At 37.2% G+C, this 232,463-nt stretch overlaps 3 protein-coding genes and 1 non-coding gene across 6 annotated transcripts; 2 read left to right on the plus strand and 2 right to left on the minus strand.

Moving 5' to 3' along the window:
* Nucleotides 1–26,428: 26,428 nt before the first annotated feature.
* LOC131048551 (uncharacterized) lies at nt 26,429–31,686 on the plus strand. Of its 2 annotated transcripts, XM_057982547.2 has the most exons (8): nt 26,429–26,788; nt 27,870–28,143; nt 28,289–28,393; nt 28,704–29,017; nt 29,193–29,374; nt 29,464–30,457; nt 30,541–30,820; nt 30,930–31,686. In XM_057982547.2, the coding sequence occupies exons 2-6, from the start codon at nt 27,871–27,873 to the stop codon at nt 29,934–29,936; spliced, it is 1,347 nt and encodes a 448-aa protein (XP_057838530.1). In that variant the 5' UTR covers nt 26,429–26,788; nt 27,870; the 3' UTR covers nt 29,937–30,457; nt 30,541–30,820; nt 30,930–31,686. The 2 variants fall into 2 exon arrangements, with proteins under 2 accessions (XP_057838530.1, XP_057838529.1); XM_057982546.2 differs by having other exon boundaries at nt 26,430–28,143.
* Nucleotides 31,687–51,058: 19,372 nt separating this feature from the next.
* On the minus strand, nt 51,059–172,727 carry LOC131048547 (electron transfer flavoprotein subunit alpha, mitochondrial). 2 transcript variants are annotated; one of them, XM_057982542.2, is made up of 8 exons: nt 172,339–172,727; nt 152,407–152,599; nt 151,923–152,121; nt 144,496–144,653; nt 142,884–143,042; nt 135,963–136,015; nt 83,528–83,668; nt 51,059–51,367 (listed from the first exon to the last, which is right to left on the minus strand). In XM_057982542.2, the coding sequence occupies exons 1-8, from the start codon at nt 172,408–172,410 to the stop codon at nt 51,290–51,292; spliced, it is 1,053 nt and encodes a 350-aa protein (XP_057838525.1). In that variant the 5' UTR covers nt 172,411–172,727; the 3' UTR covers nt 51,059–51,289. The 2 variants fall into 2 exon arrangements, with proteins under 2 accessions (XP_057838525.1, XP_057838524.1); XM_057982541.2 differs by having other exon boundaries at nt 151,923–152,134; nt 152,417–152,599; nt 172,339–172,723.
* Nucleotides 172,728–208,292: 35,565 nt separating this feature from the next.
* On the minus strand, nt 208,293–212,628 carry LOC131048550 (3-ketoacyl-CoA synthase 10). Its single transcript, XM_057982545.2, has 2 exons — nt 211,014–212,628; nt 208,293–209,309 (listed from the first exon to the last, which is right to left on the minus strand). Exons 1-2 carry the CDS (start codon nt 211,895–211,897, stop codon nt 208,619–208,621), a joined length of 1,575 nt encoding a protein of 524 aa, XP_057838528.1. The 5' UTR covers nt 211,898–212,628; the 3' UTR covers nt 208,293–208,618.
* Nucleotides 212,629–213,026: 398 nt separating this feature from the next.
* On the plus strand, nt 213,027–213,121 carry TRNAY-GUA (transfer RNA tyrosine (anticodon GUA)). Its single transcript has 2 exons — nt 213,027–213,063; nt 213,086–213,121. It is a non-coding gene; the product is annotated as a tRNA-Tyr (tRNA).
* The last annotated feature ends 19,342 nt before the right edge of the window (nt 213,122–232,463 follow it).

Raw genomic sequence — 232,463 nt, forward strand, 5'->3', positions numbered from 1 at the left:
GACCGGAGCAAGTTTCTATCCTTGGAGGAGTATGATGGTGGTGTGGTTCGCTTTGGCAATGATGCACCTTGTATGGTCAAAGGCAGAGGGTCCATCTCTCTGAATGGAAAAAGTAGTGCTGACAATGTGTACTTGGTTGATGGTCTCAGACACAACCTTCTGAGTGTTGCCCAACTGAATGACAGTGGCCTCACTCTGGAATTCAAGAATGGAGTTTGCAGAATCAAAGGAAAAGATGGTGAATTGGTGGCCACCGGCATGCAGACCAAAGGTAACCTATTTCATCTGAATGCAAATATAAGTACATGTCTTATGGCTAAATTTGATGATAGCTGGATATGGCATAGGAGACTCTACCATGTAAACTTTGATAACATTGTAAAGGCCAGTAAGATCAAGGTAGTTAGAGGGTTGCCGGTGTTAAGCAAACTGGATAATACTCTGTGTAGAGAGTGTCAATTGGGGAAAATGTCTTCCTCAACCTTTAAAGGTAAACCTTTCACTGCTGACAACTTGCTTGATTTTGTGCCTATTGATTTGTGTGGTCCTATGAAAACTAGAAGTGTGCAGGGTGATAGGTACTTCATGATTCTCACTGATGACTGCTCAAGAATGACGTGGGTCACATTCTTGAAAGACAAGTCTGAAGCCTTTGTAAAGTTTAAAGCTTTCAGAGCATTAGTGGAGAAGGAAAGTGGTAAAAGGATCAAGTGCCTGAGAACTGATCAAGGAGGGCAATTCACTTCCAGTGAATTCAGTAAGTACTGTGAAGAACATGACATCAAGAGGCAATTGTCTACCCCCCGGACTCCACAACAGAATGGCCTAGCAGAGAGGAATAACCGGACTGTGGTTGAAGCAGCTAGAACCATGTTGATTCAAGGAAAGGTAGCTCACACCTTTTGGAGGGAAGCGGTGAGCACTGCAGTCTACACAATGAACCGGGTACTCATCAAGAAAGGTAAGGATAAAACTCCTTATGAGTATTGGACCGGTAAGACACCTGTGGTTAGCTACTTTAGAATGTTTGGTAGCAAATGTTACATCAAGAGAAGTGAACACCAGAGCAAATTTGATGCGAAATGTGATGAGGGAATATTCTTAAGATATTCCACCAAGAGCAAAGCTCTCAAGTGTTTCAACAACAGGACTCAGAGAATTGTGGAAAGCATCAATGTAAGAGTTGATGAAACCTCTTAGAAAACTGAGGAAACCGGTAATGAGCAAGCGGTAAGTGAACCGGTTGTAACCTTCTGGGAACCGGTTGTCAGTCAACTGAGTACCAGTAATAGTGCTCCTACACCGGTAGATGTAGATGCTGATACTGATGGAGATGAGGATGAAGAAGAAAAGCAAGAGGAATCTATCAAGACCATTCCTTGGTATGTCAAGTTGAATCATGATCCTAAGCAGATCATAGGAGATAAGGATGCAGGAATCCTTACAAGAAGAAAGGTCAGAGAAAACTCATGTATGATCTCTGAATTTGAGCCTAAAACATTCAAAGAGGCACGTAAAGATGAAGACTGGATCAAGGCAATGGAAGAGGAACTTGACTAGATAGAGAAAAATGATACATGGTCCTTGGTATCCAGATCGGAGCATAAAAATGTCATTGGTACCAAATGGGTCTTCAAAAATAAGCTAAATGAGGATGGCACAGTGATTAGAAACAAAGCCAGATTGGTGTGCAAAGGATATGCCCAAGAAGACGGAGAAGACTATGGAGAAACCTTTGCTCCTGTAGCCAGATTGGAAGGAGTTCGTATGCTTCTTGCATATGCAGCTTTTAAAGGTTTCAAAGTATATCAAATGGATGTAAAATCTGCATTCCTAAATGGTGTACTTGAAGAGGAGGTGTATATAGAGTAACCAGATGGGTTTGCCCTATCTGAAGACAATGACATGGTATGTAGGCTACATAAAGCCTTATATGGTCTAAAGCAGGCACCTAGAGCATGGTATGAACGTCTGCATTCCCATCTTGTGAAGATTGAGAGAACAAGTGAAGATAACAATATCTACTTGAAGTCTGAAAGAGATCAGATCCTGATCTGTGAGGTATTTGTTGATGACATTATCTTCGGTGGAGATGACAAGATGAGTCATGAGTTTGCAGATGAGATGAAGAAAGAGTTTGAGATGTCACTCATAGGGGAGATTAAGTTCTTCATTGGACTACAGATCCAGCAGATGAGAGATGTAATCTTTATCACTCAGTCCAGTTATGTCAAAGAGGTGTTGAAGACCTTTGGCATGGGAGATAGCAAACCGGTTGGTACACCGATGGTGACCGGTTGTAAACTATCCAAAGAGGATGACTCAGCATTGGTCGATGAGAAGGAATACCGATCAATGATTCGTAAATTGCATTATGTAGTGCATAGCAGACTAGATATTACACATGCAGTTGGCATTACTGCAAGGTTCCAGAAAAGTCCAAGAGAATCCCACTTGGTTGCAGTCAAGCGAATTCTTAGGTATCTGAAGAGAACTGTTGACTATGGATTGTGGTATCCATATAGCAAGGATTTCAACTTGAAAATGTTCACAGATGCTGATTGGGCTGGTAATATAGATGACCGGAAGAGCACAATCGGTTGTGCATTCTTTCTTGGTGGTAGACTGGTCTCCTGGATGAGTAAAAAGCAAAGTTGTATCTCTCAGTCTACAGCGGAAGCAGAGTATGTTGCAGCTTTCATGAACTACACTCAGACAATTTGGATGAAGCATGTATTGAATGTCTTCAAAGTTCCTGTATCTGAACCGGTAAGTATATGTTGTGACAATACTAGTGCAATTAATATCTCCAAGAATCTGGTTTTACATTCTAGAACCAAGCACTTTGAGCTTAAGTATCATTTCTTGAGGGAAAAGGTTCAGAACAAAGAGATTGCATTGGAGCATGTTTCCAGTAAGGAGCAGTTAGCAGACATATTCACCAAGCCTCTCCCAAAGACTACATTTACATACTTAAGAAGTGAATTAGGGGTACTGCCCCTTCAGGAGGTGAACTAAAAGCATATGCTCCACATCAGTCAGGTATTGCATAGTCAATTTTTTTTTGATTGATGTGTTGAAGGATGCTACTCCTCAGGGGGAGCAGCATAATGGAATAGGGAAGCTTGTGCCTCCACTTTGGCATTGTTGTCAAAGGGGGAGAAGATGTGAAGCGAAGAAGATATCTGCAGAAATTGGGGGAGAAGATGTGAAGTGGAGAGATATCTTTGTATATTGCCATCAATGCCAAAGGGGGAGATTGTTGGCATTATGAGAATTGGTATGTGGACATAATGACATTGTATGTTGTCATTGATGTCAATATGTTGCAAAGGTGTGAACCGGCATATGTGAGAACCGGTATAACACTGTGAACCAACATTTGTGCCAAAGTGAAGCGGTGTGCTTATTCAAGACGAACCGGCATATGGTTATGGGAACCGACACATGGAAGTGCTGTATGACTATCGGTTGGTAGTCTCAACTTTAGGGTTTCCGGTTGAAGTGCTTCAAGCCTATATGGCTCAACCGGTGACTTTGTGCGATAAGTTAGCATGATAACAAAGAACAAGATTGTGTTGCCACGTAAGACTTGTGTGCATGAAGGATCGTGCATGAAGAAGATCTTGCCTATCTACTTCGGGAATATGAGAAGACTATATAACGAAGATAACGTGTGATGAGTTATCAGTCGCCATGAAAACAGTGGAAAACAAACGATGGAGATTAATGTAGTATGCTCAACGGTCAGGATTGAATCGTTTGAATTCCTTAACCTATTAGGTTTAGGGTTTAGGGTTTATGCTACTGACCTAACTATTTTCTATAAGGTCGATGTTGTGACTCTTTCTAGGGTTGTTGGCAAAAGTTGTGTGTGAGTATCCAAGAAAAGGGATACGTGATTCTTGCCAGACCAAGAGGAGAGAAGTGATACCTGCAGAGTGTAAGTGCAGAAAGAAAAGAGGAGCTTAAGTGGATCTGCATTGGCATTGAGTGCTGTTACCAGATCATTGTAATACCCGTTGATCTCTAACTACCTCAACAGTTGAAAAATCCCTTAACAGGGTAGTCTTAATCGGCTTGCTGTAAATCCTTTAACAAGGTAACTCTAAGCTACTGAGTTCGAAGTCCTTTAGCTATTGAGTTCTTGAAATCCTCTAACAAGGTAACCTTTAACAAGGTTTAACCCTTAATCAGGTATTGTAGCCATCCCTTAATCGTGTGATCTCTAACCGGATCGGTTCCTAGCAGAACCTATTGTAATGTCTCTAATCAGACAAGGCTTCTAACAGAGCGGACTTCCAAAGAGTTCAAAAACAACTTGTGGGTATTCATCCCCACCGTGGTTTTTCCCAGTTGGGTTTCCACGTGAAAAATATGTGTGTCATGTGTGATGCTTTTATCTTGTGATGCTTTGCTATTTGTTTGTCAAGCATATGATGGTTCTGTGTTTTATACCTGTCAATAAAACATGTTGAACCAACTGTTATTAAGATCTGATGATAGATTACTTGTTTATGCATAAGGGTGAAATGGTAGTGTAGTCTTGAGTTGAGTGAAAAGCTAAGTGAGTAACCGGTTAATGCTTGTCTTAGATATTCTTAGCTTTACCGGTTGCGCTCTGTTTCAAATCGGTGACACTGTCTGCCAGTCATTTGAAGTGTCTGCTGTCAAACCAGTTTAGGACTGTATTTTTGTTTGTACTGATTCACCTCCCCTCTTAGTACCGGTTTGGTACTATTTGCTCATCATTGAGTTATCACAATGATGGATGTGGCTATTAAACTTACAATATTTCTCTCTTGTTCAGAATACTGGTTTCCAGTGAATCAAACTCAGTTCTACCATCATCAGTTTTTGTGAATCAGATTATTGGTTAGAGCCTTTTTTTTCAATAAATGATAAAAGATGATAATTTTTTTAAGTAGGCGATCTAGTGAATTTAAGATGTTGTCATCACTTATATTATATGATATAAATATTTTAAAAAATAATTTTTTCTTTATGTAAAATATAATTTTTTCTCTTAGACCTATTAAAGATAAACTTCAAATATAAATATGAAAAGTGAATCTTTTTTCATGAATTTCAACTTATACTAATAGATGCCAAGATTATTGTTTATTCTTATAATTATTGACACTACTTTATAAAATTATTTCTATCATGTAATATATATATATATATATATATATATATATATATATATATATATATATATATATATATATATATATATATATATATATATATATATATATATATATATATATATATATATATATATATATATATGATCAGTAAAAGGCCGAAGCCGAAAATTTTATTAATTCTTAATACAATTTACAACACTCTACTCGTGCGGGTGCCAGTAGGAAAGAGTGGAGGCAAGAAAACCTCCGGCCTTGCCCGAGACCAGATTCCAGAAAAATTCTACAACTATAACCTATAAGAACAAGATTTTTGCAAATTACAATAGCACCCCAGGCTAAGGGTGATCAGGGTGGGAAGATATTTTCTTTCCCTTACAAGCCCCTTTTAACATATTACAATTATCACTGTTCTCCATGTGCTCTGTCTTGAGCTTGAACTTTGATTTAATGTTGTTTATAGGCCTTTTCAGCACAACTATCTTCCTTTCTTTTGTTTAAGATGGCCATGCTCACCCTGCATGATTAGTTTTCATACCACTTGTCAAGATTGTTAGTAAAAAATAAATGCTATATTTTATATTTCGGCCTAGGATTATTCCTCAGCCATTTATCCGATTGGAACTGTCATTCCAAAATTTAAACAGAGAAATATAAACAGAGTGTTTCGATTTCCTATTTTAGTGTGTCTTAAAACCTTAACCTCATTTATCTACAAGTGAAAAGTAGTAGATATGATATTTTCATAAACAAAGTTCATAGTAATTCCTTTTTTGAACAATGCACATCCATAGTTATGAACCACCTATTTACCTCCTTTTGTTTTTGTATCAGGATGCTATCCCTAATAATGGATGATATCCAGGATGCAATAACAAAAGGGAATAAAGGGGATTCTGTCATGCCTGTATCCGTGTCAATCTAACTCCCACAACCATGTAAAATCTATATGAAGAGGACAATAGAAATGGATGGGTATCATGGCAGTTTTTATCTTTAATTCTCACCCAGAATATTGTGCATGCATGCCACTTATTACCCGTAGTCTGTAGAATGTCAGATAATCTTCCGTATATAGATAGCACAACAACAAGTGACATACAAGTATATTTTAACAACTTGCATAACTAATAGATCTTGCAATTGATACTCTTAGTTCATATAAGTCTACACATATAGATGTCGAAGGCCTTCATTGTAGACTTTATTAACAAATCCCTCCCTGATTATGTATCCACCTATATGAGTATATACCTATATATGAGTATATACAAATTCTTATATTCATATATATTCATATATCTGAATAAAAAAATAGTGTAAGAATTTATCAACCAATCCTCAATATATGTAGGGGTATATGAACAGGAGCAACAATAGTAACTGAAATGAAAGGTCCAAGCTACTCTCATGAAGTGGATATGAATAAAACCATAAAATTAATAGTTAATTCATACTATTTAATTGAATTTAAACCAGCTATGTTTATCCTTAAGATATGGCGAGATTAATATCTCTATCAAAGTCTGTATTGATCATAAGCTAATATTGTTCTTCTTAATATAGTAATAAGCTAGAGTACCAATCTAAGCAGAATATAAAGTGACAAGGAAGGAACAAAATTGTCACATCTTCTATCCAGGAACCGTAGCCACCTTATTCTGAGCTTGAGGGGGAAGGGGTCTCCCCTTCCCCCACATCCAGTTCGAAGCCCTCTTCCTTTAACAAGTCCTCGAACCAAGTAGTTTTTGGCGGGTTCCTCACATGAAATAAGTGAAACATGAAATTAACATTCCTATTCACTTCAACAGTCCTTTCCCTGGTAAATTCATCTTCATCCATAGTGAGAATGGGGAATCTAGGCACCGACCTGTTGTTTCTTATAAAAACATCATAATCCCTTGGCCTTGGTATGGTCCAATCATTGTCAATATTGGCAAGAACCCTCTCCATATCACCCAAGATTGAGGCTATGAAGACCTCCTTGCATAGAGTGCTTGTGTCTTCTCTGTTCTTGGTGGAGAACACCATAATAGCCAAGAACATGGCCGCCACATCAGAGTTTGCCCTAGTTCGGTCAATGTTTGTGAGATAGTCTGGGCCAAGGATGTTCTCTACAACATCTAATACTAAGGCATGAGGAAAGCGAATAATGCGTTTGAGGCAATCCCTGGTGATGACCCCATCGAAGGCCATTTGCCTCTTTGAGCTGCTCAGTTTAATAGGGGTATCCATCTCTGGTTTACCTTAGATCTAGGAGGTATCAATGACACAGATGTAAACAGGCCTAAATTGGTCATGAAGCTTATTAATTTTACCATGAAGGCTTGGCTTAATAGTCGCACTAGGTAATTATGTTAATGACTGAAGTGTCACATCCTTTCTTAAATCTTGCGTACTTTCATCCCCTTCAGACATCTCTAATTAATTTACTATAATTGCCAAATCTTCAAATGAAGATCCGCCTGTGAAGATATCGTTTTGAGTTTCCTTTTCTTTAATTACAAGCCACAATCATATTTTGGCTAATGTTCTTTTGAGTTTCCAACTTAAGACAACCAGCTAATGCCCCGTTCGTTGGGACTTTAACCTACCATTATGGCCCAGATCTCTCTGAGATCAAGTGTGTAATAATGACCAGACACTTTGATTAAGATTATTGATTTTCCATAATATTGTAAATATTTGAATTTGAGTATACCCATCATAAGGAGCTAATGATTATCCTAAACCAAGGCATTAAATATAAAGAATAAATATTTTAACATGTGATAATTGATATATATATATATATATATATATATATATATATATATATATATATATATATATATATATATATATATAAAATGATGTATGTATATAAACTCATATAATTAGTATATATATGCGCATATATATACAAAATATTATGTATATATATGCATATTTATATGAGTGATTATAAATGGGTTTATATATATAGAGTGTTCTGAGAGCAAGTGTAAAAGGTTGTGTTAGATATATAATCCTTATCACCTACCCCTAATTTTAGGCTCAGGCATTCTCTATGAATATAATGGGTTGATGTCTTTGGTCAATTTGTGGATAAATCTGTATGAATGATGTTATTTTTATAGGTTGTGCGTTGTTGTAAAATCTTGTTAAGGATAGATGCCAAGGGCCACATGGATTACTGTTTTGCCATCTGCCCCCTTGTTAGCTAGGTAGTCTGCCCTTTTGTTGCCCTCTCTGTAGATGTGGTTATAGATGACTCTGTCAAATGTTTTGATGTCCATCAGTATCTTAGTTAGGGAGGCATTTAGCTTCCAATTAGGCATTGCCCCTTTTCTAAGGGCATTAATGATTATTGTTGAGTCCCCTTCAATGTTAATCTTCTTTACATTCAGTATTTTGCATAGATTTATACCTTCAGCTAATGCTTTCAACTCTGCTTCATTATTTGTGTTTTTGCCCATGGGAATGGCCATGTGAGCCAATTCTTCTCCTTTTGAATTGTGAAGGCAACAACCAAGTCCAACATCTCCTAGGTTGCCCCTAGATGCCCCATCAAAGTTAAGCTTAACCCATCCATTTTTAGGGGGTAGCCACTTACATTCTGCACGTTTTGTGTTGTTGGGTGATGGACCTTTCCCTATGAAAGGTGGAATCTTTAGACCCTTCCACCTTAGTCTCATCTTTTCATCCCAATAGGACATATTGACATCCCTCTGATTGTTAGAGATCTGGTTATTTACCATTACTATGGTAGCTTCGATTTTATTGGTTAGTTGGGCCTAGTGCATTTTACTATCTTTGAAAATCCTCTTGTTTCTCTCCTTCCAGATTTCCCAGATCACAAGGGAGGGGGCTATGACCCATAGATTTTCGTACTTACATCCTATGTTCCGAATTGGCCATGCATGGAATATGTCAGAGAGAGTACAAGGAATAGGGGTATACCAATTCAGCTATTTTTTCAACTAACCCCAGCAATTGTGTGCATATTCACAGGTTAACAGTATATGATTAGTATTTTCTTCCTCCTTTTTGCATAATGGGCACCTGCTGGGGCCCTCAAATCCTAGTTTTTTGAAGGTTTCATTGGTGAGGATCCGGTTTTGTATTGCTAACCATGCAAACAAGCCTGCCTTCGGTAGGCACCTTTTATCCGAACAAAGTGTTAGGGGCAGGTTAGTGCTTGGGTTATTCTTTTTTATTAATAGGTGTTTATATCCCTCCTTAGTTTCATACTTTCCCTTCTTGGATCCTGCCCATATCAGTTTATCTTTTTCAAAATTTAATGCAAGGTTTCTTGAGGCTAGGATTTGTGCTAAGAGGGATCTCTCCTGGTTCGGTAGGTCAAAATTATTCAGTGATTTCCATCTCCAGAGTTTGAGGCCTTCAATGCTGTATTTTTTCACATAGTCTCTCACTTTATCTCCCCATTGCTCTTCATAATTTTATTAAAGTTATGAAGTTTGTTGATGGTTGTTTGAGCCCCCCAGGAATCTTTCCAGAATAAGGCATCCTCCCCATTTCCTAAATTCCATGTTAGCTTGTCCATTATGATATCTCTACAACCGATCATAAAGTTCCAAAATCTGGATCCTTTATGTGGATGGGCTATCCTAAAGATGCTTGTGGAATCCGGGTGATGAAGGTATTTTTTATAAAGGATCCTTGCCCATTTGAGGTTTGGGTTATTATACATTCTCCATACCAGTTTTGCTCCAAGAGCCCTGCTTTGCATTTTTAGATCTTTTATACCTAAACCCCCTAGGTCTTTAGACATGCATATCTTTTCCCATGCAAGCAATGGGAGTTTGAATTTATCTTCAGAACCTTGCCAGAAGAATGTCCTGATATGTTTTGTAATTTCCTTTCTTTTGGTTGAGGGTAGATCCATGCATGAAAGTTGGTATATTGACATTGCTGAGAGAACTGACTTAACCATGGTGGCCTTTCCAACTGAGGATAACCATTTCCCTTTCCATGAGGAGATCCTGTTTGTAATTTTGGAGACCACCTGATCCCATAATTTGGATGATCTATTCCCTTTGTCTAGGGGAAGTCCTAGGTATTTACATGGTAATTCCCCTATATTGTATTTAAGGATGTTTATGATTTTCCTTTGGAGTTCTTTATCTGTGTTGAAAAAGACAATGTTGGATTTCGAAGTGTTGATTTCCTGTCCAGAAATCAAAGTGTAGTTGTTTAAGATTTTTTTAAGTGTTTTTGCTTCTATTGTATTGCTCTGTCCAAACAACATGGTGTCATCAGCAAATTGTTGATGGGTTATTGGTTCCATGTCTGATGTAATTTTTATACCCTTCAACTGCCGTGTTTCTCTTTCCATATTAATCATCCTTTCCAATGATTCTACCATGATGATAAAAAGAAAGGGGGAAAGGGGGTTCCCTTGTCTGAGTCCTCTTGAAATTTCAAAGAAACTTTCTGAGGCCCCATTGACTAAGATTGATACTCTAGGTGTTGCTATGCATTCATATATCAGATTGATCCATTGCTTATTAAAACCCAAATGATTCAAGACATTTACATAGAAAGTGCCAATCTACTTTGTCATATGCCTTTTTAATATCTAATTTTATCATCATACTCAGTTCCTTATTATTTTGTACTAAGTGGATTGCTTCTTGAGAAATGATTATGCCATCATAAATAGATCTACCTGGCACAAAGCCAGTCTGTTCCTCACTAATGATTATGGGGAGGAGTTTGTAAAGTCTATTTGCAATTGTTTTTGTAAGTAATTTATAAAGGGTATTGCATAATGCTATTGGTCGGAAATCCTCAAAACAATCGACTATTTCCTTTTTTGGAATCAAAGCTATGAATGTGTTATTTAGTTCTCTTAGAATCTTTCCTGAATTTCTCATCCCTTCCAGTGCTTCTATAATTTCTGCCCCCATGAAGTTCCAACATTTTTGAAAAAAGTGTGCTAGAAAACCATCAGGGTTAGGAGCCTTATCCGGTCCCATTTGGAATAAAGTTGTTTCTACTTCTTCCCTAGATAGTTTTTTATTAAGCATTAGATTGTGTTCCTTAGAGATTAATTTGGGAATGCATTTTAAGAATTCACTCTCTTTTGTCCACCTAGATCCCTCTTTATTATTGAGGATATTTTCAAATACCATACTGCTTCCCTTGCTATACTATCAGGGTCCTCACTGAAGTCTCCTGAATTTAATTTTATTCTATTGATTCTATTTATAGCTCTCCATTGTTTTGTGTTGTTGTGGAAGAAGCTTGTATTTCTATCCCCAACTTCCAACTAGTGTTCCCTGGATTTTTGTTTCCAAAATGTTTCTTCTCTTGCTAGAATTTCCTCGTATTGGGCCAAGTTGGTCTTTTCCTTTTGGTAAAGCGTGTTATCCATCCCATGCTTAATTACCTCTTCATTAGTTTTTTCCATTTCTATCTCAATTTCCTTTTTTTTTGTGAAGATGTTTCCAAAGTGCATTTTGTTCCATATTGTTAATTGCTGCTTTATCTTTTTTAATTTGGTAACTACTTTGAAAGTTTTGGAGCCTATAACTTCTATTTCTTTCCACCATTTTTCTATTAGTTGTATTAAGTTTTCATCCCTTAGCCACATTATTTCAAAGCGAAAAGGGGTTTTGGTTGGCTTTAGTTCCTCTATTATGGTCAATTGGACCGGGAAATGGTCCGATCCTGAGAACGGGAGAACTGAGGACTCATAAGACTGTGTGAGATTCTCACATAGGAATAATTTGTCCAGTTTTTCTGCAATGTTGCAGAATCCTTGTCTTCTATTATTCCAAGTAAAGGCTTCATTTTTTGTCTTAAATCCAATCAAGTTACACTTATGTGTCCATTCTTTGAAATCTTGAATTGTTTGGGAAATTTTTTTATTACGCCCCCAAATTTTTCCTTGGGATCTAAGATGACATTGAATTCCCCACCTATTATGTATGTTTGATCCATGTCAATTGAAAGGAAGTCCTCAATTTCATTCCACACTTGTCTTTTTGCTTGTGTTTGGATAGGTCCATATACATTTATTATAATAAATTTTAAGTTGCTTTTAATGCTTATAGCCCAGCCACACATCCAGTTTGGGCTCTTGCTAATTAGCTTAAAGGATATTAGCCTAGGATCCCATATGATGGCCAACCCACCTAGGGCTCCACAAGCAGTGTGACCTTCTATTTCTCTGATACCTATTTTTTTGTTGAAGTTTGTCATCTCATTGTTACTTAATTTAGTTTCATGTATTAAGAATATTTCTGGATTAAATTTAGCTATGCAACGTTTGAAGATACGTTGCTTGTTAGGGGCATTCAGGCCCCTAACATTCCAAGTAAGGAGTTTCATATCTCCATGGGAAGGTCCTTCCCCTTCCTTGCCTCAAAAAGGTTTGTGATTTTAATTTGGCCAGCAGCACTTCCTGCTTTGATTAGTAATTTTGCAATTGATTTTCTTCCTCTCTTTTTTAGTTCAGTAGCATAATCCGGGGGTGAGCAGGTTTCAATGGTTTTAGCTATCCCCAGGTTGTCCATCTTTTCCATTACTTCATCATATTTACGGTCCTGTAATTCTTCCTTGGTTACATTAAGTTTGAATAATTTTCTGGCTAACAATACTTTCTGTAATGCTAGTTCTTCCTCATCTGCTATTTCATTTATGAATAGCTCAATGAGGTCATTTGTAACTTCATTGTCAACATACTCAAGGATGCATTTTTTTTCTCTTTCAATCCTTTCATCCCTTTCTATATCGTTTTCAATGTTATTATTGGAGTTCTTTTTCTTTTTACCTTTTCCTTCTTTATTTTTTTCCCTTTTTTGTTCTTGTTCTTTTTCATTTTTTTAGAGCATCTTGCCTTCTCTATTGTTCGTGGTGTGGGATGGTTTTCTGATTCCTCAGTGTTCTCATCCTTATTTCCGTTATCTCCTATTGTTTCCTCCTGGTTATCAACATTTGCTCCACTCATCAGGGAGTTGTATTCTATTCCATTATCTTTGCTCTGTTCCCTTGAATCATTGTTTATCAATGGTGGCATTGCTTCTTGTTCAGAGCATTCTTTGTTCTCTATATCTTTCCCTCTTTGTTCAACTACTGGTTCCCCTACTTTAGAGATGTTATCTCTGTTTTCTATCTCGGTTTTATCTTTTTCATATTCTGTCATTTTTTGATTGTCTACTAGTTCCTTAGCCCTAGGGTTTTGTTTATGGAGCACAAATCCTCCTTTTGGGTTGAATTTTATGTTTATACCCTTATCAGCTACATGATCATTTTTTGTCTTAATATTTTTTCTCTCAATATTCTGATCAGGGAAGCTAACTTCCTTGGCTGTGATATCACCCATAAAGATCTTTGGTTGGATCTGGTATATTGAGTGGTTTGTAATAATTTTGATGGGTTCTAATTTGTGTTTGTCTATCTCAACGTTGGCTAATATTTTTATGTCAGAGGAAACCTTGTAATTCTCCTCCATACCCTCAAATCCTCCTAAAAAATCCCCTAGTTTTTTTAGGGTATGATTGTGAATCAATTCTACCGGCATTTTAGGGAGTCGAACCCATGAAGGCACCCTAAGCTTTTCAAAATCTTTGGGCGAGAAATTAGGTTTCCAATTAAAAAATTTGAAACAATAACCTTTAAAGAATCTGTGATTATTCCTAAGTAAATGATTTTTAAGTTCATATGAATTGCATTGAATAAACAAAAAATCATCTTCCAAACAAGTAATACTTATTTGGTTTTTTTGTGGCGGTTCTCAACCATTGGAGGACATCAGAGGTCGACGCTCCAAATCCAAACCATTTGTCAAAGAGCCTGAGTTCATTGTAGCGATCCCACAATTCATTTGTATGTTCATTGCTTATTATCACTATGTTATCCACTCTATTGCCTGACGGCTTGTGAGTGTTGTTTAAGCTTTGTCTAGGGTTATTTCCTTCCTTGCACTGAGTTTCGACCACTGACTGTGAGCTAGTCGTGGTGGGTTTTCTTAACCCTAATTTTATTCTGTCTGCACCTGATGCAACATCATTTTGGGCTTGAGAGAATTTCTCCACACGGATGTATGGTAAATATGTAACACTGCCTCTGTTAGGGTAACGATTTTCTTGAGAAGCCTTCGGGATGGTAAGAAATTCCTCTCTCTTCTGTCTTAAAGAATTTTCGTGTCTCTTTAATGGTGCCCTAGGGTTCCGTTGTGTCCTTCTCCAAATTGGATTAGCTATCATAAATGAGGAAGATGCCAATTCACCTGTATTCCTCTGGCCGGATGGGGGACCCCTTGGAACCCCGACTACCCTTTTGCATATATCGTTAAGCTCTAAATTAATCAAATTTGCTCCTGTAGCACATGATTGAGAGGCATTCAAAGTTGCAAATCTGTTTGAGGTGCCCACAACATTTTTATGGACCTTATGTAAATTTATTCCATTTTGCCAATCACCATTTTTCCTCCCTTGCTTTTGAGGGTGTTTTGTGGGTTTTGCAGAAATGAATCTGCTTTTCGCATACACATCTGCTATTCACATTTTCGCTCTCTCGAAATTGAAATATATATTATTGTAATAAAGAATCTAATTAACTCACATCATGGATAACCCAAAATTAGAGTTAGCATCTTAAGCGTTGTTAATAATAAGTATGAATAAAAAATCAATTGACAACTCAGTCATTATTAATTAATACAAAAAATATATTTATGCCAAATTTGAGTAATTAGTTATAGGTAATGGGGATCTAGCCTTTCTCATTTTCTAAATTTTAGTAATAAAGTAAATAATTCTTATCCCACTTCACTACCTCCCTCACATAAACTAATTTTGTACATTTTTAAAAGTGAAAATATTCATTGAACCATAAAACTCCGTGTGGTTTAAGATGGGCTCCATTTTTCTTTTTCTTGATTATATTTTCTTTTGATTAAGAAAAAATCTTGCTTATATTTCTTATTCATGACCTTACACTTTTATGAAACTTTTGGCTCTACTTATTCTCAACCCTACTCTAAAATGTAGCAATAATTTAGAATAATTTTCAAATTTTTATTGTAGTTTGTTTGATAGGAGTTTTTGAATTCAATCATGTAAGTCTTTTTACATCGATGTTTTAGATCAAACTTAGTGATCCATCATTAGGATGAAGTTTGAAATTATAAGAGTTGGTTTGGAAACTTAGCGCTATAAAATAGGTTGTAATGACAATAAAGAGAAGAGGAGACGCATAAAAAGAGAGGAAACCAAGAAAAAGGGAAAAAATATCAAATATTTCATAATATCAACATCATAAGAGGTGTCAAAAATTGTAGGTAGTAATTTGGAATGATTCTTAAAATTTTTTAATGGTTTATTTCATAAAAAAAATGTTTGCATGTAAGACTGAAGGTCCATTTTATTAATTATAATGCCTCAATATTAATATCCATCAAGGTCTAAAAAATAGTAATTTTATACTCTTAACTCAAAAAATAATTCTCACAGCTAATCTTTTAAACTATTGATTTTAACTATAGATGTTAAATTTGAGCTAGAATGGAGACTGAGATGCATAATCAAAAAATGTTATTCAACTTAAATAAGAGTTGATTATATGATTATAATTGTAGTTGATTATACATCTTAGGTTTAGTGATTGTTAAACTCATGACATGATATGATAATGTTATTATCCATCAAGGTCTAAATAATAATAATTTTATACTTTTAATCCAAAAAATAATTCTCACAACCAATCTTTTAGACTATAGATGCCAAATTTGAGCTAGAATGGAAACCGGGATGCATAATCAGAATTTATTACTCAAACTCAAATAGTTGTTACATATTTAAGTTAGAGCAAGGATGGAAGTAAAATAACAATGCAAATAAAACAAAATAAGAGCAATATACCTCCATTAGATCTTTGTCATGCACTCCAATAGTTGAAGTATTGATATGTGGATGGTCTTTACTTTGATGTTACTAAATTTGATAACATGTCAGTCTAACGAGTGATGGATCCCTAGATCCATTTGAGAAGCCTTCTTAAATGGATTTCTAAGTTGGATACGGAGGGATTAGATTGACTTGGATAAAATCAAGGGTTAGGATTGTTTGCATGGATGTGTATTGTAGACTCTTGAAAAGAGGTAGGAGGTGAGAGATGCTTGATCAATGGATGATGTTTCCTTGAAATGCGAGATGGCTTGGAGATGTAGGAAAGTGAGAATGGATAGAAGAAAAATAATCAAGGGATGACGACATAAAAATGTACAAGACAATTTTACTTTTCTACAATATGATGTCCCATTGAGAGGGCAAATGGGTTGGAAGAAAATGGGTGTGCTCTCAAAATGGATGAAACTAATAATTAGTAAAGGAGTGAATATATGTGAATTTGAGTGCTGGAAGAAGTGATTGCAAATTATGAAGAAAGTTTACTGAAGGAGGAAGGTTAAAGGAAAAATTGATAAGGATGATATGGATATAAGGAGAAAGATGAGGGTTAGTGGATGCATGATAGGAGGAAATAGGTTTGCATGGTGTTTATGTAATCTAGGGTTTCAATTTCAACATAGATGTTATGGGTTCATGATATGATCTATGCAATCAAGTGGTGTGGGTAAATACAAATATCATATTTACATGGCATATACACAGTTAAGGGTTTTGGGTTTGACACAAACACTACAATTATATGACATCTACATTTTGGGGGTTTTAGGTTTAGTTTAGATGTTAGAATTTTCCATCAATAGGTTTTAAAAAGTATACATATGTAAATCTTGGTTGTCAATCATCGATTCAAAGTCTCCAATCTCTTCAAAGCCTATAAAAAATTACACAAAAGTTGAATGTATGCTAATTAAAAATAAAGCCTTGTGAGAGAAACAATAAAATCAATCATAAATGCAAAATCAAGCTCTTATTTTCTTCCTCTCACTTGTGAGGAGACTCCACCTAACAAACCCATTCTCCCTTGAATCTGCAAGAATGAATGAAAGGGAAAGAGTTGGAACAATCCATAAAATCCAAGGGTTCAAATTCATTCCACCTACTAGTGGAAATCTGATTCTCGCCACCTTAGTTTTAATTTTGACCATTGATTTAAATATTTTTAGTTTGAATTAATTGTTAGTGCCTTGGTGGTGACAATTTCTATAGAGTCCCTTGTATTTAGTTGTTCTTATACAAAGCTTGACCTAAATTTCTTTTATAATTTAAAGGGGGGTATTTAAGAGAAATAGTGAACCATTGATACTAACATGGCATGAGTAATTTAATTATTTTTAAAGGTTATGAATGGAAATTGGTTTTTTTTAAGTAAATTATGGTAGTTGTCAACATATATTTTTTTGGAAAAAGGGGTAAAGATTTGTTCAGAAATCACAGAATTACAAAGAACGAGCCTTAGGCCCACCAAGACAGCAACAAAAACTAAAAGGAACCTAAAAGAACCACCAGCACCACCACTACAAAGTCTAGTGACCATAACAATAGATCCGACCATTAGATTTTCAATAATAATACCTTTTCGGAAAGCCCTGAGAAAGATGACATTGAAGTACGGCCAAAGGCCAGCTACTTTGGAATTACACCAAAACCCAGGCTCATCCGGAGCCTCAAAGGGCCTCAAAAATGAAAATGAAAATGAAACAAACATAAAAGGGAAATTGATCCTACACCACTGGGTGCTCTTGCATCATCTTGTCTTCTAGCATTAACCTATCTAAAGTTTCAAGATAATCAGGAGGTAGAGCATCCCTTCCACTAAAATCCCAACCATCAACATGCTCTGAAGCCCACTTGGCCAAACAATCAGCCACTCTATTCCACTCCCTGGGAATATGACAAAAGGAGACAAATTACAATGTATCACACAGTTGTAAAATCTATCTGACCACAAAAGCTAATTGCCAACTCACATCATTCAAATTTTGTTTTTTCAACATGTCCACAACAATCTGAGAATCCGGCTCACAAATAATCTTCCTCCATCCTAAAGAACAACCTCGCTCAACATCAATCTTAATAGTTAGGGCCTCCATAAGATTGTTAGAGTGCTGTCCAATATAAATAGAGAAGAAAAAAACTACACAACCATCATCACCTCTACCTATACCTCCAATACCTGCATGTCCAGGATTCCCATGGGAAGAGCCATCCATATTAATTTTTAAGATTCCCACAAGAGGGGGAATCAACCTTCCATCTCTACTTATCCGTTGCTTCGCATGTTGAGATCTATTTCCAGTAGCACATTCCATTTTAATGTTTTCCAATTGCAGATTCCTTACAATAGCATAATCACCCGGATCAACATTTTCAGACAAATTGCACTTAGCCAAAATCGTCTCCTGAAGCCTATTAACTATCTTCTGCCACAGCTAAGGATTCCCTATATGTGAATCACAAAAGACCCTATGATTCCTTTCCAGCCACAAATTCCAGATAATAAGGGTTGGCCCAATAGCCCAAGCCACTTGAAGAAAAGAGGTCTTTGTTGGGGGCCTGCCCAAGCTATCCCAAAATTCAATTAAGGAGATAGCATGAAAACAAACATGTTGCCAAGCCTCCCACCACTTGTGCCAAATCTCCCTAGAGAAAGGGCATAGAAAAAACAAGTGGGGGTAGTCTTCCTCATTATGCATACAAAGATAACAGATAGATGGTCCCTGGAAGCCTCTCTTACGAAGATTCTCCCACATGAGGCATTTCCTCTAAGCAACCAACCATAAGAAGAAATTATATTTCAAACCTTCTTCCACTAGGGAACATTCTTCAGGCCATGCAATTGCCTATCATGCTGAGCATAACCTTTAGCAACAGAAAACTTGCCTTTTGGGCTAGGACCCCAAGCCAAAATATCTCTCTCCTTGAGGGAACTACATAACCTACCCTCCAAGATATTAACCAACACCACACGATCTTCATCCAAGCCACCCAAGGGCCATTCAAGAGTATCCTTCCAACAAGTCACCTCAACCTATCCAATGCTCCTAACCATTTTAAAATTCTCCACCTTTTAACCCATCCAACATCAGTGAAAATGTTGCAAAGAGGCTGAAGCTGTGGATAACTAGACAGAATAGAAGGGTGACCATCCCAAGAGTCCTGCCAAAAAAGAGCTTCAGAGCCTCTATTACAAATCCAAAAAAGGCCACATCTCTAATAATTTGGGCACCTTTTTTAAGAGTATCCCAGATACAAGAGCCCCTGCCCACTAAACTAAGACGAGGCACCTCATGATCATTAGCAATAAGGAGATACTTATGGGTTAAAATCTTGGCCCAGTCCTGACCCTGACTGTTACACCACCTCTAATATAGCTTAGCCGCCAAGGCCTTGCTAACCAAAGCAATAGATCTGAGGCCAAGACCCCCAACATGTCTCGGTCTACAAACATAGTCCCATTTAACTAAACTCCACTTAGAAGAAAGAAAACTACCAGACCAAAAAAATTGACGGGAAAGAGCATCGAACTCTCTCACAAAGCTAGAGGGGGGAGCCTGCACAAAACACCTATAAATGGGAAGCGCTTGCACCATAGTCTTCAGAAGAATCACTCTTCCAGTAGAGGATAACCACCTATAAGTCCAATGATTAACCTTGCAACGAAATTTATCCAAAATTCCTTGCCAAAAATCTTCGCGCTGAACCCCCAAATCTAAAGGAATCCCGAGGTACAACAAAGGAAGGGACCCCGTCTGAAATCTGAGGATCCTGGAAATCCTATTCTGAGTAAGCCCAGGAATATTAAAAAAATATATGAATGATTTATCTTCATTAATTTTCTGACCTGAGGCTTTGGAATAGATATCTGAAGCTCTCCTGAAATTCGCTACCTCATTGATTCTATCCCTGCCCATCAAACCTGTGTCGTCCACAAACTGAAGATGAGAGTAGGGAGGTAGAGCATTACTCCAACTCCATCACTGAATAAGACCATGTCTCACTTGGGAGGTGAGAAATCTTCTAAGACCTTCAACCATGAGAATAAATAAATAGGGAGATAAAGCGTCCCTTTGCCGAAGCCCCCACAAAGCGCTAAACAATTTTGAGGGTTCCCCATTAATAAGAACTGAGAAAGAGGTAGAAGTCACACAATTAAGAACCCGATTCACCCACTCTTCTCCAAAACCAAAAGCCAAAAGGATCTTCTGTAAGAAATCCCAACTCACCCTATCATAAGCTTTGGCCTCACATTGTTTATTCCACCTCTTCATCATGTATTGCTACTGATTTATTGCCTTCAACTGATATAGGATTGCCAATGCATGTGAACAAAATCATAGCATTTTATATTTAGTTTATGAGCTTGACATGTAGGATCTAGGCGCCATGTTTGCTTGTGGTCTAAGTCCTAGCTTTGTTACTTATTACACTACCAATAGACAACTATATAGAAGAAACATTATAGGTCATTCCAAAGTTGGGTTGTAGCCCTCAAGAGAAGTATGCGGTCGAAAACAGTGGTGAGACAATTTGGGGAAATTTTGACACGCTTGAGCTTTTTGTTTAGTAGATACAAAGTAGAATCGAATTCGTGGTCTAAAACATCATCTACACTGATCACCATAAAAACTTCGTCTGAGTAGTTACTTTTTTTAGTTTGGGAGTGAAATGCAGATGATATTATGAGTTGAACGGGCTTGTTGTGAATGTGCATTTGCAGGCAATCGCAAGAAAACTCCCTAACCATTAGAAAATCATGATTATTTTGAGATAAAACAACCATTCACCAATTCCTCCATGGCTACATGAAAAGCCATCTACACAAAATTTTCATTGTTATAAAAAAAAATACTTGGAACAGGGTATGAAAATCCATTAAAGCATAAAGGACAGAGTAATTTTGTTGATATGTTGTAGTTATTGCTCTCCTGATTGACATGTTTCCAAAATGTGGAAGCATAGACAAAGCACTTGATGTTTATCAGAAAATGCCTCAAACAAATGTGGTATCATGGAATGTCATGATTGAAGGATATGTACTACATGGATTTGTTGAAATGGCTTTAAAAAATTTCACGCAAATGTAATTGGCAGATGTAGAGCCAAATTTCACAATCTTTCCAAGCATCCTCCATGCCTGTGCCAAAATGGGAGATTTGAAACAAGGTATGAACATCTATCAAAGCACAAAGGATATTAGAATTTTGTAGATGATGTTGTTGCAACTGCCCTGGTTGACATGTATGCCAAAATGAGAGTTTTACAACAGGGTGTGGATATCCATACATAATGGTTGGGGTATTTTATTCATTCTCGAGTAGACACATGCTAAATGTGGATGCCTTTTTTGGTGTCTATATAGTATATAATATTAAAATAGGTATAGAACAATTAATAAAAATGTGGAACTAAAAATATACATTTTTTTAACATGCATATATTTGCATTACCAAAAAACAACAACACATAAGTGATGTATGCAGCTAACAACCCTATAAAATTTACAAGAAAAAATATCAATTAGAAAAACAACAATTTATAAAAAAAATTCTATATATTTATTTACTTTCTAAAAAACAGCAATCTTCTTACGTGAGAATAGGAAATCTTGGTCAGTTATGTTGAATTATTTTAAATTGAATATTACAAGTTTTTTTAAATCATGTAAATTACATTCCTCGCTTTAGAAGAATAAAAGAAAAATGATCATTTTAAAAGAATAACAAACAATGGTCATTAAAAAATTTGCTCAAATAAAATTAAAAAATTGTAACTATTGAATTGTTTTAAAAATGAATATTTAATTTATATTTAGTTAAGCTTTAATAAATTAAATAATAAAATGTTCAATTTTAATAAATTTGATACATTCATGTAAGTATCTTATTATTACTATTAGTTTTATCCACCAATTTAGGTTTTATAGGAATATTTTAAAATTTAATTGAATTTGGATATGTAACTTTGATTAAAAAAAAGACATGATTTATACAATTTAGACAGAATTGAAATCTCAGTTGAAAGAAAATTCAAACTAACGTTTTTGTTGTGACACTTTCATTATTAGTAAAGAGTAGAAGAAGATTTCGATACTGCCAAGGCAGCAAATATTATGTATCGCAAATTCATGACTTGCAAATTACTGATGAAATCCTATCGGCGTTACACATTGGACCTTTGCCAGGTCCAACCACTAGTTCTTATACATCCTAGGATGACCATATGGTAAGTGTATGGCCATATCTAGTCCCACCCAAGGTGGACACAATCATAAACAATGAAGCTCAGAAACGTGTTTGTTGGAGTCTCCTCAAATTAAACTTTGATGGTGCATCATGGGGGAATTTGGGCTTCTCTAGAGCTAGTTATATAATTAGAGATGACACTGGGAAATTGGTTTAGGGTGGATCTGTCAAACTACCCGAAGGCATGAACAATGGCATATAATTCGTTGCCTTGATGGTGGGATTGACACTTAGCGAGGAAAAAGGACTATTGAAGATGGACATTGAGGGAGACTCAATGAATGTTGTTTGTGCAATTATAACTAGGACAACGTCGAGTTGGAAGTCAAGAATGTGGATTGATTACATCCATGAGATTCTAAAGGATTTTGGGTACACAATTAGACACGTATATGCAGAGACGAATATGGACGCCAATTTCCTGTCCAACTACGCCATCAATTACATTGAAAATCAATCATAACCTGCAATCCTCGGGCTTGGAATGAATTTAATTGGAGTTATGGTTTGGAAGGATAAGTGAGATGGACACCTTTTCCAGACTCTCACGAGACGTGGATGAAAGATATTGCCTATCTTCTTTGGCGTTGTGATAAGACAGAATGATAGAATGACTGTTAGATTATTATCTCTAAATTTGACCCAAAACAAATGATGAATTAGACTTGTGGTGGAGGGTTTGTAGTCAACCATGGCTGGCTCATCTAAGTTTATTTTGATTCTGGAATGCAATTGCAATTGCGAGAAGGACTTGATCAAAGAATAGTTAAATGAATTGTTTGTGATGGAGGGAGATGTAGAGGAGGGAGTGGTCTAGAAGATCATTGGGAAGAAGAGTTTTCTTGGCTCACATTCCCACAACGTCATTTTGTTAGAATGTTTTGTTTACAACATTGCTAGGACGATAGGTGACCATGAGGCCATAAAGCGATCCATCAGGCATATGGTTGTTCCCCAATCAAGGGAACCTGCAATGGCGTCTCTCAAGGAATTGAACACCAAAGCCTTCAAAGGTTTGGTTGTGGACGCTTTCAACATTGAGGAGCTACTAACGGATAGTGACAAATATGACACTATAATGGTATTGAGGGACAATTTAAGCGTGAATAACTTAGAAACTTACGAACATATGATGGTTGTAAATGGGAGCCCTCCTGAGCAGATAGAGAGATCATAGGAGGTCATAGAGCCCATCAAGGCCTTCTGTTCTCTGTGTGTGACTACTATGTAATCTTTTTATGATCAATGGAAAGGTAGTTACCTCTAGGTAGCAATTTGCTTAAAGAAAAACTATTTAAATTGTTGAAAAAGTTAATTTAAAGATAATAAATATTTAATTATTTAAAAATGATTATAAGTCTCATTAGATTCATGATTGACAAATAAAAATAAATAAATAAATTCTAATTTTATAGTTTCAAGGAAAATTAACTTTTAAAAACTATATTATTTTATTTAAAAAATAATAAATAAGAATTGTTTTCAAAAAGCTTTATGTAATCATATTTTTTAAGAATAAATACATGTTCATCTTTTTTCCCTGAAGACAAATATTTGAGATTTTTCAAATTTTGAGGGGGAAAACCTTCTTATCCCATATAATGATTGCAATAATGTTTATCTCAAAATATTTTTGAACTTCCATTTTTTAATTTTAGATGTGGAGTTATAGTTGTTTATTCTAGTTTTTAGTGAAGCTTAAATTTTATTTGAATAGTTATAGTTGTTTATTCTACTTAATATGTCAAATTGTAAATGAATATTTTGTTTATTATATTCTTATTTACAATTTTCTATTTTTAATTGCGAAAAAAGTTTGATGTCAATCTTTAATATTGTAAAGTTTTGATTAGAACCCACCTTACACATAAAAGGGAGGTGTGATACTTTGTCAAACAAATGTTACATAGTAGTAAACACTATAATAATAGTATTTGTGTGTTTAACAATAGATAAGTTATGCTATAGTAATTTAAAGATAGAGTTGATAATAGTTTGAATCATATAGATTATTGGAAGATTATAATTCTTTTGATGACATTGGTTTCAAGTTTGATTAGTATCAAGCACAATTGCAATTAAATCTTTTCATTTGAATCAATATTTGTTAAATATTGGTGAACTATGATATGTTTGTAAAGAATTGTAAAGTGACTTTGAGCCAAAACTTATCAATTAATATTGGGAATAAGATCTAATTAAAAATATTAGATGAATGAAATATTAGAATTTTAAAACCTATGATAGCATTATATCTATTAATCATATTATAATGATTTTATTTTCAATTTGCTTTAATTTTTGAATAGTTATAACCACAATCCTTATCTTATTTCTAATTCTAATCCTAATCATAATTATAATATTTATAGGAATATAATAACCAATAATAATTAAGGTTATAATTATAATTTAATTTGTAATTGTAATAATTTTAATAATTTTAATTAATCTTATTTGTATTTGTTTATTTATGTTTTGAAACTAACAAATTTTAAAAAAATTAGAATAATATTAATGTTGGCTGAAATAGTTTAAGATTTAATTTAATTTTTTATTTTAATTGTGTAAAGACAAATCTAGATTCTCTTCTTTGCTAATCTAAATTTTTCTTTAGTTTAATTTTTATTTTATTATTTTAATAGTCTGAATCTAAATATCTATAAAATTGTTAATATATTTAATTACTATATTTTGAAAAATAAAAAAATTACTAATATTTATGTATCTATATAGTAAAATTACTTTGTTTATAATATTACAAATAAAGAATGAAGACAAGCTATTTAAAATAGACATTTATTTTTTAATATAAAGAAATCCTAAAAATTTAAAAAACTTTATCATTCCTAGAAATCTATTCTGATTTAAGCCAATCACATTGAAAGAAATGTATTTTTATAAATTATAAAGTTAAAAATTTCACATGTTAACTTTGTAAAATTTAAATAAATAAATAAAATCTTGTAATTGGTAGAAAACCAATTTATTAATAACTAGTTAAGATTTAGTGAATGCAATAGTATTGCCTATGGAAAGTACAAATAATTTAAAGACTATTGTGATCTTGGAAATATATCTAGAGTCTAGCGCTTAATCGTAGTTCTTATATTGAAATATCATTATAAATTTTTAATGATTTTCATTTCTTCATTAGCTAATAGCTAATAGCAACCTCTCTATAGTCAAGGTTGTTGGCTACCACCATTAGATGTCTTATTTCATAATCACAAACTACTCTAGTTCTCAATATTGACATAGTTTCAACTTATTAAGATTATTGATTTGACATAAAATATTTTGGTGGTTTCATTTTAATTGGATTGTCAAAGATGAATTGCAGAATAGTTCATTATGGTTGAATTTTTACATCATGGGTAATGCTTAGAATTTGAAAATCATTTTATTTACATTTCCATTTTTTATCGATAATTTTAAATATCTATATTTTGAATATTTCTTTCCTTGTTCTTGCTTTGTACTCTCAATGGCTTGTCATCATTACTTTGATCTCAACCAATTTTTATAAGAACTTGATTGGTTTATCTGTAAGATCTAGTCTTTTTTTTGTATGTATGTATATGTATATACACATGTATGTATACACACACACACATATATACATGTATGTGCACATATAGCATACATACATACATACATACATACATAGTATGACATGTATCAAAACAAGTGAATTAGTCTATGAAGATGTCGATATAATTTTATTTGCATTCAATTAATTTGGTTTGATCAAAATTTGCATTTATTATTCACCATTTATGAATTTGACTTGATTGATTATATGATATTCTTTAATAAGAAATTACATGGTTAGCCACACATATTTTTCATAATCTTTATATGCTCTCACTTTGCTCATTTTAAGAGTTTAGTGATAACAAATAGCTACAATTTGATTGGTTACAATTTATTTTATGGGTTTGAGCTAATGTCTTATAGGGGTTATTCTATTACTATCATAGTGGGTGGTCTTGCAAAGCCTTTTCCAAAGGTTATATTTTGTTATGCCAATTTTAACTGGGCAAAATATTGGAATAGCCCCCCACAATTTTGTCCAAATTGTGGCCCATAAACTCCAAGCTAGTTTTTTATTCAGAGCGATTAATTCATCTCTGGTATCATTTTAGAGAGAGTTTTTATTTTTGGTTATGTGGGTGTATTGTTGGAATCTAAACCCAACTCTGCACTTAGATTGTGGGTCAGGTATATCAGGTTCATGAACCTGAAATGCACGTTTGAGTACAAATCAGGTTCATAAATCCGATATGCATCTCTTTTATTTCACATGTATTAAGCATTTATTTTTCTTAGCTTGAGTTTTAATAGGACCCCTTTATCATTTTGAATCCATTTTATAAGAATTTTAGTTTCATTTCCACCTCAAGCCTTTCAGATTTCAAAGCAAAGTTCATCCGATTTTTCACTGTTTACATTTTGCTCAGTCGATTTTCTCTAGGTATGTCTATTTGTTCTCCCTTTCATTACGTTTTTCTTTGTTTCAACTCTTTGCTTTCGAGTATAGGGTTTTGTCTCCGGTTCGGACCTATGGCTATGAACTTCCCCTCTCTTTCATTTTGCAATATGATCCTCCTGAAATGAATCGAGCCCATGGCTCCAAATCATACCTTATTGCTAAGGTTTGGTTTGGGTCCTGAACCCAAAATATTTTTATTCTATTGTTTATGGCTTTCACTATCATACTATATAGCTAGGGCTTGCCGACCTGAACTATACATTACCAGATGTTTTATGGTGTAGTTCGGCTCGACACGCCCTATCTATATCATCTCCCATCGCACCAAAGTCATACAATGTGGTTCAAGACAACAAACCTGAACCACACTATTATTAAGTATTGTGTGGTGCGCTTCGATTTTGTTGACCCAAACCTCACCACAGTTGTGCATTCGAACCAGAGGCGAGTTTCAGGTCCACAGGCATGAACTACACCTTAAGCATCTTGCAATATTGTGCAGTTCGGATTTGTCAAATTTGTCTAACAATATTTGAAGGAACTATGCTGCATTGCAGTCCTGGTTACTTAAGCCCAGCCATTTAAGTCAAACCGGAATAACGTATTCTTAATTCACTCCAAGCAATTGATATGAACATTGTGAATTTGTGACAGAGTAGGCGGGCCTGTGAACTTGACATACAACTACCCTTTATTGTCCTTTCTCGTATGTTGACTTAGAGCCCTGTACATTGTACCGGCTTTCTTGACTCGCCAGACGTCTATCTTGGGAAATTAGCCGATTTATAGATAGTTTAAGGTCGATGAATGGGACACCCTTTGTCGTTCTTCTGTACAACACGGCCAACAGAAAGATGAAAGGACGGCAGGAGATTATTGAACTCATAACTAATTATGCCGTCCATTTGACCTTTTCAGCTATGGCCTGTTATAAAAATCAGATTTGAAAGAAGGGGAATTACAAAGAGAAAAGCCCTTCTTAGGTTGATTGGTCTTCTCTAACAACGAAGATAACAGCTCTTATATTTTCTTTCTTCTCTGTTTTATTTTTTCCCTATTACAGGATGGCCGAATATTTATGTTCTCTATGCTGCTGCTCTTGCTGTGGTTCACCTCCACAAGCTCTTCAACAAGAACAAGCCAACTCTATCTCTTCACCACAACTACCTCCTCACCAACAGACCATTACTGGCCACTCCACTACCTCTGAACAAGAGCCCATTGCTGGATCTTCCACTGCCACTATGACCGATTTCAAAAAAAATCTACACAAATTCAATGATATAAGCCGGATTTACGCTCTAATTCCGGTTTTAGAAGAGCTATTGAAGATCGCGGTAAGTTATCTACACATGGGTTTTATATTGTGAGATATATAATCTGTTATAATAGGAATTTCTGCAATTCTACATTGAACAATATCTTTTGCCTAACAACAATTTTAGGCTATAGTGAGTATAAATATGTTGTTGTCCAATACAGTCGGGAGAGAAGAGTGATGGAGGATCTGATTCAGCGGCAGGTTCTTATATCCAAGATGGCCAAATAATCCTAGAGATGCTAGATAAACGCATTGGCAAGCGTCCTGTAAGTAAAATTTCAAAGTATAAAATTAATTGGTTACAACATTCCTCTCTGATTTACCTCTAGCCAGTTATAAATTATTGGATGGCTGTAACTTTAAAACATTCGAGAAATAACCCCCTAGGCAGAACTTGCTTAAAAAAAAAAAAAAAAAACATTTGAGAAATAAATTCTATTAAATGGATGTAGAATGACTCATTCTGGATTTGACTGTGTATACATCAACTTTTTGAATCACCCTCTTTGATCAAGATGAATGAGTGCAATCAAAATAAGAATGTTTATATACTATTAATGGATAATTTGCATGCAGAAAAATTCTATGGATGGCACAATTGCTGAGATAGAACAAGTTTTTATAGAAGTGCTCAAAAGCTCAGAGAAAATTCCTAAAGTAGGAATGGCACTTTGTATGTTGGGATCTGTATTGGAGAGATTTAGTAAGATGTCTGAGAACAGGAGTGAGTGCCTTGAAGTTCTGAGAAGGATGCTTAATCTTGGCAAGCAAATTCTACAGTTGAATGAGCAAATTCCAGAGCAGAAGCAGAAACTAAATGAGGGAATTCAGTGCATTGTTGTAGGAACCAGCATGTGCATCTCCCAACTTGCAAGAGCCAATATTTTCAGGTCAGTTTGGCATAAATGTATTTCACAACCAATATGTATTCTAGTTAGAATTGACTTAAATAGTAATTTAACTAGAAAGTCTCTTTGTTTTTCTCTGGAATAACTTTATTTCTACTGTTGGTAATCTATTCAATCAATATATTTAATGTAAATCCAATGTTTGGATTGTGCGAAGGTTTCTTACCGCTACAGTGAATGCCGATAGTTTAAAGGCTTTTCAAGTTAAAATAGACCGCTTTTATTTCGACATGCAATTGTCGACTGCAATTAACATAGGGGAAAGAGTAATTGACATAGGGGAAAGAGTGCCAAAGATCGCTTCACAATCACAAAAAATCTATGCTTACCAACCGAGAGGTATGATATTTTTCAACTTTGATGATATATTCCTATTATATTTTGTGTTTTCCACAAACTTTGATTGCGTTTTTCAACAAACTTTACAGTTGGAATTGAGGGAGGACTGGAAAGTGTAATTCAGCTTCTTGATTTGGATGCGCAAGATGCAATACCCATTGTTGTGGTTGTCTATGGTTTTGGAGGGATTGGTAAGACAACACTCGCTGAGCCGTATATGCACAACTCAACCTTCAACCTCCAGTCTTATAAGCATTGTAGAATTCATATGGATGAAGATTGTACCAAGAATGATCTTAAGGGCCTCCAAGAGCAAATTTTGCATGGGTCGTTCAAAGAGAACTTGCAATTGAAAAATGGCGATGAAGGTCGGGGAAGATTGTGGTCATTTTTCAAAGAGAATCCTAATCAGCCTTTTTTCCTTTATATTGACAATGGTCTCAAAAGTACAGATCTTGAGCAACTTCTACCTCAAGGCTTGGGCAGTTGCCTTCCCCCAAAGAGTAGAATACTTATCACTACTAGAAATCTCCACGAGATGGACATATTAATCAGTGGGTAATTCAATGCCGACAATATGATGTGAATCCTCTTCCAGAGATAGATGCTAGAAAACTTTTTTTGAAGAATGTTTCAAACTACAACGATGAAAATAATATAGACAACCTCCTTAAGCTGTGTGGTGGTGTTCCACTTCTACTAGAATTAGCTGGTTCACAATTGGCTATAAAGAGAGGAAATACAAAGAATATAGTGTTAGAGATGCTTCAAGAAGGAGAGAAGGTCAAAGAGAAAGATATAAGCGATTATATGGTTGGTTTTGTATATGACAGACTGTTAGAACCTGTTCAAGAGGCCTTTCTAGATATCGCATCCTACTTTTATGATTGATGGAGTAAGTTTGTGGCCAGGATAGTTGGAGAGGAGGAATTCAGAGCTCTAGAAGCTGCATCATTTGTCAAGACATCTCAAGACGGTTATGTGATTGTTCATGACATAGTTCGAGCAAGAGGGAAAAAGTTGTCAGAGCAAACTAGAATCAGAGACCGTGAGACTTTATTGGAATGTTTGAAAGATGAAGAGGTATGTCATACTTACAATGTTTGTCTTGAAAATATATTTGTCATTCAGAATCCTAATGATTTTTATGGTTTTTTTTTGTGCAGAGACTAAAAAAAATTGAAAGGAATTTATTTTTATGAAGAATACAAGCCACTTTCAATTGAAATTAATCGTAATTACCTTAATTGTATGAGCAATTCATTAAGAGTGCTAATTTATGGAGCATCACAAATGACATTTAGGGAGAAATGTCATAGACCATTTGAACAACTCAGATGCCTTAATATTCCTAGTGGTGTTCCTTATTTACCAATAGAGTTCGAGAAACTTGAGCATCTTGCCTACTATGAGGGCCCATTGACACAAGGCATGAGTTTGTATGAGGTAAGATCTACCTTCTTCAAACCATATTTATGGTTTCAATCAGCTTTCATTAGATTATATAATTATAGCATTTGACAACCTTTTTCATAATCATTGGGCAAATATGCAGTTTCCTCCAAGCCTGCGCATTATGATCATCTCAGATTATTCTGAGAATGGAGTTCCACATTCTAAAATTCCTCCCAAAGTCACTCCAACTTCTTCACTTGTAAGATTATTCATATATGGTTTCATAAAAATGCAAAGTTTGCCAAATGGAATGGAAAAGCTAACAAAGTTAGAGGAGCTACGTTTAGAGGATTGCCATCAGTTGAGGGAACTTCCATCCAAACTGGGGGAACTCAACAACCTTAAAGTGTTGATGGTAACTGATTGCACTGAATTCAAAGAGTTGCCTTCAAACTTTGGGCACCTTAGCAATTTGACAACTTTACGAATATGCACATGTTCTGCATTAAGTGCATTACCTTCAAACTTTGGTCAGCTCAAAAGTTTTGAAGAGTTAGATTTGAGCTTCTGTTCTGGGTTAGAAGAGTTGCCTTCAATTTTTGGTCAGCTGAAAAAATTGAAAAAATTGAATTAGAACAATTGAATTTGAAGCATTGTTCTAGATTAGAAAAATGGCCATTAAGCTTTGGAGATCTCACAGAGATGGAGGAGATAGATTTGACAGGTTGTTCCCCAAAGTTAAAAGATTCGTTGCCTGATAATATTAAAGGAAATATCTGTAGGGTATAGGGATTACTATGAGTTAAAGATAATTGAGGACGGAGAGTTTGAAGAATGTAATTAAAAAATTCACCACTTAATTGTTATTTTGAGAGGGTTTTTGATTATTTATTAAATTTGTAATATAAAATTTGTGATTTTGGATGGTTTTTCACTTTATTTTAGTTAAATATTATTTTTTATTGTATGTTATTTATTTTAAAATATTTTATAAATATAATATATTGATTTTTATAGTTCTAATCAAATTATAAATAACAATACAATATATTTGTCTTAATCTTTATTGGTTTTTCAAAACAAATATATAAGAGACACATTTTGTTGGTTTTATAATTTTTCAATAATTTAGAGGGTATATGCACCAAGTTGTGGTACCAAAAGGGGGTCTTAAGATGCCATTTTTTTTTTCTGAAATAAGCAAAGTCTGAACTTGAAAGACAAATTGAAGATAGTTACACTTCAAATTTGAAGATGCAACAAGAACATGAGTCAAAGTGCTTTGAGTCTACTTTCTAAACTATTTTTTTTTTTAAATGGTGGAGATTAAGGGCTTCAAAAAGGGGGGCCACAAAAAGTGGACCTGTTTTTATGCAAAAAAAATAACATAGCGTCTGTTGTGGCCCCCCTAAAATGTTAACTTTTTTTTTGAATTTTTAAAATCGCTTCGGTGAGAAATTAGCCAACACCTTGTAGTTTATGCCAGAATTTTCAGCTAATTTTTTAATGAGTATATGATTTTTTACTATTTTTCGAAGTGGACACATCCTAAAAAACAGAAATTTGAGCATGCTCCCCCCTAAAATCATTGAAAACAAATCAAAAATCAAAACCTTTTTTTTTTAAATTGTGTAGAATGGCGTCTAGTTTCTAAAAATGTAATTTTTTTCAAAATTTGATGAATGTGTAAAAATCTATACCCAAAATAGTGCATGTTGGTTTTTGACAAAAAACGGACACACTAACAAAAGAAATTATAGATAAAAGACTTAACGAAATCAAAATTTGAAATAAATTACATTGTTGGATAGCTAAGAGGGAGCTCAAGTTTACCACGGTATTTTTTTAACTTCATTGAAACATGTGCAAACTTGACGGAGAGCACGACCAAAATATGTCAAAATTTTCAATGTTCTGATAAAAACACGTCTCTAGCCTGAAATGATCATCCAAACCTTTGGGTTGGATGCCCAAGGCAAATCCAAACCATAGGTTTGGTGTTTCCCAAAGCGGGCCATTTGGCGCACGCCAAATATGGCGCTCGCCCTATTTGGCGTGCGCCAAATGTGATGAATGGATATTCCACATTTGGCGTGCGCGAAATAAGGATGAAGAGGGAGATAGCTCGAGGGATAGGAGAATAAGGGAATTGTGAGAGCTAGAGAGGGGAGGGACAAATAAGTGTATGTATCTATAAGAATGAAGAACCCAAGAAGAGGTAAGGGGAGAGAGAGAATATGAGATCTAGTTCATAGAGAGAGATAGAACTAAGAGGGAAGGGAGATAAAGAAGGGAGAGGTTGTTAGGATTCCCAAAGATACTGAGAGGGGGGGTGAATCAGTATCTGACCGGTATAAAAAATTTCTTAACTTATAATATGAAAAGCATATTAAAACTGTGTACCGGTAAACCAGAAATAATGCAGCAAATAAGAATAACAACCACAACATGAAAAACACACCTTAACACAATAATTTAACGAGGAAACCCGATGTGGGAAAAACCTCGGTGGGATTTGTGACCCACAATATTCACTTACTGGCCAATAAGAGAATATTACTGCTTACAATAGGGGCCTGCACATGTAGGAAGACCAAGTGCTTGGAGCTCACTGCTCAGTTACAAAAGAAGTCACACTAACTTACAAAAATGGATTATACTAATCCAATGTCTTGTACTGCTTCAGATCAGCATCTGCTATGCCAGATTTAGTACCGGTTTAAGCTCTGCTACATACATAAACCCTTAACCTAATAATTTGCACATTAGGTATGCTATTATCCTTTCATCAATCGCCTTCTATATTCTCTCTTAAATTATCTAAAATGATCTCATACATATATGAGTCATATTACAATCTGCCATGTCGGCTTACTAAAGATTTTACAATTAATTACAAAATATGTTTATACAAAATTGTTGTCGACCAAGGTGTCGGTATTCTTCCTTTCGGTGCCGATGTTCTGTAGGCCGGTGTAGAGTCTGTCGGTGTCGGTGCCTGAGTCTTCCTGTCGGTATCACATGATTGTAAGGTTGCCATCAATGACAATACTTTCAATCACCTACAATTTCTCATTGGAGTGTGCATTTGCCAACAGAGGTGAAATGGGGGTTTCTATGTACACATTTGGCACTCTCCCTATTTGGCGCGTGCCAAATGTGGAATATGGACCACATTTGGTGCGCACCAAATGTGTACATAGAAACCCCCATCTCACCTCTCCCTTCTTTATCTCCCTTCCCTCATAGTTCCATCTCTCTCTATGAACTAGATCTCATATTCTCTCTCTTCCCTTACCTCTTCTCGGGCTCTTCATTCTTATAAATACATACTCTTCTTTGTCCCTCCCCTCTCTAGCTCTCACAATTCCCTTATTCTCCTATCCCTCAAGCTATCTCCCTCTTCATCCTTACACCCATCTAATTCCCTCTCTCACCTATTACCCTCAGTTTCTTCCTCACTCCCTCCTCTCTCTAGGTCCTAAGGGGTCATAGGACACCATATGACCCCTTAGGACACAATATGACCCCTAACGACACCTAAGGGGTCATATGGTGTCCTAAGGGGTCATAGGACACCATATGACCTCGTTATGGCTTGTATGGTGTCCTATGACCACTTAGGACAAAATATGGTGTCGTTATGGGTCCTATGGTAACCTAAGAGGTCATATGGTGTCCTATGACCCCTTAGGACACCATATGACCCCTTAGGTGTCGTTAGGGGTCATATTGTGTCCTATGACCCCTTAGGACACCATATGACCCCTTAGTACACCATATGGTGTCAATATGGTTTGTATGGTGTCCTATGACCCCTTAGGACACCATATTAGCCCCTAGTACACCATATGGGGTCAATATGGTCTTATGGTATGCGATGATCCCTTAGGACACCATATGACCCCTTAAGACACCATACGACCCATAATGACAACATAAGGTGTCCTAAGGGGTCATATGGTGTCTTAAGGGGTCATAACACACCATATGACTTGTTAAGACACAATATGATCCCTAATGTCACCTAAGGGGTCATATGGTGTCCTAAGGGGTCATAGGACACCATATGACCCCTTAGGTATCCATACGACCCATAATGACACCATATTGTGTCCTAAGGGGTCATAAGACACCATATGACCCCTTAGGTATCCATACGACCCATAATGACACCATATTGTGTCCTAAGGGGTCATAGGACACCATATGACCCCTTAGGACACCATGCGACCCATAACGACACCATATTGTGTCCTAAGGGGTCATAGGACACCATATGACCCCTTAGGACACCATGCGACCCATAACAACACCATACGACCCATAACAACACCATATTGTGTCCTAACGGGTCATATGGTGTCTTAAGGGGTCATAACACACCATATGACCTGTCAAAACACAATATGATCCCTAACAACACCTAAGGGGTCATATGGTGTCCTATGGCCCCAAAGGACACCATATGACCCCTTAGGTGTCCATACGACCCATAACAATACCATATTGTGTCCTAAGGGGTCATGGAACACCATATGATCCCTTAGGACACCACACGACCCATAACGACACCATATTGTGTCCTAAGGGGTCATATGGTGTCCTAAGGGCTCATAAGACACCATATGACCCCATAGGACACCATACGACCCATAACGACATTGTATTGTGTCCTAAGGGGTCATAGGACACCATATGACCCCTTACAACACCATACAACCCATATGGGGTCAAAGGACACCATATGACCCCTTACGACACCATACGACCCATAACGACACCATATTGTGTCCTGAGGGGTCATAAGATACCATATGACCCCTTACAACACCATATGACCCATAACGACACCATATTGTGTCCTAAGGGGTCATAACACACCATATGACCCGTTAAGACACAATATGATCCCTAACAACACCTAAGGGGTCATATGGTGTCCTATGGCCCCATAGGACACCATATGACCCCTTAGGTGTCCATACAACCCATAACGACACCATATTGTGTCCTAAGGGGTCATAGGACACCATATGACCACTTAGGACACCATACGACCCATTAGGACACCATACGACCCATAACGACACCATATTGTGTTCTAAGGGGTCATAGGATACCATATGACCCCTTACAACACCATATTATGTCCTAAGGGGTCATATGGTGTCTTAAGGGGTCATAACACACCGTATGACCTGTTAAGACACAATATGATCCCTAACAACATCTAAGGGCCATATGACCCCTTGGGTGTCTATACGACCCATAACGACACCATATTGTGTCCTAAGGGGTCATAAGACACCATATGACCCCTTAGGACACCATACGACCCATAACGACACTGTATCATGTCCTAAGGGGTCATATGGTGTTCTAAGGGGTCATAGGACACCATATGACCCCTTCGACACCGTATTGTGTCCTAAGGGGTCATAGGACACCATATGACCCCTTACGACACCATACGACCCATAACAACACCATATTGTGTCCTAAGGGATCATATGGCGTCTTAAGGGGTCATAACACACCATATGACCCCTTAGGACACCATACGACCCATAACGACACCATATTGTGTCCTAAGGGGTCATATGGTGTCTTAAGGGGTCATAACAAACCATATGACCCGTTAAGACATAATATGATCCCTAACGACACCTAAGGGGTCATATGGTGTCCTATGGCCCCATAGGACACCATATGACCCCTTAGGTTTCCATATGACCCATAATGACACCATATTGTGTCCTAAGGGGTCATAGGACACCATATGACCCCTTAGGACACCATACGACCCATAACGACACCGTATTGTGTCTTAAGGGGTCATATGGTGTCCTAAGGGGTCATAGGACACCATATGACCCCTTACGACACCATACGACCCATAACGACACCATATTGTGTCCTAAGGGGTCATATGGTGTCTTAAGGGGTCATAACACACCATATGACCCGTTAAGCCACAATATGATCCCTAACGACACCTAAGGGGTCATATGGTGTCCTATGGCCATAGGACACCATATGACCCCTTAGGTGTCCATACGACCCATAACGACACCATATTGTGTCCTAAGGGGTCATAGGACACCATATGACCCCTTAGGACACTATACGACCCATAACGACACCATATTGTGTCCTAAAGGGTCATATGGTTTAATTTTTATGGTTGTGGCTATCAAACTATAAGGTATAGAGTATAGATTATAGGGTATAGCATAGAAATTTATCAAAGGTTAAAAAATTTCAATGGAAGTCATTTGGCTAGCGCCATATTTGGTGCTAGCCAAATGAGCTGCACTAAAAAACGGTTATAGGGTATAGAGTAGAAATTTATCAAAGGTTAAAAAATTTCAATGGAAGTCATTTGGCGCTAGCCAAATGAGCTGCACTAAAAAACGGTTATATGGGACCCTTGACCCGTGATCCAAGCCCACATTCTCTCATTTTGTCTTCTTTTTGCACATGATCAGACAAAAAAAACGCTTTTTGCATGGTGTTGACATTTTATGCAAGGTTATTTTATACATTCCATTAGCTCTCCACCACCTTTTTTTTCATTTGGCAACATCAAAGAGGAAGAACATAATTTTTTTATCAAATTTGAATAATTGAGGTAATATTTTCTTGTTTTTAGAATTCAAATACTTATTAAGTGTTATTTTGTTCAAATGTTAGAATAAAAGTGTGAGTCAAAATTGATTATAATCCTATTAGATTTACATTAGATTTAACAATGCATTTGAAGGAAGTTGCATAAGAAAATTATTTGTTTAGTGGTTTAAAACAAAATTTGCAATTTCATACATCCTTTTTAAGATCTTATGAAATAATTTTAAAAAGGAATACATGAAATCATTTCAATTTCATATATCCATTTTAACATATGCATAATTAGGACAGTCATAGATGCATAATTACTCTTTATTCTCTTTTATGTGCATGTACATGTAGAAATCATCATCATGCCGAGGAAACAACCAAAAAATGTAACACCGGAAGAGCGTGAAGCTAAGAATGCAAAAAAAAGAGAAGGAATGAAGCAACTTCGTGAACAAAGGAAATTGAATACCATAGAAGAAGAGGTGCCAATTGAAGAGGAGCCAATTGAAGAGGAACATGAAATATCCATCCAATCTAAGAGAGAGACAAAATTGGCCACACAAAGGCAACGGATGCAAAACCTTCGTGCAATGAGACAATTGAATCCCGAGGTTGAGAGCATGTCTACCACAATTCAAGTTGAAGGCACCCCATCTCTTACATCTCAAGTTGAAGGCACACCATCTCTTATTGGCACACCGTTGGTGTCTACAACATCTCATATTGAATGCACTGCCTCTATGACATTTGACGTTGCAAGTACTTCACGACTGACATCAATTATTGGAGCTACACCATCTTGTACACCTCAATTTCAAGGTATGTCATCATTTTCATCTTCGGTTGAAGGTATGCCACCTATCCCTAATGTTGTTGACATTCCTAATCTTGAGGTAACTCAAAGTTTGAGAACACCTCCTAGAGTTTTGCATACAAAGCCTAAGTATTTGATTGATATTGATGCTAATGTTTTGAAACCAATGGTTGACAAGATTCTGAAGCGTACTTGTCAAAGACATGCTAACCGGATATGGAAAATAGTTTTTGAGCCTTTAAATGAGACATGAAGATGTCAACTATTTGTTGAAATGATGAGAAATCTGAAATTTAGGCCCATAATGAAGATTCTTGGGCTAAGAACATCGATTGAATCAAGCGACAAATCTATTGTGAAGAATCTAATGAATGCATATGATACTAGTCGTTCTAACTCACGCACAAAAGATAGTAATGCCACACGACGTGTCATTACATCAACAATTCTAAGCACTCAAACTAAGAAAGCTCGCCTCCTTAGAAAGACAAGTAAACAATTGAAGATAAGTAGACAAACTCTAATGAGAGCTATGGGAAGGCAACAAAGAGCGGAGGATTCATATAACAATGAGTTATGGGCATTTTTTTGTAGATTACCACGGAAAGATAAAGCAATTGTTGAAGCCTTGAGACCCCTAATTGAAAATTTTTGGAAGAATAACACAAGGGTCTCTCCAAATCAAAGAGATGTTGTAAGGAGGATTGGTAGTAAAATCCGTGATCCACATCCGAAACATTTTTTGGATATGACTCAAACACAATTTTTTGCCAAGTTTCAACGTATGTATCCTCAAATAAAAATTAGTCAAAGATTCTTTGAAATGGTAAAGCCTTTTTATGTCAAAATAAATCACACACGCACAACTTCTTGTTGTAGAGTACATATTGAATTTTCTAACCATTATGATGTTTATCAACACATATGTATAGATTTGCATGCTAACAATGTTTTGCAGGAATGCAACATAAATGGTCCACCGACATCTTCAAGGGAATTCATATCTAGCATCTTATGTGAAAGAGTAGATGGTCAAGTATATTACAATAAGTGTTGCTTGGATGGCACATGTGTTGATTGTGGTGGATTGCGACATTTACAAATTTTTCAACATATGGATATTGGACAAGAAATTGGTAATGAATTGGAAAATATAAGACAGTAGCCTACATGCTAAAAGATGGAAAAGAAGCAAAAAAGTGTGAATTGGTTAGTGAGAAGATTCCAGTGTATCAGTTTATGGGCATCTTTCATGAGAATATAGTGTATGAGTATGCAAGGCATAACCATCGAGCTCGTTGGTTGGACTCACAATTTAAGTTATGCAAGGACACATTTCCACTTCATACAATCGTTTCAATTGTTGACTTTACAGAGAACTGCACACTACAACCGCAGAATGAGGTGCAATCACAATATTACAACTCCACACAAGTTGCTATATTTGTGCATATAGCATTCATTCATGCACATGATAGTATGGAAGAGGATAGGAAGATATTGAGGGAGTATCAATTTACATCAGTGATGATCGCTCACACTCTACAGAGTTTGTGCAAGGTTGTTTTCAGATATTCTACGATGATTTGGCTAGCCGAGGCATATCATTCCATCAACATATCATATGGTCAGATAATTGTGCATCGCAATTTAAGAACTCTCGAATGTTTTATTGGTTGAGTAGGATGCATAAGTTGACTGCTATTCAACATATGTGGAATTTCTCTGAGGTTGGGCATGGAAAAGGGGAGCATGATGGTGCAGGGGCATGTATTACGAGAAGAGTTAAAGTACAAAGGGAATGCAAACTTGAAAGATGAAAAATCAATTGTTCAGTGGTGCAATGGCACAATTGGTCCAGGTAATCAAGGTAAGTCTTCAATTCGCAGATTTTTTTGGTTGGTAGATGATACTAACATTGCGAAATTAGAAGATTGTTGTACATTGACAGGATCGAGTGAGCTACACTCTTTCAAAAGCTCTAATGCAGGTTCATGGACTATCCATACGCGGTGGATGGCATGTTATTGTTCTTTATGTAGAGATGGTGCCTATAATGGGTGTGAGTCAAAGGAGTGGGTGGATGAATGGTGTATGAGGCCTCTAATCCCACTTGAGACATATCGACCTCCGAGTGCACTACAACTCACACATATGGAAGCATCAATTGACCATGTGTCAGATTTAGTCCAACCAGGTAAATTATCCAAATGTAATTTTTTGTACTTTAATATTTTACCTTAATTGTTTGCTAAATTCTTCTCACTTTATCATTGCAGGGCATGTTTATGCAGTAATTGCAACTGAAGACAATGAAGAAGGAACAGATTATTACTTGCGTCGTTGTGTGTATGCAAAAAAGAAATTGGATGGCCCTGTGGTAGATGGAGAAAATATTGAGTACCCCACAGGATCAATAGTTGTTACTGGTACATGGCTTAGAAGGTACCCAGTGAAGAAGTCTAACTTGTGGTTGTTCAAGGACTTCGAGACACATAGGAAGATTCTTTATTATTCTAACCTTGTTGTAGCTTCAAATGTTCATTTGATCAGATATGGGGGTAAACCACTAAACAAGAACCTATGGAAGGTTCGTGAGTCTGACCATGAGGCCATACTAGACACGATAAAGAGTAGAGAAGATCCAGATGGTTCATTGGATTAAATGTAAATGTACAAAAATTGTAATATCAAATCTTATTTGGATATATGTACATGACTTGTATTTTTGACTACTCGAGGCATTGTAATATAAAAAATTGTCTTTTTGTCTTGTTTTGTGTGATTTTATGTAAATAATGTCATTTTGAACCATTAGAGATCACATGGGATCATTTTGTGAAGTATACCCTGTTAATATAGTAAAAGATGTAAAAATTGCTCATTTGTTGTCAATCACTCAAAGTGTGAAAAATTGTCGAAATTCGGCATGGTTTTTCTCGATGTTAGTGACATGTAAGAACGATTCGACTGATCCTGCAGGATCGTGTTATGGCACTCTAAAAAAGCCTCTCTCAGTTTCGGTAGACTCGGATCTAGTTGCTCATGGCGACACTTTCTCGGTTGCGACAAAAAGCGTCAGATGAGTTCAATGAAAAGTTGCACAATGCCCCATCTTTCAATCCGCTCATCGCGACACCGAACCGTCAGCTCGTACGCGTCGGGGTGGTCGGGTTTACGCTAGGAATGCCTTCTTTTTGCTCTTCAACTCGCCCGATCATTGCGGGCCACACCCTAGCAGTGAAATCGCTTAAGTGCTCAAGTTGCTCAAAGTTGTCAAAATTCGGCATCGCATTTCTCGGTGCCCATTAATCATAAGAATGAGTCGTCTAATCCTGTGGGGTCATTTTATGGCACTCTAAAAAAGCCTCTCTCGATTTCAGTAGACTCGGATCCAGTTGCTCGTGGCAACACTTTCTCAGTTGCGACAAAAAGCGTCAGATGAGTTCAATGAAAAGTTGCATAATGCCCCATCTTTCAATCCGCTCGTCGCGGCACCGAATCGTTAGCTCGTACGCGTCAGGGTGGCCGGTTTTACACTAGGAATGCGTTCTTTTTTCTCTCCAACTCGCCTAATCGTTGCAGGCCACACCCTAGCAACGAAATCACATAAGTGCTCAAGTTGCTCAAAGTTGTCAATATTCGGCATCATGTTTCTCAGCGCCCGTTAATCATAAGAATGAGTCGTCTGATCTTGTGGGGTCATTTTATGGCACTCTAAAAAATCCTCTCTCGGTTTCGGTAGACTCGGATCCAGTTGCTCGTGGCAACACTTTCTCGGTTGCGACAAATAGCGTCAAATGAGTTCAATGAAAAGTTGCACAATGCCTCATCTTTCAATCCGCTCATCGCAGCACCGAACCGTCAGCTCGTACGCGTCGGGTGGCTGGGTTTACGCTAGGAATGCCATCATTTTGCTCTCCAACTCACCCGATCATTGCGGGCCACACCCTAGCAGCAAAATCGCCTAAGTGCTCAAGTTGCTCAAAGTTGTCAATATTTGGCATCGCGTTTCTCGGTGCCCGTTAATTATAAGAATGAGTAGTCTGATCCTACGGGGTCGTGTTATGGCACTCTAAAAAATCCTCTCTTGGTTTTGGTAGACTCGGATCTAGTTGCTCGTGCCGACACTTTCTCAGTTGCGACAAAAAGCGTCAGATGAGTTCAACGAAAAGTTGCACAATGCCCCATCTTTCAATCCGCTCGTCACGTCACCGAACCGTCAGCTCGCACGCATCGGGGTGGCCGCGTTTACGCTAGGAATGCCTTCTTTTTTCTCTCCAACTCGCCCAATCGTTGCGGGCCACACCCTAGCAGTGAAATCGCCTAAGTGCTCAAGTTGCTCAAAGTTGTCAATATTCGGCATCGCGTTTCTCGACGCCTATTAATCATAAGAATGAGTCATCTGATCCTGCAGGGTCATGTTATGGCACTCTAAAAAAGCCTCTCTCGGTTTCGGTAGACTCGAATCCAGCTGCTCGTGGCGACACTTTCTCGGTTGCGACAAAAAGTGTCAGATGAGTTCAATGAAAAGTTGCACAATGCCCCATCTTTCAATCCGTTCGTCGTGACACTGAACCATCAGCTCGTACGCATCGGGGTGGCCGGGTTTACGCTAGGAATGCCTTCTTTTTTCTCTCCAACTCCCCCGATCGTTGCAAGCCACACCCTAGCAGCGAAATCGCCTAAATGCTCAAGTTGCTCAAAGTTGTCAATATTCGGCATCACGTTCTCGGCGCCCGTTAATCATAAGAACGAGTCGTCTGATCCTGCGGGGTCGTGTTATGGCACTCTAAAAAATCCTCTCTCGATTTCAATAGACTCGGATCCAGTTGCTCGTGGCGACACTTCCTCGGTTGCGTCAAAAAGCGTCAGATGAGTTCAATGAAAAGTTGCACAATGCCCCATCTTTCAATCCGCTCATCGCGACACCGAACCGTCAGCTCGTACGCGTCGGGGTGGCCGGGTTTACGCTAGGAATGTCTTCTTTTTGCTCTCCAACTCGCCTGATCATTGTGGGCCACACCCTACCAGCGAAATCGCCTAAGTGCTCAAGTTGCTCAAAGTTGTCAATATTCGGCATCGCGTTTCTCGACGCCCGTTAATCATAAGAACGAGCCATCTAATCTTGTGGGGTCGTGTTATGGCACTCTAAAAAAGCCTCTCTTAGTTTCGGTAGACTTGGATCCAGTTGTTTGTGGCGACACTTTCTCGGTTGTGACAAAAAGCGTCAGATGAGTTCAATGAAAAGTTGCACAATGCCCCAACTTTCAATCTGCTCGTCGCAACACCAAACCGTCAACTCATACACATCAAAGTGGCCAGGTTTATGCTAGGAATACCTTCTTTTTTCTCTCCAACTCGCCCGATCGTTGCGGACCACACCCTACCAATGAAATCGCCTAAGTGCTCAAGTTGCTCAAAGTTGTCAATATTTGGCATCGTGTGTCTCGGTGCCCGTTAATCATAAGAACGATCCATCTAATCCTGTGGGGTCATGTTATGGCACTCTAAAAAAGCCTCTCTCAGTTTCGGTAGACTCGGATCCAGTTGCTCGTGGCGACACTTTCTCGGTTGTGACAAAAAGCTTCAGATGAATTCAATGAAAAGTTGCACAATGCCACATCTTTCAATCCGCTCATCGCGACACCGAACCATCAGCTCGTACGCATCGGGGTGGCCGGGTTTACGCTAGGATGCCTTCTTTTTGCTCTCCAACTTGCCCGATCGTTGCGAGCCACACCCTACCAACAGAATCGCCTAAGTGCATGCATTAGATGAATATAAGTTTATGGGCTATGCAATTTTTTTAGAATGGGTATTGGTACAATGGTGTCTTACACTATCTAATTTTGGTTCTTTCCATGTTTCCTTTATATAGTCTTATTTCGACTATAACTATTGAATTTGTGTTGATCTCCATAAGCTTGTGTCTTGGATTACAAACACATATTTAGGTTCAAAGCTTAAGTAACAATAAACTTTGTGTAATTATTCATTTAATCATTTGTATTGCAATTATGGATAACCATGATAAATGATTTTCATTAACCAAAAAGCTACAAATCCATGCAACATTGTATACCGTTAAAACTATCAATATATCCAATACAAACAAATAGGCTTGCCAAAAGCCATATGGACTTAGAATTTCACATATTCATAAAACAAAACATATGTTCAAAATTGCTATAAAGGCATACAACATGATATCCAATAAAGTCAAATAGGGGCTTGCCAAAAGCCATATGGACATAGAATGACACATATTCGTAATACAAAACATATGTTCAAATTTGCCATATAGGCATACAACATGGTATCCAATAAAGTCAAATAGGAGCTTGCCAAAAGTCATATGGAGATAGAATGTCACATATTCGTAATACAAAACATATGTTCAAAATTGCCATAGAGGCATACAACATAGGACCCTATTCTATTCATTTCCCTCTAGGGGAAGGAAACAGATCACGAGATATCTTTGCCTGTTGAGGGGATGGAGATGTATATGATGCAGGTGTCTTTCGAGTACGTCCACTCGACCTCCTCTCCAGACTTTTTTGTAACTCCACTTGATACAATGAAAAGAATGATGTTAGCATATACAAAAATTGAATTTTAGAATGACATAATAGAATAGTCACTTACCGCATACAAATAATCATGATGTTCATCCACAACAGGTGCACGTTCATGATCTGGAGTGACAAGCCCCTCCTGTAAGCATCACAATATAAATTAAACTAAATACAAGTGTCGTTAAAATTTTCAATAACATATTATTAAGATAACAAATGTAATGCTAAATTTACTAAATTTACAAATATGTCTCATATTTCTGTTAAAGCAGTTGAACTTGCTACTGCTGCAGCAACACCGTGCTCCATTGATGCGCAAACAGCAAGAGGAGTCGTTGATGTCAACATCTAAAAATTAAACAAAGTATATTGATTAATCGCCAAAACTATCTATATTATTTAATAACAACATTATAGATAAATTGTTTACCTGGGTGAAAGATTGTCGATGAAATACACTGCGAGGTGTTGATGTTGAAGCTTGTGGAGTCGACGAAGTCGTGAAAAAGGGTGCTGCAGGAATGTTGCTAGTATTGTGAACACTTTGACCCTGATTTTTTATCATAATAATTTACTAATTTAGATATATTCTCAATCATATAAGATTTAATAAAAAGAATGAAATGAACTTGTAATGAAATTCACTTGGGTATCAATGCCAAATGTTTCGTTCAACAAGGATTCTGTCATGACAATGTTCTCTATAGCAAACTCTGCTTGTGCACGTGCATTCTCAGAACTATTACGATCATAAGTGCAAAGAGAACCACAAGATCGACAAAAATGAGTTGGAACTCGATGCCTAAAAGAATCAACATCATCACTCGCATCACCCTCTACTAGAGGCCTAGCATACTGTATAAGGGTCTGAGTGAGTGAGCTAATCGAGTCTAGAGTTTCGACCTCAATACTCTCCTTCACAATGGAAGGAATAATAACATGCTCCACCATAGGTCTGGCCAAGGGTCTTGGTGGGAGATTTGGATCACACTGTGCACCCTCTCTATCATGCGAGGTACCCCCACCTCTACCTTGGAAATCTAGAATATCAAAATAGTTTGGGATCTCATTAAGGACAAACTCACAGTACAATTTTCTCAAAAAGTATTGGGGTACCTCATGATTATTGCATGGGGGCCTGATCAAATACCATCCACCACCTGTCCCAAAAATTGTTCTTAATCCCTTCATGATGACACCAATGAATAGGGAATCTCCTACATCCAGGGTGTAAAGGTTGATTCATTCGAGGGTCCGTAAAAAGAGCACACAAGTCAAATTTATTAATTTTCTTTTTCTTCACTGCCACATATGATAATTTGTCGGTAGAAAATTGCTTTTGTTCTTCCTTCTTACTGGACCAAAAATTTATTTGCCCACTCACAGATTGTATGTGAGATACAATAGATTGCAAAGAACTGGCAAGGTTTGTCCTATGGGAGTTTGTTCCAATGGGATCTTTTAGCCTTGTGATTAAACCTTCAAGCTCTTTTTGGCTATTTTCTATTTGACCTAATAGGTTTTCTTGTGTACCTATGGGATGTCTAGGGATTGTAGGAGGTTCTTGATGTGCTTCTTCTTCAATATGGTCTTCATGAGGAGGTGATTGATGTGCTTCTTCTTCAATATGGTCTTCATGAGGGGGTGATTGAGTGTTTTCAACATTTTCTTGTCTAATCTCATTTCCTGATAATGAAAATAAATTTAAATCAATAAACCTAGTTTAATCTTCAAATTAATAAAAAAATGACAATAAGAAAATAAAAATACATACCTCTTCGAGCTCTTCAATGGCGTGGCGGCATTTTGATGAGAGATGGACAACTTAGTGCCCAATATCAAGCTTTTACAAAGGGCAAGCGCAAGAAAATGGCACTCGAAATCGCCAAAACGCGAGTTTCGGAATGCAGAATGCATCCAAAATGCGGAGCAGGGTTTTTTTAAAGTTTTAAATGCACATAAGGCGTGCACACTATAGGGCGCGCGCCCTATAAGGCGTGCGCTTTATGAGAATTTTTCATTTTTTTTTTTAAGTGTGGCACCTTTTTGGTACCACAACTTCGTGCATATACCCTAGAATTATATTATAATTAAATAAATAAAGTAACTCTTTAAGTAAATAAAAATAAATTAGTTTTTAAATTATCTTAAAGTAAAATAAAATAATTTATGAATGATATTTCTCAATTTATTTTAAATATATGCATTTAAGATATCTATATTAATTTACATAGTTATATTGATTTAATTGACATTATACTGAATATGATAATTTATTTCTATATCTAATTTATAAGAGATATAAAAGAGATCTTCCATCTTTAACTTCCAAACCTCAAACATGTTCCCTCAAACCTTGGATTTCCAAGTGAGATGAGCTAGTTATGATTTTGATCACCCAAAAAATGAAATTATAAGAAAATATAACACACTCACATTGCGATAGAATAATTGAAATCACACAATTTCAAAAAAGGTGCCCCCCTTTCACTAATCAAGCTAACCTTGGATCCAATACCAATTGTAGGAGCTAGGACAAAACAATGAAAGTATGTTGAAAACTTAATGCATTTTTTTTTAATAACCATGATAAATCAAATGGAAATAACCAAAAAAGAAATGCAACCATAAAACAAGATATATGTGAAGAAATCCTAGCAAACAAAAAAATTCACACCCAAAGAGATTCAAACTATGTTAATATTTTAATGAGTTACATCAAAACATCTATCATTTTGAATTTTAGAAACACTATGTTTCTATTACAACCTACAAAAATAATCTACTTAACCTCATACTCCAAGCTTTAAGTTATATCTAATAATTACAAAGAATACCATTGGATGTTTTTTATTAACCTTTTAAAAGCCCAAAGGTGATATGGCACCCAAATTAGTTGGAATAAATCCCACCACACTCCTTGGTCTAAGATGCCTTGAAATTGAGCATATGCGAAAAGATAAGGGATCAAAAAGTGGACACAACCCCTTTTTGATCCATCCAACATATAACACAAGTGCATTATAACATGCTTATTAGAGACTGAACCTAGCTTGTCACTATCAAGCCATAAATTGCTCTTATTTTGTATAACATAAAATCATTCCAAAGAGATTGAACTCATTTGAACTTGGCCTCTTACCTTTACAACCCTAAATCGTGAGAGATAAAAGATGTGTATGCATTCTTGGATCAATGAAACTACCATAAAAATGTTGCTACAATGTCAATGAGGTCGATGAGGTAGGTTTTTTATAGTTTTCTAGAGTAGAAATTAAATTAAATAGAAATTTAGCAATTTTTAATTCGATATTTTTAAATTTTAAAAATTTGACAATTCTTCACCTATTCATAAAAACTATAGTTCACCAATTCATAAAAACTCTAGTTCACCAATTCATGAAACCCATGGTGAAAAATTAACCCAATCTAAAAAAATCATTTTTAGTTTAACAATAAAATCCACAAAAAAATGTTATAAAATAGATGGATTTACAAGTTTGGTGAACCCTTCGATCTTTTATTTAATAAAATTTTAAATCAAACAAAAAAAATAGATTTTGATAGAATCCCCAAAACAACCCAAAAATCCTAATATAAAAGGAAAAGAAAATCTCAAATGCAAAAAAGATGACAAAATGATCTCCCTAATCTTATTGGGTACTTTACAATACTATTTCATCATGGTTGATATAATGTTTTTCCTTTGGACAAAATAATTTTTTACGGAGATTTAATAAGGTATGTTTTAATGACCCATTCTAGATTTTGATTAAGGTAGACACTTTAGATCAAAGCTATGAACTAGGAATGGGATTTAAAAGGACCCCAAAACGTTTTAGAGCAAGAGCGAAAACAAGGAACGCGAAACAACAATCAATAAAAAAATGGATCAAAACAAACTCCAACTATAAAGCTCCAAATAACAAGACTACGTAGGAGGGACAACAGACTATATAGGCAATTTAAAGTCAAACCTCACCAAAGTGCTTTTTCAATAGAAACCTAATCGAACACTTCAAATTCACTTTTTTCCTTGCAAGGGGATCCACAAACCTCTTTGGTGTGGTCCCTCTCTACAATTTGGAGCACCATCCCTTTGTGTAGAGACTGAGGACACTTGTCATCAAGCACCTTGTCCTAAAGAGAAGGCTCAAGGGCCAATCCTTCATGAAGAAAATCTCAAACCAACAAAGACGTCTCATAATGACTTTCATGTCCCCAAACACCAATCTTAAAGCATAATTTGATGTTGTTTGACAACATCTTATTGGTTTCAACAAAAAAACAAAATCAGGCAAAAAGGGAAAAAAATTCAAGATTTTGTAATATTGGCAATGGCAACAAACTACCCATTAGCATTAGCAATGCCTTAAATGATACTTTCATCCTATAATTCCAAAGGGAGCTCTAGAAGCCTAACCCAAATAGAAACCAAGTTAACCTTGGTAGCATCAAAACCAATAATCTATCTTTTGTAAAGAAGATAGCCTTACCTAGAAACCAATGACCATGTAGAACTTTAGTGTAGTCCTCAATCGATTGAAAAGAGAATAATAGGAATCCATTAAACAAGATTGCCAACAAAGTTTACCTAAAATTCAACTATTGAACACCCTAGTACAAAAAACATTAATGTTTGACCTATAACTAGAGAATCTCCCAATATGAGCATATTACATAAGAGCAGAAACTCACCAATGCATCAAGAATCGTTAGAGAAGCACATGGAAAATACAAAGCAAGGGACTCACAACCCTAGCAAGGAAAAAGGCCAAGAGAGCCATCACACTTATCAATAGACTTCCCAACTGCTGAACCACCCACAAGAGAAGCATCCCTTGCACCCAGACCCAAACTATCACCAAGGCTAAGAGACGTGAATATATCTAAGATCTACATAAACTCCTTTAGCCATGGAGGAGAAAGCATGCACAATGCCACCTTTCCTAGGTACATATGAACCAAGAACACTTTGCTTGAGCAACCAAAACAATTGGGAGGGAAATGGGGGCCACAACTTGGGGGAGGAACCCCTCACATGACCCAAAGTCAAAACAAAAAGAGCGCTCATTAGCCACTGAGGCAAGCCTACAAAACTCAGGGGAGGCAAGACAAATGCTTTACAACTAAACTCAAGCAAAAGATCCAACAATAGCTAGTAATCATCAACACCGTCCCAACAAGAACAAGACCAAGAGAACCAACACATGCATTAGGAGACTTCCCAATTGGAAATTCACCCTCAAGAAAAGTATCCCCCGCACCCAAAGCCAAACTATCACCAAGGCTATTAGACAAAAGTGTAACCAAGCCCTATAAAAACTCCTCTTGTTGTAGAGGATAAGGCATATGTGCTGCCTTCCTTTCCAAGCACCTACAAACTAGGAACCCATTCTCATTGCAAGCCTGAGTAGCTGAAAAAGACGAGGGAAATAGGGGGCAATGCCTAAAGGAACACCTTATGTAGCCCAAAGTCTAAATAGAAAGAAGGCTCATTAGCAGCCAAGGCAAGCCTAGAAGCCTTAGAGGACATAGGACAAAATCCTAGCAACCACACCTCAAGCAAAAGGTCCACAACAGCTCATCCTTATCAACACTGACCCATGAAGGATCCTCATTCTCATCCTTTGAGTCTGCAACTTAGTCTCCATAATCCTCATCAAATTTAAAACCACTACCCCTACCTTATTTCTTGATCAAAGCCATTAAACGGACCTAACACAACCCTTTCTAGTTGGTTACAAATGTGGTTAATTAAATTAATATGTTGACTATCTCAACTTGAGGATCAGTTCGAGGTTGCAGGCTTCTTTGGGAGTGTGATTTCATTCTATCCATTTTTTAATATAATATATATCAATCAAGGAATGATAATAATGAATGAAGTTTGTATACTTAAATAATTGTTCAGTTGGGTTATTAATTTTAAAATAAAATGAAAATGAAAATTTATCGAGTATATAGCTGTTGCCTGATTTATTAAATATGCAGCTTTAGAGAAGTGGTTTATTCGTTACACTATTACAAATTCTATCAAGAAGCTTTGGGGTGATACATCTCTCAATAACAATTTCCTTTGTGCAAGTTCAAATGAGCTAGTTAGGTTTTGAACAATGATTTTCTTTAAGGTATCTTACACCATATAGGTGACGTGCTCCAGTCAAAGGTTAACGATTGTAACACCAAAGTGCTATTCCCAACAGATATTCATAATGTATATGTGATTATAATATATTTGGGCAGATCTTGCCATTTTAGAAAACGAGTATATGAATGTTAAATGCTTTAAAAGAAATAAAACTATTTCTTTTTATATATTAGATTACTTCTTTTTTAATCACCAAGTAATGAATATTTTTGAAAAATTATTGTAAAAAATCCCATGGTGAATAGGACATTTTTATTTCCCTCATCAATTCTGAATGAATATAAGTTCTCTTCTGTGTAGCAAGTTTCAGTATAGAGTAAAAATTGTTGAACAATGCGATAACGATATGGCAGTCAATTTTTTTCTGGAATCTTTTCTAAGAGCTCTGGAATTGCCTGAAATAGATCTGCAACCAGCCCATAATCTGCAACCTGTGAAATACAAATCATTACAGATAGTAAGTGTACAAATAATCAGCCCAGCGCTTAAATTTATAGAAAAGTACAACAAATATAGTCAATTAAAGGTTAATAATCAATGGATTCAGTCTGAGGGTCTCACAAGTGGAATAGGACCTTTTATTCAGAAAATTAATTTTTTTATAAGATCAGACATAATTATTTTCAAAGAAAAGCAACAAAGTTCAATGTGCATGATAATAAAAGTAAAACGGAAAACCATCATTTCGAATTCATGGATCTCTAGTCTAGCGATAAAATGGAGCACCTATTGCTACAATCAGTCAAGTTCAAAGCCATGCAAATGTGAACTTAATTAATGTCAATGCAGTAGTTTATCCCAGATCCAAGGCCAGTATGCTGAAGTGGTTTGGGTTTCAGCTAGTACTATCATCAGTTGGGAAGTGTAAGTGATCCAAAAATGGATCTGTTTCTGTACACTTTACCATTATTCTGGACAATGATTGGTTTCTTTGAGGTTAGAGTATGTGTCATGCCCTCTTTTCTCTCTCCTATTATTTATCAATGTATTTTGCATTTACCTTATTTATTTACCGTTTCAAAACTCCAGTACAGTGCCACTACATAGGAGTGGCTAAAAATAGCAGTGTAGTGAGTGCAAAGGGAGAAGAGGAAACTGCCGTTGCATGAAGAATCCTCCTATTTTAGGTGCCAATAAATAAATAAATATAGAAAGATGCAATAGAATACGCAAGTGGGAAAAGTCCATAGTTTAGGTGCCAAAGAAAAGGTGACTTAAAACGTCTTTGAGGGAGAGCGAGTGCAAAAACACCACACAGTGAGACCACACCATGAGGCAAGTTGGAATATCATTGAACAAGAGAATAGAAGTGCAGGCATTATATTTAGAATATAAAAGAATCAGGGTGCAACCAGGATTTTAGAAAAAGAAGCAGCATAAAGCTTGTTTGCAGTCGATACATTCCTTGCCACACAGTAGAAAACTAATTTAACTTGCAATCAACATTTTCTGGCAAACTCTGTCATAGCTTTCTCATCAGCATCATTGACAACTCGACACTGTTTACGCAGAATCTTGAATTAAGTAACTTGCCATGGTTTCAGTGACTTATATTTTGAGAATCTGAATGCGCCCAGATCATTTCTGTTGGTTGAGTTTATTTCATTCTAAAATTTTGTTGCATCTATCAAATGAAGGCATTGGTTCTTTGGTTTTATCTATAGTTGTTTTCACATATGATATTATTGTAATACCTACTGTTAGATCCTTAATTGTTTCTTCACATATAGATATTTTTAACTGTAAAATGAATTAGCTCTAAGACATTTGTTCAGTAGTGCCTTCTCAATTTGGAAATAATTGAAAAGTCTACTCTTGCTTCTGTTCCTCCCCCATCCAAACCACTGGATTTGGATCACCACCTCTAATGGAATACAAATCAATAATTTTTATCTATTCCTCACACCACAGATGTTCGACCCTTTAGCTCACCCTCAAATGTTTGATTTAGATATCTGTGCATTTACCAGTTTTGTTATTCTAGGTTCTATTAGTTTAATTGGATTAGTAAAGTTCAAGTGGCTCACATTATTATATGTCGGGATAGCCTAGGATATTTAAATATAATAACTAGCACACAAAATTCACTGCAAGTAATCATGTTTCCAAGTAGCAATTAACTCGGGTTTCATGTTAATTAGCTATTAGACTTGTTCCTTGGAATTTAAATTGTATTACAGGCATGTTGACACTATATTTCATATTCCCCATAGCGAATTATCAAGTTTATAGTGGTGTTTACATGTAATAACTGCGTAAGTTAATGTAAGGTTTTGTCTACCTGTCCTAAATCCATTTGAATCTACATAAATCTGAGCTACACAGTTTAGTATGAGTTTGAATAGGATAAATCAAACAATAAAAACTGAGTTGAAAAAGACAACTACCACATTTCACTCCTGCACCTCATGGGGTTTGTATTAAAAAAAGGTTTGAGACTACCGATAGATGGTTAATTTTGACTTTTGCCTACAATAAGTTTGTAATAGATTGTTTTAGCATCATCGATGCTAGAGGAATATATAAATATATCTATGTATTCATGTATACACAACCACTAAGTACTAGAAAAAACAATGCTTTGGAGCATGGATTTGAGAGTCCCTGAACCTCTATTTGAATGATTTAAAGTTTTAATGGACATTATCAACGTCTTATGGAAGGTTTAAGTTGCATTAAAATTTGCATGCCCATGCACTGCTTATATCTTATACTCAAATATCTTCTTAGGTAGTTGTACGTAAAAGGATATTAACATCATCATAATTAGTCCTTTTAACAATCATGAAAAGTAGTACAATTTTTCTATTGATTAAAGAGGATAACTTTGTTAGAGCTTGTCCATTCTTGGATTTGATATGATTTATTTTGAAACGTTGCTTTGATTTGTACAACGAAGAGTGTTTATTCCTTGTAATGAGGAATGATCAAATTTGGGGATCAATTCAGATTATATGAATATCTATAGATTGTTTAGAGGTAGAATTATATTGTTTTTTGTGTTTAGGTCTATAAGGTTTATACCCAAGATAGTATTTAATCTTTGATTAAGTAATGCATGCACATAATGGGTTTGGAAATTGCACAAAAAGAATCATTTCTTTTGGAACTACTATTAAACCATATCAAAATCGATGGTATTATGTAAAATCTTGCAAGATTCCGTATGAAACCTTGATTGGATCTTGACCAATAAATATTGTACCATAAATAGTAAATGCACTAATGTAAATAGGGTTTTCACAATAGACCACATATAATATGTTTTGATTAGTTTACTTGGGGGTTACTATGTTGAGTAAGGTTTACAATTAGGACATTAGATGTAACCAGATTACATGGTTAAGGTATTTTCATACTTTGATGGTCGTAAAAGATATGGCGTAATAATAATAATCATTTAAGGATGATGTAAGAAATTAATTTAAGATTTTATCGCTTGTTTTTGTTCTAATTGGGGAATCATATGGTTTTTGGTTTATAGTTGCAAACATCATATGGGTTTTGGTACACACAGAGACGCATACGCACGCATGCACACACAAGCACACCCACAAGCATGCACACACACACACATTACTCTTTATGATTTTATACTCGACTTACAATTGATATATTTATATTTATATTGATTAAGTTGTTATTATTCTAAATAATCTTGGATAAATGGATATCTATAACCTTGATTATCAATGTTTTCCTACTTATCTTGTTGGAGAGTCTTTGGTTATTGAGTTATTATCATTTTTTGATAAAATTGATATGTTGTTCTAGATAATCTTGGTTATCATTGTTATCATGATGTTAGCCTTTTTGATAGTTTTTGACTATCATTTGTAAAGTTGTTATCGTTGAAAGAATTGATCTTCATTACATAGTTAACAAATTCGTAAGTTATGCACTTACTTATGACCTGATATGTAGTTAGAATAGAAAAATTATCAATTTAAAGTTGTTTTATAGTAGTGCAAGGTTAAAGGTTGATATTCATAGTTAATGAATAGATATTTCTTAGAAGCTGATTTTTTATTGATGAGGTATGAATACAAACAGTTTTAACCTTGATATTGGATCTATGAGCGTGCATGACACAATTGAGTATTATTTGTATAAATCATTGATGTCCTAGTTAGTTCTTCTATAAGCTATTAAAATTTTGGGAAATATTAAGTTAAATGATGGTTACACACGTATAAATAGTTATAAAGATTTTAAATGATTAATGTAGTTCATTATTATGTATTTTTGCTCAATTTTATGAATATGAGCATTCGGATATGAAAATTTGTAAAATATATATATTTAAATCCTGATTAATTAGATTATAAAAATTGGGATTATGAATCCATCGTATGCTCTCATCTCATTCAATATTGATCTTGGTGATCAGAAAATGGTAAATAATCCTTCAATTAGATCTTGCATGTCTTTTATATTTCAAGAACTATAAATGAATTACTCTTTTTGAAGATTTATGTCAAATCTAAATTTGATCATGCTCTATCATGTGAATCTTTTGATGTTAAATATTCTATGACAAGGTTAACTTTCCTTTTATAGAATAATCAAGACAGTCTTGTCGTATGCTCTCACCTCATCCAATAGGGATCTTGGTTATCAACAAATAGCAAGTATTTGAACAAAACTTATAAATTCAAGTGAAAGGCAAAATATTCCTCAGACTAGAACTATGTTTTAAGTGAACATGAAATCATCAAACAAACAAATATTCACATCAAACACCCTCTTCTAGGGGTTTCCATATCTATGTTAAATTAAGTTTATGTCTTTATTTCACTTGAGTGGGTGGCAGCTGGAAAAGAATTGTGTAGAGAAATTGGACCCTGAAAAGGGTTGCGTACACACCTGTACTATCATATAAAGATATTTTAAAGTTTAAACCAAAAATACATATTCTCACAATAATTGTCATGTAGAATATGTATGTGTTTCCACTACTCAACTACAAAGGGCATTGAGAGGTTTTGTGTCTTATCATTTAAACATAAATTTTGAATAAGATAATGAATCAAATAAGTATAAAATAAAATAAGATAAAATGATAATCACTATTACTTAGAAGAATCCCCAAGGTGGATTGATCTTGTACTTAGACTGGTACCTAAAACTCAAAGGAGGGGATTAAATCTTTTTATAACTTGTATAAGACCTTGATGTAGTATAATGTACATAGTGTTTACTCTATTTTTTTTCTCACAACCCTCTTAAATGCCAATGGTGTGTCATCCTCATATTCAGATTCAACAATAATAGGCTCAATGTGTACTTTTGGGTTCTTCCTCTTTCTTCCTTTCTCCGGGACAACATTAATTAATTATTTGATGTCCTTTGAGACCTTCTCCACAAATTATTTCATTTCCCTCTTCCTTTTCTCTCTTCTTCTAGTTGAGCTATGTTTCAACCTCATGAGTTTTCTATTGTGTAGTACCATAGGGCTTCTCTACCTCATCAATAGGTGCATCAATCAACATTTTTGCATAGGCATGAAGAATCTGTGCATCCACCTCATAGCCCATTTCCTCAATCCAAATATTTTGGGGCTCAACTGATTCCATAAGTGTTTCATCCTTCTTCACTATGAAGCATATGTCAGTTGAATATTTTTCTACAATATGCTCAAGTACCCCTTGTTGGCTTGATGGGGATTATAATGAATTCATCATATATTGTCATTGATGAAACACATACACACATATGTTCATATTGTCTACTGGTGTGACTTCAAATTTGTTTATACTGCAACCCGTATACTAGAGGTTTATATCTAACCGGTACATGGTGACAACTAGTATATATATGGAAATAACCAGTGGTTATACATAACTCAGTATCAACATGAAGATCCAACAAAGATTATCATAGGAGCATCAAGGATAAACGGTTTATATGTTTAACTCCAACCAGTATTATTGTTCCAACCACTATTCATTGATTGCATGATGACTTATCACAAGTCATGATGATTTATCCTTACTGACAAGTTTTGGTGATACTTTTGTGATGAGTTATGATCAATTGACCAACTACACTACACCTAGGTAATTGTGTTATGATTTCTAGAGGCTGACATGAAATCTAAATGTCTATATATTCACATCACAATGAATTATTTTGTATGAGCGAAAGTGATATGTTATGTGCCAAGGTAGAAATGTTAAATCATAGAGTATGTTGGTAGAGAAGTGTTAAGTGCATAGAAGAGGATCTATACAAGCAAGTTGTGCTACTACTAGATCACACCACCTATTGTTTTCTAATCACCGCAATAGTCAAACCCCTAACTGGGTAAGCTCTAACAAGCTTCATTGTTCAAATCCTCTAACCAGGTGATCCATTAGTTTGGATTTAGAAATCCTCTAATGAGGTTACTCCTTAAAGGGTACTACCTTTTACAAGGTATAGTATTTAACTAAGCTTTGGGATCTTTAATAGGATTCGCTCCTAGTAGGGCACTTTGTAGACCTTAATTGATCAGTTATCTATTACTGCAGATAGTTAACTTGTGAGTTCCAACTTATCATAGTTTTTACCTATTTGGGTTTTCCACATATAAACACTTATGTTATGGTGGATGTTTTACTTATTGTGGATGTTGTTATATCATTTTTTATTGCATGCATATTGTTTAATAAACTTGTTAAGTTTATGTACCGGTCAGTGTTTAAAGTAGTACTATGTTTGGTGTCACTGATTCACCCCCCCTGCTCAGTGCTTTACAAGTCTATCAATTGTTATCAGAGCCTAAATCCCTTAATGCCTAATCACTTGGAAGGAAGCCCTAAAGTGACCATGGCGGATATGGGCTATTTTGAGATGGCTAGAGAGCTTGAGGCTAGTAGGAATGAGCTTGAAACCCTAAGGGTCAAACTAAAATCTCCTCAAGTCAAAAGGAGAGAGCTTACTAAACAACTATTAGAAATATCTGATAATAGTTCTTCAGATGAGGCCAATATTGATGCTTTAGATGAGGAAGTTGAAAAACTAAATAGTGAAAAGATAAACCTAAGGAGAGAGCTAGAAGGTCTTACTATCCGCATGAGTATGTTAGGTCCCGAAGACAACTGAGAGAGGGGGGGTGAATCAGTTGTCTAATGAATTTAAACCAAAAACCAATTAACCAACTTAATGCTTAATACCGGTAAACCAGTTAAGTGTGTCGGTAGATAGTGTTAATAGTAAATTGCTATGCCGGTAGAGATTAATGCATGAAGCATAAACATAGAGTCAACCACAACACATAACACCAATATTTGTATGTGGAAACCCTGTAAGGGGAAAAACCACAATGGGAAGCCTTACCCACAATCAGATGATACTATTGTAGATAGTAAGTGTACATAAATGGGGTCTGCACATGCAGAAAGGCCAACAACCTAGAGCTCACTGCTCAATCACAAAATGGGAGTCACACTGACTACAATTGGATGGTTAAATCCAATAAGAATTTACTGCACAAAATAGCATCTTCATATGCTGGATTCAGTACTGGTGTAATGCTGATATGTTTCTACAAAAACCTAGCTTCACCTTCAAATGATGTCTTCGTGTATACCTCTACTTAATCTCGCATATACTTTCACACAATTCTTTTCCGCATTCCACATTCGATCTTACAATTAAGATCTTATATTTATACCATAACCTAAGACCAATTTTAGTAGGTCGGCTCTACAAGATATTACAATAAAAACATTTTACATAGAATATAATATTCGATGCAATAACTGATTAAACATGTCAGCTTAATGCATTTACAACAATAATAAATCATCTTCATAGCATGCCATGCTAATCTAGAATAGATAAACCTATCGGTGTAACCCTAGATAACCCTGGACCTATTTGCCGGTAAAAGCAAATATGCAAATATGAATATACCAATGATCAATTCTTCAAAAAAAAGTGTCCATATGATGTCTTAGATATTATCAAGTGTCTTCCATATCATTCTAGGTACCGGTGAACATTATATCCTGTCGGTGAACCATATACTAGTAACTGTGCAATAGTTGCTTGCTGGCGAATGTTGTTGGATCTCCAAAGTGCTAGTAGGTGTTGACATCAATGACAAAACCATACCAAAATACCAACAATCTCCCCCTTTGGCATTGATGGCAACACAAGATGGAAAAACCATCAAAGTGCCAAAACAAAAATGCCAAATACCAAAAACCAACAATCTCCTTTATACAACAATCTCCCCTTGGGAGCAACATGTGTTTATCCAAAGATTAATCTTTAATACCAATCTCTCCTCAAAAGATAATGTGTTTTTCCATAGATATCTCTCCCCCTTTGACATCAAATGCCAAAGTTACAAAAATCAAGTTCATACAAAATACCAATAGAGTCAGGAACTAGAAGCCAGGAGAACTGTTGAAGATCTCATCAAGGAGAGAGATCATGAGATTGCCAAGATTAAGCAAGAGAATGCTACCTTGCATGAGAATTTGAATGTAGAAAGATAATAAAAAGAAAACCTACAGCTAGATCTTCAATTAGCATCATCTCTAGGAGAGAACTTGTCAAAACATAATGAAGATCTCATGAGATAGCTCACTAAAGTGAATGGGAAATTGGAAAAGTTAAATAGAAGTTCAATCTTGCTAGAAGAGAAAATTCAATCACAAAGGATGAATGGTGATACTTATGGACTTGGTTTTCACACATCTGAAAAAGGTGAATCCTTTGGTACCAAGAGCAACACTCTTAAGAACAAATCTGCTCCTAAGATAAAAAATACTACTGGTAAGAAGGCCTTTAAACTTGTTTGTTTTGTTTGCCATACACCTGGTCACACTGCAAATGTTTGTAGAGACAAAACTAATGGAAATACAAGTTACAATACTAATTCTAGGTATGTGTCCAACAAATTTGAAGGTCATTGCTTCACATGTAAAATGTATGAACATAGATCAGTTGAATGCATATATGGAGAGAATAATCATGTACCACATATGCATCCAAGACCAAATGGCAACGTGATGATAAATTTTGACAAGCCGGTTAACATGAACTAGAAAAGACCCTATGGCAACCGATTTAGTCCATTTGAGATGGAAATCGTAACAAATATCATTTGCACCATTTGTAACAAATTTGGTCATATGGCTATGAATTGCAAAAGAAGAGCTAGGAGAAGTATTGCAGGACCTTGGAGATCATCTAGTATGGCCTACTATAATTATCACAAACTAGAACATGTGGAAAAAATCTGTAGATCCAGAAAGAGCAAACTGGTCAATCCTTCTAAAGATCAAAAAGGAAAGCAGAAAGTTAATGTTGAAGAAACCAGAGAAGATATGAATCAAATATAGAATAAGAGTAGTGATGACTCACTTGGAGAAGAAACTATTCCTTCACCAAGTGTGGAGAATCTTGCACCAGTGAATTAAGCCTTTTGAATATGGCTAAGGGGAGTATAATGGTAAATCCACCTCCAGACCCCTTGAAATCAATGAGTGGTAAGAGAATTTGAATGCATGAAATTTTGATAACTTTTTGTCAATCGGTTATCAACCAGTTTTACATCTATGTATCATTAAGTAGTGTAATTAGGGGTTGTAACCCTAATAGGTGAGAATTTAATGTAGTAGGTAAAAAGGATAAAAGTGAGTTTTCACTTTGTTATTTTTACCTTAACACATACGAGAAAGAATTTTTGAGAGCTCGTAGGATTGTTAGCTAATTTTAGTCAAAGTTGCATTGTGATTTGAGTAATCAAGTTGATTTGAAGGTTTGTGAAGACTGAACTAGTGTGCACTTGAGCATTCAAGCAGTAAACGAGACAACATGTGTGAAATAAGGCATTTCTTTAAAAAATCCTACTTCAAATCTAGTCTATTTGAAATGGCAACATCTTCTAAACTAGTAGAGAAATTGATGATTACATCTGAACCTATGGAAGTTGTAAAAGTAGAATGAATTGTGTCTTATAATGCTTTATCACAAGTTCCTAGTGGTGTTATAGTGAAAGGAGATTTGTCCAGCTACATTGATTGCAAGATTGAGGATTTAGGATCATTATCGATATATTCTCAATTAAAATCCCTTTATGATGAAAATAAAAAGATTCAAACAGAATATATTAGGGTTTATGAAAAAGGTTTTCATAACACAGCTTACTTTCTTCAATATTTTGAAGAACATATCTGAATTATTTTGAGTCGAGTTCATGGATAAAACATGTATTTGGAAAGGACTCATACTACAAACAAGGAAGCTATTAGAGTTGTAGTTGGTTTTTACACAACCGGTGAAGTACCTAAGCTGACACGTAGTTTAAAAGAGACAATAAACACTCTAACCGGATCAACATATAATGGGCATGGTGTTTTAGTCAATAATATCAGGGAGCCAGTAGTAAAGTTGGCAGCTATGGTTATAGACCACTGGGTATTCAATTCTAGCAGATTAAATAGTGTTCCATCAGCAGTGGTGCATACTACTTACAAGATGATAGCTAAAAATACTAATTATGACCTATGTGAGGCCATAAGTAGCCAATTATTATTGAATCTTCAGTCTATCAAGAAGGATAGCAGTCTAAAGTTTAAATTTAGACGGTTGTTGATCAGTCTATTTTTTCATTTTCAGAATCTCCTGCTAGGAATATGCGATCTTGAATGGTCTAAGGATCTATTGGTATCTGCCCAGATTAAGAACAATGTCAAGGCTATGAAAAACACCTTATCTGTTGCAATGAACAAATACTTCAATGAATTTCAGAAGAAAATGAGCATGAGAGTAAGATTTCCTTAGGATGTGGTAAAACACTTTCCTAAGGACATTATTTTCACAGTTACCACCGATTTCTATTTGATGGAGGCTATTGAGCCTAGAGAAGAAGAAATGGAAGATATGAGTTATGAGGTCAACTATGACTTATTGATTGGTTATGCCAATAACTTGTTGGAATGTCCAAAGGATAAAAAGAAAGAAAAATTGGATACAGTAGAAGTTCAGACTACACAAGTTGAAACCAGTAGTGTTCCTACCATAAGTGGTAAAGGTAAGAAGAAGAAGGTTGAGAAAGCACCTCAGATGATAAAAAGTACAAGAGTGACACAAAGTGTCCAAACCAAAGAGGAACTGAAACCCAAAGTATATGCAAAGGAGACTACATCAAAGAAAAGAGGTCAGAAACTAATTCTCCAAGAAGAATTTGAAGGAACTAATGCCGAGGAAGAACCCAAGAAGGTGAAAGCAACTGGTAAAACAACCAAACCAGTGAAGGAAGTGCCAAAGGCAACTGTGCCTTTTGATATCTCAACTTACAAGCCTGAGACTAACTTTGAAAGAATAGTGAAGACATTAGGAAGAAAAAGATTTGGTAATGTCAAAAAACATTTTGATTCATTCAATGAAGATGAAAAGGAACAAAGTATTCAATAGGTAATCAATTATTTGTGCCATTACAATAGATTACCACATGATCTTGAATAGAATATTTCTAATTCCTTGTATACTATTATTTTGAATAAATGGGAGGAAGCTGTAAAGAAGGATAAATAAACTATAGATGATTTATTTGTACAATACATTCCTAAATTGTCCAAGGATGAACTAAGTGTATTGGTTGACAAGTACAAAGTTCAATTTGCTTTCAAGGTAAGAAGATTGAAGATACTTAGTAGAAAGAGGCAAACTATTGAGACTGAGACTCATCAGATAGCCTGTAACATCCAATGGATGGAAGAGCTTATATATTTTTCTAAGGATGAGCAAGATGTTGTTGATGTACCTAAAATAGATAAAATTGTTCAAGCTAATGTTGTCTATCCTGTCAAAGAAAAGGATGACACTATTGTCCAACAAGTCATACATGTTGATGATATTTAGGATACAATTGATCTATCTAGAAACATTAGTGTACTAGATATGCAGCCACCTAAAATGACTGACTTATAGGTTACTTTAGTTGAGAAACCGACAACTCAACCAGGAGTGGATATTCCACCAGCAAAGGAACAACCTAAGAAACCCCAATCCCAACTAGTTTCACATGACATTTAGAAGGAATCTAATGAAAACAATGATACACATATTCCTGAAAAGGAAACAAAGAAAGGACAAGGGAGAGAAATTGTTAAGGTAACATCTTCTGAACTGGTAAAAACATTAGTCATACAACAGACTGATGAAGATGATGATGAGTCATTAGGCATCTTAGGGCCTATAATTGTTGATAATATGAGTGCATCTAAAATGATGAATATTGTAATTGTCATGCAATCTAGAGCCCACAAGAAGAGACTTAAAGAACAAAGAATGGAAGCTGAAACCATTCAGAATGGTGTAGATATTCTGACAAGTCTACTACCAGAAACTGTTATAGGTCATCTGGCAACCCCTATTAGAAAACTTCATCAATTGGTTGTTGATGCATCTAATCAAATTAAGTCACTTGAAGAAGCAGCACAAACTTATGCTGAGAAGAGCTACAAGAAGAAGCATGGAGAACAACTTATGAAATAGATTGATATAGGAAAACTTGCTCTATCTCTTACAAAAGATTTATTAAGAAATTCTATTGAAACAAGAGGGAGATATCTTGCATCTACTTCTAATTTTTCATTCTTTTATTTTTATATCAATAATAGATGAACAGAAAGAAAGGAAGAGCTAGAAAAGATATGAAATGTATATGTACCACTTCAAGATTCTATTTTTGCTTTTAGCAAATTTGTGAATGATTTGCACAATAGGTTGGATACCTATGATCTTGAAATAGCAGAAAGACTTTGGTCACTAAAGGAATTGAAGAGTCTACTCACATCCCAAGTGGACATATTGCAAAGAGCCTACAAGAATGCATAAGCTATTTTAGCTACTCCAAAAACCTATACACTTGATTCCATGGAAGAGTTCCATACACAGATTATGTCTATACTTGAGTGCACTAAGAATGTGCTAGAGACATGGAAACATGCCATATCTCAATTGAAGAGGAGCTTTAATGTTATTTTCATGAGACTTGTGAATGCATGAATCTTGATACAGTTTTTCAAGTTTTTGTATATGTAAAACATTTTGATACAAACTTTTCTCTCTCTCTCTCTCTCTCTCTCTATATATATATATATATATTTTTTTTTTTTTTTTTTTTTTTTTTTTTTTTCTTTTCAATTTGGCATTGTTGTCAAAGGGGGAGTAGAAATATGTATGTGTGTTTTTGAAAATTTTGTATGATGTATGCAATAAGGGGGCCTATGTCGCATCAGTGATCTTGTTCACAAAATCCTTCAAAACCTTCTTGTCTAGATGTTGCCCAACCAATGGTAAACTAGTGATTGCTCGGATGACTTCCTTGGTGATTTTATAAGGTTTGTCTAACCATATAAATACCCCATCTACTAGTCTTGATGAGTCTAAGACTTTGGCTAGAACATAGTGATTATTTGCCTATCCTTATAGGATTCAATCGCTATCTAAGTCACCTATCCCATACTGAATAGAGTTTTGATCCAAATTGACCATATTGTACTGATCATCTTATATGGAGAGTAAGCCAAAATGGACAAAAGAGCTCGACTTGGCTATGAAACTTTTTGTCCTCAAATGGATGAGATAGCCCAAATTGGCTAAAGATAATTCCTGAATACTCAGACTGACTTAAACATTATAAATATGTTACTTAAAAATGATAAAATTTATATGATATTATGTAATGTCCCCTTTTGGGCTTTCCACTAACTTTGCTATTATGAGATAATTATACTCACGATGCTTATGGACTCATTGAAATTGCACGACTCTAGACAAGATTCAATTAGCAGACCTTATATGAATTTTAAATGTTCTTCTTGACAATAATATAACGTTTCAAATCTGATGTAAATTCTAATATAATGTTCCAAAAGAAATCTGTTGTGAGATCAAATAAAAGGTCTGATAATTATAGATGTATGCAGAATTATCCGTGATTGCTATGTTCACCACCTCAATTATCCTTTGACCCTCTAATAATAAGATTGCTGTGTCTGGTTGGTTCCTTTACGTCATGTGATTTGAATGTCTCTGAATCGGGATTCTGATCCCTGATCACTCTATCCATTATGTCTCCTTGTAAGCATGCAATCTGGACGCTATTTCTGCTTGTTAAATCTTTTTTTGGCATGTGTCTATGCCCTTGCAAACTGGTGGATACACCACCTTCACTTGGCTGACTTAGTACTCTGCTATGAATCAGTAAAAATAACAAATATCCATGCTCCTTGTCTACAATATGATCCTCCTTTATTATCTCTTCTAGCGGTCATGATGTGAGGGGTTGTATCTCCTCAGTCATGTCTTTTCAACAACTTAAACTAATCAAACTTCTAACAGTTTTACTTTTGACCTTTTGTTTATTGTCCAGATTATTAACTTAACTAATCATCCTTTGATCAATCTTATTGTTCTTCACTTAATTTGTTATTAGTTAATTAACTAATGCAGATCAGAATTCTCCTTTTTGAACAGAGATAAGGTAGAGGATAATCTCTTGTTTGGGGGTCGATCTATATTACTTCCTTGACAGTGACTATGGGGAAGACTCTTTACTTATTCATGCGATCTGTAGTGTCTTCTTTGACAGGGGTTATGTGTGAGATGATCCGTGCCTAGAATTGACCCATTGATAGTGATCCATTTCTTGCTTGTAACTTAATAACAGTTCTGATCTGATCTGATCGATGGTCATGTCACTGGATGCTTTTGATTTCTTTTCTTTATATATCTCAATGTGAGGGAGTCGTCACACCTCTTCATTATGGATGCACTTTGGCAAGAGACACACCATTTCACCATTAGCACCCTTTGAAAGAGTGCAACTCTTCATTACTTATGCCCTATGAAAGGGACACAACCTTTCACAATCAGATCTGCATTTCTTATTTAAATCAGATCTGCACTTCTGATTCCCAAATTATCCCCCTCAAATGAGGTTCTCTTCTCCCTTTTATATCTCATGTTTGAGGGAGACACAACTTTCCATTTCATGCCTTTGACCATTCATTGACTTAATTAAAATTTAATTATATTTAATTATATTCTTTTATATTTAAATTTAAATTTTATTATTATCTATTATCATTAAATTGTATTTCAAGGGACATTACATATTATTCTTCTTCATTATTAAAGTTGCAATTGTTTTAGCATCAACACTCATTCATTTATTCAGCTCTAGGGGTTCTTGTTAGGGGTAAATAACTTATGTTAGATAGGAATTATAATTATAATTGTGTTTATGGTTATGTTGTGTCGCCGAGAGGTTCTCGTCGAGTAGTTGGGAGTTGGTGACGGTTGGCAACTTGGCCAACCGTCGGGTCTATATATTGTTTGGATGGAACCTCGGCAAGGGAGGTTATGTAGGGATATATTCTAGATAAATCAATAAAGATATAACTCTTCTGGTCTAGTTGTTTATCATTATTAATTATGCTGTGATATATGAATGTACTGGTACATGAATAATTGGTACATGTGGAAAACACTGTGTTATCTGTGAGTTTTACCAACCTTACATTAAGGACTAAACATTTTGGCGTCGTTGCCTAAACGAAACCTGGAGATAACTATGGCGGCAAGCGGAAGGAATTAATGGGTCGGCCATTCAACCAACAATTAATTGTCGTGGACAACGACACGTACGAAGAGAGTACCGCGAAAGTGGCATGAGAGGATCAGTTGACAGCAAACTTGGTAGAGTTGTGGGACGTGTCGGTCACGCAGTACATGGAGAGAGAGGCTCAGGAGAGAGCCATCTCGGAAGGCACGGTACGTGGTGAACTCACCATCAGCACTCCCATCTTTGACCTGCTCGGAAGTATTCCAAGGTTACTCGCCAGAAATCTGATTACACTTCAAGACCAAAGGGAGGAAACTACACGAGAACTCCGTCGACAACGATTGGCTCAGAGTTGAAGAAATCAGATTGAAGACGCTCAAAGTTGGGACGATCGGCTCTTCCACCAATGCTACGAATGAATGGTTCCCATTCATCAGGTAGACCATTTAATGCAATCATAACAAGATCTTTATCTGAGATTTGGCAATCAAGAGTGCTTAGCTTGTCCTTTAGTTCATTGATCTTCATGAAGTAGGCTATGATTGAGTCTTCTTCTTTCATTTTCATGTGAAGAAGTTGTTGTCTTAGAGCAAGGGCCCTGCTGAGATTGTTGACTTCATACATCCCTTCCAAGTGTTTGATCATTTCTCTGGCAGATACAAACTTTGATATGACAGTGACAAGATGATTCTTGACGAACTCAATTATGATCCTTCTAGCCTTGAGGGAATCTTTCTTGAACAGTTTCAGCTCTTCAGCATCTTCTGGAGGAGACAGCCTTTCTTCTTCTACAAATTTCAGTAGATCATTCTCTTCAAGGATCAATAGAATACAAACTTTCCAAGCAGCAAAATCAATGGCTCCCTCAAGTCTATTTTCAGCCTTCAAACCTGACATTTTTAATCTGAAAACAAACAATAGCTATATGCAACAATTGATTTGCTAAAATCAGAAGTTAGTGACACCTTAGCTCTGATACCATGTAATTTTATACCCTAGGTATGTTAATCAGATTTATATAATTGATTATGCCCTAGATTGTAATCAGATTTGCAGTATTTTAATAAGCCAGCATTCAGTAAAATCAGAAATAGAAACAGTAGACAAACAAGCATACCCTGGGAAAACCTCCAAGGAGGAAAAACCCAGCATGAAAGACCCACAGGTCAGATTATATATTCTCCTCTAAATCATAAGTACAATACTTAGCTTGCATCTAATCTTCACATATCAGATCTGTCCCTTTGCATGCTTCAAAACTGCATCAAAATACACTATGACCTCTTGGACAATTTCGCACACGTATGGATAAGTTCGCACCCTTCCTTGAAAATTCGCACCTTAGCAGCAGCGCTAAATTCACTTTTGCTTGAGATTGATTTGATGCTTTTGACTTGAGAAATGTCCTTTATTTATATGCGCTTTTAACCTTTATTTCAAGTCGGCCTCCTTTAGGTTTTGGCACCAAATTTATTATGGCATGAGTGTTTTAGGATAGCATGAGAGATAGGGTTGGGCCTAGACTTGGGGTCACGTTACCCTTTAGGGCCGAGACCTAAAAGGGTTCGGATGTTGCCTTAAGGCAATCCGAACCCTATAAAGCCTGTTGTGCGTTGCACACGCTCCCTGTCGCCGACAGGGTCCCCCCTTTCCTGTTTTGAGTTTTCGGTCGTTGTCCTGAGGATCCAAGCAGAGTTTCTCGTGTCTCTTCAAGCGAGTTCGTGACCAATCCGTAAACTGATTGACGTTGGAGTAATGGACCAGTGAGTCCTTCTGACTGGTCCAGCTCTCGGGCATGAATGCCAAGAGCTTTGTTCCAAAATTTTGAAGATTGCCTTGGATAGGCATAAGATGGTAAGAACTAACGGACCCCGCCAAGCCAGAGCTATAAGGCCGATTGCATAAAGTTTGCTACCCGACCCTTGCAAGGTTTGGGTAAGAGATAATTTTCGCCTCCTAAAAGATCAAATTGCCCGGCCGAGTGCCTTGGTATTCTGATGCCTCCCAAGTCCAGATTTGTGGAGTCTGGCGAAGCTGGTGGGAGGTCCGACATTCTGTGCAAGTTTCCAAAATTCTCTAAGGAGCAGATTCCGCCCCCCCCACCAAGACAAACAAAAAACGATTTTCGGACCTCAGGTCCGAGTTTTTTAATAAAGGCGGAATGTTCTGACAAGGACGCATTAGCTCCGAAAGTCCGAAAATCGCGAGAAAAAAAAAAAAAAAAAACCATTTTCGGACCCCCCAGGTCCAAAGTTTAAATCGTGCAATATTTTGAAACAAAATGGTGCTTTGCTCCGAAAGTCACTTAAGCCCTTTTCGGACCCCTGAGTTTAAAGTTTATATCGCGAAACGTTTAAAACGGACCCCAGGTCCGAAGTTTAAAAATCAAACCTTTATTTTCGGCCCCCCCCAGAAAGCGTAGGCAGAGGGCGAAAGCAAAAAGGGACGCATAAGGTCCGAAAGCCCGAAAGGCGCTTAGGTCCGAGGTTGCGAAGTCTTTTTAACGCGTTAAGGTCCGAAGTTTAAAACGCAAAGCCAAAAAGTAAAACGCGAAGTTCATTTTCGGACCCCAGGTCCGAAGTTTAAAACGCAAAGCCAAAAAGTAAAACGCGAAGTTCATTTTCGGACCCAAGTCCGAAGTTTTAGCGCAAAGCAAAGGTTAAAACGCGAAGCCAAAGTTAAAACCCAGTTCCGAAGTTTTAACGCGAAGCCAAAGTTTAAGACGCGGAGCTCATTTTCGGACCCCAGAGCCGAAGTTTGTATCGCGAAGCCTATTTTCGGGCCCTAAGTCCGAAATCGCGAAGTTGAAGTGCGAAAAGTTTTTTAAAAAAACGAACCCCCGAAGTTTGAACGGGCATTCAGCATAGACGGCGAGTCCTCCGAGTCTTCCAATTCGCCAAGGCTTGAACGGGCTTTGAGATCTCCAAGGTTTGCTGAGGTTCGAAAACATTCCCAGCTTCGAAAGTGTCTCCAGCCCGCCTAAACCCCAAAGACTTCCAAAATTTGCCAGCAAGTTGAGATCTCCAGGGTTGCAAATCAGCGTCCAAACTCCGAATTTCGTGCAGGCCGAGTGAAGCTAGGTTAAACTCCGAAGCCTCCAAATTTGTCAAGAATCCAAAGTTGAGGAGAGAATGCAATTCAAAATTTGAAAGAGCTCTCCAAAATCCGAAAAACAAGGAGGATCGTCCGTTCACTTCACGCGACGAGGTCGGGTAATCTCTCGCCCTCCGCTCCCATCAGGTAAGTACGCTTTAACGCGTATGGTCATTTGAAATGTGTAAATCAAATAGGCAAATGCTTGAATTCTTGAAGTCTACGTCTCTTTTTCATAAAGCGTTATTCAAACATTCGAAATTTAGAATTCACTCTCGAGGTTTAGCCAGAAACTGCATCTCTTTTCAAATTCAAAATTCTCATGTTTTGGCCTCTGTTGAAAATTAATCCAAAATCCGAAAGTGATAATGCGTAGTCGTAAGTCTTCAGGAATATGATGCTGTTAAAGTTAATCAAATTGTTAGCTAAAGTGATATTTAAACTAATCCCGGCCTGCTGAAACACTTCTGTTGTTATCTAACCCGCATTATCGTCCTTGTATTACCTCGTAATCCGCGTCCGACTGTGCAGGATAGATGCCTAAATCGGCGGCGGAATCGTCAAAAACACCCGCTGCGGCCGAAACTTCACGAGCATCCAAATCAGACATCCCGCGGAAAGTTGAAAGAATGAAGTATCAATATCAGAGGGGAGGATTAAGAGAGTCGAAGGTCCAGAGCGTCTGGGACAACATTGGTGACACCGACCTTGGCCACATCGATATTCAGGACTTCAGGAATCAGGTCTTCTCACCCAACGCATATGGCAGGCCTAGGCAAATGGTAGAAAGTGGCATCGCCCAAGCAGCAGGTTTTCCTCCAGCAATCCAGAACTATGAATTAGTAGTGGAGGCTGCTCGGCATTACGAACCAAAGTCCAGATTAGTGCTTCTGGAAAATATGACTATCGCCGACTTCTCCCCTGAGGCTATCGGTGATGCATTTGATATCCCCTTTCCAAATAATCCCATAGCTACAACAATGGACGAGGCACAAGGGGCATATGATATGAATCCGGCCCGATGCAGGGCGTTGATTAACGAAGAATGGTTCAAGGAGAAAAGGCCTCCGAACACCAGGATTGTGAAAAAGACCCCCAGAAGTGACTTTCATAATGAACATGGGGACATGGTCACCTTACTCAGCCGAGTCATGGGACTTCCTAAGTCCAGCTACTTTGAAGAGTGGATGTTCTATTTTACAGAGCAGGTCTTTGCCGGAAAGTCTAAGTTTGACTGGGCCCAGATCATAAGCGATAACATCCACGCTCAGCTGATTGAGCTCGAAACAAAGAAGTACTTCACCATGACCTCCTATTTGGTCTATATGTTCGCAAAGAACCAGCCACTGCCAGGGTTAATAATGAAAGGTGAGATCGGGAATGGGCCTGGTCAGGTGAAGGTTTATGATTGCTACCCGCAGCTGCATTACCAGGATATAGCTCAAAGGGAAAAGAACAGCCCAGCTTACGCAGTTGGTTAGTACGAACGCGTCAATGACGCCTTCACAATGCGCCTGGTCAAGCTAATGCAGGGAGGGTTACACATAAGGCTCTCGGAGCAAGCTACCACTTTGGTGCAGAGGTATGGGGCCTGGTTCATTCAGTTCCCAAGGTTCTCCTACATCCGAATAGCTGGCTTCGATGGTGCCCCCCTTCGACTTCCGCGATACCCAACCGATAAAGCAATCCTCATGGAGGTGGCAAGGCAATCACGCCCCGCCGACATATTACTACGAGAGAGCAAGCAGGCTGGATTCACATTTCCTATGATCATAGGCAGCCATGATGTCCAATTGAGAACCCCCACCCTAGCAGAGGAGTCCCTTACGGAGCTAGCCTCTTATGGCCTACAGGAACATTTCCCAAGGAAATGTTTTGATCATGACAATTTGGCGAAGAGAACCTACGGTAGGCGCTACAGAGCAAAGGAGTCAATTGAAGACTATTGGAAAAATTGCTCCGATGACTACAAAGTCAGGCGACGGGAATATTCTAGGTTGAGTGTGCAGCAGATGCGACTCTTTGAGTACCGTCAGGTCCCAGATCAGCTCACGGACTCGGGAAACTGCCTCCAAGTCCGAGAATTCGAGGCAGTAAGGCACCTCTTGCCAGGCGTTGATTGGTCTCAAAACCCAATCACGGATTTCGAAGCAGTTATGGCAGCCCCAGCAAGATATACAGATCAGTGGTTACATCACCAGATCGAGAGGCTAGTCCATGAGGGGGTCCTGTTTACTTACCATTTGATGGGCAGTCTCGACTCTCAGTCTTCCGAAGACAAAAGGACATCAGCTGAGAAACCAGAGAAAAGAAAGAAAGCTAAGGCCTGCAGAGGGACTCGGACGTCCAAAAGAACAAGAAGGGAGAAGATTCCCATAAGGAGGCCAGAGGCCACTTCATCTTCAAAGGACCCCAGTTCGTCCGACGACGCCATAGAATTGGATTGCGTACCTGCTCCGCCTTCCCAGAGCGACATCGATGCATTTGAGGCCAATGATCCTCCTGCACCTGATATACCAGACACCGAGCCAAAAGGCCCCAAGTCGACCAAACTGGGTGACCAAATAAAGGAAGGAGAAATCTGTTGTGCGTTGCACACGCTCCCTGTCGCCGACAGGGTCCCCCTTTCCTGTTTTGAGTTTTTTGATCATTATCCCGAGGATCCAAGTAGAGTTTCTCGTGTCTCCTCGAGCGAGTTCGTGACCAGTCCATAAGCTGATTGACGTTGGAGTAACGAACCAGTGAGTCCCCCTAGCTGATCCAGCTTTCGGGCGTGAATGCCGAAAGCTTTGTTCCAAAATTTTAAAAGATTGCCTTAGATAGGCATAAGATGGTAAGAACCAACGGACCCCGCCAACCCAGAGCTATAAGGCCAATTGCGTAAAGTTCACTACTCGACCCTTGCGAAGAACGGGCAAAAGATGATTTTTGCCTCCTAAAAGGATCAAATTGCTCGGCCCAGCGCCTGGGTATTTTGATGCCTCCCAAGTCCAAATTTGTGGAGTCTGGCGAAGTTGCTGGGAGGTCCGGCATTCTGTGTAAGTTTCCAAATTTTCTCTAAGGAACAGATTCCCCCTCCCCCGAGATCACCAATATAGGAGAATGATTTTCGGACCCTAGGCCCGAAATTTTTGATGAAGGCGGAATGTTCTGAAAAGGATGCATAGGGTCCGACAGCCCGAAAAGGCGCTTAGATCTGAGGTTGCAGTGTCTTGTTAACGCGTTAAGCTTCGAACTTTTAAAAATAAAAAATAAAAAAATGAAGATAAAGGATATTGTGCGAACACATTTCGGACCCCAGAGCGAAGTTTTAAAAAAACGAAATTTTTTAACATGATGCATCTCCTTTTCGGACCCCAGGTCCGAACTTTTACGAAAGTAAAAGTTTTAAAACATGAAGGCAAGTTTAAACCGAATGCGCTCCTTTTCGGACCCCAGGTCCGAACTTGGCGAAAGTCAAGTGAAGGTAAAAAACGTTATGCGCTCCTTTTTTTGGACTTAAGCGTCCGAAATTTTGAAATTCAAAATAAAAAAAAACGAAGATAAAGAATATATCGCAACACATTTTGGACCCCAGGTCCGAAATTTCGAAATTCAAGTTAAAAAAATAACATTGTGCGAACACATTTCGGACCCCAGGTCCGAACTAACACGAAAGTGTTAAGTTAAAAAACACTGTGCGAACACATTTCGGACCCCAGGTCCGAACTAACACGAAAGTGTTAAGTTAAAAAACACTGTGCGATCCATTTCGGACCTTAGGTCCGAACTAACACGAAAGTGTTAAGTTTAAAACACTATGTAATTCCTTTTCGGACCCCAAGCCCCGAACTTCGGCGAAAGTCGAGTAACATAACACTGTGCGATCACATTTCGGACCCCAGGTCCGAATTTCGGCGGAGATGAAAGTTGAAAGCAACGCGATCATTTCGGACTTTAGGTCCGAACCAACACGGAGATGGAAGTTTTAAAAACATCACGCGATCACATTTCGGACCCTAAACCCCGAACTTCGGCGAAAGTCGAGTAACATAACACTGTGCATATCATTTTCGGACTTTAGGTCCGAACCAAAACGAGGGCAAAGTCGAGTTTAAGACCTAATGCATCTCCTTTTCGGGCTAAAGATCCGAACTTTGGCAAGTTAAAACACAGACTTTGACAAGGGCAAGCAAAAACGCGAAGGCACAGTTTGTAACGCAAGAGCCAAAGCAAAAACGCGAAGGCACAGTTTGTAACGCAAGAGCCACAGCAAAAACGCGAAGGCACATTTTTAACGCAAACTCTACTATTCAGCGCAAACCACACCCTTTACCCCAGGTCCGAAGTCCGCGAAGGTTAAATCCGAAGCCTCCAATTTTGTCAAAATTCAAAGTTAGAAATAATGCAATTCAAAGTTTGAAAGAGCTCTCAAATCCGAAGAACAAGGAGGTAAGACGCCGCATTATCCCCCCATCAACCATTTAAAATTCAGATTGCTAGGCACAGAACCATGTGAAATTGATAAATCCTCTTTCATCCTCCAAACCGCGAAAATTTAAATAGGAGGGATAACCGTTGGGATTCAAATTTTGCAGGATCGTCCGTTCGCCTCGCGCAACAAGGTCGAGCAATCACTCATCATTCGCTCCAATCAGGTAAGTACGCTTTATCGCGTATGGTCATTTAAAATATGTGAATCAAATAGGCAAATACGCAAAATTTAAAATGCTTGGAGTCTGCATCGCCGTTATTCAAACATCCGAAATTTAGGATTCATCGCCGAGGTTTAGCCAGAAACTGCATCTCTTTTCAAATTCAAACTTCTCATATTTTGCCTCTGTTGAAAATTAATCCAAAAAATTCGAAAGTGATAATGCATAGTCATAAATCTTCAGGAATATGATGCTGTTAAAGTTAATCAAATTGTTAGCCAAAATGATATTTAAACTAATCCCGGTCTGTTGGAGCACTTCTGTTATTATCTAACCCGCATTATCGTTCTTGTATCACCTTGTAATCCGTGTCTGGCTGTGCAGGATAAATGCCTAAATCAGCGGCAGAATCATCAAAAACACCCGCTACAGCCGAAACCTCACGAGCATCCAAATCAGACATCCCGCGGAAAGTTGAAAGAATGAAGTATCAGTATCAGAGGGGAGGATTAAGAGAGTCAAAGGTCCAGAGCGTCTGGGACAACATTGGTGACACCGACCTTGGCCACATTGATATTCAGGATTTCAAGGATTGGGTCTTCTCACCCAACGCATATGGCAGGCCTAGGCAAATGGTGGAAAGTGGCATCGCCCAAGCAGCAGGTTTTCCTCCAGCAATCCAGAACTATGAATTAGTGGTGGAGGCTGCTCGGCATTACGAACCAAAGTCCAGATTAGTGCTTCTGGAAGATATGACTATTGTCGGCTTCTCCCCTGAGGCTATCGGTGATGCATTTGATATCCCCTTTCCAAATAATCCCATAGCTACAACAATGGACGAGGCACAGGGGGCATATGATATGAACCCGGCCCGATGCAGGGCATTGATTAACGAAGAATGGTTCAAGGAGAAAAGGCCTTCAAGCACCAGGATTGTGAAAAAGACCCCCAGGAGTGACTTTCATAATGAACATGGGGACATGGTCACCTTACTCAGCCGAGTCATGAGACTTCCTAAGTCCAGCTACTTTGAAGAGTGGATGTTCTATTTTACAGAGCAGGTCTTTGCCGGAAAGTCTAAGTTTGACTGGGCCCAGATCATAAGTGATAACATCCACGCTCAGCTGATTGAGCTCGAGACAAAGAAGTATTTCACCATGACCTCCTATTTGGTCTATATGTTCCCAAAGAACCAGCCACTGCCAGGGTTAATAATGAAAGGTGAGATCGGGAATGGGCCTGGTCAAGTAAAGGTTTATGACTGCTACCCGCAGCTGCACTACCAGGATATAGCTCAAAGGGAAAAGAGCAGCCCGGCTTACGCGGTTGGTCAGTACGAACGCGTCAACGACGCCTTCACAATGCGCCTAGTCAAGCTAATGCAGGGAGGGTTACACATAAGGCTCTCGGAGCAAGCTACCATTTTAGTGCAGAGGTATGGGGCCTGGTTCATTCAGTTCCCAAGGTTCTCCTACATCCGAATAGCTGGCTTCGAAGGTGCCCCCCTTCGACTTCCGCGGTACCCAACCGATAAAGTAGTCCTCATGGAGGTGGCAAGACAATCACGCCCTGTCGGCATATTACTACGAGAGAGCAAGCAGGCTGGATTCGCATTTCCAATGATCATAGGCAACCATGATGTCCAATTGAGAACCCCCACCCTAGCAGAGGAGTCCCTTGCAGAGCTAGCCTCTTATGGCCTACAGGAACATTTCCCAAGGAAATGTTTTGATCATGACAATTTGGCGAAGAGAGCTTACGGTAGGCGCTACAGAGCAAAGGAGTCAATTGAAGATTATTGGAAAAATTGCTCCGATGACTACGAAGTCAGGCGACGGGAATATTCTAGATTGAGTGTGCAGCAAATGCGACTCTTTGAGTACCGTCAGGTCCCGGATCAGCTCACAGACTCGGGGAACTGCCTCCAAGTCCGAGAATTCGAAGCAGTAAGGCATCTCTTGCCAGGCGTTGATTGGTCTCAAGACCCAATCACGGATTTCAAAGCAGTCATGGCAGCCCCGGCAAGATACACAGATCAATGGTTACATCACCAGATCGAGAGGCTAGTCCATGAGGGTGTCCAGTTTACTTACCATCTGATGGGCAGTTTCGACTCTCAGTCTTCCGAAGACGAAAGGACATCAGCTGAGAAACCAGAGAAAAGAAAGAAAGCTAAGGCTTGCAGAGGGACTCGGACGTCCAAAAGAACAAGAAGGGAGAAGATTCCCATAAGGAGGCCAGAGACCACTTCATCTTCGAGGGACCCCAGTTCGTCCGACGACACCATAGATTTGGATTGCATACCTGCTCCGCCTTCCCAGAGCGACATAGAGGCATTCCAAGCCAATGATCCTCCTACTCCAGATATGCCGGACACCGAGCAAAAGGGCCCCAATCCGACTAAGCCGGGTGACCAAATAGAGGAAGGAGAAATCCCATCCACCCAGGGGATCGAAGTGCATGAACCTACCCAGCAGAGCCGCCACGAATTGCTACTCCTCCATGTAGCCAAGGACGACTCGACTGTCGAAGGGGAACAAAGAATAGACGAGATCCATGAGCTCGAGGGAACCAAGGAGCCACCGTCACAGGAGGATGTCAGACAATTGTTCAGTGAGATAGGGGAGAACTTAGATGCAAACAAGGAGCTTCCTCCTTCTTTCACCCCTCCGATGGCGGGACAGCTGCTAATTCGTGATCAGCCGGTTGAAAGCATGGGAGAACAAGGTGCTAACTTAACCCTATCCTCAACCCAGACAGTGCCTCAAGAGTGGCTGATCGCCAGAGCTCAACGCAGGGCCGCCACCAAGGCACCCATCGATCTAGAGGACATCTTCTCACGAATGGATCAAGCAAAAGCGAAAGGGAAGAAGAAACCAAGAACATACTCTAAGATAACCAAGGATGAGCAAAGGAACCGCACTCTTCATATTGCCACCCCGCCCATGAACAAGCCAGCAGATCAGATAACACTGGCAGATTATAGCATTACGACTGTCCCCATCGGGCGAGCTACAAAAGAGCAAGAAAAGGAGGAATTTAAGGACTCAGTGCAGAACATACTTAGACAGCTCGAGGAAATCACTGCCGAAAAGGATATGTATCAGGCCCGTGCTAAACAGGCCGAGGGATATATCGATAAGCTCCTGCGGCCATTACACAACCACTCTGAATCCCATATTCCCCCGATGGCATTGGCGCAAAGGACCACAACTGAATTTGAAGGAATTCGGGATACCGCAAAGGCCGTCAAGGAATGGGTGCAGGACATCAAGAAAAAGGGAGAACAGATCCTCAAAGAAGTAAAGGAAATGGCTCTCCATCGAGAGCTCACTCTAGTCAGGCTGTTGGAAGTAAAGAGGGAATCCCTTCACATGCATGAAGTAGCGGCCTCTACCCTTCCCCTCCTAAGAGCTCTTTTCTGGACACATACACAGATTCCCACACTGCCTGACATCCTAGATCCCCATGGCATCAGTGTTCTCAAGGAATGGTACTGGACCGTCACCATGAAGAACGACGCCCAAGAAATTATTGACAAAGAAAATGACGCATGTGAGGCAATTCTGGGGAACATGCAAGAACTAGGCAAGACCATCCTCCGATCAATGGTTTCGGGGTGGATAAATGACCTATCCGACAGTGTAATCCGGCCGGATTGGGAGGAAAGGTTAGGAGCAGATAAGGTTTCTTATTCCATTGAAGACTTGAGTTTTGCTGGTCAGTTCCATTCAGACATATTGTGCTTCGAGCGTAATCGCTCCAGCTGGAAGGACGGTTTAAGGCACGTGGACCAGTATCTCGAAGGCATGCAGTACAAAATTCGCCACCCTCCCATGCCACCTTTTAGTCCCCTCTTCCAATTATGTATCAAGTTTCAGGAATATGTCCGCAAGGAACGAGCAGCAGGTCGTGATTTATGGCGGGAATACCTGCATGGCGAAGACCAGTTTCTACAGAAAGAATGTGAAACCAAAATAGAGAAAGTAGTTTCTCAAAAATGCCTTTTTCCCTCCAAGTCTTAAAAGGTGCACTTTTGTACCAAAAAGGTGACAGTTGACTTTTGGTCAACATATTGTAAAAGTTTTTTGTACACCTCCCTTTTTTGGATTATTTCAATAGTTGTAATTATCCTTTTGGTAGTTATTGCTCCCTTTTGGGGTAGTTGTAGATATTTACCCCCCATTTATGGCTGTGGGTCCCTCTTTTTGTAAGGATGAATCTGGGCCACTTGTCTAGATTAGATCTTGGCCATTCGTCCATTTTTGGAAACCTATTTAAGGGGACTGGTTTTCCCTCATTTGGGAGGAAGTTCTTGGATTGTTGCGAAAGCTCTGAAGGAATTTTGCAGGAATTAATACAATGGATTAAAATTACCTTCAAGTTTCCTTGTGAGTGCATGGTCTCCTTCTTCATTTAATTTAGAAAGCTTTTAATTATGTCTATTCATTTTGCACAGCAATTCTTACCAAGCATCTGATAGAACCTTCACAGTCCATACCATTAGAGGATAGCTGATTGCTTTTTTCCTTTCTGCATGGTTAATCTGGGCTATTTTATGATTCAGTTCGATTATCAAATATATACATATCATGAATGTAGAAGTTCTGAATATTGTATTTGGTAATATGAAAATCCGGTTTCTCCTTTGAAGATTGCACTAAGTTTATGCAAACATTGTGTCTGAATGACTGATGATGCTTAATTTGGTTTCCTGGAGGTGTCTGTCTGCTTGAGTGAATCTGCTGTCTTAGTTAAACGTTTACAGTTCTCTTTCTCCCTACCCTTCCTTTCTTTCCTCCCAATTTTATCCCCCTTTTTAGAAATCTGCAGTCCTGCTAAATCAGCTTCAAATTAACCAACATCACCTGAAAGAAAACCGTAAAAGGTCCCCGGGAATTTATACATGGAATTGCCAATCAAACGTAAGTCCTCTTGTGTTTCCAGCATAAACACATAAAGCCACTGAGAGATCCCACAGTCAAGACCTGACAAAAGAAACTTTGAGGTTATCCCCATTGATCAAAACGTAGAAAATAGCATTAGGGATTCCCTTATTTCAAGAGAGGGTAGGATACTCAGTGAGTTTATTCTATTCTGCGTTGGCCGTATGGAGTTTGCAGCGATGCGATTTCATCCGCGTCAACAAAATCCCATCCACCCAGGGGGTCGAAGTGCATGAACCTACCCAGCAGAGCCGTCACGAATTGCTACTCCTCACTACAGACAAGGACGACTCGACCGTCGAAGGGGAACAAAGAACAGACGAAATTCATGAGCTCGAGGGAACCGAGGAGCAACCTTCACAGGAGGATGTCAGACAATTGTTCAGTGAAATAGGGGAGAACTGAGATGCAAGCAAGGAGCTTCCTCCTCCTTTCACCCCTCCGATGGCGGGGCAGCTGCTAATTTGTGGTCAGCCGGTTGAGAGCATAGGAGAACAGGGTGCTAACTTGACCCTATCCTCAACCCAGACGGTGCCTCAAGAGTGGCTGATCGCCAGAGCTCAGCGCAGGGCCGCCACCAAGGCACCCATCAATCTAGAGGATATCTTCTCATGAATGGATCAAGCAAAAACTAAAGGAAAGAAGAAACCAAGGGCATACTCTAAGGTAACCAGGGATGAGCAAAGGAACCGCACTCTTCATATTGCCACCCCGCCCGTGGACAAGCCAGCAGATCAAATAACACTGGCAGATTATAGCATTACGACTGTCCCCATCGGACGAGCTACAAAAGAGCAGGAAAAGGAGGAATTTAAGGATTCAGTGCAGAACATACTCAGACAGCTCGAGGAAATCACTGCCAAAAAGGATATGTATCGGGCCGTGCTGAACAAGCCGAGGGATACATCGATAAGCTCCTACGGCCATTACACAACCCCTCTGAATCCCATATTGCCCCAATGGCATTGGCACAAAGGACCACAACTGAATTTGAAGGAATTCGGGATACCGCAAAGGCTGTCAAGGAATGGATGCGGGACATCAAGAAAAAGGGAGAACAGATCCTTAGGGAAGTGAAGGAAATGGCTCTCCATCGAGAGCTCACTCTAGTCAGGCTGTTGGAGGTAAAGAGGGAATCCCTTCACATGCACGAGGTAGCGGCCTCTACCCTTCCCCTCATAAGAGCTCTTTTCTGGACACATACACAGATTCCCACACTGCCTGACATCCTAGATCCCCATGGCATCAGTGTTCTCAAGGAATGGTACTGGACCGTCACCATGAAGAACAACGCCCAGGAAATTATTGACAAAGAAAATGACGCATGTGAGGTAATTCTAGGGAACATGCAAGAACTAGGCAAGACCATCCTCCGATCAATGGTTTCAGGGTGGATAAATGACCTATCCGACAGTGTAATCCGGCCGGATTGGGAAGAAAGGTTGGGAGCAGACAAGGTTTCTTATTCCGTTGAAGACTTGAGTTTTGCTGGTCAGTTCCATTCAGACATATTGTGCTTCGAGCGTAATCGTTCCAGCTGGAAGGACGGTTTAAGGCACGTGGACCAGTATCTCGAGGGCATGCAGTACAAAATTCGCCACCCTCCCATGCCACCTTTCAGCCTCCTCTTCCAGTTGTGTATCAAATTTCAGGAATATGTTCGCAAGGAACGAGCGGCAGGTCGTGATTTATGGCGGGAATACCTGCATGACAAGGACCAGTTTCTAAAGAAAGAATGTGAAACCAAAATAGAAAAAGTAGTTTCTCAAAAGTGCCTTTTTCCCTCCAAATCTTAAAAGTGCACTTTTGTCCCAAAAAGGTGACAGTTGACTTCTGGTCAACAAATTGTAAAACTTTTATACACCTTTTTTTGGATTATTCCAATTGTTGTAATTATCCTTTTTTGGGTAGTTATTACTCCCTTTGGGGTGGTTGTTGATATTTGCCCCCCATTTATGGGTATAGGCAGCCCTGCTTTATGGATGAATCTGGGCCACTTATGAAGATTTAATCCAGGCCATTCATTTTTTTTTAAGCCTATTTAAGGGACTGGTTTTCCCTCATTTTGTAAGAAGTTCTTGGATTGTTGCGAAAGCTCTGAAGGAATTTGCAGGAATTAATACAATGGATTAAAACTATTTTCAAGTTTCCTTGTGAGTGCATGGTCTCCTTCTTCACTTAATTTTGAAAGCTTTTAATTATGTCTATTCATTTTGCACAGCAGTTTTTTTTTTTTAATCAAGCATCTGATAGAGCCTTCACAGTCCAAACCATTAGAGGATAGCTGATTGCTTTTCCTTTCCGCATGGTTAATCTGGACCATTTTATGATTTAGTTCGATTATCAAGTATATATATCATGAATGTAGAAGTTCTAATATCGTATTTGGTAATATGAAAATCTGGTTTCTCCTTTGAAGATTGCACTAAGTTTATGCAAACATTGCGTCTGAATGACTGATGATGTCTAATTTAGTTTCCTGGAGGTGTCTGTCTGCTTAATTGAATCTGCTGTCCTAGTTAGAATTTACAGTTCATCTCTCTCTCCCTATCCTTCCTTTCTTTTCTCCCTATTTTATCTTTTTGGAAAATCTGCAGTCCTGCTAAATCAGCTTCAAATTAACCAACATCACCTGAAGGAAAGACCATAAAAGGTCCCCGGGAATTTATACATGGAATTGCCAATTAAACGTAAGTCCCCTTGTGTTTCCAGCATAAACACATCAAGCCACTGAGAGATCCCGCAGTCAAGACCTGACAAAAGAAACCTTGAGGTTATCCCCTTTGATCAAAACGTAGAAAATAGCATTAGGGATTCCCTTAATTCAAGAGAGGGTAGGATACTCAGTGAGTTTATTCTATTCTGCGTTGGCCGTATGGAGTTTGCAGCAATGCGATTTCATCCACGTCAACAAAGCCCTAGTTATAAACAACAAGGAGTATTTAATATTTTCTATGTCCTATCTCAAGAATGCCACTTACTATAAGTATATGACAAAGAAGGCACGATCAAGCAATGCCTTGATCGGTCATGACCGATCAAGACATTACTTGATCGTACCGTTTTGTTTATACTAACAATAGCATGTTACGGTAAATGCCAATCGGTGATTATAACCAAAGTTCATCGATGTATTAACCCAACTCTAACAACCGATAGTATATCGGTGGCTGTCAATGCTAACAGCCGATAGACTAACACACCGATAACTACCGGTGACTAATACATTGCCACCCGATATATATTATATGCGCTCCAATATAATATTATATGTAACCCGATATAATATATATTCAATTCGGTATATATTAATCGGTGTCATCATTATTTATGTTTAATTGATATTCATCTAAATACAGGATTCATTAGATAGATGAACATGAGGAAGATACATAGTGTGATTATCAATAGATTGCCCATATGCAAATATATAATGGCTATCAAGGATGAGTTAATTGCTTGATGGTTTTATCATAGTTATCGATATGATAAATGATTGAATTAGAGACTTCATTTATCTCTCATTCAATCATTTATCTTACCAAAGCTATTATGCATTAACAACACTCTTGTTTGGAGGCTTTTTAGTCCTTCACTTGATCTTTCATCTCTTCTTCGAGAGGAGTTTTGTTCCCACAGGGTTTTCTCCTTTTTCTCCACTTTACAGAGATTTTATTGTACTTAGGTACCTCATCAAGCCTAGTTGTCGGGACCCATTGTTGCTTTCTTGCATTTTTTTCATGTTTTTTTAGTCCTTAGTTGTTTTTTAGCTACTCCCTAAGTTCATCTTAAGGGGGGGTGTTAGAGTAATCGTTTATTAGCTAATAATTATTTATTTAATTATTAGTCTATTATACTCTACGCTTAAGCTAAACTTAGGAATCTTATAATTCTTTAGGGTTTTCACCTTTAGGGTTTCGAGTATCCTTTTATAAGGATTCTCTCTTTGCATTTTCATAACAACTGTAATTATTGAATTGCATTCTTGTTGCACAATCAATATGACTCCTCTTTTCTGCATCTCTGAATTCTGGCCTCCATAGCTATTTTGCTTCTCTCTTTCTGTGACAAGTTTGCATGCAGGTGATCTTTGGGAGCTATAGAGTTGATTTTTCCTCAACTCCAATAGATTCAATTACAAGAAAAACATATAATTTAACAGGACAATACACATATAAGTAAATAAGTATGTCTGAGAAGTCAGGTTTTGAAATGTAAATTACAAGATATAGATAAACATAACAGTCTAGATAGCTAATCTCAAAAACTACCAACACATCTTCAGCTAGCTAAAAGGGCAAGTAGGAAAACAAATACTGGATAACTATGATGTTAATCACTCACCTGAAATATAGGAGCATCAGCATCTTTATTTACAGCAACAATGACTTTGGAGTCTTTCATGCCTGCAAGATGTTGGATTGCTCCTGACACACCAAATGCAATATACAGATCTGGTGCAACAATTTTCCCCGTCTGACCAACCTACGAAGAAAAATGGAGAACTTAATTTATTAACAAAATATATTTAGATGGCATTACAAGAAAACTGCAAAAAATTGCATTGAACAAAATCCTCATGTAATAAAGCTGCAAAAAATTGCATATCTAGGCATCCCAAACGTTGGTCTCTTTGTTAATCAAACTAACAACATTTGAATGAAATTCAGTCAATTATCTGGTACATTTGTGATTATATATTATTCGAATGGTATCTGGTACATTTATATATTATTAGGATCGCATCTGGTAAATAGTCTATTCTTTAACACAACATAGATGATAGAAGTGCCCTTGTAGAGGGAGAATCATTTATTCTAGTGAAAAAATTAACACCTATTTGAAATGTTGCCATCTACCTTCCATAAAAAAAGATATTGCTCAAATTTAATAGGAAAATACCACTGTTTCCATCACTCGAATGACGAGACACAAGTATGCCATGTGATTGGGCACTCAGAGAATGATATGCCATGTAGTTTCTGATAAAGAAAAACCAATAAAATATATATATTGCTGATGAAGAACAGGCCCCAAGTATAAAACACATAAAAAGCAATGCAATTGGCTAGTTCTCAAGCATGTTTTTGATACAAAGGTCATTTTTTTTCCCAGAGTAATTACCATTGGTATTAAGAAAAGAGATTTCCATTGATAAAAAATCAATCCCTATTGGGGCAAGAGAAAATAATTCATGAAAAAGGGTGTACTGTAATGTTCCTCCTAATTAACTTAACCGATATGTTTACTTCTGTTAAGTCACACCCTGTTTATATTCTTTTCTGTAAGACAATCAGTAATTACATTCTATGGTAAATTAACATATCACAAACACTAATCCAAATTGTGAAAAAAATTATACAGTTGTGATGTCACAACACATTTTAAGTTTGATTTAAAACATAAGTAGGCAGATCTGAGCACAACTATAATGGTTTATGACGCATACATATCAAAAATCGCATTTTGTAGTTCACCAGCAACCTGTACTCAAATTAGAATTAAACCCTACAATCATGATGACTGAATTTACTCACATATGGTCTGTTTTGCCTCTCAAGAGGTACAAGGAATGCCCAGATCGGAAAATAAATGACTGCAGACCTCAACGCAATGCCCAGATCTGAAATGAATGAGTGCAGATTTTCAATGCCTATGTCCAGGTTTGGGACAGCAACCAAAAGGTGTACGCAAGTAGCTGTTGGAATCCTCTTCCTCTGCCCACGGATTCCCGTGTGGCAAAGTGTCCAATGCTGGGAAGATCTAAGTCATAATATAATGCAATCTATGTTAGGTGTCTCCTGATGAACTGGGTCTGGTGGGTGAAGGCAAACAGCTATCTAGACCTATGATTGAACAGCGACCTTTAGAACCTTTTCTTTGGAGCTTTGCAAAAAAGGTGCAGTTTCCTCATAATAAAAATGATGGAAGGACTCCTGTAGAAGCAGTGATTAATTACAATCTTGATATTCTTCAGCATCTGTACCCTCACAACGTACAGTCAAGGGGTTTCATCCTCTCTTCCACAGCAGAAAAAATCTTGAAAATGATAAATTGCAACACACAAAAATGGGATGATCCAAATGCGTGAATGGCATCTGAATTATACTTTGTTGATTTAGGACTCATGGGGCCTAAAATGGGCCCCAAGTTTGAAATTTGAGATTTATGTTGAAAAATACCTCTATTTTATTAATAATATTTAAATTAATTATTGTGAATAGAGGGGGCATGATAGACCTCCCTTCCCCAATATTGCTTGTCCTCAAACAATTTCAGATTTGGGTGATAAAAAATCTCCGTTCCTTCCCACATAAGACCTTCGAGTGGTAGATTCTTCCAATGCACCAAATACTCTATGATGACCTTCTTTCTCTCATATTGATGATAGCTTCAGGCTCCAAAATCAATTTTCCTTCTCAATCAAGTGGTGGTAGTTCTAGTGAAGGTGTAACATGCTGTCCAAGTGCCCTCTTAAGGCATGACACGTCAAAAATTGTGGTCTGTTGTTTTCCAACAATTCCAAGTCATAAGCAATCTCTCCTATCCTTTGTAGGATCTTGTAAGGCCCATAAAATCACGGCTGAAGCTTCTCAACACCACTTTTCTCCCCTTGAAAGAAGATTGCTTGTAGCAATTCAACATTAAGAAAACCATGTCTCCTACATCAGAAGACCCATCCAAGCAGAGGCGATCAACACGCATGTTTTTCTGATTTTGAGCATTATGTAAGTTCTCACTGAGTGCATTTAAAATGTCTAGACTTTGTTGAACCAAATCCCTAGCTTTGGGAGCTCTATTGCCTTAAAGCCACTTAATCCATGTTGTTTTCTGCCCTGTAACATAATTGATAATTCCTTAGACACCCTTCAATCCAGTTGCCCATTCAATTGGGGGTGATAACTAGTGCTAGGAGTCAACTTTGCACCTGTCAACCAAAAAAGTTCTTGCCAAAACAAACAAATGAACCTGTTTCCCCTATCACTCACAATGTTCCTAGGCAACCATGTAGTTTAAATACCTCTTGAAAGCAAATCAGCCACCTTCAAGCCTTATAACCTAAAGATATAGCATTAAAATGAGCATACTTAGTGAATTTGTCCATAACCACAAAAATGCAATCCTTACCTTGTACCTATGGATGACAGCTGATGCAAAATAGAAATGCTCTCACATTTCTGATTTGGAATGGGTGGGAGCTTCAATAAACCAATTGGATACACTTGTTCTACCTTGTTCTGTTGACAAACCAAACACTCCCTAACATGATTTAGAACATCTCCTCTAAGACCTTTCCATGAAAATCGCTCTCTCACCTACTAGTATGTCTTGTAATACCCTTGATGGCCAGCCAATGGTGTTATGACATGCTCTCAATATCTTCTCCTTTATCTTCAATTTGGTAACGAGGTACACTTGGTCCTTGTAGAGAATGAGCTCCTCCATAACCCTATACCTATAATCTTGTAGCTTACCATCCAAACTATTAGTAGCAAAAGTATTCTTGGCCTTCCTCAGCTGTTGTAGAAACCCTCCAATCAAAAAAACTCAGAGTTATAAAACACAAATACCGCTTCCCGGATAGTGTATCTGCAACAACACTATTCTTCCCCTTAACATAATATCAAAATCATAATCCTGTAAACTGCTTACCCACCTTTGTTGTCTAATGTTCAAATCCTTTTGGCTGAGGAAGAACTTCAAACTAATGTTATTCGTCTTCACCACAAACCTCCCACCAACCAATTAGTATCTAAATTTGGCCAATGCATGCATGATGGCCACCATCTCCTTATCATAAATAGAGAAGCTCCTCTTTGACTCCATGAGCTTCCTACTTTTAGAAGCTATGAGGTGTTTGTTTTGCATCAATACTCTCCAATACCCTCTCCTATAGCATCACACTTCTTAAAAAAAAGTGAAAATTTTGGAATAGCCAAAACCAAGTATGAACTCATTACCTCCTTCAATTATCAAAAGCTCCCTGCTTTGAATCAATCAAAGAAAGGGCTCCCTTTTTCAAAAAATTGGTCAATGGTGCAGCGAACTGTGGAAATGCACAAACAAATCTCATGCAACAACTAAAGTATCCCACAAACCTCCTCAAGTCTGGTATAGTCCTAGATCAAGGCCAGTCCATGATTGCCTTAATCTTCTCCTCATCCACATTGACTCCTTAGACATTAATCTTATGCCCCAAATCGAAAAATCTCAGTCCACCCAAACTCGCATTTAGATCCCTTTGCGAATAGTGATTGTTGCTATAGAATACCAAGTACCTCATATGTGTATCTAAGATGATCCTCCCAAGTCCTACTATAGATCAATGTATCATCAAAGGAAACCAACACAAAACTCCTCAACTGCTTAATGACTACCTAATTCATGTAGAAATGAAATGTGGTTGATGCATTAGTTAATCCAAACAGCATGGCTAGAAATTTGAAATGCCTAGTCTTGTGCACATCCTCCTCTCCCACCCTTATTTAGTGGTATCTAGATTGTAAAATCAATCTTGGAAAGTACATTGTGCCATGAAACTCATCTATCAAATTGATGCTGGAAATAGGCTGGTAGTTCTTGACTATCTTCTTGTTACGTGCCCTATAATCAATGCACATCCTCACGGTTCCATCCTTCTTTGTAATTAACACCATTAATGAAGCGAACAGGCTACAACTTGGTCAACAACTCCTTAATCGTCATCTCGATCTCTTCCTTGTACCTCCTAGGTTGGTGATAATGTGTTGTTAATATGTTATGATTGGCTTTGATCCATGCTCCAATTCATGACATGTTGAAAACCCCAATCTGGTGGCAATCCTAGAGGAGTATCATTGAACATCATGCTATACTTATCCAAGATGGACTAAATATCAACATGAGAAGATTTTTCACTTATGGGTGAAACTACATTGTGATCAAGCACTAGGCTGCCCAAGCTTCATGTCCTTTACAAAACCCTCTCCATCCTCTTGGTTGAAACAAACCTCAGCTTCATAACATAAGCTTTGAAGAACCACTCCCTTCCGATTTAAATTTGAGCTCCCTAGTTTGATAGTTCTATGTGAACTCTCCAAGGGAATACAACAACTACACACCCAAAACCATCACATACTCTATGCTCACCAAGTTGATATCAAGCTACTAGCTCCTCCTAGCACAAGGGATAGTAAAGCCATTGGCCAAAATCACATTAAATCCCTTGAAATCATCTATCGTCAACATCATCCTAGTCACAAGTGATGATACCTAGGGGCTTCTAAAAGAGTAGCAAGTGTGCCTCTCGAAGAACCTCCTTCCTCTTTGTGCTCCCCCACATCAATAATAACCTCGAGCTCAAGTGCAATTGCCTCTAAATCATCATTTGGAACCACCTCTATGAAATGTACTTGTCATTGTCCCAAACACCTATGCCTAGGCTCCCAAGGCTCTCTACATGAAAATCAGAATTTCTTTCTTCACAATTCATTTTTCAAATCCTCAATCCTCTCAAGCCTTGGAGGTAGCACCTTTGGTTGAGGGAAGCTCTCTTATAAAGGCTTCTTTTTCTATCCACTTGTGGGGCTTGGACCTAAACTTGTTTTTAGCCACTAAATCCTCCAAATTCAAAGTTATCCTGACGGCCTCCTGCAAAGATCTTGGATCAAATGCCTCACCAAACCCTTGAGTGGTTCGATTAGACCATCTACGAATAGCACTATAAGTCTCCTCTTCATTGCATCTGGAACTATCATTGATAGCCTTTTAAACTCTACCACACATTGCTCAGCTACACCCTCTCTAGAACCTTCTCTATCGATTTTTGGCTGAACTCTTCTAGAGTAGCAATAGAACCATGCCTTTGTGTCACCATGCCATGCTACCACCATTCATGAGCCACACCCTATAGGTGTAAAGTAGCAAAATTAATTGCTTCTTCCTCATACATGGGTTTCAATGAGAAGCAGGTATCCAACTTCTTTACCCATGCCCTAGCTGAACAATTATTCAGTCCATCATAAGTAGGTATAGTGATCTTCTCCAGCCATTGTATGTCTTTTTTAGGCTTCTATTGATGATATCTCCTTCCCCTTCTATCCCCATTCCTTGTTTTCATCTCAAAGTACTCAATGAAAGACATGTCACGGCATATTGCTAGACTAGAGTGCTGTACTCTGTAATAGCTTGCCATCTTGTCCTCCTGTCTTGGTGATGATTGCTTCTCTTCTTCAAATTGATCCTCTTCTTCTCTTCACAAAAATTTAGCCTGAAATGTCTACGTAGGGGGATTAATTGATACTTAGCTTCCTTGTGCAATATTCTGATTACGTCAGCCAGCACTCCATTATTGATTCATTCCAATCCAAGCTATTTCTGCCATGGACTCTCTCATGGAGGACTGAAACTTCTAGGCCAGCTCCCTATTTTCACAGCTAATGATTTATTAAATGTTTACTTCTTCACCTCAGTCACCCATGGCTCAGTTTTTCTCCCTTTGCCGGTATCTGATTTCACTATCACTCCCTTGCATGAATCTACATCAAAAAATAATCAACAGGCTAGCAAGAAAAACTGCTCTGATACCAATGTAATGTTCCTCCTAATTAACCTAACTGATACATTTATTTCTGCTGAGCCAAACCCTGTTTATATTCTTTTCTGTTAGGCAATCAGTAATTACATTCAATGGTAAATTACCATACCACAAACACTGATCCCATCTAAGAGCAAACATACACAATTCTGATGTCGCAACAAGTTTCAAGTTTGATTTAAAACATAAGTAGGCAGATCTGCACACAACCATAAGCATTTATGATGTATACACATCAAATTCGCATTTTGTAGTTCACCAACAACCTGTACTCAAATCAGAATTAAACCCTACATACGTGATGACTAAATATACTCACAAATGACCTGTTTTCCCTCTCAAGAGGTACAAGGAAAGCCCAGATCTGAAAATAAATACCTGCAGACCTGAACACAATGCCCAGATCTGAAAATAAATGACTGCAGACCTGAACGCAATGCCCAGAGCTGAAATGAATGACTGTAGATTTCCAATGCATATGTCCAGACTTAAGACAGCAAGCAAAAGGTGAATGCAAGAAGCCATTCGAATCCTCTTCCTCTACCCACAGAGTGCCCTGTGAGGTGAATTGTCCAATATGGGTAAGATCTAAGCGATGATATTATGCAATCTAAGTCTGGTGTCCCTTGATGAACTGGATTTGGGATAAGACAATTTGCTCTTTATTGTGTATGGTTGGAGTAAATGTGGTTTTACCCATTTACCTATGCTTACATTTACTTAGGCAGCCAACATTACATTATTAGTATTTAATAATGTTAATATTAGTTGCTGGTAGTTGGATGTCGGTTATCTCTACTGGCACTCTCCTTGCCTTTATAAGCAAGGCATTTGTACATTATTTGCATCTCAATTCCAATTCATTATTTGGTGAAACAGATTTTGCTTCTCTCACTTGTGAAGGTTATATTGCAGGTTGTGTTCCTAGTTCGGAGGTTGCTCCAACATGGTATCAGAGCCTTCGACGTGCATCTCCTTTCAAAATTGAGAGTTTTCACTGGTATTTATTTTTGAGATCCCGAGAGTTTTTTGCTGAAAATACAGATTTCTTGATTGGTGATATCTGTGCCATTTCATTTGGTACATCTACATCTCCAGTGATTTTATTATCTCTGGCATCTTTATTTGCATTGATCAGAAAGTTTTTATTAAACTACACATGATTTAGGCTAGAGACTGAGTTCTCACCATTCAATTTCTTTTCGGCTGGACGGTTTTCCTTGTTGCCAGCGGTTTATGCACTTATCAGCCCTTTCAAATTTTATTGAAGGCAAATCAAATTATTCACAGCTCTCTATATTGGCAATTTGGAGGAGCACTTTGATCTCAAAGGCACTTTAATATTTGTAAAGCATGCACATTGTTTTGTTTTTTTTGGGTGAGGCGCATATTCATATTGGTGCGAGTATGTGTATTGAGGACAGCCCTGCATTTGCTTGTTGTTGTCCTTTTTGCACGGAGGGTGATTTCACTTGTCCAGCACTTTATTATCTTTAACCTGTTTCATATCGACAACAACATTGTGTGAGTGTTGTGTCAAATCTCCATTTTCATAGATATTGTCTTCATTACTGGCATTTGAAACTGTGTTGAGGCGTGCTGTGAATTCCTTTTGTCGAGGTGTTCTTCATATCGGTGATCGGACTGTTTTGGTTGATTGGGCGCACTTGCTGGATTGACATTTTTTTCTGCAAGCGATTTGTCCAGTGGATGTTTCATTTTGTTGGCCACTGTATGTATTTAGATAGGCACTTAATAAATGACTGATTTCTCTCTCTATTAGCAAGATCAAATCATTTGTTAAATAAGTCGGCTTTCATGCCTGGCAAGTTATAAGATTTTTCCTCAAGTTGAATATCTGCTTTGACAAAGGCATTTAGGGCAGAGTTTGATCATTGGCATCTCATTGGTCAATTTGCTTGATTGAGGCAGAGTTTATAATGTTTCCGCAAAATAATTCTCTTTTTAGCATTTGTTGTGCGTGAAGTTATCACAGTGGTGGGCCCGTGCGGTTTGGTCTTTGGGACTTTAGTCCCATATTTATCACACAAAGACTCAAATCTCTATTTATATACATTGGCGATCATATACTTTATCGAGTTGTTCTATGGCTCATAGTTTGGAGCTTGAGGCCAATTGAAAAATTTTATGTGGTGTGGGTAACCTGTCACCATCTAGCACATTGAGATATTCTCAATCCATACTACCCCCTTTTTAGGCCCAATACAACCCCCTTCTTTGGATATTTTCTCTTCTTTTGAGCCTTGTAGTTCGCCTCATTGGGTAACAATACATATATGAAGGTTTGTGGGAAATTGATATGGGTGAGGGATCTTTTAATGATATTCTTTGTGTACCCTCCTTGACCACTAATCTCCTTTCAGTTTATCAAATTACTCATGGTGCATAAGTTAAGATAGTTGAGTTCACTCTTGATCATGTATAATTAGAGATATGGAGACTAGAGATATCATTGCTGCAGGTGTGGTGGATCATGAATCACTTTTTCTCATTTTACTCTTGATGATGTTATTCCTTTGGATGATGTTCACACCCTTCCATTAAGGGTGAATCTTGGTGTTCTTGAGACTAGTGTTGAGCCGCCTCCTCCTCCATCTCCTGCTTCTTCACATTTGAGTTTGTTAGAATATTTAATCTTTACTTGGCTTAGGTTTCTTTACTTGTATTTAGATTGGGATATTCCTTTGGAATCCCTACATGTAATTGTCCTCTTGTACATGTGTGAGGACAAGTCATTTCTTTTATTTTCCTTTAATAGAATATTAGATTTCCTCCTTATGAGGATTGTGACACTTTGTACCCACATAGGATGATAGATGGCATCCTTAGATTTGGGAGTTACATTTGCAACTCCTCTCTCACCTCTATATATTTAAGGTGCCTCTCTCTTTTCTTCTATGGAAGCATTTCTATGCTAAAGCTCATTCTCTCTTTCTCTCATTGTATTTTCTTAGGCTTTATGCCATCTTCATAATCATAGGGTTTTTTTCTTTGCTTTTTCCCCCTTACAAATCTTGTGTCTCCTTCTTGGATTATGGTGTGCTTGCTCTTGGTTTTGGCTTCTCATTTTTATGGTAATACTCTACCTTCAAACAATATCAGAGCAGGTTTCTACTAATCATTTATTGAGCTTGTATTGTTGAAGGATTACCATTATCTATTGGAGCACTCTCTTTGAGGAAAGAAGAGAAGAATTTTAGCTTAGATTTGTTTTCATCAAAAAAAAATTTCTAACAATCTTTTTGTTCAAGGATCTCTATCTATTGTTTGCATTTTATTGCAGGGAAGTTTTTTTTCTCTAACTATTTTGTGCAGGTTTTGATTTCAATTTAAATTTTAATCCATTTAGATTCTAGTATAAAGTTTTTGTTTTTTTTCTTTAGTTTTGGAAGGCTTGCTGCGAAAACTAGTTTATCATTTTTATGCTAAAACATTAAACCCTTTCCCATTCTTGAGTGTGCTCTAAATCCTTTGTATCAGTGCTTCAGGAATGCTGCTTTATCCTCTGCATTAAACCTCTTTTGAAGAGTATCCATATTAAGTGAGCCTTCATGATGAAGTGTATCCACAACCTTGCCTACACCTCTGCACTAAGCATCTACCATTACGTTTTTTATTCCATTACGTTACTTTCATCTGCATTCATGCCCTTCATATCAGCTCAAGTTTGAAACGTTCCGTCCCTTGCTTGCTCTGTCATCTCCTGCGTTCACTGAGTGTAACGTCTCTCTTCCTCATAATAATCTTATTAATCATTGCAGTTACGTCTCTGCACCTTCTCTGCATAACGCCTCTCTGTTCTCCTTGTTTTTATCTTAAAATTTTGTTGCAGGTTGGACAGTTTGGAAGTTTGACTGGTCTGCCAGCTAATAATAGTCTTTAACTCTCTTGTTCTCTGACTATTCTTGTTCACAATTAACGTTAGTTCTTTCTGCAGTATATATTATCCCCTGCATACCTGCGTTTTCTGTGCCTGAGGATAGTTGGATTTTCCGCATTGTATCATAGTCTGTCTTTTATGTTTTGTAGCTGACTTCTCTATGTTTGACTGGCAACGTTATTTAAAATTATTAAATCGTTTTGAAAGAGATGTAACATCTTTGCTCTATCTTAACGCCTCTTCTAACTTTCTGCATTTAATTCCCTATCGTTTGGTTTCAAAAAATTGTTCCTTTTGCAGGCTCGTATATGTGGCATAAATAAAAGTTTAAAGTTTTCATACCCGTCTCTTCTCACTAAAACTTTACTTTACCTCATCTAAAAGTTGAAGTTTTTTTTAAAAAAAGAAGTTTCTTTAAAGTTTTTCTTAGAAGTTTAAAAAAAGTTTCTCTCCTTATCTTACACGTATTAACCAAGTCAAGTAAAAGTTTATAAGTTTTTAATATTTACACAGTTTTTTTTTTTTTAAGTTTATGAATAAGTCTCAGATTTATAAAGTTATAATATATATATAAAAACATTAAAAAGTTTAAAAGTTTAAAAAATGTTTATGATTTTTTTAATGAACTTTTTTAATATAGAGTGTGTTTTAATAAAGTTTTTTAATATAAATAGTTTAAATTTATTATATATTAGAGATTTTAATTTTTTTGTAAAGTTTTTAATCACGTTAATTTTGTTATTAAAGATTTAAAAGTAATTTATTTTAAAAAAAAATAAACAATTTGTTATTTTTAAAAGTTATTATTGCAATTTTAATCAAAGAATTTATTTTTTTTGTCTTTTAATTAAGGGGTATTGTTCTTCCAAAGCAAATAAAATTGAATTGGTAAGCTTTGTCAATATTATAAAGTTGAATTTTATAAACACGTGTCACATGATTTATCCAAAGCATATAAAGTCATTGCTAATGCTAAATTATTACTTGTTCAAGTATTATGAGTTTCCTTTCAATTTTGCCTTAAAGAATATTATTGATTTCAATGATTAGCATGAAATGCTATCAAATTTGCCTTGCTGCAAAATTTCTAATGTGGTATTATACCATCTCATTGTATGCACATAGATGCATGTTTTTTGGTAAGATGTGTAGGGAGCCCTATCTTCAAGGTTAACCATGGAGGCACCTCATTCATAGTAACCTTTTTGGGACCCATGGAGAATATCTCCATCCAGATTAAGGTATGCACTTACATTTATTGATGATTATGAACTTGGATCTCTTTTCTTCATAGTAAGGATCATGTTCTTGAAATTATTATGCTGAATTTCTTATACTTGTTGAAAGGCAATCTGATTTTAAACTCATAATTTTTAGAATTAATTATAATAAGGCATATCTCAATTATGCTTTCCATAGTTATTTAAAATAATTTTGTGTTGATTATGAGCTATCCATTCCCTATACACCTCAATGCATTCGTGTAATGGAAGGGAAGCATTTGGTATAGTTTATCGATTCATCTCTAAACCCCATCAATCTTATTTTAAGTGGCGAAATTCTAATATTTCTATTAATGTTGGTTTATTTATTACGCAAATTGTGGATTTATTTAAAAGGATATTTGATTCAAATCTAGGGGGAGATCCCAATAATGGGAGATCTACTTGTGGATATTGTTTCCTTGTTGCATCAAGTGAAATCTCATGGAATAGTAAGCAACATCAATCTCATAGTTGTACAAATGCATCTCAAGAAGCTCTTTGGTTACAAAGGTTAATTGAAGAATTGCGGCTACCTCATTTCTCTTCATCACAGATCAAATTGATGACAAACAAATTTCTCTTCCATATTGCCAAAGACAAGAACAAGTTGCTGATATTCACACAAAGCCACTTTGTAAAGAGAAGATTCATATTCATTGTAAAAATCTTGGTTTACAACCTATTTAAGGGTTTGATGTAAACTCCCCAAGTAAAACTTAAGGGGGGGTGTTAGAATATTTTATCTTTGCTTGACTTAGGTTTCTTTATTTGTATTTAGTTTGGGATATTCCTTTGGAATCCCTACAAGTAATTTGTCCTCTTGTACATGTGTGAGGACAAGTCATTTCTTTTATTTTGTTTTATTAAGGAATATTAGATTTCCTCCTTATGAAGATTGTGACACTTTGCACCCACATAGGATGATAGATGGCATCCTTAGACTTGGGAGTTACATTTGCAACTCCTCTCTCACCTCTATATATTTGAGGTGCCTCTCTCTTTTCTTCTATGGAAGCATTTCTATGCTAAGCTCATTCTCTCTTTCTCTCATTGTATTTTCTTAGGCTTTATGCCATCTTCATAATCATGGGGGTTTTCTCTTTGCTTTTTCCCCCTTACATATCTTGTGTCTCCTTCTTGGATTATGGTGTGCTTGCTCTTAGTTTTGGCTTCTCATTTTTATGGTAATACTCTACCTTCAAACAATTGCTCTATGATTAGTTCTTTCTTGGTACTCCATGTTATTTTCCTTTCAGATTTCTACTCGTTAGCAAGTTGATCATAGTTTTTCAGATCTTGCTTTGTTGGATGAGTATTTGGCAGGTATTTAAGACTTGTTTATGGAGTCTCATCTTGTAGAATTAGGAGACATATTTGAGGGGATTTCTCTCCTCTTTGATGACAATTCAGCACAATTGATTCATCTACATTGTCTTTGAAGGTTGTCATTGATGAGTTTCCTCCATCACTTGATTTGTCACATTTCTTGGTTTAGTTTGATCATGATTATGTGGTGGCTTCTTCGAGCTTGGAGACTCCTACTCATTTTTCAAAGAATTCTATTTCAAGACTTCCATCCTCCTTTCAATTGGACACGGAATGGTTGCTTCATCATTCAGTGGACTTGTTTCTTCCTAAGGGGAGATATGTTGCTTGTAGGCATTGGATCATCTTTTGCTTCTAAGCATACTCCATTGCCATTGGAACTTCTCCATTATGGGGGGATATTGTAATGTCCCCTTTCTAGCTAGTCATCAAATGATATGTCGTTAGCCCATTTTGCTATGGTCCCGAGGGCTAACTAGGACACAGAAGGGATCTAGGTGGATTTTGGCCTAGGCAATTTCAGTTTCAAGCCAAACCGAGCTCATTCGATGGAGTTTTGGAGGGACTTACTATTTATAGTAACTCAACAGTTGGCTCAGTGAGTCCAAATTCTTAGTATTGGACTCAAAGCGTGTCGGTGAGACCTTTCCGAAGAGCTCTTGCACATGGTATTCTGAGTTTGATTGATAATATATTTAAATGCCTTAAGTTAATTTAATAAAGTGACTTCAAAAAAAAAAAAAAAAAAAAATTTAAAGTATAATATAAAGTTATAAAGTCACTTTATATTATTTTGAAAACCGGTCTCCCTAGGCTTAGCCAACCTAATGAGGGGACATGGGACTTAAGTAATTAAAAATTATAAAATATGGAGCTTGTTTAGTCCCACATTGCCGGTAAGATGTAAAGGCCTCTTGGTGAAAAGGATAAATAGAGGTAGTGTGTTTGCTAAGCATGCTTGGTTGAAGGATATTGTTATTCTATTGGATTTTCCTCGAAAATCTGGCTTCAAGGGCTTGGAGGACGAAATCCCTTCTTGCTTACAATCTTCACACTGTTGAAAGACACAGCCTGAAGATTAATCAGTTTCAATTACAAATCATAGAGAGTAGAGCTGGGACATTGAAAACATTCATCAGCTTAAGAGCTTCCGGCCTTGGAGGTATTTGGTTTCTTGAATCAAATGGTTGCTTGCATTGTATTTGGGAATCATAATCTATTGGTGCGAATTGGTAAGGATCTGAAATCACCTCTAGCTGGTGCAATTTAGATGCATTTATGGTTTATGTAATGCTGGACATGGGACTGAGTGTCAAGAGCAAATCAAGAAGTTCGAGTCTGTGATAAACACCCAGCAAAGCATTTTGGCTAAGGACATAGCAAGTGGCAATATGATGGCATTGATATGAGAGTTAATGCTGGTCGTTGAAGGTACAGCAGTAAGGTGTGGGCTGTTGACACCAGCACTTAGCAAATTGACCCCGCCATCCTATACAGACCCAAACACGAGTTAAGGGGGCGTGAGTTAGCTGGAAACTCCATCTGCAGCAGCAGAACGTATAGGCACAAGAACAGAGAGAGGAATGTGGTGCAGGTTCAGTACACAATGATCAAAGCATAATCAGCCAGTATACTTGGAGTACACTGTGCATAGAGGCTAGAAGTTACACGGAGTTCGTTGAAGCATAAGTTGGGCCACAATCACAGTGAGTTGTTTGTATTTGGAAAGTATTGACAGTGAATAAAATACTAATTAAACTTTATAATTTTTTTCTTTCAAGAAACTGAATTAATGCTGCAACTCAATGAATCATACACATTTACAATGAACACAAGGAACACGATTATTTTCCTCATGGAAACCCAATAAGGGAGAAAACCACGGTAATAATGTAAGTAATGTTATAATTGTCTTTTACAAATATTGTAGGCACCAACCTACTAGAGGCACCAACCCCTAAATTTGTGAGCACCAACCCTCAAGGACAAAGCACCAACTTCACCCAATTCTGATTTAGTGAGCACCTATCCACAGGAAGCACCAACTCCCCAAATTGATTTAGTAAGCAACCACCCACAAGGATAAAGCACCAACTTCACCCAATTGAAGCACCAACTTCACAAGGTTCAAATCTGCTGTAATCTGACAAAAATCTGCCACTTGTAGCCTTCTATCAGATCTGCAGTTAATCTTCTCAGAGATTACTTTGTAATTCCCCGTGTAATCTTCTCCATCCAGTTTTCCTTTAACAATAATTCTGGTGCAAATACATAATTTATATGCACAGTATACCCGTCTCTTGATTATAACAGCATTATTCTATTTTTATTTTTTTCACACCACTTGTTATTCAAATCGATTCTATATGTCTTTCCACGTAACCATTCATGGAAAGGTCACGACTCTTTGTTTTTTTTGTTTATTACTAAACAAAACTCTTAACCGTATTCAGCGCTTTATATCAGCAAACACGTCCATTAACCCACACCTTTTCATTTTGTTTGTAATCAAATTACCTTACAATGAGACTTTATACCGAATCCTTTTCCATCTTTCAATTCAATCATACTTTTTAATAAGTATATTATAATTGAGGAACGGCGATTTTAATTAATCGTTGTATGACCAACGATTAATCATATGGATCAGTTTATAAACCCGACATCTTCAAATACTTACGTACTGTTGAATGATCATTCGACATGTATTGGCAAGGATTCCTTAGACTCCATATTGGCTGTATAGATGTTCTGTGATCAGCATGAACACGGTCTGTCCGTCAAAAAAAACGATTTGGTATGCGTTGTCTTCTAAATACGATTTGCCATATGCAACACAATCTGTATTTGAATAATGGTCTTCGTGTAATAGCACATATCTATGATTCTGATTGCCACTTTCTTAGAATGCAGTCTGCTGAAAGATTCAGTCTGTCTTTACTCTACAAGAGAATACAATCCATGAACTGCCATAGAATACACAGCAGCATCATCTGTTGTTGCAACATGTATTACACTCTGTCATATTCTATTTATGTTCTTCTAACAGGATAAACACTGTACGTTTATTCATTACAAACTTTAATTTAAATACATAGTCACAGATACATAGTTTCTGAGAGCACTGTGACTTTATTACTACACAGTATGGGTTTCGAAGATGTCTGAGTTGCTGTCGCTGATAATCCTCTGTTACTGCTACATTTTCATATCCCAAGAGGATGTCTTTTATAGTATGAACAGACTATAAAGCACCATCTAACATATAATCCAACATGTAATGTAAGGCATACTCGATTAGACATGTGTAAGACATATTCAATTTGATCATCATGTATGTGTATGCTCAAATGTGCAAGCATTCATCAATGATCAAACTATTCTGACATCAATGACAATTATTTCCATCATGGCTTGCGTTGCTAATTGTAAATACTACATTAAGATCATGGTTACTTCGGTATGATGAAAATAATATCTGTTTCCAAGTCTTTACCACAGGTCTAAGAGTCCAAACAAATGATACACATTAAGACAATCTGAAAATTAAATCAGAGTTAGTGTGCCAACTGTTTGACAGAATTCCTTACATAGGAATTTGAGTATATCATAAGTTGCTTGCCTACTGTTTGATGAAATTACTGAATAGCTTAGAGAGTGAAAGTGAAAAAATTTGGAGGCAAACGAGGGGTGTCCATTACAGTGGTATCAGAGCTAAAGTTCCTGCCAGCCTTTGGGTGATTGAGGAAGCTGAATTCCAGTTCGAAGCATGGCAACGGAAGATAGGAAACATTTGGCAAGTTCACTCTATGAAGTAGGTAGCAAGCTCAGTAATCAATTCCAATCAAGGGATGATATCTTGAACACACATAAAAAGGTAGAAGAATGTTTGATCCTTGTTGAGCAGTCACTTTGTGAAGTGATACAGATAGCTCGAACTCCTATAGTGACCTCCCTAAATCAGCACAAGTGGTAAGAGGGTTACATGATGCCAGAGCCCCTACGTTTGGTAAGAGGGTTAAAATTTTAGAAATTGTGGCAAGGACTTGATCATTTGTCCTTATGTTGGGTATCCAATGTGATAAGTTGATTCTTCAAATGTTTCATTGCTGTGATTAGGAAACGCCATCCAGATAAGGTGAAGACATATGTTCGACATCTTTTCCATGATCTTAGATGAAAATGATGATGTTTGTATGCAGTTGCGGTCTGATTTGCTAGACATTTGGAGAAGAGAGCTGCATGTTTCAGCTGCTGCCTATGATCTCTCAAAAAGTTTGGTTGAGCTGAAGATTGATAAGTTTAGGGGATAGCTTACTACTGGAGAATTGATCTCTTTGGACTTACAGGTTTCACCTTCTCTTCAAGGGACAATCAATTCATATATTGAGAAGAAAGTCACAACTAAAAATACATCCATTTCTATGCTTGATGAAAGTAAAAAAGATGATGACTTCCATTTAGTTAAGGAGGATATTAGGGAGGTAGAGTCAATCAATGCAGATGAGAGGTATTCAAAACTCATCATTGGTGAATTGCAGATTATCATTGATAAAAAGGGAGAAGACAAAAACTTCCTTGATGAGTTTTCTTATGTTCACAATATTGATCCAATAGAACTACATGACAAGAGCATGCCATCTTCCAATGAATCAGCTAAGTGGGATGATGAGGGCATGGAGCAAACTGAACCCTCTTGTATTGAGACACTTAATCCGGGCATTGAGGATATTTCTACAGATGGAATTAGTGCTGATCTAATTCCGGAGCATAACATGTGCATACAGGACGTTGCAGAAGAAGTATGTCAGTCACAATTAGATGCTTCTTCATGTGAAGCAGAAATTATCCATACCCCCTAAAGTCCGCATCATTTGTGGAATCAGTTGAAGGTGAATGAGGATGGGATAGTGGCAGCTTTATCTCATCATGATGAGATGCATAAGCTGGTTGAAAACTACGATTCAGTTAGAGAGAAGACAAAAGGGAACTGGAGTGAAGTCTTCTCTTGATGGCTTGCAAAAGATCAAAGAGGGACTAGGAACAATGAAAACAAACTATTTACATCTTCTTTCAGATCGTGATCATCTTCTCAACCTAGTTGAGATCTATTTAGATGCCTTGAGAAGGAAAGAGGAAAAATTGATGAACTTTTCTTACAACTGAGCATGGCTCACTTCTCCCTACACAAATTGGAAATTCTACTGCAGGTCCATCAATGGTCCATAAGTATGATGCAAGAGCATTGGAGGTCAAACAGAAATCGCATCACTACGGTTCCATCCGGCCAACGCAGAATAGAATACTAAGAATCCTATCCTCTCTTGAAATAAGGAAATCCCCAGTGCTGTTTTTATTTGATCAATGGGGATTACCTCAATGTTTCGGTTGTCAGGTCTTGATTGCAGGATAACTTAGTGGTTTGATGTGTTTTGGAAACACAAAGGGGACTTAAGGTTAGATGAACAACTTTCGAGTGAGTTCCCTAAAGTTTAACAGTCTTATATCGGTTGATTTCAGTTGGATTGATACTAACTCAGCTTGACTGTATGGTTTCTTCTTGGTAAAAAAAAGGGAAAAGAGATAGAGAAAATCTGATTAATTATCTAAGATAACATGTTCAAGAAAACAGACAGAAACCTCCAAATAACCAGATTTAACATTATCAGCTATTTAAGCACAATGCTCTAAAAAATCTAGTGCAATCTTCAAGGAGAACTAAATTTTCATGCTACTAAACAAATGCAGAATTTTGACATTCATTCACTTAATGTTTAACAACCGAACTGAGCATATAAGTGGGTTCAAACTAACCATGCAAGGGGAGTGACAATCAGTCGGTCCTTAATGGTATGAATACCAAGGCTTCTATCAAATGTTTATCAAAAAAATACTATCTGAAAATAAAAGACACAACAGAATAATTAAATGGTGAAGAAGGAGACCATGCACTCACAAAGAAATGAAATAGCTTTAATTTTCCATTAATCTTGCATAAATTTTGCTAGAGCTTCAGCAACAATCTTAGACTTCTTACAAAAATAAGGGAAAACCAATCCCTTTAAATAGAGTTTCAGAATTAGATGAATGGCCAAGATTTAAACAAAACAAGTGGCCCAGATTCATCTGTACAAAATAGTACCCATGTTCATAAATAGGAGGTAAATATCAACAACCACCCAAGGAGGAACAATAACTACCAAAAAAAGGTAATTAATAATTACCAACAGCAGCTCAAAAAGTGCACATGCACGGAGCTCAAAATTTGCAGCTGACTTGGCAGTTAAATATGAACTTTATGGCCAAAAGTGCCTTTTTAGATTTTAAAAGAAATATGCACTTTATGAAGGCACTTTTTCCTTTCCTGTAGTAGACTCCTTTGTGATAAATTCGACCTCGTCGTGCAGGTACTCTCCCCAGATATCCCGATCGGCTGCACGCTCTACCCGAACGTAGTCTTGAAATCTTAGACATAACTTGAATAGTTCGGTTGTCGGCGGCATAGGAGGATTAAACATTTTGTAATGAATACCCTGTAGGAGGCTATCTAAATTCTCCAGCTCTTCCCTCCAATATGACTTGTGATTTTCAAAGCATGATATGTCCGCTTGCAGCCCAACAACAAAATCTAGATCCTCCATGGAGTAGGTGACCCTGGGTTTAAGCCTGTCCTCCCACTGTGGTTGCACCTCATTATCTTCCATACTATTTTTCCAACCGGGAACCATTGATTTAAGAATCCCTTCACCAAAGTCCTTTACATTTGATAAAGTGTCATCGCACTTATCTTGCATTTTATTGATATTATCCTTCATGTCGTTTTTCATGCTGAGAGTCCAATACCATTCCTTGAAAGTATTGACATTATAAGGATTTAGGATGATATCAATGGTGGGGATTTGAGAGCAGGTCCAAAATAGGGCCCTAATGAGGGGCAAAGCCCTGGCAATCGCCTCATGAGTGTTACAGCATTCCTTCCTTAGCTTACACATTTTGATAATAGTGGATTTCCTATGGAGGGCCATTTAGCACAGATCCTTGAAAATTTGCTCTCCTCTTTCCTTGATGCTTTGAATCCATTCTTTGACGGCCTTGGTGGTATCCCGTACTCCTTCAAACTTTGTTGTTGTCCTTTGCGCCAATGTTGATGGGGGAACATGGGATTCGGGGGCATTATGCAACGGTCTCAGCAAGTGATCAACGTACCCCTCAGCCTGCTCAGCACGAACTCAGTACATGTTTCTTTCAGCAGTTATCTCGTCGAGTTGCCTGAGCATGTTTTGCACGAAGTCCTTGAACTCCTCCCTTTCCTGCTCTTTGGTGGCTCGTCCTATTGGGACGATCGTAATGCTATAATCAGCCAGCTCAATTTGATCTGTTGGCTTATCGACAGGCGGGGTGGCGATATGGATGGTACGGTTCCTTTGCTCGTCCTTGGTTATGCGAGAGTAGGTCTTAGGCTTTTTCTTCCTTTTGGACTTTGTTTCCCCTATACGAGAGAAAATGTCCTCCAAGTCGATAGGTGGCTTGGTGGCTGCCTTTCGTTGTGCACGAGCAACTAACCAGTCTTGAGGTATGGTCTGCCCGGATACTATGGTCAAATTCCCACTCTGCTCTTTAATGCTTTCAGCTGGTTCATTGCATATTTGTAACTAATCTGTTATAGGAGTGGAGGAAGTGTCCAGTCCTTTGCTCACAGCTGAGTTCGCCCCTACCTCACTGAACAACTGTCTAGTATCCCCATGTGATGGTTGTTCCTCAGTTCTATCAGGCTCGTGGGTCTCATCCGCCCTTCGCTCTCCTTCAACAATGGTGTCATCCTTGCCGGTACTATGCAGTTGCAATTCGTGGCGACTCCCTTGGGTGAGTTCATGCACATCAACCCCTTGATTGGACGGAATTTCTCCTTCCTGTTGTGACCTTTTCACACATTGCCCCATTGCTAACGGGGACCCCCTCTTTGCTAGCTTGTTGCGTCGTTAGGTTAGGGTTTTGGCTGCTTAGTGGGCAATTTTGCGTTTTCCGTGCCCGAGTCTCAGAGTTTTGATCATGCCTAGTGCTGTCTAGGGTTTTTGAAGTGTTAGGATCAAGTTGCAAAAGATGATATTTTTAATGATCCTAAGTTTTGCTAAGTGTTTGAGCATTTGAACGTTAACGTGTTTTTAAACACGCGCATCAATGATTTTAAAGTGCTAAGATATTCACAGACCTTTTGGAGTTGTTTCTCGCTCCTAAGGTAATATTTAAATTGGTTTCGCACTTTATTCCAACATTTTCCTGGCGTTTCGCTCATATTTTTGGAAAATTAGTCTAAGTCTAGTTAAATTTAAAGTCGCTGAGTGATTTTGAGTGGTTAAAATGTTAAAATCCTAAGGGAAATCCATATTTCAAGGGTTAAAGGGTCAAAATCCATGCTAGAGGTGATTTTCCCCTCACTTTCCAGACCACCCAACCCATTCCCCCACTCAAAATCCATACTACACATGGGTTTCCCCTGGAATCCATACTGGCCACTAATTTCCCCCACTGTTTATCCACACCTGGAGCGATTTTCCCCTGGAGATGCTAAAATTTGGCTAAGTGTCAAGATTTATCCAGACACCCATCGAATTTCCCCTGGGAGTGCAGATTGGAGTGCAAGGATAATTCCATGCCTGGGTCGTTTTTCCACCAGGATTTTTGCGACAACTAAGTTAGGATTTCTGTCCGGATTTTTATCCAGACAGGGATCGATTTTCCCCTGAGCATTTTTGTAAGGATTTTTGTCCAGACAGGGATCGATTTTCCACTGGGAACATTATGAAGAGTTTTTGAGTCCGGATTTTTGTCCAGACTGAGGTCGAATTTCCACCAAGGAGGTATTTTTTCAAGTTAAGTGATTTTTGAGTGTGGATTTTTGTCCAGACACCCATCGAATTTCCCCTGGAGGGTGATTTTTGCAAAATGAGTGCATTTTTGTCTGGATTTTTGTCCAAACTCATATCGATTTTCCCCTGGAGGGTGATTTATGTGCATTTTGAATGATTTTGAGCATGGATTGTTATCCAAGCATGGGTCGAATTTCCCCTATGGGGCAAATTTTGACACTTAAGCGATTTTTGAAGGGATTTTTTAATCCCAACCTATAGCGATTTTCCCCTGGAGGCTTTATTTTGGATTTAAATTGGAATATTTTAAATAAAAGCCCCATTATGATTGCTTTTAAATAATTATTAAATGATTATTTAAAATTTAAAAGCAAATTTAATAACTTGCAATAATTATTAAATGTTTGAATCTTCTAGAAGCAAGTTAGGGTTTCACCAAGCAAGTATTTATACAAGTGTTTTTTATCCCACATTGCTTGTGTGGTGAAAGTTAGGGCTGAAAGCAAGTATATGAGAGGAACTTCAGCATTATTTTATTATTATTTCTGCCAGGTGTCTCCATGAGAGCGATTTTTTTTTCAAGTTGGGCGAATTTTTTTAGCAAGGCATTTTTATGAAGTGTGGGATTTTGGATTTATTTTTCTACATTTTTTCCAGCTTGCTGATTTATTCCTCTTGGCTGCCATTAAAGACCAGTTTCAGATTTTCGATTTTGCTAAGTTTGGCGATTTTTTCCAAATTTAGCATTTTTTGGTGAAAGTTGGCGAATTTGTGTTTGGAGACCTTGGGCGATTTTTCCTCCACCATTGTTGCTTGCTGTTCAGACCTTCATTTCTGCAGATTGCTGCCATTGACAACAATTTTCAGAATTTTGAAAATTTTGATTTTTTGCTATGGCAGCCAAATTTTTGTGTTTGGGGTTTTCAATCCCAACTTGAGCGATTTTTTCCAGATTATTGCCATCCTCCATTATTGCAGATCCGAGCTATCCATTGGCATCAATTTTTCAGATTTCCATTTTAGCGCTAGACTTAGGGAAATTTCGATTTTGCTTGGAGGCCACATTTTGGTGGATTTTTCATGCATGTTTGTTGGCTGTCATCATTTCCAGCCTGCTGATTCGCTTCAGATCTGAGGTTTGCTTCAGATTTTGACCTCCATTAATGGCTGCCATTAATTTTCAGACTTAAGTTTTTATTGCCCAGCCAATTCTAACTTAAATATTTAGCATTTGGAGACATTTTGTGGAGTTTTCTGTGCACTTTTTAGACCATTTTATCGCTGTTGCAAGTCTGAAACTCCATTGTTAGGCGGTTGTCCTCAGAAATTTTCATTTCCAGCCACCTAACCAATTTTGGCGAATTTGCTTGGGGCTGTTTCCTAAGCCATTTTTCATCATTTTCAGGGATTTAAACCACTTTGCAAGGTGCTGGTAAGTCTGAAGTGTTCGATTTTCAGACTTGTCCTCAGAAAACTAATTTTTACCAGCCATACTTACATTCCAGAAAATGATTGTTTTCATCAATAAAACTGATTTTTATTGATTTTATGCACATTTTGAAGATTGCAACATATTTTGAAAGTCTGAATTTTCAGGTTGTCTTCAGAATTTTGACCTCCATTGTTGACTGCGGAAGGTGTCTTCAGACATTCATTGTGTGAAAACACAAACTTTCACACCTTTCCTAAGTCATCATCAATCCGGTATACTCCTTTGCATTCTTCGCTTGCATATTTTCTAAGCGTAAGGAGGTATAAATGAATTTTTATGGAAGGCTTCCATGCCTTAGTGTTGTCACACATTGAACGTAATTGCTAAAATTTACCAAGTGTATGGATTATTTTCCTGACTCCATGCTCTAAACTAGCTAAATCTCTAGAAAGTCAGGAATTTTATTACAAGTATTTATTTTTATCCTAGGACTAACTTCCAGTTTCGTACAGGTGCGATGTCGAAGTCAGGATACAAGGAAAGGAAAGAGCTGCTGAAGACGTTGGAGACTGGATTTTATCCAGAGTTCAAGATTTCATCCAAATGGAGGGAGATCACTGATACCAACATGCATTTCCTGGACTTCGACCAGATGCAGCGTCGGATGTTCGGATCCAGAGATTAGGTTCCTTCTCCAGCATATGCGAATATTATGAAGAGTGGCATTTTCCATGCCGTTGGGTTTCCACAATCCATATAGTGCAGTGAGTTGATCCTGGAGTGTGCACGATGTTACGATCCGCTCACAAGAATGATCAAGAGTCCGAAGGGGTTGTCATCGCCTACCTTGCAGAAGATGCCATTGCTGAGGTATTCGGAATTCCACGCAGTACAGACATGAAAGATGTGACCAAGGAAGATTATGCAGACAGATACACGAACAAGATGGGTGTATGCAAGAGTTTAATTAATAAAGAATGGATGATTGAACCTAGAAATCATCATTCCAAGGCTCCCAAGACACTTATGTGCGTAGATTTTAAGGAGGAATATAGTGATTTGATATTCCTACTCAACAGAGTGATGGGAATGCCGCAAGGAGCAATATTTCATGGATGGATGTTCTACTTCATCCAGGATTGTCTTAAAGGAACACCAGGGAATTGGTCTAAGATCATAAGCGACAATCTGGATTTTCAGTTGAGGAATGTAGAGCGGTCCAAGTCATTCGCCATGACTTCTTACCTGGTGTACCTGCTTGCACGATTTGTTTCATACAGAGGATTAATATGCAAAGGTGAAGTCGGGAATGGGCAAGGACAGTTTAAGAGTTATGAATGCTACCCCCAGTTGAGTATGCACAGAATTGAAGACTATAAGAAAGTGAACGATGCATTCACTATGTACATCACACGGATGCTGCAGGGCGGAATCCACAGAAGATTGTCCAAGGAGGCAACAGAGTTAATAGAGAAATATGGATCGTGGTATATACAGTTTCCCACTTTCACATACCTCAGGATTCATGGGTTTCAATCTGAACCCCACAGACTTCCTAGGTATCCTACCGACAGAATGATATTGTTGGAAGTGGTAAGACAGCTTCTAGAGTTCGATGTTATCCAGAGAGAGAAGCACAGGACAGGAATGACATTCCCTATTTCAGTTGGGAAGATGTCAGAGGTCTGCCAATCCGCCATAGCTACCAGCACTGCAGGTGAGGAGATTGCATTCTACAGATTTGCTACCTACAAGAAAAGAGAGAGATTCGATCCAGACAAGAAGGTCGGAAGGATCAGAGGAGAGAAGTTCACTCACAAGGTTGACATAGAGGATTGTTGGGCTAACTTAATGGACGAACAAGCAGTAAAGAGAAGAATGTGGTCCAGAATGTCAGTGGATTTCATGAGGAAGTGTGGACTTTTCCTCATCCCTGATCAGGTATTAGATGATAGAGATCATACACACCCACATTATGAGAATGAAATGAAGAAGGCAATCCTATTGCCAAATTGGTCAGAGTCAGAGGAGACTGATCTGAATATATTGATGAGAGAAGTCTTGAATTTCTCCCGCACATGGGTAGATATGCAAATGAACAGATTAGTTGACATGGGTGTTCCCTTCACTTATGAGAGGATGAAGATGGAAGAGTCTACTTCCGAGGATGATCAGAGGACTGTCAGTGATGTCAGGATTCATGCAGACGAAGAAAGTCAAGCTCCCAAGAGAAGGAAGAACATGCCTGGAGAAGTCAAGGCTAGAGGGAAGAAGATTGAGGATGTGAAGAAGAAACAGAAGACTATCATTCCTTCACCCCCTCCCAGTGTCTCATCAATCGAAGTGATTGAAGTAACAGAACAGAATAAGAAGACTCAGCAGTGTTCCAACACAGTGATACTACCTGAGAATACTCAGGAATTTCATGCCACAGCAACATCTGCACCTCCTGATGAGAATGATGACCAGCTGGGATCCCCTACTGTCCTTTTGGAAGTTAGTTTGGGAAATGATGTATATGATTGGACCAGGAATAATCCTGATGCTAATGATGAAGTTATCTCGGCACTGAAGGACCTTGATCGAGAAATATGTCTTGATGATGGTATGGAGATGACCGCTATTCATGAATGGTTGAGGAAGAGTATGGAAAAAAGTAAACAAACGATAGAAGTACAGCCTATTGAGGATATTGATGACTACCTAGCTAGGAGTGCTAAGAAGAAAGAGCCCAAGAGAGCGGAGATTTTGTCACACATTGCTAGAGATGAGACGGGAATGCGGATTGCGCAGATTGCTGTTCCTAGAGCCGGCGTGACAGTGGACACTGCTACTCCCATGGATTTCCAGATCACTTCAGTTGCCCTTGGTCGTCTATCCGCAAGGCAGGAATTTCAAGAGATTGGTGACAACCTCCAAGCAATCAATGCAAAGTTAGACACAGCGATTGCGGAGAATGAAAGGTACAAAGAAGAAAATATTAGACTCAGAGAGTATATTGCAGGGACAAGGCGTGGAGATCCCACCATTATTTCCCCTATTGCAGTTGACCATGGAATACATTCACACTGCGAGGTAGCGAGAGGTACACACTCAAAGGTGGAAAAGTGGATTGAAAGCACAAGAAAGCAGGCAGATGATTTCCTTACTCAGTTTGTCCAAGCATATGATAAGACAACAACGCTTGTATTCAAGATCCAGTATTTGGAGGGAGTTTGAGAAGAATTCCGACCTATCCAAGAGAAGACTATTCCACGCCTCCTAGCATTGAAGAAGGTTCCTAATTCCATTTTGGTCAGCGAGAACATTGTGCACAGTGGAGACATATATAATTTCCATGGCTGGTATTGTGCACTAGCTTTGAAGAAATCAACTTATGAGAACGCCCAATCGAGTTGTATGGAGATGGAAGGATTAATTCAGGACATTCAGATGAAGATCCTTGCCTCGATTGAGGAATTATTGGGTGTTGATGTTAGTAATGCTAGTGGTTTACACTTAGCCGAATTAAGAGACAAGATAAAATTTATGTATTTTTGTCAGTTGGACTCTTTGCAAAAGAGTCAGATAGTTGACTTGGTCTCTTTGTTGATTCATGTTCATAATTCGCAGAAGCTCATGCCTGAATGGGAGAACACTTTGAATGCTTGCTCGGATTCATTGGATGTGATTGATTTACAGCAGGATACCTTGCCTAGCATTTCCATGGAGGAGTTAGATTCAGTTTTGGCTAGATTCTTGGAGTATGCTAATAGAGAGGGGGATGCAGGGAGGAATCTTCTAGAAGATTCCCTATATGATGACTAGGTATCTTTCTATTGGGCCATATGTTGGTGGCACCATTTTTTATGTAACCCTAATTAGGGCAATTCTAGGGTTTTGTTGGCATGATCTTGGTCGTTGATCTTAGATCAATCTGGGCCATCCATTTTGTAAGAGACTCTATATATGCCCCTTTGTCTCTCATTTGTAAAAGAGTTTTTGTAGAATTGTTGGTATATGCTACAGCTATTTGAATCCTAATCATTGTTCAATTGTTGGTGATTTTGCTCTTCAAGTGTTGTATTTGCATTCATGGTTCTCAATTCCTCCAAGTTAGATTAGAATTTAGATTAGAATTTATTTTCATGTATGTTAGATTGAATGGAAGATTTGTTGAGTATATTTGTGTGGAATCCTTAATCCATACCACTAGCCTCTTTCCGCTGGTAAGTGTGCCTTGTGTGGTCAACTGGAGTTTGAGTAAGCATAACTTCAACTATTATGCGTCCATTGACAAGCATCAACTTGGATGGTGTCTTCGTTTGATGGTAATAGTCTGAAAATCATTAAGTATACCTTAGATGATTGCACTAAGCTTGTGTCAATACCTGATTGTGAGACCTTGCCTGGTTTGATTCCACTAAATCCATTCATCATTCCCTACATTCTTAGAATTAGAATAGATTTCCTGAACCCTATTCTTTTTCCCCCTTTTTTTAATAAGAAGTAAATCCAGAGCCTTATTGATAAATCTTAAGTTGTCAGCATACCTATTCCGCATCATTCATGATAATCCAAACATTTGCGTAAGTCCCCAAAGTGAAACACAGCAATTCACATCAACCATTGAACTTACCCACTCGTCAAGACCTGACATGTAGAAACCTTGGAATCATTTTAGTTGATCTCATTCTTAGCATCTGAGGTGATTTTGTTCAAGAGAGGGTAAATTACTTTGGTAATTTATTATGTATTGTTATGTGCATAAAAAACACATCAACACTTCCTCAACTTGATTTTCAAGTTCGCCAGAGTCAATGATCCTAACCTCTATATTTAGCTTGTCTTGTGTCGGAGGATTATCAGCTTCAAATGCATCAACATCGCTCTGGGAGGGCGGAGCAGGTATATAATCAAGTTCAACTACATCATCATCGGAACTGAGGTCCTTGGATGATGAAGTGACTTCTAGTCTTCTAATAGGGATCTTCTCCCTTCTTGTCCTTTTAGACGTCTGAATCCCTCTGCTAGCTTTGGCCTTCTTCCTTTTTTCGGGCTTCTCAACCTCCTCCTTTGGTGCACTTGAGGTTCCCTCCTCTTCAAAGGACTGAGAATCAAGACTTCCCATCATATGGTAGGTGAATTGAACTCCTTCATTAATTAGCCACTCAATTTGTTGGTGTAGCCACTGATCGATGTACCTTCCTGGGGCTGCCATAACTGCCTCAAAATCAGTGATTGGATCTTGTGACCAATCGATGCCCGGCAAGAGATGTCTTACTGTCTCAAACTCCCAAACTTGTAAGCAATTTCCAAAATCTGTTACCTGATCTGGGACCCGACGGTATTCATAAAGTCGCATTTGCTGCACACTTAACCTTGAATATTCACGCCGTCGGACCTCATAGTCATCAGAACAATTCTTCCAATAGCCTTCAATTGATTCCTTTGCTCTGTAGCGCCTGCCGTAGGCTCTCTTTGCCAAATTGTCATGATCAAAACATTTCCTTGGGAAATGTTCCTATAGGCCATAAGAGGCTAACTCAACAAGTGACTTGTCGGCATGTGCTGGATTCTTTAAATGGACATCGAGGTTACCCAAAATCATAGGTAAGGCGAATCCAGACTGCTTCTTGTCTCTGAGTAAACTATTCGCCGGACGTGCTTGCCTTGCAACTTCTAGAAGAATTACTTTGTCGGTGGGATAGCGTGGAAGTCGGAAAGGAGCTCCTTCAAAGCCGGCTATCCGGATATAGGAGAACCTAGGAAACTAAATAAACCAGGCGTCGTACCTTTGTACCAAAATGGTAGCTTGCTCTGAGAGCCTTATGTGCAATCCCCCTTGCATCAGCCTGACTAGGCGCATTGTGAAGGCGTCATTGACACGTTCATACTGACCAATAGTATAAGCAGGGTTGTTCTTTTCCCTCTGAGCTACATCATGATAGTGTAGCTGAGGATAGCAGTCGTACACCTTTACCTGATTTGGCCCGTTCCCAATTTCACCTTTCGTGATCAACCCTGGCAGTGGTTGGTGTCGGGCAAACATGTAAACTAGGTAAGAGATCATGGTGAAATGCTTTTTCTCTTCAAGTTCAACCAACTGGGTATGGATATTGTCACTGATGATCTGGGCCCAGTCGAACTTGGATTTTCCGACGAAGAGCTGCTCTGTAAAATAGAACATCCATTCTTCAAAAAAGTTAGATTGGGGGAGTCCCATAACCCAACTGAGCAATGTGACCATATCTCCATGCTCATTATGAAAGTCACTTCTGGGGGTCTTTTTCCCAATTCTAATGCTTGGAGGCCTTCTCTCCTTATACCACTCCTCATTTATTAATGTCCTGCATTTAGCAGGGTTCATATCGTATGCCACTTGCGCTTCATCTATAGTTGTCGCTATGGGGTTATCCGGGAAGGGGATGTCTAATGCGTTGCCAATGGCCTCAGGAGTGAAGTCAGCTAGGACCATATTCTCAAGGGCCACCAATCTGGTGTTTGGTTGATAATGTCGGGCAGCCTCAACTACCAGCTCATAATTCTGCATTGATGGAGGAAATCCTGCCGCCTGGGCGATACCACTTTCCATCATCCGCCTAGGCCTGCCATAGGCGTTGGGGGAGAATATTCTGTCTCTGAAGTCCTGAATGTCGATGTGGCCTAGGTTAGTATCACCTACGTTTTCCCATATGCTTTGGACCTTTGACTCCCTTGGTCCTCCTCTCTGATACTGGTATTTCATCTTTTCGCCTTTGCGAGGGATGTCTGATTTAGAAGCTCAGGACATTTCGGCTGCACCATGTGTCTTTGAGGACTCTACCGCAAATTTAGGCATCTATCCTGCACAATTGGACGCGGATTACGAGACGAGATGAAGGAAACAAAATAGGTTAGATAAAAAGGATACGTTAGCACATAAGGATCAATGGAAAACCGAATTTGAAGAAAGCATGATACTTCAGCAAAAGAGCTTGATTAATTTGGACATGAAATATTATTAAGCTCTTTGATTAAAAAATTTACTATTCAGCTGCGGTTCAAGGACTTAGGCGACTTTGATCGCTAAATTTGCACTTAGTCTTTTTAAGACCAACTTTCAAAAGTGAATGAGTTTTAAGATTCCCCAAGTCTGAAAAATGCATTCCTGGTTAACTTTTGGGACAGACTCTGATTTTAACTGCTTTGCCTAATGCCTTTCAAACGGGAAAAGATGTGGTCTATAAGATTTAATCATTTAATCAATTTTGCATAAACACATCTACCCAATTTGCATGTATTTTAAATGATTCCAAGGGAGACAAAGCAAGCTTACCTGGCAAAATATGGCATCAATCTGCACAAATTCGGCCTGCAGGATTGGTTTCCCTTTGAAAAATGCCCCTTCCCTATGCCTTACGCTTTTTGGAAAAGACAAATGCACAGCTCGCAATTTTGCGGAATGGTAGGGTTTCTACAATTTTCAAATCCTAACGTTCTTGTATTTTCAAATCCTTCAAACGGTTAACCCTCTATCCCATTCTACGCCAAAGTTGGGGAAAAGAATATCCTCTTTGAAGACTTATACTTCGCGATTTTCTCTAGTTGAAAATTCGGCGTTTCTAACCCTTTTGCAAATCTTACCTCCGCGATTTTCCTATGGCCTTGAACTTGGGCGGAAAAGATGGTACTGGCAAACTTTTAACTTTTGCGTTTTAACTATGTCGTTGCCGAAAATGGGGTTTTTGCTCCCTCCGCAAACTTTCATACTCTTTCGCGATTTTCTTCTACACTGCAAAGATCAGGGTTTATGATCTTTTTAAAAAAACTTTATACTCCGCGATTTTCTCCATTTATCGCCGAAGGTTGGCGGTTTGGGTCTTTTTGAAAGGTCCTTATACTTCTCAGTTTTGCGCCTTGTTGCGAACTTCGAGGATTTTATACCATTTTCAAACTCTTATTACTTCGCAACTTTCTCCCCTAGGCCGAAGTTCAGCGATTTAGATAGTTTTTTCAAACTTAAAAAAATTTCGCCCTTCTCCTATATCGCAAACTTCGGCGATTAAGTGGCCTTTTCAAACTTTAACAATTTCACCCTTTTCATATATCGCGAACCTTGGCAATTAAGTGGCCTTTTCAAACTTTAACAATTTCGCCCTTTTCATATATCGCGAACCTTGGCGATTAAGTGGTTTTGGCTTATTTATGACAAACGTCGAGGCTTTTAGACCTTTTGCAAAGTTTTAAAACTTCTCGCAATTCTCCTCCTTAGTGCGAATTTTGGGATTTGGAGCCTTTTGCAAACTTGGACATTTTAGCATTTTACGCCTTAGTTGTCAACTTCGGCGAATTAGATGGTCTTTTCAAACTTTAAAAATTTGACATTTTACCCTTACTTAGCGAAAATCGAGGTTTGAGAGCCTTTTGTAAGCTTTTTAAAAAAATTGACAATTTTCTTTGTTGTATGCGAACTTCGGCGATTTTCGCTAGTTTGCAAACTTTTTAAAACTTTCGCAATTTACCCACCATTGGCGAATTTCGGGATTTGAGAGTACTTTGAAAAGTTTTAATACTTCGCAATTCTCCTCCTTAGTGCGAATTTCGGGATTTTGGAGCCTTTTGCAAAGTTTTGACACTTTTAACAGTTTACGCCTTTCAATCTCCCTTTGGCGAAAATCGGCACTTTGGGTCTTTTTGCGACCTTTAGATGCTTTATCATATTTGGGGGATTTTGCAAGCTTCTGCTATTTCTCACCTAACTTAGGCAATCTTACAAGTCAAAAAAAGGACATTTGCAAAGCTTCAAACTTAGGCGTTTTCAACAGTTTAAACGATCTTTTGAAATTTTAACGCCCAAGCGTTAAACTCACCTTGCGGATTCCCAGGCTTACGCTCGTGACAACATCATCCTTTGAACTGATTACGGGCACACTCAAAAAAGGACGCGAGACACCCTGCGCAAAACTCAACAGGGCGAAGGCGAAAAAAGATTAAAAGGGGGGGACCCTGTCGGCGATAGGGAGCGTGTGCAATGCACAACAAATGGCGACTCTGTTGGAGAAATGCTTCTAGTCATTTTGAGGACACAAGTCCGGACCGAACGCAGAATCTCTGGTTAACCACCACAATTCAGACGAGAAAAGGAGAAAAGGTCTTTCAAAACGAGATAATGTTACGGGTCAAATCAAATCACGCAAAAATCGGATTAACCAGTGTGTGCGAGTGAAGTTCATTCCAGCCTAGAAAGAGTTGAGGCATCAATGTTTCACTATATCAAGTTGTCCAGCGAGCTGATACTTCAAAAGCAACCTGGATAGAGCCCCACTGCCAGCAAGCGTTCATAGCCCCGGCGGAGTTATCGCCTGTTAGCTCACAGAGATTGCTCTGTTTCCGGTAAGAAAATTTTACTTTTTGTTCAATACCGGCAGAGATGCCTGCATTCCTATTTACCAATTTTATGCTTGATATCAAGTTGATTTCTAAGCATCTTTACTCTTGATCCTTTTCTCTTTTTCTTTTCTTTTTGGCATAGTAGGCGGTGAAGCCTACACAGGATTAAGTGTAACAGTGGTCGCTGAAGTAGAGCTTCGGACCTTATCATTGACGTAGTGTCCCTTTGACGAACAACTAATTGTATGCGATTTTAAAATGTATTTGTGCAGTAATCATGATGTCGGGGATGGGTTTTGACAAAAACAAGACCTTGCAAAGAAAGGCTATCTAGATCAATCCGACCTCATCATGGGGCACTGCAATAATCAAGTGTCCTGCCCGAACTAAGATCCTAGAACCAAAAGGTTGCGAAATTCTAACATTGCACCAATGTTGCACATAGCACACAGGCTTCCTTTCAAAATTGACCGGGGTCCCAAAACAAAACAGGAAATAAACTAAACTAAAACAGGAAAACGGAAACCTAAGGCTGAAAGTAATGCTCGAGGAATTGACCGTTTACAGGCAAGGGAACGTCCTCACCGGTTAGGGTCCTTAGTCAGAATGCACTTTCTCCCAAAATTTCAGAAACTTGGAAAGGACCGAGCCACAGATTATCAAACTTATCGTGCTCTCCTTTCTGCTCATGTGCTTTGTCCCAGCAAAGGACGAGGTCAAAAATGTGGAAGGATTTTACTTTTGCCCTTCTATCAAACCAACGCTTGACCACTTCCTAGTGCTTAGCAAAATTATCAATGGCGTTGTCTCTTTTTTCCTCCAAATACAGCAGTTGGGACAACCTGGCCTCTACAGTGTTACCGATCCCCAGATACTCCTTCATGAATTGCAGGGTTGGTATTCTCAATTGTATGGGAAAAATAGGGTCAAAGCCATATACCAAATGGTATGGTGAAGTACCGATGGCGGACTTACATCTAGCACAGTCTGCCCAAAGGGCAAATCGGAGTTAGGTATACCAATCCTTTGGGTTCTTATCAAGAAGCTTCTTGATCAATTGCAACAGGTTTTTGTTGGTGGACTCAACCAAACCGTTACCTTGGGGATAGTAATTTGATGAAAACTTTAAAGTTATCCCATAATCAAAGGCCCAGTTAGAAAATTTTAATGATGCAAATGCAGAACCGTTATCACAGACTAAAGCATGAGGACAACCAAAGCGTGTAATAATGTTTTCTTCTAAAAATTTGATAACAGCATCAGCATTGCAGTGCTTTAAAGATTGAGCTTCAGACCACCTCGTACAATAATCAGAAGCGGTTAAAATGTACATGTGTTGCGCAGAGGAGGGTGGGTTGATCATACCTATGAAGTCGAGAGCCCACTGGCCAAATGGTTTTACCTCTATGACTGGCCAAAGTGGCATGGTTGGGGTTCGCTCCTTGGTTGCAGCTACCTGGCAAATATGGCAGGTCCTTACGTGTTCATGGGTGTCTCTGAATAGGGTGGGCCAATAATAGCCTGCCCTGAGGATTTGGTGGGTTGTTGCCAAGCCTGACCCATGACCTGTTCCATACTTAGCATGGAACTGCTCTACGATTTGATGTGCCTCATCTCTATTTACGCACCTTAGGTAGATCCCCTCGTGGTTTCTCCGATATAAGACAGCACCTTGCAGCATGAAACGACTGTTCTTCATCCTCAAAGCCCTTTTCTACATTGGATTGAGGTGTGATGGACATTTTTGATTGAGGAGATAAAAGGTTATGTCATCATACCATTCGTCTGGCAAGACTTGTTCAGTCAAGTACTGCTGATGTACAATTCCTGAGCATTCCGACGCGAGAGTCTGCGTCAGAGCCTGACCTCTCACTAGCTTCATGGGTTGAATCTCAATGTCATATTCCTGGATAATGGTCACCCACTTACCCCTCCTTTTGCCCAGCTCATTCTGCATCAGTAATGTCTTTACAGCAACATCTGGCACTATGGCGTATATCTTACTCCTTAGTATATAATGCCGGAACTTCTTAATGGCTTTAACTAATGCGTAAGCTTGCTTCTCAATATTTGGGTACCTCAACTCAGCATCTTTCAGCGGAGTGCTCATGAATGCTATTGGGTGTTCTCCCTCTTCCTCCTTTCTCTGAGTTAAAATTGTTGCACAGGTGTGTTCGAAAGCGAAAGAATATATGTAGAATGGCCTTAAGTAGTCTGGGCTTACCAAAACCGGCGCCTGGACAATAGCTTGTTTGATCTCCTCAAACGCCCTTTTGGTTACTGGGGTCCATTCTACCTTTGCATCTTTCTTGAGCATGTCGTTGAGCGGACGAACTATTTCTGCAAATCCGGTTATAAATTTCCTGACAAAATCTACACACAATCTAATTTCACCGCTCTTTTTCCTTACGGGAACAAGGTTAGCTACCCAGGTAGAATGTCGAACTGGAAAAATAATACGAGCAGCCAGCAACTTTTTAACCTCTTGATAGATTAAAGGCTCTAGGAGGGCATTTACTAGTCGCTGTCTCTGCCTAAAAGGTTTTGAGTCTGGCCTTGGGGGTATAGTATGAGTTATTACTAAAGTATTATAAGTCTTAAGATCCTCATACCCCCAAGTGATGATATCTGGGAATTCCCTCATGTTCTTGAGGATTCCATCCCTTTCCTGAGATGTACATACCTTCCCAATCAACACATTCTTCTGATTTTCTTTTGTGCCAATGTTAATCTTATCACAGGCGCCTCCTTCGGAAGTACCTTCCTTACGGGACTTGAGTTGGTCCCAGTCAAAGATCCTTTCCAGTTGCACCATACCTCTAGGAATAGTGTTTGTCTTGAGATTCAAGACCCCTTCGATGTCGATCTCGGCTTCTTGAGGTTCCTCCTCATCAATAATTTGTGCTGCAAACACATCGGAGCTTGTGATGAAGTCAATGATGTGCATATCATCATCGAACACCTGGAAATTAGTGACATTATCTGGAATGGATGGGACTGATGTCAACTCAACTGTGAATTTCTTTAAACTTTGCATTGACAGGGGTTCTAACGATCTTGCGACCTGTGCCAATGAATCAGCAACTTGATTCTGTGATCGGAAGATGGCTTTGATGTTGAAAGCATCAAAACTCTCGATTTTATCCCACACACGGTTGCGATAAACACTGAGTCTTTTATCGTGACATGTGTACTGCTTTCTAACTTGTCGGACTACTACCTCTGAATCCCCAAAACAATGTAGGATCTGAGCTCCCTTTTTAATGGCTAGCAGCAAGCCATGAACCAAAGATTTATACTCCGCTATGTTGTTAGTACAATGAAACTGTAGTCTGTAGGCGGCCAAATAGGTTTCACCGGTAGGACTTATCAATTCTATTACCACTCCAGCTCCTCGCTTAGATTTCGAACCATCGAACCTTAATGTCCAAGTCTGATTTGGGTTGGTAACCGTACTAGTTGGGATCTCCGGGCATTTCATTTCATTCTTTTCTTGCTTAGGGGCCTTCTTTTCAGGAACTTCGGGTGAAGCGATATCCTCTTGGCTAAGAGTATGGGCTTCTAACACCTCCGAGTGGCTCTTACATACCTAGTTTAATGCTACCCTGCATAATGAACATGTTACTTCAGAATGGGCGGCATTGTGGACTCTGCACCAGTCGGATAGAAGCAAGTCCTTAATAGAACTTTGGCAATCTAAATGTTGTATTTGTTCTGAGTATCTGCAGAAACAGTTTCTGAAACTGCTGAACAGCTCGTTTTCTTCTGATGATGGTATCACCTTATCATAATTTTCTACAACTCCTTCCAGATTTTGAACTGGATTCGAGAATTGCACCAACAAAACTTCGTTTGTTGAGCCTGTGTCAACCCTGTAAGTGCCCATATCAGATTCTAGAAACAGGATCTCATTGGTCTGGTTATACTCGGTAATCATCAATTTAAGCCTGGGTTCAAACTCAATCCGGATTTGGTTTGCTACACCTCTCCATGGCAGCCACATATGGGTGAAACTGGAATGCAGCCAGCCGTTAAGGACACGAGTCCAGTCTCGGCTGAGCAACATACCATATGCTCCTGGAATGTCCACTACCTGGATATCAATATACATTTGGATGCGTGGATCTATTGTCAACTGCATGTGGATATTATTCAACTCACCCACCACAGTTACTTCAGACTTATCTAATTGGGTCACTTTTCGGTTAGTCTTGGTGGGGGTTAGGCCTAAAGCAATACATACGGATAAAGGCATAACATTAGCTGAAGCCCCTGAATCTATGAGACAATTATGCAGATTCTTACCAAAGATTCTAAGCATTAGTAAGAAAGGTGGGGGTTCCAGCTTTTCGGTGAACAAATCGATAGTGGGTTCTGATGGGGGGGTATCATTGTTCATGATTGAAATATCTTGAGCCCTTCCCCGTGCACGTACTCCAAAACCAATCTCCATGGGCTGATCACTTGAGAATTATGGTTGTGCAACGTAATTCACTGTTGCACCCCTAAGATTTGTCGGTCCTCTTACTTCATTACTGACCTTCTGGGATTGTTCTGGTGGCACTCTTTGTCCCGAATTCTCTTTGGTTCCTTTGGATTGAACAAGTGAGGGCTCCCTAAGGCTGCCCAAGACTATATCCCTAACCTCAGAAACCCTCATTAGCTCAGCAAGGGACAAACTGATTTTGACCTTCCTGAATTCGTCTCCCACCAACTGGCCTAGTCTGGTAATTTCTGCATTGCTAGACGGTTTAGTACTTGGACCCTGATTTGTGGCAGCAGTGAGTTGATTTGAAAAAATAGGTGCCTTTGGGGAAGCTTGTGTCTTCTGCGGCTGACCTTGGCTCACATACTGTTGTGGCGCCTTGGGATAACTTGGGTTACTATTGGCATTCTAATCTGGGGGAACTTGAATATCCTTTGGAGGCGTGGAAGTAGTATACGGGCCACTATTGCTGTTCTGATTATTATTGTTATAATACCACCGGTTACCGCGTTGGTACTGCTGAAAAGCATTTACATCAGCGGGCTGGTTTGGGTCTGCCACTTCATTTTCGTCCTGATTAGGGAAGAAAAAGGGGCGAATATAGGTTTCTAGGACAAGGGTTGTATCATACCTTGGCGACAGAACTATCTCAAATCTGATGGGAGGAGGCGCTGGTTGAGATATTGTGTTCTCAACCTCCTACTGGAATATATTAGCTGCCACCTGAAATTCATCACATTGCAGCTCTGAGTGCCGGTTGGTATTATGTAACTTGCACCAATTGGATAGAGTTGCCTCTACCAAAATTACCCTATTTTAACATGCGAAGAAACAAGTTAACTAAGCACATTCAAACCAAGATACCAAGGCATGATTGTGTTTCATCAATTACACATATCATTTGAACTGAAGACTAATGGATTACACAAATGCACAAAGGGATTATTAATTTAAAATACAATAAATTGATAATAATAACTGAGAAACATTCAAGACATACAAATCAAATGCATTCTTTATTATCTTTTTGAAAATATACAAGTTTCAAAAACCCTTGGGCACAAAGTGTGGAGCCAAAAGTTCCTATACAATCTCATTGAAAATTTCTCCATAATTTCCCCTCTGTCAGAGTACCCCTTTACAATAACAAGAGCCTTGTATTTATAGACCTTATAGAATAACTACCTCATAACCACTTAGGATAACTACATAAGTTAACCACTTAGAATAACTACCCTTTTCGAGACAAGTTAGGATTTACCTGACTGTTACAGAAATAAAGCTCAAAATCTAACTTTAGTTACAATAAGTGACATAAGTCACCTTTTCAAAATGACAACTTCAAACTTGTAGCTTCATTGAAAATCCAAGTCTTGAGTTACGTTGAGGTACTACATTTTCATTTGCTTCATTTATACTTGTAATCATCTCATCATCCATATGTTTAAGGGCACAAAATATGTATACCTTTCCATTCAAAAGGAAAAGACAACTTTGAGGTTCTCCACAAGGATGTAAAAGATCAACTATTGTAACATGCTCATACATTGATACCTTGATCATTGACACAAAGAAATATTTGTCCACCAATAACCTGACTTCAAGGGCAAGCTCTCCAACTGCATCTACATCTGTTAAGCATTCTTTTCATTCAAGAAAATAATATTCCTTTGTATAATGAGAAGGATTCCATGATGGTTATCAATTGTTGTGTACTCATATTCATCGCCACTTTCACAAAAATAAGCATGGAATGGATCACAGACATCTTTTGCTATAGACTTACATCATGGACTACTTAAATGTTTCAATCGCACAAGTTTCATACTATATGCCTTTAGTGAAATACCTTGTGAACATTCTCAATAATACCCGTACTCTTCTTTGTGCAATAATCATCAAATCTCTAACTAGAGAGTTGAAGGACTGTCATGATCAAAAGTAAACTTAATATTAATGGTCCATTGTTTGTCCATGAAATTATTGAAATATGATGCTTTGATAACTCTCCTTTATGTTAGTGATTGCATCCATACATTCCATCTTGACAAGAAGTGTTCTATCAAAGCTCTCATCTCAACTTTATACCTTGAAAGAAGCTATTGCTAATATGTATGTCCTTTGCAACAATGTACTCAACCTGGGAATCGATAATCAAACCTTATCTTTGACCACATCTCCCTATTTCCCCATCTATTTTCTCCCTTTTAAGAGTTATGGACGACTTTATCTCGGATTGATGTATCTTGTATGATCCTAATAATGAAAAGACCTTTTGGCAGCCAATCCTGTTTCTCCACTAGTAAAGATAAAACATAGATTTCATCATATAAGAAATAAGCTATCATACCTTCATCAGGGGATAATCAAGGATCAAGAAGAAGCTAAATATCAAAAATATGTCAAACATATGCCGCAAGGAATGATAATGATAACTTATTGAGTACAAGGATCAAAAATGATGATCGTTTCAACTCTAGAGTTATTATTACCATGCCCGAGCTTAGTTATAACAAAGCATCCCCTCAACATAGTCTCTTGTGTCCTATGGCCAATTTTTATGTTGTCACTTTGTATTTTGCCCAAAAGGTCTTAAAATTTACAAAGGGTGTCCTTCCATATTTTTGCACATGTTTATAAGAGTATTTCCAAATATAATATCTAACAAATGTCTCCACACCAATATGCTTTGATGTGTGTTCATAACCTATTCCAAAACTCCATTTCGCGTTGATCAAGAAGGATACTGGCAAAGGTTATAGAAAATGGTGTTACCATTTCAAAAACCTATTTAACAAATCTGTTGTGTATGTCCTTATGTGCTTTGATGGATGCTTATACCCTATTCAAAATTTCCCATATTGACATGGCTGGGAGGGCATTGGCTTTACACATAGTAGTTGCATTTTTTTTTTAATTTTAACAAATTCATTTTCTGCATATCTTGCAATCATTCCGCAGCATGACATCTCTTTGGCGCATTCTGTAAAACAATTTAGTGCGTGGTTGTGATTCCACATTTTGCATGTCTATGAATGATCAATTACTGCTTTACACCTGCATGTCATCCACCTCTTGTGGAATATTTTATTATTTCTCCTACCTACCCCTAGTATTTCTTACCTACCCTTGTTTCTCATTGAGCCACATGTCATGATTGTGTGCTCGTACATCCATATGGCCTTGCCTATATAAGCAGGCCTATATTCATTGTATTGGTTAATCCAGTTGATCATTTGCATATTGATGGGAATACAGTTTGTTCTTATCATTCTTTTGTCTCTCTTTTATACTTTTCATTGTGCCCTTGATCTTGGCAAAATCGCACATAGTATCAGAGCCATTGGGGCTTCAATTGATTGGTTTTTGGAGACATCTTGGAAGGCTTCTATATTCGGATTTGAGGGACAGCGTTTTTTGGAGGCATCTCAGAGTGTTTTCGACCTCACCATTGCGTCCAGGAGGCCGTTTCCATAAAAATCGAGTATAAACTCGACCTATTTTGGCGAAAATCGAATTTTGAGTGTTGGAGGAATTTTTTGCCCAATTCGAGCAGTACGGTATGGAATTTTCGGATTTCTCAAAAAAAAATATTCTAAAATTTTATTTTTTTTAAACATCTTGGAAGGCTTCTATTTTCGGATCTGAGGGACAGAGTTTTTTGGAGGCATCTCAGAACGTTTTCGACCTCACCATTGCGTTCGGGAGGCCATTTCCATAAAAATTGAGTATAAACTCGACCTATTTTGGCAAAAATCGAATTTTGGGTGTTGGAGGAATTTTTTGCCCAATTCGGGCGGTACGGTACAGAATTTTCGGATCTCAAAAACAAAACAAAAATTCTGAAATTTGTTTTCCAGTTTTGAAAAAAGATTTTTTATTTTTTTTTGCGGGTCCGTACCTTCTGCCCAGTCAACAACGTACAGTCAACGCCCAGTCATCATTTTTTGAAAAAATTTAAACCCCTCTCCGTTGAACAGTTTGGATTTTTGGGTCAACTTTGGAGGCTCATAACTTGCTCAATTTTCCTTCTTTTTGGGTGCAATTTTTTTTTTCTTATTTGGGCTAATTTTTCATGCTCTTCGCAATGGTGTGGTTATTTTTTGATTTTGGTGCACAGGTTTTTCGGAATTTTCGGATTCTCTCAATTGTACCTGTCCAATCCTCAATTTTGCAACTTCAAAGGCTTCGTTTGACTTCATACAACCTCCTTTTCAGGTGCCATTTTTATTTGAAAGTGCATGTTTTTTCGTCTACTTTCATAATCTATGATCAGATTTCAAAAATTTTGAGTGGACATTGTACTTTCAGATATTGGTCTTATTTAACCTAATTGGTACTTGTAATTTGCTTGGATCTTAGTTTAGATCTCTTGCATTATTAGTTTGAGTCTCTTTTGGCCTTATTGAGACAGTTGTAAAGTTGAAATCAGAAGTCCACTATGCCAACTTTTTGCAAGTGGCCCATTGTACACGCACTAAGTATAAAGTGTCAAATCATCACTTTTGGGGGGGTTCTTTGATTGAGTGAATTTGGGGGGGGTGTCTTGTGTGATTGTGCCTCTCTTTCCTTGTGCTCTTTCATTTTTGTTGCAATGAGTCCTCATAAATTTCCACCTTTAACTCCACATAATTATGCATCATGGAAAATTAAAGTATGGAGCAAATTAATGGAAAAAGGTCTCACGCATTACATGGATGGAACAATAGCAGCACCACCTAATCCTAACAATAGCAGCACCACCTAATCCTAAAGCTGATCCTAATGCTCAATTAGAATGGATCACTAAGAATTGCATGGCTCTTAGAACTTTGCGTAAGTATGTATCAGATGACCTCATTTTTCACATTGAGAAGTGTACTACAATCAAAGAGGCTTGGGATATGTTTCAGAAATTGTATGGTCAAGTTGATGAAATCAGAGGTTACAAGATTAACAATGAGCTCACCAACTTGGATCCCAAGAGTTTTGATACAATCCAAGATTATGTCACCAAAGCAAATGACCTAAGAGCAAAGCTTAAGGATTGTGGAATTGACAAAAAAGATGCTCAGTTGATATTCAACTTGTTGGACAAGCTTGCACCAGAATATGCAGGATTTGTGTCTAGCTTCCAAACTCATCGTTTGACAGTGGGGAGTTCCTACGTTATGCCTTCATTTGATGCTTTCACAGAAATGTTGATATTGGAACAATCTAAGTTGTTGAACATGGGGCTTCTCAAGTCTTCAAAGTCCAAGGCTTTGGTGGCTAATCAAGGGAGTCAAGGGAGTCAAGGCAAAGATTCCAACAAGAAGAAGAAGCAATCTAAGTCAAAATCACAGCAGGAAAAAGGACAATCATCCTCTCCATCACAAGGCGATTTTTCATACTCTTCCAAGAAGGGGACTCCACCTAAGAAGGATAAACCAACTTGTGCATATTGCAAGAAGTATGGTCATGATGAGCATCGATGCCACACCAAGCAAGTTGATGAGTTGACGAATCTTCTTCAGAAAAACAACATCAACTTGCCATCTACCTACACAAAGAAGGATTCATCTCCTTCCTCTTCCTCACAGTCTAAGGGAAAAGGGCAAGCATTTGTGGCTACAACAGGTTCTTCACAGCAGTGGATACTTGACTCGGGTGCCTCTTATCACATGGGTTCTACACAAGAGCAGTTTTCTTCATTGGAGCCATCTAAGGTACCTCACAATTACATAGGTGATGATACACAAGTAGAGGTTGAAGGGAAAGGTTCAGTTGACATGGACGATGGAACATTTGAGAATGTTCTTTATGTTCCTAACTTGTTTACCAACCTTCTCTCTATCTACCAAATCAATCAATATGGGAAAGGTAAAAAGGTTGAGTTTACACCTGATTCAGTTGTGGTAAAGGAACTTGATGATGATGCCTTGGTAGCAGTGGGACAAGTCAATGACAACTCAAGTATTTATTCATTCTCCCACTTTGTGCAAAGTTCTCCTTCTAGGGCCTTGCTTACTCATTCAAATTCAGAAAGTAAGCTATGGCATGAGCGGTTTGGTCACCTCAACTACCACTATCTTCAGCAGCTCGGCACTAAAGACATGGTCACAGGTCTACCTCGAATCAGTTTTTCAGAGGGTGTATGTTCAAGTTGTTCCATGGGCAAGCATCCCGAGGAGAAGTTTGATAAGGGGAAAGCTTGGAGAGCTTTGGAAGTTCTTCAACTTGTTCACAGCAATGTAGCAGGTCCATTTCCAGCACCTTCATTTAGCAAGGCCAGCTATGTCCTCACCTTCATTGATGACTACTCCCGCTTCACTTGGGTCTACTTTCTCATTCATAAGAGTGAAGTATTTGACCGATATCAGGACTTCAAGACTCGTGTGGAGAAGCAATCCGGGAAAGTGGTCAAGATTCTTCGTACAGATAATGGAAGGGAATATGTGAACAAAAAACTTGAGGATTTTTGTACATTTGAGGGGATTGATCTTCAGCATTCTATTGCATACACTCCACAGCAGAACAGAGTTGCAGCACGCAAGAATAGAACTCTCAAAGAAATGGCTAGCTGTATGATACATGCACGTTCTCTTGATTCCGCCTTTTGGGCAGAGGCTATCAGTTGTGCCACACACATCCAGAATCGGGTTCCTCACAAATCTTTGCAAGGTATTACTCCTTTTGAAGATTGGGCTGGTAGGAAACCGATTGTGAGACATTTCAGAGTCTTTGGGTGTCCAACATGGGCTCCTATACCTCCACAGAAACGCAAGGCATTGGAACCTCAGAGTCGGCCTTGCATAATTGTTGGATATCCTAAGGGTGTTAAGGCATATAGATTGATGGATCCTGAGACACATGAGGTGTTTATTGAGAGTGTTCACTTTGAGGAAAGCTCTCCTAGCTTAGCCTCTCTACCTCCTCCACCTTCCTCCATTGTGGATAGTGATGCTAGTGATTCAGATGACGAGACTCCTTCAACTCCGACTCGCAGGGTTACACCTCTGCAGGGTCCACTTGCAATCGAGGAGCCTCGTTCTCCACCTCCACCTAGACCTCGTTGGGCTCGACAGACACTTGAGTCAACGGGTTCTCTTGTTGGGGATCCTTCAGATACATAGAGGACTCAATCACAGCATCGGGACCTTCCACATGCATTCATTGCTACTGCTTCCGATCCACAGACATTTTAGGAAGCATCAAGGGTTCCTGAGTGGGACCAAGCTATGGAGGAAGAGTATAGTTCCTTGATGAGGAACAACACATGGGATTTAGTCCATCTCCCTAAGGGGAGAAAGATGGTTCGATGTAAGTGGATCTATCGAACCAAGTTTGCAGCGGATGGTAGTGTGGATATGTATAAGGCTCGACTTGTTACGAAAGGTTTCTCTCAGGTTCCAGGTGTTGAGTATACTGAAACCTTTGCACCGGTAGCCAAGATGAACTCCATTCGCTTGACACTTGCTATTGTTGCAGCTCATGGTTGGGCTGTACATCAGATGGATGTGAAGAGTGCTTTTCTTCATGGGGATCTTGATGAGGAGATTTATATGGAGCAGCCACTGGGTTTCATCCAGGATACTTCCTTGGTTCGATGTAAGTGGATCTATCGAACCAAGTTTGCAGCGGATGGTAGTGTGGATATGTATAAGGCTCAACTTGTTACGAAAGGTTTCTCTCAGGTTCCAGGTGTTGAGTATACTGAAACCTTTGCATCGGTAGCCAAGATGAACTCCATTCGCTTGACACTTGCTATTGTTGCAGCTCATGGTTGGGCTGTACATCAGATGGATGTGAAGAGTGCTTTTCTTCATGGGGATCTTGATGAGGAGATTTATATGGAGCAGCCATAGGGTTTCATCCAGGATACTTCCTTGGTTTGCAGACTAAGGAAATCTCTCTATGGCCTTAAGAAGGCCCCCAGGGCTTGGTACGCCAAGATGGATTCCTTTCTTCTCTCAGCAGGGTTCACCAGGTGTCATTTGATTCGAATGTTTACATTTTGCGACAGGATGACTCTCACTTGATACTTGTGCTCTATGTTGATGATTTGATCATTACAGGGAGCACCGCATCCATCATTAGCAGGGTCAAATCTGCTTTGCATGACAGATTTGCTATGACTGACTTGGGTCTTTTGCACTACTTTCTCGGGCTAGAGATTTCTCAGTCACCTTCTAGGATTACACTATCGCAGCCCAAGTATGCTCTTGATCTACTTGCACACTTTCATATGGTTGATTGTAAGCCTGCACCGACTCCCTTTCTTTCAGGAGTCAAGCTTGAGGCTTAGTGTTCTTCTCCACCAGTTGATGCCACATTGTATCGTCAGCTTGTGGGTAGTCTCATCTACTTGACTCATACACGCCCTGATATCTCATTTGCGGTTGGCATGGTCTCCCGCTTCATGCAGGAACCACATGAGCTTCATTGGAAAGCTGCCAAACGCATCCTTCATTACATCCAGGGTACACATCACTATGGGATTCACTAGGCAGCAGGCACAGGACTTCGTTAGGTTGGTTACACAGACTCCGATTGGGCTGGCGATCTTGATGATCGTAAGTCTACTTCAGGTTACAGTTTTCACCTTGGTTCAGGCCCCATTTGTTGGCAGAGCAAGAAGCAACATGCTATTGCTCTCTCTTCGACTGAGGCTGAGTATCGAGGAGCTGTTAACGCAGCGACTGAGACCATTTGGCTTCAGCAGATTCTCACAGAGTTTGGGTTCACCACTCCACAACTGACAATTCTACATTGCGACAATGAGAGTGCTATTGCAATCTCGAAGAACCCGGTCCACCACCAGCGGACCAAACACATCGAGATCCATATGCACTATATTCGAGAGTTGATTCAAGAGTAGGTCATTGACTTGCAGTATTGTCCTACAGCGGAGCAGGTTGCAGACATATTCACCAAACCTTTCACCAAGAGTAAGTTCCAGCAGTTGCGAGCTCTCTTGGGGGTGCGGGATGTCTCATTAGTGGGGGTCAGCTGACTTCTCCTTCCTCTCTTATGGGGGGGACTTTTTCCTCTTTGAGGTTTTGTCCTTCTTCTTTGAGAGTCTTTTGTACATTCATCTCTCTTTTGGGGGGGAGTTTTTTCCCACTGGATTTTCTCCCTTTCTCCGTTTGTGAGAGATTGCATTGCATAGTTTTGCTTGCATTTGCTTATTGTACATGGGTACCTATCATGGCCTAGTAGCCGGGACCCATCTGGCATTGTTGACTTGAGTCTTCATTCCCCTAAGTTGCACTTAAGGGGGGGTGTTGGTGTAAATAAATATTCATTATGGATATTGATGCTCTATAAAATGGACAAGGTTAGCAAATGACAAACAACACAAGACACAAGAAATCGTTAGTGTTAGTTAACCAAAAGCTAATCTAAACAGGCATACCAAAAGAGACACTAAGATCATGCTAATATGTCTAACAAATGAAACAAAGATAATAAGGCATCTCCAAATGCCTCTTAGCATGCTCTTAGCTCCTTCTCCCTTGTTCCTCTCCTCTCCAAGTTCCAAAATAGTGTAGCTCTCAGCAGCTTTTTGCACTATGGATGCTTATGGAGGATTGAGATTTGAGTATTTGCTCCAAATGTAAAATGAAAAGCTAAAATACTAGATGCTATTAAAAATGATTGATTTTAACCAAAATAACAAGATATTAGTTTGCTATGTTAAATGCTTTCTAAAATGCCTATAGGTTAAATGCATACAAGTTTTCAGGATCTGGATTATGAAGAAATGGGCTCTATTTATAGGGAAACTGGAGCAATGGATGGTTGAGATTGAGCAATCTCAACAAGGGTCAGGATTGAATGATTTTCAATCCATGTGAGGGCTTTCAACCCAATCCCAGAATGACAAGTGTCAGCATGAGAGAGGTTGAGAGGAGAGGGAATAAGCATTAAATGCTTGACATGACCTTGGGAGTTAAGGTCAAGGTTAATTGAATGAATAAACTCTTTATTCAAAGAATAAAGCTTTTATCCAATGGATAAACTCTTGTGCAAAAGGCAAGAGAGATAATCATGGTCAAAGCAATAAATGTTTGGGGAGACAAGTTTGAAATAACCATAAATGGTTATGTAAGAGTCATAAATGGTCATGTAAGAGCCATTAGTGGTCTTGGAGGACTTTGGAGGTTAATTTGTTGAACACACAAAGCATTAAATGCTTTTCAAAGACTTTTAAAGTCTTTGAGAAGTGACTCCATTTTGCTTAGGAATGTGACAATAATTAAGGGATGGATTAGGCTAATTTAGGAAGGGGTTAGAAGAATCTAGAAGGGGATTAGATTTGCAAATGGATTTGGTGGGTGAGGGAAAATAGGATTTTATTAAAATAAAAATTCATTTATTTCAATAAATGTGTGCAAGTTGCATTTTGTAGGAAAATGCAAGTGGGGGGGAATAATGATTTAAATAAATGTTTAATTTAATTTATTTAAAAGAGGAATAGGGGGATTTAATTAAATAAATATAATTTAATCATTTAATTGATTGTGAATTTGGTATAATAAATTAATTAAAATAAATTCAATAATTTACTTAATTAATAGGAGAATGTTTTGAAGATGAATTAATTAAATATTAATTTAATTAATTCCTGGCTAGTGGATTTTTAATCAAATAAATAGGACATATTCATTTAATTAAAATGGACAAATTTATGTGACTACAGATATTATTACACTTTACTTAAGGTAACTTAGGATAATGCATCTCTTCGTAGTTTGGATTTGAGACACTTAGGGAAGTGTGCACATAGGGATATAGCTTGTAGGAGAATTCCACCTTTTGTGGTCTTATTTTGCTATTACACTCCACATTCGGTGGGTCATCCACCTCTTGTGGACTATTATATTATTTCTCCTACCTATCCTAGTATTTCTTACCTACCCTTGTTTCTCATTGAGCCACATGTCATGATTGTGTGCTCGTACATCCATATGGATTTGCCTATATAAGCAGGCCTATATTCATTGTATTGGTTAATCCATTTGATCATTTGCATATTGATGAAAATACAATTTGTTCTTATCATTCTTTTGTCTCTCTTTTATACTTTTCATTGTGCCCCTGATCTTGGCAAAATCTCACAAGTCAAAAATGAAAAGAGGTACAACGATTTGAATTGTTTTAAAAGCAAGCATCTTTCACTTTTGAAGCTCAGCATTGGCTTGAAAATATTCGATATTTGTCAATATTACTTTTTTTTTAAGGCGATTGATTCAATTTGAATTCACTTGTGTAGATTGACGCCATTGGAAAAAGGCGAGGGAAAACCTAAAGCTTAAATTGAAGATAGGATCGCGATTGAGGTCGGGAAGCAAAGTTGCAGCACAATATCAAAACGACACTCCTCGAGCACTGCCAATGAAGAGCGCACTACAAAGCATAAAACGAAGCACGAAAAACACACCACCACCGGACAACAAGTTGGAGCCCGCTAGCAAGAATGAAGAAAAAAGAACATACAGAATGCGACAAGTGTATGCATTCTCAAAAATACACAGTTGGAATTGATTCCAGAAAATTAGTTTGTAAAACTAAATTGTTTTAATGTAAAAGGACTGTCTGTGGGCCTCGTTTGATGTATTTAAAGCAAGGGGGTACACAGGTCAGTTATTCCTCAACTAACTAATTGATCGAATTGATGACAAACAATGGTCAGTAGTTGGGGAAGTGGTTGGGTGTGCAGCTGAAAGTTAATAGATATGGGGGTGCGTACCTCCTAGGTATGGCCTCCTTGTCTCCATGAAGCTGTCAGGCTTCTAGAAGACAAATTGTAGCCTTTGGATGCAGTCAATCCTGGCCTTTCATTCAAATTGTAAAATCTATAAAAGGCAAAGGCCTCTCTCTTGTAAAGGGTTAGATGGTTAGATTTCAGGAGTTGGATTTTCAGGAGTTAGAAATTAGATAGATCTTAGCAGTTAGCAAAGTAGAATAGAATAGGGCTATTGTAAGAAATTGTTTTAATGGCAGCTAAAGCAAATATGTGAACATTGAAATATGGTGTTTGTTGTCTTTGTTTTCTTCTGTTTGCGTGATTTCCTTTCAGCTGGTTATATAGAGTTCAATGGTTTTAATGGAAAAATGTGCGGGGTATTTGATGCATTTTAGGTTCATACCATTGGGGACCCACTGATTGTAGGTCACCGTACATGGTTAGTCTAAACTCAAACCCAAAACTGTGCCTAGTTCAACTATGAGTATTTGTTTCAGGCTGTGCCAAAATTGGGTATCTGGATGAATCCCCATAGTCTGAAAATCCATTTATCTTTTGGAGCTTGCATCATTCTTATCGAGTTGTGAGGGTGTCTCTGGCAAAACAAGAATTGGTTTATTGAAATTTGTCTACCCGCTGCATTAATTGTTATTGTCACTGTCCTTGGGTCTCCTAAACCCTTATCTTTTGCTTTTATTTCCTAGTCTGAGAATCACAACATCGTTGGATGCAGACTAGCTTGTTGTAAACGTAAGTCCCTTGTGTTACCAGCAAAACACATCAATCGTTGAGCTATCCCGCAGTCAAGACCTGACATTTGGAACCTTGAGGTTGTCCCCTTTGATCATCTAAAACAGCATTAGGGATTCCTTATCCAAGAGAGGACAGGATACCCAGCATTCTATTCTGCGTTGACCAAAGAGAATTGGTAATACAACTTTAGGCACGTCAACACACACCATCGGTGTTTTTAATAACACATAAGAGTTTTGCCAATAACGGCAACGAGGCTGAAAGTGTTGTTTGTTGCCGTTCCATGATATTTTATTGCCCACCACCATTGGTGTTGTGCTCGTCATATGCAAGTAGGAAGAATTTGACAACTTGGACATCTAATTGGGAATATTTTTTACTAGAAGGTCTCAACTCAAGTAATTTGACACAAATTTTTAAATTTGTCGATTTTTGTAAGATTCTGGACTGAAATCTTTTCCAATCTGCTGATTTGTTTTCAATTTTTGTCTTTGGCCAGCGAAAGGGTTTTTTGTTGATTTTTGAATGAATAATGAATGTGAAATATAAGGAAATAAATTGACTGAAAAATAATTCCAAAATTCTGAAATTTACAACAGCAAACTACAATTTCAATAAATGTGCTTATTTCACCACAAAGAGACAAATTTCATACCAGGAGTCCAATCGCCTAGCTTGGAAGTGCACTTTTTATTGATGAGTCTCACCAAGGATGACAATATGGAGCTATCAGGCTGTGACAATACCTCCAATGAGGTTTATTTGCATCCACTAGAATTATCAAAAACAATTATTGAAGAATCAAATAAATCTACTACCAATTCTACCAGGCTCCCAGGCAAGATCTTTGAATTTGCCCTGTAATCCTCAACGAATTGCTCACCCTACTCAAATAAGCCTGAGAAAGTCTAATAAAACAATTTATTTGCTGATTGCTAACACTTACAATGAATTTCCTACAATATTCAAACCCTTATTGCTGCTGATTTATTTATTCAACCCTGCCGATGACATCATGATGGTACGGCTAGCATAGGATGACCATGTGGAGTTGGGAAATGATATTTGCTGCCCTCAATTGCCTCCAATAACTGATCTCCTTGCTGTTGCAGATCTGTAAATGCTGATAATGACTGAGTTTTTAAGCCCAAACAGGAATTCTGATTGAATTCCTCTGAAATATGGTCTGGGGTTTCGTCCAAGCTTGCCTGGAATTGAAGAGTTTTCGTTCTCCAACACCTCCAATCTCAAAGCTACAATTTCCCAACTGAGAGATAAAATATGAACAAGAGAATGCCAAAATGGTTGCCTTACACATTCATTTATGCTCTCCAAATGACCCAACGCCCAAATTAGGGCTCCAATATGCCATGATACCCAAGGAATATTCCCTCAACTTGGGCGTCTAGCTTGAGGGTTGCATTTCAACATTGATGGGGCCATTTTTTTCAATTTAAAGTTTAATTGCCTTTTTGCCTAGTTAAGCATGCATAAAGGTGTAACTTTTATATTTTATCATTGACAACTTAATTAACCCCTCTTTATAAAGTTACTTTATAAAATATGTCTAATTTTAGAAAAAGTAACTTTATAATGAAATATTATAAATTTTACATAACATAAGCTAACCAAGGCCAAGAAAAATGACTAAGTACAAATCCCCTTGGTTAGCCAATCATCTCCTAACCTGTAGATTTGCCTGTGGATATGGCTAACAAACAAATCCATGCTCCTGAGTGGCAACTAGCGAAGAGGGGGGCCATTACAATTTTAAAATTGGGGCTTACATGAGGCAATGCTTGATTATATATGATCTTGATATCCTTTAATGCTTGTACCCTCACAAAGTGCAGTCAAGGGATTTCGTCCCTTCTTGCACAGCAATACAAATCTGAAAAATGACCAATTGCAACACACAAAAAGGGGATGATCCAAATGAGCGAACAGCACCTAAATTATACCTTGTTGATTTAGGGGCCATGGGGCCTGAAATGGACACCAACTTTGGAAATTTATTTTTTTTTATTCACATTTATAATTTAAAATATATATTTAAACTGTGTTGAAAAATACTTTTATTTTATAAATAATATTAATAATAAATTATTGGGAATAGAGGAGATGTGATACATTCCCAAAAAAACCCAGTCAGATTCTGCTCAAAACAGGTTAATGGGATACTGCAGTTGCAAGGAACTAAGTTGTTTTCTTGAACTCCAGGAAGTATTGCATAAAGATTAATTAAATAGCAGGCACAGAGAATCTCAAAGATAAACAAGTATATAATAGTAGGTGTGACTTTTCCACAGTCCATGAAGATAAATTTTTAGCTTTTGGATTTAACCGTGATTTCTTTTTAACACAGTTAAATCCAAAACTTAAAAATTTAAAATATAATAATTATAAAATTCCTTGTAGCAGGAAAACAACAAATTGTTAAGGGCCTGTTCTTTTTTTTTTTCTCAAACAACTAAGAAAATTATAATGCTAGCATGTACGGATGCTTACTTTTTGAGTTTGTGAGAGAATTTGAGATCCATCCAATACTATTGTAGGGGGGTGATGCCTCTCAGGACAATTTTATATGGCCAGCTCATGCCTGTTCCACTACTGGTTAGCCCCATGCAATTAAAAAAGTGTTTCCCTCAGCCCACTAACTGACAAATCATGATATTTTCAGAAAAGAGAATCATGATATTTTTATAATTCTATTTGGACAAATGTTGATGCTCATAGAACATACAAGGAGCATAAAGTTCTCTGTACAATATATGTCCATTACCAAGGAACTCACCTGCGATCTTACACTATAGCCCATTTTTATTATTATGTAGAACAAGGAATCGGGTGAGAGCCACATTTGACAACATAAATGATAAATATAACATGAAGCAATTTGCAGCTACTTTGAAATGCAGTACTCAACACACAAGAGTAACAAATGATTTATTACAAGATCCTGCTGTTGATGCTTACCAAAAAAAGATCAAAAAGAGATCAATGCAAAACATGGGAAAAAAATGATTTTGAGATTAACTAAATTTTGCAATACTTATTTTACTTGTTCTCAGCTCCTCAAAAGCGAAGTTCAATAGCTAGATGTCAGACATACCTGCAGTTCATTCGGAACATATCCAGCATCCACAGCAGCTCTAGTAGCACCAACTAATCACAATTACATCAAAGAAAAGTACAAATCAGAAATGCAACTCCACATATAAGTAAGTCCATAATTAAATTTGTGTATTCATATAAAGCTCTACTAAGGCATTATGATTTCAAAAGAATTAGTTTATGCTTGAAAGAAACTCTGTAAAAGACTGGTATAACTCACAAGAATGTCTGATGTTCATCACAGTTCACACCAAATGGCAATAGCATGGATATATTTTATGAAAATTGTGATACATGTAAGGACACAAGATGTCCTATGAGAGATAACAAACAGAAAAAGCCTTCCCAAACATGTTACAATGCAGGGAAGGTTGCCATTTAGTGTGTTCCTGGATGCACATGAACACTTGTTATTCATGGCTGAGCAACAAGTTTTAACTGAAGCAAAATGAAGGCAAAAGTACATTGACATTTATAGAGGACCAATAATCAACAATGAGGCTACTAATCACACCATGAATAAGTATAATGGGGAAACATTTCCATCTTGGAGCAATACCTTAGACATGTAGTTAAAACAAATATTAACTTCAAAGAGGAGACACAAACACTTGTTCCTCCTTGCTCATCCCCATAAATGTTTATTGCAAGCTTTAAAGAGGTTCCCAGAAGGTAACAAACAAATGCACGTGCTTCTCTGTACAGATATCTTCTAATAGTTTGCACTTAAAGAAATTTTGGAGTTGTTCATTAACTTCAATTAGTTTAGTTTGTGAGACATTTTCACATGGAAATCAAGGCAAGCTTCACCTCAAAGTTCCCGTACAAATTTCTAGTCCCTTGTGGGAAGGTAAATATCAAGAAATATCTTATGATGGATAAGAATAACTGCTCTAGAAATGAATTTCTATCATATGATATTGGGTGGTGCTACTTGTAAACCAACACTTCTGATTGCTATAGTTGGAAATTGGTGTCAATCACAAGGTCATGGAAACCCCAAACAACAAAAGAAGAATCCTTAAATGATGCTATTGTTGGAATTCACCAATCATTTTTTCCTTTTCATTGTTTCAGCAAATTTTCCTCTTGACTTCATTAGTTCATCTTCTCAAAGTTACCCAATTTCTTTGGCATTGTAGGATAAGTGCACATTATATCCCTTTCACTCTATGGGATGTTAAACTCTGGCAGTTGAAATGGAGGTGAACAATAAGAATGATATCCAAATTTCAACTCTAATATACACCAAGATATCTGCTTCTCCAATCTATCGGCATCCCATAGACTGTCTCCCTCCCTCCAAATAATCTTTAAAAGCCCATCCTCATTTACACAAAAAGGGGCTCACTAATAAAGAAGCTAAAGAAAACATTATCTGAACTATATTCATATCACTTGGATCTTTCCCTTGCAGCCTCCTAGTCTTAATTGGGCAATCTTGGTTGTTTAATACCTAAAGATTTTAAGGGGCACCACATCCGGAATGCACAAAACCTATAACCTTACAATACCTCTTGGTTAGCTGAGATTACATTCTTACTAATTATGGATCAAAATTGGCCACCATATTCACTAAGGAGATAGAATATGTTGCAATTGTTCTCTCCACATACCTGTCTTATATGAGATTGTAAGGAGAAATTATTGCTCGTCAATATTCATGAGGGTCACTTCACTCACTACCTTTTTCTGCCATCCCAACCAAAGTTGCTTGACTCTTCACCTTGGAAAAGAAATCACTTTAAAACATCAGGATTAGAAAAGGGCTGAAAAGATTACCAAGTTAGTTGCCTGCCCCTTTCAACCTATTCCAGTTATTAGAGGTATTAAGAATCCTTTGGATGCTATTGTGACCTACATAATCGATGAGATTATGAGATCATGTCCCATTTTGCAATAAGAAACTTCCCATGCAACTTATCCTTTTCTCACACTAGATAGGGTGGTTTGTTCTTTGGTACAACAGGTCAACCACCCCAACTAGTCCATAGTCCACAAGGGACCAAATAGAAATTCCTCTTCAATTCCAAAGAATCTTTGTTGTGGATGTTAGAAGAGACCTTGGGAGACATCCCTTGAGCCCTTCCAAGATTGCCTAACTGTGCCAACTTATTTTTCCATTCTCCTATGGTATTATCTAATATTCCAATGGTTCTTTCATGGTGGTTGAATAGCATAGCATTCCTTTTGCTTTACACCATTAGGGCCAGTATTTCCTTCCTACCATTGGTCTATGTCAACTTTATCTTTTTTGGATATAAGCCTTCCTTCCAAATGGTAATTTGTAATATTCATACATCTTTTCCAACATGTTTAGGATTACCTATTTTAGGTTCACCCTTGTTTGGAATCGTTAAGTGTGATTTTAACTTTTACCTTGTATCCAATTGTCTTTTTTAGTTGTTTAACCTTAATTTGATTTCCTCTTGCTATAGTAGACGATTGTACTTTTTGAGTCCAACTGACTTACTTTCTTCATTTGTGGACAAATTCTAATTTCTTCATTTGTGGACATATTCCAATTTCTTTCTTTTCTAGTAAAATTTTCTCTCGTCTCAATATATATTTGTCATAATCCTCGTGAAACATTTTATTTTTCAGTATATGATTACGAAAAATGGCAAGTGAATTTGACTACTTCATTATTATCTGATAGAAAACCGTTGCATAAATATTGATGGATAATCTGATATATATTTTATCTTACTTTCTGATTAGAATTTAGTCTTATCTTGCAGGGTCTAGCTTCTTGCATCACATTGTCATGTGTGGTTTGCATTTATGGAGGTTTACAGATGGTCCATTTTCACAAACGCAGCATGGTCTGAGTGGACACTTCATCAACATACACTGTGTCTCAGATGTTGTCTGTTAAGTCTTGATTGTTTTGTGATTTTATGTTCCAGTGATCGTTTGATTCTTGCTCAGTATGCTGTGGACTTGGGGATAAATCCCATTCTAAAGAAGTCCCTAACCTATTTATGCTAAACTTGAATTTTATTCAAGGTTTAAGTAACCTGAAAATTAAGTTTGAAATTAGTTGGAATCTAGCCTAAACTTAAGTTCCATGCAAGCTTTGGCAGGAATTTGGGATCCAAAGTGCATTGAATGCACAGACCATTCATTGAATTAAAAGTAAATGGAATTTACTGCCTTGGAACCCACTGGCACATATGAGTTAAATTGAAGTTGTGGAGAATTAAGAATTTCGGAAACTTAAACAGTAGTTTGGTTTTTATTTTGGTCATTCATACCTGAGTGTGAGGTGACACCCTATATGCAATAGATGGAGCTTTCTGCATTCATGAATGATCCATATTAATGGTATACTAGTGGTTTTCTAAGTGAGGTTTTCTGTTCATGAAGGGTTACTATTTTCTTTCATTTTTCAGAATAGTGGTTTCAGATAGCCCAGATTCCAGTAAAAAGTTGGTTTTGCTTAAGGAAACCTTGTGGTTTCTGGTTCTTGAAGAAATCAGTGAAAGGTGTGATTGTGTGCTAGCTTGTGGTCATTTGGAAGTATGACAGCTGTGTGAAGTTGAAACCAATTGATCTAATCAACAATGGTCACCGTCAAACCTTCATTCATGACTTTTGTTGATTCTTTCTTTTTGTTGAGCGGAGATCCTGAATTTCTTCTTTTTAAAAAAGAGTATATTCCACCATTTGGCAAGTTATACCTTACGGAAATCTATAAATGGTTTTGTTACTTTGTAAGATTTAGAAACCCTACTGGGTACCAGCTTCATAATAAACTTTGGCTGTGGGCTGATAGAGTTTTGTTGCGTGTTCTAATACGACTGTTTTCTTTTTTCTATGATATTTGTTGTTGAAAGATGATTTGACCTTAACCATTATGGGATGAGCTATTCTTGTGCTATTAAGTATTGTGTAGGATGATACCTTGGTCTGGTTTACTATTTCTAGACTAAGGACAGATATGTGGTGAAAGGTTGTGATTGTTAGAGTAGGTTTTTTATTTTTCTTAAGTTAGGGGTATTTATTTTTCCTACACATAAAATTTAAGCTTGCTTAGGTTTATCAGACTTGGTTGGTATGAGGACAAGTAGCCAAATACATCAGCTACATGTGTCACTCTCTCTCCCTCACATAGGTAGTTGAGTTACACACCCTCTTTTTGCTTTATGTGCCACCTCTCATAACCACTATTTTGTTTTCACATGAGGAGGTTAAGCCGCATGTTTTAGCATTTACCAAGTAGGTAAAACCTCCTACCTTTTATAGGTAGCTAGAGTTAATGCACCTCTTGGATGTAAGTGCCCTTATTTTTCTATATAAACAACATTGTCCTCTCACCTTCACTAGTTGAGTAACTCCTTGATGAGTGTTGAGAGTATTCTCAAAATTCTGTTGCATTGTCTCTATTTTCTCTTTTTCAGATTCCTTCATGTAATGTCCTCATTCTGTCACCCCAGGAATACAATTTTGTGAAGTCTCTTAAAGAGACAAAATCGTAAGAGAACTCTAAATACAACAGCATGGATAGAAACGATAACAATAATCAACGATCCTATGAAACCCGATGGTCAACATCTTAATAAGATCAATTATTCACGATATCCATTACAGAATGACGCCATTAAGTTTATGAGCTAGGAGTATGATTGAGATATCATTTCTGGCAAACTTGTCCGACGGCGATGACTAAAGGAAGACCAGTCGATAATGCCAAAATCGATTGTGTATGGTGCAATTAAGCAAAATAAAATATGTGATTTAATCGATAATTATCATGTTGAAAGGCCATAAGACACGACCTTCGGTAAAGTGACTTCTTATCCAAAATATAAGAAGGGAATTCACAATCCTTCAGGGAATCATGGAATACATATTAATATCTGAGACAGCACATTACTCATTACGGAAAGCATAAGTCTCCAAATCAGGACAAGTAAAATATCACCACCAAACATATCAGATACAGCAAATATTGTTATCAGCAATAAAAGGGAATCGATGGTATAAATTAAAATCAGACACCATACTCAGTAACAGCGTTGATATCATTAGTGGAAGAGATCTATTGCAAAATTCCCATCGATATATCATATGGCAGATTAAAATATCATAACTGTGCGTAGTTCCTAAGGTTATATCAGGTGTTACTGTTAATCAGAATTCATAGTAACTACAGAATTAAAGGTAGGAAATCTCATACAATCGATTCTTTAGCTTTCCACAAGGAAAGAATTCTTTGCGATTAATAATTGATAGATAACAGTCTCTAATCTTAAGGTGTCCAGACAAGGGGACGTCACACTTCATTCTGCCATTTTGATCTTCAATCATCTATTGATTGCACTTGCATGTGATCTATGACCAACATCAGATCCTGGCTCAGTTCCTGCTTCTTGTAGAATCTAACAATGTATATTTATGTCTTAAGAGTAGGGTTAATAAACCCTAACTCTTTAGGAAGGACCTTGAAGCCCTTATCCTTAGGTTCCTCATAAGAGATTTCTAATTCAAGAGGATATTTATTACTATAAAAAGGCTAGGTTTCAAAAAGGAATTGCTGCTATTATGTTCATTGACTATGTTATTCTTTTAAATTTGCCTTGATGGAAATATCAGATCATAAACTTTATTGCAGTATAAGAAAGATAATCTCTTAAGATCATTTTCATTGATTCATTCAAACTTAATTGCATAAGAAGCTTGCCCGGATACTCTTTGTTACATTTATCTTTAAGGGCCATTTGTCAAAGCTCTGATAACTATCATAGGTTTGTTTCCACAACATTTTAATAAATAATATCACAAGCAAGTAAATATACATAGCAGCCTATAAGATACAGTTAAGAATAAACTCGTCCCAAGAACTCTACAATCAGTTCTTACAAATTTACACAAATGTCAAGAATATGAGAATACTTGGGACTTGGGAGAACCAAAGTTGAATATGGGGAATACCTTGTACATATTCTCATCTTCAGCCTCAACAGGGTAGGAATAAAGTAGTCTTGAACCTTTGGAAGTTGATTACACAATCCACAGTCAGGTACTGGAATTATTTTTAAAATTAACTGGCTAAATTAACACAGGCACAGTTGACATGTTTTTTATTATTTTAGCTTGACAAGCAAATTATAATGACCCTACTGCTGGGCCTCATTAGATTTGGATACTGATAACTTTACCTCCAAGCAACAAAATATATGACTCATAATTGACCATTTTAAGTTATTCAATTATCAGTGGCTATGTTATTTCACTACAATAGTCAAACATTTTAAATAAATATCTAGATTAACTTGTAACTATCCCATTTGAGAATTAGGAGATGTTAACAGCATCAATGCAAAGAATTGTGATTTGTCTACTCAAGAGCACAGACAGAAACATTGGCATTGACACATATACACATAGGTGAACATAAGTTGTTAATTGATGAACATGGACACTAGTGCTTTACATTAAGATGACCACAAGTTTTCAACCCATTTATACTCAACAATCAAGAAGTCATAAAATTAGAATCATTATTGGAATACTAGCATATGCCTTTTAAGTAGAGGACAAATTCTTTCCTTCTGCAAAAAAATAAAACGTCAGAGTGAAGCACATAACATGCACAAAATTGAAGTAAAATTTTAAACCATTAATATGAGACATTAATACCATTTAAAATGAATTTTAATATATTTCAATCTTAGTACAACTGTGGTAGCAGTTAGCACAGACATACAACAACATTATAATGGTCACCATTAACATTTTCTATTCAAATATGTCATCTTGCCATGTATTGGAAATTGAAAGTTGCACTTAAGCTGGTCAACCCATATGTAAGAAAAAACTATACAAATGCAGGCAGAGAGAACTTAAAATAAGAATTAGAAGTTAGAAACAGTAAATGAGAAATGAAACTAGAGACAGATGAATGCATACATACCTGCTGCGCCAAGTTTATCTGCAAGCTTTTCTATCATTTTAAAATTTTCTGCATTTTTTAGTCCTCGACCTCCAGTGACGACAATCCGTGCATTGCTCAAGTCCGGTCGTTCAGTATCCTGTGATGTTTGCTTCAACCAAGTGGACCTCCCAATGGGCTCTGCAATTCACATAATAAGTAGGTAAATAAATGGAGTGATACGCATGCATGAAATCCATTCAACAAACCAAATCATACACAAGCAAAAAGTATATTTAATATTAAAAAAATAGTATCAAGCCCACACCTCCATGAGAAGGCCACTTCTCAGAGAAATATATGGTTCAAATTTGGAGACACAAACCTGACAAGCAGACAACCAACAACATTTGCAGACAGAAACAATCCATGTCCTTAATATGAAACAATAAGTGCTTTCTTTGAGAAAATAAGTTATGTTTATATCTTGCTTCCTTCTAGTCATCTCAAAGATACTAGGATGCAAAATTGCAAAACTCGCAAAAACTTGCAAAACTCGCGAGCCAATTTGCCAAGCAAGTCACTCATCCAATAACTCGCTGACGAGTGTTTTTGCTTGAAAAACTCGTGAATAAATGCAACAAATCATGATTTTCATTGGAAAACTTGTATAAAAACATAGAATTTAGTTTTTGTGCTTGTAGAAAAAAACACACGATTTTCATTGGTGGTGAAGTGGAAATGTTTCTACTCCCCATCTTTGTCTTCAATGCAGACTCAATCTCCCATCAAGAATACTCTCCCCCAAGATCTAGACCTATTTCTCTAGCCCTCTCTCTCTCATCCTCAAACCCCCATGGGGTGTTACCCTCAATCTCGTTTTGGTATTGTCCCCAAAACCCCATCAAACATTATTATTACACAACTAGCCAAAAATATCTTTAGATGGGGCAGCTTCTACATATGACATGGCTAGTGCAAGTGGCATTGTAACTCATTTAGGGTTGAACTTGCTTTTTGGCCTATGATATGCATTGAACTCTACTTTTGATTTATATATGATGGCAATTAGCAATATGTTCAACAAATTTAGTAATATGTGTGTTTTTGAAAAATATTTTTAAAAATTTATGTATTTTAAAATGTTCAATAAATTTGCCAAGTTATTGCCAATTTTTCCCCGAGTTTTTTGCTGAGTCCTGAATTTTTGAAAATTTTGGGCCAGCCGAGTCATTGCTGAGTCCACGTTTTTCAACTATGCTAAGATGGATGCCACTTGGCTACATATCCAATTTTAAGTTTCATCAGTCATCATAGAACTGATTTAGAAAAAGTTAAAATAGTCCTCATATTAACTTGAACTTAATGCAAAACTGGCAATCACATGAGTCTAATGTTTCAACAGAGATTACAAAATGATAAAGATTGACAACAAAAGCAGGTGGTGCTCAACGTCAATTGGCTTCATGAGATCTCTTGCTCTATATACAAAATAAAAAACTAACAACAATGACTTTTTAATAAAAAATAAATTTGCATGACAGCTGCTTCCTTATCTTTAACTCAAAGCTACCGTAAATAATGAGTGCTACAAGCATGTCTTCTAGAGAAAATAATTTGCTTTCATTGGCGTGAGCATGAAAAAACACCAAACCTGAATCTAGGGTTGAGACATCAATATTTGAAACTGGAGCTATATCAAAATTTGATTCGGCTGATAAAAATGGAAATGAAGTTGGCCTAATTGTCATCATGCAGGGACCTGATCCAACATAACGGATGGTAGAAAGAGCATTTCCAGCATAAATTGGCCTGAAGTATAGAAGCAGAAGGTTGAAATCAGAAAGAAAACTACAGCAACAAATGATTCTGTCAAAAGCTTAAAATGCATGCATAATTTATTTAAATCTGGATTCACAAGATATAATATTGTCAAATGCAAAATTGATGAATCATAGATAACGATTTCATATGGCTAGAAGAACAGTATAAATGGTAAATCTACCATGACATATTGTTGATATCTGAGGCATGTGAAAAGGTGGAGAGAGAGAGAGAGAGTTTTAAATAGGTAATATAAAACAAGGCAAGACAATTACTGAGTTTCTTTTACATAGCATAACGAGAAACATGGATTTACCAATTAGACAATACTGAATGAGAGTATCACTTAGTACATTATTGTTTGATTCAGAATCCAATCTATGTCAAAAAAAGAACTCCATTGCTTGTCTGGATTTTTATTCCATTATGATCAACAAGCTCTGGATTAAGACTGATCAAACTATTTGAAGTTTCTAGTATACTCGTATTCCTAGAGTGACAAGGATAAAAGAAACTTGATCTACAAGAAATATGGAATCATAAAAACCTAAAAAATAATGTTGAGAAGAATCATTATCACCAATTCCAGGAATTTCCAGAATCATAATGTCAATAACTGAAGATGAAAATTAATAGAAAAGCCCATGATTCACAACACCGATGGACAAACTGTAAGAAACTATTAGACTATGGATTAACATGTAATGAGCCAAGGACTGATTTGATAATTAATCTTCTTATTTGAAAAAGCCAAAAGGGGGAGTGCTATGTATTAAAAGTTAGAAAATTACAATCAAAGGGTTAAACAAATAGTGCTAAAAAAATAATAATATATTACAATTAATATGGATAAAAAATATACCAATTTGTGGATCAATGGATCATGCGAGGTTTGATTGATCGTGAATACCATAAATGGGAAAGAATTATGGCATTTTTAAGTCATACCTATGGTGAGTTCTTCGAAATTATTCCCTTAAAGGAGACCTCCCATATGCCAAACCTGCCAGGATGGCCTTCTTGGGACCTAAAAATTTCCTTTACCCTCCCATGTCAATCAAAAAAAACGAATCTAGCTATACTCTCTCTATATCATTCAATGCAAAAGAGAATATGCCCCATGCAGATGTAATGTTATTTAGATGATTCCTATTAATTACATGTTCATAGTACTAGATTAATGTTATAATGTATACCAACTGACCAGCTTATGTGAAAGATCCCTGCTTATAATTCTGATCCAAACTACTGAATGTTTGGAATTTTGGTACTTTGACCAGCGAATGTGTAAGTTCTTTTTCCAGTTTTTGGTTGTTCTTGGGTTTTTGACAATGCATAAAGGAAATAACAATGTGATACAAAGAAACAACTGACTGAAATCAATTTTCAGATTTCTGATTTTATTAACAGCAAATACTAAATGCAAGAGATTATTGGATTTCAATACATTAATGACAAATATGGCCTACAAGAGGTCCCACACCCTGCCTGGAGGCTGTGTTATTGACTACAACTGCTGCTACAAGAGTCTCCGACGTTCATCAACAACTTTAATAAGCTTTATTCATCACTCTAATAAATAACAAAAACAATTAAGGAAGTGGAATGCAGAGATGAAGCTTTTCCCAAATTCTTGCCAGGAGAACCACCAAGATTTGGCACCAAATTCCCAATGAATTGTTGATAGCTCCCAAATAAGCTGAGATATGATCAATCTGATCAACCAACTGATTCCCCTATAGCCTGACAATGATTTTGCACACAAACCCTGCCTCCAAAACCTTCTAATTTATTTTATTGCAAACCCCAGGCTGCTGAAATGGTACGGCCAGCATGGGGAAATGGTACGGCTTGCATAGCCTTCAAATATGGACTGAAAACTCACAATTATCTGCCCAGATCTGATCGTGGTTTTCAAGAAATACTGATTCCCAGGTTTGCTTGCTGAATGGGCCCTTCAATGGCCTGAAACAAGCTTCTAATGTGTCCCACGTGGTGCCTGTAGAAGGGATTTCATCCTTCTGAAGCCAAATTTGAGGGTATCGTCCCAAACTTGAAGATCTTAGGAAAGTTGCAAACCTGCAAATTACCAATGCTGAAAAATAACCAATGCATAATGACTTCCAAAATCCTTTACCATCTCTTTTAATCCTCTTGCCCTAATACGAACCCCATAAAAGCACCTTTTAAGATTCCAAATGGAATCTTAGTCTTCCAAACTTGTACGCCCAACTTGAGGGGTTATTCGTCATTAAAGAGGGGCCAATGAAATATTATAAAACAACCTAGGTAAATGTGCCAAGGTAATTTCATAAAGTCGTTTTATAATAACTTGCAACTTAAACTTTTCTATTTTTAGAAAAAGTGCTTTTATAACTTTAATTTATAAAGTTACTTTATTAACTTACCAAAGTCATAAAAATGACTAAGTATAAGATTCCCTTTGGCAAGTAGACCACCCACAAACACTAGAATTCACCTGTGGAGATGAGTGTCAGGTGAATTTCCTTTCCTGATAAGTTACTCAGGGAGTGGGGACATTACATTATGACAGAAAACTGACCCATTGAAACAAGTAAAAGCCCTTTAAGCCATTATGTTTGCCTCTGATCATAGACCAAAATGAAGTGAAATAAATATTTAGTAAAATCTCCAAGTAAGAAGGTAAAACAACTTTTTGAATTGAAGTACTCAATAGAGCTACAAAAAACAAAGACAAGAACACTAAAAAAGGGAAAATGGCAACTATAATAAGCAATAATTGTTCACACACATCTAAAGCCAAAAAAAAAACTAGTTGAACTAGTTTGAAAACCAGTCACCAGCCCCTGTGTGTTCTGGTACTCTTGTATGATAACTAAGTGACAAGGCAACTCTATGGATGTATCCTCCACTAAGGAGACACCTCCTATTCTAAATCAAGTCCCAAAGAAATAATGACACATATATCAAACTGTCATAATGCACCAAAGCCAATATGGAATTCCATGTATCTTCTAATAGAAAGTGTCATCTACATTGCTTCATATTGAGACAAGGCATAGATGAGATGATCTGTTATCTCAAAGCTCAAGCTTGCCACAATATTTACAGACCCACAGAATTCCAGTAAACTTGATACTCAATCTTGATTCAAAGCAAATGAGAACAAACACAGGCTGGCCCTAAAGAAGCACTAATCCATGGGACAGTCTCACGTATCTCAAGTTGATCATGTTGGCATGTTTGTCATTGATGTCACCTGTACATACAGTTTGTGTTGATGAATGTGCAAGCAAGCACAGTTTGTTAAAAATCAGAAGTCTACACACAGAAATCCGTTCAGACTGTTATTTTTTTTTAGTTTGTTTATGGCAGAGATCAGTACTAAAATATTTACCATTCTGTCATGTGCTCAGACTCTGTTATATCTTCTTCTCATTTTGGTTGAGAGATTGAATGAATACGTATTTTGATTAAAGGTCTGAATGAATGCACGTGAAGTTTATTTTGTGGATAATAAAGTCTGTGAGGGTTTCATGTAATATACTTGAAGTTGTTGAATTTGGAAGTCGTAATTATTTGGTAGTTGTAGCTAAAATTACAACTAACCTTTGCATTAATGTCAAGTTGATCCACATATAACAAAAACAAACTTCACCAAACATATATTATTCTATATGCTGTTAGGTGAGAAGGTGGAAAAGGCAGTTCTGAAGAAGTTATAACTACCGTGGGTAGTTTCAACTGTTTTGTAACCATCACAACTGGACAAGTCTTTGAAAAGGTGATGTGTCTGGTTTCTTTTTTGTGATTGGTGTGTTGTGTGTTGAAGAAAAGAAAACACATTTCTCTGAAAATATTTGTAAGTGCTAGCAACATCATAACCAGAACTGTAGTTTGGAAAGCCTGAGACAGCATGGATATTATAATGGTATAGTTCTTCACACGTCTATATGTTCTGCAGTTTTTATTAGAGAGACATTAAACAACAAGATTGTTTCTTTTGTCTTGTTTCAGATTTGAGATAAGTTATTTATGACAATGACAGTATATTAAACTGCAGATTGACATAGTTTCTAAGTGACTTGAGACAGGGCTACTGAAGGATGATGTCAATTTTCAGATCATGGATCTTTTCCGAGTTGAGTTGTAGAGATTCAGAATTTTGATTATCATTTTCAGTCAATAACCTTGCAGATATACAGAGAGATCCAGTATTTTTCAAGTAAATAAACAGTTTCAGTGTGCCTCTATTTTCAGATTTTCAATCTCTTTGAGTGTGCAGAGATTCTGGATTTGTCTTTGATGTGACAATCTATGAAGTGATAAGAATAATAGTTTTTTTTTTTTTTAATATCTTATTCAGAGTTGGTGTCACTATTCAGTGGTCAGGAGTTTTATCACAGCAATACATATTTTTGCAGGGTTATTGAAGGGGCTCACAGAGATATAGTTCAGACCATAGTTGAACTACTCGCGACTCGGCTCGACTCGCCAAGCCCCTGAGAAAAAAACTCGGCGAAAACTCGGGAAAAACTCGGAAAAACTCGGCGAAAAACTCGGCAACGTAAAAACACGCTTAATTTTAATAAAAAATGCATTTTTTTTGCAAAATTTAATGAGAAGATGCATCCAATGAGTCAATAAATGATAACACAAAAGAAACAAGCTGATTCTAGATATATTTGATTGCAAAGTGTCTACAAAATCGCATCCTCATGAGAAATGCTGATGGCTGGAAGCAAAATAGTAAATAGTTTTTGTAAAACCAAAAGTAAATACAACTTCCTCTCCCCAGCTCTAGCTAAAACTACTTTCAAACTTTCATCATATTTGAAATTTCATCATTCATGCTCATAGTTTCAAACTTTCAACTCAAAGTTGGGGTCAAGGGGCATCGCCGAAGGATCCTGAAATTTGACTAAGTCTGGAAAATTGAAGATCCTCCAAAAACTAGATTTTGCATTATAACTCCTAGAGGTCCGAAACCACTCTCAAACATCCTGACAGTATATATGGAATATAACTTAAAGTCACTTATACTTAAATGTTATATTCCATATATGAATCCTGACGGACAGACCAAAAAACTCGGCGATTACTTGAGGGCATAGCGGGCTCTCAGGGTGGCCCTTCCAAGTGAGTTTCCCCCTTCTCAGCCCAAAACCATATAGAAAAACAAAAAATGCGTGTATTTTTGGCCGTTTTTTGTTGTTATGCTAACCCAGGCGAGTTTTTCTTTAAAACTCGCCGAGTTTTTGACAAAAACTCGCCAAAAACTCGGCGAGTTTTTGGCAAAAACTCGGCGAGTTTTCCTGGCGAGTAGAAGTCATTACTACTCGCCAGGTCCAAAAACTCGGCGAGTTTTTGTCACTCGCCGAGTTTTCGGCGAGTGTGCCATCTATGGTTCAGACTATTTGCATTCTTTCATCATTTTGAACTAGTGCATAATGTTATATAATCATTTTTACTTCAGACCTTGTACTGATTATGTAATGGTGGCTTGACTAGTGATTATTTTGAAGTTGATAACTCAGATTTCAGTGTTGGTGCTCATTTGTATAAGAGTTGGTGCTCTTAAGATAGGGGTTTGGTGACTCCTTAGGGTTGGTGCCCTTAAAGATTGTAATTGATTTCTATTGTGAGGCTGGATTAGGACAGTCGATCCTAGCAGCGTTCTCACCGTGGTTTTTCCCATCCTGGGTTTCTACGTAAAATATCTAGCATTTTGTGTTCTTGTGATTGCTTTTAAGTTTCAATTGCACTTAGTCTCAGTTGCTATCACATCCAGATTTCAGTTGATAAAAGTTTTTGAATAAAAATTGTTGAAGTTTTTTGTCTACTACTGATTCACACCTCCCCCCCTCCCCCCCTCCCTCTCAGTAGTAGGTCTGTGTTCTACAGATCACAAGTAAAATCTCTAAATGGAGGAAGAAACTCATATATTGGAGCCTTCATGACAAGAATTTACAGTTGTCCAAGTCACTCCTCATAAAGGCTTTATCAATGTTTTAACTTCATCAGCTTTGAGGCATCAGAGAAGAAATCCATTTTATGTTTAGAATAGGCATGTGAAAAAAGAGCAATTATTAAAACCGACAAGGAGTCCATAATGATGTAAGTCTACCCAACTGAATGGCATGCGACACAGAGATGAGGCCAGGAAGAAGTTGCATACTCTCAAGGTATTCGAGAAGAACAGATATCACTTTGACCTGGCATCTTAGCCGAAGTCTGAAAGAATGACCATATTGTACAAAGCTTCTCTTTAGGAGTGTGCTTCTCAAATCCTAACAAATAAAAGAAAAACTGTTTGTGTCATGCAATAAAGCCTACGGAGATTAATAAAGAGATTATATAGTCCTTAGAAAAGCATGCATATCATCATACATAGAGCCTCATTATCTCTTAAGCTTAAAATTTTGCATAAGCAATAGGAATAAGCCTTTAGACTTCTCAATTTGAGAGATGTTTTGCAGGTCAAACAGTTTTACAGCATATAACAACTTATCTTAATGATGTATTCATTGGAAACCGAAGGAAGGTTTTCTGCAGTGACAAGTAGACATATTTCTTGGAACTCTGTTTTTATGATATTATATACTATAAAGCAGACAAATGTTTACAATAGGATGGAACCTGTACAATTAAATTATTAATAAGAGAAATTATCTTTTGGGAGTTTCTGTACCCTCAGCATCCGTACTTTCTGTAGGAATTTTTAATTTGTTTTTAAACTCTGAGCAAAACCTACAAAAAGTGAGCAGGAAGAAAACTGTGGAAGCAAATTATAGCAGTGAATGAAATAATTATTTAAGAAGGGAGATGTATTCTAGATTGCTTAGTAAATTTTACTGAACTACCATGCTAAGAAGATCCCTAGAGGTGGCATTCTAGCAGTAGAGTTCCAAATACTTGTGCTTGCATAGCGATATTGAAAGGGTACACAGGTTGGTTGATTCATTCCTGTGCCAGTCAAGAGTCATGTGCAGTGGTCAGAGGATCCCTATCTAGAGTTGGGCCAACGGGTCAAGAGCTTATGGCTTGAGGCTGCATATCAACAACTATCCATCCCACCGTTAGAATTGTGAGATGAGTTTGAACCTACCTTGAACATGACATAAATTGATTCTTCATGCCCATTCAAGCTTGTGTACATGGCAATGCCTTACAATCTATAGAGAGCTCGCCAGCCCAGGTCAGCCAAATAAAGCTAAATCCTATGCATCCAAGAAAGCTTTTGTGTAGAAAAGCAGTCAGTTATTTAGTGCAAACCTGACAAATGTCTGATTCCCAGTAATCTGGATAATATCTGTAACAGGAGAAACATCCAATAAAGCTGCAGCTCGTGGGATTACATTTTTTCCGAACGAAGTAGACGCTGTGATTATGTGTGAATAAGATCCCTTCTTCTGGACTAGTCGGATCAACTCTGCCCAGGGTTCAGCTAATGGATGTTCAAATTTATCTGAATCTGCAACAAGTACCTACAAATAGCAAATTTAGCCTCCAATAAAGGAACATCAACAATACTTCTGTATGCAGAAGCAGCTGCTATATACCATCTTTTAGCAACAGTAGATTAAAGCAAACCCTCTGAAATTTTTTATTGATAAACAACAGACTTCTGCACCAGTTGGCTGTTCAGACTTTTGTCCTGGCAGTTCGAAACTAGAAAAACATATTTTTCCAAGGTTACAAGATGGATGTGTCAATTTCTTGTTCTATAAGGTATATGGTTCTCTGCCCTGGTACTCACTTATCCTCACCTGTGAGATTAATGGATGACTTGAAGCTGCCTGATTAGCTGCAGCATGTAGGGATGGTCCAGAGCCAGCCATTAAAAGTGAAACAGAGGTCTCATTGCCAAATGCTTGTGCAGCTGCGACTGCATTAAATGATGATGCTTTGACTGAGCCCCCCTCATGTTCAGCCAATACCAATGTATTTAACTGTATATTAATAAAGTAAGCTGACAATATTAGGGAACAAAAACAAAATAGATGTCTAGCCTCGATTTAATAATGCTGAAGAGAAGTTTGAAAATGTATATGCCAAAATAATATTCATGTAGCTTAAGTCACAAGCGGAAAATCATCCATTTCTATTGTATCATTAATCTTTGAGATTTCATAAACTTGAAGAAAATACATAATTTTTAGCTACCCATCACAATTACATGCAACAAGAAATATCAAAATTCATCCAAAAAAACAGTTAATGCTATCAGCCAGAAACAAAGAACCAACACAGCAACAGAACAGACCTCAAAACAAATTGGTTAATACCAAAGTTACCCCGAGTTTCCGGGACAGGGACGGCAGGGGACGGTGGGACGCGTTTCCGGGACGGCAAATTTCTTTGCCAAATTTGGGGACGGCGGGGGACGGCAAAGGGGACGGCTATATAAAATATAGGAAAAAATTAAAATATATAGGAAAATTTCAAAATTCTAAATGTTCATATGAAAACATGGATAAAGCATGCATACATACATTATATTCATATGAAAACAATAAAACACGGATATAGCATGTGTATGATACTATGAAAAGTTGAAAACATTTTAGAATGTAAATTCTGAAAATACAACATTGTTAATACTCAATAGACAATATGCAATTATGCATTCATAAATCAGAATTTCAATTCATTCACATTGTCAATATGCATATCATAATAGATATTAAAGAAATAACATACAAAATGTCAAAACAAAGAGGTTAAATTTTCCCTACTTCTATCGACGCAGTTTCCCCCCATATTTTTCAACGGGGGTTTGGGGGCAGCACCCCCGAGGTGGGGTCAAGAGGCAGCGCCCCTTCGCGATACAAGGCGGGGTCGAGGGGCAGCGCCCCGCAAGGCCAAGAAAACTTATTCTTTAACAAAGGCGTTGGGTGTTATTTTTCTATTGACTCACCGAGTTTGGTGATTTTTGGGCGATTTTCTAATCTCTGTGTCAAAATGCCCAAAGGCTACACTGCTGCCATATAGGTTCAATGTCAAAATTATGAATTAAATTAATCAATTTAAAATTTAATTAATGTTATCTTTTAATTTATTTTTATTTTTAATAACAATTTGAATTAATAAGGGGCATATTAGAAAAAAAATTTAAAAAATTGAAAATACAACTTTTTTAATTTTTTTAATATTTTTTAATGGCCTTAGATATGGGGGACGTCTGGCCGTCCCCGGGACGGATTGGGGACGTCCCAGCCGTCCCCAGCTGTCCCCGGGACATACGGACGTCCCCCAGAGCTAGGGCAGGCATCCCCCCGTTTCGGGAACGTCCCCTCAAAATGCAAGACAACTTGGGGACGGGGGGAAACGTCCCCGAAACGTCCCAGGGACAAAGACGGGGGTTTTCAGGTCGGGGACGCGTCCCCAAGTAACTCTAGTTAATACAAAATTCTTAAGGAGGATAGAAACTTCAAATAATATCATAAGCTATCTATAATCTCATATAAAATAGGATATAGAAAGGTAAGTATGTTAAATATAATAATCCAAATGCTTTAAGAATCGATAGCTTAAAATTAAAAGAAATGTTCAAAATAGGATAGTCAAAGCTTCTAACTGATCTCTTCTAATTTTTTAATAAAAACATGCCATCAACTATATGGCTATTTTATTGTAAATTTAAATAGAGCCAAAAAGAAGTGTGCTACTGCTAATTTATACAATAATAATATTGTGCTTCTATATTTTTGTTCAATAAAAATTAACACACATATATAGAAGTTGTACTTCCTATATTATAGGAAGGTTCCAATACAACTACATTTACGAGATAACAAATAAACAAACACCTAAATATATGAGTTGTTTTAACAACTCATAATGCCAAAAGATAAACTACAACCACTAACAAATAATTATAATATGATACACTAACAACCTACGAGAATGATGTAATATTTCCAAAACTCCTAATAACTATGTGAGATATTACTTTTACTCACTTTACCTCACACATTCTAACCCATGTGAACACTAACATGAATTAATAACAGACACCCTTAGTGTGAACATAATAAATAATAAAAACTCACACTTTCAACTGCAGTAAACCCCACTCTTGTGGCTCATGATCTCGATTCAAATGAAAGGCACCTTTCATCAACCTTTCATGGTTTTCACATAAGTTTACCACAAACCAAACACAAACAAGAACACAATCATCTATTCACCTCATATGGTTTTCTAGGTTACCACTAACCATTTCAAGATCCATAAACTACATTACACTAGTGTGTTTGTATATGACAATATTTTTCGCTAAGAGAAGTACATCACATGAATTGGAAATAAAATAGTATACCTATGCATACTTTTAAGTCTGCATATTGCTATCTAGATCTTGCTACATATGATAGCCTACATACAAGAACTTATCCCACTTTCACTACTAGTGAACTCATCACCAGCCAACCACACCTCCAGGGAGTTCGAAAGTCAAAGGATCTTTGTAGCCAACTGCTCTCCTATACAACTGTTTACAATATTGATGATATCTACATTCTCCTCCTTTCAAAATTAACAAGACAATGTTTTCAATTGTAGTCATTGTCGTCCGTCAATCTCTACCAGCATAGGAAACTGCCACTGCCACTAGAAGTTTTCTTTGACTTTAGTTGATTTGGTGCACATAATTTTGTCACTTAAACAAATCTACAACCCCATTGCTAGTGACTACTGAGAGGTTGCTGAATGTCCTCCAACCTTGTGTGCCTCTATCCTCCAATTGATGTACTACTTACTTAGCAAGTTTTTCCTTGAGGCTCAATTTTAGAATGCCCCCCACAAGATGGATGTCACATACAAGTGATAGTACATCCATTTACAATTGAGTCAATTTTTCTTCTTTTTCTTTATTATTTGAATTTTGACACATATTTTGGATGGCACAATTATTAATGACTCATACATCAAAAATAAAAAATGGACCCTATTCTAAACAAAATAATAAAACTTGACCTTAAAAGGTAGCTAAATAAAATGAAATCAAATGACTCAATTTCAACACCAACAAATGTTCTTTCACCACCACTTATGTCTCCCTTCTACACTTGAATTTAAATGTGCTTGCTTTAAAAATAATCCCTCTTTTTACACTATCCTTGCAGTTTATGGGAATGCTCTTAATGGTGGGTAACCTTTGCATTATTTGTCCAACCATTTTCCATGCAGTCACTTTGGCACTATGATTTACTTGCAACCACTTTATTCAACAGAAATTTTAAGCCATCCATTCAAAAGAATGCCATCTCTAGCCATGCAAAATAATGCCCCTCCAATAATATTCGAACTGAAAAAGCGTATACTGTGTTTGAAATAAACTTTAATGAAACTCCATAGGAAATCAATTTAATTAGCAAACCGAAACATTTGACAACATGCTTGGGGGGATGAAGCATTCAGTTTGTGCTAGACATCCTAAGTTGGAACTATGAGCAACATATTAAGCCTATTGTAATGAGATAGTGGAGCACTATGAACACCCTGCTTCATATGGCAGCCTTTGCTCTAAATCTCAAATGGCATGCATCAAAGTCTCGTAGGTTGCCTCCTTGAGATGATAAAAAGATGAAAGAAGGGTTGATGAAGCTCTTCAAAATATGTACTCAAGTCAGGAGCTGACTATACTTCAAACATAATGGCTTGCCTTTACTAATCTTCATGGTCCCACATTCAACAAACCAAAGTTAAAGATAGATAAAGCTACGTAAGCTCAAATTGATCATATTGGATGGTAGACATGGCACTAGAAGGATACACCAAAGCTGAGAATGCTCACCATTCACCTCCTTTCACAATAAGACATGGGAGAACCATCTAAAGCATATAGATGAGGTGCTTGGCATACTCAAGCAGCATTCTTTCTACGCTAAGGTATCCAAATGTGAGTTTGGGTTGAATGAAATTTTATATCTAAGATTCAAAATAGTGCCCAAGGGGTTAATGTGGATCGAGAGAAAATCAAGGCAATCCAAGATTGGCCAAAAGCAAGGAATTTGACATACCTGAGATGATCTGTGGGTCTTTGCAGCTATTACAAGAGATTTGTAAAAAGGATTCTCACAACTCGTGGCTCCTTGAATCAATTTGATGAAGGGGGCATTCTCTTGGAGTCCAGCTGCGTAGCAGACTTCTAATAAACTTAAAGAGGTATAGAGTTCATGTCCTATCATGGCAATTCCGGATTTCTCACTTCCTTTTGTTTTAGAATGTGATGCTTTGGGAAAAGGTGTTGGAGCAGTATTGATGCAAAACTAACACCCCGTAGTATTCAAGAGTAGGAAGCTCAAGGAGACAGAAAGGGATTTCTCAATTTACAACAAGGAGATGTTGGCTATCATGCATGCCCTCGCCAAATTGGAACAGTACTGGGTTTGTGGGAAGTTTGTGGTAAAAATGGACCATAATAGTGTGAAATTCTTCCTCAATCAAAAAGATTTCAATTACAGGCAGCAAAAACGGGTAAGCAAACTTCAAGCCTATGATTTTGGCATTGAGTTTGTTAAGGGGAAAAATAATGAGGTGGATGATGCACTCTCTAGAAAACCTTATTTCTGCTCTATAACTAAAATAGCTGCTGATTGGAAGGCTACCATAATGCTTGAGTATGCTAAGAATTCAGTTGCTAACGATATTTTGGAGGGAAAGTTACAAGATGATACGTTCAAGATGGTTGATGAGCTCATCCTTGACAAAGATCGGATGTAATTTGTACCCAAGTCAAAGGTGAAAGAAAGAATTTTAAGGGCATGTCATGGCACACCACTTGCTGGTCATCCAGATTTCTACAAGACATACAAGCAGGTTAGGAAATGTTTTTCATGGAAAGGGCTCAAGAATGATGTGATGAAGCATGTTAGGGAATGTTTTGGCTTGCCAACAAAACAAAACAGTGCAGGACTTTCCAGCTGGTTTGTTGCAGCCCCTGCCCATCCCAAATTAGAAATGGGAAAGCATATCTATGAATGGCTCACTAAATATGCTCAAAATACAAGGCCTCACAAGTTTTGAACTATTATTTAGAGAGATTTTTTGACTACATGGGTTGCCAAAGAATATTGTAAGTGATATGGACAGCAGGTTTATCAGCTTGTTTTGGCAAGAACTCTTTTGATTGACTGGCACAGAGTTAACCCCAAGCACTAGCTACATCCACAAACTGATGGGCAAATGCAAATTGTGAACAAATGGATTGAAGGCTACTTGAGGAACTGTGTTACAGGGCAACAAACAAATTGGCTTAAGTGGTTGCATCTTTGGAAATATTGCTACAACACCACACATCACATGTCGATAGGTATGGCTCTTTTCAAAGCACTTTATAAATATGATGCCGCTTCATTCATAGAATTAATCCTTATAGATCGTAGAGTTCCCGGGGCTAAGGATGTGATGCAACAGAGTATGGACATCTTGAATGCTCTCAAAGAAAAGTTGCAGCAAGCCCAAAACCAACAAAAGATGTATGCTGATTGACACTGAACAAAGAGGGTATTTGAGGTTGGAGATATGGTATTTTTGAGATTGCAGCCATATAGGCAATCTTTCATCAAAGGCAACGCAACTGAGAAGTTGAAACCACGAATTTATGGGCCCTACAAAGTGTTGAGAAGGAATGGTGAGGTCGCTTATGAGCTGGAACTTCCAGCCAACAACAAAATACATAATATTTTCCATATCTCGTGCCTCAAGAAAGCTCTTGGACAACATATCACCCCTTCGGTTGAGTTGCCATCACTTGACAATGAAAGAAGGTTGATTCTTAAGTCTGAAACCATTCTAAATGTGAGGGAAATGAAGTTAGGAACAGGATTATTTTAGAATACTTGATCAAATAGAAGAATCTACTGCTTGAAGATGGGATGTGGGAAGTGTTGATGTGTTTTTTAGGCACTTCGAACACAGAATAAAATACCAAATTATTTTACCTTCTCTTGAACAAAATCACCTCAACTGCTAAATATTTGATCAACTAAGACGATTCCAAGGTTTCTACGATCAGTTCTTGACATGTTGGTAACTCAATGGTTTGATGTGAATTGTTGTTTTCACTTGGGGACTTACACAATTGTTCTAAAGATTTCACAAGTATAATGAATGGGCATGGGTTTGCCAATGATTTCAAATGACTCAAGATTTTGCAATTCGAGCTCTTGATCTATTCTAACAAAGATTTTAAAATAAAAATGCAAAAGGACGAGGATTGAGAAATTCTATTCTATTCCTATCTTAAACCTAGAATGCAAGAGATGGCAAATGATTTAATGAAACTCAACTAAGCTTTGTCATCAAAGAACAACTCAATGCAAGCTTAGTGCAATCATCTAAGATAAATTTATAGATATTCAAATTCATACTAAACAACATCAACACCATTAATTGGATGCATATCAATGAGTAAGCACAAATTGAAATTAAGTTCAATTCAAAATCCAGTTGACCAAATAAGGCAAACTTACAATCAGCAAGAAGCTAGTGGCATGGATTAAACGAATTTCATACAAATGCATTCAATAGTTCTTCCATTCAATCTAAAAATACTTGAAATAAATTCTAATATAAATTTGGAGGCAATGAGAATCACAAAAAGCTTCAAAATCTCAACAAAATCACCAAACTTCAATGATTAAATTCAAACTTGCAGCATCTAGGTGACAATTCTCAAAAATCTCTCTCTTACAAATGAGAGGAATGGGGCTTATATAGAGTTTCAAAATGAAATGAATGGCCACGATTCATTTTAGAATGAAGGGCCAAGATCATGCCAACATTGCCCTAATTAGGGTTTACATCAAAAAGGAGGTCCAATGGCATGATGCCTAGTCATCAAGCAGGGAATCCTCTAGAAGCTTTCGGCCTACATCCCTCTCTCTAGCTACATACTCCACGAATCTTGCTAAGACTGAGTTGAGTTCCTCCATCGTAACACTAGGTAGACCGTCCTGCTGCAAATCAATCACATCCAAGGCATCTAAGCAAGCATCAGATTCTTTCCCAATCCGGCATAAGCTTCTACAAGTTGCTGATGTGAATCATGAGAGAAACCAAGTCATCTAGCAAATTCTTCCTTATAGATTCCAACTACTTGAAGTAAGTGAACTTCATCTTCTCTTTCAATTCTTCTAGATTCAAATAGCTGGAAGCGTGAACATCTTGTCCCAATAGCTCTTCAATAGATGTAAGGATCTTGGATTGTATCTCTTAAATTGATCCTTCCATCTCCATGCACTCTTGCTTTGCATGATCATACACTAACTTTCGCATGGCCAAAGAACAATACCAACCATGGAAATCATAAACATTACCCGACTGAACAACTCCCTCTTGGATCAATGTAAACATAGGAATTCGCTTCAACACTTTGAGGCAAGGAATAGTCTTCTCTTGCACTAGTTGGAAATCTTCCCAAACTCCTTCCAAGTATTATATCCTGAACATAAGCATCGCTATCTTATCAAATGCTTGGACAAATTGAGCTAGGAAATCATCTGCTTGCTTCGAAACATCCTCTATCCATTTTCCAACCTCCTGATATGTATTCCTCATTGCCTCGTGATCAAAGGGGGCAACCTCCTGATATGTATTCCTCATTGCCTCGTGATCAAAGGGGGATCCATGAGCAATAGCAATGGGTGAGACAAAGGTAGGATCCTCACGCCTTAGGGAACTCATCCCTTCAATGTATTCCTTGAGTCTCTTGTTCTCACTCTCAAGCATCTCTTTATTTTCAATAACCTTGTCTAACCGTGCCTCAATTGCCTTGATTGTATCATCGAGCTCCTGGAACTCTTGCTTCTTCGTAGTTGGTCCAAGGTCAATTGCGGTAACCTGATAATCCATAGGAGTGATCACATCTCTACTCTTATCACCTATCGAGACAGCCACTTATGCAATTTGTGCTCCTGTATCATCTCTAGTAATTCTAGAGTGCATCTTCACTTTCTTCTTCTCTTTTTCCTTGCCAACCTTGGCTAGGAAGTCATCAATATCTTTTATGGGCTGCGCCTCTTCACTTTCTTTTTCTCCATGCTACACAATAACCAATCGCGAATAGTAGAGAACTCCATCCCATCTTCGAGGTGTTGATATTCATCAAGTCCTCTCAAGGCTGAAATAACATCATCTTTCGTTTCTCTCTTTGGTTAAATCTACCACATTGTTGCCTAAATCGACCTCAAATTGAATCATAGGAGATCCTGGCTGCTCTTCATCATCTTCTTGTGGTGTCGATTGTGCTGTAGCATGTAAATCTTGATCATTCTCAAATAGGATTTCTATGTCAGAACCATGTTCGGACTCATTGTCTTTCTCTATCATATCATTATCCTTCACGGATGAGGAACTCATGGTAGATTGAGGAGTGTTAGACTTGTGTTTCTTGTGCCTTGACTCCCGGCTAACAATCTCCTTGCCTTTTGCTTGTGATACTCCAGGCATGCCTTTCCTTCTTTTGGGAGCTTGACTCTACTCATCATTGTGTGCTCTAACATTGCTTATTGTCCTTTCTTCATCATTGAGAGAGGACTCCTCGTTTCTCATCTTCTCATAGGTTAGGATGACCTTTAGTTTTCTCAACTCATTAATGTACTTGTCTACCCATTCCCTAGAGTGATCATTCACATCTCTCATCAAAATATTCAAATCTACCAACTCAGGTTGTATCCGACTAGGCAACGGGATAGGCTTGTCTTTCTCGTTTGCATACTGCGGATGGATGTGATTCCCATCATCCTGTAGCTAATCTGGAATGGAGAAGAAGATATGAAGTCCACTGACATCCTAGACCACATCTTCCTTCTAACTGCGAACTCATCCATGAGATTAGCCCAATAGTCCTTGATGTCAATCCTGTGTATAAACTTCCCTCCCTTAATTAGTTAATTGTCAAAATTCTTTGAAATGGATCAAATTGATCCCTGCCTCTATAGGGTCCAAGATGAAAGAATTCCAAATCCTCATTACCTACCTCTGTTGTGATTGCGGTGTGGCATACCTCCATCATCTTCCCAAGCATGATAGGAAAATTAATCCCTTGTCTGTGCTTCGCCTTCTGGATGATATCATACTCTAAGAGCTACCTCACTACCTCAAGTAAAACCATCTAATATGTCAAATACCTAGGAAGCTTGTATGGTTATGACGCAAATTCCTGAATCCTTAGGTATGTGAAGGTAGGAAACTAGATATACCACAATCCGTACTTCTCTATGAGTGTTATTGCCTCCTTAGACAATTGTTTTTGCATTCCGCCTTGCAGCCACCTTGTGATGTACATGGTCAAAGCATCGTTTACCCTCCTGTAGTGCTCAGTCTCATTCAGGTGGAGTTGTGGGTAGCACTCATACACTCTGTATTATCTAGGCCCATTCCCAACTTCACCCTTGCATATCAATCCTTTGTACACAATATATCTGGCAAGCATGTACATAAGGTAGGAAGTAATGTTGAATGTCTTCGTTTTCTCCAAACCTCTCAACTGGATGTCAAGGTTGTCACTGATCACCATTCCTCCCGCTATCTCTTCAATAAAATAGTACATCCATGTCTCATATAGCGCCCCTTGAGGTGCTCCCATGAATCGGTTGAGTAGAAATATCAAATCACTATACTCCTTGAAGTTTGAGCATAAGAGTCTCTTGGGTAACCTAGAGTGGCGATGCCTTGTCTCAAGGACCCACTTGTTGTTGATAATAGTCAAACATAACTCCAATCCTCTTTCAAATTTCACTTGCGCTTCTTCCTTGGTTCTCTCTTGCATGTTTGTACATCTAGGGATTCCAAATACTTCCCCGATTGACTCCTCGGCAATGTTCCACAATCGTTGGGGATGGGGAGACGGGGGGACGTGCTTCAAGGGCAGGGGGACAAAGGGCCTAAGTTTCGAGGATGGGGGGACGTGAGCTGGGGGGGGGGGGAGACACATCCCCGTGGAACACTGCTCCTCTATCAAGTATGCAAGCACTATCCCCTTAGGTGTTTTGGTCATTCTGGTTTGCGGATCATAATGCTTCACACACTCAATTACGAGCTCATTGCACTGAATAGATGGTGGAAAACCAGCTGCATGGTAGATTCCACTCTTCATGATATTAGCTGCCAAGGTGGAGGGAAGATGATTCTTTGTTCCAAACATTCTCCGCCTCATCTTCTTCATATCCAGGTATTCCATGTTGGTGTCTCCAATCTTCTTCCATCAAGATGTTATCTGCGACTCCGGGTAGTAACCCTCTTGCACGATCTTCATATCAAGGTATTCATTTTTAGAATTTGCCTAAGTTCCGATTTGAAAGATTTTTTCATATTTATGAGCTCAAAAATCAGAAAATTGAACAATAAGTAACATAAATTCTGAAAAATGAATGAATTTTGATCAAATAAGGCATATCACCTCTCATAAAACCTGATTTTCAGACTTAAGTCAAGTCTGATCGCAATATCCAAGTCTGAAGACACTTTCCAACACTCAGAAAATGGGGTATTTTGATGTCAAAATGTTCTTATCAGCTCTGATTTTCTGACTTTGTAGGTCAGAAACACCTCTGCAACTGCAACTTCAATGGCTGGAAACACTCTTAACCATGGTGCAACACCAATATGTAATGTAATTTAGCCCCAAATAGCTGGAAATCAATGCACCTGGGCATAAACAATGGCTGAGAACAATTACTGGATCAGCGAATAAGAGCTGGTAATAATATAATGCAAGTTATTGGTGGCTGGAAATGAAGTGTTTCAGACTTCAACCAGCCATGGCACCACAAATGATGTCACAATCTCCTCCAATAATGGTGCCACAAATGACTTAAATAAAATTACACCTCCCTAAAGCAATGGCACACCCTCAATCAGCCCTTCAACTGTCACATCAATCACAAAATAATATAATATGAAGCTCTGGACTGAGTCTTTTATTCACTCTTTCACAAAAATATTAAATGGCGTTTAAAAGACTCTAGTGAATTTCACTCAATTGTTAAAAAAAAATTGTACGAATTTGAAGTGGATGATTTCCTTTTGAGAGAAAATAGATTGTTTTTAGTACAAGAACAAATCTCTCACTTTGAATCGAAGTTAACTCCCCCTATTGGTTTCTTTCATGAATATTTTGAAAAAAGAGAACAGCCGGGACTTCTTTACTTTCGATATTTAGCTGAATTTATTCAGCTAGACCTAACTCATAGAATTGGCCTAATGAACTCCGAATTAAATTCATTGTTTTAGCAGAAATGTCGATCTTCGCTGCTTTTTATCAGTAGATTACTTTGATGCCAATTCAATCATCTTTATCTGACCAATCTGACCAAGTGAGATTTTATAAAAGCTTGCCTTCACCAGCCAAGTGGAAAATCGATATGCATTGGGATTTAACACTTGGCATATTTTACCTTGCTTAATCATTAAATATATGTGGTAGGGGAAAATCGATGGCAATTGGGACAAACTTCTTTGAAATTTAATTTGAATTCAATCTTCAGCCACTTGGGGAAATTCGAACCCCGTTGGGACACAATATTTTCACTTGAATTCACCCCAATTCGCAAACTATGACCTTGAGGGGAAAATCAATCACCCTTTGGACAAATAAATTTGATCATTTTCATGTAAAATACCCCCTGGTGGAAATTCGAACCTTATCTGGACTCACATTCCCATCAAAATCTTGTCAAAATCCATCAAAACACTCTCTAGGGGAAATTCGAACCCCATCTGGACAAATAAACTTGTCACTTTCCTTCATTTTGTCCCCAATGGAGAATCAACCTCCATTGGGACAACATAAATTCATCCACATTTCACTTTGTTTCACCCATTTTCCTCTCTAGTGGAGATTTGAACCTCATCTGGACACCCAAATTGCACTCAACTTAGTCATTTTACCTCCTAGTAGAAAAACGTGGGTCATCAGGACACACTTTCCTCGTACATTTTTGCTCTTGTAGGCCTAGTGGAAAAAACAACCTCCATAAAGACAACCTCAGTGGAGATTCCTGATGCATCAGGACTTTCACCAAAAACACTTGCAAATTCAGTCTAGGAGGGCAAAAACGCACCTTATCAGGACTGAGATCATTTCAATCATTAAAATAGCTTCTTTTGCTCAAAAATGGAGTGGAAAATCATCTCCATCGAGACAAAGTCTATTTTTACCTTTATTGTTCAGTGGAAAATGTTAATTTTAAGCAATCAGATGTTAATCTTAAATAATCAGGTTATAACAGAACAGTAACAGCAATAAAAACACAAAACAAGACACACCAATACCCTGGGAAAACCTCCCTCTTGGAGGTGAAAAACCCAGCCACAAAGTACAATGTGTATTATCTCAAATGTAGGCAATTACAAGGCAAGTGTGCTTATCTCAGATTGCTGTTCAACCAGCAAGATAGCAGATCTGAATTCCTCTTTATATGATAATGGAGATTGCAGCCCTTATCATCAGCATCAAATTCGCTCAAGGCAAGTCTTCATCAGCTTCGCAAGATCTTGATAGCATCACCTAACAACCAGCCTTCACACAATGGATGAGGAGCAAGTTCGCAAAGGAGAGAGAGAGAGATCGCCAAATGTTGGAGAGCAGATTACATGTGTTGACAGCCTTAAGAATGATTCGCCTTGTATGTGAATTGATTCATTATGCTATGCAAATGACTTGCTTATATACTTGACTTGTGGTGTCAAGTCTCAAGTCGGCCTGCCTTGTTAATTTAATAATAATATTATGTATATCGTCCAAATAGGTCTTGACCTATTAACACGTTATTGCTTGATTGCCTTTACCACACGCTACATGAGTTTGGGCCCAGCCCAATTACATAATCGCTCAAAATACATATTGGGCCTACCCTATCTACAAGTTACATTCAATATAGGACCACAAGTTACATCGCCCAATTAGGGTCAGACCAAATTACAAGTTAAATTTATAGGGCCTGTCCTATCCACAAGTTACATTATATATAGGTCATGTCCAAGCAAGACATAATTACAAGTTACATGTATTTGGGCCCAGCCCTAAGTTCGATTTACATAATAGATAATACATGTGTATTTTAATTGTCATTGACAACATTAAATTACAATAGATAGGTATCCGAGCTAGCTACTATTTCAACAGAAAAACGCCTCCCATTGGGACAACTCACTTTTATGCATTAATTTCATGGGGGGAAAACGCCTTCCATCAAAACTATGATTTTTTTCACACCGAAAAAGCCAAGACTTATCAATTTTTTCCATTTCACTCAATGAAATTCTATTTCCATTGGGACTTTTAACATTTCAACTGGATTTGAGGGGTAAAAAATAGGAGTCCATCGGGACTTTGTGCATTTTTTTACTTATTCTACCTCCTAGAAGTGGAAAAGCAACTCCTAAACTAACAAAAGCGGGGAAAGTAGGAAAGAGGGGGTCCCCGTTTGCAATGGGGTGACGAGTGAAAAGGTCACAACAGGAAGGTGTGGAGATCTTTGAGCACCCGAATTTGAGGTTGCTTGAGGGCAAGCAACATCTTGGAGGGGAGGACTGTCATGTCCCCAACAAGACCTAATTCAATTTTGATAGTAGTGGGAAATAAAAGTATTTTTCAACACTATATGTTAATAATATTAAATATTTTAATAATAATATTAAACAGATTAATAATAGTGACTATTTATTATTTTTGTTGAGCCAACCTGTGCAAGATTTGAATTCCAATAATATTATTTTCCCTACTTGAGCCAACCTATGGGAGATTTGAAGTTTGGTGGTGCTTATAAGTGGTCGAGGAAGATCTTTCCTAGGCATGATGGAACTTGGCAAATTCGCTCTCATCAACACAATGGTCTAATGGGACGAAAACCCCAGAGGACACACCAAGGTTAGGACGATACCCCTATCTGCTTTCTGGCAATTTCTACAGTACAATGCATAAAGATTGATAACATTCAAACTACTTGCAGGTTCTATTAACGAAGAGGAAGCAAACATACACATCAGGCATGGTAAATCCAAGGATAAAACACAGAACGCATCACATAGGAGTTTAGGAACAGAAGGATCAAAAAGACACACGAGAATCACATAGGAGTCTACACGCCAAATCTGAACACCAGTCCTGTATCCACTAGTAATTATTGAGCCACCATTTCGAGGAGACGCACTAAGTTTGCAGAGGGCAAACTACCTAGAGCCTCAACTGTAGAATGGCGCCACTTCCAAGGTGCCCATCGGTCACACCCATACGCCGGAATCAGACTGTGGTCCAAATCTATAAGTGGAGTTTGTTTAGTTGCGAGGGGACTCTCCTAGTGATTGGCTGTAAGAACTCTATACATTGAGTCTATTAACAATCAGCTCCTTGGCTTAATATATCAAAGCCACTTTTCTGCAAATCATATTCCTGTGAAACGAAGTTTTCCATCTGCATTTTGTGTAATCTATCTCTTCTGCAAATTGCTTGGTAAAAGCTAGATCGAGTGTGTAATTATAAATTGAGTATTCAATTTGATTATTACTTCTGAAATTACGGATCTGTGAACAACTTTATTTTGAATTAAGTTTCAGTCAAGAATTATATAAAATCTGGGGATCCTTACAAAAGATGGGGTATTTTCAAAAGAGTGTGGCCCAGCCTCAACCCTGCACTGCAGTAAGGCAGTCTACAGTCTCACTCCCACACCACAATAAGGCAGACCAAGCGTCATTCCCATACCACAATAAACCATCCCAGAGTTCCAGTTATGGACCTTGACTGCAAAAAAAAAGGAAATATTCCAAGATATCAGGCTGCAAAAAAACTGCCTTGGCAAAATTGGGTATGATTTTATCTCTCCATTTTTACTTTCAGGAACATAAATGTTTTGAACATCTCCTTCAAGGTTATCTGAAAATAATATAATTTCAATAAAGTAGAATCTGTTTTAATGTGTATGCTTATCTACTTGGAGAAAAATTGTGGAAATATGCTAACAGATAAAGGCCACTTCAAAGTATTTAGTATTATCAAATAGCAAAAAATGGCCTCAATCCAAAATTTCTGAAACTTAAAGGCTACTTCTCTTAATTTTCAGAATTTTAAGACAAATCAATTTGTTCTAAAAATTGCAAGCTATTTCTCTTAATTTACAAACTTTGAAAACTACAAGCTCTTTATAATAAGTTTCACAATTTTTTTAATTATTCTAATTGTTGCATGCTATTTTCTTAATTTTCGTTTTTTTACAACTAATGTAATTTATTCCAAAACTTAAAAGCTATTTCTTTAAATCTCAAAAGTTTACACTTAATCCAATTTGTCAAGTTATTTCTCTGGAATTTGCAGCTTTTTACAGTTAAACCCATTTTGTTTCAAAGATTTCAAGATGTTTCTTTTAAATTTCAAGTCTTCTACAATTGAATCCAATTTCTCCAAAATTTGAATTTTCTTTCTCTTAATATTTAATGTTTTCAATAAAATCCAATTTGTTCTGTAACTCTTATGGCGAAGGGTGGCGAGGGAGCAAAGGAGGTTGCAAGCGATGGAACGGATGGCGTAAGAGTTGCAAAAGCAAAGAGCCCTGAGAAGTCAGGACGGCGTGCAGATGATTTTTCTAGTGTAGAGATCAAGAAGTTTTGTTTCTGTTGTGGAAACAGAAATTATATGGACAAGGATTGCCGCATTAAGGCGGGAACATCTAGGAAGTAGATTCCGAAGGAGAAACCAAAAAATATGGTTTTGGAAGTTAGGCCTTTGAAGATAGCCGATGATCGATGTGTAGGGGATCTATGTTCAAACAAGGTGGCATCTGATGCTGGGACCAATGAAAAGAATTTGTCGGCACCTTCTAAAGACGGCGCTTGTTCCTCAAAGGTTGTAGACAACAAGGACGGTGGCGGAACAATCAACTATCCCTTGCTTACCATGGGAGTTTTAGATACGGAAATTGACTTTGAGCAAGAATCAAAAGATGACTAGGGGGATGACGAGGAGTTGGATATTATTGAGACAAGATGTCTCAGCCAATCGGCTAATGTGTCGTTGGGCAAATCGAAGTAGGGTAGGGGAAGGAGACGTAACAAACAAAAGAGAGAGGAGAAAGCTAAGGAGAAAGGCATCATTAGTGTAATTGATTTCTTGAAAAGATCCAAGGGAGGCAAATCCTCCCTTGGGGAGAAATGAAGGTTTTAACATGGAATGTCAGGGGTCTTTCAGCCCTTGACAAGAGGCGCTTGGTTAAGCGCACATTAGAAAACTATTCTAATGATGTGGTTCTTCTTCAGGAAACCAAGCGTAATGGTGAGAAAGCTCTTTATTTTTTGAAACCTTGTCACAAGTGGGAAGGGGTGTTTAGGAGGCAAGAGGCTCTTCTGGCGGTCTTGGAATTATGTGGAATCCATGGGTGGTTAAGATTAACATTATTGATTTGAAGGAGCATTGGATGATATGTGGGGTTTCATGCTCTGCTAAGAGTGTGGAACTGTCAATTATTAATGTTTATGGTCCAATTAAAACTGAGGAGAAGGCTAATTTTTGGAAGGAATTGACTGAGATCAGGAGGATTATTGCGGACCATGTATCCTAGAGAATTGGTAATGGCAAAAAAGCTAAATTTTGGAGGTATTCTTGGAATGGGGAAGTAGCCATTGTAGACCTTTACGAGTACAACGATTGGATACAAGATGTAGCGCAGAGGATGGGTGTTTTAGCATCCAATTACATTATCCAAAACAGGAACAGCTATTCTCATGTCGAATGGAAGCCTATAGAAGGCATCAGTGCAGAGGAGTACAGGAGACTCAAAGATATTCTGGCTGGCAGGAGAGTCTTTCTGACAAGAGAAGAAGATACTGTTATTTGGTGTGCTACTAAGAGTGGGGAGTACAAGGTTAATTTGGGCTATGGTGTGCAGAGGAAGAGATGCAAGGATATCCGGTGGCCGATTAGGCTTTGTTGGGACAGAAGAGTCCTTCCAAGGGCGGGTGCTTTTTCTTGGATAGCTCTACATGGCAGAATTGTTACGGGAGATGGGCTTAAGACGATTGGCATTGAGGGACCAAATTGGTGTCCTATGTGCAGAAGGGATGAGGAATCTGCTAATCATCTTCTCCTTAGGTGTACGGTGGCTTCAGGATGTTGGGATTGGTTGATGGAAATGTTGGATTGGCAGACCGCTAGGAATGGAAACCTCTTGGACTTTTTCAAATCCTAGCCCTTGGACAGAGTCAATTCGAAATGGGGAGACTTATGGATAGTGGGTCCATCAGTCCTCTTGTGGCAGCTATGGAAGGAGAGAAACAGGAGGGTGTTTCAGGAGGAATTCCTTTCTCAGGAAGCCATCATTGGGAAAATCAAAGTTTCTATTGTCGAGATTGTCGATTGTAAAATAGTCTGCAAGAAAGTGAAAACTTTTTCCAAATGGGATAAGAACATGGAGGACAAATGGGGGATTCTGAAACAGGGGTTTATCAAAATTGCTAGCAAGAGAGCTAATAGGGATAATGTCATTTGGCATGCCCCTGGGGAGGGCTGGCATAAGCTGAATTTCGATGGAGCCAATAAAGGAAACCCAGGCGCTGCGGGCTTTGGAGCCATCATTTAAGATCATTCAAGGAACATGATTTCGACTGTCATGGGTTCCATGGGCATAGCCATGAACAATGAGGCGGAGTTGAAGGGTCTAGACAGAGGTTTGGATTTATGTCATACAAAGGGTATAGCTAATGTGCACATCGAAGGGGATTCCCAGCTTCTTGTTAATGCTATCTTGAAATCCAACATTCTTAGTTGGAAGCTTAAACAATGGTTACCTGGCATCCTTGACAAACTTAGCGAGTTCTCTAACTATTCCATCGCTCATATATTTAGAGAAAGGAATAAAGCAGCAGATTGGCTTGCTAGAGAAGCGATCAGAAGTTGTACTGGGGAAGAGATGATTGATGGTCCTTCATTGCAGGAGGAGTTGAGGGAGATCATAGCCAAAGACTCTAATTATGCTTTTAGAGCAACACGCGAGGGCGTTGGGTAAGTTATCTCTTCCGTCAAGATTCCTGTCTATTCTAGGAGAAAGGCATGATATACGGTCTGTCAGGATAGAGGCTTAGATATGAGCCAACTGTCATTCCTTATTTTTATAAGGATTGGATCAGATTTGGACTGGATTTTTTGGATTTTGCCAGTCAATTTACATCCATCATGGGTTGGCCGTAGTCTGAAAAAACAGATCTCTTCGGGAGGCTATATTAAGGATGGGTGTTGAGTGGCTACCAATGTCGAGAATTTCAGGGAAAGATTTGGCAGGTGAAGGCGTGGTTACTATGGCGAATTCCTTTGGCGTCCAATGCTTGTGTGCCTCGCGGGAGGAGCTGTCTGAGACCCTGGAGGAGAAGATCTTTAGGCTTTTCCAAAAGGCAAAGGATAAGGAGAGGGAGACGGTGTTTCAGGTGTTGGGCTTAGACTTTTGGGGAGGGGGGCATGTCCACGACAGGGAGGTCTACAAGGCCCTGTTTGACCCAATCGTCCAAATCCTGGGTCATCCGGTATCTGCGTATGGCATTGCTCGGTGAATGGTTCAGGAGGAGCATGCTGTGAATGTGAAGACAGCAATGAACGAACTTCCCCCTGTTCCTCCATCTGGCATCATGATCGGGTACTTCGATTTGAATGCTGAAGGCAAGAAAATGAAGATGACTAAAGCTTGGAACATCTTCAAGGCAGGAGTTGGGAAGGAGTACTCCTTGGACAAATTTGTTGCCTTCATGAAGGAGAATGAAGAGCTTATGCCAGAGGAAATGGTGGAGAGGCTAGTGGAGATGGGGAAAGGAATGGCTTATTTGTATCATTGAGAGTTTCTCTCCCATTATCTGCTATGTAATTTACTTTTGGTTTTAATACAAGGGTACTGCCCCCTAGGCAGATCTTACAAAAAAAAAAATCCAATTTGTTCTAAAAATTGCTCACCATTTCTCTTAATTTTCAAGCTTTGAAATTTTAATTCAGTTTGTTCCCTAGACAGAATCGCAGACTATTCCTCTTAATTTTCAAATTCTCGATTAAATCCAATTAGTTCCGAATATTGCAAGCTATTTCCATGGAATATTCAAGTTTTTACAATTTAGTCCAAGATTTGATTTGTATAGAACTTGGAAGCTGCCATTTCTCTTAACTTTCAGCTTTTTATAGTAAGATACAAGTCGTTCCGAAGATTGAAAGATGTTTCTTATAAATTTTCTAATTTCAGATATAAAAACCAATTGCCTACCAAAAAATTAGGATATTTCTTAAAACTTCAGAGGCTAACTTTTTGGTTTTGAGATTTTCACAGGAAGATGTTGCCAGTTTTTCTAAATAAAACTACACTGATGTTTTCAAACCAGCCTTCTAAATCACCCACCTCGAAAAACGAAATAAATCCATTTCACCCAAGAAAAAATAAAAGAGTCAAACCATTTCTCTTGATTTTCAAAAAATTTACAGTTAATCCAATATATTCCGGAAATGACAAGCCATTTCTTTTAATTTCGATTCCTTTCAAATTGAATCCAGTTTGTTGCGTAAATTTCAAGCTATACATCACATTAAATGCATTCATGCAGTTGAAACTTTGGCCCTGTAAATACTTCGTAGCAGAACATTGTCATGTATACAAAACCTAATTGATTAAAACTTAAAAAAATTTGAGGGATTTTTTTGAAGAGAGAGAAAAGCACTTACAGATCTGTTAGAGGAATTAATGGTAAGTGAGCGAAGAGGAATTTTTTGTCGCAGCAACCTCAGCAGCGCCATTGAAGATGAGCATAAACTTTCAACTGTAATTTGCTTCTAGTGATTTTAAAAAATAGGATGAATCATTGGAGATAGCTTGATGATATGATTCATGTAGAACTAGGAAGAGGTTTCGAACACGCAATCTTGCGAATAATGATATGATTTTAAATATTTGCAATGTTGAAAGATAGAAAACGTTGGATATGTCCGATGTTCGGGTGGTTATTTGGCGTGCAGTTTTTTCGTTAAATTATTCTTGGTTCGATTTCGTTAACTAAATTCTATATATTTTTGAAACTAGAATTTTTTTTTATAGAAAAAAGGGACTCGGAGCTGGGCGGGGAGCGCGGGCGTAGATGTGAGGAATTGAAGAAAAATTTTAAGTAGAAATGCGAAATATTAAATGAATAATAATTGTATATATCTATATAAAATGAGTGGATATATATTTTTATTATATTATAATTGATAGGACATTGTTATTATATTATTTTATATTATTATATTTTTAACATAATATTAAATATTATATTAGTTTCTATATATTTAATAATATATATGTAAAATAAGCATAGATATCTTTTTCTAGGTTTCTATTGTACTTTAATGTGATAAGTTGATAAAAATAGAAATAATTATTATTTATTATTTGTGTGATATAAAGAATTATTATTTATATATTTCAAAGTGGAAGTGTTTAAAATTTTAAAGTATGACACTTTAAGAAATGATAATTGTTATTAATAAAATATGAAATTCATTCTCAAAATATACTTCAAAGTCAATGTCAAAATTGATTATTTGGATGTCAATATATTTCAACAATCATCATATATCTCCATAACACAAATAAATAGATGCCAACAAACAATAATCCATTATTAATGTAAGAATAGAAAGTAATGTGATCACTCATATTAATTTTGAGGCATTAGTAAATATGACTAATCCAAGAGCTCTCAAAATAACCATTACGATTTGAAAAGAACCTAAGTATTTAGAATGGTAAATGTAAATACTATTTCTAGGAAGCATCTTCAACTAATACTTAAAAAATTATTAAATTATAGAAAAATCCCTTTTGAATGCATACTATATATTTTTTCTATAAATTTAATCGAATTTTACTAATGCATAGACAATCAATAAAGACCAATAATATTCAAGAGAAATTGATATCAAACAAATAAAACTACAACAATTTCGTATTAATTTAGTATTCAAGAAATCCAAAATAGACACAATCCACACATATGAATCACAAAACAAGTACACATCAAAACATAATGAGTAGTCACTACAATTTCTCTTCATAAAATTATATTAGTTATTGTCCTTATCATAACGTTTAAAAATATTTTCTTTATTTCTTCTTAACGTTGTCTTTCTTTTTCTTTTATTCATCTTCTTCTTCTCCCTCTTCTTCGCCACTAACCTACACACATAGAGATGACAACATTACATTCATATAATTAATACAAACTAAGTGAAATTATTTTCTTGTTACTATTTTTTTAATATTGAAGAATGTACTAAAATTGGAAAAAATGTAAAAGATTAATATAAGGTACAAAGATTTGAGAAGAGTTGATTGCCTTGTGATGTGTTTTCCCTTCACTATTTGCAAGATGAGCATTCCTTGCAAGTATGTTGGCATGTTGCTCATTTGTTCCCTCTTCATTCTTCTTGCCAAATAGACTGAAAAAGAAAAAAATTCATCTTACCACCTTTTTGTGTATTTCCTTAAGTTTTCTCTTCCTTTTTCTTTCCACCATCTTGCTACTCATTTGTTTCCTCTTCACTCTTCTTCCCAAACAAACAACTAACCTTTTGCTCTGCTTCTTTTGTCTACAATGTTACCTCACATGGAGGAAGACTTTTTATCAAACCATCTTGTTGCTCTCTTGCATTTGTTTTTGCCACTATTGTGCACACAAGCTAAGAACTCAACAATACAAAGAAAAGAATGTAACTGAAAGAGTTTGATAAAGTGGTCGGAGGTGAAGGTGGATTTATAGGCTTGGGCAAGCATGGAGGACATTTTCAAGACAACCATTAGGGTGACAAGTGATTGATCAAGCATGATTAAGTTTTCAGTTGTTCAAATCTCCTAACGGCTATGCATGGATATTATAGACAACTCACACTATATTTTGCCCTTCCATGGTAATGTCACTTTTAAGGCCATCAAAGGAGTAACAACTTGAGAGTATCCAAAATTGGGACAAATCAATCAATTAACACCACTCATAAATTACAACAAATCTAAAAAGCCTCTTGGATAGTCATGAAGTGCGAATAAACATGAAAAGGAAAAGGTTAAGAAGAAAAGACAAATAAAACTTGGCTAGTTATGTTCCTAGTAGTTATAATTTGCAATAAATGGTGCATTAATTTATTATAGGCATGTAAAATGTATGGAGTTGAAAAAACTATAAAGATCATTTATGTGAAGAATTCAACCAAAATGTTATAAAATGTTTAATAACAAATGAAAATTGTTATAATATTTGCAACACAATAATTATTTGACTCACGGAATAAGGGATTTAAATATTCACATACCGATTTTGCAATGGCTAGTAATGGTTTTGTCAGCCAACTCAACTCATATACTATGACATGCGAATGACCATCAAAATTTCTCAAAATCATAAATGTTAACTATTACTTTTGTTGTCGTTGTAGGAGGCCTCTTAGCTTAAATATATTTAATATATTTTAAATAATTTGTATTATATTATAATAGGTTTATATTTATATATATGATATGATAAATATTAATATAATTTAGATTATATTTAAAATATTAAATTATATTAATATTTATAATATTATATATATAACCATAATTCTATTATATATAATACAAATTAATATAAATATAATATCTAATATGATATAATATATTCATGACAATATTTAATATAATATAATATTTTAATAACAAGAGTTAGGGTAGAGTTAAGATATAATATTAATATGTAATATATTTTTATCATTATATTATAAATATAATCTAAATTATATTAATATTTATCATATCATATATATAAATATAAATCTATTATAATATAATACAAATTAATATAAATATAATATCTAATATGATATAATATATTCATGACAATATTTAATATAATATAATATTTTAATAACAAGAGTTAGGGTAGAGTTAAGATATAATAGTAATATGTAATATATTTTTATCATTATATTAATTATAATATAATATAACTATAATAATATAAGAAAAATATATACTAATAATATATTTTATATTATTATACATTATTTTATATTATTTTATAAATAACATATTTACCATTAAGATCTTATATTTATTATAATATTTAATTTTTAAACAAGGTTGCATTGCTACGAAGATCCTATCAAATAGACGATTTTATTTTTTTTTAAGTTTGGAGTGGGTCAAATGAATTGGTTTGAGATATGGTGTTATTGACCATTTTGTAAATCAATAATATTGATATAGATAACTAAATTCAATGAACACTACCTTATAATTGCATATGTAATTGTGGGGGCTTTTGGAGGTGAAATGATGAGAAATGGGATCCTAGCCTAAAGACATAAACTAAGATCTCAATTCAATATCATTCGTTAGAGGAAATACCCAAAAAGATCAAACTTCAGTCCTAAAGGAGAATTGGATGTTTTGTATGATTATTTCATCTTTTTGTGTTTGATATGAATTGATGTGAAGATGTAAGAATTAGGTAAAATGCTAGGAAATTGACAAGATTTAGCATAAACAAACAAAAGCATATTAGAAAGAAAACATGTGAGTATATATCTGGTAATAAGATATAGAAAGGTACCTATCTTTAAAATATGAGCCTTAAAATGTCCATCAAGTGTGCTAGGTGCCCTAAACCTGGAGGTGTTTTTGTCAACTAAAACTTCAAATTCCAAATTGGAATGCATTGTAGATCACTATCTCAAAAATTCGGCCAAAAATTATTTGTCGAGTGTGCAATTGACATAGTCCATGAGTTTTTGCCTATTCAAAATCTAGAACTATATGTCTTAGTCTTCTCTCTACAAATCTGCAATTTTTTGTTATCAGATCTATAATTTGCACACAAAGAATAGGAAAAAAATGGTTCTCTTATAGAGGGGCTCACCTAAGACAAACCTCAAGTAGGTGTTGACCTCTGCTACACCAATGATGATGAAAAAAAGAGATCTTACCCTAGTAAGGTAGAGGCTAAATCTGAAATGAAATTGAATTAAAGTGTTGAATTGAAATGATTTTATATTTGGATTGGTGATGCAATTCTCTTTAGATATGTCATCAAATGTTGATGCAATAATATGAAAAAATTATAACCTAATCACTCATAAAATCAAACTTAAAGATAGCTTTGTTGTAGTTTGATGCTCATTGTACTTAGATTTTCTCTTAATGAGGCAATATTTGCTCTTGAATAGAATTGCTAGGTGTCTGCTTAGATGAAAATGAATTATAAATGATATCTTATATAGGGTTCTTAAGGTATTTTCGCATTTACACCAACTTCCAATATCATATACAAAAATTGAGATTGAATTTGAAAAGAGGAAGGTTGACACTAATGATGGTGGCTCAAATTTTAGAAAATTTTGGTCAATGACTTGTATGGACTATGGTCACACTATGGTGCCCAAATTGGTCCAAGACACCCAAAAGGGTCCATGGCATCCAAAAGGGCCCATGGCACCCAAAAGAGCCCATGGCACCTAAAAGGGGGCTATGGTTTTCAATTTTGACATAGTTCGACCAAAATTAGGTCTATGAAAGGGGAGTCATGAATGTCAGGGCTTGTGATGCCAAATTGAGCTCTAATTTTAAGTATTTGACAATAGTAAGATAGGGTAGGGCCCAAATAATATTGAAATGACATAGGATAAGGCACACTAAAGCAAGGGCCCGAAAAGGTGTGTGAAATTGTAAAGAGGTTACAATTTACAATACTACATTTAGCCCCCATCTTAGTGGGAGTATGAACTTATGCTCATATCCATATCAAAGTAGAAATGAAGAGATAGAGCAACTAAGAGCAAGACAAGCTAGGCATAGGATGACATTGATTTTAAGGGATGTACAAGCCTCCAAGCTAGGATCATATCAATACATGCAAAAGACTTCAAATATACACAAAGAAATGAACATTATTAATAAACCAAACAAAACATTCCAAATCAACTAGTTGAAGAGACCTCGATATCAAAAATGTCTCAACCACTAATATCATTCTCTACATATTTTTGTTGATGAGACGAGAAACCATGGTCCAACAACTAGTAAGGTATGTTATGTTAAGGCTCCATGACAAATTTTGAATCATGAATTCCACTGACCAATAGGTGTATATTATGTTGGGTGATTCATGATTGCATCATGGATTCTACTAGCTAGCAAGTTGTGTTATGCTATGTGATCCATGAACATGCACAAATTTCATTGGACAACAAGTTGTGTTATTTCGTGTGATCCATGTTAAGAAATATTACAAAACAAAACTTTTGTTTCTTAGGTAATTTGAAAATTCGACTACAAAATATGAGACTACGAGATAGGTATTGCATTGTGCACCAAGAATTTTTTTTGAAATGGGACTGCAAAATGTTTGCTACATTGGCACCAAACACAAGCAACAAGGAGGCCTTATATGCCCCCTTGAGATGTCAACGTATTGTCATGTTGATATCCTAAGGAAGATAGAGATCCACGTCAAGGATAAAACATCTTCAACATGAAGGAGATATCCTTAGCAAAAATGTACGTGTTCCAAAGTAGGAAGAAGATTTGTTAAGGATACAATTCTTTAAGCATGGAAGAGATAGTTGTAAACGAGATATCTTGTAACGAGTGTAAAGGGATTTTCATCAAGGATACATGACTATAGGAGGAGGAACGGGTCTTTTCCTAAAGACATCTACTTTTGAAAAGAGAGAATATACATAATAAAAATGCCATACTCAACACTAGAAGGGGAAGGAGACCAAGAACACACACCTTCCCAATTGCTAGGAGAGGTGATTCTTGATGAAAGATTGCACACTTTCAACACCAAAGAGAGATCATTAAAAGATATATGCTTTCAAGCATGGAACAAATCCTAATCAAGGATACACACCTCTAAGAAAGGATAAAATCCTCATTAAGGACAAACAATTTTATGTAATAAAGGCAAATCGTTATGAATGATATAACTCACAAAGATAAATTCGATCTTAATTAATGAGAAAATGTTTGAGAAGTATGCTTGCCCCCATTATAGAGACAATAATAATTAGGATATTATGTTGCTATCCAAATATTATTGCACATGAAATTGTACCACCATGAATGACAATGAACCCTAAAAAGGTAAGCTATAATTCTCACATAGTGAGGAGCAACATAATAGGAAATATATCTTCTTTATAAGGGACAAGAAAAAGTTACCACTCAATGTCACTTTTCACTTGAATGATACTAGTTATGATAGTTTGTTGAATTTTACACCCCAATTTTTGACACATTAGTGGAATGACAATGAATTTGATGATACATACAAAATAAAGGACTTCCTTGATTTTGTTTACATTGTTTCCTTTGATTTTTTCAAAGGAGACTAATAAAGATGGGTTTAAGAAGCTCAAACAAAATACACTCTTGTTTTGATTAAAAATTAGGAGAAGAAGTGATAGATGTATTATACAATGGGGGAGGGGATGTCGACAAAGAAGGGGTTGGAATACTAAACCTTCTTTATAAAAGTGTGATGTATATTTCTCACAAGCCTTGATACTTTGTTCTATACATGGACTAAACAGTGTCCATAGTATCCATGTTTGCAAAGGATTTCAAAACCAAACCTTGAAATCTAATTTGTTTCCCTTAATTGGCTCTTTTTTCTTTTGTTTGCATTGTGTGGTTGAGTGTAGATGTCTTAATCTCAATATTTTCATGAAAATGATTCTTAAAAACAATAGCTAGTTCCATGGAAGAATTGGTAGAATATCAAAGAAATGAATAAAATCATGAAAAATCAAGCTTTTTGGTATAATTTTGCAAGTAATCGATTCTCAGGAAAATAAGAAAAACATCTAATCTAGTAAAAATCTTTATTTGAAACAATGGATCACATTTATCATCATATATTGTAAAATGAGGTGAACTTAAAATTCATTTGGCAAAGGATGAGCAGAAAATTTATTTGTGAAAGTTTTGTGGAATAATTTGGTAATATCATCTTATTATTCAAACTTTATACAAATAAGTACCAACATATCATTACATATAGTGAATCTTTGTCATAACCTAGTGGTTCACATAAAGTAATATACCATGTTCATCATTCACCATATATTTATGTGTATATGCATCATGTAATGCTACCGAAATACCCTAGAGAAAATAACTAATTTAACTAACAAATAGAGATTTAAAAAATTAAAGATCCACTAATGCAACATATTACGCTACAAGTACTCATGTGAATTAATCATAACATTACATGAATGCATAAACAACCAAAACATAATCATATTCTTAACAACATAATATGCAAGAAAAATAAAAATACAACAACTATCCATCCCTAGCGTATCTTAACGCTATTACTTAACTAACAATAACACGGAAACACATCCATTACATTAGTTCCTAATCAATTACTTCCTTCCTAACATGAGGATTATAAACTATTGAATGCAAATCCTACATATCCCCATTAATTCTTAAATTCATTTTTAGGCACAAATCAAATGCTCATAATTCCCTTTTAAACCATCTAAAATGATAATATAATATTTCCACATTAAGTATCACCTAGTGCAAATCTAGTTCATATCCTTTAAGGATCATCATACATACCTACAAGCTACTCATACATATTCATTTTCAAAAGACAACCATGGATTAAGAAATACATTCCTTCCACTAGGAACATTCACTCTAATGCATACATGAACATTTAGCATTCCATAAGATAATTCCAAGAGTAATAATCCTTTCATTAAGATTTCTAATTTCTAATTATGTACAAGAATATCCAATTACTACAAGGGTTGCTATAATGATTGCAATAACATAATCCATTATAATACAACATGATCTTAACCCACTACAAGACCTATTACATATGATCTCAAGATACAAGATACATAGCTTCTTTCATAATTTACATATACATAAAATAAGCTCCAAGAATCCATCCATATGAATAAGATATATGAATCCACATCCACACACGCTAGAAATCAATGAAGAATATCCCAATGGAAGAACGCATTAAAGCACCTGACCATGTGGAACCAATAAGGAACACCCCCCATGCTAGGAGATGGCAGAAGGTTCCAACTAACACTCTAGACCTAGGTTGACACCTAACAACCGAAGGACAAGAACTCACAATCATAGAAAGGAAACCACATAAAGAATACTCCAATTCACATCACAAGGCTAAATCAAAATGCAATAAACTCCCAAAGGCATACCAACAATCAAGGAATAAGGATCATGGACACATGTAAAGAAAGAGTGTCAGCACATGCTACCCTCACAAAGAAGGGATGCAAATGCATTCCCTTGATAGACATGTGGAACTATCTCAACCTTTGAGAAAATCAAGGGAGTACAATTTACCATATCCACGGTCTTCCCAAGCTCATCCCAAGTCTCCACTCAAGGGATATGTTTCATTATCTTGATTAAGTAAATCCTAATTACCTAACCCACTACTCAAATTATTATGTTTATCACTTGCAAATTAAAGGTAAACTCCCCATGTGGTTCCTTGAAAGGTCTAGACCCTAAGCATCCTTACAAGGAACCTCTTGGAAGCCTATTGCTCATGAACCCGATCCACACATGTAAGAGCCCAGTATCCCTAACCATGGACCAAGACCTTAGGGTAAAACAAAAATAACCACATAACAAGGAGGCTCATACAAAGAGAATCCACAAATAAAATAAACATACTGATACAAGTTCGAAGCATAACCAAGGCCATAAAAACAACATGGAAATCAAGAGCCACAATCATAAATGACACAATAATAAACAAGAGTAATTCATAATTCTATCTTACTCAAACACAAATAATTTCAAATCCTCAAAAGCGGAGCACATCCATCATGATGGAGCTTACATAAATCATCCTCAACCGCAAGGCATTCTCCTTCTTGTTGGAGCTATAACAACATATATGTAGAATACTCAATAGTAAGGCATAATCCTTCTTGCCAGAGCCAAAAACAAAAATAAAATGACCAATACCAAACAATAATAATCACAAAGAAACTCAAGACAGTCACAAAAAGCCTCTAGTACCAAGCCAAAGTTCGAAAATTGATCACGAAAACATGAAAATTGTCAAAATGACCAAAACTTACCAGATTGGCGCATCCATGGAGAAATTTAGCGCATCCATGGTGGAGATTAGTAGATCCATAGTGTAGATTAGCACATACATTGCATTCTATGGTGCATATAAGCCATTCCATGGCGCATCCATGACAGAGTGCAAAAACTAAAAAAACAGAAGAAACGAAGTTGTGATTTCGCCCAGAAATGAACATAGACTCACAAAAGGGTACAAAAACACTCCCAGAAAGTGCGTAAGCCCAAAATAGAGCCAATGCAAGACACAAATGATGCCAATAGGATCATACTAAAGCAATTAAACATCATTACCCCACCCAACCGATCCTTGACAAGCCCGGACTTCATTCCTCACAACAAAATGACAAAACAAGGAAGGAAACCATTGCACCAAAGCGGGTAAGCAATCAAGATGCAAACAAAACTATCATAGAGATAGAGAAGTTTTAGGGAACACACAGGAAATACAGAAAGCAATTCACAGTAAAACACCATCACCAAAATTTTAAATACATGTATAAATATCTATCCATTTTTCAATCCCAAAATTTATATTAAAATTGATAAATATTGTTTCTCCCAAATCTCCCTCAAATAATCTTGATGCAAACATAGAGAAAACAAGATTTTATTGAATGAAAATGCATAGAGGTTATCACAAAACCAACCTGGAGCTAGAAGTTATGGCAAAGCGAAATTCGAAGAAGAGCAATCCCAAACCAAAATCTAGCAAGCTTCAACAATCCAACCAAGCTCCAAATCGAAACCAAAATCTCCAGCAACATTCCAAATTTTCAGAGAAGCCAACCCAACAACGCTCAATGGAAAAATGATAAATAAAATTTGAAACCAAACTATAAAAAAATTTCAACCAATCAGAAAATTCCCCAAAACTATATTCTATACCTACCATGCATAAATACGAGGTAAATAATATAAAATAATATTATTTACTTACCCTCACAAATTAACCAATAGGGTAATAGGGTAGGTAAGGAATGTACTAGTATACCTATATTAAAAATATATATGTAAAATATACCGAGAGATATCTTATAATAGAAGAGAATAGTCTATAAAATACTAAACACCAAGACTACAAATCCATTGAAGTCATGCATGCTAAAAGTTGTGAATCTAGTTGGAGACAAGTGGCAAGGGTTATATTTTATTTGGAATAATAAAATATCACCTCCACAAAAACTAAAACATGGCATATTGTACTGTCATAAAATTGTTCCTCCTGCAATTTTAACCACATTCAAAGTCCTCACCTTGGCGATGACACCCTCCTTTTTGACCATGACCTCTTTCTGGATTTTCACCCCTTGACCCTTTCCTGTTTGAGCCTTGAGATAGCCTCAGGACCCTGTCTAGGCCCCAAGATAGGGCAGGCGCCCCTATTCCACCCTCTTAGGGTGGCCCCAAGATAGGTCCCCCCGACCCTATCTGCACTTCAGGATCCCAAATCTCCCCGATGTCGGCCTTTGGTGAGATAGATTAATCTTCTGAGGCATGTATAAAAGGGAGTTGGTTTTCTCATTTGCATAAGCGGGAAGGATGATAAGCAAGCAAAGGCGAAAGTCTACGGGATCAAGCATTCAAGTCTTCTTCATTTATCCATTGGAGCAATATTACAACATTCATTGGCAAGCATGTGTGTGTGTGTTAGTGTTTTGTCATGTTACATGCCATTTCATGCAACACTTGTGATTACATTCAAGAAGCAAAGCAATCATCATCAACAAGTTGCAGATCTACATGGTATACATTTCCATTGTTTACATTCAAGCATTTGCAATTACTTTCTTTCAAGGTTGACTCCTCAATTGGGGTTTAACTAAGGCAAACCCCTATCCACAACCCTTATTCCCCTCTTTTTTGTGTGTAGGTTGCAGGTGCGCAATTGTAATTGCAGGTTTGGGCTTCATTTGCAGAGACGGAAGAACCCTTTTCGCTTCGCGGATTTTGTGGAGGACCATGTACATTGTCGCCACGGTCCCGACGAATTTTCAGCAAATTTGCAGGGCAGATTTGTATTAGTCTAATTAGCTCAGATCCGAAGTTACAGCGTGATCCCGAACCGGTAGCTCCTCATTTCGCTTAATTTCTCTCTTTGTTCCACATAGTCAACAAGTCAACATATCTATTACAAAAAAGGGCATATCACACTTCAACCCTTGCAATCCACTTGGAATTCACATCCTTCTTTCCCTTGGATTTGCATCTAGTGGATTCAAGCCCCTCTTTTGAATGTAAAGTTTCCCCCAAGTGAAAATCGTCCTAGCGGCTTCCTTTCTCTCTCTTAGGTAGGGAGTCACTAGGGTTCAATTTTCCACTTTACATTTTGGTGAACCCGACATCTTACACATTAATTCTGATTTCTCATTATTAGATCTGATTAATTGCAATTTGAATTTCAAATTTTCATTTCCAAATTTGATCTATTTGCAAATTTTAGAGGTTAATTGCATAAAAAACCCTAATTTTTCATTTTGAGAAAATTAAGCTTGTGAAGTGTAAAATTTTAATTACTTGTTTCAGATCTGATTTTTATTTCAAGATTCTAATTCAAATCTGTCTCTTTAGTCTGAAAATTCAGTGGTTAAATCATAAAACCCTAATTTTTAAGATTCTTCTATTTTCGACCTTTGACTGCAAGTTTGACCGATCTAGACATCTCCAAATCGGTTGCTTTTTTGGATTCTGCATTAAAATCATAATTTCTATTATCCCTGAAAATTTTGAAAAAAGTTGGTTGGACCGTGTGCACTCTCGCCACGGCCCTCATCTTTTTCCCAAAATTTTGGGAGACGGAATTGACTGTATTTTTCTACTCAAATCTAGAAAATCAGCGTACTTTATCAATTTAAATACTCTCTAAGGTCAAACACAAATTCAAAATTCATCAAATTCAAATCTTAAAATTAGTTTTCATAGAAAGGTCCTAATTTTAGTTCCGCTTTTCCAGCAAATTCAAATTTTAATTAAGATACTTTCAATGGAAATTAGTAAATTGGATTTACTTGCTCTTTCGCATATGATTACATTGCTTTTTGCATATATTTACTGCAATCATGTGTTGGATAAGAGTTTCTTTCATTTCCTGTTGCTTCTCTTTATTCATAGCACTTGGTCATATTGTGTTGTTAGGATTTCCAAATTATTTTGTTTTCGATTAGATCTCAAAGCTTTCATGTATCATTTATGTTGCATTATGGTGATGTTGCTAACCAAATGCATTTCCTATGTTAGTCACCTTAAAGATTTTGTAGATCCTAACCTTTGTACCTCCCCTGGGGTATCTTGTGTGGATGAGATGAGAACTAATGCTTTAACTAATGATCACTCTAAAAAAGAGCAAGCATTGGAAAGTAACATGGATCCATCTTCTTCTTCTACACATACCCTTGAGCAAGGGGGAAAAAATCAAAACATCAACATTCTCACATCTTTAGATCCTCCTTATCCTCCTAAAACATATCTTCAACATCAAAGTATATGTAGGGAGGATGATGTCATGCATTTTATGCATGACCTTTCCCCTCGCATAGAAATAACTAAAAATGAGGCTTTAGATGATGAAGATGTTCCTCCCAAATCTTCCAAAAAGGATAAGCTTGATAAAGGAAAGGAGATTGTTATTTCACATGATACTCCTTCTTCATCTACAGATCCTTTTCTTCCTCCTTACACATCAGATTTCAAAGAAATTCATGATCATGTTCCTCCATCTAGTCAATTGCAACATTCTTACAATCGTGGCTTTCATATAATTACAAAACAAGTTTTTAAAGGACAAGAAATTGGGAAATTTGAGCATGGAATTTATGTCCCTATAAATCCTCCTACACAAACTACTACAAGAGGCCTAGGAAGTGGTACCCCTCTTTCTATGGACGAATTCCTTAGGCTTCAAAACTTTAAAGATTACCTTCAAAGACAACAAATCAAGAGACTCCGCAAGAATGCTTCTTCTTCAAAACGTCCTTTTTGTTCATTTCATCAAACCCATGACCATAATGCTGATGATTACCCTGAATTTTAAAAATCTATTCAAGATGGCATAGATAGTGGCAAAATTAGAATTATGGGCAATCAACCTTCCTCTCCTAACAAACCCTATCCTTTATGTCAAGATGATATCTACCATCCTAACATATTAACTGCAAAAATATATTGGAGATTGAAATATGACAAGGACATTTCCTTTCCTCCTCAAAATAGAAACAAAAATCTAAAGCAAGTGAAAGGTATTGAATATTGCATTTTTCATGATTTATATTCACATTCTCTTGGAAAATGTTATGCATTTAAGAAATTTATTCAACTGCAATATGATCTTGCACACATTTGTCTCACAACAGATCTAGTTGTATTTCTCAGTAAAAACATAGTGCCTAAGCACTTCTTTTCTCTTCATGTTGCTCCACACCCTATCACATACATAGTCAACTTAGTTGGGGGCTTTGTATCATCTGTGGTGGTGTTATTTTAATTTTACATACTTAGGGATAGCAACATGAAGTCGATTTTCCTTCTTCTTTCTATACATTTATCTCCATCTTTGTGCATTATTCATTATTAGATCTTTTTTCTTGCATAGGGTTATTCTTATGTGAGCATACAATTGTTCTTTGGTTTTCCTCTTTTCTTGGAGAGGGGAATCTTTAATGAGTAGTGTACTTCTTCTCTTTCCTTCATTCTCTTGGAAAACTTACCTCTTCTATGGTTTCGATTATTCGCAAGTATGGTATGCCCCTTAGCATGGAATGATCTCTTGAGAAGTATGTATCCCTTCCTTGAGAGGACTTGTTCCACTAGGAAGGCATATCACTTGAAAATAATCACCATCAGAAGATGTGTAATGTTTCTCCTTGTTCTTCTCACTTGAGCGGCAAGGATTTTCACTCCTTTCCCTTTCTTTCTTTCTCATTTATCATTATTTCCTTTAGGGGTTAAATTTTTCATACGTGATTATCATTTCTTACAATGGTATGCTTTTATGATTAACCCCCCTTGGGGAATAAGTGATGCTTTTTCTCTCTTCCTTTCGAAGATTACCACTTCATGAGACATGTAGTTTACATATACTAATGTCTTTCCTTTCCATGCATTCATGAAAGTACATTGTGCATTTGCTTATGTTTAATCTCTCTCTAGAAGATTGTGTAAGCTCTTCTCATTGTCCCTTAGCTTGGGGGGACAATATTCCTCTCTCTCTCTCTCTTTCTCTAGGGATCCACTTTGCCCTATTGAGTGGATGGTGTGAGCTTTCTTACTTGATGTCATTCCTTGTGCGAAATTGTTGGTGGTTTGCTCAAGGGTTCTCTCTCATACAAGAGGTGTAAGTCCTTGACTACAACCTCTTTCACACTTGGTAATGAACATCTATAATAAGATCACCCATCCCTCTGGGGGCTAAATATGAGTCATCCCTCATCGAGAATCCCTTTCATCTAGGAATAGGGGGGAGGATTGCATTCTTGTTCTCTCCTTTGCTTCGTTCTATAAGATGTTATATTTGTCTAAGACAACTCCTCTTGGGGGTAGATGTCTTTAAAAAATATATCTCTTCTCCTCCAAGGATCTCCTTTACACTTACAATGAGATATCTCTTTTCAACTATCTTATCCTGGCTTGAAGAAGTATTCCCTCTCTTGCCTGGATTTATGATGTTGTTGCATAGCCGATATCTTGTTTGTGATGAAGGGAGGTATCCTTGTTCTACTTTCCTTAAGATATCAACATCAACCTATGTTGACATCTTAAGGAGGGGCACCCACACTCCTCCTTTGTACCATACTTCTCTCATGCATTGTACAATGGGACATTCTTGGAACCAAAGGGCGGCCTCAGAGAGCAAAGTGTCATCACTTTTCTTGTACAGTGGAAAATTCTTGGAACTAGAGGGTGGCCTCTTAGAGAAAGGTGTCATCACCTTTCTTGTACAATGGGACATTCTTTGAACCAGATCACAAACTCTTAGACCAAGACGTCTTCACTTCTTCTTTTCTTGTAAAATGGGTCATTCTCGAAACCAGAGCACGGACTCTTAGAGAGAGATGACACCACTTTTCTCTTATGCAGAGTGATTATTCTCGGAACCAGAGCACATACTGTTGGAGTGAGATATCACGCCTTTCTTGACACTTGTACTATACTTTCTATACAGGTTGTAGCATACTCGGGCATAGACTCCTATGAGGCACTTCGAACCTCACTTGCACACACACGCGCTTGAGGTTTGGTGGAACTAATGATGTTCCCACTCTCCTCCCTTACATGGATCACCCAGACAAACTCTAGGGGCTAGATTTCCATGTCCTTCTCTCCATGGATTAACTAGTTTTAGGGGCAAGATGTCCATGGTTTCTCTCTTGTTTGCCTTTATTCTCATGCATCACCAAGGTGTGTATTCATGTCCTCTCTCTCCTTCCTCTCATGAAACCATAGTTTTCCTATTGATGGTTCATGGTTGATGTTAGCTTTGCTCTTTTATGTGATCGCTTGTGTTTATGTGGTGGCATTGGTCTTTGTGTTTCAATTTTTTGTTGAGACATTTGGATATTGAGGTCTCTTCGGCTAGTTGGTTTGTGGTCTTGTGTCTTGTCTTTGTTGTGTGTCTTTTGTGTTTGGTCTTGTTCTTGTTTGTCTTGTTCCTTTTTTGTTTTGTGTGCTCTTGCATATGTTGGAGTAAATTAAGATCCTAAGATTGGGGGCTTGGTTCTTCGAGATTAGTGACATCTTATACTCCTTGTGATCTTGCTCCGCATCTCTCATCTTCATCTCTATTTATTCTACTTTATCGGAAGTAGTGGCATAAGCCATACTCCCGCTAAAGTGGGGGCTAAATGTAGTGTCATAAAATTGTGCCTCCTACAATTTTAACCACATTTGAAGTCCTCGCCTTGGCGACGGCACCCTCCTTTCTGACCAATAACATATACATATCATAAATGACCAAGTAAGTGATAGAGAATCACAACATCATATCATGCTCATAATGAGTGGTATGACATTGTCTCTAACACATATACATTAGAAGACAATCACAATCATTATATCATGAACTGAATCATCACAATCATGGAATAGGGTTAGCATAATCAAGATGCCATCATAAGCTTATAACAATATGAACCATCCAATGATAACAATAAAGACAATATAGATCATCAATGTAAGTCCATCATCATAATAATCTATGATATATCAATCATCGACATAAGTCATCATGTATCAAGTGTCCATATAAATGTCTAGCATCATCCATAAGCATTTGAAATATATATAGAGACGTAAATATAAATCAAAACATCACATAAGAGTCTAATCAATCCTATCAAGGCATAAATCAAAAGATAAATCAAGGAGGGACACTACACATCATGACATGTGTAGAAATGGTGGAAGATGTGAAATATGTATTACTAATTGGTGGTTCTCACACAAACATAATGAAAATTGTAATATTTTCAAGTTTCTCTTCATCTTTAGGTATGTCTAATTCATTTATTTTTTTAATTCTAGAGGGTATTGATGAATGTATCACATGATACATTTAAAATGCATCATTTAAAATAGTGAAATGATCCATTGGTGGGTCTCCATTACAAGTGATATATTATTTTAATGTATTAAAAATCTTTGGGATCTACTAAGGAAGGGCCACTGAAAGGAGAAGAATGAGAATCATTAGAACACCATCCCTAGAGCCAACATTAAACTAATATATAAAATAACACGACACATCACAAAAATATGCATAATAAGTATGACATGAATCAAATCATTATTTAGCTTTATTGACCAAGGTATCGTCGCATGCATGCATCCAAGTACTGTCATCATACATGTAAATAAAATATGAGGATAAGAAAGATTAAACATGTAAATTTATTAATTCATACAACTAAATGGCTCCATGGGACCATGACTTGGTATTTTAGAAGAATTTATACTATGATCCAAATTATTATAAATGGAGGGGTCAACAAGCCCACTATGTGAAGATATATAACTATCACTATGCTCATGTCACTAAATATATATTTTGTAGATCATGGGGACAACTAAATTTTGTGAATTTGATGAAGGTATATCATGTTTTGACACATTGATAGTGATAGAATAATTCCAATCATTATAAATATCATCACTAGGATAATCATCATTGAAAAGTAATCCCAAATCAAAAGTACATCACCACGCATGAAATAAAGTGCATCATGATCTTATCAAAGTGAAGTGAAACATGTGTATTAATATTACTAGATCTCTCAAGAAAAGATGAAGCAAGGGAGGCACAAGTAAGAGGGTTCGTCGGTGAACAAGGAAAGTTATAATGAAATGAAGAAATAATACTCTTAATAGGTAAATTTTCATCACATGAAGAAACATATCTTGATGCATTCATGAGACATTAGGCTAAAGTATCATAATCACTTGTCTCATAAGATGGAGTCCATCATGATGATTCATGGATACAAATAAATAAAAATTCCTCTAAGATAGATTAAAAGGTACAGATGAGGCCCATAAATGATAAAAATGAGATGAGTGACTAATAATTCTATGTGTAGAATGCATGAAAGATTGTCGATGTCATAATAGAATGTGATAATATCAATTATGGAAGGATGAAAGTTAATAAAGTGTGAACTATGAGAACAATTCAAAATCCATGATGGGAATTTTAAATGAAATACTCAAGAGCAGTTGTAATAAAAATATAATCATGAACACAACTAATAAAAGGATGGTCGTTGGATCTTCTCTAAGCCTTGTTTATCCAAGGGATGAACTTGACAAGGATAGTGCATATTTTGATATTATTACCGCAAACCCTATTGTTGGAAATCTTGTGCCCAATGAGATTCACAAGCTTGTTATAGCTCCTTATGATCGCTCCAAATTAAGCCTCTGTGAGGATATGCTGGACGATCATTCATTGGATTTAGACTTAGACTCGAGATCTCTGTCCAACGGTTTGACAACTGAAGAGGATCATATTTTAAGTCACAATTCTAGAGAGAAAGAAGAATCATATGAGATTTTGATCCCTACTGGGAATAGATATTCACTAAGGTCAAAAGGAAAAGGGGCAGACCTAAAGGAAAACAATCCCCCTTCCTCAATAGGTTAGATAAAAAGAAAATTCTTCCCAAGTGCTTTGATAGCTTTAAAGTGGCCAAGAACTTACTGTCATAAATGGTTGATATGGATTTGAATCTTATCTCTTTGAATGTGCAAGGACTTGAATCCCCTAATAGGAAACATATTGTGAAAAGGTTACTCAACCAACATAAGAATATGGATATCATGATGTTACAAGTAGTCAAGGTAGTTAATTTCACACTAGAAGTGAACCTTGGATTTATTTGGAAATATTCTTTGCAAATTACTACCAGCCATGATAAAGGTAAAGGGGGATATGTTATTCTAATCAATAAAAAATAGGAAAAGCATATTGTTGATAAAGGGAGCTCCCCATACAATAGGGTTGTCTGGAGTACTTTGAGTATCAATAACACCAAAATTGGTATTTTCTAATTACTATAGGGAAAGGATTGAATTATGGAAGTGGTTAATCTCTCTCCCTAACTTGCCTTGGATCATTGGGGGGGATTTTAATATGGTAGAGCATCCTGATAACAAACTAGGTGGTTTGAACCCAGAATAGAAAAGTAGAGAGAAATTGCATTGGGTAAGGATGAAAGATAAACTCAAATTGGTCGAACCTCTTGAAGGACCGAAGAAGGAACATAAGAGTATTTGATACACTTGGTGCAATTTTCAACAAGGAGGAGGATATACTATAGATTAGATAGATTCTATGCAAATAAAGATTTTTTCTCTTTTCAACACTTTGAGGATGATACTGGATAGTTAAAGTATGCCCTTTTACCCTCTCAAATCATCATCCCATACTCTCCAAAATTATTCTAAGGGGATATGCTGCTCCATCCACTACGAAGGAGGAAATATTCTCCCTCAACACCAGTTTGTTGAATGATCGGGATGTTAAGACAACCACCTTTATGATCAGACAAGTTAATAAGTGGGATAAACACATCACTTGTGCTATTGATAGATGGAATAGAAATGTGAAAAGTTGGAAGACTCTCTTTTAGATAGTTGGTAGAAAGAAAGCCAAGGATGGGAGGATGTTGGAAAGGAATTTAGTAGACAACCTCTAAACACTTGAAGCTTAGATGCAAAATATGCCCGAGGATCCTGATTTAGCTTACTAACTATCTCATTCTATGGATTTGTTGACGAGTTTACAACATCATATGATTCAAGGTATGAAAATTAGGTCTAGGATTAATTGGTTGCAGTATGGGGACAAAGGACCTAGATTATTTTTCAATATGTTGAGACAAAAGGAACATAAAGAAAGGATAGACAAAATTTGGGAAGAAGGCAAGGAAATGATGGATAATGAAGAGATTAAAACCGCCTTTTGCCACTTTTACTCAAAGTTATTCTCCTTTGAAGACAATTCCTCAGCCTGCTTTTTGGCTAGGGACAAGTATAAAACCCTCATCCCTAAAAAAATCTTAGAAGGAGAGGTTGACGCTCTCAGAAAGCCCATCTCAGTGGAAGAAATATGTAAATACATTAAAGCCCTTAAAAAGGACAAGGCCCCTGGCTCAGACAAACTGCCTATTGAGTTCTATAAGAGTAGTATAGATTGGATTTCTCTAGATTTACTTCAGTTTTATGAGGAGGCTTTAGCAGGAAGTTCCCTAGGTTTTAATTTCAATAAGCGGGTGATTAAACTTCTCCCCAAAGATGGGGACAAATCCCTAATTAAAAATTGGAGGCCCGTCGCATTGCTAAATGTGTCCTATAAATTTAGATTGCAAAGATTATTGCTCTGAGGTAGGTGTACATCCTTCCTAATTTTTTAAGCAACACTCAAATGGGTTTTATCAAAGGGAGATATATCCTTGAAAACCTTATCATAAGTTTGGAAGCTATGAACTAGACTAATATTACTAAGAAGAATGTTGCCATGTTTCTTATAGATTTTGAAAAGGCATATGATAGGGTTGAATGGAACTTTCTCACTATGATGTTAGAGGCCTTTGGATTTCTTGAGGATTTCTATCATATGGTTAAGGTACTCCTTAAGGATGTTTCTGCACTAATTGAAGTCAATGGATCTCGCACACATTTGTTTCAATTGGGGATATCCATCCAACAGGAATGTCCTCTTGACCCTGCACTATTTGTTATTGCTTTGGATTCTCTATTCTATGTCCTTGGGGATTATTCTCTTTCTCCTAGAGTCAAGGGCATCTCTCTACCTAATGGAGAAGATCTCATTAACATTCAATTCATGAATGATACTGCCCTATTTCTGGATCTCCAAGAAGGAAACATGGACTCCTTGATGTCCAAGCTTAGTTTATTTTGTAAAGCTTTTGGTGCTAAGATTTCAAATTCTAAATCCATCCTACTTGGATGGGAAGAGACCCCCCCTCTATGGATCAACAAATATAACTATCAATGGGGAGGTCCATCCAAGCAAGTCAAATATCCAATAATTCCCTTTTTTTCAACCCGTGCTTGAAGGACATGTGGCTCTGGATCAAAGGTAAGTTAGAAAATAAATTGGGTAAATTCCAAATAAACAATACTTATCACTTGCTAGTAGAATTCAGGTTTGCGAAAAGATTCTCTCCTCTTAAAGTTTATATTATGCTACAGTGTGGATATTCAGTAGTTATCAAATTAATGAGATTCATAAAATTATTAAAAACTTCCTATGGTTAGATGGAAAAGGAAACAAGAAAGAACACTTGGCTAAATTGAGTTGGTTTTGTCTTAGTAAGAAGTTGGGCGATTCGGACTGAAGGACCTAAAAACTCAGGGAATTGCGCCTCTCATGGTCAAGTGGATTCTTCATGCCTTGAATGGCAACGAACCTTGGAAGGTACTTATTAGAAATAAAATTGGGCTTGTGGTCCCTAGACAAGCCAAAACTTGGAAAATGCTTCCCTTTAGTGATCCCATCGCTAGTAGTTTCCCTGTCTCTCCAACTAGGTCCAATGTTTTTAGAGCAATTTGGAAAGTTTGGGATCATGTTAAACACCTTATTTCTAACAATAAGATAATTAGTAATAGTAACTGAATATGCAGTGAAAGGTCTATCTGGTGGAACTTATACGACAAAGGTAAACCTCTTGCTCTTATTCAGGGATCCTCTGCTAGAAACTGGGCTCTTGAAGATATTTATTGTTTTAAAGATATTATCTATAATGATCAATTAATCTCATGGCTTGAACTATGTAAAAAGTACTAGGTGTCTGCATCTAATTGGAGGACCTACACCATGTTGAGAGAAGCATGCCTTTGCTTACTTCTTCCTAGGCGATGTATTGTTGACACGAAGAGATTCAGTTCTTTCACTTGGTCGTACGACTCTCTTATTACCAAAACTAAGGCTAAAATGTTATATGATTTTATGTGTCGTAATTTTTAAATGGTTGTTCATGTTAACAATGTCTGGCAGGTAAGATACTCTATGGATGACTAGCAGAAACTCTGTAACAGGTTGTGGAGCGGTGATATTGCCCCAAAAAAGAAAGTATTTAAATGACTTCTTTTGCTTTATAATCTTTCAATTAAAAATAACCAAAGAGGCATAGAGACTTGTAATATTTGCAGGGTGCCTAAAATTATTAAACATGTTGTTTTTTTATTACATATTTGCTAAGGAAGTATGTAATATAGTTGGCATTAATATTTTATCTGTTATTACTTATCATGATGCCATTGTTGGTTATATTAATGGTTTTTAAAAAGTAATATATTTTGGAATGTTTTATCAAATGAAATTTTATGGATCATTTGGAATAGTTGAAATAAAGATAAGTTCCAAGGAAAGGAGAGATTGCTTATTGAGCCTTTGAGGAGACTCATTCTTTACAATGTTAATATGCAAGTTACAGTTATGATAAGACTTGCCAAGAGGAAGTTTGAAAGGTTTATTAATGATGGGACTACTAGAGTATTAAGCTTCAAGCTCTCTCACAGATACACATGTTGAGATTCAACATGGAACATACTCCCTTTGTCAACTCCCTTGCAGCTTTTATGAACAAGGTCAACGAAAGAAGGAAGATGGAGAGGCAATACAGACATAGTTAGCAACCACGAGTGCAACACCTTGGAACAAAACTATCATATCGATGGAGGGTCCTCTTGGTTGGACCTCATGGGTTGAAAACCAAGTAGCTCTCTATGTTCATCCTATATAGATTTAGGATTTATATACCTAGAATGTATAAGATCCATTTTCATATCAAGGCTGGGTCTTTTTGTCTATCTCGGTTCTATGTATGCGAACATTACTCAAGTCTATATAAGTTTGCCTATATTGTTGTATATTTTGCTGAACCTAGTAATCTAAAAGGTTTATGTAGCTAGGGTCCACTTATAAGGTTGTAACTGGAAAACAGATTTACAAGCTCTTTCTTATTATATTTAATACAAAAAAAAGGATGGGTGGCAAGGGAATCAAAATAAGATCATATAATATAGGCCCAAATGCTAAGGGAAATGGATAAATTATATAGGAACAAATTAAGAGATAATATCATTTAGAAAACCAAGTTTGAAAATGAAGCCCTAGAGATACAACAAGGTTGGGTAGGGTGGTTGAAAGAAAATATCATACAATAAACCACAAACCCTAAATTATGAGATAAGACTATGAAACACACATGAAACATCAATAGAAAGGGAAATCAAAATATAATCAAATTTCAAAATTAAGCTAAAACACCCCCCCAAAAAACTTAAGGCTATAAGATAAGTCAGTTCATCATCAGGTGAATTTAAATAAATTGATTCCTTTATTAAATTAGGTTTAATGAATATGGAAACCAATTGAACCAATTCAATATGTGGCAAATCATGTAAATTAATATTGAAATTTAGAATTAGTAAAAATGAAAACACTTAGGTAATTTGTAATTTTGATAGATATGCATTCACTATTTTGATCATCTTTTTTATTAGAACTTTGAATCATAAATATTTATATGCATTAAAAGAAAAATAATGAAAATTAATTAGGTTTCTCTAAGAATTTTGAGGATTGATCTTGTGTGTCACGAGTTCAATATAAAGTGCTATAGATTTTATCTTCCATTTGGTTTCAATCTATGTTGCACAAATTTAAATTGATAAAACATAAGCTTTAAAAGCTAGTTTGTTCAAATATTTGGCATTGATAAGCTTGTAAGGATTGTGGTGCTTATAAACCTTTTGAGAATTTGTCAAATAACTGGGGTCATTTTTCTTGGGTTAGATATCTCAATAGACCAACTTTACAACTTGGACCAAAAATTCAAAGACAACGAATGCAAGTGTGTAGATAGCCTATCTGTAGATGATGTTATTTGCTCTTTAAAAAATTTAACTATACTCTAGATGGTGTTTTCATTTGTAAATATAGTACATCAAGTAATGGCACATTGAACATCTTTAAATATCAAATCATAGAAACATTTTATACAAATGCATGTTAATAAGTTGGCACATAATAGCTATTAGAAAGATGTGTTGGAATTTGAGCTTGATGTTTATTTTTATGCATCTGTAACATTGTAAATTGCACCTCATGCAATTCAATGCTTTATAAGCACCTTCTCTTTATGTCGATTAGAGAAATCCTTCACCTTTTTATCCATTTTCTAGCTTGGCTTGCCATATTACCCTCACCTCTATCCTTTTACTTGACTTTGTTGATTGTTTGACTCATGGATGCATGCACATTGCACCAGCATCCTACTAATATTTAGTTCAAAGGTGGTCATTGTAGCAATTACACCTGCACTTAGAAGATCTTGTAACGTCCTCTACAACGTGCACCAATCACACTCTTCAGTATTCAAAGCAGTCTTAGAAGCATTCTTTGATCTCATCATTATACTTTGTGCTTGAGACTTTCATCGTTTTATGCATGATTTCATATGTATTTTCCCATATGGCAAGCTCTCTATTTTTGGGTGTGGAAGGGGGGTTCTCTTCTCATTTGACACTCATCATTTTATCTATTTTCGTACAATATCTATTATCTCTTTTTGATTTGTATCTCATCTGTTGGTTTATCTATCTTCTACCTGGTTGTTCGTGGAGGTGGAAACACCAAAACAAGGGTCTGACTATAGCAAGCCTCTAAAACACAACCCCAACATTTTTCTTTATGTCTTATGTGCAAGTTGTTGAGAAGATCAATCATTGTTGGAGGCTTCATTTGTGGACTAGTTGCGAGGCTATCTTTGCATTTTCCTTTATCCTTCTATTTAATATTTACAATCATTTTATTTTTTGTTATACATTTACCTTATTTAAATACATTAAAACACGTATTTGTTGCATTATATTTTCGAGTACAAAAAATTGTACTTTGTTCGTATGGGACTTCAGCATGTCACACTATCATCCACGACTCGCGTATGTGTCCTCAAGCAAAGATTTGGTAAAGGTCACCAAAATATTTCTGTGACAAGTTTTATCTATTGGCACTTGAAAAGCCCTGTGCTTTGTGCTTTTCCCAAGTGGAAAGGTTGATTGAGTGAGTCCTTGAGAGTCAATCTAGCACCTTTTGGAGTGGTTTACTTGTTCCCCTTCTACATTTTGGTGAACCCAGTGTGAATGCTTGCCTTGTGTTCATGTAGTTGGATTTAAAAACACTTAAATATCTTCTATTGTTTCACTTTCCCACCTCATCCACCAAACTTTATCTCTGCATCAACACGCCTTGAGCCAAGTGGTGTCCCATATGTTAACATGGTCACTTTCACTTCAATCTCACCCCCTAGCCAAAGGAGAAAGAATAATGACATATCTTTTATACCTCTAGATGCCACTTACAATGGGAAGACTAATTTGTTATACATCCTAGCTAAGACAAATGGTCACATTGTTATAAGTGTGATGGTCGATCCCATATGTTGAGTTATTTATTCCTCCTCTAGATAACACCACTTTGACAATCCTTGCGGGATCCAAGGCGATGTTGAGCACCTTCTTTGTCATTCCTAGTTCATACCTATTCTAGGTTAAGCTGGGTATTTCGTGGTTGATCGCTATGAAAGTAGTCCCCCCGATCATTTATAAGTGATTGAAGCTCCCTCACAAGGGCATAATGCATGTCATCCAAGACACTGGATTTTAGCCGTCAGTTGCTCGTGTGGGGTTTTCGTTAGATCATTCATAGCTTTCTCTAATTGGGCCTATGCTTCCCCATTGATACTTGTTGTACAAATCTTATTACAAATATAAAATGGGTGAGTTTTCTCCCAAGTCAATTCAGCCTCTGGTTTCTCTATCTCCTCCTACATTGATCTTCACTCCTCCTTCCTTGTTCACTCTTGTACTTCAATAGATTGTGTCCTTCACCCCATCTTTACTATGGGATAAGGATATAAATGTTCCTTAGGGAAAACATCCTCACCTACCTAGGACAACATAGCCCTCAATGATGTCTTTTGTTCCTATATCTGCAACTAGTGTAGACAAAGGAAAGGCACCCATGTTGTCAATGTTCGTAGCCCGCCCCCCTTTTGAAATTTTTATCATCACAGATATCCCTTGTCCTTCTCAGTACAGTAAGGTTAGGTGTTCACCTTGAGCTCATCCGCTATGTTTAGCTTCTACACCACAGCCTATAAGGGTACCCCTATTCTTTCGACAACTCCTAGAGAAAAATGAGGAAGGGTGCTCACAACTACACCTATAGAGCTTGTTTCAACAACACCTTTTGCCTCATCGGTTGGGCTTCTCCTCTACTAGAAATGACTTAGGAGGCCTCTCTCATGGATCATTATGCTATTGAACCTTATCAAACTTATATTTCTAGTCCCCATTTATGTCAGAACCATCTTGCACATGAGCGCAAGCATCATCGGCAAGCAATAGCCTAGGAACATGAGGCCTCTTTGAAGGCTACAGATGAGTTGTCGATGTCCACTCCTACTCTTACTATATTTGTTCCTACTCTCACTCCTATTGCTCACGCTACATTTGCACCTGCTCTATCCTTCGTTCTATTGTCTACTGCTCCGAGGACTATCAATGAGACTTGCCCCAAAAGGGTATAGGTTTTCATTATCCCCTTCTTGGAGCCAACCCTCGTCACTTCCTTGTCTAATATCCCTTCATTTTCCCAACCCATTGACAAGTTGCATAAACAAGTGGTTTCTAGTAGCATTGTCCTCCTCGCACGCTTTGCAACTTACCTTCATCATAGTTTTCTTGGGGCACTTAAACCCACTATGATTAATCAAAAGCCTTCACCTATGCAGAAACCTAAGCGAAAGTTTGATCATGGCCTTATTCTTGAGTTTCATCATCGAAAGCCAGCTCTGGTGACCTTTGTTTCTATTTATTTGTCTATTTCAGTGCCTATTTCTTTATTTGCATCTATTGGCATTGTTGAAAAGGTCCCACCTTATTCATAGTTTGTGTAGACACCTAAGATTGTCCTCGCCTAATTAAAGAAATATTTTTGTTTAATTATTTTATCCTAAGCCTTATATTAAATAAATAGATATTTATTTTTTACTTAATTCACTAAGCCTTTTCTAGTCTTTCCCTATTTAAATAAATATCTTTATTTATTTAAATTATCTTTTCCTTAAATTATAAACATTTAATTTATTTAATTGGTGCCACCTCTTATATTAATTAAATAAATCTTTATTTATTTAATTAATACATTATCTTTTTCCCTCCACGACACTTGTCATTAATCTCTTAATTCACCTTTACCCACCTCTCTAATATGTTCCTATTTTCTTTACCTACCCTCTAATGTGAGCCGACTATTTATTCTTCCACCTCTTAATCCTAACCCTCCATTTTTAGGGTACTCTCTATAAAAGAGGTTCCTTCCTCTCACTTTCCATATCTCAATCAAGTTCAAGTACCAAAACTCTATCAAATTACATACTCAACAACATTCATTCTCTATTTAGATTTTGTAAACACATACAAAATTTGAGAGCGACTACATCAAGCAAGATCAACGAAGATAGGAGGACAATGAAGGTGAGCACTTAGAGCATGTGAATGGTATAGTTCCTATTTGTTTGATGTTTGCATGTTACTTGGTTCTTCATTGGTTTTATGTTTGATTCTATTAGGTATGAGAGGGGGAGAAAGCGTTGGGAAGTTATTTGAGATGCGCTTCTGATGGTAGAAATGCACTAGAAAATCAACCCCTGAGGAATGTGCCCCCTACTGATTCTAAGGGGTGAGGTGGAGGTCATTGTTTGATTCCTTTAGGTTTTACAATCAATTTAGTTTCCAGATCTAGCATAAACATTTTGACATGCCATAGATCTCGAGGTCCTCAAAATCAAATACTCGATACAAAGCATCTACATTGTCGCCCTCTCAGTCATAAACCACCCACTCTCTGTGAATTAGAATCTACAGAATTGAGTAGACATCCTTAGGTGTGTAGACATCTCGCACGTCAGTAAGTGGAAGGTATAGTGTTCATTTTACCATCTCTCAACTAATGTAGACAACAAACCAAGGTTTGCTTGAATCTTAAGCATAAATGTCACATGCCATAATCCAAGTACTAACACAGTCAAGTGGTCGTCCTCAATCAACTATGGTCGCAGTTGTTGTGTTCACAAGAATCTCTCTCGTGAATCTACGAGTGCTAGATCTGCTAGTGTAGACACCTAAAATTGTCATGTCTAATTAAATAAATATTTTATTTATTTAATTATCTAAGCCTAATTCTTCTATTAATTAAATAAATTTTTATTTATTTAATTAATTCATTTATCCTCTTCTAGCCTTATTTCTCATTTAAATAAATACATTTATTTATTTAAATTATCCCTTTCCTAAATTAAATAAATATTTTATTTATTTAATTATCCTATTTCTTCTATTAATTAAATAAATCTTTATTTATTTAATTAATTCATTATCTTTTTCTACACATGACACATGTCATTCATCTCTTATTTCCTACACTACCTACCCCTTTCATTATTTTACTATTTCCTTTACCTACCCTCTAATCCTAGCCGACCTCTCTTTTTACACCTCTCAATCTTAACCCTCCATTTCATATTGTGTCTTCTATTTAAGGAGATGCTTTCTTCATTGTCAAACCCTAATGACACATGCTAATGATCTTTCATGCAACTTGGCTACACTACAATTCCACTTGCAACCACATTCCGTTCTTTATTGAGCTCTTGTGCATACAAAAATCTGAGAGCAAGCATATCAAACAAGATCAATGGAGATAGGAAGAATGGAGATCAAAACCCTATTGGACATGTGATGGTATAATCTTTACGATTTTGAGTTATTTTGCATTGTCTTAGGTTATCTTCATATGTTATGGTGGATCTTTGTTCATTGTTAGGCTAGGGTTTAGTGGTTGAATCCATTTTAGTCTTTCAATATTGTTGTTATTTGTTATCCATTTTCACCATATACAGCTAGCAATCACAAATCACATCTGTGTCAAGCTTTGTTACCTCTATCTCATGACTTCATCAACTTTATCAGCTTCATTAGTCACTACACAGTCTATCTTGTTGGGGAAATTGCCGAATTTCATCAATCTGACTCCTTATCCAACTGGTTGCTTCTATTTATCACAGTGTAGACTATTTTTCCCCTAATTTGATCATATGCGCACTAATGTTTATCACATACACGTTGCAAAACCAAAAATGCACTTTGATTGTGCATAAACATATTAAGGCACACATATGCGTCATTTTTGCATGCATACGTGTTGAGAAACCACATACACAATTATACCTTGGACATACGCACTAGCAACATAAATGCGTAACTATTTAACACAAACATGCTTTCAAGGACCTTGTACGTGTTTTTGACAAAAACACACTTATATAGACCATAGACACACTTTTACTAAGAAAAAACATGTTTTAAACAAAAACACATCGAAACCTAACCTAGATGCACCAAGACTTGACACATACACGTTTTTCACATTTACCCCTATTGTCCTGTTTTTGGCGACCTATGTCCTAAACCTATTTATGATGCCATAAATATACGAAATCAAAAAGGTGATAATTTACTTACTAACTCTTTGTACTCCTCTGGCTGCTTATGTTGTCGAACCCACTTGAATATGTGGAATCGCTTTGCTACTATAATTGCTAGCTCTCCTTCCTTTTGCACCTTGATCAATGAAAGTGATGGATGCAAATGAGGTGGTCCCTATCCAACCCCCCTATTTATAGGTATGGTAACTCTAGGTACCTATGGTGACCCCCTGTGGTCATCGTGATCCTTCGAGTCTTCGTTTATTTCTGTCCTTTGCCTTTTTTCACTTGCCTATCTTTCTCCTTAGCCTATCCCAACCTTTTTCTTTATCTAGAGATTGCCCAATTTTTTCACAAATTTTTCACTCAATATCTCGATCGGGCATTGTCGTCTTCCTTAACCAGGAGCAAACTATCGTATCAGTGTATTATTTTTCTTTGAAACAATGCAACAAGCTGCATTGTCTCAAAGAGGGGCAAAATGTAGACACCTAAATTGTCCTAGCCTAGTTAAATAAATATTTTTATTTATTTAATTATTTTATCTTAAGCCTTATATTGATTAAACAGATTTTTATTTATTTAATTAATTCACGAAGCCTTTTCTAGCCTCTCCCAATTTAAATAAATATCATTATTTATTTTAATTATCCCTTCCCTAAATTAAATAAATATTTTATTTATTTAATTGGTCCCACCTCTTCTATTAATTAAATAAATAAATATTTATTTAATTAATTCATTACCTTTTTCCCTCCACGACACTTGTCATTTATCTCATAATTTTCCTTTAACCACCTCTCTAATATTTTCCTATTTTCTTTACCTATCCTCTAATCTGAGCCGACCATTTATCCTTCCACCTCTTAATCCTAGCCCTCCATTTCTCAGGTACTCTCTATAAAAGAGGCTCCTTCCTCTCTCTTTCCATATCTCAATCAAGTGCAAGTACCCATACTCTGTCAAATTACATACTCAACCACATCCATTCTCTATTGAGCTCTTGTGCATACATACAAAATTTGAGAACAACTACATCAAGCAAGATTAAGGGAGATAGGAGGACAATGAAGACAAGCCCTTGGAGCATGTGAATGGTATAATTTTTATTTATTTGATATTTGTATGTTTTTTATTACGGGAAAATTAGGTTTTGAAGGGATCCCGAAACCCTTTACAAAACTTCCGTAAAGGATAATAGCATTAAGCAATTAGAAAAGACAAACTGCCAAAAAACTAGCACAATTATGGGCAAAAATCAGCAAAAAAGCCCAACAAAACCAGCCACATCCAACCATAACAGAAAAGAGACAGAAAACAAATTACTTAATGTTTTTTAGGGAATTAGCTAAATTTTTGCTAATTCCTTGCAAATCTTTAATATTATCCCTAAGCTTAGGGATATCCTTGGAAGAGGCCACAACAACTTTTTTCATGCTTGCCCTTGTTCTTTTCGTCGCACCACCAGGAGCACTTTCCACTATTCCTGCCTCGATAGCATCCTCATCAATATTTAGATCCACGACAAGTTTGGGGGTGCTGGAACCATCAAGGAACTTGGTAATTTCCTCTAAATTCTTAGTCATAGAGGAAAGAATATCCGAAATCATTAGCAAAAAGTTTTTCATAGCTGTTTTTCCTTCCTCCAGATTACCAATCTGAGCTTCCAACTTCTCCACTTTTTCCTCCATTCCTTTATTCCACCGTTCCTGGTTTATTTCAGCTTTATTCCCTTTCTCTTCCTGTTGCTTATCAATTTTTTCCAGATTCTTTATTCCTTCATAAACCCACCTGTCAAAACCCATACGAGCCTCAAACTGTTTTTGAGTTTATCCAGAATTATCCCTGTAGACACCTAAAATTGTCCAGTCTAATTAAATAAATATTTAAATATCTTTAACCTAATTCTTCTATTAATTAAATAAATCTTTATTTATTTAATTAATTCATTTATCCTCTTCTATCCTTATTTCTCATTTAAATAAATTCATTTATTTATTTAAATTATCCTTTTCCCTAAATCTAATAAATATTTTATTTATTTAATCGATCCTACTTCTTCTATTAATTAAATAAATCTTTATTTATTTAATTAATTCATTAACCTTTTCTACCCATGACACATGTCATTCATCTCTTAATTCATACATTACCTACCCTCTCATTATTTTCTTATTTTCTATACCTACCCTCTAATCATAGTAAAAAATTTATCTTTTACAACTCTCAATCTTATCCCTCCATTTCTTATAGTGTCTTCTATATAAGGAGATGCTTCCTTCATTATTAGACCCGGACTAACTACTTGATTACTCGGCTACACTACGCCTTTGCCCTTTTACATGCAATCCTACTTGCAACCACATTTCCGTTCTTTGTTGAGCTCTTGTGCACATAAAATCTGAGAGCAAATATATCAAGCAAGATCAATGGAGATAGGAAGAATGGAGATCCAAACCCTATTGGACATGTGATGGTATAATCTTTGTGATTTTATTTGATTTGCATTGTCTTGGGTAATCTTCATATGTTATGGTGGATCTTTGTTGTTGTTAGGCTAGGGTTTTGTGGTTGAATTCATTTAGTCTTTCAATATTGTTGTCATCCATTTTCACCGTATACAATCCCCTCTCCAGCTTTATCCTGATCCTTGCTCGAATTCTCCTTGTCCTTCTCCTGCTCAGTTTCCTTGTCCTTCTCCTGCTCAATTTCCATTTCCCTTTCCTCATTAATCTTGTCCTGCTCCTCCATAGGTTGGTTCTTAACAATTCCTATGCTCACACTGTGGATCGAACTATTTTGATCAGAGACTTCCTCAGCTCCTCCTTCCTCTTCCCCCACTTCCTCTTCCTTCCAGCTCTCCTCTCCTTTAGACTCATTAGTCTTCATCTCACTTTCATCTTTTCCAATGTCCTCTGAACCCTTGTCCTCTTGAATTTTCTCCATAGTAGATTTTTTTACCTTTTTTGCTCTGTGTCCCCTCATCCTTGCTAGGCCCGCCTTCCTACATCTTCCTCTTTCCTTTCCTCGGTGATATCGACAATCTCTTGTTTTCCTGGATAGCCAAAATCTTGCAATGCTCATAAATGAGCAAAATATGGCCACAATGAAGCACATGCGAAGAAGGGTTCTTGTTGTGCTTATTCAGAGACCGCGACAAAGACCTAAAGAGGTAATAGGGCAGAGAAATCCTCTTCTCATGTCTAAAATGATTTAAAAGCACAAAATGGCACACAACCCCAGATTTTCTTAATATTGGAAGCATCATAATACCCCCCGTAGCTTTTCCTATTTTCCCTCTCTCCGTAGTTTGATATTTGTATGTTACTTGGTTCTTCATTGGTATTATGTTGGATTCTATTGTAGGAATAGGGTTTTAGTGGTTAATTCCTTTAGGTTTTACGATAATTTTAGTTTCAAAATCTAGCATAAACAGTTTGTTTCTATCCCTCTTCGAGAGGTCAATTGTCCAACTCCTATTTCGTCACCTTGGGCTAAGTCACCCACCTTTTCTATCGAAGGGCCTTTGTTTGAATCTCTAGAGGATATATTGGTGTTGTGTACAATCTTTACACAATCATTGACTCTCATTTCTCAGGAGCTCTGGGATGAGGATGTGGAAGTTGCAATATCCCTAGCTCTTGTTGATGGAAAAGCGCCTGGTGTTGCCCTCGTGATTGTCCCTCTTTGGTCTCGGCGTCCCTCCCCATATGATCAAGATTGAAAGGACGATGATCTGATGGGGTGTGACTATTAGGACAATACCCTTCTTATCTTGTAGGTTAGGGTGTTCCTATCTATGTTCCCCTGTGCTTGCTTTATCTATTTTGTGCCCCTCTGAAGGAACCATGTTACTCTGTATGAACTTGGAAACAAAGGGTGTTAATTGTCTTTATATGTTTGTGCTTTCCTGGAGGATCCAAGCCACTCTATAGATGCTTGGAAATATGGGATTGTATGTCGTGACCTTCCTCTAGTTGTTAATCTTCCTTCTTCTATTTGTTGTATCTTGATTTTCGATTTCAGGGACGATGCAAAGTGTTGGGGGCATTTAGGCTCTCTTCCATGTTTACCTAAATTTATATTTTTGTCTTCATGTGCCTTCTTCAGATTTGCAAACCTCGAGACCATGACGAGTAACTCATATGTAGACACACAAATTATTTATGTTTTGTGTTATGAGTTATTCTAATGTCGAACTAGTGGATTCCCTTGTCTCTTAGTGTTTTTGTTGATGTTGTCAGTATCATGTGTCATACGTTGGAGGTGGTATTCCACGAAAACATCTTGTTATGTTGACATGACACAAAATCTCTTCTCCTTAGAATGACATGCATATCAAGCATACCATTCTAAGGGGGGGAGCTATCATGTCTCTACATTTCTACATATCTACATATTAGCATCTTTTTATCTCAATAGTTATTTATCTAATGATCTTGTATCATATCATGTGCCTATTGCCTTTGTGGGGGTCAAACCACTTGATCTTTATTATCTTATCACCTTTGTGGGGGCCAAACCACTATCTAATCAATCTACAATCACTCTATCGCATGGCTTTTTAGTATAACACAACTTGCTATCCATACCAACAAAATCTTTTTTTATCTCAATGATCACTATATTGTTATCTCTATGTCTGATTGTATTGTTTTTCATCAAAAAATTTGCTTTTTTGTCCAACATGTTTTTCTGCGGCTAACATGTTTGATGAAACAACCTAGAAATATCTCATGAAGGTCCAAGTCTCTTCCCTAGGGACAACTCCACATGGTTAGAGGATTTCACTTCCCCTTTGTATCTTGGTAAAAATTTCCAACTCTCTATACTTTAGCTCACTTCCCGTGATAATGATATGCTTGCTAAAGTGGGTGAAAAATGTAACGTCGCAAATTGCACCCCATGCAATTCCATTTTACATAATCACCTTTTCTTTATGTCAATTGGTGAATCCCTTCACCTTTTTTATCAATCGCCAACTTGGCTTGCCATGTTAGCCTCGCCTCTATCCTTTTCCTGACTTTGTTGATTGTTTGACTCGTGGATGCCTATGAGTCACATAGATGTTTGCATGTAGCATTAGAATCCCATGAATATGTATTCAGAAGGTGGTCTTTGGAGTGTTATGCATGCACTTGGCAAAGCTCGTAATGCTCCCTACAATGCACACCAACGTCGTTTTTGCTTATAGGTTGCATATCTTGCCCTTCTAGCTTTATTTTTGCTCTCGTTAGATCTCTAATTGATTTCTCATGATTGATCATATTTGGATCACACTCTTCAACATTCAAAATAGTTTTGGAAGCATTCAAGTGGCTCTCATCATTATACTTTGTGCTTGAGACTCTCACTATTTCATGGAGGATTCCATATTCCTTTTCCCATTTGACAAGCTCCCCATTTTTTGTTGTGGAGGGGAGTTCTTCTCTTCTCATTTTATCTATCGTCATAGCATATCTATTGTCTTTTTTTACTTTGTATCCCATCTATTGGTTTATATATCTATCTACCTGGTTGTTCGTGAAGGTGGAAACACCAAAACGAGGGTCTGACTGTGGCAAACCTCTCATACACAATCCCAACATTTTCCTTTATGTCTTGTGTGCAAGTTGGTAAGAAGATTGATCATTATTGGAGGCTTCAGTTGTGGACTAATTGTGAGACTATCTTTACCTTTACCTTTACCTTTACCTTTACCTATACCTTAATCCTTCTATTTCATATTTATAGTCGTTTTACTTTTTGTCGTATATTTACCTTATTTGTATGCATTAAAACACACATATGTCACATTGTATTTTCTGGTATGGAACTCCATACTCTGTTTGTACGAGACGGCAGTGTGCCACGTTGTCTTCCATGAGCCACGCATGTGTCCTCAAGCAGAGAGTTGACGGAGGTCATCAAAAGATCTCTATGATACATCCAATGTTATTTACTTGCACTTGACAAACCCTTGTGCTTTGTGCTTATCTTGAATGGAGAGATTGATTGAGTGAGTCCTGATAGATCATCTAACAACTTTTGAAGTGGTTTATTTTTTCCCCTTCTAAAGCATTGTAAGATTAATTCCATGTGACATGATAATGAATTGGAGCAATGAAATGATAATAAAAGAAATAGGTTTATCAAAATAATTACAAAGAAAATATAATAAACAAACTATGAATTAAAATAAACAAAGATGAATAAAGATTAGAATATGAATCAAACCAAACATAAAAATATATTACTTATCATTAAATAATTACATTAAAAAATTATGTTAAAATAAACCCAAAACTAAATAAGACTTGACTTGACTATACCACATTACAATGAATCCAAAACTAAATAAGGATTAGCATAGCTATATCTGATTTCACCATTACATTTGACATGGCTAAATATAAATAAAAGTAAATAAAGATAAAGATTAAAATATAAATCAAACCGAATTAAAAAAAAAAAACCAATTATCATTATATATTTACATTAAATATCTATATAAAAATAAACTGAATAAAAATTGACATGACTATACTGCATTACACTTTGAAATTTTTTACCTAATCCAAAACTAAATAAGGATTGGCATGGCTATACTGATTTCACCATTACATTTGGATGGTGGACACTAACGACCAATTATTTTGTCCTACTACTCAACCATGGAATTTTGGCTGAGCCAAAAGCAAATATCATGAGACAATGTTGTAAGAAGACCTCAACTAGTCTTGTATTACAAATTTATATAGACTAAGCTCATTTCAATCTAAATCTTCTAGTGTTCCTCTATTTCAACTGGATAACTATGAATACAATCCAGCCACGGATTGTTTAAAGGCAAAGGCACATCCTTCAATGCCTTCCACACCGCACTATTGCACTTGAATCCTGACCCAAAAGCAATCTGCCACACTCTATCCCCTTTCTTGATTCTCTCCTTGGCCTCCATATAAGCCAGTTCATACCACAAACTGCTACTAGAAGTATTGCCAAATCTATGCAGAGTCATCCTAGAAGGCTCCATCTCATACTTGCTCAATCCCAAATTCTTCTCTAATTCATCCAAAACGCCTCTGCCTCCTGCATGAATGCAGAAATGCTCAAAAGCAAGCTTGAAGTTGGGAATGTAGGGCTTCATGTCCATCTTTAAAAACCTTTTACATAGAAGCGTTGCAAGGAATAGGAATTGCTCTGATAAGGGAAGAACCAAGGGACCCAATGTGGTTATGTTGTCTTTCAGTGCATGGCCTGCAACTTCCATTAGATCTTTTGATATAGACAATCCCTTGACCTTATTCTCATCTTCCTGCTCATAGACACATTGAAAACTTTTGTCCTCGGATCCTTTGTGAGTTCTAACAATGTGTTTAAGTTGGTACTTGGATCTTCTCTTGTCACTTCTTTTGTTAGACAAGAGAATTGCAGATGCCCCCATGCGAAACAAACAATTAGGCAGTAGCATCGACCTGAAAAACAAATTATTAAAGACCACAGAAATTATATAAATGCGAGCCTGTAAATGTGCAGCTAACTTAAGAGTAGACAAGAGGAGTGCTCAAAACGTCTTCAATGAGCCAGACAAAGAAAAGCAGTAAAGTAGAAAAAGAGGTCACCCACAACATGGAGAATGTGAGAAAAGTAGCATAGTAAAAGAGTACAATAAGAAAGATTAGATTTCACAGTTCATATAGATTATTGTTTTGTTTCTGGATTCTATTGTATAAAATTATTTAAAGAGTGTTAGAAAATAGAAATGTAAGCACTCTTTTACATCCTGATAAAGAATTAAAGAATGTGGTCTGAAATGTTGACACAAACAAAATATTAGACAGTAATAAAAGAATAGATATCAATGTAGATCATCTAACAATGGGATCTGAAGCATCAATCAAAATATTAAATTGAAGAATATCATCGAGACCGAGTCTAAGAGTGTCATCAGAGACTGAGATTGTCATCTAGAGAATGCCTGGACAAGGGGTCCATGGAAAAGAGTTCTATCATATAAGAAAGGATCAGAAGTATGAAGTAAAACCAGTCTATTTTTGACATATGGAATTGTAATAGAATAAGCTTCGGCATCAGAGAGTAGAATAATCTGTCTGCTGTATAAAGGGTTTGTAATGAAAGAAATCTGGAATATGTTGCAGGCTCAATAGAAAAGGCCATGCTGTACGGTAGCTGAATTCTAGCACTAGAAGGTTTAGTAATGAATGATATCTAATGTTGCACGTTCAATGACAAGGGCCGTAAGGTCAGGCTTATTTAAATTCTGCCTCTGTGAAGAGTTGGAACATGTAAATCAAAAGTTGATAAGGTCATTGTGTAAATTACATGTAAATTCTGCCACTCTAAATGTTTAGCAATCAACATATCTGCATCTTTCAGGGTCAACCAGAAAAGTTCAAAGAGGCCATTTTTATGTAAGTTCTGATGCTCTGATATGTAATCTAGAGAAGAGAAAAATAAATTAACTTCAAAAAGTACAAAGCAAAAATCAGTGGCTCCTAAAAAAATCTCTTCAAGTTGCATGTCTCGCCACATTGAAATGTCACAAGTTTCCTTCAAAATGTGGAAGTGAAACTGTATTATTCTATAAAGTGCATTCTTAGCTTAAGTACCTAAGATGAGAATAATAAACATCCTTCATGTTTCACAAGTGATTGTCTCCTAACGAACCGAAGAGACAACTCTAATATGACTTTCATGGTCAACACATTCCATGCCCACTTTCTGATTGTAGAGGCTCTATGAAACGAATGATGCACTAATAAATGAAAGTGTTTAGGCTCATGAATGCTTCAGTTCATATACATTTCATAGGTTTCAGAGAGATGCTTTTGTTCCATGTCTACTTTTGTTCCATTATCCTATAAGACCTATGGAATGGCTATACATTTAGGCTCAATTTGACGGTGTTTCATAGGTTTAGCATGGATACTTGAGTGCTTGGACAGAAAATAGTGTTCACCCTATCTCCATTGTCATTACTATTTTATAATTTTGTTTAATCAATTTCATGAAATTTGTCCGTGCAGAGAGACAGACTAAATCATATTTACAAGTCAAAACATAGATATACAGATTGGAGAAAAACGTAGCTTCAATTTCATCAAACATGTCAATGCAGAAAGACATGGAGTAGCTCAAATTTGAAGTAGAAACCCTACCTGTTGTTGCCTATATACCAATTCAATGTTAGATTTTCTGTGCTCACAATTACTGTATAGGAATTAGAATGAACCTGCAACAAGTCCTTGGCTAAATCCAGAGCAATGATCCCTGCACTACATCCCATTCCTGCAAGACTAAAATTCAAGATATTTTCCCTCATCTTGTAGTGATTTATGATCATGGCAGAAAGAGATGGAGTGGGATTGAACAAACTGCAGTTGACTATAAGAATTCTAACATCTTTGGGACTGATCTCAGACTTGAAGAACAATTCATCTAGAGCGCCAAACATGACTGTTTCCGCTTCTTCTCTGGCTGCTTTCATAGTGGGACAGTAGTTTGGAGCGGATATAATAGCCTTGGGAAGGTGGGTCCTTTCCCCTAGCCCTGTTCTTATCATTATTCTTCTTTGAAATTCCAAGCTGGCCTCTTCAAATCCCCCCATCTTTCTAGACATTCTCATGAAATATTCCTTCGAGACCTTAAATTCATCAGATGGTCTGTAACAGGCAAAGTCTACAAGATAGATTTCTTTTGTTCTTGGCAAAAAGTAGATACACAAGAGGGATATAATTTCTCCACATAATATAATAAGGATATTACTGACCAGATCAAACTTGAAATAAATCCATGCTCCATGTTGTGATCCCAAGGTACCCAAAACTAACGTCAATAGAAAAGGGGTTGTGAAGAGTAAAATGGCATGGGTATTCGGATATTGATAACCCAACTTCACATACTTTAACTTCACAGATTGTAAGAGATCAGGCAAAGCTCTGCTGACTTTGGCAGAGTATGTCAGGAACCCTGCATCAGGTCCTGATTTCTGAACTCCTTGTGCCACAATCTTCGTGGACAGGAGAGACTGTTCCTCAATCATAATGAAAAGTTTTTTCAGAAAACAAAAGCTTACTTCAAAGCCACAGGCAAGTCTTTATCTTCCTTCACTGAATAGAGAGGTTACAACAAGGTTGTTACTTACTAGACTACATGGCGCTGAGTTTGATCCTTGCTAGTAAGAGATACAAGTAGGTGGTAGTAAAGAGTAACAAACTATAAACTGGGTGGCCTACTCTACCTGTGCTGACCATAACTATCACTCATATTCTGGTCCAACTCCTAACCCTTCTTTGTAAGATTGTTAAGTTACAATGAAAGAGGATAAAGCTGATAATAACAATGAACAAACTACCTCATGACTCTCACCAGTTCAAATCAAAACCAACCTCCCCCTCCAAAAAAAATGGGAAAAATGGACTACCTTATACTGCTACCATGCTGTAGAATTCTTGTTCAGTAACTCTTCTTGAAAGTTCTATAATGAGTACAGCAGATTCATTTTTTAATGTAATATACTCTTACCAGTTCGTTATCCAGCTGAGTTCCAATTTCGATTCCCAAGTCTCAAACAAATTCATTTTATAGACTTCAAACTATCAGCACAGCTTTGATATTCTCACCATTGAAAAAATGCTCACTGCTTTTACTAACAAATTGACAAAAGATAAGTATTCATATACGCATCTATACAAACAAAACCATTAAGACTGATAACAAAATATCCATATGTCTAGACTCTATGATCTGCATTTCTTTTACAAATAGGCCTGTGTAATTGAATACTCTGAGAGTCTATATACAGAGCTTGGGAGTTGGTGGAGAGTAGTCAAGGCTTTGAACAATCACACGACCTTCGTGACAAATAATGGGGAGGAATGAATGTCATGAATTACTTTATGAACATAGATTAAGGTCATGATAATGGTGACGGTTTTGTCCTTTTATATCCAAAACAAACTGGCCCTGGTAGGCAAGTTTTTTTTAACGAGTTAAATTGAATGATTTAATAGTCCCAAATATGGTGTTGTTTCGTAATGTAAAATGTTTTATCTAAACGCTTTCAACACCCCGACCTTAGCTCAGTTGGTAGAGCGGAGGACTTTAGCGGGAAACCCAAATACGGTGTTGTTTTATAATATAAATTAACTCATCTAAATTCTTCCGACAGCCCGACCTTAGCTCAGTTGGTAGAGCGGAGGACTGTAGTGGGAAACAAAATCCCTAAGAAATCCTTAGGTCGCTGGTTCGATTCCGGCAGGTCGGAACTTTTATTTTCTTTTCATTTGAACAGAATTGTTACTTTTTCCATCTTTTACTGGAATAAAAATGTTTTTTTTAATTGTAAGTTTGAATATAATAATAGGGATAAGGTCTTTATTTTTCATTCGAGTAGGGTAATTAATATTAAATTATTTGTTCATTATTTCACTTAAAAAATTATTATATTGTAATTAACATTAATTTTTTTATTATGTTATGATATTGCAATTAATATTAAATTTTTTATTATGTTATGATATTGTAATTAATATTAAATTATTAGTAGCAATTGTACCTAGAAGAGGTTCAAGGATACGTCGATAGGAAATTATAGGTAGAATTTAAATGTATTATGATAAATCTATACATGTTTTGATTTTAAAATATGGATTTTTATTTGTACAAATACTCATTGTATCATGAAATTAGTTATCTTCAAGTATTTTAAAACAATTAGATTCCTTAAAAGGAACGTGACAAAATTTGAAGACGTCCAAGTGAAAAGTTGTGTCCATACTTTTTTCGGACATATGTTATATGGGTAACAATACATGGATGGTGACACCATTCAAATTTCCAAACTAGGTTCATGACTAAACAAATATGGATATAGCTATATTGTATAAAAATGTAATAAAAAATTTCCACCGTGGGGATATGGACACGGTCCATTTTCCTATAATAGAACATGGAGATTTCTTAGTAGCCTTTCTTAATTTCATGCAATTGTGGTGCAACCAATTATAAATATTTAACTCTTCTCAAGCGAAAAAATTATCCACAAAGTGCATGCTTTGACTACACCAATGTCAATAAAGAACAAATACAACAATCACATACTAAAGATTAAAACAAACATGCACAACACAAAGTTCTTTGTGCAACAAACACCTATAAATATAACTTATGCAGGATAGACATGCAAATATATAACTAGTATGTGATTTTATTTTCACAAATTCATCAATCAAGATACAAATTTGATGACTTCCAAAACACATCACACACATGCAAACCTTCATACAATAATTATTGGGGATATTTGGTAAAGTTCAATGTTGTTTTCAATGATGAAACATGCATAACATTCTTGCACATTCCAAAACACATCGCACACATGCAAACCTTCATACTATAATTATTGAGGATATTTGGTGAAGTTCAATGTTGTTTTCAATGACAAACATACATAACATTCTTGCACAATGATAGCTTGGACTCTAAACTAGCTCTAACTCTATCTATTGTTGGCATCACTGATATTGAGTAAACCAGTTAATCCAGTGAACCGGTATATTAGCTGAGATTTGTCATTGATGACTAACACTGATCGGTGGAGTGGCGTATCTCAGTAGCAAAGGTTATGGCTTGCAAACAACATGGAAGCAACATTGGAGATAGATGATCAAGGTTCAATCGACTCAAGGGAAGACAAACTAAGCTAACCAGTATGTCATTCAAGAAGATCGGTGTTAAGGTCAGATCTTCAAGTTGGCTATTCTGATGATGATGAAGTCACAAAAGGTGACTTAGGCAAGAAGGCTTGAGGTCCTATGCAAAACAGAACCTCATTGGCAAACAAGAAAAGACGCTTGATGGAAATACTGCAAACCGGTAGCAAAGGATGAACAGATAGTGAAGAGGGCAGTGGTATGCCGGTAGGACGGTGAAGCAGAAGGAAGATATATAGGTGGTCATCGTAAATCTAGGAGCGGTGATCGGTTACAAAGTTGTGATGGCAAAAGGTGAGTTGGTTAGTTTGTGATAACGCCAAACTAAAGTTTGGTGAAGTCAACCTCAGTCATAATGCAGTTAAGCCATGATTTCTTGCGGACTTTTTGGTTCGCATTTAAAGGATTGAACTCGACCCAAAAGTCGCTATTTTTGAGGGATGCAGTGGCAGATTTGAATGAGTAGCTGGTGGAATTGTTGCAGGGCATGCCGAGAAAGAGTGGGAAGATTTGAATTTGAAATCTACCGAGAACTGTGATTGCATTGATTAAGGAAACACCTGAAGGTGACGACAGAGGGAGTATAAAGTGTTTTGAGTTCATGCAAAATATTTTGATTGAAAAATTTGCAAAGTGCAAATCCTGTGAGAGGCGATCCAAAGTGTAGAGTGAAGAGTGAGGAAGTGCTAAGTGATTTAGCAGAGCAGGGTGTGTGTGAAGTAGACCAGCAGAGTGCAGAGCCGAGGGTATGAGCAAAGGATCAACAGAGTGCAGAGCCGAGGGTATGAGCAGAGAACTGGTGTAGTTCAGAGCAGACATAGTATGAGTCTCATTGTGATCTAATCAAGCTATCGGTAGCTATTCCAGTAGATCAACTTCCTGTTGCTTTCTAACCATTGCAACTCAAAATCCCTTAACCGGGTGGACTTTAACAGGTCCCTTTGTAAAATCCCTTAACCGGGTGACATCTTAATTGATCATCCTAAGTCCTTTAACAAGGCTACCTCTAACAGGGTAAAGGCACTAATGGGCCTTAAAGAAAAACCCTTAACCGGGTGACACCTAACAGTGTCTTTGTAATCTCCTAACAGGGATGGCTCCTCATCGGGCGTACTCTAGAAGAGTGCAAATTTTGTGAGTTTCTACTCACACCATGGTTTTCTCCCATTTGGGTTTCCAAGAGATAAATCTTGGTGTTATTGTGTATCTTTCCATGCATGCGTGTTCTCCTACAATAACTATTTGTATTGATGAATATTAAGTTAGTGCAAACTTGAGTAAAAAGGTTTTAATTCTGTAAAACACGTAAAGTGTTGATTCACTCCTCCCCTCTCAGCACCAGTTTGGACTAACATCTATAATGGTAGCACCTATGCTTAGTCTTTAATAAAACTTAAAAATATTTTAACATTGTATAATTAGTTATATAAATATTACATTATTATTACATTATTTTTTATTATTACTTTTGTTGTATTATGATTATGATATTATTATTGTAATTAATATTACTTTACATTATCTTATTATAATACACATATAATAATTATATATTATATTTTAATATTATTATTATATCATCCTATATTATTATTATAATATTATTCATTGTGTTATGATTATATTATAGAACCAACTTTGAAAATGGACACAATATATTAGATATTTTAGAAGCACATGTTCTTTCAGGAGTTTGATGGAGCTATGTATTTTTTAAATATTATTTTACTATAATTTTTTATTAAATGATTATACTATATTAATTTACATATTTATTTTAGATATTTAAAATATTATAATTAATTTTTTTTTAATTTTTTTGGGTAGATAATTGGCCAAAGCCGCAGTATTTTGAATTTTAATAATAATAATAATTATTATTATTATTATGTTTGATTAGATTGACCCTAGACCTTCCCCATTTTTATGGAAGGCCAAGAGTCACAACTTAGAGTTCATTTTAGATGTCCTTATTGGGAATTGAACTTGGGTCTCCATAGTGAGAACCCAGTGTTTTAACCAACTAAGCTCAACCCCTTGGACTTATAATTATATTTATTATTTTATATTATATAAACTATTAAAAAAATATAATAACTCGAATAATTATATAGCATTCTCTATATAAAATAGATATAAATAATGATAAATATATTATAAATTATATTCAATAATATACATGTATGCGGGAAAAGGTGGTGATCAAAACATCAAGTTTGAGATCAAAAGACCTACATACCAATGAGACTCTTGAGTGCAAATATGAACTAATTTAAACTAGTCTAACTTCCCAAGGTGTGTCCCATTGTTCTCTATCTCATAGGATCCCTAAAGTCAATGTTTTTCTCTCAAATCATTGTGAAAATGACTTAGGAATGACAACTCCAAGAATGAGTGATATTGTGATCTGTATGCATGAATGCATTCTAAGATCTATATGATATGTTCAAATATGACGCTTAACCTAAGATGAAGATAATCATATGATAAAGATATTGATAAATTATCCTAACATGATATACTAGCATGGATATACTATGATCTGAAATGCTTCTAAATGCTTAGATATTATTCTAACAAAGAGAGGCTAAAATTCTTGATACAATTAGACTATAATGTAGATGCATGAAACTTGGATATGGAGAATGAGGAATGTGAGCTCTATTTATAGATAAACTAGGGCAATGGATGGTTAAGATTGAATAATCTTAACAATGGCTAGGATTGAAAGTTACTCGATCCATGTTTACAATTTTCACCAATGAAATGGTGACAATTGTCAACAAGAGGTGGCTTGAGAGGAGATGCAAGAGGCATTAAATGCCCGAGAAGACATGAAGGTTACCTCAGGAGGTTGGGTGAAGGTTAGGTTAGGGTCATCCATTGGATAAAGCTTTTACCCAAGGGTTAAACTCTTGTGCAAGGGTTAGATAGGACAACTAGGGTCAAAACCATGAGTGTTTGATGAGATCCTTAGGTTAGATAAGGGTTAAGTTAGAGAGAAAGTGTCTGACCATGAAGGGAGGTTGAATTAACCATTAATGGTTTGGAAGACTTTGGGGACAAATTTGTAAGAGTCCTTCCAAGTTTGGGGGAACTTGACAAGTTAGCTTGTTGAAGAAATAAAGCCTTTAATGCATTTAGAAGACTTTCTTCCAAATTTTAGAAGTGGCCTCCTCAAACTTAGGGAAGTGACATTATTAAAGGGATTAAATCTAATTGATTAAGATTAGATGGGTTCTAGAAGAATGATTAGGAGACAAGTGGGAAATGTAGGAGAGGGCAAGTGGGAGAAAAAGAATTTTCATTAAAATAAAATGTTTATTTCAACTAAAATAGATGCAACTTGCATAAGTACAAGTGGGGAGATTTTTATAAATAAATATGCAAGGGTCAATTTAATTAAAAGGAAGAAAGGGGAATTAATTAAATAAAGTGATTTATTTAATTAAAGTATAGAAAAGGTTTAGATGAATTTAATTAAATAAATTGAGTAATTCATTTAATCAAATAGATGAAAATGAAGAAATTAATTAAATAAGATTTAATTAATAAGGGGGATGGGGTTTAAATAAATATTTATATTTATTTAAGAAGGTGGTCAGATTTATATGTCTACATTTTGCCCCTCTTTGAAGTGACGTGTGTGCACATGTTGATTCGAAGAAAATTGCTGAATATGGTGCCAAGATTTTTTGATATGATGTTGTGTGTCAAAATGTTTGATATGATGCCCCATATGTGTTTGATAAATGATATTGAGGATGCCCCCTCGAGAGATGAATCAAGGGTATATGTGAAATTGTAGCGTCCTAAAATTGCGACACTTGCAATTTCGACTGCATTTGGGTCTTCACGATGGCGATGCAACACTGAACCTAAATGGAGACCCCGAAACTTGTTCATGACATCAAAAACTGCATTTTTCCAGCACCCTGCCTGATCCCTCCTTGCACCCTGCTGTCCCGGGAGGTGGGACCAGAGCGCCCAGCGCCCTGGTCCCCCAGGACCATGGCGCCCAGCGCCCTGGTCCCTAGCCCTATTTTTGGGCCCGGTCTCCTATGGGACTTCGGGTCTTTTTGTTTGCAATTTGGAAAATAACATTTCCTGGTCGGCCTAAGGTCGGGAAAATCAGTCTTTTAACCTTAATTGGCAAGTATATAAACTACTTTTCCTCTCTCATTTTGAGGAGAAGAGGGAAAAGGCATGGAAACGATATTCAAACATTCAAGCATTCAAGCATTCAAGTATTCAAGCATTCCTTCAAGCAATTGATCATTCTAAGTCTCCATTCAAGGCTAGGTGTTGCATTCAAGACAAGGATTCAACCATTGAAGAGGAGATCACATACTACAACATACAACATACAACAACATCTATACCTTCGCATATAAGGATACAAACATCCTTACAACAAGGTATTAGTACTTGTTTTACATTACATTTACAACATTTCTCATTTCTTGGTTAATTCCAAAACCGGGGTTTGACCTAAGGGCAAACCCCTAATCCCTAACCCCCCAATCGTCTTCCCTTTTCTGTGTGTAGGTTGCAGGTACGCGGCTGAAATTGAAGATCTGGAATCCTTGTGCAGAGATGAACAGATCCCCCTTCGTTTCGCGGATTTTTCGGAGGACCGTGTGCACGCCGGGCGCCATCGTCCCGTCAACTTTTGCTCAAATTTGCAGGACAGCGCCGTCTCGACATTTTACTGCTAATTCCAGGTCTGCAGCTTCATATCATATCCCTATCTCTATTTATAAGTAAATCTTTCTTGCTTCTACATGCATTCCTAGTTCAATCTTTCTATCTACATTCTTTACAAAAGAGGGTATCCTTGCTATCACAACCCTTGAAACTCATTTAGGATCCAATCTTGCATTGCGTGGGATTGGATCTTGTGGGTTTCAACCCCTCTTTTGAATGTAAAGTCCCTCCTAAGTGAAAACCATCAACCCTAGTGACTCTCCCTTCTCTCTCCTTGGAGTTGGGGAGGGGAGAACGACTAGGGTTCGATTTTTCCGCTTTACAGAAATATTTGTAAAATTAGTTAAATTGGTGATTGCGCTAGTTGATTATGATATAATAATATTGATGATGTCTGAGGCGCAATTTGATTTATCTCCCCAAAAAAAGGATGTTGATAGGGTTTAATAAAAAAAGTGGAAAAAAAATGGCATGCCCCACTTATTAACCCTACTAGTTTACCGTTTTAAAAGGCAAAAAGTGATTTTGAAAATTCATTTCACACTTCTCTTCTTGTGATTTGGACATTTGGACCTTTGACCACGATGTCGGTTCTATACCAGTCTCACTGTTTCGAGCGCGTCAGGCAATACCGGAGACCCGCCTCATATGGCCCACCAGTAAGTTGCTCAAATCCCTATTTTTCATGATTGATTTTAGCGATTTTTGCCACGTTTTTCATTTTTTGGTCGGGGTTATCAGGGTTTAGCGTGTAGGGTAGGAACGTTAGCACATACAAAATGAACTTTAGCACATAGGAACCCTAGGATTAGGTTTAGTGTTTTTGTGCCATAGTTTAGCGCATCCGATAGGTAGATTAGCGCATGGAAGCAATTTAGCGCATACGAAGTTGAAGCTAGTGCATAGGGTATGATGCATGCAACATGTCAGCGCGTCGGGGGAATAGGCTGGTGCATAGGGTGAGTTTGATAGCGCATGGTGTTGATTTAGAGCATAGGGAGTATTTGATAGCGCATAGCTAGTAGTGTAGTGCATTGGAGCTTTGGTTTAGCGCATAGGGTGATTTTTTTGGAAAAATTGATGTTTTTCAAGATGAGATTTTATGTCGATAAATGACGATAAACTTGAGAGCTTTTTTGACTGTTTGATATGGGTCTGATAAAGTTAGTCTTGTCTGATATGGGTCATTCAGTCAATTTGACTGATATGTTACACAGATATGGTGCACTGATATGGGTCATGATATGGGTTGATGTTTGTGTTTCACTGATATGAATCTCTAATAAGGATTACCGATATGAGGCTGTGTGTTGGACTGAAATGTTTCACTTGATATGGATCATTGATATGATGATTTTATTTTATTTTACTGATATGAATCGCTAATATGGATCACTGATATGATGTTGATTTTGTTTCACTGATATGATGTTGATTTTGTTTCACCGATATGAATCATTGATATGGATCATTGATATGATGTTGATTTTGTTTCACTAATATGTATCGTTGATATGGATCACTGATATGATGCTGATTTTGTTTCACTGATATAAATCATTGATATGGATCACTGATATGATGTTAATTTTGTTTCACTGATATGAATCGTTGATATGGATCACTGATATGATGTTGATTTTGTTTCACTGATATGAATCATTGATATGGATCACTGATATGATGCGCTGATATGATTCACAATTTGAGTTGATTTGTTTAAAATTGGTTGAAGTGAGAACTGCTGGTGGATGTGTTTATGTTTTGCAGGCAGAGCTCGGTGTGTTACAGTCTCAGGAGAGATTCCCGAAGCCATGGACACTCATACCTCGATTGACACAGGTCGGTCGAGATATTATCAAGAAATGCAGATTATCATCTCTTTTAGACATGCCCTGGTATATAATTAACTGGGGTCTGTTGACAACCTTAGCAGAGAGGTGGCACAGTGATACAAACACCTTTCATTTAGTGACCGGGGAGATGATGATGACACCTTAGGACTGTTACTGGATCCTGTAGATTCCTGTGCTTGGGGATTTGTTACCGTATGAGAAGACAAAGGAGGATGGTATAGAGGCTCTATGACAGGTATTTCAAGATGAGCATATTAGTGGTTATGAGATTCCTTGGTAGGAGTTCTTGGATTTAGGTTATGCACCTCTGTCGTCGATATTAGTAGGTTTCATCGGTGGTTTCCTCTGTCCCGACCGTAGGTCTAAGGGACTGGCTGTAGGATAGGGTTTGGTCCTAGATGATATGGTCATAGAGGGTCATAAGTTTGCATGGGAGTCCTACATGTTGGCCCACTTATACAGAGAGATACACCAAGTGGTGTATCTAGGATACACTCTTCTATTAGCCGGAGTGACATTATTGCATGTGTGGGCCTAGGAGCACCTACCAGTGACGCGATCGCTTGCTGACAAGGAAATACCAGTTGGTCGGGCTTACACATATGGGTATACAAGTGTAGTTGTCTAGTGTAAGCTAGGAAAACTAGAGCACTAGTGCTGGTTTTTGGATGATATAGACACAGTCGTATGGAGACCGTATATGGATTGTGAGGTGTGGGTCGAGGATGGGCTAGAGATGCCCTATGTCTATATGTCTAGATATCTGATTGGGCGGATGCCCTTCATTATTGAGAGGTTTCTGCATAGTCATGTCTATAGATGGTATGGGAGACATTAGGGTATTCCCCAGGGAGCCTGTTTGTATGCTCGTCGATGATAGGATGTGCCTGAGTGGGGGTCAACCGTAGATAGTGCAGCAACAGTGGCATAGTACATGAGCCCGGCAGGGCAAATATGGGACTATGGGGCTGGGATAGTAGATGTTGGGATGACTGAGGAGTTTTCGACTTACTTTGTGGCACATGCAGTGGCTCGGATATTTGATCCATCAAAGCCATTGCTAGTGTTTGATGATGAGGAGGAGGAGCGGCCACAGAGGCGAGGGGGCCAAAGACAGAGAGAGGAGGATGAGGGAGAGGAGGGGGGAGATGGAGGAGATGGGGGTGGAGGTGGAGGAGGGAGGGGTAGCAGAGGTGGTCTTGTGCTCAAGGGAGGCGGAGGTACAAGGAGAGACGCGGTGCTAGCTGCAATGGGAGGCATGGAGGGTAGTAGGCGACCTGCACAAAGGAGGAGATCTGATATGCTTCCTCCACCAGTGCCTCATACAGGGATAGGCGTAGTGAGGGTCACAACACAGGTACCCATCCAGATTAGGGTGTCGACACATCAACAAGATGCTTAGATCCAAGCCCTATAGGTCTCTATATAGCAGTTGCAAGCATAGGTGCTGGCGCAACAACGAAAAATTACTCAGTTGTAGGTAGAGAGGGGCGCAGCAGTGGAGCGACAGGGACGAGAAGAGGCCCTTGATGATAGGTTAGACAAAGCCACCGAAATCTCTCCACTCCATGATACATTGAGGGAGATAGAGTACTCGACTAAGGAGGCTGAGTATTACATATTACAGACGCTTGTATGAGGATATGGTTCCTTGAGAGCATAGAGCTCCCAGCTACGCTATAGTGGCATCCACCCGATCCAAATGCAGTCATTTAAGGACAGAGAGCAGAGGCATTACGGGGCTGGCACAACGTGATCCATCTGGTGGAGATTTGGGAGCTGGGACATCTGTTGCTAGACATTCTGTCTCAAGAGATAGTCACACCTGAGAAACCTATTTTGTTATTGTTGTATTGATCACCTTTGTTGTACCGATAGACATGATACTTAGTTGTACATTTTGATAGTTTTGTGAGATATATATGATATATGGCATTGATTTTATTCAATCCACATGTGATGTATTATTGATGACGATTTATTTATGATGTGCATGATTTGATATGATGATGCTATGATGATGATTGGATGCTTAGATATAATGATGTTTATAATGTTCTTGATCTTTTAAAGTTGATTATTACATGATGATGTGAATGCATGGTTCGTGATTGTATGGTTGATAATGCAATGATGCATTGATATGTTATTGATATGTATGGTTTTTACTTTGATATGAGATGTGATGTTATCTGAATGTAGTTATGATGTGAGATGTATCTTGAAAATGAGATGTAAATGATAATGATAATAATAATAATGATATGAGATATATCTTGAAAATGAGATGTAAATGATAATGATAATGACATGAGATGTATCTTGAAAATGAGATGTAAATGATAATCATAATGATATGAGATGTATAAATGTAGCTAAATGAATGCAACTGAGTATGAAATACCACTAAATGATCATTGTAATCTTATCATTGTCATTCCTGTTAGTCACTTTGTTTATGCTCTTTTTGTCATCATTGAGCTTTTGATATGTTGAAAGTTAATACAAGCATCATGGTATAATTAAACCATGATGACCTGAGTATAACATACATGATTTTTGATATTGCAAGATGACACAACCGTCAAGGTATAATTGAACCAAGACGACCTAAGTGTTGCTTGCATAAAACAGACAAGAGTTAACCATTTTTATGTGTAAAATGGAAAATGTCTTCAATGATATATTTCCAATCATGTCTCGAGACAAAGTTGCACCATATGAATGATTGCCTCACAGACAGAAAACCAAAGAAAATATCAGATTACTGCGTTGCTTCTCTAGCTCAGTGCATCCTTGAGTAGCTCAGGAGATCTAATGGTTCAGAAATCAAGATACAAAAAGTCAAAACTTCATGCCAAATGTAAACAAATCATAATTCAAAATATATAATCCATCGTGTGTGTGTTGCAGTTGTAGTTGGACAGTGATCCTATTTTCCAGTCTGATGAGCAGTTTTGACATTGGTTTCCTTAGTATGTTGCGATCTTTGTTTATTGTCTGAATGCTAAAGCGAGATGAATTTTACCCCCAGCTATGGAGACTTTTTGATGTGGATATATACATTGATCACCAAGCCATGGTGGGATATGATATGGATAACTGTTTAGATAATCAAGGACAATGACTACACTAAGTATGCATGGGATAATGCTTGTGTGTATAAGTTATCTGTGATGGCTATGGGCTTAGATTAGATGGATCAAAGATATGGTGGGAGTACCGATAGATAGAGGAGCGGTTCTCTCAAAAATAGCACTTGCTAGGTTTTCACCACTTGTTTAAATATTGCACTTTTTTATTTGTTTTCCATTTTTTTATTTTTTTATTTTTTTTAAATTTTGTGTCACAAGGCGCCTGTTTGCTAGGTTTTCACCCTAGTGGTGATTTTTGATACTTTTTTTTCTTTTTGCTTGATCCATGCATTGGATGACTCAAGTGTAGAATTTCTTCAGATGGATGTTATTGGTTGGTTCGTCAAGAACGTCCCCTTCTGAAGTGGACAATTGATATGTTGTTGATCCATAAGCTGATGTGATGACAAAGGGTCCTAGCCAATTAGGTTCAAATTTTCCCTTCTTTTCTCGATCTTGCTGATTTTTGGGATTTTCTTTTAGGACTAGATCACCGATTTTGAAAGCCCTTGGGATGATCTATGATTATAGCTTCTACATATTCTTTGTTGATATGCCTTAAGATGATCAAAGGTACGTTGTTGATGTTCATCTATCAGTTGTAGCTCTTGTAACTCATTGACTCGACATTCCTCATCTGGAATGAGGCCTTTCAAGGATACCCAAAGTGACAAAATGTCTACCTCAATAGGTAAAATAGCTTCTGATCCACACACCAATGAATATGGTCTAGCTCCTGTAGGTGTGTGAATACTTTTTCTGTAGGCCCAAAGTGCAGGATTGAGTTGCACATGCCAATCCTTGCCAACGTCATTCACGGTTTCTTGAGGATTATCAAAATTGTTTTGTTTGAGGACTCTGCTTGACCATTCCCTTGTGGATAATAAGGTGTCGAAAAATGATGTTGGATATGGAATCACTCGCAAAGCTCTTGGGCATCTTGATTTTTAAAAGGCCTTCCATTATCTATGATAATGGATCTAGGGATGTCGTACCGATAGATGAGAATTCAAGATGAAGGAAGCAATATGTTTGCCAGTCACTATAGTCAATGGAACTACTTCAATCCATTTGGTGAAGTACTTGGTGGGCGTGATGATGAACTTGTGTCCATTTGACGAGGAAGGATGGATTTTTCCCACTAGATCAAGTTCCCATTGACAGAATGGCCATCACGTGGTGAATGGTTGCAACTCTTATGTCGGTGCATGTATGAGGTTGTGATAAATTTGGCACTTAGGATATTTCCTAGCAAATTGATAAAACTCTCTCTCCATTGTTGGCTAGTATTATCCCATCCTTAGGAGTTTTTAAGCAAGAGTAGGACCACTTGAATGCGCACCACAAATACCTTCGTGAAGCTCATGTAAGGCGGAGCCAGATTCGTTACGATCGAGGCATCAAAGAAGTGTACCATCAAGACCTCGATGATAAAGTGTGTCAGTGATTAAGGTGTACAACGGGTTTCTTGTCAGATAAAGCTTCTTTTTTGGTTACAAGATAAGCCGGGTGGGAGGGTATTGTCTGTGAGATAGTCATGGATTTTCCCGTATAGAAGGAAATCAGAATTGGTCAGGGCACAGATAACTTGGGATTCTGAATTTTCATAGGATAGGGAAAATAATTGCTCCACCATGAATTCATAATGATTTCGTTTATCTGGAAGTTGTAAGAGCAAGGTGATAGTGTCCATTGCATCACTAGCTTTGTTAGCCAGCCTTGGAATCTACTCGAGGGTGATGTTCACAAAATACTTCTTAAAATTGTCTACCATGCGCTTGTAGGGCATCAACTTGTCATCCTTTATTTGATAATCATCGTTGACCTGATTGATGACTAATTGAGAGTCTCCATAGACTTTCAATTCTGTGATTCTCCATTCCACAACTATTTTGATACTAGTCACCAGGGCTTCATACTCAGCAATGTTATTGGTGCAGGAGAACATCAATCTGTAGGATCTTGGAAGTGTGTTTCCCTCCGGAGTAATGATTAAGATGTCGACACCTGATCCATGTTGGGTATAGGATCCATTGCTTGGGTGTGATAGTGATCACATCTATATCTGGAAATTTCACCTGTAGTGGATTTTTGTCTGGTAAAGGTGCTTGTGTCAATTGTTGCAATTGCTTGTCCTTTGATGGACCATCATTCAAAGTATTGAATGTCAAACTCACTTAGGATCATAACCCATTTATCTAACCTCCTTATAAGAGCGGCTTTTCTAAGTAGATATTTTAGTGGGTGAATCTTTGGTACTAGCTTGATTGTATGGGCTAGCATGTCGTGGCAAAACTTTTGAGAGGCAAACACCACTACCAAACAAGATTTTTCAATGAATGTATAGTTGAGTTCATATCCATTCAAAGTCCTACTAATGTAGTAGATAGCCCTTTCTTTTCCCGCTCAATCTTCTTGTGCTAGTAGTGCCCCCAGTGACACTTCGGTTGCCCATATATAGAGGATGAGTGGCTTTCCTGCTATTGGTGGCACCAAAACTGGTAGATTCATCAAATATTGTTTGAGTTGGTAGAATGATTTTGCACATTTGTCTTCCCATATGAAATGTACATTCTTATGAAGCGGATGGTTGAATGGGTCCAGACATTTATCTGCTAACTGAGCAATGAATCGTCAGATAGATTGTAGCCGTCCCTGTAGAGATCTCAATTGACTTATATTTTTAGGAGGTGCAATTTCCATGATAGCTTGAACCTTTGCTGGATCCACGTCAATTCCTTTTTTTGATACTATGTATCCTAAAAGTTTGTTGAATGTTACCCCGAAGACACACTTCTTAGGGTTCAATTTGACATTGAATTGTTTCAGTCTTTGAAAGATTTTATCCAAGATGTCTAGGTGTTTTGTTCTTGTGAATGATTTGGCTAGAAAATCATCCACGTAATCTTCCATAAAAGTGTGCATCATGTCATGGAATATTGTTGTCATGGCCCTCTGATAAGTTACCCCAGTATTTTTCAAGGCAAAAGGCATGACGTTCCAAGAGTATGTACCGCACGGACATGTGAATGCAGTTTTCTCTTAGTTAAGGAGCTATCTTGATTTGGTTATAGCCAGAAAAGCCATCCATGAGGGATAACATAGCACGTCTTGTTGTTACAATGGTGTCGATACTTGGCAAATGAAATTCATCCTTTGGACAAGCTTTGTTGAGATCTCTGAAGTCTGTACAGATTCTGATGCTTTAATTTGGTTTAGAAACTGGCACAATGTTAGAAATCCATTCCACATAATCAATGGGTCAAATGAATCCTACATCTAGTAAATTATTTAGCTCTGCTTTTACCAAGATGGCCACATGTGGGTTCATCTTTCTTAATTTATGTTTTACAAGTTTAGCTCCAAAAGCAATGGAGAAGTGATGCATGATAATATTTGGATCTACCCTTGACATGTCTGCATAAGACCAAGCAAAATTGATTTGCTTCTCCTTGAAGAATTGGATGTAGTTCAATCTTTCTTGCTCTGTTAAGGATTTTGCCAAATGTATGATTCTTGTTGCTGCTTCAATGCCAATGTTTATTGATTGAGTTGGTTCAATCAAGATTGCTGACCGCTCCTAGTAATGTTCAGGAAGAGTGTCAAGTCTCGCATCCTCAGGTGCCTCAAAGAGGTTTTCACCATTAGATGTGTAATTTGTTTTTACCTTTTTGCGATCTAATACTGCCATTAGATGGTTTTCACCATTAGATAGATTTTTAATTTTGTTCTTTTTGTGACTGAGAGACTTGGCACTCCTCTGATTGGAGATATCGTTATGTGGTTCGCTGGTGGAGCAAGTTTTCGGGTTAATAGAGAAAAGGTATTGAACAATGGCCTCATCATTTTGGAATATGGGTATATCATGTTTAGGTTCTTCCCACTCTATGAGATCAAGATATATGAGCGGTAGGGAGTCATTTGGCAGGTCAAGATCAGCCGTTGTGAGGGTCATGATAGAGATATTGTCATAGTCGTCTGCATCAAGGGTAAGGTCTATAATAGTCTCAAGGTTTTCGATGGTACTTTCATCGACATTGTTCATTCTTACTAGCCTCATAGATATGTTGCGGTCCGAATTCAAATGATCTAGAGCTTGAACGTTGTTCCTCATAAGGAATGGGTGTGTATGCATGGATTCTATCCACCTCAATGTCCTCAATAATAACAAGTGTCCCACATCATACTCATTGGAATCTATTTCATTATCACTATCCTAGGTGACTCCACTGAACAGACAGGTATGTTGTATGGTGAGAAAAGATCACCGATAATTGAAACAAGTTTGGTAGCTTGTTCTGATTCAAGATCGATGCTTTCTTGTACCCTTTGCATTTGTTCATACACAGTTTCCCTTCTTTGAGTAGCAATTTCCTCAGGTCATGGCTCAGACTTGGTTTGATTAGGTTCTTGTACATGATGCATTTTTTTATAAGAAGCTTCCTCCCTTTGGATAGCGATTTCTTGTTGTCGCCTCTCCTTTTCTGCACATGCTCTTGTTATTTTCTTGTCTTTTCTGTTGTGTGGTATAACACTTCTTTCCATGAGTCTTCGTTATGCGTCACCTTTTATTTCCATTGGGATTTTTTATGTGAATCTTTCTTTTGCACAGGTTGAACATGCTGGCCATACCCAAGTCCTAATTTGTCTTTTGCAAATTGTGAATGGGGTTGTATGGGTTCTATGATGCCTTCTTGATGCTTGCAAATAGGACGTTTTCCTTTGTACCCCATGCGTTGCATGATTCTGAACCCATTGCCATACTATTCTATTTGAATGACCACTTCTAGGGCAGCAACTCTGATTTCTTCCTCATCTTTGTATAGCCACCTGAGGATGTCTTTGTCTTCTGAATCTTCTGCTAGTGTGCCTATTTGTATAAATTTACCATCAAACTTGATGGGTTGTGTTGCCTGGTGTCTTGATGTGGAAGGTTGTCCATGAGACCTTGGTGAAGTTGGTAACTTAGATAGACATAGGGGTTCAAAAGAGTACTCCCCCATGCCTTGGTCTTTTATTTTTATCTATTTCTCAAATTTTATGGACAATGATTTGAGTTTTTCTTGATCTTGGGATGATGAGGAAGCTTGGGCATCCCTGTTGTGTGGAACCAGGATATCTTGAGTTGCCCCCATAACATTGCAGTACTGAAAAGGGTTAGTATCTGCAGATATTGAAATTTCTTGTCCATTGTAGGGGAACTTGAGACATTGATGGTACGTGGAAGGTACCGCTTGCATTTCATGGATCCAAGGATGACCCAATAGTATGTTGTATGTCAAGTCTATGTCCAAGACTTGGCATAATGTGTCTCTTTGCATAGGCCCTACCTGAATGGGTAGTAACACTATTCCTTCTGATGACCTTTCTTCATCATCATAGGCTTTGATGGTGATCATGTTTTTGGGATCAATAGCTTGCTCAAAGAAGCCCAATGCACGTATAAGCTTTAAGGTACATATATTGAGACCAACTCCTCCATCTGTGAGTACTATTTTCACCCGATGTTCGTAGACTAGGACTTCGATATGGAGTGGGGTGTTATGTGGATGACTCAAAGAGACGTCATCATGTTTAGAAAAGGATGTTATGTGGCACCATCATATGGGCCACCATGGCTTGGAACAGATTGACATCCAGATCATTTGGAATGATTTTTTCGACAAGAGCTTTCTTCAAAATATCTATGTGTTTTGGTGAGAGTTTGAGCAACTCAAGTATTTATATCTGAGTGGGTTTTCTCCGTAGTTGGTCGACCAAGTTATATTGAGTTTTGGGGATAGTTGTTGCTGTTGATGTGCTCCCCTTCAAGACATATTTCTGATCCCTCATTGTCACATTTATCGAGGCATGTTTTTGTTTATCTTTTATCTTTAATCTTTATGACATTTATTTGATTGTCATATGTTGATATGTGATTTATGGTGTTTTCACATATGTGGTTGATACGAGCTCCTTTGTTGTTGTTTGACGTCGATGCTCCTCCCTTGTCATAATTAGGAAGAGGATTTTCGAAGGTTTCATGATCATCATTGGTTTTATGACCATCTATCGTTATGTCACCATTACCAATTAGATCTTGAACCAAGTTCTTCAATCTTAGGCAATCATTTGTGTGATGCCCTTTATTTCTATGATATTCACAATAGTGTGTATCATTCCACCATAATAGTTTGATTTGGAAGTCAAAATCTCTCGCATTTGGTAATGTAATGACCTCATTTTCTAATAGTTCTTGAAACACAGATTCAAGGGTTTGTCTTAAAGGTGCGAACTTTCATCGATATTTTGTTGGTGTTGGATTAGCGTTAGTGTTATTCCCTTGGTTGATATTGCCTTGATTGTTTGTTCCTGGATTGTTGGTTTTTTTATTATTGTTGTTTTGAGGATTTGTTGGTAGAGTAATGCCAAATAGGTTTAACACGGGTAGTTCTGTTTTAACGTTATCTACCACACCATCATTAACAATGCTTTTATTCCTTGTCGAAAACTTAGACTTGTTTGAGTTGTTGTTATTATTTGGGTTGTTGTAGGTGTTATTATTGATGAACTAACACCTTCCTTGAAGAACTTCAAGGTCCCTTTCTTGATGGAGCTTCCTCTACTTGGATGCCATTTTCAATCAGCTTTGTAAAAGTAGGAAGACATTATAGTTTGAGTCGATAACTCATTTCAATATTCAAATTGTCTATGAAGATCTCCATCTTTTCTTGTAGACACCTAAAATTGCCCTGTCTAATTAAATAAATATTTCTATTTATTTAATTATTTTAGCCTAAGTCTTCTATTAATTAAATAAATCTTTATTTATTTAATTAATTCATTTATCCTCTTCTAGCCTTATTTCTCATTTAAATAAATACCTTTATTTATTTAAATTGCCTTTTTCCTAAATTAAATAAATACTTTTATTTATTTAATTAATCCCACTTCTTTTATTAAATAAATAAATCTTTATTTATTTAATTATTTCATTAGCCTTTTCTGCCCATGACACATGTCATTCATCTCTTAATTCCTACACTACCTACCCTCTAATCCTAGCCGACCATTTATCTTTTACGCCTCTTAATCTTATCCCTTCATCTCTTACAGTGTCCTCTATATAAGGAGATGCTTCCTTCATTATCAACCATGTTCAATCAGCTAATCACTCCTGGATTAGCATTCGAACTTTCATATGCGATCAAACCTACTTGCAACCACACTTTCATTCTTTGTTGAGCTCTTGTGCACACATAAAATTTGAGAACAAATATATCAATCAAGATAAATAGAGATAGGAAGAATGGAGATTCAAACTCTATTGGACATGTGATGGTATAATCTTTGTGATTTCATTGATTTACATTGTCTTAGGTAATCTTCATATGTTATGGTGGATCTTTGTTGTTGTTAGGCTAGGGTTTTGTGGTTGAATTCATTTAGTCTTTCTTTATTGTTGTTTCCATTTTTACCATAAACATTTCTTTTTCAGGTACGTCGCATGGGTACCTTGAGACTACACGTCTCCATCATTGTAAGAAGACCATGAATGTTTCATTGTTCTTTTGCTTTGTGTTGCAAATGTCAAGCATGGTGATTTCATGTTGGATGTTGGAGGAGTATTGTGTAATGAATTTATTCACCAACTCATTGAATGATCTAATGGGAGGTGTGAGTTTTGATAACCACTCCATTGTTTGCCCTCCCAAACTTCTTGGGAATAACCTCATCATGTACGTATCATTGTGAGCAAACTCCTAGCTCATAGTACAAAATTACCTGACGTGATCACGGGGATCACTTTTACCATTGTATTTATTATACTTTGGTATATTTGAATTTGACAGGAAAGGTATCATGTTTAGCCTCTTGTCAAAAGGGTAAGGACAAATATCCTCCAAAGAATAGCTTGTTGTAGACCCTTGTTGCATATCTTGTATTTGTTTTTGGAGTGTTTGGAGTTTTTGTGTAAGAAGAGGTAGGGCCATATTTCCTTCTCTGGACCTTTGGTGAGGAACATCCCCTTGTTCACTAATGTTGTCATGATCATGGGTATTGTCTTGGTTGTGTGTGTTGTTTTGATCATGTGTGTCTTCCTCTCTCAAATGCTCTTGATTTGGGTATTGTAAGTATAGGTCCTTGTCCTTATTCATGAGATTCTCTCATCAGTATTCCTTAAATTTTCTATGTCAAAATCTGCAGGAATCCTGACC

The sequence above is a fragment of the Cryptomeria japonica genome, chromosome 9, assembly GCF_030272615.1.
Source record: "Cryptomeria japonica chromosome 9, Sugi_1.0, whole genome shotgun sequence".
NCBI classification, from domain to species: domain Eukaryota; kingdom Viridiplantae; phylum Streptophyta; class Pinopsida; order Cupressales; family Cupressaceae; genus Cryptomeria; species Cryptomeria japonica.

What these genes read in the sequence shown, in the direction of transcription:
- LOC131048547 (XM_057982541.2), bottom strand. Translation starts at nt 172,410, where the DNA reads ATGGCGCTGCTGAGGTTGCTGCGACAAAAAATTCCTCTTCGCTCACTT. An exon ending in ATGTTCCGAATGAACTGCAG is followed by an intron (nt 83,669 to 135,962) that starts GTATGTCTGACA and finishes TTTTCTTCGTAG; the next exon opens with GTTGGTCAGACGGGGAAAAT. An exon ending in CTGATGCTCCTATATTTCAG is followed by an intron (nt 51,368 to 83,527) that starts GTGAGTGATTAA and finishes TGTATTTCACAG; the next exon opens with GTTGCAGATTATGGGCTGGT.
- LOC131048551 (XM_057982547.2), top strand. Translation starts at nt 27,871, where the DNA reads ATGGCCGAATATTTATGTTCTCTATGCTGCTGCTCTTGCTGTGGTTCA. An exon ending in AACGCATTGGCAAGCGTCCT is followed by an intron (nt 28,394 to 28,703) that starts GTAAGTAAAATT and finishes ATTTGCATGCAG; the next exon opens with AAAAATTCTATGGATGGCAC. An exon ending in CTATGCTTACCAACCGAGAG is followed by an intron (nt 29,375 to 29,463) that starts GTATGATATTTT and finishes CAAACTTTACAG; the next exon opens with TTGGAATTGAGGGAGGACTG.
- LOC131048550 (XM_057982545.2), bottom strand. Translation starts at nt 211,897, where the DNA reads ATGATTGAGGAACAGTCTCTCCTGTCCACGAAGATTGTGGCACAAGGA. An exon ending in TGGTATATAGGCAACAACAG is followed by an intron (nt 209,310 to 211,013) that starts GTAGGGTTTCTA and finishes TTTGTTTTTCAG; the next exon opens with GTCGATGCTACTGCCTAATT.